Genomic DNA, 283,006 nt, shown 5'->3' on the forward strand with positions numbered 1-283,006 from the left:
AATATTGAATTCCCTCAAAAGCAACCATCATCAGCTTCTCACTTTCGCCTTCTACAAGAATGACATAGACACATGTGGAAAGCAATGCCAGACAAGTCTGACTCTGGCCAGTTTGTGCTCAAATCCAAACACTTTGGGAAAACATCAACTAGAAAGATATAAGGGGGGACACATCTATCCTGGACTCTAAGAAATTGGTTGGACCCTGCTGTGTACTTTGGGATGGGAGTTGGTTCAATGGAGAAGATGAATAGATGTCCTCTCTCCTCAGGGAACAATGCTCACTTAGTAAGGAAGGAAGTGTCTTGTCTGGATCTGTGGTCCCAATGTAGGATGGGAACAGAAACTGATGGAATGGGCTTTCCTGGAGTCAGCTGCTGCCATCAGCACAAGGAAACAGGAGCATGGGTACTCTGGGAAAGTACAGCATGTTGGACTGTTATTCATTGTGCGTGTATGTGGGTGGTTACTAAGGATTGAACCTAGGCCTTTATGCATGCTGAACAAGCACTTTACCACTGAGCTGGATCACTACCTCTTGGGCGTTTATTCTTGGTACTTTGTAGCATGCCAGGCACCTAGGACAGGAAATACATTATATCTTGAGTACATTGGGCAACTGCCACATACTGTCCTCCAGGAGCTTCTTCTAAATTAATTCCTTCTCCAAGAGAATATTTGCCCTTTGACCAACAGAGGCAGTGTCCTCTAATGAAGTTCTGGTTTCTTGTGCTGGGTTAGTGACTCAGTGTGTCTGACCATCTCCTTGGAGGCAGAGAACCTAGCAAGGGTTATGATATAGGACTGGTATGGAATGATGACAAGAGGTGGGAACACAACTAAGAAGCTGAGCCAAAAGAGTGATGATCAAGTCTTGTGAACCCAACCCTGTCACATATAATAAAGGGTATACAAATTAAACCAGATGAAATAAATAATTTAAACATTTATAACTAACAATGAGATTGACTCAATAAAACAAAGTCTCCCAATTTAAAAAAAAAAATCCAACACTAGAAGGATTGACCAAAAAATTCTACCAGAACTTCAAAGGACAACTAACACCAATACCCTTCAAATTACCCCATAAAATAGAAAAGAGAGGAAGGCCTCCAAATTCTTTTTATGAATCCAGTATTACTGTCATACCAAAACCAGATAAAGATACAACAAAAAGGAGATTACAGACTGTAGACGGAGGTGGAAGTTTGTTCCGCCAGCAGCCCCAATACCCAGCAGCCACTTCCCAATGTCTAAGACGTTTTTCTTACTTGATACTTGTTCTTAATGTATATAGTTTTTATTATGTTAGGATTAGAACCTTCCTTTCATTTTAGACCAAAAGGGGGAAATAGTGTGGGAATTCTGCCATTCAGTCCAATGACCAATTGAATGGAGTGATTTGGCCCAATGGATGTGGTCTTCTCTAAAGATATGTGACTCATTAAGAACCAGAGGGGAGGGGTCGGGCATTCTCTTGGGCTGATTGGAGCAGGCAGCAAGCAGCAGAGAAATGTGGCTTGCAGTTTAGTCTCCAGCTCTCCCTTGGGAACAAAGAGGCAGTGGCACAATGTCATTCTATATTTGTAAGTGTGCTATATTGATTATCATCCTTTAATAAACCTGACCTGGTCCCATACTTCTGTATCCCACATTAACAGACCGATTTCCTAATGAGCATACATACAAAAATTCTCAGCATAACACTTGTAAATCTAATTCAAGATCATATGAAAAAGATCATTTATCATGACCAAATTAGCTTCATTCCAGAGATGAACAAGATACATACGTAATCAATAAATGTAATTGATTACATGAATGGACTCAGAGATAGAAATAACACAGTTGTCTCAATAAATTCAGAAAAGGCCCTTGAACGAAATCCAGAAACCTTTCATGATAAAAGCCATGGAAAGACTGGGATAGAGGGAACCTCAACATGATATACAACAAACCCATAGCCATCATCATGCCAAACTGAGAACAAGATGAGGGTGTTCACTCTCCACTTCTTTTCAGTATTGCTTGAAGTCTTAGCTAGAGACAACAGAAGTGGGGGAGGATAAATAAGAATAGAAGTCAAAGCACATCTATTTTCAGATGACATGATTCTGTGTATATGAGACCCTAAGGGCTCCAGCAAAAACCTGTTAAAGCTGATACACATTTTCCAGCACAGTAGAAGTATATAAAATTAAAACATAAACATTAGGAATATTCCTATATACCGATGATAGACTGGGAAAGAAATCAGGAAAACAATTCAATTCACAACACACACACACACACACACACACACACACACACACGCACACTACTACTACTACACGGATATAAATTTAACCAAGGAATTTAAAGACCACTACAATGAAAACATTAAGACTGCAAAAAGAAACTGAAGGAGACACCAGAAGATAGAAAGAACTCCCATGCTCATGGATCAGAATAATCCTATGAAAATGGCCACCCTACAAAAAGCAACCTACAGATTTAAGGAAATCTTCATCAAAACTTGAATGTAATTCTTCACAGACATGAAAAAATAACAATGTCAAAATATATATAGAAAGACAAAAGATCAAGGGAAGCCAAAGCAATCCTAAAGAGAAAGAGTACTATGGGAGATATCACCTTACCTGACCTGATTCCAAACTGTACTACAGAGCCACAGTAATAAAAACAGCATGGCACTGGCTCAAATACAGACACACATAGATAAATGGAACAGAAAACCCAGATATAAGTCTGTGAAACTACAGCTAACTGATTTTTTAAAACAAAGACACCAAAATACACATTGAAGAAAAGACAACCTCGATAACAAATGTTGCTGAGAAATCAGGATTTCAACATGCAGAAAAGTGAGTCTATATCTTTATTTCCCACCCTGCACAAAACTCAACTCCAAATGGATCAAAGACCTCAACATGAGACCCGATACCCTGAAACTGCTAGAGGAAAAAGTAAGGAACGTGCTTCAACTTACAGGCACAGGCAGACTTTCTAAAGTACTCCAGTGGCATAGGAAATAAGACGAACAATTGACAGATGGGATCTCATGATGTTAAGTAAAGAGGCAGGTCACAGAATAGGAGACAATCTTTACCAGCTGTACATCTGTGGTAGTTTGAATGTAATTGGTCCCATAGGCTAATAGGAAGTGACATTATGAGGAGGAGTGGCTTTGTTGGAAAGGGTATGGCCTTGTTGGAGGAAGTGTGCCACTGTTGGGGGGTGGGCTTTGAGGTTTCCTATGTTCAAGCTATACCCAGTGACACAATTCACTTCCTGTTGCCTAGGGATCAAGATATAGAACTCTCAGCTCCAGCTCCAGCACCATGTCTACCTGCATTCCACCTGCCCCTCCCCCTTGGTAATAATGAACTAAACCTCTGAAACTGTAAGCCTCCCCAATTAAATGTTTTCCTTCGTAGGAGTTGCTCTCGTCATGGTGTCTCTTCACAGCATAAAAACCCTAAGACAACATCCAACAGAGGATTAGTGTCTAGAATATAATAAAGAGCTCAAAAAACTAAACACCAGGAAAACAAACCACCCAATTTAAAAATGAGCTCAGAAGCAAGGGAATCTCTGTGAGTCCAAGACCACTCTGGTTTACACATTGAGTTTTAGGACAGCCAAAGCTACAGAGAGAGACCCTATCTCAAAAAACAAAAACTAAATAATAAATAAATGAATAAAATGAGTAATGGAACTGAAGAGAAAGTTCTCAAAGGAAGAAATACAAATGGCTACTAAAACTTTTTAATAAAAGGTATTTAACATCCTGAGCTACCACAGAAATATAGATTAAAACTACATTTAGAGTCTGTCTCACCTCACACAGGATATTCACCAAGAATACAAGTGACAAAAAATGCTGATGTGGGTGTGAGAGATGAGGGAGTCTATACACTGTTGGTGGGAGTGTAAAAATGGTGTAACCACTGGGAAATCAGTCTGAAAAATCTTCAGAAAGCTAGAAATGGAGCCACAACCCACCTATCACATTCCTGCCCATACCCAAGGGTCTTTATGTCCTTCTACAGACACTTGCACACCCATGTTCATTGCTGCTGTATTTATAACAGGGGAATCAACCTTGATGCCCATCAACTGAGGGATGGGTAAGGAAAATATGATAATATATACACAGTGTAGTTTTCTTTAGCTGTAAAGAAATAAAAACAAATTTGTAGGAAAGTAGATGAAACTAGAAAAACAAATTATAGTGAGTGGGGTAACCCAGGCTCAGAAAGACAAATACCACTTGTTCTCTCTCAAATGTGGATGCTAGCTAGATTTGTTTTGTGCTTTTATCTTGGAGCACCTGTGAAAGACAGAAAACTAGAAAGGGTATATTGTGGGAGTAAAGGGAGGGAGACAGTAGGATATACATTTTTAAAAAGGCAAGAGGAAGAATACTGAGAGGGTGGAAAGGTTTAGCAGGGATGGGTGAAGGATGGATGAAACAAGGGTGTAAAGGGTAGGTGTCTTAGTAGCGGTTCTATTGCTGTGAAGAGACACCATAACCATGGGAACTCTTATAAGAGAAAGGATTGTGGCTTGCATATAGTTTCTGAGGTTTAATCTATTATCATCATGGTGAGAAGCATGGCAGCATGCAGACAGACATGATACTGGAGAAGTTGCTGAGAGCTATGCATTGGGATCTGCAGGCAGCAGGAAGAGAGAGCAACAATGGGCTTGGCTTCAGCTTTTGAAACCTCAAAGCTCTTACCACACCCCCTCCCCGACACACCCCACCCCTGTGACACACTTCCTCCAATAAGGCCACACCTCCTAATCCTTCTTAAGTTGTGCCACTCTCTGATGACTAAGCATTCAAATATATGAGCTTATGGGGACCACAGATAGATAGATAGGTAAAATTAGCCTTAAAAAATAAAATTGAGTTTAAATGAAGGTACTTTGCATGAGTGGACTATAGTGGTATTTTATTTGTACTGAAATGTAATTTTATTTGTATGTTAATAAATAAAGTTGCCTGGGGGTCAGAGCTAATAGCAAGCCATAGCAGAGCTGGGCGTTCGTGGCGCACACCTTTAATCCCAGCACTTGGGAGGCAGAGCTAGGTAGATCTCTGTGTGTTCAAGGATACAGCCAGCATTGGAGACACATGCCTTTAATCTCAATACCATAGAAGACCTGGAGGGCTGTACAACAGACAGTGATGAGGCAGTCATGTGGTTGGTTTTACAACCAATGAGAAGGCAGAACAGAAAGTCTATATAAAGACAAACAGACAGGAAGTAGCTCTCTTTTCGGAGAGGTCTCTTGGCTCAAGAGGCTAGCTGCAGCAGGCAGGTAAGGCTCTTAGCTCTGATCTCTTGGCTTTCTTCTTTGCATTGGTTCTGTGTTTCTTATTTAATAAGATGGTTGGTTACGTCTACAGTGGACAATGCTGCTTCTAGAAGACATGGCTTAGTGAATGAAAAATCTCAGTACCAATCCTAGGATACCTCTTTATGAGATGTTGGTCAAGGAGGTCTCAGAAGTCCCCAGAACAACACAGGTTATTGGCATTGGTGGCTTTTTTGTTTTGTTTGTTTTTTTGAGACAGGGTTTCTCTGTGTAGTTTTGGTGCCTGTCTTGGATCTCACTCTGTAGACCAGGCTGGACTTAAACTCACAGAGATCCGCCTGGCTCTGCCTCCTGAGTGCTGGGATTAAAGGCATGCGCCACCGCCACCCTTTGGCATTGTTTTTGGTTACCCACTATACCTACAACTAAAATCCTGGTGAAGACACCACACACTTTGGTGGCAGGACATAGCGAAATCAGTCTCAAACTGAGTGAGAAACTTCGTCCCTGCTGGCTAGCATTTGGAGTTCCCGAGCGCGCTATAGAGGCCACCAGGGGAGAAGACATCGATGGTTTGAACTCAGATGGACTGTGCATGTTGCAGTACCTACCTGCCAGGCACGATGTGCCCACTAGTGCAATAGGAAGGTGTCCAACCACCTCCAAACAGACCTGAGGCCTGTCCGCAGAAGAGAAGGCAGGCCTGAGACCATCGTAGGCCCTAGGATGGAACCCACTATCATTATTTTGCTAAATGATCATGTTATCAGATACCTTGTTGATGTTTATACATGTTATAAACCTGTGCTGCTTTCATTATTGGTCAGAGAAGCTTCTTCTTGAAGTTAATCCAGAGACTCATAAACAATCAGAGTTCTGAGAATAAGTGTCTGTTGAGGACTCAATCCTAAATGGAATATCTGTATATCAACTCCCACCCCTCAAGACTCAGGGAACACTGCAGAAGAGAAGTACAAAATGTGAGCTCAGGAGGAGGGGCGAGATGCCTCAGTGCTGTCTTCTGGACATGCATGGCTCTTGTACTCATGGACTCACAGCACTTGGCTTCCCAGGACAAGACTACCACAGGATCAAGCCAGTGAACAGTCTACCGTGGGTGGGTGAGGGGATCACGTAGTCCTACCCTAGCTGAGGCTATGAGCATTTATTGGGGAAGGGAGAATCTTTTGTGTGTGTGTGTGGGTATGGCCACAGGAAGCTTGCCCATGTTCCAATGGGTGGCTCCACCACATCCACGAATACATGAAAAGCACTGATTAGACTCAGTGAGATATTTAAAAATATGAATAAATTTAAAAGGAGATGAAGTTGAAAGAGCCTGTATGGGGGCATGTTCAGAGGGAATTGAAGGAAGGAAATTGAGGGAATGGGGGAGATATGATAAAAAATATTCTGTGTCTATGTAAGAATTCTCAAAAAATAAATAAAAATATTTTTAAAGGTAACACATACAAAAATGTATTACTCAGGCCATCTCAGCTTCACAGTGGCCCATAGGTACTGCTGAGAACTTCATGCATCACAGTTCAACCTCCTCCTCTGCCTAGCCCATCTTCCCTCAGTTCCACACAAGTGCTGGTCTTAAGAACACTGTTGGGTGTTGGGGAGTGGGGACTTCTTGCCTCCAGCCATCTTCTGAGGTCAGGGGATCCTAACCTTCAACACTCCTACCAGACAGAAAGCCTAAACAGGGCCAGCTGTGGTGTTCTCTGTTACCTGCCCTTGCTTTTTATCTTGCTCCGTCACCCTGGAACCCAGCACAGTGCTGTTGTGGAATAATCTTTTTGTACACTGGGAAGATGTATCATTCTGATTGCTTTAATAAAAAGCTGAATGGTGAATAGCTAGACAGGATTTCCAGGCACAAAGGATGCTCGGAAGAAGAAGGGTGGAGAGGCCAAGAGACGAAGAGCAAATAGGATGGGCACTACAGAGATGGGGTAATAAAGCCACATGGCAGAAATAAATTAATAAAATGGGTTAAGTTAAGTTATAAGAGCTAGTTAGAAACAAGCCTAAGCTATGGGCCAAGCTTTCATAATTAATAATGAGTTTCTGTGTTGTGATTTGGGAGCTGGCTGGCAGGATAGAGAAAGACTTGCTACACAGTGCTGGACAGAGGGCCCCACGACAAACTTCTAATGAGTGGAAAACATACAATGGCGTGGACAAAGCCGGACGACTTTGTACAGATCAGGCTGTGACTCACTCTGGCTTATTTCTTGTTGGTGAAACAATGCTTTCAGGCTGCACTTTCTCCTGGCAGACTCCATTTTATGAGCAGCATTTGATTCCATTTTGAGTGTAGATGTGCATGGAGACACCACTACCTGTCCTGTACCACTCATAAGCACTGACTGATAAATAACTGATGCGTAAAAGTAGAACAGAGCCAACTATAAATTTATCAAAATAGACTTGGGTCACATGAACACATGGGTATATTAAAACCAGATGAGAATACAGGCCCAAGAACTTATCAAACACACCAGAGCAATGAAGGGCACAATACCCTCCTCTGGGCCCCAAGAGAAGAAAGACATCTAATGCTATGATGATGATAGTTCTTTCGAACTGTCATCTGACCACCTGGTGCATGTGTGTATGCGTGTGCGTGCGTGCATGCGTGTGTGTGTGTGTGTGTATGTGTGTGTGTGTGTGTGTGTGTGTGTGTGTGTGTGTGTGAAGGGATGAACAAAGAATTCCGGGTTGTCCCCTAGGCTTCAAGTCTGTTTAGTCCCCATTGCTTGATGCAGTCCACTCAAATTACCATCCGTTTGTCCAAACTTGGTCCTATACCTTGCCACCACAGGTGCTGAGCCTTTGCAGCTCAGCTCAGCTCTGAGACCCTCCAGCAGCTGGCTTCTTACTCTCTTACCTCCACACTGCAGTGATTCAGCACCTGTATCAGCTTTTTGCTCTGCCAGGAAGGCCTCTTGAACCTGACCTCTACTGTAGCTTCTTTAAGCCTCTGGTAGCCATTCTATGACCTGCATATAAACATAGAGAGAGATAGGATTGTGGCATGATGTGTAACATGCACTCTGAGAGCTAGTAGTTAAGAGTGGGATGAAAGAACCTGTGTTTGCCAATGGCCAGCTATCATTTGGTAAATTGCAGCCAATGAGACAATGGAGGTGAAGTTTTTTCTTATTCTGAGAACAAATAGAAAGATACAAATGTGTCACAATTTCTCTTCCCAAGAATGTGCTTCCTTCACATCCAGTATAAACGTGGGGCATCTTCTCATCTTTACCATGCAAAACACCCACAGGATACACAAGGAACACAAAATGTGTGCAGTCTAGGGAAATAACTTGCACACTGTTTCCTGGAGAGATACACTTTTGTTTGTTTGCTTTTCAGAGGCAAGGTTTTTCTGTAGCTCTGGCTATCCTAGAACTTACTCTGTAGCCCAGGCTGGCCTCAGACTCACAGAGGTCTGCCTGCCTCTGCCTCCTGAGTGCTGGGATTAAAGGTGTGTGCCACTGTGCCTGGCTAGTATACTTTGTATTTTTAAAACCAGGTGGTGTGGCTCAGGCTGGGCTCATCTTTCTGCTTCTGGAGGACAGTGATCCATAATCCGGAGAGGTGTGGTCTAAGCACCCAGGCAGCAGATCTCATGCTCTGCAGGCATCTCAGAAGGTGTCTAGTGAAGACTTCCCTTGTGTGGCTCAGTGACAGCTTCAGCCAGCTGATTACTATGGCTGTGCCTGTAGCCTAATTGGGGCCATTTTTCTGCTCTAATAGTCTCTGTCAACATTCCCAGCCAGAACCCTGTTACTGTAGTTCCAGACTGTCCCAATGGGCTGGAGTTCTACCCTCTTCCTTGTCTTCAGTTTGGCTTGGCCAGCTTTGCCATGGCTGTGCGAGGTGTCTTCCCTAACCACTTCCTGCCCAGAGAGGCTGCCACACAGCACTTTCCAATCGCATTATGGATCACACAGATCCAGGATGTGTCGGTTTTAGTTGGATTGACTGTGAACATTTACTTTTGTATCTTCAGGATCTAGTGTTTGAAACGTCTCAATGAATGAGTGAATGAACAGGCAGGGTGACATCTGTTGCCCCTCACCCACCCAGGATTGTGAAACCACAGGCTTGTTGCTCCCGCCAGCAAGCAGAGCCTGTCCTCATTCTTTCCACATGGGAAGCATCAACTAGAGAGCCTTACTTCTTCCCTCAGAAGAGAGACATCCACAGCTTTGTCTCTCCTGTACTTTTTTCTCTTTAAAACATAAACACCATCATGCTTCAGGGGGCAGAGAAAGGCTCAGGCTGAATCCATCTATTGTACTTGAACCCCACATCCATATTACCTGCCTCATAGCACTTCCATTACCTAGTGAGCCTTTCCCCCACCTTTGGGGTTTCATTGCCATCAGCCTGTTCCCAGGAAGGTCTGATACCTGTGTCCCAAGCCCAGCCACTTTGCATTCTGAGGCTCTCAGTCCCCCATTTCCTATCAAGGTTTTGAATTGACAGTTGCCATGCCACATCACAGTCCTAGGTGTTCACGTATGCATCAGATGACAATCCCACTTTGCATGTCCAGGAGACCTTCATTTTCATCTGTAAAGAGGCTTTGCACATCTCTGCTCTGATTTATTGATATCACATCAAGTTGGTCCACTGTCCTGTTCCAAGGACCTACAGTAAGGCTTCCTTTGACATACTCATGGTTGGCTATTTCAGCTCTTGGGCTGGACCTGCATAATAAGGTCGGTACTACACAGTGAGCCACGTTTGATCCATGCCCTTCACTTGCTCCCTAGTTACTGGTTGCTGTGGTTTGTCCATCAAAGGTGTGTGTGTTTAAAGCTTGGCACCCGTGTAACAGTGTAAGAAGTCGTGAGACCTTCAAGAGGTGGAGCCTAGTCCTGAAGTCATTGGGGTTATGCTTCCTGAAGGGATTGCTGTTTCTCGTGGAGTCCATTTAGTTAGTAGATTTCTTGCCAGAGAGAGTTCTTATGAAAGTCCAAACTTGACCCTGGAACATTCTCTGGCTTCATGCCTTATCCTATGATCTGTTTTTTCCACCACCCACTCACTGTTGTGATGCATTCCTGCTGAGGACCTTACAGAGCTGAGCTGATGTGGGCACCATGCTCTTGAGCCTCTAGTACTCTTGAGATAAACAGGCATCTTTTTCTTTATAGAATTACCCAGCCTCAGGTATTTTGTTATAGTGAAGTAAAACAGGGGCTGGAGGTGTAGGTCACTTGTCTAGCATACGTGAGGCCCTGGGTTCAGTCTCCAATACCACAAAGAAAAAGAAGGGAGAGAGGGAGGAAAGAAGGGAGGGAGGGAGGCAGGGAGGGAGGGAGGAAGGGGAGATGAGAGAGAGAACAAGAGAGAAAGCCAGAGAGAAAACAAGCACTATGGAAATGCAGTGTGCTCAGTAGAGTGATGGAAATGCTCTTGTAAAAGAATGGAAGAGGAGGTCTAAACTAGGGCAAAGAGGCCTGGGAGGGTTCCTTTGGGAGAAGATGAATATCTCTCCAGGAAACAGTGTGCAAGTTAGTTCCCTAGACTGCACACATTTTGTGTTCCTTGTGTATCCTGTGGGTGTTTTGCATGGTAAAGATGAGAAGATGCCCCACGTTTATATTGGATGTGAAGGAAGCACATCCTTGGGAAGAGAAATTGTGACACATTTGTATCTTTCTATTTGTTCTCAGAATAAGAAAAAAACTTCACCTCCATTGTCTTATTGGCTGCAATTTACCAAATGATAGCTGGCCATTGGCAAACACAGGTTCTTTCATCCCACTCTTAACTACTAGCTCTCAGAGTGCATGTTACACATCATGCCACAATCCTATCTCTCTCTATGTTTATATGCAGGTCTAGGTTCCAGAGGTTCAGTGAGTGTGGCCTGAAGAAGTGAGAAGATGAAATGTGGACTCAGCATGGACCAGTCAGTGAGGACCCTCCTGGGCCGGCAAGTGCTGAGGAGACAGGGGTGAGCAAAACCCCAAGCCTTGACCTCACTGAGCTTCTTCCCTCCTAGTGCAAAGAGACAAATAACCAACAGCAGAAACCATTAGAGGACGATCAATGCTGTGGAGAGAAAGAACAAGCCGTGGAAAGGGATTCGGGCACACCTTCTGAAGAGAAGCCATTTTAAATGCAGGAACTTTGAGTAAGGCATCAAAGAGCACTCTGTGTTAGCACAGTATGCACCTAGCTTGAGCCAACCATACACATCTTGGTTATGATTGCCATCTCAAAATTACATTTCTAATTTATTTATGTGGTGATGAGTGTGTGTGCATGCACATGCATGGCATGGCACCCATGTGGAGTTGAGAGGTCAACTTTAGGGAGTTGCTTCTTTCTTTCTACCATGTGAGTCCTGGAGATTGAGCTCAGCTTGTCAGGTGTGGTGGCAAGTGTCTTCACCCACTAGCTCATCTTGCCAGCCATGACTGCCGTTTGGGGCATCAGGTGACCCTGGCACATATTCCAAACTCTGTGGGATAAACACAGTCATTGACAGAGCCAAGTATTTCATGCTACATACAGACCCAGGAAAGGCGGGGCACATTCCAATTGGTCACAGTCCACCTCTGTCCAGCTTAGCATGCAAATCCCTTCTTCCTTCTTTGAGCTATGGGGACCCTGCTGTTTTGCTGCTGCTCAAGATACACTTCCATCCCTAAGTCTCTGCTGCATGCATTCTGTGCAGCCTCGGGCTTATCTGCCCTTCTTTAGCGTCTTGGCGCCTTCCTCTTCAGGTGGGTCTTATACACTGAGTTCTTGGGAAACAAGCACCAGTCTCTTTCATCTTCATCACAGCCTTATTTCTGAAGTTTCTTGTTTCTCTTAGACCATTTCATTCTGAAGACAACTCTGTGACAAGGTAGGACACTGGGTCTGCTGAGCCCTGATGCTCCTCCGCTAGCTTTCTAGGGCTGCTAGGCTGTACTGTAAGCTGTGTCACTTATAACCAATAACATTTTCCTTCAGGGTTGAAGGTCAGGAGTCAGAGATCAGAATGCAGATAGAATCCTTCTGAGAGCTGTGAGGTAAAGATCTGCTCCAGGCCTCCTGCCTTGGCTGGCAGGTAGCCATCCTTCCCTGCTATCTTCGTGTGGTCGATCTTCCCTCTCTATGTAGCTGTCCTTAATCTCCCTGTATAGAAAGATACCCATCATTTAGATTAGGGCTTGTACGACTTCATTTTAAACTTCATTTTAATGTTGTGTAACTTGTTTGTCTCATCTAAGGTCATGTCTCCAAGTGAGGTCCTATTCTGAGGTAGTCAGGACTTCCACTGTGAATCTGGAGAGGTGGGGCACAATGAAGCCCTAAGAAACCTCCAGTTACCTTGAACTTTAGATTTCAAAGCTTGTGCTAGCTGACTCATCCAGGCTAGACAGGTAGATGACCTACCCCACGCACCAATGGCTTTTAATGCACAAACCCACTCACTATTGGAGAATCTGTCAAGAAACAAAGGACTTTCCATGGGAGGTCTGCCTAACTCACTTGGAAAGATAAATATTTTGATATTTCAGAACAGACTCCACAAGTCTAGGTTGGAGTAGAACAGGATGTGCCACATCTTGGACTCTGGTTAACCCTGAAAAGATCTATCTGAGGCTGAGCAAAAGCTAAGAGAACTGTTAAAACAGAAACCGAGAAACAGCAAAATGAGCAAGAGAGAAAGGAAAACGTTAGGAGGAATCCAAACCCAAGGCGGCAGAGGAGAGGGTTGGAGGAAGAAGGAAAATGAGGCCAGAGAGAAGTGAATTACCTCAGGTCACCTTGGAAATGACACCTGCTCTCTGGAGACGGGAACACATGCAGATGTGTGAGCTGAAGTGTTATACGATGGGAAGTGTTGTTTTCTAAGGTAGAAATGCCCAGGTACAATGCCCTTTGGAGGCCACGGTTGTAGGTGTCTGCCAAACTACTCCCTAATCTTTCTTCAGTTAATTTTTAAGGTACAACTAAAATATTTCCAGTCTTTTGTGAGTTGCCAATCTCAATGTTCATTGCTCTGAGACGCTTTTTTTTTTTTCCTGGTTGTTGTTGTTTGTTTTAAATTAGCAAGTATGAGAACCTTCCAAGACAAACTAACCTATGCAATAACCCATCTGGCTGGAATGCTTAGTCAGTGCCTGAGTGTTCCACTCTTAGAGTGGAAAGCCAGTGACAAACATCCCTGGTTCTCAGGTCTTGTGTCATCTAAAATTCCTAAGAATGATTTAGCTCTGTTCCAGCACCTTCTACCTCAGGTCCATGTGACCTAGAAACTGACTCAGAAAAAGCAAATCTCCCTTGTACTCTTTTGAGCTAAACTAATGGCAAACTGTATATGTATATGTATATATGCCCTATATGGTACTCAGTTCTTCAGCACTGTGACAAAAGACGGAAGGGCAGAGCTGCTTACGGGAGCAAGGATGGATTCTGCTCACATTTCCACAAGTCACGGTCTGTGCTTGTGTGGCTCCATTGGTGCTGCATCTGTGGTAAGTGCAGAGGACAGGATAGGACCCCAAAACCTGACTCCCTTAAACAAGGTCCCACCTCCTAAGAGCCCACCACACTCGAACCCATCAGTAGATGATTCCATGAATGAAGTCAGAGCTCTCAAGAACCAATCACTTCCCCTAAACCTCCCCAACTGAACATGGCTTCACTGGGGAGCGAACATTTGAGTCTTTGGAAGACAGTCTGAATCCAGACTGCAACATCTTCACCTTATGTACCTCTAAGACCTATTTAATGACAACTTGCTAAGTGAAATCCGTAAGCAAAAATCAAGGTGGACCAAATTTTGAAGATTCTGGTTTAGCATTCTTCCAGGAAGTCTGACACACATCACCGTAGCAGCCCAACTGGTTTCTGCATTAGAGGGCAAGTACTTCCTCATCACGTGTCCTAGTGGGCCAAGGCCTCCGACTGCTGCCATTCTTGCTATCAGCCATGAGTCACTGCTAATTTAGCTCCACTGTAGCAAGATAGTTGAAATCTGTGACTAGTGGTGTGTGTTGAACATGTACCTTCCTTGTTTTTATTTATTTCCTTTTTTTCGTTTTTCCTGACAGGGTTTCTCTGTGTAGCCATGGCTGTCGTGGAACCAGCTCTGTAGACCAGGCTGGTTGGCCTGCCTCTCCCCAGTGCAGGGAGGTGTGCACCATCATGCACGGCTTTGTAACTTTCTTGTAATTGTACCTATAGACAATTATGCACTGCAGTGGGATCATAGTCACGTATGATTTGATGGCTACGGCACATGCACACCCGATCTTGCCAAATACAATTTATACAGGTCCCTTGACAGTAATTCTCAGTAATTTGTCCACTTTTCATAAGAAAGGGAGGGGTAGGCCCACTCGGTTATTTTGCCCAACTTGAAAGCAGTGGAAAAATAAGAAAAAGAAATGGTTGAAAACCAAGATTAAACAGCAGAGTGAGTGTGTTGCACACCTTTGCAAATGGCTTGCAAGTGACATGTGTGAATTAATTTCTCTCAGCAGATGTTTGGGTGATAAAAATACCTATTTACTTTCTTCCAAGTCTCACTCAGCTGCGGGCTCGCTGCAGCCTTGCAGGAAGGAGTGGGATCCAATGAACAGGTAGAGCAGTGACTGGGGCTTGGGGAGCAAAGTTTCCAGGGCAACCGCAAGCAGGAGCAGACGACACTGGGCTCTGCAGGAGCGGGCTGGAGGATGCAGCTTTTTTTGCTGAAGATTGCTATACAATGGCCAGTGTCCCTAACAGCCTGAAGTGCCTTTGGAGGACTGGTCAGTGTGGAGTTTCCTTTGGCATTCAAGGAAACAGGAATCTCCCAAACTGGAGTGGGGTGAAGAAGGTACAGTTTGGGATGAAATAACTCTCGCCAGTGGGGCTTGCTGAACTTCTGTCTGTGGCAGCATTGTGCTGCTGTTAACTACGGAGCTCTAGGTTCCCTTGCAAGCTGTGCTTCTCTGGGGTAGGCCAGAGCTGCCCGTCCTTGAGAGGCAGCTTGGAAGAGGGACCTGCTGCAGAACTTGAGGATCAGGGTCTACTGTGAACCCTTGCTCCTCTACGCTGTCTGGGTCAGTCTGTGCCTCAACTGCCCCACAGCATTGTCGGGAGGATGGAAGGAGTCCATGAGGATTCTAAGTGTTGAGAATTCAACATAAATAACCTTTCTTTCTAACCATATGTAAACATTATGACAATCCAGAAGATAAATAAAGGTGTCAGGTCCAGGCAGACAGTCAGACAGACAGACAAGACAGACAGACAGACAGACACACACACACACACACACACATACACACTTTCTTATCTCTCATAGTAAATGGGCAACCTCTATACAAGGGGTGGCAGTTGTAAATAGTTTAACTTCTGGTTAGCAACCTGGAGGGAAAGAAGGCGTCTCTTTTCTGGTATCCATAGATACAAGGCCAAGGAGAAGGATCTGATTGGCCAGCTCTGGGTTGCATGCCCGCTACTGTGAGGGCAGAAGGGTTTCATGATTGGCTGTTGCCTTGGAGTCATTTAGATGGGGTAAGGAAATTCCTCAAAGGAAAGAGTATGTGAATGCTATCACAGAATAGGTATTTTTGAGATTGGAGGTAAGCTTGGGCACACAAAACAGTACTGTCTTTTCGGCCCATGGGATGTTGGGTACAAGGCTGGATGCTTGGGGCCTAAGTCAACAGCAAACTGGGTCACCTTTCCCTCCTTCTTTCCACAGCCTCCAGTCCCACTGTCCTCAGGTCATTTGACCTCCTCCCTTGAGTGTCTGTGTCCCAGGTACACCCAGAGTCACTTCTGAAACTCTAGTCCAAGGGGCAGAGAGGACCCCACTTGGTGACTCCTTTAGGGAAAGGAGAGAGTATGTGTTTTGGTTCTGATAAAAGAAGACTTACAGGGAAGTCAGAAAGCTTTGGTAGAAAAGAGAAAAAGGACATGGAGAAGCCATCATAAGACCTTCTCTACCAATGCTTGAAGAATCCGCAGCCATTAGAGTTACTAGCCACGCAGAGGGAATCCCACAGAAGAGAGGCTGGATCTTCGGATCTTCTCTCCCCCTCCCCCTCCCCCTCCCCCTCCCCCCCCTCCCCCTCCCCCTCCCCCTCCCCCTCCCCCTCCCCTCCCCTCCCCTCCCCTCCCCTCCCCTCCCCTCCCCTCCCCTCCCCTCCCCTTCCCTCCCCTCCCCTCCCCTCCCCTCCCCACCTGCACAGCTGTTTTCACAGTATCCAGGCTCCACAGGCAACCAGGCCAGATGTTCCGCCCCTGGAGGCCGCTGTCCAGATGTTTGGAGCAGGGACAGAACAGTGTGGCCTAGGTGCAGCTCGGGCCAAACTGAGGCCTAGCAGGGTTCGAGGCAACGATCCGCTCTCCAGAGCTCTGTGAGCCGGTGGCAGAGAAGGCCGCCGTCTGGGGCGGGTTCTCGGCGGAGTGGACTCCTCTGTACCTCCTCAGCAGGCTGCAGGGCCGCCGGACACACGCTGGGAAGGGGAGGAGAGACCTGGGCAAGGATCCGGGGAGTCCCTGTTTGGTCGAGCTCCCCTTTCATTGAAGGGAAGGACAGGTCCACAGTGCCGGCCGCTGCGGGGGCCGAGTGCAGGCGCAGCAGAGTCAGCAGAGGGCAGGAGGCCTTTTGTGAGGTGACGTTTACAGCAGAGGCCCGGATGTGGAATCTAGCCTCATTTTCCTGTTGTTGATCGTCATTAAACCTCCGAGCCCTGTCTGTGCCTCAGTTGTCTCGTCTGCCAAAAAAAAAACCCAATCATAACTGACAGGGTTGTTGTCGGAATAGAGCAGAGACTCACCAGTGCACCCTGTCACCATCAGTGCACCTTTTCACCATCGGTGCACCTTGTCATCATCGGTGCACCTTGTCACCAGTGCACCTTGTCACCATCGGTGCACCTTGTCACCAGTGCACCCTGTCACCATCAGTGCACCTTTTCACCATCAGTGCACCTTTTCACCAGTGCACCTTGTCACCACCATCAGTGCGCCTTTTCACCATCGGTGCACCTTTTCACCATCGGTGCAACTTTTCATCATCCGTGCACCTTTTCACCATCGGTGCACCTTTTCACCATCCGTGTACCTTTTCACCATCCATGCACTTTTTCACCAGTGCACTTTGTCTCCATCAGTGCACCTCGTCACCAGTGTACTCTGTCACCATCAGTGCACCTTGTCACCAGTGTACCCTGTCACCATCGGTGCACCTTGTCACCAGTGTACCCTGTCACCATCGGTGCACCTTTTCACCAGTGCACCCTGTCACCATCGGTGCACCTTTTCACCATCGGTGCACCTTGTCACCAGTGCCCCTTGCCACGACTCCCGACTGACTGCAGACACATGTTTCAGTCTCAGACTGAAGTTGGACAGCCGAGTTAATCACGGGTTTTAATTGGGAATGGATGTGTTTACACAGAGACACCGGGGAGCGACTTAGAGTGCAGGGAGGGTGGAGCGGTGCAGCCGTGTGGGCACGACTGGCTGAGCACGGGAGGGTTGAAGCGGGATGCTGGGCACAGGTGGGGCACGTGTGGTTCTTACACTAATTTGCCTGTTTCTATGGCAGCGCCCCTCAGTTTGCAGGGCTTTAGAATGCACGGAGTCTGTCCCCGTGGTGTAGTTAACAATAGCAGCGACCTGATGACACAGTCACCGTTTCAGCCTCTGTAGCACGTCAGCGTGAGCAACTGACTGCACCAGGTACAAGTGGCTCCTGTGTGTACAGGTCACTGGTGAATACCAGATACACACCACTGTCAGCGGCAGCCACATCTCCTCATACCCAGCAACCCTGCTGTGCTGACCCTTAGTCTCCTCATGGTGATCACGTGACATTTGACAGGAACAGATAACCTAAGAGGGGGAATCAGTGTGAAAATGACAGCGTGCTGAAGCCGGGAAGTGTGACGTTGGGCGTGAAATTGTAGCCAGGCATAAACGGCTGTGGGAATGCAGGGTTCGCGGCGGCTGAGACTCCTCTGTGAGCCTAGGGGAGGCAACACGCTGACCTAACAGGGAAAGCAGTTTTGTTCCCAGAGAAAGGACAGCAAAGTGAAACCTCACATCACAGGCCTCCCTGGTGATCATTCACAGTGCCCCAAGTGCAAGGATGAGATGTTTCCAAACTCAGGAGTGTGAGGATGGAAAAACACTGCCCGTGTCACTAAACAGGACCGCACTAGTCAAACTGCTTTGGAGGGTCTTGTTGTTTTGTTTGTCATGTTGTAAACTGTAATGAATTAAGTCAGTGCTAGCTTTGGAGATGTTGGTTCTGTCCCTGTGTGTTTAAACCAGCTCTAAAGAATGCGTGCTCTTGGTTTGTTTGTTTGTTTTTTGTTTTTATTTGTTTTTTCGAGACAGGGTTTCTCCGTGTAGCTTTGGTGCCTGTCCTGGATCTCGCTCTGTAGACCAGGCTGGCCTCGAACTCACAGAGATCCTCCTGCCTCTGCCTCCCGAGTGCTGGGATTAAAGGCGTGCGCCACCGCCGCACAGCAAGAATGCTTACTCTTTGGGCAAAAAGAAAAATGAAGGGTTAAAAAGCGGTGTGTCCTATGGATCACGGCTATGGATCATATTTTTGGTTTCAGCATGGCTGGCTCCAGCCATCTTTACAGTCTTGTTCTCCTGTGGAAAGTGAAGACTCCCATCATTGAAATTCTCAATACTAGTGTTTTTTTTTTTTTCCTATGTTCCATTCAACCCCTTCCCTACAAGAATCGTCTAATAAAGACAATCACTGAATCCTGCGCAGAGTGAAGAGTTAGCAGTTAGCGCCGTACACTCAGCAGGTGAATGACAGAGACAGACCTTGAATGAACACGAGCTACTCTGGAACCACAAGGAGGCAGAACAGACAGGAAGTCAGAGCGTGGTTTGTATGTGTCCTTCAGATGCTGCCCTGAGCACAGCCCAGCTCTGCTGTGCAGGTCACGTTTGCTTGGTGCCCCCACTACCTGAGAGAAATGCATGGATGTGTGTCGGAGTTTAGTTTTTCCCGTTAGCACTCCTGACCTCAGGGATCTTATTTAGATATTGCTCCCCAACCACTTTCCTATGAAAAATTTAGAATTTATTTGTTTTTATTTAATGTGCATTGGTGTTTTGCCATGAGTGTCAGGTCCCCTGAAACTGGAGTTACAGACAGTTATGAACTGCCATGTGGGTGCTGGGAATTGAACTTCAGTCCTTTAGAAGAGCAGTCAGTGCTCTTAACCACTAAGCCATCTCTCCAGCCCGCCTATGAAATTTTAACACTACAGATATACTGTGATTTTGTTCACAGACTCATATGTACTTGTGTTTTACACATTGTTTAGACACTGTTCTGTTGCTATGAAGAGACACCATGACCAAGGCAACTCTTATAAAAGAAAGCATTTCATTGGGGGCTTGCTTATGGTTTCAGAGAGTTGAAATTTTAGTTCATCATCATCATCATCATCATGGCAGGGAGCATGGCAGTAGGCCTGTAGCTGCATCCTAGTCAGCAGGCTGAAAGAGAGAGGGACACTGGGCCTGGCTTGGACTGTTGAAACCTCAAAGCCAACCCTAGTGACACACTTCCTCCAACAAGGCCACACCCACTCCGATAAGGGCCATATTTCCAAGTCATTTCTGCCTTGCGTATCTCTGATTCAAACTGGATGCTGTAGTTTGGAAGTGTTTTGTCCCCCAAGAATTTCTATTTAGGAGGTAGTGGTAAGAGTGGTAGAGCTTAGTGGTTAGAGCCTAATGCAAGATGGTTAAGGTTACTGGGGATATCATCTTAGGAAGGAATTGTCATAGTTCTTATAGGACTCTGATGGTTAGGAAAAAGAAAAGACAGTGATGTGGTGATAATACACTTATTTTCCTAGTACTTGGGAGGAAGAAGCAGGAGGATCAGAAGTTCAAGGCCAGTTTGGGCTACATGAGACCTTGTAGCCAAAAGGAGCCCAGATGATGTAAGAAGAAAGGCTCCATACAGCAAACAAATGTTGATCAAATCTATGGTCGGAGCAGTCACATAGATTGAGGACTGCTGCATTTTGGAGCTAATGACTGGGAATTGGCTTTCTCTATTCCTGAAGCAGCTTACCCATGCCCATCTCTCCAACATCTAGGCTCTAGAGTACCAGGTTTGAATCCCACTTATTGGCTGGATGGCTTGGTAAATAACCTTTTGTATATCTATTTGCATTTTAATAAAATTGTGATGGAAATATTGATACGACAGTAGGGCTCACCAGCACACACCTAGCATCCTAGCACCTGGGAAGTGGAGGCAAGATGATGAGGGGTTCAAAGCCACCCTCAGCTAAGTAGCAAGTTTGAGGCTATAGAGATTCTGTCTCCAAACAAAACAAAAGGAGTTTCTCTGGAAGATTCCAAAGACATAAAGGAACAGTGTAAGGAAAGTGCTTGACTCAGCCTGTGTATAGCATTTAACAGACGGCTGTCTGTCTTTTACGCTGTCAGCCCCCAGCAGCTCCTTCCCAGTCCTCTCTGTCTTTCCCCAGATATTTTCACATGGATGTTTTAGCATTACTAAATCTAATTCAGTTCTTTCCTCTCCTAAATTGCCGCTGTCCACACTGTCTTCAGAGTCCTCACTGTCCTCGCTGGGTGGTGCTGTGCCCTGGGTCACAGTGAAGGCTCATATTGTTCCCCTAGCCTAGGATGCACTTCAACATCCATGTCTCTCAAAACTCCATCTGTTGGCTAGATGTGATGGCGCATGTCTTTAATCCTAGCACTCAGGAAGCAGAGGCCTGGTCTACAGAGGGAGTTCCAGGACAGCTGGGGCTATACAAGAAACCCTGTCTTGAAAAACCAAAAGCCAACCAACCAATCAACCAACCAACCAACCAAACAACCAAACAAACAACCAGATAACCAAATCCATCTGTCATAGTCCAGCGACTTGGTCCCTTAGGTGTTGTAAATGGGCCCAGCCATGCCCAGCTTTTTACAAAGGTGCCAGGGGTCTGAACTCAGGTCCTTGTACTTGCACATCAAGCACTTTATCCACTGAACCATTGTCCTTTTGATTTTGTTTTGTTTTGAGACAAGGTCTCATGTAGCCCAAGCTGGCCTTGAACTTCTGATCCTCCTGCTTCTTCCTCCCAAGTACTAGGAAAATAAGTGTATTATCACCACATCACTGTCTTTTCTTTTTCCTAACCATCAGAGTCCTATAAGAACTATGATAATTCCTTCCTAAGATGATATCCCCAGTAACCTTAACCATCTTGCATTAGGCTCTAACCACTAAGCTCTACCACTCTTACCACTACCTCCTAAATAGAAATTCTTGGGGGACAAAACACTTCCAAACTACAGCATCCAGTTTGGATCAGAGATACGCAAGGCAGAAATGACTAGATATTTTTGAATAAATGTTAAGTGAATCCACGAGAGTCTGTTAAAAGTTATCAAGGATTTATTAAGATATAAAATTGGGAGAAGTATACTCACAGATACAGAGCAAAGTAAACAGCCATTGTCATCTTCCTCCCTTGGAACCAGCTGTCCAGTCGCCAATCACCCCCAAGAGAGAGCGAGTAGGCACCCCTCCTCAGTTTTTTTTTTTTTTTTTTTGGTTTTTTTTTTTTTTGGTTTTTCAAGACAGGGTTTCTCTGTGTAGCTTTGCGCCTCTCCTGGAACTCACTTGGTAGCCCAGGCTGGCCTCGAACTCACAGAGATCCGCCTGGCTCTGCCTCCCAAGTGCTGGGACTAAAGGCGTGCGCCACCACTGCCCCCTCCTCAGTTTTAAGCAGTCACATACCCAGAAAAAAAAAAACACACCTCTATTGGGCCAGATACCCCAAGGTCATTGGTGGATCGAATTCCCACAACAGATAAAGATATCTATTCTCTTTTGTAAATACTGGTGTCCAGAGGAGCTGTTAGGGCACAATGACAGAAATCAGCCTAAAGATGAGACCAACACACAGAAGGGAGACAGCCCAGGACCTGCTATGGGGTGTCTTTCTGTATGCTGTGAATATATGTGCTGCTCCCATTGGCTAATGAATAGAGCAGCTTTGGCCTATGGCAAGGCAGCTTAGAGGCAGGCAGGAAATCCAAGGAGAGATACAGAGAGAAGAAGGGCAGAGTCGGGGGGACGCCAGCCCGCTGTCCAAGGAGCAACATGTAATGGGACACAGGTAAAGCCACGGAACACATGGCGATACATAGATTAACAGAAATGGGTTGAGTTATAAGAGCTAGCTAGCAAGAAGCTTGAGGCATAGGCCATACAGTTGTAATTAATATTAAGCCTCTAAGTGATTATTTTATAAGTGGCTGCCGGTCTGTGGGTGGGAGAGATTCATCCGGACTGTGGGCTGGGCAAGACTAGAGAAACTTCAGGCTACAAGAGCCCACTAAAGTGATTCATTCCCAAGGCCTTTCCCACTGCTGCTCTACCATTTACATGGGCCAAAAGACCTGAGAGCCCATTTTCTCTCTAATATCTTCAATTCTGCCTCCACCAGTGACTGGAACACATGGGTTGATGAGCCCATGATTCTGGTACAGTTCTTTCCTGGTTCTCTGGCTCTCCCTTGCAGTCTGTCTCTGCTAACAGTTCTCAACACATGTCCCCATCTGCTGTTCACTCCAGTTCCAGGCCTCTAGTCAGGGTGGAAGTTCTTATGTCAAACTGGAAACAGCTTCCTGGAGTGACAGGAATGCTCACATCTGCCAGACCAGTTCTCAGGGACTCTTGGTGAACCTTGGTATATCTTAACATTCCTTTCTCCAGACTTTGGACTGCCACCTTTTAGGTAGCAATTAGAATGATCTCAACATGCATGGAGTTTGAAGTTTATTACTTCGTGGTGATAACTTTGTAATCACCTTAATCAATAAATTGATTTACATGTAGAGTGGATTATTGCTGTTAAGTATTTAGTCTCCAAATACTTGAGATAAAAAATGTCATCCCAGAATGGAATGACGTAGAAGGGATGATACCATTGCTGATTGGACTCCATCCTGGATGTAGATTAAGAGCTTTGCTATCAGTGAATACACATTTTCTCCCTCCCTCCTCCCACCTGCTTGATGCGTTCCTTCTTCCCTCCCTCCCCTCCTCCTGGTCTTTCTCCTGTCTCTGCTCCTCCTCCTGACGTTTTATGCAATATAGTTTCATGAATCATAGTCTCAAGAAGTACAGTAGGCTCCTTGAATGTGTTCCTCCTGCCTGGAATGTGTTGTGTGACCAGCATGACCCCAGTCCTACCTCAGCTCTGATAACTGCCATTTCCTCCATTTCTGTGAGTTTAACTTGTTTAAATTCCACATCTAGATGAGGCCATGGGCCATTTGTCTTTCTGCCTTCTACTGTCACTCACATGGCTTCCAGATTTATTTGTGCTGTCACAAATGGCAGGTTTTCCTTCTGCGTAAAGGCTCAATAGCATCCAATTTTGTGTACGTACCACACACTCTTTATCTAAGAGTGCTGCCCCTTGGCTTGGGTATCATCTTCTTTGTCTGGTTTCTCTTGCCTCCATTTGTTCTTTTATGACTATCTTAATCATAGTTAATAGGGCCACTCTGACATTTACCCTACTGCAGACGTCTGTAGGTGACCCTGACCTCGAAAACTCTCTGAAATGAGACTATTACCCAACTACATTGTCCCTGTCCTGTGTCTAAGAAACCAATGGGATGCACTTTCACAGGCCATGTGTGAACTGCTAACAGGAAGGACTTAAGACTGAGGGTTTTGATAAAACTATTTATAGGGCTAATCAGATTACGTGATTGCACCCTTCCCAGAGACCAGACAGTGAGAAGACAAGCCACAGAGAAGAAAGTGATACAAGCGATACAGTTCTCTCCAAAAGCTCTGAATGACACAAAAGAGAACATGTAAGTGGCCAGTAAGCAACATGAAAAGATATTTGGCTCAACTGGTAATCTGATGTAAATTCAATTCCAGCTGTGTACCAGTGGCCAGTCACAGACTGGAAAAACCAAAACATCCAGAGATAGTACAGACAAGACTGAAGCCAAGGTTCACACATACACCACAAGAAAAAGAGGAACTGGGACACAGAGTGAGGTTGGCATTTTGAATGAAGTATCTCATGATTCATCATTGCACTCAGCAGAACAGACCCAGGGAAATGTGCACACGTGTGCACTGAGAAGTCATCCAGCAGTAGTCAGAGCACTGGGGCCTTTCTTTCATGAATATGAATGACCAGCAATGACATGTAATGGCATGGCCAATGGAGGTGGTCATGGAACTGTGGATATGGGGAATATGGAAGAGGTGTGTCTGTTGTCCTTCATGGCTGATAGTTTGCCTTCTGGGAGGTTCTGTGCCACTGTCCCCTCTTGCATCGTGTAAAGCCAGCTTTGGGCCATGCCCCCGGGAGGTGTGAAGACTTCACACTGCTGTCTGGTGATAATAGGAAGGTCCCCCAGACGCTTTAAGCCTTAAACATGTGCAGACTTTTTCAAATTGATGAGACTTATAATTTCTTTGACAGTATAATTCTCTTGAAAGGCTTCAGTCAGCTCCAGGAGCCAGTCAACTCCCCAGGTCTCTCACAGACCCAGTTTTTAAGCTGCTTACTTCTCTCAAGCAATCTACCATAAGAGTGGGTTGCCTGGAGTCTGTCTGGAACTTCAGGCTTCAGTACAAATCCTTAGACCTTGAGTCTCACCTTTCTTAAGTGTGCCTCTTAGTTTGGCTGGGAAGCTTCAGTGGCCTTTGGAAAATGTTCTGGGCAACCCTGGTTGATTTCTTGGTTAGGGCATAGAAGCAATTGACTTGTCAACTCTGTAGAGACCTGCATCCTGACTGCATTATCTGTGAACACTGAAGTCTGGCCAGTTCTAACCTGTACTCTTTCTGTGATACTTCGGCCAAAAAAATGTTGGAAGGAGCAGCTAGCACACATTAACAATGTGGTTTTTATGTAAATGCTTCCTGTAGAGCTAAGAGCTTAATAGGCGTGTGGGATGTCCTTCAATTATTTGCAAGTGGCTTCCTTGCCAAATGTTTTTGCCACAGAAAAATGACACCAACTTTCCAGTAAACAACACCAATTTTCTTGTCTCCCAGCTGTTGAGACAATGTCACATACTGTAGGCTTTTCAACAGCAATAGCATTTCTGTGTCATTTTCCATAATCATAAGTCTGATTGCTTTGACAGAGTCCCAGCAACAGTTTCACATCTTAAGAAGTCTACTTCTTTCTTACGGGATTATCCAAGGTAAGCCTTCCAGGCCTTGAAGTGCCTTGTCATACCTACTTACAGAAGGACCATAGTTCTTCCATCTTGTGGTTCCTCCATGATCAGTTAAGGCTGAGTCACCTCCATGGCTGAGTCCCAGTGTGTGGGAAGGGGAAGAAGACTGTGGAGACACAGGCAGGAAGATGTGGCCAAGAGGTAACATTCACATCAATGCACATTCCCTGAGTGGAAGTTCACCTGTCCAGCCATATCTAACTGCAGGGAGGGGGGATGTGATGGGTCAGTCGGAAGTTTACCTGTCCAGCCATCAGGGAAGGGGATGTGATGGGTCAATCAGAGCTATATTACCCCCCAATGTCTTTTTATTGGTGAATCTGCAGCGCTGGGGGTTGGACACAGCTTTGTGCCTGCTGGGCGAGTGCTCTGCCCCTGAGCTACACCCCCAGCTGTTTACTCTTTGTTTTGAGACAGGGTCCTACTAGGTTGGCCAGGTTGGCCTTGTGCTCTTCCTGCCTCAGCCTCCCTGGTAGCCAGGATTACAGGCCTGGGCCCCCAACTTTCCAGTATCATGTTTCAATTTCCTCTGCAGTTCTGAGAACAGGGTGAGACTCTGTTTCTCATCAGAAGCTGCTCAGAGATGGATAGAAGACCAGAAATATAACAGAAGAATTCTGTCATGTGTTTTATCTATAAAGATGCAAGCAACTTCATATACTTTTAAATGATTAAACCAATGTGTTTATTTTCATTTTAAATTTTCTTTATTATCTATGTGTTTATTATCCACTGAGTCAATGTAAAGGGGGAGGGGTTTTATTGCTCTTTTATTTTACTATATTTATATGGCAGGGTCATATGCACCTCAGGTTGTCCTCAAACTCAGCGTGTAGGTGAGACTGGTCTCCAGTCCCCGGTCCCCCTGCCTTAGCCTCTCAAGAGCTGGAACCACTGTTATGTGCCACCACAAGTGGTGTTTTCAAGGCTTTATAGAGGTGTAACTGACAAGTAAGAATTAGATATATTTTAACTGTCTATTTGAAAGGAGGGGGTTTCGTTCTATGGGTTATGGTCTGTGACGAGGAAAGCAGGGAGCCGGCTGGTCTGGCAACAGGAGCATGGGGAGGGGGCAGGTCGCAGTGCAGCACAGTGACAGACACAGGGGGCTTTTGATCTGTGTCTACATCAGGACATGTTTATCACAGCCCGATACTGAACACAAGTATCTTCTCACATAGAGTTCATTTCCACTGCCCCCTCTCTTGCTAGCTCTCCCTCTCAATCTCTACGTGTGTGTGTGTGTGTGTGTGTGTGTGTGTGTGTGTGTGTGTGAACAATACTGAGCTACTGCCAGGCAGTGGTGGTGCATGCCTCTAATCCCTGCACTCGGGATACAGAGGCAAGTGGATCTCTGGGTTCAAGACCAGCCTGGTCTACAGAGTGAGCTCCAGGACAGCCAGGGCTACCCAGAGAAACCCTGCCTGGAAAAAACTGAACTACTTCCTTTGAGGATCCCAGGTATAACTGACATCTCCCATAAGCACACGCTATACATCGCATCTACAACTTACTCACCGTGTAGTAAGCCAGCATCCTTTGGGCATCACCTGCTCTCCCGACTCCAGCCCCCAGTATCCACCTTCTACTGTTTCTGTGAGTGTTACTTTTTCACTGTTTTAAATTCTACATGTAAGAGAAGCCATGTACAGAATTAGCCTTCCTACACCTGGGCATGTTTCACTTGGTAGGTGCTATTGCAAGTGACAGGGTTTCCTCTGTGTTGTTTATTTTTCATTTTCATTTTACTTTCTTTTTCTTTCTTTCTTTCTTTCTTTCTTTCTTTCTTTCTTTCTTTCTTTCTTTCTTTCTCTCTTTCTTCTTCTTCTTCTTCTTCTTCTTCTTCTTCTTCTTCTTCTTCTTCTTCTTCTTCTTCTCTCTCTCTCTCTCTCTCTCTCTCTCTCTCTCTCTCTCTCTCTCTCTCTCTCTCTCTCTCTCTGAGACAAGGTTTCTCTCTGTAGCCCTGGCTGTTCTAGAATTCACTATGTAGGACAGGCTGACCTTGAATTCACAGAGATCTACCTGCCTCCACCTCCTGAGTGCTAGGACTAAAGGTGTGCACCATCACACCCTGCCAACTTCTTCCTTTTTAAAGTCTGAATAATATTCCATCAATTTCACATCTTGCTGAATGGGTGGGGAATTGAGAGTCTAAACAATCCTCAGCAAACCAGACATGAGAAAAGGAGGTTGTTTGAGGAGGATTCTTACTAATTTAGAATATATGAAGTTTCTTAGTTACGCTTGTTGATGGGCAGGAAGAAGAGAAGAGGGGGCAGGAGGGAAGAAAGACAGACTCTTGTCATAACACAGGCACTTAGATGTTAACCCCCCTCCCTGTCAATTCCCTTTCTATGTATTTGTTCCTCTCCAGGAACCATCCTGACTCACCTGAAGAAAGTGGTGTGGTCCAGGATGGCAGGCAGAGCTGTTGCTACCCAGAGAGCCCAGGGGTCTGAAAATACCTTACTATGGGTGTGCCTCGCAACATGATGGACGGCATTTCTGGGAGATCCCTGAGTGCTGTGAGATGGTGGTCACCATACAACCCTGCAGAGGGATTCTCTCTGTGGCCTGTCCTGTCTGACTCTCCTCTCCTCTCCCTCTGTCCTCCACAGCCTTGTGGGAAGGAAAAACAGCCTGTAACCTTGGAGACACAGCAATGGCAGGGCAAATGTCCCCTAGGGAGGTCAGCACAGCACCAGGTGCACCTGTTGCTTCACTGGCCAGGACACTGGTGAGCTCCCAGCAGCCTCTTCAGTCCTTGTTTGCTCCTCTCAGCAAGTGCCAAGTGCAGGGATGTGTCCTGGAGGACTCCCTGCGTGCAGCCGGGACAGCTGAACAGCTGCCTCTCTCTGATATTTGAGTAAATTCCTTTCTGGACTGTCCATGCCAAAGGCCGTTTGAGTCAAATCGAAAGCCCAGTGTTGAACTGTGTCACTGACAGAGATGGTGACCACAGGCCACAGGAGACAAGGACAGGGCAGAAAAGTAATTCCTTTTGAGAAGTTCCCTGCCGGAGAAGGAAAGCAAGGGGGGGGGGGGGGTATCTAAAGCTTTGTAAGACCGAAACAAATCTCCCTGTCTTCTCATTCACACACACAAACACCAACGTACACACACTCACTCAGGTACAGTGTCACACATACATATACACTTACACACATATGCATACACGCACATTCTCACACACTCTCACACACACCTAAGAATGACTGCCCGATGTGTGCAGCCTGGTGCTAGTAGGTTTGAAAAGAAAGGCCTTTGTTTCATAGTCCTTCAGATCAGGAAGGCAAATGATAAGTGCCATTAAAAGAAGCACTGGGGAGATGGTAAACCGATCAAGGCACTTGCCACGATAGCTGAGGAGTCTGACCCCAGCCAGAGAGAGAGAGAGAGAGAGAGAGAGAGAGAGAGAGAGAGAGAGAGAGAGAGAGAGAGAGGAAAGCCATCCTCTGACCTCCACAGCATGCTGTGTGCTATGCACCTTGCCCCCACATCACACAAACACATGATAAATAAAATTTAAAAATTGAATGATGGAAAATCCCAGGGGCTGAGAGATGGCCCAGTGGCCAAAGTGTTTGCTGCACAGATCAGCACCTGGACTCAGCTCTCCAGCACCCTGTGAAAGCTGAGCTTGGCAACCATACATCTGTAATTCTGGGGCTTGGGACAGAGGCAGGTGGATCCTGCAGGCTCACTGACCCGAGAATCTACCCAAACTGTGAGCTCCAGGCTCAGTGAGAGGCTCTGCTTCAAAAACTAAGAAGCATGGGGTAAGACATCACCTCTGGTTTCCACATGCATGTCCACAGTTTGTGCACCTGCACCCACACATGCACATACATGCATACACTCTTTCCCCACAACTTACTAAAGAAAACCAGCATATTCACTGTGTCAGAGTGGAAAAACAGTAAAGAAAATAGAGTTGGGAAGGAAATGAATTGGTTTAATCATTCATGTGTTCGCTCAGTCAAGCCTTCCACGGATGTTTCTTAGGAACAACCATGCTATCCACTATAGTAGGGACCAGAGACACAAAACCAAGGAGGACACAGGACTCCAGACTCTCCGATAGATATGGGATTAGGCGTCTAGGCAAATGAACGTCGGACTGCAACACGAGGACTCGCCCAGACATTGGTACAAGGTTCGTGGTGACACTAGCCAGCTGGAGGATCTGTGGCCAGAGGTCAAGAGGAGCTGTAGAGGGGGTGGTGAGGTGACTCTGACTGCTGGGCCTGTGCTGGCAGAAATGGAGACTGAAGGTGTAGAAGGCAGTACTGGGGTCGCTGCCAGAGTCTGAGCCCAGCCATCCAGGGACTGCTTCTGTGGACTGCTTTAGAGAGGTGCCTACCCGCCTTCCTATGGAGGAGAGGTAATGGAGGGCTGCTGGACTCCACAAGCGAATCCCAGCACACCTTCAGCAGAGCGCAGGGTCTAAAGCTGCACTGAAGAGGCAGAGAGTGGCTTCCACCACACCTCCCTTGGGGACAAGTCCCCAAAGCTGCCACAGGGCAGACAGGGAGGAGCTGAGGGCCCTGAGCTGGTCTTTTCAGGCAAACACATTAGAAGCCTCTCCTTAGAGAACAGGGGCCAGACACTGTGGTGAGAATTTCATTACAATCCAGTCACACAGGCTCCCCTCAGTCAAAGAGCCATTGATGTAAAGATACAGGACTGCCTCTTAATGCCAGGGGGCAGGAAGGTGTCAGATTCCAGAAACAATGAAAACCAGGGAAGTGTCAGCTCACCAGTCCCAGCCTCTCTCAATCTCAGCTTATCTCCGGGCATCTGCTTTTCTTCCTTCCCTCTGCCCCCTCTGTCACACCACAGCAGGCTAGGCCACCCACTGTTTCCACATTACAGCTCCCATGCTGTGGAAAGCCTAGGACTCTCTTTGAACACAATTTCATGTGTGATCTCTGACTCAGCTGAGGGCAAGAGAACAGGGGTCATGCTGAACAGGTGGCTGATAGGAACTACCACTGTGGGCAAGGTACAGGGGTAAGGCACCACAGAAGACCTCAGCCACACTCTTCCTATCTTTGGACCCTGGTCTCGGGAGAGAAGTCACTGCTGTGCTGGTACGTAAGCTGACAAGTCAACATATAGATCAGGAAGTTCTTCGTGTGTGGAGCTATTACAATCATTACAGTCATCAATAAAGATACAATATATGACTTATTCTCAGGAAAGCTCAACTCGTAAGACTGGCATGTAGCTCTCATCCCCCAGACGAGCTGCGCACTGTCACAGGGTATGGAGTGACCCCTTCCTCCCATCCCTTCCATTTCTCATCTCTGAAAATCTGAAACTCACACTCCCACTTCCTTCCCAAGCTATTCTTTGCTGTCAAGAATCTGTCGTGTACTCTTTGGGGCCTTGCCACATCCACAGGCACCCATTCATGGTAATGACTAGCTCTAGGAAGGTTATGTCTCATTCTAATTTTCTTTCTGTTGTGATGAAACACTATGACTAAAAGCAACTTAGAAGAAGAGAAGGTTTACCTGCTTACATTTCCAGGTCACAGTCCACCACTGAGGGAAGTCAGGGCAGGAGCCATGGAGGAATGCTGCTTGCTGGCTCACTCTCTAGCTCGGTCCCAGGCTCATGCTCAGCTAGCGTTCTGACACAGCTTAAGACCACCTGCCTATGGATGGTGCTGCCCACAGTGGGCTGGGCCCTCCTGCATAATTAACAGTTAAGGTAATCTCCCCCACACATGCCCATAGGCCAGTCTGATTTTAGCAATTCCTCAACCATGGCTCTCTTGTCAGATGACTGGAGGCTGTGGCAAGTCAGCAAAGCTAACTAGGACACATCCATATGGTGAGGATATATCTGTGCGCCCCAACTGTAAGGCTGTGAACACCCCGGATATTACTGTGAAGCTAGAGCTCTCTAAGGAGTTTTGTAATTTATTAGGTCTTCACAGGAAGGGTGATATCCACACGTAGAATCATCAAAGGAACATGAGGAACTCATTTAGCTCAGGTCACTGCCTTAAACCGGGCAAAGGCAGAGGCTCTTGAAGCAAACGACCGTGTGTTTTGTTTCTACCCCCACATAAGCCAAGATGATCTATCCTGGGCTCTGGAAGGCACTTGGTATGCCCTCCTCAGGGTGGGGTCCTGCTCTCCCTGATCTCTGAGACATGGGTCTCCCGGGGACTTGCAAGCTGTGGCCTCTCAGGGAAGCATACTCCAGCTTTGATTTGTAATTTATATTATAATTTATAATTTCTTTGTATGAGGAATCTCAGACACTCTCCCCTGTCATGTTGCTGCCATTCAGTGGAACCCATGCCTGTCACCCACGGCAGCCCTTCTCATATGCATCGAAACAAGCCTTTGTCACAGTTGTCCTCGGAGCCTTCTCCATGGCCAACAGTTTACAGACCCCTTTGTGCCTGCTCCTGCCTTGCTATGTCCTGTCACCCTTTGTGACTCTCAGCAGGTGGTGTGGTCTGAAGTGAGCAGGCAGCTTTGGGACAGCCATTGTTTTCTCCCCTTACAGCTAATACTACAACTTTTCTTATTTATTATGTTTACATGTGTGTGTGCATGCATGTGTTTTGGGTGTACACACACCTGCATGAGTTTATGTGCACCACATGCTTGCAGGAGTCCCTGGAGCCCAGAAGAGGGCATCAGACCCCCTTGGAGCCAGAGTTACAGGTGGTTGTGACTCGATGCAGGTGCTGGAACCAGCCTGGGTCTTCTGCAGGAACAGGAAATGCTCTTGGCCACTGAGCTGTCTCTTCAGACCCACAACTTTTTTTGGGGGAGGGGGGCTTTTTCAAGACAGGGTTTCTCCGTGTAGCCCTGGCTATCCTGGAACTCACTCTGTAGACCAGGCTAGCCTCGAATTCACAGAGATCCACCTGCCTCTGCCTCCCAAGAGTTTGTAATTTTTGTGTAATTTTCAAAATAAGAAAATTAGTAGGCTGAGTGTGGACACTCAGGAAACAGAGACAGGAGGATAATTGCAAGTTCAAGACCAGTCAGTTCTATGTAGCAATTTCTAAGGTACCCAAGGCTACTTACAGGTACTTTAGCTAAAAAAATAAACAAGCAAACAAAATAAAAAGGAAAAGAAGGAAGGAAAAGTTACCTATTTTTCTTGTTATGGATGTATTACTTACTCAGTTATAGTGTATATTCTATCAAACATTTTCTTCATGTAGACACACTACTACACACACTTTTACAAGAGTAGTGTTAAGTTGTGGTAGATATGCTTTACACCCCTGTCAATGGAAGGTGGGGCACACTCCCCCCCCCCCCAGTTCTATCTGGGCGAGGTCTGAAGCCTGTTTGGCTCCACAGAAGACAGTGGATATAGCCATGGAACTCTTCATGAAACCCAGTCATCACATAATGAGGCCTGCAGCCACATAGGGGTACCACAAGGGGGACTCAAGCTAGATGGTCAGTCAGCTAAGCACACATAGGTGACCAGCCACAAGCATCAACCCTGCACATGAGGGCCCTTGGGACCTGCCAGCTGCCCCAGGGCACAGTTAATACCAAATGATGCGAACAAGAACCATGAGAGTCGTCACGTTTTAGACTGTTAAGTTTGAAGGGAGTTTTTACAACAACCACAAAACAACCCAGAGAATGTTTATACAGAGTTTAGTATGTGTTCGGCATGCTATAACTTTCAAAGTGTGTTTTAACTTGAATAACACTTGACCTTGATTGTATACTAGCCCCTTCAGTTTACAGATGAGGAACCTAAGATGTAGGGAAGTGAATAATTTCACCAGGGTCATGTGGTACGTGAGTGATGGGAAAGGATTTTAATGTAGGCGGTTCATTAGAATCTAGAATCTGTGTTCTAATCCACAACACCCCAGTGACTCTCTGCTGACTTTTTAGGAGACCATACACAGGCTGGAGAGATGGCTCAGCAGTTAAGAGTACTGGCTGTTCTTACAGAGGTCCCAGATTCAGTTCCCAGCACCCACATGGCAGCTCACAACCCTCTGTGATGCCAGTTCTGGGGGACTCAGTGCTCCCTTCTGGCCTCTGTGGGCACTGAATACACATGGTATTCAGACATACATGACAGCAAAATACCCATACACATAAAATGAATTTTAAAATATTTTTAAAGCCATAAACAACTTTCATTGTCAATAAATATCAATCTAGCCAGGCATAGGCATAATGGTACATTCCTATAATCCTAGCACTCTGTGGGATGATACAGGAGGATTTCAAGTTTGAGGCCAGCCTAGGCTACGTAGTACCAAGGATGCTGAAATTGTTGAATATCTCAAGCAGTATCACTCTTTTCACTTTGGGGATTACCTTCAGGGGATATGTTTTATTAATGTTATCAATAGATAAAAGTTTGAATAGTAGTAGCTTAGGAGTGGGCACCACTGGGGATCTACCTGAGATCTTCCATACATGATCACCCTGCCTCAGCTTTGCAAGCACTATGATTACATCTGAATGCTGCCACACCTGTTTGGCAGTCTGCACAGTGGTCTGTCATCCTGGTCACTAGATGCCACAGGCTGAAGAACAGTCACATATGGATAACCTAGATCCTTGCGTAAGAGCTAGTTTTCAGGGCTTGGCTTCAGACCCTCAAGTAGTAAATCCCTGAAACAGGCCCAGAACCTGTCTTCTGTCTTCTGTGTGGTTCTGATCATAGGCTGGGGACCCAGAATCTGACTTCCATTTCTTCTTATGCATATTGACAGCTCTGTCAAATCCTGGACCAACTTCCAAGGATGCTAAGGCTCTGGAGTCCTCTGGTAGACGTTTGGGAATCTCTGGCACTAATCATCTTCCAGGGATGTTGCTGCTGTGGTGTGCTGATATGCCCCCTTCATCAACACTGAAGCCTTCATTCATGCACCTGTTTGGAGGTACTGGCTGCTGACAGTCACAGGTGAAACACTTTTCTGTCATCTCTAGGAGGTAAAGTGTGTGCAGTCTCTGCCTGATGAGGACTTCTCAGGACTCAGCCCCCTGGTCTCAGGTGGGACACTTCCAAAGAACTGTCTTATGAGATTCACCTGAGACCTTTGTTGCCTCTCAGTGGAACTCAAGCCCTCCCCTGTCCCTCTAGTCCTTTGTAACAGTCCCAAGGGCATGCCTAGTACTTCCTGCACTCAATTTCCATGAGTGTTTTCTAGGGGACTGACCACAGTGGCCTTGTCTTGGATTGAGTTGATAGCATAGCCTCTTGGGATCTTTCCTACTGTGGTGGTTTGGAAGAAAATGGCCCCCAAAGAGAGTGGCACTACTAGGAGGTGTGGCCTTGTTGGAGGAAGTGTGTCACTGTGTGGGTGGGTGTTGAGGTCTCTTTTGCTCAAGCTTCCCTCAGTGTGTCTGTCAGTCGATTGCCTGTTGCCTGCAAGATATCAGCTATTCCTCCAGCACCACATCTACCTGCACGCCACCACACTCCCCATCATGATGACAAGGGATTAAACCTCTGAAACTATAAGCCAGCCACCCCAAATGAATGTTTTCTTTATAAGAGTTGCCATGATCATGGTGTCTCTTCACAGCAATAAAAACCCTGACTAATACGTCTACCATCTTAGGCTTGAAGACAGTTTCTTCATCCTCCTCCCTCCTCCTCCTCAAGTCTCTCCTCCACCTCACTGAACACTTTTTTGATACTCATTCCGTGCACCTGGCTGAGCTCAGCCTGGGTATTCGGAGGCTTGCTGTGCCTCCAATGTTGGAAAGAAGGAATGGCCTTTGGAGCAGAAAAGCTGAGTGGCCCTGCCTGGTCCTTGTTCACACAATGCTGTTCTGCAGCTGTGAGTCTAGTCCATCTTCTAGGTCTGAACATGATCCAGCCGGCTCCTTCTGCCCTGGATGTGTTGAAGGGCTGGGCTGCTTCTGTGGGGACTTTGGTTTTCTGACCTGTTCTTATGAGTTTGGGTCTCTTTGCACTCAGTTCTCAGCCTCTGTGGCCCGGCTGGAAAGGCCGAAGGTGGTGTTGCGTTCACTTAGGGCACCAGTGGCCTTGGAGTGGTGGGAAACTGGAGAGAAAATCTGTCCAGGAAAAAAAATGGGGCAGAAGCAGAGGATTGAGGAAATCAGATTTCCTACCCATCCAAGGCCCCTCAAAAGCTGCTAGTCCAAGGTCAAACCAATCCTCAGAGACATGTTACTCCCTGTTGCTGAGGTTTTGTTAGATTCCATGGCATGTCTTTTATCTTGTAACCTCTGAGAAATCTCCCTGGTTCCAGTCTGTTCTTTCTGCTCCAGGAAAACAGTCCACTTGTGCCCAGGAAGACACATGGATAATACTTCAAATCTCCGGAGTGGTCATGAGCCAGACTATTAATTTATTCCATGGGGATAGTCTTGGAGAGTCCTGGTCTTCCTTCTTAATAACTGAGTGGCCCAGAACAAATCTCTCCAGGTCTCAGAGACTCAGGCCTCTCATATCACCACCCGCAAGGAGTTCCCTTCTCTTTTGACAGCTCTGCCAACTAGCAATTGAGTGTTACCTGAAAAGTGCTGTGGCCATAACATTTTGGGGACAACACTTTCTTCCTTGGGAGAAATTCCTTTCTCTCCAAATTGTTCTGAGGAGGCTGCTGATCAAAGTTCCCTGGTCCCTTCCTTCCGGGGTGTGTAGGAAGGGCATCCATGATAACCATAAGAACATCCTACTCACCTGATCAGTGATGATTGGCCTGGGAATTCAGCCAAGGGTCAGTGCCAAAGGGTGGGGGGAGCCAAGGATTTTGTTCCCAGCAAAGGTTGTGGGAAAACATTCTTTACCTTGTTGTCAAGTAGCTGCATGAATTTGATCACAAAGAGCCACTCGTGAGACCCTGAGAGGGAAGGCACTGCCCAGGGAAAAGAGGAAATCAGCTACTGAGCTGGGTGCGGTGGCTCTTCTGTAAATCCCAGCACTCCGGAGGCTGAGGCAGGAGGATTGCTGTAAATTGGAGGTCAGCCTGGGCTACATAATGAAACATCATCTTAAGAGAAAAGGAAATAGAAAAGAAAAGGAAACAAAACAGCAAGAGACAAATGCGGACGCAAGGCAGGGTTTGTGTACCAGGCGCGCGTGTCTTGACCACCCTGTGACTTTCCACCAACCCTCTTCCTGTGAGCTACTCCAGAATTCCCAGAAGTTACCTGCCTGCTTCTTTCTCCCCACTGCCCTGATTTTAGTTTTCCTACCAACCTAGAGTCTTCTTTTAAATATATTTTTTAATGATTTATTTATTTTATGTGCATTGGTGTTTTGCTTCCATATACATCTGTATGAAGGTGTCAGATCTCCTGGATCAGTTACAGACAGCTGTGAACTGCCATGTGGGTGCTGGGAATTGAACCCAGGTCCTCTGGAAGAGCAGCCAGTTCTCCTAACCGCTGAGCCAGCTCTCCAGCCCCGACCAGAGGTCTAATGAACAGAAACTCCCCAACAGCCTCTCTCTATACGGCATACTTGACTAAAAAGGCGTCAGAAAAAAACCAAACAAACAAAAAACCAAACCGAACAAACAACCCTTCAGGCTCTTTATATCTAAACTTGTCTCTGTTTCTGTCTTCCCTTGATCAGCACGGTTTGTTCTCTGTCCCTTTAGTTGTGCTAGACTCCACTATCTGGAACGGCCCAGTGTGAGGCTGTGGGTTACAGTTGTCTGACGATGAAGGGGCATGTGGTGTGGGAAGCAGTAGGAAGCTAGGCGCGGTATGCCTGGCTTACTGGGTGAGACATGGTGAGAGATCTTCATCCTGACTACCATCCTACTCTTTAACAGTGGCTCTCGGGCACCCCCAGATGCCTTTTGGAGCTCCCAGTAGCAGCAGGGCACGCCCATCCCAAGGAGCCCATGAGGGCAGCCTGCCTGCCCCACCTTGCTGTTGGGAATTGTTCACCCAGGCCAGGCTGAGCATGATGACTCATGATATTTGTGACTCTTTGCCTCCCTTTTCAGACCTTTGCATCCCTGGGGACTCACTGTACCTTCTACTTCTTGTACTAAATCCCTTGCTTCCTAACACCTGACTGGCACACAGGTTCCGCTCCCACCACTCAGTGCTGACTGATTCGGATAGGAATGCGTGGGTCCTGCAGGGGAGCACTCATCTCTTTCCTGCTGGCACCAGGCCTTCTGTATTCGTTGTTGTCCCCCCTCACCAGCTGCCTCCCCTTCGTGTGTGCTGGTGGGAAGGTGCATGCTGCCTCGAGCTCCTGCACATGGTCCATGCTCCTCACCCCTCTGACCTCTGCCTGGTTCACTTTCACGCTGTTTCCTGCTCTGTGTCTGGCAGGTGGTCTGAAGATGTGAAGCAGGCTGGACCCAGCCTTGGCTGGTGTCAGGACTAGTTTCCTAGATATGACTTCCAATTAGAAAATACTATCAGGGCACTCAAGAGGCAGAGGCAGAGGCAGGAGGATCTCTGGGTTCAAGGCCAGCCTGCTCTACAGAGTGAGATCCAGGACAACCAGAGCTACACAGAAACCCTGTCTCAAAAAAAAAAAAAACAAAAAAAAACAAATGAAAGAAGGAAAGAAGGAAGAAAAGAAAGAAAGAAAGAAAGAAAGAAAGGAAGGAAGGAAGGAAGGAAGGAGGGAAGGAAGGAGGGAAGGAGGAAGAAAGGAAGGAAGGAAGGAAGGAAGGGAGGGAGGGAGGGAGGGAGGGAGGAAGGAAGGAAGGAAGGAAGGAAGAAAATGCCATCAGGGAAGGAAACTCATACCCTCAGTGTGAATTCAGTAAACCAGAGTATACAGTCATGGCATCTTAGGCTTGGAAGCCACCATACGGATTTTGCCAGCTGGGGAAGCTGGCCCTTGTTTGTCTCCATCTGACCTCTCTGGCTTCACTGCCCCATCACTGAGATGGGACATAGAGGCCATTTGTCAGCGTCTGATGTCTGCAAGTGATGTCTTCCTCGCTGCTGATTTGCCAGAGGCCTCCCTCGCGGCTGGCTCTCCCTGCACTGGGGTACCGCTTAAGTTGGAAAGACGAGGCTGGCACATGCTCAGAGTGCTGAGTAAACACAGCAGATGGTATTCCCACATCACTCATCCTTCTTTGAACCCACACACCGCTATGAGTTAGAAAACCGGCATTAGGTAAAGGCCTGTGCTTGTTAGTTAGTTAGTTAGTTAGTTAGCCAGTTAGTTAGCTAGCTAGTTTTGAGATAGGGTCTTCTGTAGCCCAGACTGGCCTTAAACTCATTAAGAATGACCCTGTACTCCTGACTTCCTGTCTGTACCTCCTCAGTACCTCCTTACTGGCCTGGGCCATCACTCCAGTCTATGCAGCACTGGGGGTCAAACCCAGACAGGTACTCTACCACTAAGCTCTACCCCAGATCTTGTGTTTCTTCTCTGTTTTTATGTATGAGTGTGTGAGTGTGAGTGTGATGTGTGTGTGTGTGTAAGCCAGAAGAAGGAGTTGGATCCCTTAGAGCTGGAGTTATGGTGGTTGTGAGTGCCTGATGTGGGTGCTGGGAACCACATTCAAGTCCTTCAGAAGAACACAGGCGCTCTGAACCACTGAACCAACTCTCCAGCTTCGTTCTGTTTATGTTTTTTGGTTTTGTTGTTGTTGTTGTTTCCCAGACAGGGTTTCTCCGTGTAGTTTTGGTGCCTGTCCTGGATCTCGCTCTGTAGACCAGGCTGGCCTCGAACTCACAGAGATCTGCCTGGCTCTGCCTCCCGAGTGCTGGGATTAAAGGCATGCACCATCGCCGCTCGGCAGTTTTTTGGTTTTATTAAATGAAGAAAGAACTAGGGTGCGCTCGATGGCAGTGCCAGAGCCCAGCTGTCTGAGGTCCTGGGTTCTGTCCCCAGCACCAGAACAAGGAAATGAAAGAGGGAGGAGGATGGAGAGGTGATAACACTCTTCTCCATCCTCGGGGCAGTGCCCAATCGAAGAGCCTCCCTGACAATGGACACTTTGAGGGATATCTTAGAATGACACCGTTTGGAGAGGTTGCTGAGGCGAGCCCACAGTTGTTTCTTTAGACACCTCATCATGGAGTAGATGTCCATCAGAGTCCCGGCAACTATCCTAAGCACTAGAAAGGACCACAGGAGCACGTGGAGAGTACCAAAGGTCAGGGAAGAGGAGACAGGAACCAGTGGGGCCATATGACCCAGCGCACAATGGTGAGCTTGTGTGATGGCCCACAGGCCTTCCGTAGAGCTCTTCAGGGACTGCTCAGCTCTAAGCAGCTTCTGTCCACGAGGCTTTTCTTGGGGGAATCCACTGGTCACTCTGTCCCTAAAAGCACTCATGAAGGTCTGGGTGATGGATTTGGAGAGAAGGGAAAGGTCTAGTAAAGACTCCCATGCTCAGAGCAGCCAGGCTGTGTCCTCTGCCGTCAGTATAGCTCAGTAGAGCCCTCCACCCCTCAGCATAGCTCTCCTGTCCATCCTCTCAGCTGCCTGATCCAGAAGACAGCTGGGAGGTGTTGACAGAGGTGTGGCTGAGGACTGTGGGCTTCCAGTGCCTTCCCCACTGACATCAATCATCCGAGAAAGAGGCTGGACCAAGGCGAAGTGGAAGCCCTAGACACATTGACCAGTTATCTGCAAACCTCTTTTGGCCTGTGTGCTCTGCTAAGAGCCCATCTACATGTAAAGGGCCCTGACATGCTGTGGGCTTCCATTTATGTTTCAGGGTGTTTGGGATAAGAAATACACACACATGCTTTTTCCATCCCTGTGGCATATCTCAGGAAGTAAACAGTTGAAGTGAATCCATTTCTTACTGCAGGCCTATTAAAAATTAAATCTTCTGAATGTTTCCTTTACTTAAGTAATATATGTACCATTAAGGGTTACATTATTATTTTTAAAAAATTATTATTTTTAAATTTTATTTATTTATTTGTTGAGACAGGGTCTCTACATATCCCTGGCTGTTATAGAACTCACTATGTAGATCAAACTGGCTTCAGACTCAGAGATCTGCATGACTTTGCCTCCTGAGTGCTGGGATTAAAGACATGAGCCACTGTGACCCACATTTAAAATTTTTAAGTGTATGTGCATTTTGCCTGCATGTATGTCCGTGTACCATATGTGTGTCTGGTGCCTGCTAAGGCCAGAAGAGGGCATCAGAGCCCCTGGAACTGGAGTTACAAACGGCTGTGAGCAGCTGTGTGGGCTTCTGGAGGAGCGTCAAGTGCACCTTGGCTACATCACTATTCACAGACCTTCCGCTCTCCTCCTTACAGCCCTATACTTGAAAAGAGAAAGCTTTGACGATATGAAGCCAGCTACAGGGGTACATGTCTGTAATTCCAGCCTTTAAGGCTGAGGCAGGACGACCTGAGTTTGAGCTAGACTCTCTACATAGTGAGCTCCAGTCTAGTCAGGGCTACATATCCAGACCTTGACTTAAAAAAACAAAAACAGAAACAAAACTGACCAACCAAACATACAAACAAAACTTTATGTTGTTCCTAGTTAGTTTTTTGTTGTTGTTACTGTTGATGTTTTGTTTTTTGAGTCATGATTTCTCTACGTAGCCCTGGCTGTCTGGAGCTCAGTATGTAGGCCAAGCTGGCCTTGAACTTACAGAGATCTGCCTGTCCCTGCCTCTCAAGTGCTGGATTAAAGGCATGTGTTACCATGCTCAGCTTTGTTTCTAATTTTTATATCAATATCTCAGTTTTCTTATCTAATTGTTGTTTTAGGAAAATATCTTAGAAATATAATTGTTATAAGATTGTTTACACAAAACTACTCTTCAATCTAGAAAATGCCTGCCGATTTACAGCCCTCTCCTCCAAGACTGGAGGTTTTTGTTTTTATTTTTGTTTTTTCAAGGCAGGGTTTCTCTGTGTAGCCCTGGCTTTCCTAGAACTCACCATGTAGACCAGGCTGGCCTCAAATCCACCAGCCTCTGCCTCCTGAGTGTTGGAACTAAAGATGTGTGCCACCATACCCAGCCAGGACTGGAATTTTAAAACAATTCAAAAATTGTTTTCATTAAGTATTAAATAAATATAATATTTTTACCTTATATAATAAAACACACACACACACACACACACAAGAGTAATAAAACACCTGTAAAGCAATTATCTAACTTAACATCACTAATGGCTCAGAAGCCCCTGTGGCTTGTCTGGCTCCATCTGCCCTTCTTTTATCCACCTTCCTGAACTGGATTTCCCCTTGCCCCTCTTTTCTTTGGATGCATTTAACAATGTGCAGCTTAGTGCTGTATTGCTTTCCTTTATAAAAACAGAACCATACTTACATGATTTTTGTATAACTTGCTTTTAAAAAGGTTTGCATTTATAATTATAACTGAGTTCACTCATAATTAAAAATTAAATTTGTTGTTTAAAATTGCACTTCTTTTAGTGTGTGTGTGTGTGTATGTGTGTGTGTGTGTGTGTGTGTGTGCAATGTGCTTTGTTCATTAAGCATTTTTGTATTCAGCCCATTTTTCTGTTGGGTTGCATGTCTATTTATTGATGAGTTTGTTGTTGTTTTGTCTTGGAGACAGGATCTCCCTAGGTAACTCACGCTAGTATGGACATCACTATGTTTTCAGGCTGGACTTGAACTGAAGAGTGTCTTGTCTTAGCCTCCAAGTGCTGGGATTACAGGTGTGTGCTACCACATCCAGCTTGATCTGTGATGGACACTGTAAATATATTCCCCACTATTTTCTATGTTGGTTGTGGTGATTTTTTTCCCCCCAAGACAGGGTTTCTCTGTGTAGCTTTGGTGCCTGTCCTAGATCTTGCTCTGTAGCCCAGGCTGGCCTCAAACTCACAGAGATCCACCTGCCTCTGCTTCCCGAGTGCTGGGATTAAAGGCGTGAGCCACCACTGCCCGGCTGGTTGTGGTGATTTTTGCCATTTAGAAGTTTTATTCCTTTTCCTACAAGTTCTGCCCTACCTGCTGTGAGAGCCATGCTTGAAGACATGCAGCTCTGTGTGTGCAGTCCCGAGTGTGCAGCCTCATGTGTGCGGTCCTGTGTTTTACTTACACAGACAGAGCACCCAGTGGCTCTCCAGGTGCCGAGCAGCATGGGAACATATGTCTACTTTGCAGATTTCAGAGACAAACATGGCGGCAGAGCTTACTCCACCCAGAGATGTTTTCACCCTGCAGAGAATGGAAAATGAATCAAGCTGTGGGATAGCTGCTTCCAGAAAAAATAAAAAGGGTGGACGTCACAGCGGTCCTCTCAGGAGCCCTGCAGCACCGTCACCACCGAGAACACCCGAGGGACAACCCAGCCTCCAGGAACAGAGCGAACTCTCAGGCAGGCCTGGTGTGGCTCCCCTCCCTTGAGGTTGCTGACTGCTCAGACTTTTACAATTCTCAAGCCTCATTCCAAGGAGCTTTTGTGGTTTAAATCAATGTGCTTCTGGGAATCAGCCCTTATTATTTCCTCGTTCACATTAATTGCCTCACTCTACCACTCTGACATAATGCCCTTTGTCCTACAGCACAATGCAAGTCCTTTCAGGGATTCTGAGAGCTTTCTAATTAAGACTCAACCTCAGGACAGAGGAGACACTGAAGCCTAGAGGCAGGGACAGAGCTGCCCCTCGGTCACAAAGGAGACAAGCCCCAGTCCAGCTGTTCCTCAAGGAGCACCCTGCCCCGCCTCTCAGACTGCCAGGCCCACAGCAGGGCTCGATGTGCCTTTGTGGTCCTGCTTAGGATCAACTGCTGTTGACTTGAGGACTGAGGAGAGCAAAACCAGAAAATGGTTGGCAATAATAGCTCTCACATTTATAGTCAGTTGTCAGGGCCCTGGCATGGCAGAAACTACATGAGGCCATTTGAGTCTGACTTCTAAGTAATTAAATATCATCAGCGGCTCTGGTTTATGCCAGACACCATATTAGACCCCCGAAATACAAAGATGTACTCCCACACCTCTGTGGGGCATAGTCTAGGAAAGGACACCGGGAAGTGTCAAGGAAGGAAGGGAGTTGGGCAGCACCAGCTCCGGGGGCACTGGGAATGGCTTCTGGAAGGGACTTTGGCTTTGGTAAAGAGAGGATTGCTACAGTGTGCTGGGAAGAGCTGGAGGGAGATGTCCCTGCACACTGAGGCCCAAGGGCCCTGGGATTCTGGGAATGAACTGAGAGTCCATATGTCACGAGTGGCCATGGTCAGCCTTCATCTACTCCTGGCATTTCTCAGTGTTGGGATGTTGAAGTGCTGGCTGCTGTTTTCCTTCTTCGCCTTGTTGCTTTACCCTCCACTTTCCCCCAGGCATCCCTCAGACTGGGAAGATCTGGTGTAGAGTGCTGCCCCTGCCACACCAGGCTATTCAGGAAGCCTTGGGCAGGAACTAGGCTGGACTGCCTTCTGTCACTCCCAGCAGAGAACAGAAGCTGGGGCACTGGCAAGACTCCCCACTACTGGGCTAGTTCCCCAGAGAGAGATTCTGAGAGCTAAAATCCTTTGCAGAGGCTTCAAGTGAAAGCAGATGGGTTAGGGGTTTGAGGGGGAGAGCAGTAACTTGGTAAGCAACAGCTTTGAGCCTTAGGAATCTTGATGTCTCTCATCAGTTCTCATGGGCCAGGCTTACAGTGATGCGGCAACGCCACTGTTTGACTTCCTCTCCTTTCTTGTCCTTGCTATGAAGTGGTTATCTAATTATTCTTTATCAATAAAAACTTAGGAGTCAGATATCAGGGTAAGAACCTGATTGATCAGAAAAATGATGGAGAAGTAACCCAAGTGACCTCTTCTCTCCTTCCTCTATCCAAAAGGGCTGACCCTTTCTCTCAGTCCCTCCCTACAACTTCCTGTGTCTCTCTATATGTCCTTGGTCCTCCAAAACCTCCATGGCTAATTTTGATCAACTAGTAGCTAGTTCTGCCCTCTGATTCAAAGTAAACTTTATTGTCAGTCTTGGGAGTGTCAGAGTGCAATTAAAATAGCCCACAACATTGTAATTTTCTTTTGTCTTCTCTACCTGCCACAGGATCTTCTGAGAGGCAGTGCATTTGCTTTCTTGGTTGATGGTGTCCTTCTCATGCCTCCCAGACCTCAGCACCATGGACGAACAGATTCTCCTGGTGTCAGGAGTGTCCTGAGGGACTCTGAATGTGCTACCTCTTTATATGAGGGCCTTGGTCAATTCATGAGAACATGACTGACTTCCAAAGACTACGCTGCTGGGGGGCCATTAGGGAGACGATCAACAAGCTTCAGTGCTTGCCGATTCTCTTGGGTGTGGTTGTATGTGTGCATGTGTTGTGCACACGTGTGTGGTTGTGCAGGCCAAAGGTCAATGTCAGTTTACTTCCTTAGTCACTCACACGGTATTTTTAAAGACAGGAGTTGGAGTTTTCTCCAGTCCCACTCTGGCCTGCAGCCACTCAGACCCAAGTAAACACACAGAGACTTATATTACTTATAAACTGTGTGGCCGTGGCAGCCTTCTTGCTATCTAGTTCTTATAACTTAAATTAACCCATTTCTATTCATCTATAAGTTGCCACGTGGCTTGTGGCTCACTGGTACTTTACATCTTATTTCTCATGGCAGCAGCGGCTGGCAGCATCTCTTGACTCAGCCTTCCACTTCCCAGAATTCTCTCTGCTTATCCTGCCTATACTATACTTCCTGCCTGGCTACTGGCCAATCAGCGTTTTATTTATCAATCAATCAGAGTAACACATATTCACAGCATACAGAAAGACATCCCCAGCACAGGGTCTCTCAGGGAAACTGGAATTCAACAACTGTCTAGACGGGCTGGCTAGCAAGCCCCAGGGCTCCTCCTGACTCCACCTCCCTGGTGCTGGGACTACTGGTATTTTTGGTAGACCCAGGTCTTTTGTGGACCCAGGCTGGGGATCTGAACTCAGGCCCTTAGTGCTTGTGTGTCAAGCACTTATGGATTGTGCTGTTTTCCCCCTTTCCACCTCTTCTGCTCCTTGCTTTTGACAAGGCCTCATTATGTAACCTGGGCTGGCTTCACAACCCTGCGTCTGCAGAGTGCTGGGTACAGGTGTGCACCGTCAAATCTAGGTTAAAGGAAGAGGGTCTTGTGAGCATTAGCTTTACTACTGCCGCACTTCTCATTCCAGACTCCGACCAGCGCCTTGGTACATCAGGACTGCACTGGCCTCTCTGGTATTTGTGGGCCATGCACTCATCTTCACCCTGTGTGGTGTCCAAAACACACAGTAAGTCTGTCTCTCTACCTGACTGTGAGGGGAGTAGCAGGCAGCTCACTCAGGACTGAACAGCCAGTGTGAGGGGTGGAGGTGGGAAGGGGTGTGGAGAGCCAGTCTGTTCCTAGTAACAGGAAATAGTAAATTAGCCACCACTTTGTCCAGTGAGGCCAACCTCAGGGCCCAGGTGGCCTGACTAGTTTGGGCAAGAGTGAATGAAGCAGGCTGTGGAAGAACATGGAGAAATCACATGGATAGACAACCTGGCTTTTCTGGGCCGGAGTAGGATTGAACAAAGACACAACAGCATGTTCATGCAATGTCCAGGATGCCATTTTCTTTCTTTTTTGGTTTTTTGAGACAGGGTTTCTCTGTGTAGATTTTGGTGCCTGTCCTGAATCTCGCTCTGTAGACTAGGCTGGCCTCGAACTCACAGAGATCCACCTGGCTCTGCCTCCCAAGTGCCGGGATTAAAAGTGTGTGTCACCACTGCCCACCTAGGATGCTATTTTCTGCAGTGTGGGTTATACACAGAGGGTGTCAAGAGCTTACTGACATGCTGGTGTCTAAGTGTGCAGGGTATTCAAAGACTTACCTTGGACTATGTCAGGAACCCAGTGGGAAGACTCCCCCAACCCCAAATTGGAACGAATTGGGGTGAAACAGAAAGCCATTGGCTGAAAGAGGCTGAAACAAGCAAAAGGCAGTGCTCCAGGAAAGCGTGAGGCTGGGAGCTTGGGGGCCAGGACTCGTGTGTGTGTGTGTGTGTGTGTGTGTGTGTGTGTGTGTGTGTGTGTGCGCGCGCGTGCGTGTGTGTGCGTGTGCGTGCGTGCATGTGTGCGTGTGCGTGCGCGTGCGCGTGCGCTGTGGACAGCCCCTTCTGTCCACAAGTAGGCCAGTCCCTGTCAGGGTACAATCTCACAGAAACTTGCAACAAGTGAGGAACAGCCTTCTTGCCCTTACTCTCTTCAGCAGTCAGGGGCCTTCCCTACCCTACTCCACCTTACCCCACCCCATCCCACCCTACCCTCAGGACTGCTCTGTGCATCTTCTCTAGGTCCCTCCTTCCCTTCTGTGCCACAACCCTAGCCACTTGCTCTAAGGACAGGCAGTCTCTTGGGTTATTTGTATCTCTATCTGTAGGCCAGAACCCTCTGGAGGGCAGGTGCTTGGTGGGGAGACCATAATCAATCTCCCAGGCAGTCCTGGGCCAGAAGCCAAAGCCTACATGTGAAGGTATGAGACCAAGGTCATATAGTTTATCCCTCTGCCTCCAGAGGGTCCTTGGAAACTCCCTTGGTGGCCAGGCAGACCTGTCCTACAGCTCTTCAGGAACACATGCTCTTTAGCACAGGTCATCTTCACATCTCCCTTCCCCCCACCAAGCTGTTCCTCACCCTCAACAATGTTTCTGCAGAAACTGTCTCCTCCTTTCATGCTGTTTGGAGGGGCTAGCTATCTCTCTAAGACGTTATGAGAATGGAGCTGTTATGATGTTAGCAATGCAGGATCTACTGAGCCATGACCATGATATGATGACGAACTAGCCTTGGTTATAAGTTTATGCATTTGTAGATGCCTCAGACTCAAAGAAGCCCAAGTTAGCTGGCTATGCTGAGGAAGCATCTACTGCCCCTGGCCCTGCCCAGGGCTGTGCCCACATTAAGCCTGAGGGATGGAAACAGCTTCCTCCCAAGAGGAGCGAATACATTCCTCTCTAACCCGGGCCCTCAAATGCCGCAGCACATTCTTCTCAAGAGGAAGAGCTGCCCCCCAAGACCATAGTTTAATGCAACTGATGTTTCTTTCCATGAAACCTCCTGGGCCACCAGGTCACATGGGGAAGGTGACTCCAGAAGACTAGCCAGACACCAGGATCCCGCGTGGTATCTAGCATGTGAGTCTTCAGTGTTGTATGGCAGGGTTATTACTAGCTCCACATGACAGATGACACCAAGAGTCAGGTGTGAGAAGGGAGACTCCAAGATGTGCCAGGGGCTGCTGTGGGGCACAGTACATCAGAGGATATCAGTGACATGTGCCACCATATATCCAAGACTCCATATTCAAGCCAACCCTCTTGAGCAGCTAATTATACACAATTCTGGGTAGGATACTGGTCACAGAGGAACACGAGAGCTTGTCTGGAAGATTTGGCTGAGGGTATTCCTGGGAGTCTAGAGAGGCCAGTGGGATTTTTACTGTGGGACAGCTGGAGACAGGGGAGAACCCAGGCTTTGTAGGAATTCCCCATCTCCCCAGACACTGCGATCTGAGGCATGTTAAGACTGCTATGAATGGCTTAGACTGGACAGAAAGGAAACCTGAGCAACAATGAAGGCAAGGCACAGGCTGAGTGTGGCTTCCCAGAGGGCTACACTTCACCACAGGGATCAGCAGCTACTTGGAGATAGATGCCCATTCAGACCCTTCTTTTGCCCTCTCAAGGAGAAATCAGTCAGGTTCTGAGGAGGTTGGTTTATCCAGCTGTCAAGGCCAGAGGAGGCTTCTCATTAACACCTGGCTCACACCTGGGTGAGAAACAGGAAATGGCATGGCCCTGAACATAAGGAACGTCTACCACTGTACTTCCAGCACCCATTACTTGGTACACGCTCAGTTAATGAATTCAAAACTGTGGTCTTGTTGGCCAAGCTTTGGGCATAATCTGGGAACTAGGTGAGTTAAAAAACTTTTGCTTGGACAAAGCTGCTTTCCATCAGACACTGAGGCATGAAGGTGGGACAGTGTTGAGGGCAGACTCTTCCACAGAACAGGAGCCCAGAGGCAAGGTTTCTTCCCTGACAGTGCAATCTTAGCCAGGGCTAATATACTCTTGAGCATCCCAGGGGACCCAGTAACACTGATCTATCTGATGAAGCCCACGTGATCCTGTGATTAGTCTTCTTGCAGTGTGGCATTGAAGAACTCAAATCACCCAGCAGCCTGGCAAGAGCAGCAGACATCTTGCGTCAGGAGAGGAGCACTCAGCTGTTTTTGAGACGCTTTCCAAGTGCTGCAAAAGGAGGGAATGTCAGCATGGCCAGTTTCCTAATGACACATGATCATTTCCATGTCACACAGGACACTGTTAAGACTTCAGAAACAGGTGCTGGAGAGATGGCTCAATGGTTAGAAGCTGACTGCTTTTCCAAAAGACCTGAGTTCAATTCCCAGTACCACACAGAGGCCCATTACCATCTGTATTTCCAGTTCCAGGGGATCCCAATGCCCTCTTTGGGCCTCTGTGCTACACATGAAATAATAAAAAGTTGCAGAAATGACTTTTGCACCCTTTCCACATTCTCTAGCAAAATAACCATTGTTATTCATTCTCTAACAATAGGCCTTGAACATTCTTCCAGTCCCAGCTTCTTCAATGATCCCCATCACCCAGTGTCCGCCCTTGCTGGTAGGAGAGGGCAGGAAGAGACAGGGAGGAGGGACCTAAGCTTTGGCATGCCACTCTCACCACTCAGGCCCCCATCCCCCACCCATGCCGCCCGGGAGACATCGACAGATACAATGCCTGTTCTCCAGAGTTCAGTGGGTGGCAGGCACCTCAGGTACAGCAGCCCACTTTACCTTCTAGGATGTTGGGAAACCAAAGACCTAGACACTGGAGTCCCTTGACAATTCTGTCTAATATAGACCCCCATACACCTTTTGTTCTTAATACTGTAAACACTGACTGACAAACAAGTTTCAGCAAAACTCACAAATGAGTCAACACAGTGGCTCACGCTCAGGGCCACGCCATTTAATCCAGTACTTGGCAGGCAGAGACAGATAGATCTGAGTTTGAGGTCAGCCTGGTCTACATAGAGTTCTGGGACAGCCAGGGTTACATGTCTCAAAAACAAAACAAAAAATAAAACCAATAACCACACCAATACAACAAACTCACAAGCAAAATCACTGAGAAAAGCCAAGAGGGCTGGAGTAGTTCTCTCCCACACACCATCCTTCTTCGTCTTCTCTAGAGGGTGGCGGGTGGCTAATGGCCCTGATTTTCCTAACTCGTGGTATTATAATTTTACTGGAAGAAGAGTAGCAACAACCCCACCACAAAAGACCTACCTGGAAATAGCAAGGGAAGTGTTTTTAGTCTAAGTCTGCCAGAAAAGTGTGCAAACTTCGACCTGCAGACAAGCTCTGTGAGGGAGACATTCCTCAAACTTATTCCACCAAGTGTCAGTCTTTACCCAGAATTCACTAATAAAGAGGACGATTATTTCTTGCACAACAAACTTGTCTGTATGAAAGAGAATTGTTCTGGGGAGATAGGCAGGGATGGATGAAGGGCAAATCTAGACTGAAACCTGTTTTGTAGCTGTAGGTTTGTTTTGTTTTTTAGTTTCAAAAAGATTTTCTGTGTATGTGTGAGTGCTTTGCCTGCACAGATACCTATGAACCACACACGTCCAGAAGAGGGCGTCAGATATCCTGGAGTTGGGGTTATGGACAGCCACAAGTCACCATGTCATGCTGGGAACTGAACCTGGGTCCTTTACAAGAGCAGCCGGTGTTCTTAAGCCCTTCAGCCCAGCTGTAATCAAGTTTTTGAAAAAGTAAATTTACAATCCTCAGGATTTTTTTACTAGTCTGTGGAAAACAGTGGTTACAGGCCTCGGTGTTGAGGAGAAAAACGTCAAAGCTCAGCTGTTTGCCGCACTTCAGAATGAGCTACCACGGGATGGGAATTGGGTCTAACAGAGACAATGAAACACACAGCTCTGATTAGGAAGGTCTGTGTTCATAGGCGAGAAACAGGGGGAGGGTGAACTGCTGGAGGGCTGCAGGCAGGAGGTCTAAGCCCTTCACCTCTGGACTTCTTGTCAAGATGTGAGACTGACAGGGGCCCAAGGGCAGCACTGTGGACAGGGGAGGGTTTCGTTAAGCAACATGGTGTTGAGTGACCAGAAGCAAGGCACACAACTGCTGGATGATGGGGAGACACAAGCCTCCAGTGTGCCAGGTTCCACAGACTCATCTAGATCTCAAGAGCGAGTCCCCTTTCAGTCTCACTCCTCACTGAGCAAGTCTGCAGCTTTAGCAGGCTTTCACACTGAACTGAAGTAGAGCAAAATGAACGCTTCTGTCCCCCTCATGTGAGCTGTTCTTAAGGACTGCGTAGCTAGTGTGGCCAGCGGCTAATGCAGCACATCCAGAACATTGCCGTCATCACCCTGGGCTAGTCGAGTTCTAGATACCAACGGGCAGGCACCGATTCTCCAGTCTGCTGGCAGACACGGCACAGAACAATCAAGTGCCTTCCTGGGGGCCCTGGCTAACCATGTCGGTTCTGTCTCTTTACTGAACCGCCCAGCCCCAACCCTTCGGAATTCTGTACAGAGGATGGAATCCAGGGCCTGTAAAGAGTGACATGACTTACAGTTGCAGATCACCGCCACCTAGGTCATTCTGAGCTCCACAGGTCACACAGGAAGAGCTCATTTACACTGGAATATAACAAGCCAATGTACCATCAACATCGCCACTGAAGGCAGCCGGCAGAAACCACTCCATATAATTTTCTTTGTATATTTGCTTTTAAATGTTTTAATGGTTTATAATATGCAGTGGTAAGAAATCCCACTTTGACCAGGTAAACATTTTATCTAATTATTCAGTGTAGCCTGAAGTGTGTTGGTAGGAAATTTAAGAACTGACCCAGCCTGGGAAAGCGCACGTCTGCAAAGTCAGCAGTTGATAGGTGAGGAGGGAGAATCCACAGCCAGCCTCAGCCACAGAGAAAGCTTAAGGCCAACCTGGGCTACTCGAGAGCCTTCTCAAAAATGAAAAAAAAAACAAAACATAACCCTGTGAAACAACAGGAGCACAGTAACAACACGAGCAATAATGCTGAGGGTAAGCAGGGCACCTGCCATGTGGTAGGCACGTCCTGTGCTTTCCCCTAACAGCACTACAGGGCCCTCAATGCTCCCATCTACTCATAAAGCAGAACAGTCTCTATGTCAGGAACCACAGTACGTATGGTGGCTAGTTTGAGGTCAACTTGACACAAGCTACAGTCATCAGAGGAGAGAACCTCAACTGAGAAAATAGCTTCACAAGCGTGGGCTGTAGGCAGGCCTGTGGGCATTTAATTAGTGACTGAGGGGGAGGGCCCAGCCCACTGTGGCTGAGGGCATCCCTGGCTGGTGGTTCTCTAAGAAAGCAGGCTGAGCAAGCCACGATAAACAAGCCAGTAAGCAGCACCCCTCCACGGCCTCTGCATTACTTCCTACCTTCAGGCTCCTGCTGTTTTACAACCTTGACTTCCCTAAATGCACTGTGATTCAGGTGAGCCCAATCAACCCTCTCCTCTCCAGTTGCTTTTAGTCATGCTGTTTCATCACAGCAATAGTAACCAAGTACTTAGCTTTCCTAAGGTCACAAACTTAGGTAAAACAAGTTTGGATGTGGGCAGTGTGGGCGCAAAGACTATGCCCTCACAGTCAGTCACGAGGCCACACAATACTTAAGGACTAAGACAAGGCAGGACTGCCCTTTGAGTCAGTGGACCTTCTTCAGTGCCTGTACTGCCAACTGGGAAACATGCTTACTTCCTAACTAGCATGCTCATCTCTTTTCTTTTTATTCATTAGTGTTAAAATTATAAACACATCCTCTCCCTGAATAAGTTCATAGAAAAACATAGTGCATCCTACTGAACATAAAGCTAGACGATCCCACTCCTGGGTCTGCCCGACACCTTGAGTCTAGTGCGCTTCAGTTACTTTTGCACTCTCTACTATCAGGACCTGCTTTTATTTTAACTGCTTTCCAACTTTGTATGGGGTCCCAGTACACAAAATCCAGGAGTTGATAACCACAACTATCAGACAGGGTTTCTCTGTGTAGCACTGGCTGTACTGGAATTCACTCTTGTAGACCAGGCTGGCCTCGAACTCAAAGAGATCTGCTTGCCTCTGCTCCCCTCCCCCCAATATTACAATTAAAGGTGTGCACCATCATGCCCAGCCTATCCTTTTTACTTTTAAGTAGCCTGTATTACTGAGTGAATTTCAGGTCTCAGGCACTGTTTCATGTAGAATTCTTCAGAAAGAAAACAAATCTAGTAGGCCACCAATTTCTTTTGTGATCTCCCCAAATTTTACGTTATTAAAAGAAGTTTTTAGGCCGGGCATGGTGGTGCATGCCTTTAATCCCAGCACTCAGAAGGCAGAGGTAGGTGGATCTCTGAGTCTGAGGCCAGCCTGGTCTACAGAGTAAGTTCCAGGACAGCCAAAACAAAACCAAAACAAAACAAAGTCTTTTTCTGAGGACCAAGTCAGACTTGTGGTAGAATAAGGGGATGGATCCTTGGCCCTTAGCTGAATCTCTCATTAAAGACATCATTTCCCTAATGTTTATCTCTGATAACTGAATTCGCCTGGAGAAATCTAGCCTAATTCAGTCATTTTGTAAAGACCCAAGTCTGACTCTACAGCAACTCACTGTAGAGCCAGAAGTGGAACACTGACTCAGCTCTTTCTACATCCAGCCAAGGACAGACAGCGGGCTCCACACAGCGTCTTCCCTGGCGCTCTAGAAGTTTTCCCCAGACGCTGACCAAGTGCAGACTGTGCACTGTGTGCAACTTGGTGGCTCTGGGAGACATCACTTAGAGTGGAAACTGTAGATCTGCACATGCTATGATAAGCAGAATTTGCTATTTGGGGGCAACATCTCATAAAGCAAGTGACCTCAGGGGAACCCAAGATGCCAATCACTTCTCAGCCCCAGAGGTAATGTGACAGGAAAAAACCTCAAACAGCATTTAAAAACAACTCAAGTCTTCTTATGAATCAGTATGACTTTGAAGAGAAGACAGTAAAACGCCAAGCACAGAAATGAAGAGATTTACTGACACAGGGACTCCAGGGCTCATGCTCTCAGTCCCTGCACTACAGCCCGCCCACTGACCGCACACTCGCTTTGGCAATGCTCTGGTCATGCTGTCCACTACCTGTGGTCCCCAAGCACCGAGCACTTACAGTTCAACATATCTGGTATAAAGGTAAATAAAGTATGTTGTCATATCGTTTTCAACCAGGACTGAATAGAAAAAGGGCTTTTCTGGCTAACCATAAATCTCTGCTTCCTGAGCATCCCAGCCATGGAGACTGCTGTCTAGACATCAAGTGCAGAGTTCATAACTTGTCTAGTAGAAACTAGAGGGAAGGATCTGTCCCTTTTAAATCAAAGGTGAAGACATTATATCAAGCCACTTTCACGTCTACAAACAATGTAAAAAGTCTACATTACAGTCACATGACCGAAAAAAACAACATACTATTCATTTCCAACTTTCCTATAAAGCTGCTAGCTGCTACATAGAAATTAAATTTTGGGTCAATTAAAGACCAAAACAATAAACTAGCATTGCTTTAGCACAGGAAACAGACAAAAGGTGGCACCAATGCAGCAGGATGCTATAACTGTGGACCACAGGCTCCCACAGTCTAGAAGGCAGGTGCCACAGAATTTCCAGTCCCTTTTGAAGGCCTCATTCTCCAGCCCTGGATGAACCTGACACACACTGGACAGGACTTCCCACTGCCTGTCTCATAACTACAGGTCTGGGCCAGTTAGCACAATAATTCTGGTAGAGACACAGTCAAATCTACCAATGATCTGTGACTATTCTTGAAAGAAAAGCTCACCAATCAGAAAGAACAATACAACTAAAATGCTAAGTGTGAGGCAGAAGACTGGGTGGTTTAAGAAATGAAAAGATGTAATCTTCTGGCTGAGAGCCAGGTGATTTCTTAAACAATCTCCGGAATGCCACACTACAGAAATTAGAGAGTGATGGACTTCACACTGTGACATTCACACTTAATGCACATGAAGACACAGACTCTTCTTGCACTTTGACGGCTGTGCAGTGTGTTTGGAGCACACTTAAAACCGGGTGTAGGCACTGCGAGGCTGCGGCTGCGGCTGTGGCTGCAAAGGCTGCTGGGCTTGCTGCTGCTGTAGGCGAATCTGCTGGGAATAGGGGTCCTCTAGGGATTTGACAAACATGGTAGTTCTGGGGCCGGTCTTCCACACAATGCCGTTGGCGTCTCTCACCGAGGACTCCACTGTAATGCTGTGTGTTCCAAGGACAGCGAAGTTCAACAGAAACTGGGTGCTGAAGTAGTCATTATGTGGCTCAACCCTCTGCTCCATCTCATTGGTCATGCTATCGATGGGAATCTGGAACACAGGAATTGTTAAATACCAGCAAGAGCTGCTTTCTCAGTGTTCTCTAGGAGCCAGGCCCTGTCTAAGGATAAGTACATGAATTCTCATTACGATTTCCAGCAATATCTGAGGTCACTCAACCATAGAGGTATCTGAGCACAGTCCACACAGCCCTTCACGTGGCATTCCCCAAGTTCTTATGGAGAGGTTAAGGGCACCATGCTGTGTCATCAGTCAGAAGAAAGACGGGAAGAGAATGACAGCTGAGCCTCAGGGAGTGGACAGAGTGCTGGGTGAGAGGACATCCTCCAAGAAAACCAAGTGAAAATGGTGGCCTCGCCAGTCCTTCCCTCAGCTTTAGTCTAAAATCATGATGATGAAATGCTCATACACATGTGTGTACACACATCATATACTTGCTGGTGTGGGTATGTATGTACATGTGGGCGTGTGTGTGTGTGTGTGTGTGTGTGTGTGTGTGTGTGTGCACGTGAGCACATTTAGTGGAGGCCAGAAGTCAATGCTGGGTGTTTTTCCTCAATCATGCTCCACCTTTATTCTTTGAGACAGGGTCAGTGAACTTGGTTTCCCTGATTTGGCCAGGGTGGCTGGTGAGTGAATCTTCGGCATCCACTCAGGGTTAGCTTTTTACATGGGTTGTGGGGATCCAAATTCAGGTCCTCATGATTGCAAGTGGGCACTTTACCCACTGAGCATCCTCCCTGGTCTAGAGATTGCCTTTTAAGCCTTCACCTTATTTCTTGTTACACTGACTTAGTTCAAATATACCAGAGTAACCTGGGCACATACTGTGGATTAAATCACCACAAAATTGGAAAGAAATGTCTCAGCAAAGAGACAATGGTATTGATGTGAACATATGCAATATCCTAGTTTTAGATAGCAACATCAATTTCTGATTGATGTTGGTGGGAAACCTGGTCAGAAGCCCGTGGTCACATAGTACATAGCCTGACTGATGCTGGCAAACACTTAACCTACCTCATGACATCTCAAGGTAGCTAACTCCCAAGGTTCCTTTGGACATTATGCGCCACAGCAGGCAGCACTCCTTTGTGAGAAGCTGGAGCCGAGATGGTGTCAGAGGAGGTGGGTCTTATGAACAAGGTTTCAGGAAGGGAAGCAGGCATGGGGAGATGAGCTCTCTGAGATGCATGGGACTAGGCGGGGTGGGAAACTTGATTAGAGGCGCATGGCCACATAACTCTTGCTGTGTGGACCTCAAATAGGTTCCAGACTGCACTAAGAGTCACAGAATTCATGTTTTGATCTTTGCTGGAATGCTTTGCCCACTAACTGGTTCAAGCAGAGAAAACAGACGAAGTTTCCCCAGGCCTCAGTTATGCTTCTGTTATGACCTCCTGATCTGTGTGGAGGGGAAGCTGCCAGAATAGAGGAGAGCTCCACCTGGGGCCAGTAAGCTACACACAGTTCTTCTGCATGTGAGTTACCTTGTAGTCTTGGCCAGGTTTGCTCTGCAGTGTGGAAGAGACACTCAGACACACAGACTGAATTCTTCGGAAGAGTCCTGGTTTAGACCCATGCTGAACGACACCTTCCACCTTCAACGCCAGCTGCTGGTTGTTCTGTACAGCAATGGGCTCCGCGGGGTTCCGGGGAGATGGCGACAGAGCAAGCTGGGGTGGAACAGTAATGTAAGTGTGACAACCCAAACCAAGCTTCCTTCAACAAACCCGGCTCCCCTGATCACAGGGACAGATGAACGTCCTCATGTGACTGTCCCTGGCAGTAAGCTATTCCCAGGACCTCCCTGTGCTGGCACCACCCTACAGACAGGCCTTCCAAGTCAAGCTTCCTTCATCTCCTTTAAATGTGCTCTGTGCTTTCATTTAGACCTGCTGTCTGAGGGAAGCACTCAAAGGCACTGTCTGCCAGGGTTCTTGTGGGCAGGCTTTCTGCTGCAGGATGGGGAGGATGCAATGAACCACCACTTCCTCAAGTGAAAAGCTATGTATAGATTTTCATATCCACTGGATATCTCTTTGCTTCTAGGAAAAACATTTTTTTGTGTGCAATTCTCTTAAGTAATTTAAAATAGACTAAATTCAAATACAAACAAACTTAAAATTCTAAGAAAATTCACATAATGAAGTTAATATGGCATTAAAAAAAGCCAGTTTCCACAATGAACCCCAAAACAATTAGGGGTGTTAGGGATTGATCCTGAGGCCCCACGGTTGCTAACTGAGTAACATTTTTTTGCTTTGTTTTGTTTTTGAGACAGTGTAGCTTTGGAGAGTTTCCTGGATCTCCCTCTGTAGCCCAGGCTGGCCTCAAACTCACGGAGATCCACCTGCTTCTGTCTCCTGAGTGCTGGGATTAAAGGTGTGAGCCACTACTACCTGGCCTGAGTAACATTTTGAACTTACCATTTTTCTTTAAATCTTAGATGTACCTTAACTGTAGAAAGCTCAAGTGTGGCTAAAGGTGAACGTTACTGACTCTGCACTTGTCACCGACTGTGCAGACAGCTTGCCTCAGGCCTGCTCCCTTCCATAATCGGCTTTCCTAACATTTAAGGTCTTTTTGAAATGGTACTTGTAGCCAAAAGCATTAAATGGATGCGAAAGTTCACTGACAGGCAGAATCCAAGCATCTCTCTCAGGGGACAATCTCCTTCTTTCCCAACAATTCAAAAATAGCTTTTGAATTCTGAGTGGCTTAAGCATTTCAACGTACTAACTCTCCCTGTTGGCTAGTTCTCCCAACTTGTCCTTCAAAGGCAAGAGAGCCTGAAGGTAGGACTAGTGATGTTGCACTGGGCCTGGTTCAATCAAAGCTGGGTCTGCTCTCAACAGACTCAGTTCAAGACCCTGGAAGGCAACTGAAATAGACTTACAAGAACTCATTTCTGGAGGTAAGAGATGACGGATGGACTCCCGCTACCCAAATGTCTGTCTTACAGCAACTTTCAAGCCCCACCGTCTTCCTCAAATCATCCAATAAAGGGGGGAAAGGCAGACAACTAAAGTCTTAGAACCAAATTTTTATCTACGCCAAAGTGAAGATACTAAACCTTAGCTATGTCCCATTCAATCTTCAGAAGCTAGCTAGCTAAGTTTTACTACATTTGTCTGTGTGTATGTTGGGGTGTGGGTGCCATGGCACACATGTGGAGGTCCGAGGACAACTTGTAGGAGACATTCTCTTCTATTGTGTAGACCTTGGGGACTGATATCAGGTGGTCAGGTGACATTCATTAATCAACAAACCATCTCTCCAGCCTCACTTAGCCGATTTTTAAGCCTTAAGTGTTTTCTGTCTTACCTTGATGCTGGTGGACTGCAGTTTCTGGAAAAAGTATCTCTGAAATGAAAGAGGAACTTTCAGCAAAGCGATGATGGCGTTGCAGAGGCATGCTGTGTGCTGTGGGAGAGAGAAAGCCAGCTGAAAAGAAACCTGCAGACCTACCAACAAATAGCACGTTCAGGGCAGAGCTGGAAACACACATGCTCACATAAATGCTTCCAAGAGTACACACCATTCAGCAAGAAGGTACAACATCCACAACCACACATGGTCGAACTCAAATCATTCATGTCCAGAGATGCAATCAGTGGGCTGGAGAGATGGCTCAGTGGTTAAAAGCATTGGCTGCTTCTCCAGAGGACCTGGGTTCAATTCCCTTCACACATGGCAGTTCACAACCATTTGTAACTCCAGACCCAGGAGATCTGACACTCTTCTCTCGATTCCTCAGGTTCCAGGCACATATGTAGTACACATTCAGTCAAATAAACACACACACACACATACACACACACAAATAAAAATTTAAAAAGGGGAATTGCAATCATAGATTTCTACCTTATTTTTTCATTTTAATTTTTTAAAAAATTAAGACTTACTAGTTTTATTTTCTGTGTGTTTTCAACCCCTACAGCATGACAGAATCACGTGGAAGCGTCTGAAAAGTGCTGTCCCTTGTCTTATGACAAGATTATGCGCTGAATAAACCTACCGAGGCAGGCTGGGCGTGGTGACACACGCCTTTAATCCCAGCACTTGGGAGGCAGAGGCAGGCAGATCTCTGTGAGTTCAAGGCCAGCCTGGGCTACAGAGCTAGTTCTAGGACAAAAAAAAAAAAAAAAAAAAAGGCTAGAGAGATGGCTCGGAGGTTAAAAGCACTGGCTGCTTTTCCAGGGGTCCTGAGCTCAATTCCCAGCAACCACATGGTGGCTCACAACCATTTATAATGGGATCTGATGCCTTCTTCTGGCATGTAGGTATACATGCAGACAGAGAACTCACATTTATGTATAAAAAAATACATAAATAAATAAAAGTAATTGGAAAAAGAAAGGGGGGGTGGGGGAACAAACAACCAGAGGCTAAAAGTATTGTAAGCCCAGTTGCACTCAACATGTTTAAATACACTGAACATGATACATAGTTTAGGTCAGTCTACCTCAAAAGTGCCCAGACACTTATTTTAACTACTATATGGGCAAAACCAGTCATCTACCACAAAGCCTGCTTTATAATGAAGCAGTGAGTATTTCATGTCCTTTACTCAATGCTGTACTGACTATGAGATGGGCTGAGCACTCTGAAACATTTGCTGTCTATACCTCTGTGAGGCTTAAAGTTCTAACTCTAGTACCACTGTCCACGGGCCAGACCTCCATCCTAACTCCTGGTACTACTATCCACGTGCCGGACCTCCACCTTAACTCCTGGTATCACTGTAGGGAACCAGGCCTCCATTCCAGATTTAGAGTCAGCTGTCCTTGGGGAGTGGTCAGGAAGGGATGACTGGATACCAACAGAGTTTTTAAAAAGCTCCCAAAGTGATTCTAGTTTGGAAAGAGAGAATAAAGACTTACTACAACTTCAATTTGATTGTTTAAAAAGAGCAAAACAAAAAAACTGGTCTGCACCTAGGCAAGTCAGATTAGATAGAAGTTGCCTGCACCTGGGCATGTGAGATTTGATATGTGGTCATACAGTCAAGAGAGAGGCTAAATGCGGCCACGGACGGGATCGTTTTAATCTTTATCACTGATATCTGTGGTGGATAAGTGCATAAAATACAATCAATAGTGACAGTGTAAAATCAAGTTCTGTGACTGCAGAACGGCTATTCTAACTGCATGGAAGTCCACTGACAGGCACTGAATGTAGGTCTGGCTAATCTCCTTGTGTGACATTTTTAATTTGCATGTTCTTTACAATTAAGTTTTATTAAAATAAAGTACCAGAAATGTATTTAAGAAAATATCCACTTCCTCAATGATAAAAACTTAGCAAACAAATACCACTTGCCATGTAGGAAACAGGGGCGTATTTTCGGTTGAGCGACTCCACCTCTTCCAGGACATGATTGTACACGGACATCATTCTTCTCTCATACTCACTGTCAGCATGGGCAGTCCCCGTGGATCCATACTCCTGGAAGCTGAAGCAGAGACCAGCACAGTTAACCCATCCAAGCAGTGACCCCTTCAGTACCTCCATGTACTGGCTAGACATGGTCCACATTCTCACTTCATCTTTTAAAAACTGAAGTTATCTCCAATTACAGATAAGGAAACAAACTTGGAAAGAATCATGGGCTACAGTCGCACAACTATTAACTGACAAGCTGGAATTTAAAGCTAAATCTGACTACAGATGATGTAATTCTTAACTATTCCCATGAAGGTCTTTAAATGTGTCACCATATGGGAAAAAGACACTTGAGAAGGGGCCAGCAAGTAATACACTTATATGACATCACATAAATAACAGACAGAAATACAGACATGAGAGCAGGCTAACAGATCACTAGGTCAGAATGCCATCATTCAACTCACCTTGCTGACTCTGGATCCAAAACCAGGGCTTCTATGGCATGAGACATCAGTAAGCAGCTCTGCTGCTGTCTAGAGCATGTTAAGTCACATGAGGACACAAAAGCCACTTCACACTTTCGCTGTCTGAAGATTAAACATGAGCACTGCACTTTTACAGTTACCCACTCCATGATGGAGGGTGCTTTTCCCTTCTAAGGGGTACGCACTGTCTACACCAGCAATTTAAACTCTGTTCCAGGCAGGGTGGTTTAGAGCCCAATGTGGGCACAGACCCCTTCCTCAGTCACAGCAACTGCACCCCTACCCCAAGGGACTGAGCCCAGGGCCTTGTACATGACACACGTGTGCTTCCACCACTGAGCTATCAATTACCCCTCCCCCACCCCCGCCTTTAACCTGCTTTCACAAACAGCCAGTCATGGTGGCACACACCTGTGATCCCAGTACTCAGGAAAAAGAAGCAGATGGACCTCGGTGAGTTTGAGGCCTGCCTGATCTACACAGTAAGTACTAGGAGAGCCAGGGATACATAGAGACCCTGTCTTAAAACATTTTTTTGCGGGGTGGGAGTGGGTGGGGGGTCCTCAAGGTCTCACTAAGTTCCCTAGGAGGGCCTTGAACTTACAACCCTCCTGCCTCAGCCTCCCAAGCAGCTAGGGCCACAGGCATGCCCTTTCATGCCCAACTGCAACTCTGCTGATTTTCCCCCTTAGATAAAGCAGTATTTCATGGGCGTTTCAAACAAACAATGAAACGACAATGAGGTTCCATTGACACAGGAAAGGAAGGAGGGAGAGGGGAAGGGGAAGAAGGAGGAAGGAAGGAGAGAAGGAAGTGAGGATAGCTGTGGTGATATTGTGTTCCCCAAAATATTGTGCACCCCAATAAACTTATCTGGGGGTCAGAGAACAGAACAGCCACAATATTAAACATAGAGGTTAGGCAGTGGTAGCACACACCTTTAATCCTAGCATTCCAGAGGCAGAGATCCATTTGGAGCTCTGTGAGTTCAAAGCCACACTGGAAACAGCCAGGCATGGTGACTCACGCCTTTAATCCCAGAAAGTGATGGCAGGAAGCAGAAAGGTATATAATGCGTGAGGACCAGGAACTAGACTTAGTTAAGCTTTTAGGCTTTTAGTAGGAATTCAGCTGAGATCCATTCAGATGAGGACTCCAAGGCTTTCAGTCTGAGGAAACAGGATCAGCTGAGGAATTGGCAAGGCGAGGTGGCTGTGGCTTGTTCTGCTTCTCTGGTATTTCAGCATTCACCCCAATACCCGGCTCTGGGTTTGTTTTTACTAATAAGATCTTTTAAGATTCGTGACACAGATAACCAACTGTAGCTTTTGTTTGGACAGTTCCTCAGCTGTGACTCAAGCGGTCTGCCACCCCACTGTATTAGACGTGAGTGTGTGTACAAACACTTGCCTGTATGCACTCACTTGCATGGCAGAGCATCCTGAGCATTCATTAAGCTTCAATCAATTAATCAATCAAAACTCTAAGAACTACAAACTCACAAGCCTCACAACTTCACAACAGTTTCCCCCTCTTTCCAATAAGACCAGGAGTTGCTACTAAGAAACTATGGATGGCCTCAGGAGGGTTGAAGGAACAGATGTGGTAGAGACCAACCATAACAAAGAGGATGGACTAGGGCTGTCAGCCACAAGCCATGCACTGTGCTGGGGCTGCTCACTGAGCACAAGGCTGGTGGGACCCTGGCTTGATTCGCTTTTTTTCAGAAAGGCCTTCCAGACTTGCCAGCTGGTTTCCAGCTCCCGGCTCAAGCAATCCTCATGCGTCAGTCTCCTTAGTATTGGGGACAACAGGCTTGTGTCACTGCCCTGGGCATGACTCGGCTGTGGTAGTTCTTCCTGAAGGTAGACAAGGCCACCAGGAAGCCAGCCCTTTTAAAAAGACCAGCTTAAGTTTACAGTACAGTTATTTTGTCCCTATTAAAGTTCAAAGGAAGAAATCACTAATTAACTGTAACAAATAAGGATTATCATATCTGTATTTCAGAGAACACTTCTAAGAACAAGGGCTCCCAAACAACACAGGATACAGTTCTACGTTCCTCAGAGTTGCTGAGTCAGCATCAAAGGACGCCTGATAGAGATCTCGGTACCGGGAAGCAAGGCTTCGGAATTCTTCCATGGATTGCTTCATCTACAAAGATGGGGGGAACATCAAAACTAAAGCATAGAAAACTCATCATCAATAACAGTTCAAATATAAACTGAGTTATCATTTTCATAACTTAATTACATAGAATCAACAAAGATGGCAATGAAGCTACCAATGTTCACAGTGTGTAATAATTTACTAACAATGTCTGGAAACAAGACACTGCATTCTGGTTTCTTCAAGTGTCACTAAGATAACTAACACTATTATAGATATTCCCAACTTTTTAGTGGCGTTCCATTCTCTCTGTGTAATGCACAGCACCAGGGCTGTTTAAACAACACATCATCCTATTCTGCCACACAGAGGAGTTAAGTATTTGGCACACAACACTGACTGTAATTGGTACAACCCTTCATCCTCTAAAATCTCTGAAGTCTAAATACTATCCACAATGGAGAGAAACTAAGACATGCCTGATTGGAGATGCGGCCGCACCTCTGAAGGTCATTTCCTAAGGTCATGGCAATTGTGGTGGCGATGGCAGGGGGAGGGCTTGTCTTCAGGCTGTTACAAGTACAGATAAGTTGCGAGAAGGCCTGGAGAAGATCAATCCTGAGTTTTACAAATTCACACTGAAAACTTAAAGGATTCAGTGGTGTGCTGGCAGCCTGGAATAAAGAAAGAAGTTTAATACAAAGTAACCTGCCTGCCACTCTAGATTCGACCAAACCTAATATAAAAAATGCCCAGGAGAAAGATGCGCTTGAACAGAACATGAACAGAGTTTCCTGTCTTTTCCCCCTAAAGCATCACAGGGCAGCACAGCAGCATAACAGTTATTTATTTATACAGCATCTACACTGTGCTGGGATTGTAGGGAACCTGCAGATGAGTTAGAGCATGAGGGGACATGCACAGAGCACATGGAAAAGCTGCACCTTTTCAATGGGGGACTTGAGCATCCAAGGATTTGGACATCTGTGGCTGTTTAAGTGTCTTAGAATCGTCTTCCCGGAAGCCATGGGAGGACTGCATTTGTCACAGTTTATGCACAAGTCCTAATAACACTGATGGGTAAATAACTATACTACAATGAGAATGATCTAACATCAGAGAAACTCACTGTTGGCAGCATCGCCTGAGAACTTCGTTGACATTCAGAGGGTCCTCACTGCCTTCACTTAACACGCAGCTTGCTAAATGATCACTAAGACACCACCTCCGAAAGTTCAAAGATATTATCATCTCCCTAAATCGTACCACTCTCCTACCTCTCCAATCTGCGGCTTCCATCACCAAAACCATTACCAGTGTGCTGAGAAGTTAGACAGTGAGGAAAAGAAGGCAGCAGACATGTTTCTAGATAGCCCCACTGCCTCAAAGCAGCCTTCTAGCCACAGTAACTAAAGAGGTTCTGAGCTGACACTGTAGAGAGAACACACATGTTCGGGGGATGGAAGCACAAGAGGGAAGTCTGCAAAAGCACAGAGCAGCAGCCAGAGTGGGGAGCGGCTAAGCCCCGGCAGCACAGGTGGAGGAGAGCTGCTACCACAGCCTCCCACTGTTCAGCAAGCGTCCTAGTGGAGAGTGCAGCGATGTGTTTTCAATACGAGGCACACACTAGAAACGGGCTAACTTAACAGTAAATGGGAGGTACATCCTCTTAAAGATGGCTTTTTCAAACAGACTGATGTGGCTTCTTAGTACATAGTGCATCCCACACTACTCTGTCAGCAGGAAAGCTGGGAATTTGAGCTGGGTTCTACAAGTCCACCACAGCATTTCCGTCTGGTTGAGCTGCACACTGTCCTTAGTGGAGCTCTCAACTTACAAATGACGGACGGAGCTACGGAGCTTGTATAGCTGCTCCTGCACCCTCTACGGAAGCACACATCTGCCTGCACTTCTCCAACAGAAAAGACCCTTGAGGCACTGTGTGCAATGGAGAAATAACTATCCTAAATACTTGACTGTGTTGACTTTTTCAACCTTTCAATATTTTGTTCCAATTATAACTTGTATTAAGATACTAAAGAGACTATTTCAATTGTTTTTGATGTCTTAGGTTTGATTTATTCTTGTAGGAAGATGGAAGGAGATCCTCTATTCCCTCTGCCTCTTTAACTGCTACTTGCAAATTTAAAAAAAACTTATTTATGGGCTCATCTGAGAGATGGCTCACAGCACTGGCTGCTCTTCCAGAGGACTCATTCACACAGCGGCTCATAACCACCTGTAACTTTAGTTCCAGGGGTTGCAGACATCCTCTTAGCTTCCTTAGGTATGCGTGTGATCCACAGGCATACATGCAGGCAAAACACATAAAATACATTTAAAAATTAGCATTTTTAATTAATGTGTGCATGTCATATATGTGTAAGTCCCCATGGAGGTTAGAAGAGGGCTTCAGATCCCTTGGAGCTAGAATTACAGGCCGTTGTGAGTCACCTGATGTGGGTGCTGGGAAAGAGACTTGGGTTCTCTAGCAAGGCAGCAAGTGCTCAACAGCCATCTCTCTTACCCCTACCTACTATTTTCAACTTACTGTTTGTTACCAATTTTAGAAGAGACAGGAGCATAAGTCAGCATATATGACATGGATACATAATTGGAAAACAAAAAGCGCTGGCATTAACGTATTAACATGCATTCTAAAACCAAAGGAGAGGCCAGATGCAGGGAGGAGAGAACTCTGGCCATGCTGGGAAGATCCGACTGACGACCTGAGATGGCAGCCTCAAAGGCTGCTGTGATGAGCTTGTATATTATACAGGACGAAAAGCTATGTTCACGTAGAACACACAGAAAAGAACACATCCAAGAGCAGTGTTCTTCATGGCTAAAGCATGTTACAGGTCACGGTGCCTAAAGGGTGGGAGATGTCTGTGTGAGTCTGACTAATGTCAAAGAGAGACAACAGGATATCATTTACTCTTCTCAACATTGGGGCTGAACCTGAAATGAGCTGGGTTTTAAAGGTCAGCAGATGCAGCAAACACTGGGAACAGTCAAAACTGCCCCCAAACGCTCCCCAGGAAAAGGAAAAACAAACTTCCTTTCACCCTGGGCCGAGGTTACCAGCTGGCAGAGCAGTTCCAACTCACTTCAGTGGCTACTTCCTCCCCATTATTTTTCTTTCATGCTGTTTTTGTTTGTTTCTGCTTTTTGTAAAGTTATATTTGTGTTACAGATCTATTAGGCTAAAAAAGAAACCTGATAAAGGTATGAATGTTGATGTATGAAAACAGTAACATAAGCTTGTTATCTTAGCTACTTTTAAGTGTGTTTGGTTGTATAAGTATAGTAACCTTTCTTACCTTGCAGAACTGGAACTCTGTATTCATACCCACACTCTCCCCTGCTTCACAGCCCTGGCAACCACGTCTTACTTTCTATCTCTGTGAATTAGAGCATGTGCACCCTCATCCCTTGTAATGAGGGGATGGAGCCGGGCAATACTCCCCAACTCAATCACAGACCCATCTCCTTAACATGTGACAATCTTTATTTCTACAAAGCAAGATCCCTCTATTATAAAGCGTTACAATGGGAATTAAATACTGCATTGCTAATGGTACCTAAATAAGGATGTAATAAGCACAGAGTTTTGAACCCTTTCCGCTTCTCTCTCTTCTTTTTGCTATTTTCTTCTGGTGTGGTGTACGTGTATCTTTTCTTTTCAAAAAGGGTCTCGTACTGTAGCTCATGCTGGCCTGCAACAACTCACTAGGCAGTCCAGGCTAGAGTCATACATAGGACAACCATCTTGCCTCAGCTTCCTAAGTGCTGGAATTACAGGAATGAGCCAGCACATGCAGCTTCCTAGCTCCTGTTTTTATCTTCAAAGAATACTGGTTGGCATTTGGCAAGTTTCTGTAATGTGCTGAATATAGTAATTCCATTCAACAGGAGAAGAACTGAGGTCCAGAGCCCTACCTCAGGCACAGTGGACTAATACGGAATCAAATCTCAGTCAAATCTCATCTGTCAGTCAAGTGCTTTCTTCCTAAATAAAAATCCAGTCTTCAATTTCTAGCAAGTAACTATAGACATTATACATAACAGAAGAGTGCTAAATAGTTAACAGACTTTTCAAAAAACTATTTCTATCTACCTCACTATTATGTGAATCTATCTGCCTAGCGGATTTCATTTTTTAATAATTTTATTTTTTTATTTTTTTTTATTTATTTTTTTTTTGGTTTTTCAAGACAGGGTTTCTCTGTGTAGCTTTGCGCCTTTCCTGGAACTTGCTTGGTAGCCCAGGCTGGCCTTGAACTCACAGAGATCCGCCTGGCTCTGCTTCCCGAGTGCTGGGATTAAAGGTGTGCGCCACCACCGCCTGGCTAATAATTTTATTTTTATGTGAAAGTTTTGCTCACATGCATGTCTGTGCACTGTGTGTGTGTGTGTGTGTGTGTGTGTGTGTGTGTGTGTGTGCGCCTGCAGAAGCCAGAAGAGGGCACTGGATCCACTGGAAGTAGAAAGACAGAGGGCTGGGAGCCACTATGTGGGCACTGGGAACCAAAGCTAGATTCTCGGAAAGAGCTGCCAGGGCTGAGCATCAAGCCCTGCCCAGCACTTTTTACCACAGAATGGTCAATAATCTCCCATTCTACATAAACTAGAAAAATCAAACGATTTTACTGATCCAAACCAGTAATTTTACCTTTAAATGTTCTATGACATATTAGCCTGATAAAAGCATAACAACTTTTCCCTTCTCCAGAGCATCAGGAGGAAGTGGCAGGCAGTGCTGCCCTTTAAAATGGAGAGGCTGCTCAGGGCTTAGCTGGGTTTGGGGTGTGAGAGGGAAGGAGGAGTGGGGATGGGGGAGGAAATGTTATGGATCTTTATGCTTCTGGCTTAATAATAGATAGAATGTTATCAACATGTGCAGTAGGCCCCAGCTCAATATATATAATTTTCTAAGTTGTGTCACAATGCTTTAAAAATGTTTAATGTTGAACACATAACCTCTTCACTTTTAGGGAGAACTGACCAACAGAAAGTACTATTTTTAGGGAATAAGTTCTTATTTAGGTATGTAGCTCATTTCAAGAAACTGGTAAAAATTTCAAGATGTAAGAAAAATTAAGGGTCTCCTTTCTGCATTCCTTTATTGGCAGACAGAGTAAGAGTTGTAGGTGACTCTTAATTTGGAAACCACAGAGGGTTAAAACAGTGGCACATTAGAATTTTCAACATTTTTTTCCCCTTATTATAAAACAGCAGTTCTCAGCCTGTGGGTCATGACCCCGTTTTTGGGACTGAACGACCCTTTTACAAGAGTCACCGAAGACCGTTGGAAAACACAGATATTTACATTACGACTCATAACAGTAGCAAAATTACAGTTACAAAGTAGCAATGAAAACACTTTATGGTTGGGGTCAGCACAACATGAGGAACTGTGTTAAAGGGTCACAGCATTAGGAAGGTTGAGAACCACTGTTATAAAGTAAAAGACTCCCGTGTCATCACAATGACCAAGCATTCATCTACCATGCACAAGGCTCCAGGGTCAAGTCTTCACATTACAAAACACCCCGCAAACCTCTACTTAGTGAGCAGCCAGACAGGAGAGGAGAATGGGCCTGTGCTTGGTAGTGGCACTGGGCCAGGCTGGCATCTTACCAATTGAGGATCTGGAGGAAGAAGACTATGCCTATTCCACTTACTCTTTCTGCCTGGATTCAGCAACTGTCTGTATGTGTGGTACCCAGTACTTTATAAAAAAACAAAACACAAGCTTTCATCAACCTAAGAATACGAGCAAGAATTTGATTTCTGTGCGCATGTATTATTCTGATATTACCACCAGGTCTCACAAGTTGTCAAAAGAGAATAACCCACAGCAGGACAGCACCCACAGCATTCACTACGATGGTGAGGACTTACTGTTAAGGAGGCAATCCCTTTGTGGTAGAATTTCAAAGACTCAGCAATGCAACCAAGCGCTGAACTGAAGCTCTCCTCCTGCAGCCCAGTCAGACACTGCTCGGCGTGTGAGAACTCCTTCAGACTGTTCAGCCAGAAGTAGAGGTGCTCGGACGCAACCTGAGTCAGCAAGCTCTGGTAGAGCTCGCGGGCCATGTCGTGGTTGCCCTGAGAGAGGAGGCGGCCAGAGGTAAGGCTCTACATTCGAAACTGTTACTACAGCAAGTAGAAGACAAACTCAGAACAAGCCCGAATACCACGTCTCAGATTAGGTAATCCCTTGAGACAGTCTAAATATTTACTTATGACATAACGCCTCAAATTCTTTACAAAATAAAACAGTTCCAATGAGAAAATAAATGAAGTGAACTGTAATTCAAGTCCAGAATGTTAGTCTAAAATACAGAAAATGTAAGTACTTGTGTGTCATTTTGCAGGAGCTAGTTAGGGAGGTGAAGGGAACTCCAGGGTGGAGGGGGAATGCCATCCAATGACTTGGAGGCAGAGATGCCTAAGACCCTGCTGTGTCAGCACCAACACGCCATGCCATTACACTGAGCAGTCTGGCCAATAGTGTTCCTCCCTACGGAAGATGGCAGGAAACAGAGTACCCGCTTCAACCACCACAGCCATGCTCCTCACTCTGTTCTCTGCACTTTCAGCCCTAGGTTTCTGGACCAACTACGATTTGTATTTCTTAAAACAACTCAATGATCAGGTTGGAGAAAGAATGGGAAGAAAAATGTGTGCTGATAAGTAAGGCCAGAAACAGCAGGGGGAGTGGCCCTGGGTACCACAACCTACAGCAAAGTACAGTGAGTCTAACAACCTCCAAACAGTGTGCACTGCCACGGACTTACTGAAAAGCTGACTACAACAGGCCACTGCTTATGAGGAAAGTTAGGTTAGGTCCTTTCTTTTGGCATCCTAAGAGCCCATGAGTAACAGGCACTTCCTGAGAATGGCCCCATGGGCTCATATGTTTGAACACTTGGTCCCTAGGGAGTGAAACTGTTTGAAGAGATTGCGAGAGTTAGGTGTTGGGCTAGATGTGTTACTGGGGGTGGGCTCTGAGGTTTCAAAAGTCATGCCAGGCTCAGGGTCTCTCTGCCTGAGGATCAGGATATAAAGCTCTCAGCTACTTCTTCAGCACCTTCCTGCCTGCAGCCACACCTCCTGCAATGATGATAATGAACCAATCCCCTGAAACTGTCAACAAGCCCCCAATCCAATGCTTTCTTTTGTAAGAGTTGCCTTGGCCATAGTGTCTCTTCACAGCAGTAGAACAGTGACTAAGACATCTTACTTTGGGTTCTGACTGATAACAACCACATCATTTAAGGTACATGCTCTGACATCCCACCAAGCACCATCATGCACCATCATTCAGAAGGGAAGCCCATACCATTCTGGAAGCCTGCCTGGCAATCCGGTATACTGTCCACCCACTGGAGACGCTTTCAAGCTGCTGCTTGATTACTGCCTTTACTTCCGCAGACAGTGCTTTCTGGCTGGCTACAAAAATCACAGTAGCCAAGCTTACCTAACAGGAAACAAGTAAGACAGACATGTAACTTTACTCAAAGATAAAGATAAAAATTAGAGATCATCAAAACAGAATACAATTTAGGGCCAATGGCATGGCTCAGGAGGTAAACATGCCTGCTGCCACGCCTGATGCCCTGAGTTCAATACCTCAGACCTACACGGTGGAAGGAAAGTGACTTGAAATGACTTTGGAGAGCTGCCCTCAGACCTCCCATGTGCAACATGCACACCTACACAAAGTAACTGAGCAAATCAAAGTACAGGCTCATTGTCTCTTTTTGAAATGCTTGTGACCAAATGAGCTTCAGACACTGGGAATTCAGCACTGACTTTGCTCACTGAATGTCCTTACTCAGAGATCCAATGCTGCTTACACATTTTAGGCTTCTGGGCAGCTCAGGTACTAGATTCCTAAACCGAGCAGGTTGGTTCAACCTGTAGGAAAAGCTCCTGGCAGTTGGATGCAGTAACTCAGAACTATAATCCCTGCCAGCATTTGTGAGCTTGAGGCCAGAGAACTGTCATGAGTTCAAGACCTGCCTGGGCTACAGTCAGACCCTGTCTCCAAAGAAAACAAACAAACAAACAAACAAGAGCTACTGGGACTGTTTTATTTGTAAATATTTTTTGTGGTCTGTGATGGAAGCCAGGGCCTTCCATAAGCTGGGCAAGCACGGCACCACTGTACTGTCTCCCTAGTCCTAGTGACTACTTTAACCTGCCATTTGCTTTTCAACTAAAGTCTAACAGTAGTGCTGGTATTCTCAGGTTCCCAGCAGACTGGCTCCTAGTCATTAAAAGCAGTTCCTTACCAGAAGTTCCTGTTGCTTGTCTGTAGCTGATCGTCCAATCAGCTTGTAGAGCTCCACGAGGTCACCAAGCATTCCATCACCGAGGACGGGCAGCTGCATGGCAATGGCTGCCAGGCAGTGGCACATGAGGATCCGGGCAGTGTCCTGAGAACTGTGCAGCTGAGTCAGCAGAGTGTCAACCACTGACCGGCTCAAATGGGGCCGGCCCTTGGCCAGCTTCACCATACAGTTGAGAGCAATCTGCACACCAAAGAAAAAACACACTGGCTATTAACTGAGCCTATTAGTAGAGTGACTGCCTAGCACCATCACAGATACTTCATGTGTGATTTCAACAGTGGTCTCATCTCACGTTTTATGAACTTTAAATATATTTTAATGGTTTCTGTACTTAAGAAATATGAAAATTTCTAGGCACGATGGCACACACCTTAAATCCCAGTAAGCATGAGGTAGAAGCAAGCAGATCTCAGTATGTTTAAGATTGACTTGAACTACATAATGAGTTCCAGGACAGCCGGGACTATACAGAAAGACCTTGTCTCAAAACAACAACAACAACAACAAACCAAACAACCTTTTTAAAAAGACAGAATCTTACTATGTAGTTTAGCTGGCTTAGAACTTACTCTGTAAGGCCAGCCTCAAACTCATAGTGTGGGGAAAGGGGAACCCTCATTCACTGTTGGTGAAAGCTAAAAATAAATCTATCATATGACTCAGTTATACCACCCCCTGGCACATGCCTGAAAGACTCAATACCCTACTCCTCGGATATTTTCTCAACCATATTCATTTCTTCTCTAGTCACAAGAGCTGAGAAATGGATAATAAAAATGTGGTACATATACACTACAAAGTACTATTCAGCTGTAAAGAATAATGAAATCTTGAACTTTGCAGGTAAATGGCTAGAACTAGAAAAGACCATATTCAGTGAAGTAACTGAGAGCCATGAAGACAAACATTGCATGTTCTCTCTCATCTGAGGCTCCTAGCTCCAAATCTTCAGATTGAGTACATACTCTAGGGAAACTATAGAGAAGAATAGCAGGGTACAAGTGATCTGATCAAGGATAGGAAATTTCAGGAAATCCTGAAATAGGAAAAACGGGGTGGGGGGCTATGGTCAGAGAGAAGGGAGATACAGAAGAGAGAAGAGGTAAAGTAACAGTCTCCCCAGGGAAAAGCACACCAACTGGTTACCCAGTAACAAATGGCCAGCCCTGAAAAGATACATACAAGTAACACTATATAGAGGGAGCAGATCACATTCATATATTTAAGAATATATATGTATACACATATATGCATGCAACAACAATGAAAATAGGCCATGTTAACTATCCACCTAAATAAAACAAAACAAAAAAAACCTATAATACATGTAAGTGTGTACAAATATACACAGCTTAAATGAAATTTAACTTGGCTCACAATACGCCTCCAAGAGCCAAAGACTATCTAACAAAACCCCAACACCAGGAACAAGAAATTCTCTTTTGAGCTGATGGTCAGGGCTGTCCAAGAAACTCCCAAATGACCTTGGCTGCATCCTGGAGGTGGAAGGTAAGTCCTATTGCTGAAGACACCATGCATCTCAGACACAGGGCCCAGAAGCCCCTGAGCTGGAGAGGACCTGAAAACCTCCTCTCCTGAGAACTAGCTTTCATGGTATCAGAAGGGACCAGGCAAACTTCCAAAGTAGGGAAGCAACCAACAGTCCTCCTCAGCTACGACACCTATGAACCACAGCGACAACCAACGTGTACGATACACCTAGGGCGCAACAGTGGTGCGCTCACCTTTTCAGTACCAGTGGTTCTCTAGTTAAACGTGAGATCCTCTCAACAAGAAGGAGATCATGCCTGCCACTGGAACCCAGCCAACTACCCAGAGCTAGTGAAGTCATGTGTCTTGGAGGAGAACCTATAACCACCACTTTACTAACTTCTCTTTATAACAGAAAAAAATAACAAAACAAAACAAAACACCCATCAAAATGCAGAGTTGTAGAGCCCAGCCTCAATGGATACATCTACAACTACCATACCTAAAGCTCAGAGAACACTGTGGAAGAGGGGCAGAATAAGAGTTAAGTGCCAGAGGATCAGGGAGTTGCTATGGGAATGTTGTCTCCTAAAAATGTCAGAAACTACACCCATGAAGTCTCACTAACATGCCTGCCTAAACATGACCTGAACAAGGACAACAAGAACAGACATGCTCACATGAACAGGGAAAGCCCAGGAGGCCTCAACCACACACAAAAAATTACAGGCACTTAAGGAAGGCTGAGGGTGGGAGAAACAGTCTTCCTCAGAGAAGAACACACCAATTGGTTACCCTACACCAAATGGTCAGTCTTGAAAAGATATATACAAGTAACATTATCATGCATGCAACAACAATTAATGAAAAATAGAGGCCAGAAATTTGAAAGAGAATAAAGAGGGGTATACAGAAGGGTTTGGAGGGAGGAAAGGGAAGGGAGAAATAATGTAATTGTATTATAATCTCAAAAAAAAAATAGTAACAACAATAAAGACAGAGCTGTACTATGTAGTCTGGGTGGCTTAGAACTTACTCAATAGCACAGGCCAGTCACAAACTCATAATAATCCTCCTGTCTCTGTCCTTCCCCAACCAGTGCTGGAATTGCCAGGCTGGAGGTGAAAATTCTTTTTTTTTTTTTTTTTTTTTTTAAAAATCATTTCTTTTCATGTGTATATGTATACAAGTGTGCCTGAGGCTGACTAGGGATCTTCCTCAATGGCTCTTCCTCCTACTCTTTGAGGCAGGGTCTCTCAATCAAACCCAGAGCTTTCTGATACAGCTACTTTGCCAGCTTGCTACAGGGATCCTCCATTTCCATCTTCTAGTCTGGAATTACAGGTGGGCCACCACATCCACCTGGCATTCAGATGAGTTCTGGGGATCCAAATTCTTGCTTGCACAACAAACACTTTAACTGCTAAGCCATCTCCCCAGGCCCTAAAGGTGAAAATTCTTAAAGGTACTAAAACTTCTATACTCTGGAAATTAATAAATACTTAGACATTAATGGGTAGTAATTTCATCCAGTTTTTATTTCATGGTGTTATCAGGGTTTATCTCAGATTAGAACTTGTAAGAGAGCTGGAGTTCTGCCTGTCTATATTGCCAATGACCACCATAGGAGTCCACAGCAACTTAATGAACACAAACATCTCACAACAAAACGCACCAAGTCTCAGGTTCCCATCTTGTCTTCCTTTTGGGATATCACCAGTCAAACAGCCAGTTTTCAAGCTAGGCATGGCACTACATGTTAGTAATTCCAAGACTCTGGAGGGCAGGGGTGGGAGAACTGTTTCAAATTCAAGGTAATCCTGGGCTACATACATAGTAAGTTACAGATCAGCCTGAGCCACATAGTGGCTTTGTTTTTTTTTTCCAAGATAGGGTTTCTCTGTGTAGCACTGGCTATCCTGGAACTCACTCTGTAGACCAGGCTGGCTTCAAACTTAGAGATCCACCTGCCTCTGCCTCTCAAGTACCACCACCAGGCCATAGTGACAATTTTGTGTGTTTTTGTTTTTTGAGACAGGGTTTCTCCGTGTAACAGCTCTGACTGTCTTGGAACTTGCTTTGTAGAGCAGGCTGGCCTCAAGATCCACTTGCCTCTGCCTCCTAAATGCTACCACCACCAGGCTAATAGTGACAATTTTTAAAGTGAATGTCAAAGGCAAATGTTTAAGGCAGGGGATGACAACTATTGCCTGGGTTAAGTCTAGGTCCCACGTGTACTAGAGCAGTGACACCCTCCCCTCCACCTCCGTTCCGTCACGCTGCCTCTGCTATGGAAACGGGCCACCTATGAAGTGAGGTCGTCTTCACCTTCACAGTGGACTGAGCACCTGGACTGTCATCCTGACTACAAAGCACCAGAAGAGATTCCAGGCCGAAGACAGCATCCTGCTCCAGTGACAAGAGATCTGGAAGAAAACATTAAGGTTCAGGGTGATCAGGAGAGGATTAACACACACAAACACAGAGAGAAAGATACATCAAGTCTAACACAGGAGACACAGATGTAAATGTAACGTTGCTGGAAAGGGGAATGAATGATCAAAACATGAATACCCTGTATGAAAAATTTAAAAAATAATTTTACAAAAGCACATGCAACAGTTCCCAAAATATAAAGGTTATCTTCAGGTACCTTCTTTAACTCCACCACATTACTGAAGATTACAAAATATTCACATTAAATCACCAGGTAAAGTCATGAAGTGATACATAAAGAGACACTGAAATATCACTACCAGCTCAGCTAAGGAAAACACTAGGACAGACAGACCGTGCAGGTGCACTAGCACCAGAGGCAAGCCCTGGTGCATCCTGCAGCTGCAGCACTGCACTGCCCAATGCCTGAAGGTCCCTGGGGCTGTAAACACGACAAGTGACTTAGGTCACTAAGAACATCCTGCAGTTTCCCACACCACATGCAAGAAATGCTTTTACAGACTCAAGTATTCAAACCAATCAAATGTGTGAGAATGTTTCCCAAGTTACTGTGGGACCTTGGCAAACAGTGTGAAGAAACACTGGAACTAGGAGCACAGTGCTGAGGCAGGAGGAGGAATGTTGAGCTTGTGGCCCCCATGAAGGTCAATATGAGCACTGAGGCACATTTACTGTTCAAAATGTACTTGCCATTCTTGAATGCAGGCATAAAAAATTTCTAGTCTTACAGTTAAAAAGATGTTAGGAAGACAATAAAATATATCCTCCTTGTTGTGAAAATCAGCTCAATGTTGCATTTACCTAGAGATGAGTTCTATGAAAATGAAATCATGTTCCTGAGAGCTCAACTAAGAGAAAGTACTTGCTACCTGGATAACCTGAGTTAACTTCCAGTTGCTGTGTAGGTGAATATATATCTTATGTAGGCTGTCCCTGTCCCCAGTACCACACACACCACAATGAACAGACGGAGGAAACAGGCAATGCTCCGGAAGACACTTCAACCCCACAGTGCAGTCACAAGCGCTCACACAGATCAGGCTGCTCTAAGACTCTTGCATTAAAACACCACACATCAGTGCACACATGCTAAAAACAATGGAGTGAACAACCCAACCACAGAGCTCTGTCCAAGCCTCAGTAGCCACACAAACTAGTCCTGAGTGCACTTACCTTTCTCTTGACAAGACACGGTTATATTAGTTAGCACTCTCACTCCATGAGCCGCGATGCCCCTGTTGCTATGGTAACAGCACTCTTGGGCTAATTTGACTAAATCGGAAGATCTGGGAGAAGAACCTACATTTCCTAAAGGAGCATAAAAAAGCAACATAGATTACATTTCATTCATATGGTTTAAGAACACAGTCCCTTGGAGGTTCAATTTTCTGCTTTTATGAAAAAATTTCTAGTTAACAGTATTCTCTACCTCAACTCCATTAATAATACAACACTACCATTTTCTTTTCCTTGGTGGGGGTAAAGTAGGGGTATGCCATCCATTTCTCAATGACTGTATTTTAAAATCAATATAGGCCTTTCCCCATAAAAGCATTAATGAAAATTGACTGAGAAACAGTACAAAGCCAAGACAACTCCAGGCTACATTTCAGGAGCTGATGGATTCTCATCCAAATGAATGACACCACTGTCATCTTCCTGTCAGATAAAGCAAGGTCAAAGAACGCTTTGCTTGCTTTTTCTTGCCCCAATTTGCTGGTTTTACCTCAGAAGGTTCATGTGAGAATCCATGACAGTGACCACACAGCTGTCAAGGACTCGGGATTCTGTGACTCAACTCTATTTTTATACAAGAGACCAGTTCAAAGACTTCCAGGAGCCATCATCACAGTCATGAGACCAGTTAACCACATGGCACTCTTCTACAGTATCTTAGAACTCAGATTTTCAAGTCTGATGTAAGTCCTACACTGCAAACATTTTCATTTATAAGGCTGAAGCTCTTGGTTTTAAGTGCATGAGCCTCAAGGAGAATTGGATCTGTCTTTTCTGCTCCTCTTATGACTCCTGTCCACTTCAGCTGTCTCTCAGCAAGAGGACCTTATTTCTTGACACTGCTGAATATTACAACAGGCATGAGCCAAGACGGTTCTAGACAGTGTAAGACATATAACCACGTACTGATTGGACGTGACAAGACTAGTTAGGTAAAACCCTTGTGTTTTAAGATGCACAAAATATTACAAGGCTGAAACTACACAGCCAATTTTCTTCAGAATTGTGGAAAATGAACTCCTAGGGTGTAGTCATTCTTTTTCTTGTTCACGTGATGTTTTGTAACTTGATATTTTTTCCTCTTAATATTAAAATTTACTGTAAGAAAATCTGTGAGAGAGGGAGGTAGAAAAGCCCAGAGGAAACAGAAATCTCTCCAAATCTCATAAGCCAGCATAAACTATTGCTGACTTTTTAGAATATTCCTTATATAACTTTATTTCCCTTTATGCTCATCAATGCAAACTGAAATTTTACACACCATACAGATATGTATATATTGGCCAATATCATGGTTTTTTTTTTTTTTTTTTTTTTTTTTTTTTTTTTTTCCGAGACAGGGTTTCTCTGTGTAGCTTTGCTCCTTTCCTGGATCTCACTCTGTAGACGACACTGGCCTTGAACTCACAAAGATCCTCCTGCCTCTGCCTCCCTAGTGCTGGGATTAAAGGCGGGCACCACCACCGCCCGGCAATATCATGTTTTTAAGGCATAAGGTTTTTTAACTTTTATTTAATTTATTATTATTGGTTTTTTTGAAACAGTCTTCTTATCCCTGGCTGTCCTGAACTCACAGAGATTCCCCTGCCTCTGCCTTCCAAGTGCTGGGGTTAAAGGCACGCACCATCATTCCTGGTGATTTTTTTTTTAATTTTAATTATAACTCATTTGAAATAATCTCCTAAGACAAAGTCACGGGGTTCTAGAGGCAAGGATGTTAACTGTCAGCTAAAAAAACTAAGAGTAACTGATTTAAAAAGAATTATTTGCTAGGCAAGGGTGGCCCATGCCTTTAATCACAGCACTTGGGAGGCAGAGGCAGGCGGATCTCTGTGAGTTCAAAGCCAGCCTGGTCTACAGAGCGAGATCTAGGAAAGGTACAAAGGTATACAGAGAAATCCTATCTCAAAAAACCAAACCAAGGCCGGGCGATGGTGGCGCACGCCTTTAATCCCAGCACTCGGGAGGCAGAGCCAGGCGGATCTCTGTGAGTTCGAGGCCAGCCTGGTCTCCAAAGCGAGTTCCAGGAAAGGCGCAAAGCTACACAGAGAAACCCTGTCTCGAAAAACCAAAAAAGAAAAAAAAAAAAAAAAAAAAAAAAAAAAAAAAACCAAACCAAACCAAACAAAATAATTTATTGGAAACACGCTGGGTAGCTGATGCATTGTTCATAGAGAAAGCTATGTCACATATTTCACCAGGGTCACATATCAGGCATCCTGCATATCGGACATTTACATTACGATTCATAACAGTAGCAAAATTACAGTTATGACGTAGCAACAAAAATAATTTTATGGTTGGGGGTCACCACAACATGAGTAACTCTATTAAAGGGTCGAAGCATTAGGAAGGTTGACAACCACTGGTCTAGACCATTAATGAGGTGGCCTTTGACTACCCAGTTCTGTCAAGTCTCCAGAGAACTGGAGCCATGAGTGACTCTGGACACACCAGAAATACTAGTGGAATCCAATTAAAACTGTTGAATGATGGAAGAAGAGCAAAGACAACAGTCATAGTTTTAAACCACGAAATCTCGCATACCGTGTTATACAGAACAGGTTAACAGCAAGTAGCTCACAGGATTGCTAGACAGACTGCAACACCAAGGTTAGACTATCGAGAGAGGCCAACAGCAGCCAAGATCAAAGCCCCAAACCCACACGTAATCTACCGACACACTGTGGCCTCCTTATTGGTTCTAGGTCACAGTTTATACAGACACCAGAGGGATGAGCTGTGACACACAGCCACCATGGCAGTTCCTTCAAGAAACCAAATGTCTCATGGTCACTGTCTATCACCACAATGGATTCTGCAACACTTACACTTATTACTAGTTCCCAATTCAGTCTGTTGCGGGAACCATTAGTCCAGACCACATATGGACCCTCACAGCAAAGGAGATGTAGAATTATCATGAGAGCAATAGAAACATCATGCTTTCTAGTTCCTGTCAAGACATATGGCAGGAATTCCCTTTACCCAATAAACTCACACTATGCAGTCATATAGTCATAAAAGGAACAATTAAGTGTACATTAGAGTTATTTAATTCAGTTCAAATTAACTGACTGGAAAAAGTAGCAACAGAGATGCAACAAAACTTTCATTAAAACAACAAAACACTTTAGCCTTGAGTCTACTGGATAGGCAGTCTCTCCCTAGGTACTAACAAGGCAGCTCTGGTCCAGGGCACACGCTTCTGTTACCATAGGTGCTAGTTGAGATGCCGCATCAAATTAATCATCAGCACACGACAGGTTCCCAAAGGGAAGCCTTGCCTGGCTCACAGCTTTCCAGAGGAACCTGAGACAGGAACACAGGTAAAGGAATCCTCACATTATCTTTGCCTTACCTGGAACTACACTGAAGTAATGTTTGATGGCGATGGTCCCTGATAGTGTGGAAAGAACGGACAGCATCCCTAGTTTCAAGCTATCATAAGGAGTCTGGAGGGCACATTCACAGAGTGCCTGAAATGCAAGGGAAAAATGAACATTAAAATTTAACACATCAACACATACGTATTTCTACACTCTCAAACTTATCTAAGTTGGTTAGCGTTCCCTTTGAAGACATGAAGACCAGCTGTAGTGTGGTGCTCTAGAACAGGAAAAAGGACACGGGGAAAACAGAGACCCAGAGAAAGCACAGTGTGGTGGCAGGATGGCTTGTTAGCATTAGTTCATTTATCTTTTCCTCCTCCTTTCTGGTTACATTTTCCCAGTGCTGAGGTTAAACTCGGGGTCCAGAATATTCTAAACAAGGGTTCTGCTACTGAGTTCTGACTCCCACTCCATGCTGGCCCATTCCTAATAAATGTACTGCACTAATAATGTGAATTGCTAATAAAGGGGAACTGGGTATGGGTGCTACCTTCTCAATAATTCAGTACATGTGAAACATGCCGGCTCCGGTTGGTTTGGTCGTTACTCTGCTGACAGCAGCAGCCTGAGGTACTGCAAAGACATGGTGTGGGTCTCTCCTTCACTGCACTGAACTAGCAGCATGTGCTCAGAGCACAAGGACTCTACTTCATCCTGGGGAATGTACGCCTGTATCAGGATGACTGTCTTGTTGAATTAAACTAATTCCTAAATTTCAGAAAATAAGCAAAACTTACAAGGAAAAATTAAAAATTTTGGAAATCATAAATGTAGTAAGGTCCCAATAAAACCATTAACAGGATTTGGGGAGGGATGTGATTTAGAACATCTAATTACAAATATTACATGGGAATTTTTTTTTTTTTTTTGAGACAGGGTGCTCAGGCTGGCCTTGAATTCACAGAGATCTGCCTGCCTCTGGGTGCTGGGTGGATTAAAGGCATACACTACCACTTCAGCATGGAAAACAATTTTTTTTTAAATTCAGAAAATTTCTGTCAAGAAGTAGATGCAAATACATACTAGAATTTAAAATATGTTAATGACATTTCAAATCAGATGAATCACTTAACTCGAATGAACAACTGGCCAATCATCTGGACAAAATAAAACTAAATTCTTTTCTTATGGTTAATAAAAAATACAACTATAAAAATTATTAAGAGTCGGGCTGGAGAGATGGCTCAGCTGTTAAAGGCTAGGCTCACAACCAAAAATTATTAAGAGTCAATGTGGCCGGGCAGTGGTGGCGCACGCCTTTAATCCCAGCACTCGGGAGGCAGAGGCAGGTGGATCTTTGTGAGTTCGAGGCCAGCCTGGGCTACAGAGCGAGATCCAGGAAAGGCGCAAAGCTACACAGAGAAACCCTGTCTCGAAAAACAAAAAAAAAACAAACAAACAAAAAAAAGAGTCAATGTGATGCCAGGTGTAGTGGCACATGCCTCTAATCCCAGCACTTAGGAGTCAGAGGTAGGTGGATCTTCTGTGAGTTCAAGACCAGCCTGGTCTGCAGAGCTAGTTCCAAGACAGCCTGGTCTAGACAGTGAGCTCCAGGCCAACCAGGGCTACATAGAGATCCCTCAAAAAATAAAATCAACAAAGAAAGTCAATATGGAGTAGCTGAAGATACAGCTCGGTTTGTAGGGTACATGCTTAGCATACATGAGGCCCAGGGTCCATCCCTAGCAGTATATTAACCGGGTGTGGTGGCATGCACCTGTAATCCCTGAATTTGGGAAGTGGAGGCAGGAGGATCAGAAGTACCGGTCATCCTTGATAAGATCTAGTCCTTTTAAGGACAGCCTGGGTTATGTGAGATCCTGTTATGACCCCTCCCACCAACAAATAAAACAAAACAAAACAAAAAAACAACACAAATGGTCAATATGGAAAAACCTAATTGACAAATTACATCACATGAGGTCAGTAATGGGCCAGGCAGTTCACACGAGGTTCCTGCTAATAATAAACAAAACCCAATGGAAATTGGTATAGACACACTTTATAAAAACCCACTTAAATATTGAAGGTATTTAAACTCACCCACAGTTTTCAAATTAAAGGTATTATTTTAATTCCTCTTTTGGAAACTTATGTTCACAAAGGTTTGCCAATGCCAAAAAGTCAGAGTACGAGAAATGATTCTAATTCCTACCAGTGAGGCTGGAACACAAAAGGAACACTGTACAGCTGGGAAGACCTCACCACTGTCTGCTAACAGCAATGTCCCTAAGGTGGACTGTTACTGTGACCAAAGCTTCAGAGTGCACATATAGCACATTCTCACTTGTGTGGGAAAGACAGGCACAGCTCCTTCCAAGCCAGCGGAGACATTTACTCGTGAACAGTCATCACCTCTGCAGAGGAAACCCATGGGAAGAGAAGAAAGACCTGTGTACCTCACTCACTGTCCAGCTTGAATTCTGGGAAATTACCATGTTCATGGATCTATTTTTTCTTTTCTTTCTTTCTTTTTTCTTTCTTTCTTTCTTTTTTTTTTTTTTTTTTTTTTGATTTTTTGAGACAGTGCTTCTCTGTGTAATAGTCCTAGTTGTCTTGGAACTCACTTTGTAGACCAGGTTAGCCTCCAACTCACAGAGATCCACCTGCCTCTGTCTCCCAAGTGCTGGGATTAAAGGTGTGCACCACTACTGCCTGGCTCATGGATCCATTTTCAACCAAAAGAAAAACCTACTTAAACAACTGCATCAAAAGCACAACTGCAAACATGAGCCCAGGACCAGGAAGATTCCGTAGACCGCTGTAAACGGGAGACGACAGTCAAGGTGTGCAAACAACGCTGACAATTACCCCAGGAGGGGCAGTGCTAGCTGTGCCTGAGATTCGGTGAATGAGGACGGGTCAGATAGTGGAGAGCCCTAAGAGTCAGGCAGAGAAACTCAAATAGAACGAGAAAGGACAGAAGGAAGCTGCCCAGAAGAGTAATGGCTGGCAGAGAGCTAGAGAAAACTACTCTGGCAATGGTAAAGAAGAGAGTTGAAACTTAGACACACAACCTGCAGGTTAGGCAGTGACCCAGGTGGGCAATGAGATGGCTAAACTGTAGATTACAGGATAGAGATGAGAGGTATTTGGGGCTTTGGGGAGGGAGATGCTTGGAATTGAATCCAGCCTTGTGCATGGACCACACATGACTCTACACTGACTACATTAGGAAATAGGTTGAACATGAACGATCCGATTAATATTGAATTGCAAACCTGGTGGCCAGATGTTGAGTCCATTTATGTAGACTAACACTCTATGGGGAAGAAGAGAAGCCAGTTTTAGAGGATGGACAGAAGGTAGGAAACACAAAATCCAAGAAGCAGCAGCCACTAGACATTTGGAGTCTGAGACATACTTAGACCACATCACAATTCTGGTTCTTCTGTTTGAATCTGTGATTTGAGTCACAGAAATCTTTGAATGTCAAAGTCTTTACCTGTATGTGAGAGTAAATATTTATAAAGAACTGTCGGTTTTTCATAAAGTATCTGTGGAAAAATGCAGGAAATCAGACACTGATGGCCACTGGGCAAAGGAGCTGTGTGGACAGCAGAAGCACATCACTGAACACCTCAACAGTTCAGGAATTTTCCATGAGTGCATTAGCATTAGAAAAAACTGAATCAGGGCTGGGATGTGGCTCGGTGGTAGAGTACTTGCCGATTGTGGATGAATACCACAAGAGAAATAAAATTAAAATTTAAAATAAAAGTAGGGCAACATCTAATGTCTGTAGGATTGAAGCCAGTGTTCTGCAACCTGACAAACTATGATGCCAGAAAACACACAGGCTGAGCTCAGTGGACAGGGCAGACAAGTGGAGGCTCCACACATTGGTATTGGGACACATCAGAACCACAGAACTTCATAGTGGATAAGGGGGTGATAAGTACAGAGGAAACACACGCCACAGAATGGGAAGAGTGTGTGGCCATAACTAGTAAGTGTCAGGAAAGAGAAGAGGCAGTTGGCTGTGTTGAATGCCTTAAAAACTAAAGTGATGTAGGCAGGAAAAGATGATTTAGTATTATCAACACTGATGGTCTTTTTAAATATCTCAACAAAAGTAAGAGGAAACAGATTTAAACGCAAATATATAAAAGAAGAGAAGTAATTTACAAATACAGCTTCTGAAGTCCAAACGAAACACTTTTAAAAGTGATTACTGCTTAAAACTATAGCTTTCATGTAATTTTTAAAAAGAATTCTACCATTTGAAAAACTAAGCAAAGTATGAGAAAATATTATACTTTGATAAAATTACTTACAATATTACCATCTTATCTGTTATGGAGCACATTATCAGACACTTAACCATGGTCTCAATATGCACAAAATGACTCAAAGCTTCATTGATCCAAATTGGATTTAAAAAAAAAAAAGCTTCACAGAGCAAATCACAAAGTACCTTAGAGACGTCACATTAATCACATGTCATTGATAAAATGTTTCAAATATCTAGTTCAAGGACATTCCCTATCATTCTCACCAGGATCACTTTTAATATCCACAGAGGGATCAAACAACTTCTTTAAATGGAATCTCTTTCTCACTCACCTATTGCTTTTCTCCTGATTATCTGGTCTAAATATTCACCCCCTCTACTCTGGTTCAACTCTGCTCCAGCAGAGGCCCTGTGTGGAATTTGCTGTTCTTTGCATTGGTCTCTAAATACAGGTTTCTTTTCTATCCTGACTGGGACTGGCCACCAGAGACGTGTTCCAGAAACATTATAAAAAGATCACAATCAGATTGGTGAGAAGACTTAAGAAGTAAGGGCACCTGCCACCAAGACTGACAAGCTGAGTTCACTCCCCAGAACCCACACAGTGGAAGGCAGTAACCCAATTCCTACAAGCTATTCTCTGACTTCCACATTTATGCCAAGGCATATGAGTGCCCACCCTGGCCCAACAAATAAATGCACATTCTTAAAAGGCTACATTTCTTGTAATCCCATTTATACAGCCTATATGACAAAATTGTTTTAACTTTATGACTATTATGTATGTATTACATGTATGTAACAAACAGGTAGGATGAGCATGTCACGGCACACATGTGAAGGTGAGAGCATGCCTTGGTAGTCTGTTCTCTCCTTCCACCTTCATGTGAGTTCTGGGGATTGAACTCAGGTTGTCAGGGTTACACGACAACTGCTTTTATGCGCTGGGGCAGAAATCAGACTGGGTGTTCTCAGGAGTTGGAGAAGAACGGCTCTATAGACAAATCTGAGGAAGCTTTGGGTGAGGACAAGGACCTGCTTCAGTTTGTGGCAGTGGTTAGAGAAATGAATAAGTGTATAAAAAAGTCATCAAATTGTGGACCCAGAAAGCTTTCTATAAATAAATTATACCACAGTAAGTTTTAAAAATGCATTTCAAATTAATGGCAATAATAACATTACACAACATAATTTATGGGATATGGTCAATATGTGAAACAGGAAATTAATAGCTTTAAGTGTTTCATTATTAAGCAAGAAAAATGAAAATAAAACACTGGAAAAGCACAAGAAAGCCAAGTTCCTGGCAAGTGCAGGCTGTGTGGAGCACAGCACAGGGCACTGGGTGTGCATGCCGAATCCTACCTCAGCACTGTTGAAACCAACCAACCAGAAAGAAAGGAGGCAGCAGGAGGGTATGCAGAGATGGACAATATTAAGAATAAAGTATGTGTGCTATAAACTGAAACATTATGAGCTGGAGAGACTCCCATGCAACCTACTCACAAAGAGGCAGAAAACGTCACAGCGATGACCAGAGTAAAGGGACATGTTCTCAGAATGTTTCCCGGATAGTCTCAGACTCAGGTGAATTTATGGCACAGTAGCTATGCCCTCTGTGACTGTTTCTAGCTACTACAGAACGTGGAAAGATAAAGCACCCAGTTCATTTTAATAAGACTGTGTAGACTCAACTCTAAAATTTCCTGAAGTCCGGGAAAAGGAAAGGTCCAAAATTATCTTACCCGTCATATAGCTTTTCAAAGAGCCTTAGAAACGTTTTTGTCTATAGCCAGGAGGTGGTGGGGCACGCCTTTAATCAGCACTCAAGGAGAGGCAGGCAGATCTCTGTGAGTTAAAGGCCAGTCTGGTCTACAGAGTGAGTTCCAGGACAGCCAGCGCTACACAGAGGAACCCTGTCTCAAAACACCTCCCCGCCACTGCCACCAAAAAAGAAAGGAAGAAATACATTTGTCAGACATCACAGCACACTGCTGCCCTCAATCTCTCAACTCCCTGGCAATACTCTGCTTCTAAGTGTAACTTTGTTTCTGTTTCTGCAAACCTCTTTCCTCTCATTCTCATCCACACACAATCACTATTTTTTCCTAATTAACTGAAATGAATAAATAGGGCTGGTGAGATGCTCAGTGGTTAAAGACACTTGTCCTTAAGCGTGATAACTGGAGTTCAATCCCTGGAACTCTCATGGTGGATGGAGAACATCAGCTCCCATAAGTTATTGTCCTCTGATCTCCATGTGCACATACATGCTCATCCTCCAGATAAATAAGTATGAAAATAAATGAGGAAAATCAGAAGGTGCTTTTTGTTTTGTTTTTATAAGTTGGTACCACCTGCCCACCCACCCACTTATATTAGCGCCATCACCCTGTTCTCTTCCTGACCCTGTGTGAAGTAGGTGGAACCACCCAGTACACTGGTTCCCTTCCAGGCCCATCTACTCAATGACACTGCCCTTGTATGCCTCCTCTCTGGCCACTTCCACCTGTATGAAGCACGGTGTCCTCTTCCCAGCTGACAACAGCAGCAAAACCATTTCGTGTTGGTAAAGACAGAGCCAGGCTCCAGTCCTCTGGGAGAATGCAGGTGCAGTATGGTATGACTTACACTCTGACTCTCAGCCAATAGGCCAGGAGCAACAGTATCTCATGACTACTAATTTATTAAACATTTATTATAATAAAGAACTTTCAAATAAAGTAGTCCATGTTGCATTAGTCAGATCCAAGGTCCATGCATCTCAATGACTTCTATTCAGTTAGAATAGTCATTTTGAAGCTGTGGAACTTCACATTGGATTTTACACTTTCACTATTTTTATGCATTTATTCACCAAACATTAAAAAATCCATGACAGAGTTAAGGCTAGGAAAACTGTTAGCTTTACAGTCTTTCTCTTAGAACTCAAGTATCCTTGAGCTGCTCCTATCAGGCTCTCCAGATGGTGTCTCTCTCACTGTTATCCACATCTTTTCTACCATGTTCTTTCGCTAGCAAGTTATCCAATCTGGAGGCTTTAAACACCATCTGTACCCTGGTGACTCTCATTTTGCAACATCAGCTATTCTGCCCTCTGAACTCCAGAAATAGATGTCCTTAACTTCTCCAATTGGATGCCTCTTTTTTTTTTTTCTTTCTCAGTGTCTTATGTATGCAGATTTTTTCTTTCTTTTACTGTTTGATGTCCTACATATACACAATACACTGTGAAAACAGTCACCTGTTACCCTCTCTTACGCCCCACCTACTCCTACAGACCTTCTTCCTGATGTGTCCCCTTCCTACTTTCGTGTCCTATCATTTGGGCAGCTCTTGTGCAGGGAACCAAGGCTGCTGTATGTTCATGATCACACTGGCCATGTCATATCCAGAACAACTCAAACTCTTACTCTTCCCTTCAGGAAATGAGACTCCAGTTTACTGATTCTAATGGCGACTCCATTTATGGAAGGCAAAAAAATCTTAGAGCAGTGATTCTTAACCTTCCTAACGCTGCAAACCTTTAATAGAGTTGTTTATGCTGTGGTGACCCTCAACCATAAAATTTTTGTTGTTACTTCATAACTGTAATTTTGCTGTTATAAATAGTAATGTCAATATCTGTGTTCTCTGATGTTCTTAGGTGACCTCCGTGAAAGGGTTGTTTAATCCAACAAAAAACAAACAAACAAACAAACAAAAAAAACCCAGGAGGGTCATGACCCAGTGGTTGAGAAGTACTGTCTACCTTTATTTTATTTGATTTATTTAAAAAAACATACATCACTGTGGGGGAGAGGAAGGGGCTGCAGAGATGTCTCAGCAGTTTAGAGTAACTTGCAGAGGACCTGTGTTTGGTTCCACACACTGGGTGGTTCACAACCTCCTGGATGTCCAGCTCCAAAAGGATCTGATGCCTTCTGGCCTCAGACATCATTTGCACTCCCGTGAACACACATTCAGATGTCAAATAAGCAAGACAATTATCTGATGACAGAGGGACTAAAATACACATGGCAAGACACAAGTGTACAAGGGTTTTGCTCTGGTCTGTTGAAATTTAAACCACACTGTGAATATTAGGGGCAGAAACTTCATCTGACCATGGTACACCCTGGCTCAGGTAACTTAGGGTTTCTTTTCCTTAAGTACTGTGTACCTGAATATTCTCCTTACTCCAGGTGTGTGGTGTCTTACTAGCAAGTAGCTTCAGATCCTGCACAGCAAGTCTCTTCACTGCTTTCCTGGGGTCATTCTTCAAATACTGCAACAGAAGTTGGATCTACAAAGACAGCAAAGTCACTCTGTGAACGGTGTCAGTGGGGACAGTGCTACCTAGACTTTCACATTACAGAGAGAACCCCTTCAGATCAGAGCTCTCACTATTAGCTAAGGACTAAGGTTTGAACTTCTTTCTCCTGATACACAAATGGTACCATAGGATCTAGCATTAAGATACGCCATCCTTTCTTTCCTAATAACAACATACCCTTCCACATATTTCCTAGTGTTTCTTTGTCCTACAGGGCTCACAAGAATAGCACTGTAAATATAAATGTAAAAACAGAGGAATTCAACTGACCTTTATCAAAGAGACCTTAACATTATTAAAACTTAGGGTTGCTTCTTACTTTTTATCACAAACTAAATGTGTACATTTACAGATAAGCAGTAAAAGAAAGTGGAAATTACCTGCTTGGGTGTGTCAACCAAAGAGGAGGCTGCAAGCAGAGTGAAAGTGTGCAAGGACACGATGACCATTTTGGTGGAGGGGTAGGCCGTGACCAGCTGCTGCAGGAGCTGGCGGGCACTGGAGGCCAGGATGGCGTCGTGGTGCATGTGCTGCAGGATGGGGATCAGCTTCAGCTTCAGGTCCACTGGTGTGGCTAAGCCTGAACACAACAAATGGTTTCAGGTGTCTGATCACAACTTCATGATAGTTCACATTTTTTTAAAACTAAAAATAAGAAAGGTCTGACTTAATTAGCAAAGTTTCATTTAAAAACAATTAGTACAAGCTGGGTGGTGGTGGCACACACCTTTAATCCTAGCACTTGTGAGGCAGAGGCAGGCGGATCTGATCTCTTTTGAGTTCGAGGCCAACTTGGTCTACAGAGTAAGGTCCAGGACAGCCAGGGCTACAGAGAGACCCTGTCTCAAAATAAACAAACAAACAATTACCACAATATATCATAATGGTTGTAACATTAAAGATAATTAACTAGAACTACTCAGTAAGTTCAGTAGTTTTTCAGAAAGTATGGTAATAGAAATTGCTTTATTTATTAGTCTTTGGAGACAGGGTCTCTATGTGGCCCTGGCTGACCTGGAACTTGCTATATAGACTGGCTGGTCTTGAACTCATAGAGCTCTGCCTCTGCCTCCGAAGTGCTGGGATTATTAAAGCTGTGTGCCACCATGCCTGGCACACTGCCTTTAAAAGGCACAGTAGGGGCCAGCAAGATGTTTCTCCTGCTTAGTTCCTGCCCCTGGGCCCTAGAAGGCTGTAAGAACTACTGGGAGTTGGGCCACATCAGCCACTAGCAGGAGCTAGCTAGCCCTTAAGTGGTTCCTCTAGAAAACTCCCCTTGAATTATCTGTTTTCAGAGATCATATGTAACACAGCAGGCCTTGCTTATATACCTACTCAGGGGCTGGAGAGATGGCTCAACTGTTAAGAGCACTGGTTGCTCTTCCAGATGACCTGGGTTTGATTCCCACCACCCAAATGGTGGCTCATAACCTTCTGTAATTCCAGTTCCACAGGATCTGATGCCCTCTTCTGGCCTTCATGGGCACCAGGCATGCAGGTGGCGCACAGACATACATGCAGGTATAACACCCTTACACATAAAATAAAAATTTGAAAAACAAAATATAAAACCCTGCTCAGTGAATGGGTGTTCATTCTGATGTCACAAAGCTAGCCTCACAGGAACACCATTTTGGTGAAAGAAAAAAGAGGAAGAAAAGGACAAGCTAAAGCTCTACCTTGTTCTCTGAGTGCTTTTTAAAATTATTTAAGTGAACAAATTCTCTACCTTTAAATTACAAATAAAATACAGCTTTCCCAGAGCATACTCTAGAGAGGCAAAACAGCACAAAGGTTAAAAGCAACAGACTCAAGACCAAACGGCTTGATACTCTTTAGTTGTGTGACCTTGAACAGATCTCCTGTGTGTGGAAAGATCTAACACATCACCAAGCTGCATGGCACAGCAATGCCACTTCTCAGAAGGGAAAGCGAACAGTGCTCCTGAGAACATACAATGCTGTAGTCAGAGCTCCTTTAACAAGTGCTGTAAAGGTAATATGGGATTAACACATGAGCTATCCTGTAGGTGAAACTAAGTCATGATACAGAATTGGGACCTGATTTTGGTTGCAAAACCCTGGAGGGATGTTATCAGACAGAAGCCCTGGCTCTGGGTTCTGCTGGCACTGACATCCCCTCTCTGCATTCCCTCAGGTTACTGCATTAGGGCTCTGGGATCAACCAGGTAAAGCAGAAGTCCTCCTACTGTCCATCATGTCACCTGTGCTTGGGATTCACCCCATCAGTTCTCTCTGCAGCGCTTTATACATCCTGTCTACTGTACCTGTCTACTGCTCACTCAGCTCCTGACTACAACTCAGGACACATGACAGAAAGGGCCTTGCTTCATTTCTGTACCTAAGTACCTTGGGCATTTTTGGCACATAGAAGATTCTTAGTATTATTTTAAATGACTAGCACACAGTAAATACCTAATAACCATGAACAGCCATTATTAACAGGATTCCTATTAAGTCTCTTCATATTACTAAATAAAATGTACATACCTTGAATCATTTCACTGATTTTGTTACATATTCCTACAGCAAAATCCCTTTGGAAAGAGAAAATTGAAACAATTGGCAACAACATTGAAAATCAAAAAATTAAATGTAATTAAGTTTTATAAGTGCAAAGAACACAATTATCACAGAAGCAAGACTCCAAAATGGCAGCTAAGACCGCAGGTTCTGACAGCGTCCTTCCAGTCCTGCACTGAGGGAGACGCAGACCTGTGGAGGCTGCTTCAGTCTACTTCTCAGCAACCCCATCGGAAGGAACCGAGGTCATCACTACCACATATGTGAGGATATACCTTAACACACAAACTCTGACTACATAAGTAATGAACAGCCAGTCCTTAGCATTGAAGGCGCTGAGATGCACTAGGAAATACAGACAGACTATTCAAAGACCAAACTACTTAAAAGAAGCTAGTTCTAAGACATAGATTCTTGACTCTAACAGAAATATCACCCAATATCAAAAACTTAATACCATGAGCATTTGGGATAAAATGTTATATAATATGGGAGAAAATATAATCAAAGTTGGCTTATGCAGCCCAACTAAGTGATGTGCAGGTTTTGCAAGTACAACCTGCAGTTAAATGCAAGTCTAAATAAAGTATTTCCTGCTGCTAAGGTATGTTCTGCTCAATTCAAATCAACAGTGGTTCTCCACACACTAGACAATGTGAAGACTTCATCTCTTGACAGCTAATGCAATGTGTGCTTTCTTCTGCTTTCTAGAATTTTCTTTGTTATTTTGTGGTGCTAGAAATCAAATCCAGGACTTAGCACACACTGAGCAAGGCATCTACCATTAAGCTGCATCCCTGGTCCTAGAAATGTCTTGGGTGATGAGTTTAATGTATGTTCATGATTGACCCAGTGTGCTGAATTCTTCAAGTATACTTGAAGAATATCTTAGACCACCCATTCTAACCTGCAGAGTGTTGCTATGCATCAATTGTTCAAGATTTTGGTATCATGAAGCTTTCCCAGTGTCAATGCAAAAACATACCAAGTTGTACAGCACTATCACTCAAGCCAAAGAGCTGCCATCTTCATGAATTCGGTTGTGCTTGCTGCCATTCCCTCATAGAAAGGAGAGACAGGGAGGGTCCTAGCATCCTTACCTGAGCATCCAGCCACTGCTCCCAAACATGCAATTCTGTCCTAACTGCATGTGGCCTCGGAGTCTCAGGAAAGAGCTAGAGCATATGCAAGGAGAAGATTAGGGGAAAGGGACTCCATCTACAGGTATGGGGACACCATCATCCACGCTGAAGACTTTTCAGTGTGGTCTCTTTGGGGACACCACACTCCTGTCAAGCTCTCACCCGGGTTCCTCAGGGGAAACTGGTGAAATGGAACTTAGGATAGTCTTTGGGACCTTATAGGAGGGGCAGATGCTGCCTAGTCCCACCAGGGAGAAACTTCTTGCAGTATACTTTGCCTTGCTTTGTGGTAAAACTTTGAAATCTTTTTCTCAAACTTTTTTTGTATAATTAAACAATACCTTTGTATAAAAGAAAATGTTTCGCAAAGTATTTCTGTTATACTTAAGGGAGACTCATTGGTTTGAAAGAGAAAGACTTCTCTTCTCAGCCTGTGGTTATACCAGAGATGGAGTTGCTGAAAAGATGAATGGGGTTCCTAACTCAGTCCATGCTGAACCTACCCAGCAGTTTGCAACCACCTGTAACTCCAGTAACTCCAGGGAATCCAACGACCTCTTCTGGCCTCTGTGGGCTCCAGGCACATGTGCAAATACCGCGGGGTAAAGCGGGAGGTGCCCCAGCCATGCAAGCAAACACCCAAGCCGAGAGAGGCTGACAGCCTAGGGTGCCAGCGCCCACTCTAGTCTGTGAAGAAGAAATCAAGCACTGCCCGTCTCCAGTGAGGGGCTAGGGTGTTTATCTGCAACCTTCAGAATCAGTACCGCCTGATCGAAGAATATTTTCTTTCACGTGAATTCTTGACAACAAATACTTTTTGTGTTGAATTTTTCAAAAATCAGTAACATTTGTTTTCATCTCCTGGTTATGCAGGAATGATGACACTGGCATCACCCATCCATCACGTGTGGTGAAATGACACTGAGGAGCAATCCTGATGAGGGAGCAGGACCCAGGCAATGGCAGCAGCTATGCCACCAGCTGCTGCGTCCTTCCTCACGGCAAACTCACATTCGACAGAGAACGCAGGCAGCTGCATATAATGTTCTTAGCAAAACGGAAAGTAACTCGTTGCATTAAATTTCAAAAACATATGGTGGTATACTTCAGACACAGTACTTCAAAACCAACTGTGTGGGTTAGGTTATAGATAGTGTGTTTTCCTGGGACACAAAGTTACTCAAACTTGCCTTTTTTGCCAAAGAATTTCCTTGGAAGATGAGTTAAAGTCAGATGGTAACTTTAGACAAATAACAGAATCTTTTATGTCAATTACAATACTTTAGCTTTCAGCAAAGTAACAACTACAGAAAATGTACTTGTCACCATGAGCATGAAAGTTTGGTCCTTAAAGTCTTTTCTGATGGAACTGGTGGCATTCTTCTCCAATGCAGTCCATACACAGCAGGACATTTGCAGGATCTGAGTAACACAAGTGAGCCAGTGTTTCCTAACAGACTAACTCACAGGTATTAAATCATCACAAACCTAGGAAGGCTTCATAAACCTCTCCTCTTCCCACTATTATCTGTGGGAGATTGGAATTTCTTCACATACTTTAATCAAAATAGCATATTTTGACAGATGTTGGTGCAGAAGTAGATGAATGAGAATTTAGCCAGGCCTTCAAGACTTTCGTAAAAATGTTAAGGACATTTTTCTCACAAAATTTTTTTTAAATAAATACTTTCATAAAAATATTTTACATTAACATATTTTGGATCTGATATTCTTCATATGGATAAACATTTTAAAAATTAGCTCCTTAAATTTCTAATAGAGTAAGTATCTATGAACACATTTTTAAGAGTGTAAAAGGCAGGCCAGATGTGGCCGAGCACGCTTGAAGCCCTAGTAATTGGGACCTGAGGCAGGACGATCCCAAGTTTGAGGTCAGCCTGAGCTCCACAGTGAGATGCTACCTCAGAGCCCCACACTCCCCACAAAAGAAAAAGCATAAAGGAACCTCTTCTTCAGCATTCAGCTTTGGCCATTCGCCATCTCTTCAGAGAGGTCTCAACCAACACACCTGCTCAAGCGGCCCGCGTGGCACTGCCACAGCACCAGTTAATTCTAATTGTGCCAACAGAGCTTTGACTTTTTTGTTACTTGTGTTTAGAATAATCTCTAAATCTAGCGGATTGTTGGAGCATGGTCCAGGAATGGAGTTGTGTGAGGAGAATTCTGAGTGCTTGTGAGAACACTCCAAGAAAACAGGACAAGGGTTTTGTGATCTGTCTCTTCAAAACATGGAATTGTTTCTGGAATGTGTTTTCATGCTCTTCCCAGGTGTGGCAGATAGGAGTTGAGATAACTTCAAATTACTCATTATTGCTTTCTATTGTTACTCAAACGTTTAAACTATCCTTTGTATGCCTCTATGGAAAAACATGCTTTTGCCAAGTGTGGTTTCCCCTTGTGGTTGCATACAGCTTGAACTCATGAGAACTTTACTCAGGTGAGACTTAGTCCACCTCATTTACCGGCTCCCTCTCCCAGGTCCCACCCCTTCTAGAGCAGAGACAGTGACTACATCAAAACATTTTATAACACTCCAAACTTTAAAAATCTGGTTTAAGCCAGGCGGTGGTGGCACACGCCTTTAATCCCAGCACTCGGGAGGCAGAGCCAGGCGGATCTCTGTGAGTTTGAGGCCAGCCTGGGCTACCAAGCGAGTTCCAGGAAAGGCGCAAAGCTACACAGAGAAACCCTGCCTCAAAAAACAAAAACAAAAAACAAAAAAAAATATGGTTTAAGCCCTCCGAGCCCAAAAGATGCAGAGTAGGAGCCTGCTGACTTTTCTGTTTTGGTCTAATAATAAATTCTCGGTGTCAGTATTGAAACTGCTGAGACTACAGGAAGTCACCTGATGTTCTGGCCTAGCTGTACACCCCACCCGTGACCCTGTCAAATCAGGTCTGACAGCCAGGTGTCTTGCATCATAGCAGTGGCTGGTGCCACTGGACAGCTGTCCCTTTCTGATGAGGCCAGGCTCTTTAGCTAATGACTGGAAAAGGACACCACTCTGACTACACTCCCCTCAATCCTAAAAGCACCTGGAGTTGGCCAGTTCCTTCGTTCAGGGCCAGGACAAGCTCTTCTACTACACAATCTTAACCCTTTTAGAGCGAGTGAGATGCAGCTACAGCAGCACAGATTAAGTAAGTTCTCCTCCTCCTCCTTTATTCAAGACAGGGTCTCACTCTGTAGTTCTGGTTGGCCTGGAACTCACAGATATCCACTTACCTCTGCCTCCTGAGGTCTTGGATTAAAGGTATACATCTCTATGTGCAGCTAATTAAAATATTAAGGTTTCATTTGGCCAGTTACTCTGATTTCAATAAGACCTAGAACTGACAGAAATAGTACACAGCCACCCATGTTGGTGGAGATACATGATCTCAAGTCTATTTCTTCAAGAAGAGATAAAAACTGATCTAAAAGTACCAGGCTCTGTTGACTCCCCATGAGAGACCTTGCCTTGGAGGAGGTGGGAATGGGGGATGGGGGAGGGGAAGGCTGGGGGGTGGGAGGAGGGAGGAGAGGGGGATCTGTGGTTGGTATGTAAAATGAATAAAGATTTCTTAATAAAAAAATTATGTATTTTCTTAGTTTACACTCTGATACATAAGTGCTTCAGGCTTTCCTCTTAGACTAATCTGGTATTATATAATGCAAACACGAGTATATAGTATATCTCACTGGGGATAGTGTTATATAGTAATTTCCTCCGAACTGAAACATTCTGTACTTAAAACCACCTAAGACTCAGAAAGCAAAACAAACTTAAAGAGCTCAGGAGGTACACAACTGACAAGTATCAGGAAGCTCCTGAAACTCAGAAAAACCATAAGTACGCATCAAGGTTTGTGGTGGTATTGTGTTCCCCAAAATATTGTGCACCCTAATAAACTTATCTGGGATCAAAGACAGAAAAGCCACAATATTAAACATAGAGGATAGGCAGTGGTAGCACACGCCTTTAATCCTAGCATTCCAGAGGCAGAAATCCATCTGTTCACGAGCGAGTGATCCACCGATAAGAGTCCTTGAACTCTCTCTTCAAAGTTCTTTTCAACTTTCCCTTACGGTACTTGTTGACTATCGGTCTCGTGCTGGTATTTAGCCTTAGATGGAGTTTACCACCCGCTTTGGGCTGCATTCCCAAGCAACCTGACTCCAACCCGACTCCAGGAAGACCCAGGGCTCACACCGTCCACGGGTTGGGCCTCGATCAGAAGGACTTGGGCCCCCCACGAGCGGCGCCGGGGAGTGGGTCTTCCAGACGCCACATTTTACGCGTGTGCGGCGGGGATTCAGCGCTGGGCTCTTCCCTGTTCACTTGCCGTTACTGAGGGAATCCTGGTTAGTTTCTTTCCTCTGCTGACTAATATGCTTAAATTCAGCAGGTCGCCATGTCCGATCTGAGGTATATAAGCAGAACTTGCTGGATCTCCTGCTGGCTCAGGTACAGGATGCTCCAGGGCACAGCTTTCCTGAATCATCACCCATGCTGGGGTGGGCTTTTGGGGGGATGCTAGCTGAGTCACCTATGCTCTCCTAAGTAATCCCTCACTCATACTCCTATAGGTAACCCCAATAAACTCCTCTCAGTGAAACACCACTTTGTCTGTCACCAGTGTCCTATCTAGAGCGAAAAAATGTTCACCTAAAAATGATCCTGATACATAAATTTAATCACTAAATTATCGATTTATCCAAATTGCGAGACTGAACTTAGAAAACTGCTTCTGGAGTGACTGGATAGTTACCCTGGAGGCATTATCAGATGATAACTGCTCACAGCACAGTCCCTATGCAATGCAAGTTCTCACTGCACCAGTACTCACTCACTCTCAGTAACAAAAAAAGATGGCTGGGGGTTGGTCAGCAGCTGAGAGTGTTTGCTGCTCTTCCAAAGGAACTGTGTACATGTATGAAGCTGTCCAAGAACAAACTTTAAAAAGTACAGATAGGGACAAACCTTTGGTATATGTCCTGAGTTGTCTATCCATAAAAATAAACGTTGATCATATAAACAACAGCACCCTTGAAGGTTATCAGTGCACCTTGTTCATATTAGCTAAGTTCTTAGAAATAAATTTCATTGGTCAAGGGATGCACATGTTTATGGCCTTTCACACACATCACCAGAAATGGTCCTCAGAAAACAAAGTTAGTTTTGGTTATTAATCAGGGGATATTTTTTTATAACAAATAAGTCCAAAATGGTAATAATACCATGGTCAACATTCTACTTGTAAATATATGGGGCTAGGCTGTGCATAGTGACTGACACCTTTAATCCCAGCACTCAGAGGCAGAGGCAGGAGGATCTCTGTGAGCTTAAGGCCAGCCTGGTCTACACAGCGAGTTGCTACTACAGTTGGAGCTACACAGTGAGACTCTGTCTCAGAAAACAACAACAAAATTACGAAGCCGGAGAGCTGACTCAGTGGTTAGGAGCACTTACTGCTCTTACAGAAAACTCCAGTTCAGTTCTTGGTACCCACATCGTGAGGCTCACAACCACCTGTGACTTTAGCTCCAGGGGATCCGATGCCTTCTTCCTGCCTCCACAGGAATAAAATAATAAATACTACTGAACTGGGGAGATAGCTCAGCTGGTAACTGTCTAGCTTGAGGATCTGAATTCAATCCCCAAAAGATGTGTTGAAAAACAGCCAGTTATGGTATGCCTACAATCTCAGTACAGAGTGTTGGAACACAGTCCGAGAATGGAGCTGTATGAGGGGAATTCTGAGTGCTTATAAGAAAACTCCAAGAAAACAAGATAAGAGCCTTGTGACCTGTTTCTTCAAAACACAGAATTGTTCTTAAAATATGTTTTCATGCTCCTTCCAGATGTAGCAGGTATGAGTGAGTATACTTCAGCTGTTGTTATTTATATGCTTCTATAGAAAATTATGTTTTTGCAACATGTGGCTTGTCCTTCTGATTGTATACTTTATTCAGGTGACTCTTGTTAAGTCTCAGTGTATAAATTGTCTGATGCTCTGAATAAAGTTGGCTATTGCATGAGTCTTTAAGTCTGCCTCATTTTAAGGCCCTGCTTGCCCAGGTTCACTCCACCAACTAAAACAGTAAATGTCGGGCGTGACACACAGGTGGATCCTTGGAACTTGTTGGCCGGCATGCATGGTAAGTTGCAGGCCAGTGACCCTGTCTCAAAACAAAAAGGTAAACACCACCTAAGAACTATGACAAACTTGAGGTTGTCCTCTGGTCTCCACATACATGTACAGGCATGCATGCACCACACACACACACACACACACACACACACACTCTGTTCTAAGATAGCAGTGTAGCACAGTGTTGCACATCCTGAATATGTCAGTCAGTTTTATTCCAAGTTACTTTCCTTGCCAAACTGTGCAGGGTCTAAGGCAAAACAGCTGAGCAATAGAAGACAATCGGAAAGTAGCAATTTTGGATTATGCAGGTGTTTGCGCTCTTCAATAGATATCTAAAGCTATCAATAGCAGCTTCCCCAAACCAGCTATGAGGACCTTGTCTTTCTAGGACCAACATTTGTATTTTCTTCCCCTAATATGTTTTAAGACTTCTTGGAAAATACACCTCCTTATTTACATCTTTCTATAATACAGATATTGATTAGTTAGTTTTTCAAAAACTCCCCTGGGAGCCAAATTACTAAAAGGCCTAAGCTTACTTTGACTGTGCAGAGAAGTTCGCGGCTGCAAAAACAGCAGCTTCAACTTCTACGTTATCGTGGGAATCCAAACTCTGTCGAATACTGTGATGGGCATTCTTCCTCTCAGGGATGATTGATGCCAGACTTCCCAACATCCTACAGAAACAGAGAAACCTAAGATCACAAATATAGTTAAGGAAAAGGAAGCCAAGCTAGATTATTAACTCAGAAAGTTTAGGTCATTCTATAAACTTCAGGTTAAAAATTACTAATTTTAGGAATCTAGCAATGACTCAAATCTAAGCACATCCGTATGCTGAAGTACATCAGAAATATTAAAAGAGCTAACCTAGCATTAACTAAATTTCCTTCCCCTCTCCCACCTCCTCTCCTTCCTTTCTTCCTGGCCCTGGGATTGAACTCAGGGCTTTATATATGCAAGGCAAGTGCTCCACCCCTGAAACACATGCCCTCTTTACCCTGCCTCTGACACATACAAGCTACATTTCCAAAGAATCATTCTGAAGTACATCTCAGGTATCAGAGCCCAGAAAAGAACTTTTGAATTATTAAAGCATCCCAAACATCAATATTCTAGTGTTGCATAAAGAAGTCCACTTTAACAAAGTATTAGGAATACAACATATCTGCTATTAAGCAGAAACACAAAGTACAACAGACATCCCAGATTTTTTATTCCACATCACTAAATACCAGCATGATGCTTTTTTAATCTACCACATCAGTAGAAGATCTTCCCGAGGTGGAGGATGCCCCCTGCAGCTTAAGCCAGTATCTGCAACAGTGAGGAAAGGAAAGTCTAGAAAACACAGGGGCCAGAGACAGCTCAGTGGGGACCTGTCACCACACCTGCCCACCCGAATTCAGTCTCTAGGACCCACATGGTAGAAGAAGAGAACTGAATCCTGAAATCTGTCTTTTGTTAGCACACTAAGTAAAAAAATGTAAGCAGGCAGTGGTAGTGCACACCTTTAATCCCAGCACTTCGAAGGCTGCAGCAGGCAGATCTCTGAGTTTGAGGCCTTGTCTACAGAGCAAGTTCCAGAACAGTCAGGGCTACTCAGAGTAACCTTGTCTCAAAAAGTAAAAAAACCAAATAACCACACAATACAGAACCTTTATAATAACATAGACTGCAAACAATGTAGGTGTTCTTCAAAAGAACAGACTACCAAGCCGGGCAGTGGTGGTGCACGCCTTTAATCCCAGCACTCGGGAGGCAGAGCCAGGCCAATCTTTGTGAGTTCAAGGCCAGCCTGGTGTACAGAGCGAGATCCAGGAAAGGAGCAAAGCTACACAGAGAAACCCTGTCTCGAAAAACCAAAAAAAAAAGAACAGACTCAAATTAGCTTGTAGTTATACAACGTTATATTACTCAGCACCAAAAAGGCATGAGTCTGTAACAGTGCACACCTGCAGTTCCATGGGAGGCTGAGACACATCAGGAGTGGGTCAGTCTGGGCTACATAGGGAGAACCAGTCTCAGCCTGCCAGCACCTCGCGAGGAAAATTACTGATACATATGGGTTAATGCTGAGTGGGAGAAATCTTATACCAATGGCTATCCATGCTGTAAGAGCATTAGACAAGGCTCCCTAAGAGTAAATCACAACAGTGGTTGCCTCTGGGAAACTAGATTTGACATAAGGTAATCTGTGGGGAAAAAAATCCAAGACTATTAAATATTCTCTAGAGAGAGACTTTGATGCTCTCATATCATGTTGCCATTGGCCACACATATAGTTGGGGCTACTTTCTTTATCTTTGGGGGACGAAGTGTTTGGTTTTTCACTTTACAAACCTTTCAGGCCCCTTGATGCTGACAGCTGCAGCTTTTCTGTCTGACTGAGTGGACATCTCAGGAAGAAGCACGGGACCTTCGGGAACCTTCCCTTTGCTACTCTTCAAATGGTGGAGGGCTACTACAAAACTGCAGCTCCAATTTCTTTTCCTTAAATGTGTTTCAACTGTTACTCATGAAGATTACAAGGCAATATTTTGTCTTTAAAATATATTTCTTTTGAAGTTTACTAGAAACTGCCAATTTTATTGGCAGCAATAGTTCTTACGGGCCCAACTGCTGGAACTCTGTGGAGGACAGGCTACACATGGAGTGGGATGCTCAAGTATGAAATGAACCTTGTCAAATATTCAAACTACCTCCAAAAAATTCACTTTTAAATTCTATTATTCTCCTTCATTGCTTCTGATAAAAACTAAAATAATGCATACTTGTGGGAACAATTCAACATCACATCTCTCCAGTCCCTGACTCACTGACCCCTCCCCAAATAATCACTGTTGACAGTGTTCCTTGAGATCTTTTCTGAACCTGTAGACAATGTACTCACTGACAGGAAGTAGCAAAAGTAGATCCCATCCCTTGCTGCTCTTGAAAAGATCCCGGGTTCAGTTCCCACGGAGCAGCTCACAATGCCTGTAACACCAGTTACAGGGGATTGGACACTCCCCACTGACCTCAAGGGTACCAGGCATGCATGTGGTGCATAGACAATCACACAGGCACTCACACATACATACACACACACACACACACACACACACACACAAATCTCAAAATCCTTTTAACACTATATCTATATATATCTGTATCTATCTTAGTATAAACATACTGTTCTTTTACCCCATATTCTATCAATTGAGATACAATCCTCCTCAACCTTTTATTCTACAAAAATAATGTGACAATCATTCATATACAGTCACACAGCAACTTTTTTCTTTTTGGATAGATGGCCTGGAGCTTGCTATGTAGCCATGGCTGGCCTCAAACTAAGAGATCCTCCTGCCTCTGCCTCCCCAGTGCTGAGACTAAGTGTCTTAATTTTAAGTTTCCCATTGGCTATAGTCTCCAGCCCCCCAGCCCTTTTCTGTTTGTGGTGTTGGGAATTTAACCTAGTGCCTCAAGTATGCTAGGCTGGATAGTTTTTTGTTGTTGTTGTTTGTTTGTTTTTTAGTTTTTTCAAGACAGGGTTTCTTTGTGTAGTTTTGGTGCCTGTCCTGGATCTCGCTCTGTAGCCCAAGCTGGCCTCGAACTCAGAGATCTGCCTGGCTCTGCCTCCCAAGTGCCGGGATTAAAGGCGTGTGCCACCACTGCTTAGCTGTTTTTGTTTTTTTAAGACACAGTTTCTCTTTGTAGCTGGCTGTCCTAGAAGTAGCTGGCCTTGAACTCACACAAATCCCCCCAACTCTACCTCCCAAGTGCTAGGCCTAAAGGTATGTACCACCACCCAGCAAGCTGGATAGTTTCTTAAAGGTAATACTCAATAACATTTTTTGGTCTCATATAGCTCAGGTTGGTCTTAAACTTACTGTGTAGCCAAAATGACCCTGAACCTCCTGCCTCAACTTCCCAAGTGCTGGGATTACAGCTGTGCACCACCATGCCCAGTGTCATGGAGTTTCCTGGAGCTGGGAATTGAACCCAGGGTTCAGCAGTGCCAGGTAAGTAAGCACTTTTACCAAGTGCTAGCTTTAAAACACATGATGTTAATCAAAAGGCAGAAGAATGACAAAGCAACTAATTCTGAATAAGAAAGTACCAATGCTTGACCCAGAAAAAAGTAGTGACCTCCTGGTTAAAAAGAGTATGGGCAGGGAAAGCTGGAAAGGAAACTGATAATTTAATTAACCGAGTTTCAAAAAACTTCCCCCAAATTATACATGTGATTATAAAAGCAGAATTGAAAGAGAATGAAGACAAGCATGGTGTGGCATAGAGATGGAATCCAAGCTACTTGGAAGGCTAACATAGGAGGGTCCCAAGTTCAATGCCTGCCTGGGGAACTTCAAAAGTTCAAAAGAGCAAGGCGATGCTGTACTGGAATCCACCTAGTTCTTAGATCGGAATGCCTACACAGTGGGATGTTTGACACACAAGCAAGGCAATTTACCACTAGAAAGCACTACAGATGCTAACCTGGATTTACACCCAAGGATGGCTACCATGTTTTGTGTAGTCTTAGTGAAAAACAAGCCCTTTTAGGTACATAACGACAGCTTAACTAGTCTGTATCGAATCACAGAGACACAGTACCGGAGAGTGATAGCTCTTGCCACAGGGTCATTACTGTGAATCACTGAGAAAACCCTCTTCACAAATTCATCCACGTTCAGAATCTTCTCCAGGTGCTTTTCACTTTGCTGGGTCACTTTGAGAACACAGAGCCTCAGAAAGTTGTTTCTAGAAAAAGTGGGGAAAGAAATGAGCTCACTCTAGGAGAGGCATATGTAATGGTTAGAGCAGTACCAACGGCAACTGCTTTTCGTGCCATCACGATCTGTCCCACCACGAAGAGCCAACCCAAAGCAGCTGCAATACCTGTGGCACTGCTCGAAGATGCCTGATGGCCCAGTCACACCAGAGCCACGCCTAGGGTGACCTCCCTCCGCTCCCAGTACCCATCACTGCTTTCCTCCCTCAGGTCTGACCTGACGTATATATGGAAGGGCACATGAATGCATGGAGACTAGGAGAGGTAAGAGTGGGGACAGAAATGAGGAAATGGGCATTTATTCAGTGCTTACATGTTTCAAAAACTGCACACACATGCATCTCATGGTGCAAATCACTAAATGAAATCAGGAATTTCAAAAATCAATCTGTACAGAAAACTACAGATTCTTATAAAATATACACACAGTAATAGAATAAGCTTTTTCTGATTTAATTTATCTTGTTCCCTAAAGAAATAATTACTCTCTGAACCTTACTTTTCATTTTTACCAAACGTCATTAAATCTCAGACCAAAGTGTGGTGCAATGCAATGTGCATCCACCTGAGTGGCAAGCAGTCCTAACGGGCCAGAAGAAAAGACAGTACCAAGTATGCAGTTAGCACGTTGAGGCATTACAAAGACTTACCCAACTCTGAAAACATCAGCTAACTTTAGGAATGCTGAATTGATGAGAATAGGGAAGGGGTACTTCTGGAAAAGCCGAGGGAAGCGGACAACCGCCTCACACTGCTCCCCGAGTTTGCCAGACCTCAGACCTGGTGAAGAAGCACAGGAGGAACTCATTACAAACCTGGAGCTCCGGGCAGAAACATCAAACGCTGACTTGGACAGTTCCAGGAGAACAGCTATTCAATAATGAAGAGAAGCACCTCTATGACTCCTGTTCAAAACTGAAAATGGATGGCTGCGCAAGATGGCACACACCTATAACAACCCCAACGCTCAGAAGGCTGAGGCAGGAAGTTTACAGTTCAAACAAAATCAAATAGTTAACAATAAAAGTAAAGAAAAATGGCTTATAAAAGTGATTTGGAGGCTGGGCATGGTGGCACATAGCTGTATCATGAGAGGTAGAGGAAAAAGACTCAGTTCAAGGCCATCCTTAGCTACATAGCAAGTTTGAGGCCAGCCTGGGCCACATAAGACATTTAAAAAAAGCAAAATACAAATAAATGCTATAATATAAAATACCCCAAAAGCAAAACAAAATGCCCCCAAGCTAAAAAATACTTTAGTAATTTCACAAACTTTCTCTTTTTTCAATTTCACGAGTACACGTAAGTCAAGTACATGTGAGTGGCTGCAGAGGCCAGAAGATGTTGGATCCCTGGGGCTGGAATTACAGGTGATTTCGAGCCTCCCAACCTGGGTCCTCTGGAAGGGTAGCAAGTGCTTAACTGCTGAGCCATCTCTTGAACTGATTCTCTTAGACACACAACAATGAAAAAGAAACGATTTTTAAACTGTTTTAAGTTGATCAAGACTATACAGGAATATAAAATACCAGTGAATTTAAAAGGACTGCAGTCAGATAGGCTTGGTGGTATAAGCCTATAGTCCTAGACACCCAGGCTGAGGCCAGAGGATGACAGTTAAAGGCTGGGGAAAAGATCATATGCAAGGCCATCTGAAGCAACTTAGTAAAACTCTGCCTCAAAAAGGGGGGTGGAGGATTGAGCCCATAGTTCAAAGGTAGAGCACTTGCCGGGCACTCTCAAATCCCTGGGTTCAATCCCTGGTACTAACAAAAAATAAAATACAACAAGCAAGCAAAACACACACACAATTTATGCTCTCTATCACAATGGAATTGAATTAACAATCAGAAAGAGAACAGTATCTAGAAATCTTCTGAGTATTTGGTAATCAAACAATGTACTGCTAAGTAACCCAAAGAGGAAGAACAACTCAGAAGCAGAAAAGAAAAATTTATTTTCAACTGAATGAAAATCAATAGTTTGTGAGTCATGGCTAATGTGGTATTTCAAGGAACAACTACAATATTACATACTCATGTTAGGAAAGAAGAGATTTCAATTAATAATCTATAAAGTAACAAATATACCAACATAGCTGTGGTGGTCTGAATAAGAATGACCCTCATAAAGTCATATGTTTGAATGCTTGGTCCCCAGTTAGTGGAGCTGTTTTGGAAGGTTTAGGAGGTATGGCCTTGTTGGAGGAAGTGGACTCTGAGGTTTGAAAAGCCCACACCAAGCCCAGTCTTTCCCTCTGCCTGCTGCCTGTCGATCAGGATATAAAGCTCTCAGCTACTGTTCCAGGGCCATCCATACCTGTCTGCTCCCTGCCATGATGATAATGGCCTAACCCTCTAAAACTATAATCAAGCCTCCAATTAAATGCATTTTTTTATGAGTTGCCTTGGTCATGGTGTCTCTTCACAGCAATAGAACAGTGACTAAACACAATGTGAAAAGAACAATCATTTTAAAATTCTGGAAAGACTAAAAATTCCTAAGGGGAGGAAAATGAATCTTGAGTTTAGCCTCCACTATACAAAAACAAAACAAAACAAAAACCCAAAAAACCTGATGCTAAACAAACCTAAAACATAAGACCTAAATGTAAGAGCTGTAATTATTAACTTTTTTTTAGTCTGTTTATCCGCATTTTGTGTATATGGGTGGTTTGCCAGTATGCATGTTTATTTACCATGTGTTTACAGTGCCTGAAGAGGCCACAAGAAGGCATCACTTGATACTCAAGGTTGTGAGCTACCATGTAGGTGCTGGGAACTGAATCAGGGTCTTCTGAAAGAGCAGCCAGTTCTAACCCTAACCCTTAACTCCTGAGCCATCTTTCCAGCCCCATAAATGTTTTCAAAACAACCTAAATGTCAGATAGCACATGCTGGAATTTCTTAGCTGAATCAGCAAAAGCTACTTGGCTGATTATGCAGTTAATCTCTTAAACATTTTTAAGACTAAACTTCTTAGGTTTTTGATTGTTGAGGCACAGTCTTGCTTTTCAACCCTGGCTGTTCTCGAACTCATAACTATGCAGACCTAGCTGGCCTGGAACTCACTAGGGATGATGTTAAACTGTGAGTGACTATCTTACTCTACCTTCCCAGCCCTGGGGTTAGAGTATGTAACCACACCTGGCATTTAAGACTACCAAACTACTACTTCCTTTTTCCTTCCTTCTTTCTTTTTTTTTTTTTTTAAAGTTTTTTCGAGACAGGGTTTCTCTGTGTAGTTTTGGTGCATGTCCTGGATCTCGCTCTGTAGACGAGGCTGGCCTTGAACTCACAGAGATCCACCTGGCTCTGCCTCCGAGTGCCAGGATTAAAGGCGTGCACCACCACTGCCGGCTTGACTACCAAATTCTAAGAATACCTAACACCACACTGCCAAACTGACTGGATGAGGGCACCTGCTGTTGCTAAGCAACAAGAGATGCTACAGTGAGTTACGTCATTTAGGACCAATGCAGCTGGCACTGCCACCGCCACAGGAACTGTGAGCACTCCTGAGCTTTCTCTTTGTATCTCCAGCTGCTAGAGTCATGTGTCTGGTCAGCAGGCCTGAGAAGTCGGATGCCACTCTTGAAACACAAGCTAGAGTTTTTGTTTCCACCTTTATAAAAAGGGGCTCATATGGGTCACTCTTAAAGCATATGAAAAAAACGTTCATGAGATACTGAGTAACCACTAATACAACTAGCATTCACTAAAAATACCACTGATGGAGCATTACCATGAAAGAACATTTTAGAAAATCATTGTGTACATTTTCTTTAGCTGAGATGAACATTACTCAAAACTGAATCACTAACATGTTCACATATGAAATGAAAAAAAAAAATATATATATATATATATATATATATATATATTTTGTTTGTTGTTTGTTTTTGTTTTTCAAGACAGGGTTTTCCTGTGTAACATCCCTCATTGTCCTGGAACTCGCTTTATAGACCAGGCTGGCCTCAAACTCACAGAAATCTGTCTGCCTCTGTCTCCTGAGTGCTGGGATTAAAGGCGTGTGCCACCACTGCCCTGAATATATTCATTTTTTTAAGGTGCTTATGTTGTTGTAACAGGGAATAAAATACAAATCACCACACAGGGCTAGGATACACTGCAATGGCAGAGCAGCAGCAGCACATCAGGAATAAGACCCTCAGCACTACAAAGAAGTAAACCAAGTACAACTACACAACAGAAGACAACCCACAATCCACAGCCTAATAAATGGACAACAACAAAGGCACTTCAGAGTTAGAAACCAGAAACAGAAATGGCAGTCAACTTATGATGTAATTACTGAATACCCTTTCCCAAAACTTCAGAAACCATTGCAAAATGAACACGCTGGCCTATAATAATGCAGTCTGTATGTTTAGAACAAATAAGAACTTTTGAGACTAAACAGATCACAGTCATATAAGCCTGTGAACCTGTGGTTTCAGTAAGTGTTGAAAAGGGGCCTTGGATTTCTTATTAGTTTATGTGATTTAGTCCATCAGAGGGTCACCAACCAGACTGCAGAATCAGTGCTTCCTAATTCAGCTTCATTGTGGTGAACTAGTTGCTGAACCTAGCCTTTGCCCCAGGTCTACATAACTTTATAAAGATTCACTTGTCAATGCTGGTAGACTAAATTTAGTCTGGTAGTAAACATTCTCAAGAAAAATAATCTGAATCTGTCCCCCGTCTATCCCCCAGCCCCGACAGAGTTTCTCTGTGTAACAACTCCAGCTGTCCTGGATCTCACTTTGTAGATCAGGCTGGCCTTGAACTCAAGGAGATCTTCCTGCCTCTGCCTGTGTTGGGATTAAAGGCGTGCTCTACCACACCCGGCTGTTCACCTGACTACTGTAAACCCACTGATTATGACATGGAGTCAGTCACCTGGCACATAGTCAGTGGCTGAAGCCATTCTCTCAGGAGTATGGAGTTACATTCTCGATTACCCTAACACGGACTATATTCGTGCCAACATGGGCAGTACAACAGAACTCTTTTCCACAGGGAGAATGTGTGGAATTGGGTGGAGAGTAACATCCTAGGGGAATCCTAGTGAGTGGATTCTGTCCTGACTCTTATCCAGTTCTCAGTTCAATTAGCACTCCATCAGGATTTTCACACAGCATGAAATTCACCAGACTCTCCAGAAAGAAATCCATCCTCTGCAATCCCTCTCTTCCACTGCATGTGCATCAAGAAAGGAGATGAGTCACCACTCCCTTCCCCACGGTCACCTTTATCCTTTCCAAAGCCAACAGGCTGGGTGACATCATTTAACCTTTCTCTCTGTGAGAAAGAGATCTTGCTTGTTTTCATCTGGACAACTTCCAATCAGCTGAGGGAAAAAAATCCTTGGATTGATAAGAATCTACATTAGGAAAAGCTACACTTTTTTGAGTAACATGTAAGACTTTGCCTTTAGCAATGGCCCCTCCCTCTGCCCAAAAGTACCCTTCTGTGTCACATTGCTCTGTTCCTGACACATACAATGTATCTCTCTGAGCTTGAGAATTATCTGTAAAACATGCACCATTTACTTCTTACATGGTATGTATTTTATTTCAACTCTTCTACAGCCCCAGCAATCTTTCTAAAAATGTAAATCTTATCTTATTATCATTGTGTACATGTGTGCACATGTGCACGTGTGTGAACGCAGGCATAGGAGTACCACAGGGAAGACAACTTGCAGGAGTCAGTTCTCCTCTTCCACGTGGGTTCCAAGGATCAGCAGGCAGTCAGGCTTGCAGAGCAAGCTGTCTCACTGGCCCACAACTGCATACTTCTCAGAGGTAACTCTAGATCTCTTTTTTCCATGCCTCATATCCTGACCCTGACCTCTGTTCTACATTATCTACTCTTAGCATGGTACACTGGAGGGATAGAAAATAGCTTTGAGAAGGAAATTATTGTACAATATTTAAAGTATAAAGTTCTTATTATAACTTCACATTTTAGAGGCAAAAAGACCTATAGCTTTGTAAGAGTAAAAACCAAAAAACCAGCTCAACATCAGTTTTTGTTTGAAGAGTATGTACACCCAATTCGGATGTTGTGACTTTTTTTGTATATCAAAAGAAAGTAAAGGCTTTCTTTACGAATCTAAGAATGATGCTGGGTGTGGTGGCTGGCGCATGCCTTTAGTCCCAGCACTTGGGAGGCAGAGGCAGAGGCAAGAGGATTTCTGTGAGTTCGAGGTCAGCCTGGTCTACAAAGTGAGTTCCAGGACAGCCAGGGCTGTTACACAGAGAAACTGTCTGAGAATGGGCCAGGGATGTGGCTCAACTGGTAAAGTGCTTGGCACTGACTAAACCAGGTATGCTGGTGAACACCTGTAATCTAGGACTTGGGAAGCTGAGGAATGAGGATCAAAAGTTGAAGGTTATCCTTGGCTATACAGAGTTCCAGGCCAACCTGGACTTCATGAGAGCCTGTTGTAAAATGTGAGAAACTCTTACCTATAGCAGCCCCACACAAGCATAACTATTTTTTTCAAAGTCCCTAAAGGTTCAACAGGCATGTTCAAGTCACAGAGCTGTAAAGGGGCTAAGGTGGACTTGAGGGCAGATCTTTAAAGAGTTATCTAGTCCGGTCCTCCACAGGTTATACATTGGCTACAGGTAGGCCCCTTAGTACATATCAGCTGTAAAAATCTTTCAAGTACATCAAAACAAAGGTTTCACATTAACACTTGAGTTCTTTATGGATAACTATCTGCCCCTGCCTCCTTTATCCATGTCTAGAAACAAAGGCGTACCTCTTTAGCATTTAATAAATGCATCTTTTGCATACCACTGTCATTTAATATTTGCAACACTCCTGGCAACTCAGACGTACTGTGTCCACTGTGCAGACAAATCGAGGCTAGTCGCTTTCCACAATCACATTAGCAGAATTGGAATTTAACTCCTAGCCTCCAAGTTTCTTCTCCTAGCTACCTGCACTAGAAAAGGTAACTCGTGGAACTTGTCTGTAGAGAATGAGCACCCAGTTATGATTTTCAGACGTTCTCAGCCATATGGAACCTGTTTTAGAACTCGCAGTTAGCAGTCACACAAAACACATCGCTGTAAAATGCTCACGAAATCTTTTGGCTCTCTTGATGAAGACCTCATCTCCACTGAAGGTTTTAAAAGATAATCTCAAAATTCATTACTTTTAGAAAGGATCTCATTTACTGTTTGGGAAATAGGGAGACTGTGCCCCCAGGTGGTCAAAAGCGTCCTTGCTAGCACCGGCCTCGGGTACAGCTGTGCAAGGCCAATCCAGCAGTCTCGCAAGCGCCGAAGCGCTTCCCGCCCCGCACAGCGGCGCATGCGCCTTTTGGCCTCTCCGGCTGCCGCCACAGGGTGGCGCCACTTCCCCCCCAGACGCTTCGCCCGCTCCTTCCAATACCTTTGTCCAGTTCCATAAGAGCAGAGTTAGCGTCCAGCTCCTGTTCGCCATAGCCGGCGTCGGCCAGAAAAGACTTGGTTGAGTTTGACGCCATGGCCGGAACAGTTACCCGACTCGCCTAGTCACAAAGATTGCAAACTCTTCTCCAGCACCGCCATCTTCTCCCGCGCGGTCTCGCGGATTTTTCCCTCCGCGCGCTGTCAGGCAGTGTACGCATGCGCCCCGGCCGCCCCGCCGTTCGCCCGCGCCTCTGTGGGCCCCCCGCGCAGGCGCTCAGGGAGCTCCTGAACCCTGAGTTCCCGCGGCCGAGCACGAAGGGGGCGGGGCCTCGGAGGGGGAAGGGCCTCCGAGGCGCCAGGACGCTGCGACGAGAGCCAATCAGAGGGCGTGACGTCAGTTTGGCGCGGAGTTTGGCGGCCGGGGCTAACAGTGGCGGGAGTTGGAGGCAAACGCGGGTCGCGTTGTGGAGGTTGCAAGCGGCGGCTCGTGTGGCACTTGGGGGCCATCTTCTCGGCGTTTCCCTCCGCGGAGCCTTGTCCCCAGGCCCAGATGCTCTTCAACTCGGTGCTCCGCCAGCCCCAGCTCGGCGTCCTGCGGAACGGTGAGTAACGGTCCTAACGGCCGCTCGCCGTGGCGGGAACCACCTCCCCCAGGCGCTCCGCCTTGGATCGCTGCCGACTCCGGGCCTCGAGGTCTCCCGCGGCCAGAGTGAATCCGGGTGAGCGAGGCCCGCCGAAGACAAGCGTACTCTGCTTCCCTCCGGACGCTTTTCACCGGAGCCGAGCTTTAAGTCGGGACGGAGGCCGAAGTTAGGACGTTGGGCTAACTGGCCTCCCAGGCCCCTGGCTGCTTACGTCAATATCGCGCGTTAACTAGAGAAAGCATGCCTGTGTGGGTTGGGGGTGGGGGCGCTCCGGGACCAGCGACGTGCGATCCTTGCAGAACCTTGGTGATCCCTGCAAGTTTGTTGTTCCGCACCAGTGCGCATGGCCCGCAGTTGAGGAACTCAGTCAGGCGGAGAAGACGCGGCGTCTGCTTTTCCAGCGCCGAAGCCCCCCTCCCCCATCTCTACGGGGTTGGAAAAGTTCGAAATTACAGACTAAAAGATGCCCATAGCCACACCCCCGAGGTGACCACGGGTCACTATTGATTGAAGGGTATTGTTCCAGATGTTTTTTGATGCCCGAAGTATATCCAGGAATGGGATTGAATTTTTTTTTTTTCACTTCACGGTGGAATTCGGCCATATTCTCGTGTTACCATATAGAAAGTCAGCTCATTTCCTACAGTTCTTAAGGCAGTCTTACAGAACATTAGCTAGCAGTCAGAGGCGCGATTAGGTGTATGTGTCGTTGAAAACACTGTTGAGAAGATGAAAAGGTCCTTAATGTCCTGCTCCCATCTAAAACTTTGTATTCATACTTATTCCTTGGACACTGCCTCTCTTCCTAGAACTCTACGCAAGTAAGTTCTTGCCATGTTGGGAATGGCCGCCCCACACAATGGTTGTGAGCTATCTTTAGAGTTATAGCGCCTGAGTTTCCATTCCACCTCCTTTTTATGTGGCCAAGGAAGGCTATTCAAACTTTGTCCGCTTTTCAGCCTCTCTGGTGTTTACAGACACTCGTTCAGTGATAAGACGCTGGGATTCATGTACTGTTACTCATGAAATCAGTGCATCTCCTTTCCCTCCAGTGTTGCTGTGCCACCCCCACCCCCGTCACTTTAGCCTACTCCCCTAGTGATTATAGTCGTAAGCAGAGATTTTACAGCTGCCTGCACTCTTCCATTCCCTATATTTTAGATAGATTTCTGTGAAAGCTGTGTGGATTGATCTTCACTCAGACAGTCAGGCATACAAGCATCTTAAATTCTAATGCCCCAAGCTGAGTTGGCTTTCCCCCAAAACCTGTTACCTACAGGTTGGGGAGTGATATTTTAAACTGGTATCCCCGGCAAAGCCTCAAAGACTCCATTTTCCTCATTATTATATGTTCAAAACGGAAGTTCCCTTAAGCTTGCTTGAAACTCTCGTTCATCCCCACTGATTCAGCCTCTTTACCACGTACTGAATCTCTTCCATTTTCACCGTTCTGTTCCCCTAGACTGGACCCTGATACTTTACTCTCTGGATTATAACAAGCCTCCAAAATGTGCTTTCAGTTCCTTTCTCCATTGATGTCTGTAAAATGGAAATATGATTACTCTTTTGTGTATTTTAAATCGGTATCTAAAGGTTTTTTAGTATAATCTTAAACACGAAAAAATGTCATTTCTAGCCTTATTGTGAATGTTAGCATCTTGAGATTTAAAGTGCTCTTAACCTTTAACTGCATCTGACACTATAAACACTATAGCAACTTGGTCATGGTATTATCTATTAAATGTGAGCAGACTCTAACTACTTGGTTGCATTTTCTTTCTTTTCTTTTCTTTTTTTTTTTCTTGCATTTTCTTCTGAATTTATTTCTATTTTTCTCCCAAATTTATTCTATTGTAATTTAATGTATCCTTGAAAACTTCTTATCACCCTATCATGCTCCCATCAAAAGATATATAAAGTGCTGTTTTTTGTGGTTTTAATACTCATGAGTCCTGAAAGTTTCCCTTGGGATGAATTATCACCATAGATTTTAATAGTATGATTAAAGCAAAAAACAAAATTTTATTGAAAAATGCATCTTTTAAAGAAATGATATAGGTATCTGGTGCCTTATGATCTCAGTTGTCTCATAATTAAGATCTCAATAATTTTTAATTTTTATTTTAAAATATGTAATAAACACCTAGAAGTTTATCTTGCGACAATGCAAGGTGTAAGATTCGGATGTGAGAATATCTTCCTTTTATAAAAGTTGAAGGAAGTGACAGGTAATAGGAAAGGAAGTCCCTCAACCCTCTCAGACAGCAGCTTTGGAAATAATGCTGTGTGGAAGTTGTTGAATGTCAAGGTGTTGATCCTCAGAAAACAAAAAGCCTTATTTTTGTGAGGAAAGAATGGACTTTTCCAGATGAGTGTTGGGGCCTGGGGAACACAACAGGTTCATAGTCTAGCACAGTCAATATCAAAAGTGTGTTGTGGGGAGGAGCTGCAGAAGTAATAAAGAAAGCTCAGTAAGTCACTTTAAACACTGCTTATCAGTTTGCATATTAGTGCAGGTAAAGAGGTAGAATTGAGGAATTAGCTTAATTGTGAAATTTTCCAAAACATATTGTATCTTCTATTTGACTTATTGGATTTCTCCTTTGAATTTGTGTGTTGTAGCCATTAGACTTAAAAATCCTGTACCACACGTGTACATTTAATTTCTTTAGATTTACAGATTATTTACAATGATATTTGATGTTAAAATTATGGAGCAATTATTAAATCTAGTTTGAGTTCCTTTTCTCCTTTCTGCTCATTCCTTCTCAAACTAGATTTGACTGAGAGGTTCTGTTGGGCTGAAATGTCTTCTCTGTCAGAGGGGTTCCCTTTCTCATCACTTTGCAAAAGGAAGGCATTCTCATGTCCCTATCTTACACCTTGCATGTCTCAAGATTTACAAATTTTTAGGTGTCCATCACAGATTTTAAAATAAACAAAAATGTGAGAATTGGCAGTATTCTAAGATGTTAGTTTGTTTAATATTTGCGGTACACTCAACTTGTCGATTCATTAGTTCATCAGATCCTTAGTCCTCAATTACTTGTTGGATGAATGTTTCTCTTACCGAGGCAGAGCATGTTAATCTAAAAAATCTGAAGTGTAGTGGGCGGTGGTCATGCATGCCTTTAATCTCAGCAGCACTCAGAGGCACAGGAAGGTGGATCTCTGAGTTTGAGGACTACATAGAGAAAACAACAAAATCTGAAAGTTTTGTTAATATGTTCAAAAGCGTCAAGATGCCCAACCAGTAAAATTCTTGCAAATCTGTAACATTTCTTGGCCTCAAGTATTTTGGATAAGAATAGTCAACAGAGCCAACCCTGAGGGCATGAAAGTAGAACAGGCCCTGCCCCTGGCTCATTGCTGCAAGGGTGAGTTAGCCAGGGCAGTGCTGGAGAGCTCACCCTGGTGATGAGGATGGGAGAACTGACGGGCTGACCAACCCTGCAGTTAGTTACCCAGGCCCAGAACCAAGTTTATGAATTGACCCGCCCTAACCTCCACCCCATCTATGGAAGCACATGAAGGGACCTGACCCTCAGAACACAAAGCTGCAGGATCTCCACAACACAGGGCAACAACAGGATATCCAGAAGAGCCCTAGTGAGGGCCCAGCATCGTTGGTGTAGTAGAAACCAGAGGCCTCGAACCAGACCAATGACTCTCTGCAATGAACACTTTGAAGTAAAGATAGATGGACAAAGGGGTTTACTGTGTGACTCACTGTGTTATACTGCATCTTCTGTGATTTTTAATTTTTTTCTTTTTTCTCTTAAATTTTGTTTTATTTTGGGGGGCTTTGAAGGGGCAAAGGGATGGGGAAATGAATGGGATCAAGATGCGTGATGTGAAAGACATACTGAATAAAAAAAAGTAAAAAAGGTTATGTGAATAAACTAGTCACAGAACAACAAAAAAGAATATTCAACATTTGTGTATTTAAAATGAACCAACCTACGTGTTAATATAAAGCAAATTAGAAACTTTCTTTCTGAGTAAAATGAAAATTTACTTTTAAGTTGTTCAGCTCTGAAGTCTGCCTGACCTTACTCCTTGGTATGACCAGGTACATACCACTTTAAAGTCATTCAAATGTATGTTAAGATGCTGTGAGTGGGTTCCTGTTAGAATTGTAGGCTCCTAGAATTTCAGCACTCTTAGGGAAAAGGAAGTTAAATTATTAGTGAATATGGTACTAACTACAATAGACAGGTTGATACAGTAACCCTTTGAATGCTGATTGTATGTAATGATTGCTGTTTACTTAAGAGTTTCTCATTAGAGACTCCCCAAATGAACTTGTCATGGGAGTATCAGTTTAATTGGTAATACTTTAGTGGCTGTTTCTTTGCTAAGAGTCAGATCTCCTTTTAATGTACATGGGCACTGGTGCTAATCATAATACACTAATTGTCTACATTTAAGATAGTAAAACCCAAGCTGTATATAGAGGCACATGTCTTTAATCCCAGCACTTGGGAGTCAGAGGCAGATGGATCTCTGTGAGTTCAAGGACAGCCAGAGCTCTACATAGTGAGACTCTTGTCTCAAAAAACATACATACTTACATATATATAGATATATATTAAACTAGATGGCCTCAACAGATGTTGGGAGTGTGCTTTGATTTCTTCTTAAGAACAGATTAAGAAAATACCAGAAATGGTATTCTGGAGAGCCATAGATAGTGAGTAGATCTAAGCTAATTATGTGAAGTTCTGTATGAACAAATATTTAGCCAGGTATGATAGTTCATACCGATTATCCCCATCACTTGGGAGGCAGAAACAGGATCATTGCAACTTCCATGCCTCAAGACAAGCAACAAAATTAAAGATACTTATCTCCAGATTTGTGAGAAATGCTAAAACATGTTTACATTTTAATTCTTAAAGGAATTGTCTTGTTTTAGGATGGTCTTCATATTACCCTCTACAATCCCTTCTAAGTGGTTATCAGTGCAGCTGTAATGATGAGCACACATCTTATGGAGAAACAGGAGTCCCTGTTCCTCCATTTGGATGCACTTTCTGTACAGGTAAGAGAAAAACTACACTTCCTTAAATTAGTAATTTAGGTAGATGTTAAAATCATTCTAATTGTTCTCCTGTGACTTATAAGGTAGATGTTTTTAAAATGAAGGGGTTTTTTTTTTTTTTTGCAGTCATTTTAAAAATGTGAACAGAAATAGGTATTATCTCCAGTCTTATAGTTAATAAAAGAAAGGTTATAAAAGGGAAGCTTAAAACCAACAAGCTTGATCTGCTAGTGGTCTGTCTTGCTCTTCTGATTTAGCCCTTCTCAAGTCAGAATATCTGAAGACAATTTTGATGGTTTTGAGTCTATATATATAATGGGTGTTTTGCTTGTGTGTGTGTGTGTGTCTGTGTCTGTGTCTGTGTATCTGTACAGCACAAAGGCCAGAAGAAGGCCTTGGATCCCTGGGAATTGGAGTTAGAGACAGTTGTTAACCTGTCATGTGGGTGTAGGAGTCAAATCCCAGTTCTCTGACCTGAGCCATCTCTCCAACCCTGTTTTGAGTCATTTAATACCTTTGTACTCCTTTGGAAACTTGTGTGTTCTTTGTTTCTATTCAGCTCCCAGTATGGAGCATATTTTAGCAGTTGCCAATGAAGAAGGCTTCGTCAGGTTATATAACACAGAATCACAAACTAGCAAAAAGACATGCTTCAAGGGTAAGTCTATAATTTTTAACATTTTTTATTCATAAAGCCTTTGGTAAATTACTATTTAATACAGATATACTGAACATAGGACACAGTATTAAGATGGTGGTCCAGCTCGGGTGGAATAAGATACGTAATCATATATATAATAAGAACAGTGAGCGATAAGCTCCTCTGCAGAAATAGGGATCAAAGCATGCAGGACCTTGAATGTCAGACTAAAGTTATTTCCTTGTTAGGACTTGAAGGTTTTAGACCTAGACAATGTTTTGAGAAGATTCTATTTTAGAGAATACTTCTAATACTCAGAAGATAATTTTATTTATTTATTTCAGGAAGGGGGACTTTGGGGAAATGCATATACATGTATACATGCGTGTGGAGGCCAGAGGTTGGTGTTATGTGTTTTCCTTATCGTGCTCTGCCTTACTTTGTGAGACAAGGTCTCATTGAACTTGGAGCTCATTAATTAGACTTGCACCTGGTATTTATTTGGGTGTTGGAATCTGAACTCAGATCCTCTTGCTTGTGCATCAAGTACTTTACCCACTGAGCCATCTCCCCAGCCCTCAATTGGCTTTAGATGTTAGCTCTCACATGTCGTGGAAATGTGTGATGTCTATGACTCCATGATGCTCTTAGGGCTGTTGACAGCAGAGTACTAGCCACCATCTTATTTAAACTTCTGCTGGTATGACTGTCACAGAACATAGTCTGGATATGTCACACTTCACATTTTCTTTGTTTAGAGTGGATGGCTCACTGGAATGCTGTCTTTGACCTGGCCTGGGTACCTGGTGAACTTAAACTTGTAAGTGACTTTTATTAGGCCTGAGTAGATGCAGAAAAAGGGTTTCTTTCTTCAATTTAACTATGTTATTTTTGGAAGGTTACAGCAGCAGGTGATCAAACAGCCAAATTTTGGGATGTGAAAGCTGGTGAGTTGATGGGAACATGCAAAGGTCATCAGTGCAGCCTCAAGTCTGTAGCTTTTTCCAAGTTTCAAAAAGGTACGTTGGTGTTCATCATTTTAGTCCCTTAATGGTGGGGAGATACAATGCCATAATTGTTTGTCTTTATTCTGTCAAAGTTGTTTATTTAATCTAACTAGGTGGTGGAGATTTCAGTATGACTGAAAATCTTAATGAAGTTAAGTTGGTTAAGGCCCATTAATTTTTTTTTTCCTTAATGTGTATGGGTGTTTTGCCTGCATGTATGTCTGTGCACTGCATGTGTACTGTGCCTGTGGAGGCTAGAATAGGGTATTGGATCCCCCTGGGACTAGAGTTAAGAAGGTTGTGAGACACTCTGAGGGTACTGGAAATCAAACTCAGCTCCTATGGAAAAGCAATACTTTAATTTCTGAGCTGTCTCTCCAGCCCCTTGTGTCCATTTTCAGGTCATTATCTCCATCTTGTCCTGGGAAGTTTAATAGTCTTAAGGCAATTTTGGTTTTTCAATGACCAACTTTGAAGATGGGTAAGATAGTACTATTGTTAACTTTTTGAGTTTTTGAGACAGTCTCACTATGTAGCCCTGTAGACCTTACTGTGTAAAGCAGGCTGTCCAGGAACTACCTGAGATTCATCTGCTTCTGCCTCCCACATGCTGTGATTAAAGGCATATGCCATTGTGCTTGGCAGAATACTCTGTTTTTAAAAAGAATATTACCATTTATTCACACAGATACTCAGGAATATTAAACTGAGCTATTGAATTGGTTTAGGCTTTTGGCAAAGTTAAACTTTGGTATTTTTCTGGGACAGAGTCTCAGACTCCTCAGAAATTTGTGAGCCTCACACCTCAGCCTGCTACATTGGTGTTACAGGCATGTGTCACCATTCCCAGGTCACAGAGTTACTTTTAGTCTGCTCTAGTTGCTGTGAAGCTAAAATTCTGAAGAGGTAATGTTTGTCATGAGTTTCAATTGCCACATAACTTGTCATTAGCGTGTGTGTTATATGAAATTAAGAATGTTTGTGTTCTGATTTGTCGTACTCTTAGATTTAAGTTTTACAAGTGTACATGTGGATAAGTTTATGCTAATATGTAAAGGAAAAGTCATTGGATGGACAGGGAGCTGGTGGGCTTTTATCCTGGCTGCTAGTAGTACATTAGTTAACCTAGTTGGAAACTGCCCACAAGGTCCCATAGTTTGGTCGAGAAACAGATTAGGTTTCAGCCTGCCTTCCCCTTAGCCATGCATAGAATGGCTTTAGACAACTTTACATTTTATTTTAGGCTTTGCATTGTCATTTTGATCTCCTTGGGACTTCATTTTTTAATTCAGTTGGATTGGTGCCCAATACCATTTTATTCATGAAAATAATTGTGAGCGTAAAAGGAGGTGAGATATGAACCCACTTTTTAAACCCTGGAGGCTATAAATGCTTAGTGAAGTTTTTGTATGGATTTTTTTAGTTTTATAGTAGCATGGTAGAAAAGTTCTTTGGTACAGTCATTCAACCCTATATGAACAGGATACAAGTGATCCTAGTTGGACATGATGATACTAATGAAATTTGTCTCCCCTGAATGGCTACCTTCTGAAGATTTGTAAATTAGACATGTACACTTTGTTTTGCCAGAAAGGAGATAGCATTAGAATTTCTGGTAGATAATTAAAATTAACTAAATTTATTTCTGTGTCTCCTAAAAGCTTACATCTCATATTTGAACCTTTCTCATTCTTCATTTCAGTTTAAAGCCAATCTTTCATCCTAAGTTACTGGTTCTCAACCCCAGTGAACATTGGCTCTCTAAAGATTTTTTTAAACATGCTAATTAATTAAATGGTATTCTCTGGGAGGTGAGCCAGGTGTTTTTTGTTTTTGTTTTTTAAAACCTCATCAAGGGATTCCAGTGTACAGCTAAGCTTGAAGAATATTTTTATAGCTTTTTAAATTTAAACTTATTTTAAGAATTTCATTCGTGAGTACTGCAGTTACATCATTTCTGCCCCTTTTCCTCCAACTCTTCCCATATAACTCCACATTTTGAAATTTATGACCTTTTAAATTAATTTTGCATACACACGTATGTATTTATGTGTCAGGTTTCTGTAGCTGTGGGGATACTGCTGTTCTTTTAGTCGCTTTCTGCTTGATCATGGGCAAACCTCCCGCACTTTTGTTTCTTTGATTTCTTCATTATTAATCAAGAGTATGATAAAGCTTACAGATGTTTGGAGACAAGACCCAAAAGTAAAAATTGTGTGAGTTTTGAGCTTTGGTTGGCTCAGGGAAGGTGGGCCACACTAGCATGTATATATGTACAAACTGACAATAGGACCACTCCATGGCATGATTAAGGGGAAGGTGTTTATTGTAGATATGAGAGAGAACAGCCAGTGGGACGAGTCAAGAGCAGAGAAAGTAGTAGACTGAACATGGCCAGCAGTCTGGACCAACCGGGCCAAGAGAGAAGCAGGAGCAGAGCAGAGATAGTAGAGAGGGTGAATGAGTAGCTGGGGTAAGGGAAGCCTGTGAGCTGGGGAAGTTTAGAGTAAGGAGGAGGTGAGAAGAGGTACTTGTGATACTGAGGGAGCTTGCAAGCCAGCATGGGCTTCAGTATGCTAATAGGTGACAGATAGCCGTTTCTCCCATCTGCCTGTTGAAATTTGGGGAAATGGAGTTTCCTTTGGACCTGACAATATGTACTTACAATCTACTGAGTCTATTTAGTGTTGCTTGTATGTACATGAATTTAAGGCTGACCTCTGAGGATTAGAAACTTATCAGTTTCCCAGCTGGTCCATAGAGGAAATTAACTTTTCTCTCTCTCTACAACCATTGATTTTCCTGTAGTCTTCTTCATCTAAGGGTGAAGCCTTGGGAGATTTCCTCTGCATATGCTGGCATGTTGGCTGGTATTGTCTCTGTAAATAGTTTCCGTCTGCTACAAAAATGACCTGGCTGGTGCACGGCGGGTAAACTTGAAACCATGTGACATGTGCAGTAATTAATACAGGAGGGCAATGGCTCTATCATTTAGTTTGTTAGCCCAATCATGTCATCCCGAGATGAGGCTGGGTTGGGAGACAGAAGTAAAGGTTTACTCTCTAGCACTTCTACTCTGTGCTCTTCTTGTGATAGAACCCCTCTCCACTTATCTTACCTTGGGTTCTCCACCTCCAAAGAAAGGTGGCATGTTTTTCTATTTCCATTCAGTTACCTTTTGACTCATTTGCTGCAGTCTAGTCACTTGATTTAGTTAGCCATGTGTTTTTGTTCAGTATCCACAAAGCTCTCAAGTAGTTGTTTGGGTACTTTGTTCAATTTATAGCTATTATAGTTGAGTCAGTTTGTTAAATGCTCATTCTTCCGTATAAGAAGCAGAATTTCTTTTTAAAATTTTTTTATTTATGTATACATTTTGCAGTAAACGTAGGGCCTTGTATGTACTGGGTGAATGCTATGCTACTGAAGCCATGTACCTAGCTTTCATTTTTACTTAAGAAACAAAACATTACAACTAAATGGAAGTTCTGTGTTCTTTTCAATCATGGTGCCCTCTTCCATACCCAGAGGCAGTCCTTTTACAAATTGTATGAAATTGCATATTCTCGTGCTCAGACAATATAACTTGCCAAATTGGAGTATCTCTATAGTAGTTCTGCTGAGAATATTTTTAGGAGTTTCTTATCTTTTCTCTGCTCGTTTCTCATCTGTAAAACAGAAGAGTAATACATACCTACTAGATTGACAGGAAAAAGTGAGATAATGTGTGAAAAGTATGTAGAATGGTATATATTACTTAAGGTAGCAAGCTCTCCTCTGTGTTAACAATTGCTTGGTTATCATTTTTCTAGAATCTCTAATGCCAAATTCAGTACTTTTGGAGAACGTGTTCTCTAGGAAATTTAAATAGAAAATACATCTTTGACTCGTTTTGCCAACATTTCGATGAACTCTTTTTTCACAGCTGTATTCTGTACGGGTGGGAGAGATGGCAACATTATGATCTGGGACACCAGGTGCAACAAAAAAGGTAAGCTGGTTTTCTCTAAATTTTGATAAATGTAATATCATCCTATGCTTAGTAACATAATTAAGATACTGAAAATAGAATGAAAATGTTAGTGATTTCATCTGATACCAGCAGGGGGCACTGTGTTCACATTTCTGCTCATTGCTCCATTCTCAAGGTAATAATTATTACAGAAGCTATTAACTTATGTTTTTATTATGTTTTTAATCTCATATTGTATCTGAATTATAATTCCATTTACCTAAATTAATGGTAGAATTGAAACTACTAATGCATAGGTTCACCGGATAAAGGTTTGTTTTGGGTATTTTATTTGTTTTTAATTTTCCTTTTTTGGGCCGACAAGACACCTCATCAAATAAAGGTACGTGTCATCACAGCCTGACTACCTGAGTTCAGGTCCCTCATGGTAGAAGGAAAGCACAAACTCCCTCAAGTTGTCCTCTAACCTCAATACTCTGACACCATGGAATATATTCCCCTCCCTCGTCCCTCACTAAAAAAGTAATTTCTCCCTTTTAGTTTTAAAGAATCGGATTAAATTAAATATAAGCTTGTATTGCACTGTGATGGTGTTAAAGCAGGCGGTCACTGATGTGTTTACTGCTAATATTTACATTTGATTTTAAAATATTAATAAACTGTATTTTATGGGCAGTTTTATTTCATAGCAGCAGTGAAGTATAGAGAGTTCCATATATGCTCAACACCTACACATACATAGCCTTCCCAGTGTCAGCACCCTACATTCAGTTGGGCGTAGATTTTTCAGCTGGTAAATGTTCATTGACACATGATAGTTCCAAATCCAAAATTTGCATTAGGGTTTACTCTTCCTGTTACATATGATGTGGATATTAACAAGTAGATGATATGTGTCTGCCATTGTAATACATAGAGTAGTTCATTGCCCTAAACTGAATCAGTCTGTGCTCTGGTGCCCATGTCTACTTCCTCACTAAGCCTTGCCACCACTGGTTTGGTGGTTTTTTTTTGTTGTTGTTGTTGTTTTTTTTGTTTGTTTTTAACTGTCTCCATGGTTTAATTAACTGCTTTATATTTTATCGGTAAAAAAAAAAATCACATAATTTTGAGGTCCTATGCAAAAATGTTCAAATGTTATGTTCAACTTGAAATCAGAAAACACTAAAACCAATTTCCTTTGAACTTTTCAGATGGATTTTATAGACAGGTGAATCAGATCAGCGGAGCTCACAATACTGCAGACAAGCAAACCCCTTCCAAGCCAAAGAAGAAACAAAATTCCAAAGGACTTGCTCCTTCTGTGGTAAGGTTTTAGAGAAGTACACATATAAATAGCGTTTGTTGTTGTGTTTGCTTGTTTTGAACAAGCTCTCCATGTATGCTTAGGCTGGCCTGGAATACTAGGTATGTGGCATAGTATTCATCCAGTACAGTTCTGAAGTAGCAACGAAAAAAATGTTGTGGTTGGGGTCACCATAACATGAAGAGCTGTGTTAAAGGGTCACAGCATTAGGAAGGTTAGGAACCACTGCTCTGAAACAATGGTTAAAAAAGAAAAACTGAGTCATTACTAACTACTTAAACATCTTAGGTAATTACAAGATCTTTTCCTAATCTTGAAGAATGTAGGTTCAGCGCTTAATGGACCAGAGGAAAGTGAATAAACTGTCATACTTTGAAAACGTTTTATCGCAACAGGAGAGAGACCTTTGATCTTCAGAACTAACAAATAGGCTGACTAGCATTGTATTGTTTCAGCCACACACCCCAGAACCAGTCCTCTAGTCTGCTCATACATATGACACCTTTTTTTAGTCTCCCATGGCACTCCTGCTCCCTGCAGAGTGTGTAGGTCTGATCTCTCCCCAGTTTTTTGAGGATGGCCAGCAGCTCTGTTATTTACTCTGAGATACCTGGGTCTTCCTAATTTCCTGGGTGTAGCCTAGTGAGGGTGACTCATAGTTACTCAGTAGCTGATGGTATTGGGATGGGGGAACTGCCATGCTTGTGGAAAGTGAGTGGATGCTTCTTACAGCATTCAGGGCAGCTACAGGCATGTGGGAAGTCAATTTTCAGCTCTTAGCATTCCTTGATTGCCTGTAGTTCTTTGTGTGTGGGGGGCCTGTGAGATTTCCCCTTTCCATGTTAGCATGTCTATTTGTGTTGTACTTTGGGTCTTGTTTAGGCAGCCGTATTGTTAAGGTATCATCTGTGAAGCTTCCTGACATTTCTAGAAGACACAATCTCACAGCAGGTTCAGAAAAGCTAGTTTTAAGTACCTTGTTTTCTTACTGGTAAAGGCTGTGATGACCAAAACAGAATTTCCTTCTTTTTCTCTGTTGTGCTCTTAGGATTCGCAACAGAGTGTTACTGTGGTCCTCTTTCAGGATGAGAACACGTTAGTCTCAGCAGGAGCTGTGGATGGGTAAAGACTGTATTTCTTCTACTTTTCCCCCAGTGCCCTTGTAGAGCTACTGTAGCACCTAATCTTGTCCCACATAGTGGGTGCTGTAGCTGGGAAGAGGTTTACAGGTCACAGTGGGAAATAAACAGCCAGAACTCCTCAAATAAGTGAGATCATACATGTACTTGGCACATGTCTCTAGCACATAGGAACAATATTTGCTGCTGCAGGGTGGGAACTTGCTTGCCTTTTAATAGTACAGTTAAGGCCTAAATGCTTCTGTATACTTGTTATCTATGATTGATCTAAATTTTGATGGCCAAGTAAGTCTGTGGTGCTTATTCATATATTCTTTTTCTACCAAGTATTGTAGAAAATAGATTATTTACGTGCAGGTACTCTTTAAAATGTACCTTTTTGCCTATTATATTTCCAGATGCATTGTATTCGAGTTTTGTTGTTTTGGTTTTGGTTTTGGTTTTAGTTTTTCTAGACAGGTTGTCTCTATGTAGTCCTGGCACTTGCTTTGTAGACCAGGATGGCCTTGAACTCAGAGAGATCTGCCTGCCTCTGTCTCCCGAGTGCTGGGATTAAAGGTGTATGCCGCCACCTGGTTCATTCAAGTTTTTTATTTAAAAAATGACTTACTAATTAGGATTTCTATTGTTTTTTGTGGGAGTAAAATTCTTACATGAACCAAGTTCTCAATCAAGAATGGGGAGTTAACGAAAAGTTAATACTGTTTGTGAATGACCATGAAAGTTTGCTTCATTTATTTCTAAAGATGCTGCCATTTATGACAAGTGTGTAGTTTCAGATTACCCACAAAGTAGAAGTAAGGATTAAGACAATTATCTCAATAGGTGAAATGAAGAAAATATTTTTCCCCTTCCGCAGGAAAAAGTGTTTAGTTAAGGAGTTATGATAGAAATAAAGCATGGGGGTATGTGCCCTACATTTCAGGGGATCTGTGCAGAGAGTTAGACTTAGGAAGTTTTTTTTTCTAAAAGAACAATGGAACATCCACTATCGGCATCTAACCTCCATCTTCCTTTTCCCGATACCCTGGAGTAAGTGCCAGTGACTCATCACTGAGTCAGATCACATCTGTTTCCGTTTTTGTACGAACTGTAAGCTTGACATTGGAAACAATAGTATGAAATAGCTAAATTGAATTCCCAATGAGATAGCCTCAGTGTAACTGGGCATTGTGCCAGAGGAGACAGATTAAAAGTCATTTCACACTCATATAAGTAAAACTGTTGGCATAAGTCTAGAGCAGAGGTTCTCAACCTGTGGGCTGCAAGCCCTTTGGCCCTTTCATGGTGCTCATCTAAGACTGTTTGCATGTCAGATAGTTAGGTTATGGTTCATACCATTAGCAAAATCACAGGAAGTAGCACCGAAAATCATTTTATGATGGGGGGGGGGTCGCCACAACGGGAAGAACTGTCACAGCATTGGGAAGGTTGAGAACCACTGGTCTAGACAATTTATAAAATACTTATCTTGGTTTTTAGGATAATCAAGGTATGGGATTTACGCAAGAATTATACTACTTATCGACAAGAACCCATAGCATCCAAGTCTTTCCTGTACCCAGGTACCAGCACTCGAAAACTAGGTAAGCCTTTGATTTGTCTGTAGGATTTTGGGAGTAAAGTGTGAATTTCAATTAAGAAAAAATTGCTTTAATACCAGGCTAATTTTCAGCAGAGACTTGAGAGACAAAGTATATGGTTGTAAAGATAAAATCTCAATATAGTTTTGATTTCTATATATTTTAGAAGCAGTTATCTTTTTTTTAATGTGGTTTTTTTTATTTTATAATTTAATTTAATTTTACATATCAGCCATGGATTCCCTTGTCCTCCCGCCCCCTCCCCTTCCCTCCAGCACCCCCCCCCCCCATCTCCTCCAGGGCAAAGACTCCCCTAGGGATTGAGTTCAACCTGGTAGATTCAGTTCAGGCAGGTCCAGGCCCCTCCTCCCAGGCTGAGCTAAGTGTCCCTGCATAAGCCTTAGGTTCCAAACAGCCAGCTCATGCACTGAGGACAGGTTCCGGTCCTACTGCCTGGATGCCTCCCAAACAGTTCAAGCTAATCAACTGTCTCACTTATCCAGAGGGCCTGATCCAGTTGGGGGCAGAAGCAGTTATCTTATGGCATGAACTGTTTTGTTCCCACAGTTTAACCTCATTGACATTCTATTAACTTTTTCCAGGTTATTCAAGTTTGGTTTTAGATTCTACTGCGTCTACTTTATTTGCCAACTGCACAGATGACAACATCTATATGTTCAATATGACTGGCTTAAAGACTTCTCCAGGTAAGATAGTAGTCATTCAAATTCTCTTACAGGAAACTAATGCTTGCTCTTTTGCTAATGAAAATTCAGTAGTGGTTTTCATTTTTTGTTTTGTTTTCCTAAAATATACATACATTAGCCACATGAGGGAGGACTCTGCTATCTTTAATTAGTTCCTGTGGTGTTTCATGAGTGTATGTTCCTGTGACTATTCCATAAGTAAACAGACTCATACTCTGTGTGCTGAATACTGAGTCTCCTGAAGCCATGCTCTTTGGACTATGTTTAGGGTTATCATTAAGGTTTACTTACTTTATATGTATGAGTTTTTGCTTGCCATGTATATATATACACCAATACATGCCTAGTGTCTGTGGACGTTGGAAGAGGGTATCAGATCCCCTAGAACTAAAGTTATAGTTGGTTATAGCCACCAAATGGGTGCTGGGAATCAAACCTGGGTCCTTTGCAAGACCCAGTGTTATGAACCACTGAGCGATCTCTCCAGCCCCTAAGATTATCTTGATTTTCTGTTTAATAAGCTTGCAGAATAAAGAAAACTGTTCTCAACTTTTTGTCCTGTTAAAATTAGAGGATTGAGTTTTACAGACTTCCCTGATAGTTTTCACCCTTTCAATGTTGGATGAAGACCATTTATCTCCTGAGGTGTTTTCTTCCCTAACATACCTTTTTCTTTTCTCTAAAGAATATAAAATTAGGGGGCCAGGATTAGTGAAGAGATGACTTGGTAGTTAAGAGCAGTTGTTGCTTTTGCAGAGTTCCCAAGTTCAATTCCCTGTACACCCGTGGTAGCTCACATCTGTCTTAACTCCAGTTCAAATCATCAGAGATGCCCCCTTCTGGCTTGTGTGTAGGATACTAGGCATGTTCAAGGTACACAACCATGCCGGCAAAACATTCATACACATAAAAAGAAAATAAGTAAATAATTTTTAAAAGACTATAACAGTAGAGTCTGAGACTAGTCTCGGAATTGGTGAGCTCCAGGTTCAGTGAGAGACTTGTCTAGGGGTGGGAGTGGAGTCATGGTGAAGAGAAGACATCTGATATCATTGACTTGGCCTCCACCCGGTCAGTGTAAATACAGCACACAGGGTACACACACACGAGATAAAACCTAATCCTGGTTCATTATCAGGTGTGTGCTACTCTTCTATGTGTATTTTCCTATAGTGTAGCACAAAAAGGGTCTTGACTGCAGTTTGCCATTCTGCCATTAAACACTTGCTAATAATTTAGTAACCTTTTTCTGCCCTTTTGAAATTGTTCTCGTGGATAGATTAGTTTTTTAGAATGCTAGCCAGTGTGGTGGCACGTGCTTTTAGTCCCAGCACTCAAGTGGTAGAGGTAGGTAGATCTAAGTGTGTGTGTGTATGTGTGAGAATGTATTAAATGTGTGAATAAAAAGCATCTGGTAATTACTTGCCTTTTCAAGACTTTGGGAAGGATGGGAACTTCATGTTTGAGTGATTTTTTTTTTATTCATAATATTGTATTGTACTAAGTAATAGTTATATCCTATGCCCAGTTCAGCATCGAAAAAACTAAATTGAAGCCAGGAATAGTAGCAAATGCTTATAGTCCCAGTGTTTTGGGACACTAAGGCAGGAAGACCAGGAGTTCAAGGCCACATAATGAGATTCTGTCTCCACGTCAAAACAACAACAACAACAACAACAAAAAATCAAAGTGAACTGATTATAATTAAAGCTATTGGAGGATTTTAGGAGAATTTTTACCATATTTGAAACATTTGCAATGTGCTTCATACCAGCTTTTCCTAAACCAGCAGAGGGCAATAAAAACAGAGTTAGTGGGAAATTCAATTTATAATTTTCCATTCATAGTTCAGCACAGAAAATGAATAATTTCAGTTTCAGAGCAGTGTTCAGAGTGAAGGAACCTCTTTAATTATGTAGGTCTTTGTCATAGTGAGAATTTTGTTGGTTTCGGTATTACTATTGTTTTTTGTTTTTTGAGACAGAGTTTCACAGTGTAGCCCTGGCTGTCCTAGAACTCAGTCTGTATGTAGACCAGGCTGGCCTCAACTCAGATCTGCCTGCTGCCTCCTGAGTGCAAAAGGCATGTGCCACCAACACCCAGGTATCATAGTGAGTTTATAATATATCTATCTAACTTGATTTGTGCTGAACTTCGTTTTTATAGTAAAAAAATCTGCAGAAAATATTTCATAGATAGGGTTTTTATTTTTAAGTGTGTATGAGTGTTGTGTCTGTGTGTACACTACAGAATTCTAGACAATTATGAGCCTTGTTGGTGGTGCTGGGAATTGGCTGGGTCCTCTGGAAGAGCAGTCAGTGCTCTTAACTCTTGAGCCATCTCTGCAAAACCATTTTGTTTTTGTTTTTCTTTAAAAGGTATAAATACAAAGTTTTTTTTCCAGTCTATTTTAAAAATAGAATGGATTTCTGTGAGCACTTTAACCAAAAGTCACTAACGTTCCTACTGCTACCTTGTTTCTGTTAAGCATTCAATTTCTTTTCTCCCTGCTTTATCTTAAAATTCTCTGGTAACTGAGCTTTCTCCTTTAAATTTTCTGTAGTATTCTGATGCCAGCAGTCTCAAGAGCACATTGTACAAGATACGGTTACTAGCTCTTTCTGAATGAATAGGGAGAAACCTAACCCAAACTGAATGGCTTACAGATGAACATACATTGTACCCCTCTAGGTCCATTTATCATTCAACCTGTTAAAAGAGTTAAATTTCAAAAAACAAAGGAAACCTCTGTATCACAACCAGAATTCAAATTCTTTTCACTCATTTTTACCTTTTTGTGCAGCAAATATTTGGAGTTTAACAAATATTTATTCTGTTTAAAGTACTAAGGTCTAGAAAGAAGTGAGATGTACCCTCAATTCACAGTCAGTGAAGAAATAAGATCAATGTGTTACCAATGGAGAAAATCCGCATATAGGATGAGGGTAGGGGCATGGTCTGCATTTACTATAGGATTAGACATCCTGCATTTGATATTGTTATGTGACATTTGTTCACTTCCATACCAAATAGATTGTGTTGAATTCACTAGTTTGGGTCTAACACAAGCCTCATTTTTAGGTTGTGTTTTGTTTTATTCTGTTTTTAGCACTTAGCTCCCTATTATTTGGTAGCAAGTTAGAGCAGTGATAACACTTGTACGATTTGTGTGTGAGTGTCGTTTGCATTCATTGGAACACTGGAAATGATAAGAGCCAAGTAACTTGGTTTTCTCCTCTGGCAGTGGCTGTCTTCAGTGGACACCAGAACTCGACCTTTTATGTAAAATCAAGTCTTAGTCCAGATGACCAGTTTTTAATCAGTGGTTCAAGCGATGAGGCTGCCTACATTTGGAAGGTAAGCTGTCAGCTCCCCACAAATAGAAGGGTTTGTCCAGTATGAGGTGTGCTTCCTACAAGCACACACTGCTGGCTTTTTGCTCCAAGTGTTTGCAAGGTCACACCTTGCTTTGCACTTCCTTTTATGAATATCATGTATAAAAAAAAGTGTCATTCTGTGTCCTGCTTCACAGATTGTTGGGAGATGGTGAGTTCTGGAGAGTGATTAGAACCTTCAACACTGTCTTGCTTCTTAAATTATGGCACTGCCCATTCTGCTCCATAGTATCAGACTCTTCTTAGGTGCCAGTCCTTCCACAGAGCTGCATGCAAAACTTCCAGTATAATAACTGTATTCCTTCTTTAGCAAATATTTTAAGACAGTTAATAGTATTATTTAATACTTTGTTATTTTATAGATTGTCCATTTCTGTTTATTAAGTGAATGTATAAGTCTTAAAATCCACATTTTATATATCCATATTCTAAAGCCATAGGCCAAGAAACTTAAATGATTTTTTTTTTTTTTTTGGTTTTACGAGACAGGGTTTCTGTGTGTAGCTTTGCACCTTTCCTGGAACTTACTTTGTAGACCAGGCTGGCCTCAAACTCACAGAGATCCACCTGCCTCTACCTCCCAAGTGCTGGGATTAAAGGTGTGCGCCACCACCGCCTAGCCTTAAATGATATTAATAGAAAGAAGTACTAGAGAAAATGCAAAAGAATGAAATACCTGGAGTTGCAAACATAACATGCTCCCCACTGACAGCTTTTAGTGACAGTCTCCTCAGTGGTCACAAGATGGAGATGCCGTTCTAGCCAAGGCACTTAAGTTGGGCCCCTCTCTGATGTGCATGTTTCTTCATTGGAGTTTTAAATGAAAATCTTCTTATGGGTATATACTTGAGACTCCCATCTTACAAAAATAGCTTTTACCTGCTTTCTTTACTCTTTCTGGAGTTTTTAGACTGTCACTTCTCTCTTGTATTTAAAATTCTGAGTTTCAAAGTTTTATTCTTTGGGTTTTCTGTTTCTTCTCCCCTCGCTGTCTTCCTACTGTTATTTCTCTACTTTAACTCTCAACTTAGTTACAGAATTTTACTCATTCCACAAGTCTGTGGCATTTGAGGTTTCTTTCTTGAAAGAAAACACCAACTGAAATTTTAGACATATCAGATAACATAATAGAATGGCTAATTCCATAAAGTATACATGATTATGTATATAACCAAATATATACATATACATTAAAGTTTCTCTAGCACAGGATCGTTTTAAAATTTTATGTTTGGTGGTGTTTCTAGCCCATTCTTAGAGATCTCATCTATGGCCACCAAGTATATGGGTGACCCTAACTGAATTTCCATGCTTAGTTCCGTGTCACCCTGAATGACGTGGTTTAGACAGGATGTTCTCCTGCCTGTCCGCACATAGCTCAGTGTGCAGGCCCTGATATTTGAGATCTTGGCAAGTTTACTGCTCCTAAAATTGAATTTGCCCAGTGAGATGGCTCAGTTTCTCTTTTCCATTTATTAAAGGAGGAGGAGTTTAAATGGGATTCCATGCAAGCTGGGTGTCTTTTTAATTCTGCGTCACCTCTAATGAGTTAGATTAGGCTTTTATATTGAATCTGTTCTGTGCTAAAGCCCTCACATAAGGAAAGAACAAAAGAAAAGAGTTCTGTATCTTCTGGCAAAAGAGAATGGCCTTTTGTAGAGTCCTCACTCCTTCTCATTAAAAGAGAAATGTATTAATTTCCTACCCCTTGTCCCACCTATATTTCACCACCCTTCCCTGTCTGTTTCTGATACAGCCCCTGAATAGTATTGAAGTAGTTATAAATAAACTGATTTGGCACGGCCATTCTACCGCTGACTGGCGGAACACTGAGCCTGACACTTTAGGAAGTGTAAATGATCTCATGGCAAAAATAAAGATTAGATTTGGTTTCCAATTGGGCAGAGTAAGGAGATTTTGTGAGGAAAAGTGCTGATGGATTTTTTTGTATGCTTAAGTACTCAAAATGCTTTATGAGATCTAAAGGCTAGAGCCATTTACTTCAAGAGGTGCCTTTTAATTTTAACTTTGGGGTCCCTGTGTCTTAAACATTCTATAAAAAGTAGAATATATAAAAGAGGAGGACAGTTTTCTGTATTGACCACCCCAAAATGTTTAGGTTTTTTTTTTTTTTTTTAACTTTAAGAGTATCCTTCTGCGTGGTGGTGGTGGTGGTGGTGGTGGTGGTGGTGGTGGTGGTGGTGGTGGTGACGACGACGACGGCAATGGTGGCACACGCCTTTAATGCCAGCACTCAGGAGGCAGAGGCAGGCAGATCTCTGTGAGTTCAAGGCCAGCCTGGTCTGCAGATTGAGTTCCAAAGCTACACAATCCCTGTCTTGAAAAAAACCAAAAATAAAAGAGTGTCCTTTCTACTCAAAGTGGAAGCTTTTTAAAATTAAATCAAATAGTTATAGTAATGATTTTTATAATAAATCATTATAGACACAGGAGGATCTCAAGTTTGAGGTGAGCCTGGCAGGACAAGACTGTATTTACAAGAAAATACAGAGATCTACTTAAGAGTTGAGAGTACAGTACAGTGTTAGCATGCTTGCCTAGCATGAGGGAGATCCTGCATTTGATTCCCTAGCATCACCAAATAGTATTTCAAACATACAATCAGCATGATCACTGTAGTATAACCTTCTCCACTATCTAATTCCTAAATGTCACACCAGGAGGAAACCACATTATCCTGCAAATATGTCTTCATAGCCACTCCCCTAACAATTTCCATATTGTCCTCTCTGGATTTTTGTCTGTTTGAGACATTTCATATAAACAGTATCACATAATATATGGCACTTTGTTTCTGACCTTCATTTAGTATATTATCCAGGCTCGAGCATGTTGCACAGTACTTTATTCCTTCCAAATGCTGAAGAATATTCTATTTTATAGACAAGCCATAAGACTTTAATATTTTTGTATCTACAGTTAGGTTCTTCTAGATACTATGATACAGAACTAAAGAATGGGCAGGGTCACAGGATGGCAGGAAGAAGTGATGTTTACCAGAGATGTTCACAGGGATGTGAGGATTTCTTCTCCCTTTAATCTTTTTGAGTCTTGAGTAAAGAGAAACTTAATGGACCAGGGTCATCACAAACAGAAAGGAAGGAAAATTCCTGACTGCTAGGAGAGTAAGAAACTATCTTTTTTTTTTTTTTTTTTTTTTTTGGTTTTTCGAGACAGGGTTTCTCTGTGTAGCTTTGCGCCTTTCCTGGGACTCACTTGGTAGTTCAGGCTGGCCTCGAACTCACAGACCTGGCTCTGCCTCCCGAGTGATGGGATTAAAGGCGTGCGCCACCACCGCCCGGCAAGAAACTATCTTTTAAAAGTACTTTCTAAAGTATATTTTTTGAATGAATGACTCACGATCTATGGCATTGTAGGACTAGACAATGACATCTATGTAGATTAGGGGAAAGCTACCTTATCTGTTAATACATTAAACTTTAACTTAACAAGGCAATTAAGCTCTGTCCTTTGTTTTTGCCATTTTTATCATTGCACATTTGCCAGGTAGAGATAAGGGTGGTAATGACTGAGTTAGATAACCTCGTGAATCAGTATCAAGTCTCTTAGCTCTAATTTGAGGACTCTGTTCAGCTGACTTAGTCACTGTCACAAATATTCTTTCTCAAGTTGCCTCCACTTCATGCAAATGATCCATGATTCAGAGCCCTAGGAAAATAGAGAATGTGTTCTCCAAGCTCCTTGCTCTTCAAATACGTGTACTAATAATAGCAATGTGAGCTTATACTCCTTGTGCTGGGGTTTCTGTGTGCTGTAAAAGGTATTGATAGCTCTGGAACAAATTGACTGTACAATGCTATCAAGTGCCTATCACTGGAAGCATCCAATGATGGAAAAATAGGATTCTTAGTGATATGCACAGTACTTCAATTTGACCTCTTATATGTCTCCAAATTGAAGATTATTCCATTCAGAATGAAAGGACGATACTTTGGATTTTGGTCATAGTTAGTATGTCTTGCTTTGAGGGGGAAAAACTGACCTCTTATTCTAAAAGAGCTGGTTGCCCATTTCAGGTACCTTCAGGATTCAATTGATTTAATATTCCTGGAAGTAGCTGACTATAGATCTGGACGTGTCCATGCAATATAAAAACAGGACTGGATTGAAGAGCAGTACCTGGAACAGAACCTCAGCTCAGAAAGCTCAGTGGCTGAGGGACAGTGCCAGCATTGCATTTTAGTTGAAATAAGAGCTGTCCTGTGTTTAGACCCATAGTCTTGATTGACTTTGACTGTTGAACTAGATAGCTCTACCTTTGTTGACAACCCTAAAGCCCTGAGATGTAGTTAAGGAAGTTCCAGACCTCTGTGGGGACTAACACTGTTCTGCTGACTTGTTTTCTCTGGTTTGGCCAGGTTTCCATGCCCTGGCATCCTCCTACTGTGCTCCTGGGTCATTCTCAAGAAGTCACGTCTGTGTGCTGGTGTCCATCGGACTTCACCAAGGTTTGTGGATGGATCTCCATAACTGGTTTTAAAAAGTGGATCCTAGATTTGTACATTTACCCCGGGGTAATGCAGACTTTTATGTTTAGACATTTAAAAGAATCCAGGCCGGGCGATGGTGTCACACACCTTTAGTCCCAGCTCTCGGGAGGCAGACCAGGTGGATTTCTGTGAGTTCGAGGCCAGCCTGGTCTACAGAGTGAGATCCAGGATGGGCACCAAAACTACACAGAGAAACCCTGTCTCAAAACAAAACAAAAAAAACAAAAAAAAAAAAAAAAGAATCCAGGATGTATGTGATACATATATACGCACAGTTTTTCCCCTGCTTTTTTCACCAATATGAAAAATTATATACTGAAGAGTAAAGTTGGAGTTATAGTTCACTAAGTCATTCTTTTCTTAAATATAGAAAGAAATTTTGAACTGAAGATTCATCTTAAAATCTGAAGTGAAGGTCTAGAGAGGTGGCTCAGCTTAAAGAGGACCCGGGTTTGGTTCCTAGCATCCACATCAGCATCAGGTGGCTTATAGCCACCCGTAACTCCAGCTCCAAAGGGAAGCGGTGCATCTGTCCTCCATGTGTACCTGCTCTCACAAGCTCACGCACACACACACATACCAAAAACCACACAGCTTAAAATGCAAAAATGTTTTTAAAAATGTAAAAAGGCTAGAAGTAGAAGCTATGTTTGTATGTAGGAAGTTTTGTTGCTTGTCTTGTTCTTGACTTTAGCTGTTTTCTGATCTTCCAAAAACTTTATCTAGTGCATTGGCGTACTAATGGCATTTCAGAACTGCTCTAGATTTCTCATAGGGTTTGTTTGTATGTATCCCTATTACATTTCTTTGGTTAGCTTCATGAAAGCTCTTTTTTTATAAGTGTGCATAAGAACAGGTTTCATTATGACACTTTCATGTACTAAAAAAAAAATGCATTGTTCTTGCTCATACAGACCTTTCTTAAACTCATTACTGTAGTTGTCTGTAATTACATCCTAGTGACATTCTTTCTGAAATTCCATGTAATTTCTATTGGAATGCCTGCTTTTTACACAGGTTATCAGATACACCATTGCATTCTGTTTGTTCAGGTTTTGGGGGATGTTTTTTGTTTTTACTTTTGTGGATTTTTGTTTGTTTTTGAGAGAGAACATGCAGCTCTGAGCTTTGAACTCACTGTCTTCCTGCCCTGCCCTAGTCTCCCAGGTGCTGGGGTTGCAGGTGCTTATCACTGTGCCCAGCTTTCAAGGGTTTTTAAATAAGATAAAGAACATAAAGGAAGCCAGGTGGTGGTGACACACACCTTTAATCCCAGCACTCTGGAGGCAGAGGCAGGCGGACCCCTGAGTTCAAGGCCAGCCTGGTCTACAGAATGAGTTTCAGGACAGCAAGGACTGTTACACAGAGAAATCCTGATATGAAAAAAACAAAAAACAAAACAGCCGGGCGGTGGTGGCGCACGCCTTTAATCCCAGCACTCGGGAGGCAGAGGCAGGCGGATCTCTGTGAGTTCGAGGCCAGCCTAGACTACAGAGTGAGTTCCAGGAAAGGCACAAAGCTACACAGAGAGACCCTGTCTCGAAAAACAAAAAAAAAAAAAAACAAAAAAATAATAAAAAAATGAAGGACCATATGTATAATAGATGCCTATAAGTGTAATTGTCACTATAGCACTTGTGGGGTTCCAATAGTTTTCGTTGAGAAGTGAAGTGTGTGTGTCTTCTTTTGGCCTCCCAGTAAGGGAAGGAAAATGTTGCCAGTCTCTTGGGGGCCACGACTTAAAAGAACATGTGTTCTTTTTCCTTTCTGTTTAGTGACTGAAATAGAGAAATTATATAAACAAATGCTGGGGAACAGCTCTGGCATCAGTGGTCATTTGCCTCTAGCTCTTCTAGCTGGGCTTTCTCTGCCATAAAAGGCTTGGGACCAAGATCAGGAATGGTCGGATATTTTTAAAGGGGCAAAGGTTATTTTTAACTTCTTTCAGCCTAGTGAACTTTTGTTTTCATGGATTACTCCTTTACCTATCTGAAAAAGCATCTCTAAGAAATGGGTTTGTTGTACTTGTCATGGCCTGCTGGAGTCACAGGCTAAGTCTGATCTGGGAATGTTCTCATTGCTTTAGCAATAAGAAAAAACTTGCAGAATTTAGAAGAAAATTATAAAAATTGAGTAGTAATGATATGTACTAATTGATCATTTCACAGAAAGAGAATAAAAGGGAATCTTAATTACATATAGTTATATAAAAAGTGTAAACACATGCCTGGCTTCTTCAGAGACCAAAAGGAAATGGCCCTGTAATTATAAAGCTATAGGTTATTGATAGTGTGCTGGAGAGAGCCCTTTGCTGTTATTTCAGAGGACCCAAATTCAGTGCCCTGCACACACAACCACCTTCATTCTCATAGGATATGATGCTCTTTTCTGTTCTCTGCTGGCACACACATGTGTGCAGGCAAAACACACATAAAGATAATTTTTTTTTAAAAAATGAATTACTGGTAATAAGTTTTTCAGTAGAAAATGTATTTTAAAAAAGAAAATGAAGTTTGCATCATGGTAAAGCTAGAATGATTGATTCTCTAAAACAAGGAATGAAAGTAGATGATCTTTCAGATATCATCTGTGTTGTGTTATAGCAGACAAAATAAGTCACCATTCATGAGCCCTTAGGGCACAATTCCTTTTGATTTTGTTGTGACTCTTTGAAACTTCATTCTTTTCCTGGTTCTTAGATTGCTACCTGCTCTGATGATAATACACTAAAAATCTGGCGCTTGAATAGAGGTCTAGAGGAGAAACCAGGAGGCGATAAACATTCCATAGTGGGTTGGACCTCTCAGAAGAAAAAAGAGGCGAAAGCTGGCCTAGGTAAGGATAACATGCATTTTCCAAGGTTTTCTTGGTTTTGTTAGTTGAGTCCTACTGTGTATATGGGAGGCTAGATTTGCCCTTGTTTTGTAATATTTTTAAAGAAAAGCACCATCTTGGCATTTCTTAAAGAGAACTGCCCTCTAACTGACCACTACTTTGTTTGCCATGTATGAAAGGACTCCGGTACAATAATGAATTTAGTCAGCAAATATCATGGACTGTCATGTGCTGTGTGCTCTTCTTAGTTTTGTTTAGCAATGCAGAAGACTCGTCTCAGATATAAACATCTTACTCATGAGTGTCAATAAGTAAGCTAAAGAAGTAAAATACATCAAGTAATAGGAAGGGCTTATGGTAGCAGAAGAGAAGACTGGAAATGTGCTGTCATGTTTCTGTGATAGAGAGGTCTCACTGACTTAGGGAAGGGAAGCAATTGGTGAGCCATGTGGGTATTTGGAAGACTGCTCCAGGCAGACAGCATGGCAAGGCTAAGGCACTACAGCAGGAGTGCAGCTGGCATATTTTCTCTGCCTCCAGAAGGCCAGCGCTAGCACTGAGGCCCGTGAGGGACAGCAGGAAAGTAGGAGTAGAAAATGAAGTTCATACATGACAGAAGTCATCAAAGCCTGTATAGTGGCACATGTCTGTGATCCCAACAGTCAGAAAAAGTAGGAGTTTGAGGCTAGCCTGACCTTGTCTCAAGAAAACAAAAAGTAAAGCAAAGAAGAATATATTTAACAAAGCTTAAAAATTGTTTAAATTCTGGGTATATTTATAAGAAAGTCCACAGAATATGCCAAAAGATCACATGTATGCTATAAGGGGGAATTTTTAAGGGTGATTTCTGGGTTTTTACTTGAGGCTACAGGATGGAGTTGTCTTAACTGAGATAGGAATTGCTACAGTTTGATTTTGATGGAACATGACATCTTACATCCAAAGGGAGGTGTCACAGAGGCAGTTAAGTGTTTAATTCTGAGATTTAGGGTGGGGGTGATGAATTTGGGGTGACTTATGATATAGGTAAAAATAGCTGTAGATAGAAAGGCAAATAGAGCAAAGGCCTGAGTTACTGGACACCACCATTGTTTCTTTCGAGGAGGAGGTGGTACCACAGACTTTGAACAGACACTGCCTGAGCAGGAGACCCAACAATGTTAGGCCTAGAAGCAGGGTCAACCAAGAAAATGACAGGTGTGACTTTGACCAGAGGATTCCAACATTTAAAAAAAAAAGAAAAAGACCTATGAGCTAACCTTTGGCTTTGGCAGTTTGGAGCTTATGGAACAAACAACTTGCTGGAGTTTGCCTCACTGGTCCATCAGGACAGTGGGGAAAGAACTTGAGACACTGGTTGCCACCACTTAGTTGAAGGGTTTTATTATAAAGGAAAGGAGAGCGGCTCGGGAGAAGACAGTGTTCAATTGTGTGGAATTTGCTGTTTATCCTTTTTTCAAGTGAGAGTTGAAGGTTCCATAGTGTGAAGTTGTAGTTAGAGCCGGCACTTAAGTGCCTTCAGTCCGGCCATAGAGCAGTGTAGCACAGCTGGTGGAGTTCCCATGGAGGCCAGCCTTAGAGATGGGGTGATTTCTCCAAAGACCACTGCCAAGTAACAGCCTGACCTAGGTGCCAATGGCTGATGCGCTTGCCATTTGACCCTGGAAGCCAGCTTCTGGAACAGACTGGCTGCTGTTAACCACACTGCCATTTGAGAATTGTGTTCATCTATCTGTTTTCCCAAGTTCTAATTGATGTTTCGACCATTTATTTCTGTCCTGGGTTCAGATAGTCTGTCTCTGGCTTTTTTAATGCTAACTGCAAGGCATACTCTTCTTCCCTCTGACCTGCTTTGCCCAACCAGCACCTGCTCTATTGCTTACTGTTCTGTAACTGCTTCAGTTGGAGATCTCACAGCACTGTTGAGGTTCTCAGTCTTGGCTAGGCATCAGAACCACTTGTGGAGCATTTAAAAAAATGTATCCATTGCTAGTCATGGATTTTGTAGGTCTTGAGTGGAGGTCAAATGTTCGTGTTTTCATAAAACTCTAGGTAAGTCTGTTATGCAGCCAAGATTGAGATGCTCTGGTCTAGGCATTGAGTGACAGGATGATTATTCTAATTACAAAGATAAGGAACTCTTACTTGTTCAAGCTCAAGTATTTGTTGTCAGCTGGTTAGACAGTAGGATAATTATTATCAATTTCTTAATGCTCCTATCATCATCATATTGTTAAGTAGCTGTGAAATTTCACATTGGTTAATAATTTCTTACTAAACACTAAATTCTCATCCCCCTCCTCTGGGCTCACTAGCTAGCTTAGGAAGCAATTGCAAAAACTATATAGTAACTACTGTAAACATTTCTCCTGGCTATACTAGTGAAAGGCTCTGGGAACCCATGTCTTCTGTGACAGGGTAGCTGTGTTAGGAAAAGAGTATGAATATGCGGGTTGGAGTTGGATTCTGAGTGTTCTTTGACTTGTGGAAATTAGTAGCCATTTGTAAATTAAACTAGAAAGCCATTGAGGCCTGATAACCTCAATAGGATCACTTCTTGTAGGGATAAAATTTTTCACTTCACAGATATGAAAGGATGAGTTGGAAATGGTTATGCCCAAGTCACATACTGAGTGGTTGTGCCAAGTTTTAGGTCTGTGTGTTTTTGTTTGAGAACCCTGTGAGGGCTTCTTTACCTTCAGATTAGTCAAGAGTGTTTACAGGAAAGGCATTGTCCCTTAGGACTGAAATACCATTAGTAACCTGCATTCCTGTTACAGTGCACTGTGGCACATGTTAAATGTTATATTGCATCTGTTCTTTAGTGTACTGCCAGAAATGTCCGTGGGATCTGTTAATGTGCTGGTGATACAGTAAGAGGCGGGTTGTATTTCTTCTTTTTCTTCTTTTTTCCTTTTGAGACAGGATCTCACGTTAATATGTTTAGAAGGTTAGAAATCTTTGTTGTTTTGGGTTTTTGTTTTTTTGGGGTTTTTTTGTTTTGTTTTTGTTTTTTTGTTTTTTGTTTTTTTTGAGACAGGGTTTCTCTGTGTAGCCCTGGCTGTCCTGGAACACCCTCTGTAGACCAGGCTGGCCTCAAATTCACAGAGATCCGCCTGCCTCTCCAGAGTGCTGAGGATTAAAGGCAGGCGCCACCACCACCCAGCTAGAAGATTAGAAAATTTTTAATGAGCAAAAAGCTGTTGGTAAACATTTGTCGAAAGACCTTTCAAAAGGTGTGTAGAAAAATATTAAATTCCACCAATAAACAGAAGGAGATATATTCAAACCACAATGACAGTCACTTCCCTTCTTAGAATGATGAGTATCAAAAAGGCATGGTGTTAGACACCTGTCATCCCAGAAGGCTGAGAAAGTCTCTAGTTTGAGGTCAGTCTGAAATTATTTCCACTGTTTTAGGAAAGTGGTACAGCAGTTTTTCAGAAAATTAAAAATAGAACTCCTATATGATCCAGCAATCCTGCCTTTGGGTGTATAATCAAAGGAGATGGTCAGTGTATGGAAGAGGGAGGCATCTGCACTTACATAGTCACTGAGGATCATGTATAATATCCAAGTACAGAATTGGCATAAGACTAACCACTAATATGGAGAAACTTGTGTATAAGCAGGAGAATACTGCTTGGTGAGGAATTCTAGATTGGAGGGAGGGCTCTGTAGCAGGAATTTTAACAGTTCTTATTAATAAAATCAAACCTGAGGCCAGTTATTGGGGTGAATACTGGAAGATCAGAGAGACAGAACAAGCCACAGCTAGCCTTACCTGGCCAACTTCTCATCTGGTCTTGTTTCCTCAGACTAGAAGCCTCTGAGTCCTCATCCAGAATGAATCTCAGCTGAACTGCTGCTCTAAAGCTTGAAAGCTTAACCAGCCAAATGCTTCTAGTTTCTGGTCCTCATGCCTTATATGTCTTTCTGCCTTCTACCATCACTCCCTGGGATTAAAGGCATGAGTCACCACGCTTGGCTGTATCCTTGAACACATGGATTTCTGCCTCTGGAATGCTAGGATTAAAGGCATGTGCTACCACTGCATATCCTCTATGTTTAATATTGTGGCTATTATGTCTCTGACCCCAAATAAGTTTATTGGGGTACACAATATTTTGGGGAACACAATACCACCTCAGAGATCAGATATTTTTGATTCAGGGTTTTACTATGTAGCCTTGATGATCTTTAACTCATGATCCTCCTGCCTCGGCCTACAAGTGCTGGGAGTCCAGGTATATTCCATCATACCTGGACTCTTGAGCCTTTATAAAAAATAAGTTATGCCATTAAGAGAGCCAAGCACAGCCAGGAGGTGGTGTCCCACACCTTTAATCCCAGCACTGGAAGGCAGAGGCAGGTGGATCTCTGAGTTTGAGGCCAGCCCGAGCTGACATACAGAGAAACCCTGTCTTGGAAAAAGAGAGAGAGAAATCAAGCATAAACATACAAGAGAAAGGAAGTATGCTGAATGATATTTCTTCTATGTAGAAGCCAAAAACGCTGAATTTAAAGAAACTGGAATTAGGCAGAGGCAGGAGAATCAAGAGTTCAGACCCATCCTGAGAGACGTGAGACCCTGTCTTTTTTTTTCCCCCCTTAATACTTCTGTCATAAAGATGAGAAGCTTGTGTTTGTTTTGTTTTTAAGATTTATGTTTATCTATGTGTCTGCATGAGTATATGCCACATGTGTGCGATTGTACAGGCCAGAAGAAAGTGTCAGATTCCCTGGAATAGGAGTTACAGGTTGTAGTGAGCTGCCAGGCATGGGTTCAACCTAGATACTTGGAAACAAACTTGGGTCCTCTGCAAGAACAACAAATACTCTTAACCACTGAGCCGTTTGTCCAACTCAGAGACCCTAAAACAACAATAACAGGGCTGGAGAGATTGCCCAGTGGTTAAGAGCACTGGCTGCTCTACCAGAGGACCTGGGTTTGAATTCCAGTACCCACATGGTAGCTAACAACCATCTATAACTTCAGTTCCAGGGGATCTGACACCCTTTTCTAGCCTCCACAGCTACCAAGCATGCTTGGGGTTCACAAACATACATGCAAGAAAAACACCCTTACACATAAATTTTAGAGAACTGAGTATGGTGGCATGTACCTTTAATCCCGCCACTTGGGAGGCAGAGGCAAGTGGATATCTCAGTTTGAGGCCAGCCTGATCTACATGTAAGATACTGTCTGAGGAAACATGCACACAATAGGATGGTGATTACCAGGGGCTTGTGAGAAGGGCTAGTCAGATGTTATTTGAAGAATGCAAAATTTTGTGTATACACATGCATGAGCATGGAAAAGGCTCTGGATAAACATACAGTATGGTCACCACAATTAGTATAGATTTTTAAATGCTCATCATATTATGAGGTGATGGATTATATCATAGATCTATCTAATCATTCTATAGTGTATACATGTGCCAGAACATCACATTTATCCTTAAATTCATATAGTAAAAAGTACAGAAACACTATGTGCCTTCTGATCTCATTTTATATAGCAAGGTAGAGGTGTGCTATGTGTTACTTGCACACACAGAAGCTGTTTGAAGTGGTCTGCTGGTGCTTTAAAGGTTTTCTTTCCTAGGTTTGCAAGTATCTGTTTTATTTGGGTGTTTAGGGATCAGGCAGTTAAAGAGGGGGTAGGAAAAATACTAGGAGAGTATGGTAGAAATGGAATGATTTTAGGTTCTTACTTATAGGCAAATCAACCCTTAGGTGATATTAGATATGATTTTCCTTGGGGAGCATTCAAGGACTTACATCATTTTCTTTCTGATTTCCATGTTCCTCTTCATTTTCAGTAATGGCATCAAGTAGCCAGAGTACTCCTGCCAAAGCCCCCAGAGCCAAGAGCGGTCCGTCCATTTCCTCTCCGTTGTCAGCAGCTTCTACTCCAAACTGTGCTGGAGACCTCCCTCTTCCTTCAAATACCCCCACGTTCTTAGTCAAAACCACTCCTGCCAAAACCCGGTCTCCAGTCGGCAGAAGAGGCTCCATCTCTTCTGTGTCCCCCAAGCCACTCTCATCTTTCAAGATGTCTCTTAGAAACTGGGTGACCCGAACACCTTCCTCATCACCACCCGTCACTCCACCTGCTTCTGAGACAAAGATCTCATCTCCAAGAAAAGCTCTCATTCCTGTGAGCCAGAAGTCATCACAAGCAGATGCTTGCTCTGAATCTAGAAATAGAGTGAAGAGGCGTCTAGACTCAAGCTGTCTGGAGAGTGTGAAACAAAAGTGTGTGAAGAGTTGCAACTGTGTCACTGAGCTTGACGGCCAAGTGGAGAGTCTTCATTTGGATCTGTGCTGCCTTTCCAGCAACCAGGAAGCCCTTAGCAAGGACTCTGCAGGTCCTCCCAAATCAAGCCAGATTGAAGGTGCTGGTACAGGCATCTCAGAGCCTCCTTCTCCCGTCAGTCCTTATGCTTCAGAAGGCTGTGGAACACTGCCTCTTCCTTTGAGACCTTGTGGAGAAGGGTCTGAAATGGTGGGCAAAGAGAATAGCTCCCCAGAGAGTAAGAACTGGTTGTTGGCCATGGCAGCCAAACGGAAGGCTGAGAATTCATCTCCACGAAGTCCATCATCCCAGACACCCAGCTCCAGGAGACAGAGTGGAAAGACGTCACCAGGCCCGGTAAGCCTTCAGTGTGGGAGGATGCATGTCCTATTTGAAGGGGACCAAATGCAGTTCTCAAGTTTGTCTGGGACTCAGATTAAGTTTGTTGATTATTTGACAGCCCTGTTACTCCATTAAACCCTTCATCTGCTCATACTCCTCAGTCTCACTGCTTGATTCAGTAAAGTCTTCCTCTCCCCATCTAGGGTGTCAATTCAAAAATATCTCTCCTGGGAGACAGTATGGCATCTTTTTTTTTTTTTTTTTTTTTTAAGTAAAGTTGTTATTCTTGGGAAACTTGCCAATATCCATAAGTAGATTTTCAGCTTGTAATTGCATTTATGATCAAAATGAAACTTGGGTATTTTAAAGTAATTAAATTACAGATTCCTTGGTTTGTTTTTTTTATGGCTTTCCCCAAGTTTGTGATCATCTTACATACATCAGTATTCTGAATACTTGTGTTTGCTCTTTTAACCTAAATTCAGCGATTCAGTGTAATGTTACTTATCTTTTTAAGATTCATTTAAATGAGATGTTGTGGGAGAAATAAGTGAACCTTGCAAAGTGTGTGACTTAGAGTGGTGGAGGTAACTGAGCATTGAGTGAGCCATGGACACCAACAGAGGGGTAGAGTGCCGCTGTTATTCAGTGTGCAGTTATGGGGAGGGGCTTTCAGCTCCATCATGACTCACAATAAATAAATAAAACTCACTCTGAATTGAGGAAGATGACAGGAACATAATCTATAATTAGGAGCAGAAGTTAGGTATCCTTAGGCCAGTACTAGTGAGGTGAGTGTCCTGCTCCATTTAATGTCCTTAGCCTAGGCTATGCTTCTAGGAAAGGAATCGAGGAATATATAAAAGCTACTTACTATACGAGCTAAAACAACTGTTTTCTTCCCTGAAAAGTAGGAGAACTCTGCTCCTAGCCAAAAAATTGTCATCAGTGTCCCTCTCTCCCCTGGTTCTTCCCCAACCCCCATGACCAGGGGTGAGGTGAGAAGCATTTTCACCAGTAATGTAAATCTCAAAGCTTTAAGAATGGTGTGTTAGGGGTTGGGGATTTAGCTCAGTGGTAGAGCGCTTGCCTAGCAAGCGCAAGGCCCTGGGTTCGGTCCTCAGCTCTGGGGGAAAAAAAAAAAAAAGAATGGTGTGTTAATCTTTTTTTTTTTTTAAGTTTTGAGTTGTTTTATTTGTTTTTATATTTTATTGACTTGCAGGTTCTCACTGTGTATTCCAGACTGGCTTTGAATTCAGGACCTTCCTGCCTTAGTCTCCCAGGTGCTGAGATTATGGGAGTGTGCCACCATATACAACTAATGTTTCTTTATCAGAAAAATGTTCCTTTATTGGAAAACAATGTAGAAGTGATAGCTGGTTTATCAGTTGAGGGGTCTGATTTGCTCAGGAGAATGGCAGCTATAATCTAGACACTTGCTGAGATAATTTACAACTTTAACTTGGGAAGTCTCTAACTCTCCATTTTCTTCTAGGTCACCATTACTCCCAGTTCCATGAGGAAGATCTGTACATACTTTCGTAGAAAATCTCAAGATGACTTCTGTAGTCCTGAACACTCGACTGAATTATAGATTCTAATCTGAAAGTTCACTGAACTTGGGTCTACAAAGATGGGGGTGAAAAGTGACTTTATAATTCTGGTCTTTAAGAAAATGGTCATCTTTTCGTTTTGGAAAATTTAGCAGACCTAGTCAGGTCACACTGTCTAGTGTAGACACAGCTTCCTGGGGTGAATGCCGTTTCCATTTCATGTGATGGTTTGTCATCTGTAGCCTTTTCTAGCAGTCTGTGATGATGACATCCAGCTCATGGAGGCAGAAAGCAAGGCATGCCTCTTGTTATCCTGAAACTTCTGTGTAGTGGAGTGTGTCCAGCACAGGGCCCATCTGTGAAGGCAAGTCTGAAGACATCCTCTGAAGAAGATGACTTAAGCGAGCATGGTCTTATTTGAAATATATCATCTGTTCACTATACTTCTGTGTGTGTATTTTTCAAACTGTAAAATGTGATATTCACATAAGTACATTCCTGTTGTTTCCGTGTTAAAATACAGCATCTTGAGCTGAAGTCATGCCCATTTTAAATGCAGTGATTAATGTCAACTAAGGGAGAAAGTAGGAGAAAACAACAGAAAGCTGTGGAGGTCCCATGGATTTTGTTTATTTGTTTTGTTTACCAGATTTCTATCACAAACAAGCATCGCTCTTAGGGTGCGGTAGGGGGCTGTTGAGCACTTTGTTGAGAGAGATGCCTTATAAAGTCAGTAATTATACACTGAAACTAGGGCTTACATTTAGGTGTAGTTCTCAGTTCTCTGGGGTTTGTGACTTCTTTTTTTAATGTCATCAGATTTTTAAGATAAAGTAATTTCTTACTGGTATTTTTATAAAAGATGTTAGCTGTGAACTGAAAATCCAGAACCTGGAAAAATACAGCTTGGTTTATTTTTACAAAAGGCTCTAGCTTTCTAGTATATTGGTAAGCAAAAACACAGCACTTTATCTAAATGGTTAGTGCAGAGGGTGTGTCAGCTGACTCTAAATAGTATGTGAAGTGCTTTAGCCCTTCTTTCCCTTAAATGCTACGTGTCAGTCCTCATGAAATGAGCATCATTATATCCTCCTTTGGAGGCTCTCGGAAAGAAACTTTATGGTCAGGGTAGGTACCCCCTTACAGTTAGGAAAGGGTTTTTTCAAATCCCCGAGGGCTGGTTAAACTTTATTTCTATCGTGATTGCCAGGTGGTGGTGTCGCACACCTTTAATCCCAGCACTCGAGGCAGAGTCAGGTGGATGGATCTCTTGAGTTCAAGGACAACCAGGGCTATTACACAGAAACCATGTCGGGGGACGGGGAGGACAAAACTTTAATTGCTTTGAGGTCATAAGTTAAGTTTATAAAACAAGCAGGACTGAATAAGCATTGATTTTTTTTTTCCCCCCTCTGGTTTTATTCAAGAAAAAAAATTAAAGGAAGTCAGATTAGTCAAAAACACATACATCGCAGCTTTAGCTGAGTGTTGAGGAATCTGCAGTGATGTTTGCTTGGTGAGTCTTAGGCAGTAGGGAGGTATTTTTAATGATGCATGCCTGCTAATAATGTTGATATCTCTTGCTTTGTAAGCCAGTGGTGGTAGTGAAGCAGGCGATTCATGTCCACATCTGGCAGCACTGTGAGTGAAGCTGGGGTAAGTGCTGTCAGAAACTGCAGGCTCTATCTGCTTGGGAATCTAGACCACAGATGGGTATCAGAGGTGCTGTGTAACAAGGCAGGGGTTATCCCTGCCTCTTTTTAGTATCAGACTTTGAGTCACTAAATAATAAGCCTTTTATCTTATCTGATGTTCTTTCCCATGCTTTTTACACTGACCTAGACGCAATCCACACAAAAAGGAATAATAATCTAGAGTCCTTTTTGCTTGCTTGTGGAGTAAAATGTGTTTGTTTACAAAGATATAATCTAATTCAAACTGAAAGGTTCTAATAAACGGTTTCCTCAGACCTTGGATATTTAGATGGCTTCAGTTACTTAGTGTGCTGTTTTGAATTAAGAATGGCCCCCATAGTCTGATGTTTGAATGCTTGGTCACCAGGGAGTGGCACTGTTTGAAAGGGTTAGGAGGTGTGGCCTTTCTGGAGGAAGTGTATTACTAGGGATGGGCTTTGAGGTTTCAAAAGCCTGTGCCAGGCCCAGTCTCCCTCTCCCCTCCTCCATTCCCCCAACCCTGGCCTGTAGATCAGTAGCTCTCAGCTCCTGCTCCAGCTCCATGCTCTTGTGCGCCCTGCCATGATGATAAAGGACCAAGCCTCTGAAACTGTGAACAAGCCCCTAGTTAAATGCTTTCTTTTACAAGAGTTGCCTTGGCCACAGTGTCTCTTCACAGCAGTGGAACAGTGTCTACAGCACTTGGAAAAGTAGCATGGGTAAAGTAGTTCTTTGTCAAAATAAGTACTTTCATCCCAAACTTTTCCATTTGGATATATTCCAAGCAGTGTGGCTATGTTGATACTAGTTTCTTTGGCTTTTTTGTTTTGTTTTTCAAGGCAGGGTTTCTCTGTGTAGCCTTGGCTGTCTGGCCTGGAACTCAGAGCCACTTGCATCTGCCTCCCAGTTGTGTGGGAGGTGTACGCCACCACCTCCCTGTTCTTTTGGCTATTTCAAGGCTTTTGGGTGTTTAATAATTAGTCTCTTGAAATATCTATTGTGGGCAGCACATATTATTGATGACAAACTGTAGCTGCCTTTGTGTTGAGAAAGGGGTCAGCCCACAACCTGTACCCTATCCCTTATCAGAACTGTGCTAAGACTTCTGAATACATTGTCGATAGTAGGCCTATTTACTCTGTGGGGTGTGTGTGTGTGGGGGGGGGCTTTAATCTTTAATACTCCTCATACATACGCTCAAAATTGGTCTATGGGGTCAGTGAGATGGCTCACTGAGCCTGATGACCTGAGTCCCTATCTGTTAGCATTCAGATCTACCCCTTGGGGACCAGGCCAATAAGCAGACAAAGTCTCCTTTAAGAGAAAACCCCTCCCCCTTCTCTCTCTTTCCCTCTCCCTTCTCTTCTTTCCTCTCCTCCCACAAGGTCTTTCTACACATCCTCTCTTCTTCTTTTCCCCCTTCTCTTTCTCTTCTCTCCTCAGCCCTTGCTCACTTTCTCCCTTTCCCTTCCCCTAATAAATCTTTCCATGTGAGTGCTGCCTGCATGGTGTGCCTTTCCTTGCAGCTCCCACCCGCCATGACCACCTCCCACCATGTCTGCATGGCATGTCTCTTTCTCACCCACTGTGGGGCCCCTCAGCTCCAACCCACCTGGTGAAAAGAGAACCACTTCCCACAAACTGTCCTCTAGCCATCATATGTTCCTTGGTGTGCATATTCCCTACACACACACAACTCATTTTTTTCTTAAGAAAAAAAATAGCGTATGACCATATTCTTAAAGAGATCACATGTCTGGTCAGCGTGTTTGTTGAGAGCCTATCTTAATACACTGATGCTCTTGGGGCTGTTTTTGTGCTTTTCCTGATCCCAAGAGAGTCAGACTTCCTTTCATACTGTTCACAAAGCACAGGCCAAGTAGTCTCACAGAATCAGCTCACAGCTAGGCAGTGGAAATAACTTCTCACAGCATCGATGGGAGTCGCTGGTAGTGTACTAGGAAGCTAAAGTCCTGGCAGTTCTCAAGGGCTCGGTGCAGGCCCTGCCATTGCTTGTTCGGTCACCCATTGCTGCTCACAGGATTTTTGAGGGGACCTTTGCCACATACTAACCATTAAATCTTGAAATACTAGAAAACTAGATGTGCCGGCCCTTTAGATATTGGTTAAAAGTTAAAGTTCACATTTTATTGAAGTTGGAGTGAACTGAATGCTTTACTAGTGCTGATGCCAAGACTAGGGTAGCCATTCTGTTGTCTAAAATATAGAAGACCCTTTTTTTAGCCGGGCGGTGGTGGCACACGCGTTTAGTCCCAGCACTCAAGAGGCAGAACCAGGTGGATCTCTTGAGTTCGAGGCGAGCCTGGTCTACAGAGCGAGATCCAGGACAGGCACCAAAACTACATGGAGAAACCCTGTCCGGGGGGGGGGGGGGGGCAAACAAACAAAAAAACCTTTTTTATGTGGGGCAATATTTGAATGCATACTAGTGTAGAGGTTACTCAACTTTTAAAAACTTAACCAGGCTGGGAGGAAGACCCAGTAGGTTAAGTGAATTAGGTGCTTCAAGCATCAGGAGCAGAGTTCAGATCCCTAGAACCTACACAATTGCTGGGTTGTTGGTAAATGCCAGCTGGGTGTGGCAGCCTGCTAGTAATCGAGCTCTAGGAAGGCAGAGATAGGATCCCAGAGCAACCTGGCTACTTAGACTAGTCTAATGAGAGAATTCTAGGTTCAATGGAAGAGACCCTGCCTCAAAGAATAAGTTAGAGAATGATTGAGGAAGACTCCTGATGTCAGCCTTGTGCTTCTGTACACACATGCATACACACATGAGGAAACGTATACATGTGTGCCCGAGTGTACGTACGGCAAGCATCTACACAACCAAGGGCACTGTATTATTAGTAAAGAGGCTTGCTTGATTTCAAAGCTCACTGCCTTCTCTGTCTGCTAAGCCAGGAAAGCATTTCAAGGATACAGAAATGTTCCATTTATACCCATTTCTCTGATTTCTCTAACTTGCCACGTGTCCTTTTCTGTTTTGATATTCTAAATTTGTAATCAAGCCATTTTGTGGACTATGAGCAGCAATGGCACATTGCAAGATGCCCTTGATTGGAAGTCTTTCCATTTCACCTGCCCTTAGTGGTCGTCACCTGGGTACAAGTCCTGTGTGCGGCACCTGGTTTTCAGTTATCTGTAGGTTGAGTTTTCTTGCCTGGCCCACAGTCAGGACAAATCTCTCTCACCTGCCAGCCCCACAGTCCCTCAAACCCGACCAAGTAAACACAGAGACTTATATTGCTTACAAACTGTATGGCCGTGGCAGGCTTCTTGCTAACTGTTCTTACAGCTTAAATTAATCCATTTCTATTAATCTATACCTTGCCACATGGCTCATGGCTTACCGGCATCTTAATATGCTGTTTGTCATCTTGGCGGCTGGCAGTGTCTCTCTGACTCAGCCTTCCACTTCCCAGCTTTATTCTCCTCCTTGTCCCGCCTACACTTCCTGCCTAGCCAATGGCCAATCAGTGTTTTATTTATTGACTAATCAGCAACACATTTGCCATACAGAACATCCCACAGCAGTTATCACAGGAAGTTAATTTATTTATGGCACTTCATGAGCTCAAGCAGCACTTAAGAGAAAATACCACGATCACTTCCTAGCTTGGAATCCAAACCCTGTTGGTTCTGGATGACTTCCTGTCTGTAAAGTGTGTTATGTGGTTCTTAAACATAAAGCTTTTAAGATGGTGCCTAGTGTACAATAGCAAGCATTGGACAGTTACTATCAGCCATTATTCTTAAAAGGCAAGGAGGGCAAGAATTATTATTGCCTACATTTGGTAGACATAATGCTTAAGCAGCAATCCTATTTTGCTTCCATGAGGTTGCCATCTATAAAGGTATGGGTACAAGGCAGAATTAGCTGGGAAGCTTTTCTTGGGGCTCAGGCCTTCCACAATCCCGACTAGTACCTATCAAAAAACGTGTGCTCCCATCCACCAGGTGCTTGAGGTCTTGGCTTTGTCCCCCATGTTCACATAAAGATTCCAGAGATGATTTCATATGCTGCCCACAGCCACAGTTGAAAGAGGCTGTAAACTACAGATGTGTATGGGAACAGCTGCAAAGCCACAAGCTGCTCACACAGCTCACTGTCTCTTTCCTGACTTGGCCTTCGGCAGATGTACCCACTTTTGTGAGGAAGCAGCAGAGTGGCCCTGCAGAGCTGGTTCCCACCACTAGTTCTGTTGTGAGCTTGGCAGTGAGCAGAGTAAAGGAAGGGAAATGCAAAGCACACCCCTTGCTGTGTGAGCAGCTACTTCACTCCATACAGAAAATTGACATGCCTGCAAAACAGAATGCTTTGCTCCCACAATGACATCCTTCCCCAGGCTGCTTCTGGTGCCAGTCAATTTATTACCATTGTCACATGGGTGCCAAAATATCCGTGACAAATGTAACGCCATGGTTCAACCTAGCTTCTGCGTATCAAACCCATGCCGCCAATGTACTCAAGGTGCGGGTTTCCAATTTACAGGTACATACAGAATGTGGCATCCTCTTGTCTTGTCGCCTGAACCCCTTCCAGGATTTGTGCCAAAAACATGGATTCAAACTAAAATGTTATGGGTGAGTTTTTTCCCCTTCTGTCAACAGTGTTGCTTGCTTTTATAGCCTAAAGGTAATTCTACAGAGCAGCCTTTCCTCTAGCAGCGCATACCAGGTAATGCTTGTTGATGAAATAGACTCTCAAGCCCCTGGCCTTGCCATTGACTTGGAGTTAGCAAATGTACTGTGTCGATGGTCATTCAGCACCATGCTTAATTTTACTTCTCCCTTCCCACCTCCTCCAAGATGCATAAACACAATTTTCCAGGGATTATTTGAAGTTCTCATTCTCCCTTGTTCTCTGTATTGCTTGGGATTGGATTCAGGGCCTTGTACATGCCACTGAGCTACACCTCCAGCACTTCCAAGAAGGACTGGACAGCAGCATAATAGGATTTCTATTAGCTTACCAGCAGTTGGTGTACTTGTGATGTGTCCAGTAGGAAACAGTGCTTCCCAGAAAGCCATGGCTTCACAGACTCCATCCCTACTCCCTGAGGCAGCAGGAGCCCCAGCTGCAGGTTCTGCTTCCCTCCTTCACCCGCCCTTCCCTTTCCTGCACCAACACGGGACCAGCAGCCAACTTAGGAATGACACACGTGTATGACTGTAATTTGGTTGCCCTGTTGTCTTCGGATAAAAAGCTAGGAGCTTGCCACGTGATGGTGGTACGCGACTTTAATCCCAGCACTTGAGAGGCAGAGGCAGGTGGATCTCTCTGAGTTCTAGGCCAGCCTAGTCTACAAAGTGAGTTCCAGGACAGCTAGGGCTGTTACACAGAGAAACCCTATCCTATCTTGGAGGGAAAAAAAAAAAAAAACCAAGATGGGGGAGCTGGAGAGATGGTTCAGCGGTTAGGAGCACTGGCTGCTCTTCCAAAGGACTCGGGTTCAATTCCCAGCACCCACAAGGCAGTTCACAACTCTTAACTTCCTGTTCCTGGAGACATACATGCAGGCAGTACCCCAGTACACATGAAAAATATTTAAAACAAAAAAGCTGGGAGCTGGGCTGGAGAGACAGCTCAGTGGTTAAGAGCACTGGCTGCTGTGGTGGTATTGTGTTCCCCAAAATATTGTGCACCCTAATAAACTTATCTGGGGTCAGAGACAGACAGCCACTAGATACAAAGGCTAGAAAATGGTGGCACTCACACCTTTAATCCTAGCATTTCAGAGGTAGAAATCCCCCTGGATCTCTGAGTTCAAGGCCACATTGGAAACAGCTAAGCATGGTGACTCACCTTTAATCCCAAAAAGCGAGCCTTTAATCCCAGGGAGTGGTAGAAAGCAGAAAGATATATAAGGCGTGAGGACCAGGAACTAGAAGCATTTGGCTGGTTAAGCTTTCAGGCTTCTAGCAGCACAGTTCAGCTGAGAGCCATTGGGATGAGGACACAGAGGCTTCCAGTCTGAGGAAACAAGATCAGCTGAGAAGTTGGCCAGGTGAGGTTAGCTGTGGCCTGTTCTGTCTCTCTGATCTTCCAGTGTTAACCCCAATACCTGGCCCGGATTTGTTTTTATTAATAAGACTCTCTAAGATTCATGCTACAGGCTGCTCTTCCAGAGGACCTGGGTTCAGTTCCCAGCATCCACATGGCAGCACACACCTGTCTGTAATTCCAGGTCCAGGGGATCCGACACCTCGCAGACATACATGCTACAATGAATATAAAATACAAATAAAAAAGTTATATATAAAAAAAGCTGCGAGCTGAGGGAAATGGATATCTATTATCATTCTCAAGTTTCACAGAAGCCAAGGGCCAAAACCAAGAGCAACTTGCTTCAGGACAGTGTTGGCTCTGGAGTATCAAATGAGATGAAGTCATCCAAGGAGGCCTTGTCCTCTCGTGACCTTGCTCCTGGTTAGGTGTTCAGTCCCTGTCCCTCCTAGATATCCCTAAGCAGTAGGCATGCCCACCTGGACATTCAGAAGGCCTCTCAAATTTAACATGCTTGAAACTAAACCCTTAAAAAGCTGATCTCACCTTGGTTACAGCAATGCCACCCTCCAAATTTCAGGCCAAACACTTGGTCATTGTATGTCTCTACAGCCCAAATCCCGTTCATAATCAAATTCTTCTGGTCTCCCTTCAGAATTCCAGCTCTGCTTCTATGGACAAAGAAATAATGGATACAGGGCTCTTCTCAAACAGCCGGGAAAGTGAATCAAGGAAACAGATCAAGGATCTCCAAATACTGGACAAGAGGCGATACAGATCTGTGCTCCAAGGGAAGGGAGCCAGATGAAGTGGGCACACAGCTGTGGAGGAAGCTGTCATAGAACAGCACCAGAATGGAGTACCCAGACAGATCAAAGGTTTTGCTGAGTTTGAGAAACAAGGGACTGAAGTTCGGAGAAATCAGGTCATCTGGAATTTACTAGATAAAATGCCAAAGAGGAGTTAATGACCTGGAGAAGGAGCTCCATGTAAAGCATTGTATATGGCTGAGTGCCAGTCTGTGTGTACACGGGTGAAACTCCACACAGCCCAAAAGCAACCTCGAAAGACAGAGTGCTGAGGAGCGACCTGAAGAGTCCCTGAGAACTGGGCTCTGGCTGGAAGCATTGATGCTCTGGCTAACCAGAGTAGAGAGACCTTGTGACAGACAGTATTTCCAAAGATGGCTCAGCACCTCCAGTTTCAGGGATTCTTCCACATTCTGCTCTCCCACATTGAAGACAAAGTTGAATTCCATTCTCTCCCTTCACCATGGTTTATCGTGGCTTCCACCCACTGAGTGCATAGTGATGCTTTGAGGTTAGAGTGGAAAAGGTTGTGAAACTTCTAGACACCCACAGCTACACCACCTCTCCCTCAGCTGACACCTGTGGCAACATGGATGATCTCTGAGGATCTTAAAAGAGCTCCTTGGGAGAGCTGGAGGAGGAAACATCCTCACATGGGATTGACTCTCAAGTAGACTGATGCCGATTCAGCCCATTTCAAGGTGATCCTGGAAGACAGGGTGAGGAGACATCTGAGCCTCATGTGCCTATCCTTCATTGATCAAGAAAGAGAAATCACAGGAAGTTAAAGAAATGGGGTCCAGAGAGATGGCTCAAAGGTTAAGAGCACTGACTACCCTTGCAGAGGATCCAGGTTCAGTTCCCAGCACCCATACAATGATTCACAATTGCCTGTAACTCGAGTTCCTGGGAATCCAATGCCCTCTTCTGGTTTCTGTAGCTTCTGCATTCATGTGGTGCACATAAACTCATGCAGACAAACACACATACAAATAAATAATTTTTTTAAGGAAACAGATTCACAGATAGTGGTGAAGGACTTGGCTCACTGATCAAGAACTTGGCAGAGGGAAGATTAGAGAAAGTCCAGCACAAAGATGTCTACAGAAGGAGAGGTCTAAATGCATAGTTACAAAGTGAGGACATCTCTGTGATACCCACTAAAAGCAACTGCTGTGGAACCAAGCAGACAGGACTCAGCAGTTGGTGTCTGGTCTCCTGGCCCACTGGCCATAGAAACACTCACCTAGCAATTGCAGCTGTGCTGTCCAACCTGCTGGAAGCTGACACTCTTGCCCAGCGGTTCCCAAGAACCGCTTACACTAGGCTTACTTTCTTTAAATTTTTTTTGTTTTCGAAGCAGAGTTTCCCTGTATATCTCAGGCTGTCCTGGAACTAGCTCTATGCTCTGAGTACCAGGCTGACCTTGAACTCAGAGGTCCACCTGCGTCTGCCTCCCAAGTGCTGGAATTAAAGGTGTGAGCCATCTGGTCCTACTGACACTAGAATTCTTTACCCTGGAAAAATAAGTTTATCTGGTCTGAAATGAAAACATATTCCATGCAATTTTTTTAGATCATGGACTTACAGATAAAATGTAAAGTTATGAAAAATTTAGAAAAAAATAAAAGAAGCTGGGTATTGTGGTGCACACCTTCAATCCCAGCAGATGGATCTCTGTGAGTTCAAGGCCAGCCAGCCTAATCTACAAAGTGAGTTCCAAGACAACCAGGGCTGTTACACAAAAACCCTGTCTCAAAAAACCAAATATAAACAAAAAAATTGAAGAGAAAACCTCTGGGCTCTAGGGATAGGCAGAGTCTATGAAGCACAAATGGAAAATGTGAAGAATGTAACCTGTAAATGACACCTGGTTTGTGTGTGAAAAGACAGTCTGCAGGGCTGAGGAGATGGGGGGAGGGGAGGGCGGTTAAAGTGTGTGCTGTGCAAGCTTACGGACATGACTTCAGATCTCAACACCCTCATAAAAAGCCAGGTGTGGCAGCATCCACCTGCAATTCCAGCACCGGGGGAGGTGGAGACAGGAGGATCTCAAGGTTTACTGGCCAGTCTAGTCAATCAATGAGAGACCCTGTCTCCAAATGAGGAACAGGGAAAGACACCTGGCATCAATTTCTGGCTTCCACATTCATGTGTGTGAATACCAAACTCCCCCCCCCCCCCCTCTCTCTCTCTCTCTCACACACACACACACACACACACACACACACACACACACACAAAGCCACAACCTGGCAAAGCACATATCCAACAAAGAACTAGAACCTAGAGTATACAAAGAACTCTTAAAACCTGACACTAAAAACTGCCCAGCTAAGACAGACATCGTGCTGAGGACAGAAAGCGGTGAGCGCCAGCAGGAGGGAGATGTAAATAGAAGTCATAATGAGATAAAACAGCATCAGCACGTGCAGGTGAAGACTTGAGAGTGAGTCAGACATCAAGGGTGGGCAATGAAGTGGTGTGGCCATTCTGAAGAACAGTTTGGCACTTTTTAATAAATCTAATATCCAATTACCAAGTACCAGCAAATGTACTCTTGGGCATTTGTCCCAGAGACATGTTCACACAAAAACCTGCATACAAATGTTCAGAGGAGCTTTGTTCAGAATAGTCCCAAACCTGGAAACAGCCCAGGTGTCATTCAGTGGGTGAGTTGAGACACACTGGCATGTTTTTACCAACCAATGCTGTTGATGAACACAACTGGATGAATTTTGAGAAAACTTAGCCAACCTGAAAAGGCAATTCCAAAGAGGACATGCACGTATGATTCTATTTAAAAACAGTTCTCTGCTTGCTCTTCTTTTCCCTGTGATGAGAGAGATGGACCCAGGGCTCTTGCAAGCTCTGCGAGCACTGAGCTGTGCCACCAGCCCCCACCAGATGTTTGGGAAATGACATTTTAGGACACACCTGTAAGGGAGGGCAAGGAAGTGTGGTTATGAAGCCAACAGAGGGACCATGTGGAGATAGAGATATTGTGTACATTGACCGTGAGTGGACTCATGATAGAACTGGAGCCACCTGAGTAGGCTGGGATACTGTCCCAAGTACACCTTATCCTCATTGCAATTTACTCTAGTTTTGAAAGGCATTACTATAGGAGGAAAGTGGGTAAAATACACATGGCGCCTGCCCACTGTGAGCTGGGTGTGAACAGTGCCTGAGACGGTTGTGGGTTGTAGTGGGACACTGTGAGCTGGGTGTGAATGGTGCCTGGGACAGTTGTGGATTATAGTGGGACACTGTGAGCTGGGTGTGAACAGTGCCTGAGACGGTTGTGGGTTGTAGTGGGACACTGTGAGCTGGGTGTGAACGGTGCCTGGGATGGTTGTGGATTATAGTGGGACACTGTGAGCTGGGTGTGAACGATGCCTGGGACAGTTGTGGATTATAGTGGGACACTGTGAGCTAGGTGTGAACAGTGCCTGGGATGGTTGTGGATTGTAGTGAAAATCATCCAGACCCACACCTAGGGACTAAAACAATTATGAGTGCTAGCTGCAGGAGGTCCACAGCTGGGTTGCTCCCTCTACTGTGCGGTCAGCTGCAGGGAGTTTCCTTGGTATTGAGGAGGTCCCCAACCTCAGACTGTCCCACGGGAAGATAAGGATCCTAGCTGTAGCCCCCATCTGCGGTGCCCCCCAGGAGTACCTGTTATGATTTGACTATGAAGATTTCCTCACAGGGTCATTGTTGAAGGACTGGTCCGTAGATGATGGTGCTGTTTCTGGAGGTTCTGGAAACGGTGAGAGGTGGAGCCTAGCTGGAGGAAGTAGGTCCCAAGGGACAAGTCTGAGGAGAGGAGCAACTTCTCCGGTCTCCAGACCTCTCTCTCTCTGCTTCCTGGTTACCATGTTGTGGCCTGTCCTGTTCCATCAGGCCTTCCTCACCATGACAAAATAAATCTTTCTTCTCATTTGTTTTTAAGTCAGGTATTTTATCTGAATGACAGAACAAAACAAAAACAGAAAAACGTAGTATTTCCAATTAACTGAGCACACCAGAAGAGATGCAACCAGAGGACTGTGTTAGAGGAGGGATGAGGTCCGACTCGGCTCTCACAGGACCACCATGCTTGCTCGGAACAGATGGGAAGGGCGAGTCCAGAAGCAGACGGGACAGTGAGGAGGCTCCAGTGGTCCAGGTGGGAGTTCATGGTTATGTGGCTCAAACTGTCCCGGCGGTGGTTCTCGGGAGTGCTCGGAAGTTGATTCAGTAGGTGTCTGCCTCCTTCCTCCAGAAGGCAAGCTGTCTGACGACAGAGACTTCAGCTTTCGGGTACTGCACTGTCATCTACAGTTCCTGTAACAGCTCTTGGCATGTAGTAGATACTAAAAAAAGTTAGTAAAAAATAAAGTTTGGGGACTTTATCATTTAAGTGTTCACATTGCCCCTCCCCCACTGAAGAGAGCTACATCCTGCAGTACAGGTACATCAAAACGACCACAGAAGTACTGTACGTACTGTGACAGTTAATCTTGACTGTCAACTCAGCAGGATCTAGAGCCATCCAGAAGACACACCAGATGGACTGTCTCCTTAGTCTGTGAGCCAGAGTAAACGCTTAGTTGCTTTGGTGTTGTTCAGCACTATCCTCCAAGCGAATTACCCACTCCAAGTGAATTACCCATCATCGTCATGGGACTAGCTATGTCTACCAGCAGAAGATCATCCCAGTGGGGATGCTTGAATGTTGACACCCCCTCATAGAAAAAAGGCAGGGAGGGTCCTTGGACCTTCACTGGTGTATCCAGCAACATTTCCCGGGCAATTGTACCCAATCCTGCCCTAGTTGTACAAGGTCCTAGGGTCTCAGGGAGGGGCTGAAGTATATAAGCTGGAGAAGCCTAGGAAAAGAAGGTCTGTCTACATATCCATGGGGTGGGGAGCTATCATCCATGCTGGGTGCAGACCATCCAGTGAGGCTGCTCTCCAGTCATCCATGCTCTAAACAAGCCTAATAAACTCATTGGTACCACAGGGTGAAATTTGGTGGATTTTGTGAGTAGGGAGGGTTCTCCCTCAGAGAAAGAGTTTTAGCAACCTTTTGTCAAATGTTTTTGTTATAGAAATAAGAAAAATACCTAATGCAGGCAGGAAAAGACTCAGCATGACCAGCCATAGTCACCCACTCCAGACGGCCTCTCCAGGTGGACACATTGGAGGACAAAGGCCTCCTGATGTATGAATTCATCATCTCAGTCCATCTGGTTTACAACAAGACTCAACTGTTAGTATTCTGTCCTGCTCCTTGGAAACTCGCCCCTTAGGGCTGCCCTGCGTCCTGACATAAAAGCCTCATTTTAAGGAAAAAACCCTCCCCTTCCTCTCTCCATTTTCCACAAGGTCTGCACACGTCCGCTTTCCCTTCCTTCTCTCTCTTCCTGTCTCCCTCTCTCCCATCTTTCTCGTCATCTCCCTATTATAATAAACTCTCCACGTGGATGCAGCACCTGGGTGTGAGTGACTGTTCCACAGCCCCCCCCCCCCCCCCCCCCCCCCCGCCGCTGCATCTGCCCGCCATGTTTCCCCCCACGCGTGGGATACCCTGGCCCGGCCAGCTGGCGTCCCCACACAATATATCCTAACACCAACAATGGAAGAGAGGAACTGAGCCCAGGGTGCTATGGCATGAGACCAGAGTCCAGGCTGCCATTAGGTGCAGAGGTGTAAAGCACAGAGTTGATGACGTTTTAGGGCCTTCAGAAATATTTTAATTTTTTTTAGAATCAGAAGGAAATGAGCACAGTAATAATGACCACACGACAAACCCAGGGTGGGCTCTGCTCATCTGTTTAGCCACACAGCCATGAACTATCACTTTAGGGATGTTTCGTGGAGAAAACCATGCCTGAAAAAAACCACAACTTGGTCCCACCTAACACAGCTCCAGGGTGCCGGCTACTGTCCAGAGCCAGAGAAACTGGAAATGGGGTGATGCCTGCTTGTCCTCATTTGTCCTCACCACCGCCCCCTCCCCGTTTTCTGATTTCATGTTATAAAGGGGCAAACAGAGGCTCTGAGATCTTTGGAGATTTTGCCAAGGCCACAGGAGTAAATGGCCGCACTGAGTTCTGTGCTGAGCACATCTGAGACCTTCCGTGGATGATGGCTGCCTAGTGATGCCTGAGTCACAGGCTGAGTTATGCAGGGATACCTTCCCCAGATCTGCCCCTGCCTACCACAGAAAGTCCCACCCAGAGCCACCGGCTCGCTCCACTCTGTCCTTTGTAAGCCTCATCTCTCTCATTCCCAGTGCCAAGCCCATGCCCCACCCTGGCTCCTCCCTGAATCATAAGACTGGGGAAACAGGGTTGAGTGAAGATTCTCCACCCTAGCAGCAGAGCAGGCCGCCCTCCTCTGCCTCTCCTGTACTTCAGGACAACAGTAAGCCAAGATCAGCCTGGGAAGGGCTTTTTCCTTATCATTCTGCACACAGGCCAATGAAAAGGTCTGCGAAAACTCCGAGGGCCTCCTCTGTCCTTATCCTAGCTTTACCCTGGCCTTCAGTCCAAACTCAGGGTCAAGTTCTTGCCTGGTTCTCTAAGATGGCCTGAGTCTTCTTCCATGTGCTGCCTGTTTGGTGGGCAGGACTTGGGGAGAGAAGGGCTTATCTGGATTCCCGCTTTGTAGGTAAAGAACTCAGCCTCTGGCTGGTGATGTGACTCAGCTGATGAAGAGCTGGCCGAGCACGTGAAGCCGGTTTAGGGGCAGCACCGGCACTCCTGACTGATGCCTCGCGTGGGTCTCTCGTTTGCTTTGTCTGTGGTACCTGTATTCTGGCTTGCTCGCAGGTTCAGCACTCACTGCACACTTGTTGAACATGATATACTGGCCACAAGTAAGCGTTAGAGACCAAAGCCGCCTGTGAGGGCATGCTTATTGGCAACTACAGAGAAGTGAGCAGTCTTCTCTAACACACCACACAGTCTGGCCAGCTCAGTCAGTAGTGGTTGCCATAGGGAAACCAGTCGCCTGGTAGAGAAGCAGTTATCGGTGATACACACATGTATATGCCACACAAAATAATTTTTAGTTGAGCTTGGATAAGTGAAACAAGACCCCAAGACCTTGCATTGAGCTATTTGACACAGCTGAGGGTTACACTATTTATCTGCTGGCATTCTTCCTAAGAAAGAAGACCCCGGAGGGACCTCGTGGATTTAGCATTGGAGATTTCTAAAATGACAACAGATTCTTGGTTTTGTATGAATGTGTGTGTGTCTATGTGTATATGTGTATGTGGGGGTGTGTGGTCTGTGTGTGTGTGTGTGTGTGTGTGGTGTGTGTGATGTGTGTGTATCTGTGTGGTGTATGTATGTATGTGTGTGCTGTGGGTGTATGTATGTGTGTATGTGTGTATATATGTGTAGTGTGTGTGTGTGTGTGTGTGTGTGTGTGTGTGTGTGTGTGTGTGTATGTGTGTTGAGACAGAATCTCACTCTAGTCTGGGCTGACCTGGAACTCATTGTGATCCTTGTGCCTCAACTGCTTAAGTGATAGGATTCCAAGTGTGAGCCTCCACACCTAGAGAAGAGAGACAATTTTGTCAGGCAGGCTTGTGAATAAGCAGAGAAAGGTGCCATCCATATGTGTTTTTTGAGAGAAAAGAGGGACATCTTGCCCTTATACAGGAATGCCTCCACACACCACCATGTGTAATGCCCTCACTCAGTCCTTAGGGCTCTTTTAGCTCTGAGTCTCCATTTAAAGGCGGGTAGTGAGCCAGTGAGATGGTTCGGTGGGTAAAGACACCTGCTGCCAATCCTGACATCCTCAGTCCCATCCCTGGGCCCACATGGTAGAAGGAGAGAACACCCAACCTCTGCTCTACCCCATCCCATAAATAAACACAATGCAGTAATTTATTTTAAAGGAACCAGAAGCAAAAGGAGGACATTAGTACTAGGAGGCCTAGTGACCTCGAACATAAGGCACAGTATGCCACACACACCCAGACAGGATATGATATGGAAGTGAAAGGTGGGTTAGTTCAGTGGTTCTCAACCTGTGGGTCACAACCCCTTTGGGGGTCACATATCAGACATCCAGAATACCAGATATTTACATTCCGATTCATAACAGTAGCAAAATTACAGTTATGAATTAGCAACAAAAATACTTTTACGGTTGGGGGGTCACCACAACATGAGGAACTGTATTAAAGGGTCCCAGCATTAGGAAGGTTGAGAACCACTGGGTTAGTTGAATCCGGGTTTGGCAAGCTGTTACCACAGGCCAAATCTGTGATCGGTCTCTCTACCTGCTTTGTTACTGTTTTGAGATCTTAGTACATAACCCAGGCTGGCCTGGGGCTCCTCCTCTTTCTGCCTCAGCCTCCCACGGGTGCATTACAGGTGTGCACTTCCTGCTTTGTAGAGTAAGTGGTAGTGGATCACGGTCACGCCCATTTGCTCAGACATTGTCAATGGCTGCTTTTCCACCATAACAGTGTGGGGAAATAATAGCTGCCAGGATGTGTTAGTCAGCTCTTCATGGCTGTAATTCAATACCTGAGGCAGGCTACTTAGTAAAGAAAGAGGTTTGTTTGTGCTCATAGTCCTGAAGACGTGTCTCAACAGATGCTGAAGCCTTCACCACACCACAGCAGGAATGCATACAGATCTTTCTAGTCAGATTTTTCCTTATAAAGCCAACACTGTTCATATGGGGCCCTGCCCCAGCAGCATAATCAGCCCTGACCTCTGCAGACAGAAATCAGTAGAAGTCTTCACCCTCTAATACCATGAGCAAAGAGCCCTGGATTAGACCTAGGCTCAAATTTGGAGGAGGACAACTTTATTCAAACTATAGCTAAGGATCATAGAGATGCAAAGTCTAAAAGATCGATAGCAAACAAAACAAAACATAAAAACGGGCGGTGGTGGTGCATGCCTTTAATCCCAGCACTCAGGAGGCAGAGGCAGGCAGATCTCTGAGTTCGAGGTCAGCCTGGGCTACAGAGTAAGTTCCAGTACAGGCAGGGATACACAGAGAAACCCTGTCTCAAAAAAAAAAAAAAAAAAAAAAAAGATGCATGACTGTCCTCCAGTATCCATCAGAACCTTCCTCGGGTGCTCACTGTGTGTACGACACGGCAGTGCCGGCAAATAACATACAGTGAGACACAGTGTCTGCACACATCCTCCTACGTGTTCTAAGTCACCTCTAGACTGGTTACAGACAGCACGGGGTAGATGCTGTGTCAATAGCTGTTGGGTTCTACTCAAGACGAAGAGAACACGTCTGCACATGCTCAGCACAGACCCTTTTCTTGTCTAATATTTTCTATCAAAGGTTGGTTGAGTCTATTAATCTGGAATCATGGATACTATGACCAGGTCTTCGGCAAGAGGATAGTCTAAAATGACTGAGGATACTCCCTAGACCCAGTGCAACTGCTAAAACTTTCTTAATGGGGCTGGAGATGGCTCTGGAGTTAAAAGCATGTACTGTAGAAGACTCAGGTTCAGTTCCCAGCACCCGTGTCGGGCAGCTCACAACCTCGTGGAACTCGGGTACCAGAGAATCTGACACCATCTACCTGCCCTCACATGCACATGCCGCATGTACACGTTCTCTCTCTCTCTCTCTCTTAAAAGCAGTTTCCTACCTTAGGAGAAGGCATATGAGGACATTATTAGATGGAGGATGAAATGTTCGTTCCTTGAACTGCCAATGGTTATGGTCCCATAGAACAAAAATTGCCTCCAGACCCTCAGCATGGAAGGGTTAGTATTGGTGTGTACTCGGCCCAGAGTCCCTGTTTAGATGATGGCCCAAGTATTCTTCCCAACTTTCCCCATTGGTTACTCTGCTGCATCTGCCTTTGTTTTTGTTGTTTTGTTTTGTTTTAGTTTTTTGGTCCTATCTAGCTATCCTGGTATTGAAGTTGGAGGACAGGAGCTCCAGCAAGCATGTGTACTTTCATTTGGACAGACACTGGGCTTACAGGAGGAATAGGAGCGTCTAACTATGGAGAGTAGACTTGTCATCTTAATCCTTACTGCTGAGTCTCTGAGTCTCAAATGTGATCTCAGTCACTCCCTTGAGTGTAGACTAGATTGACCCTAAAGTCATCTCTTCGAGATCTAAATCCACTCACACCCCAATGCCTCATAGCCACATGCTTAAAAACAGTGTGGCCCCTCTCCAAAGTTGACTTTCCCACACACAGTATGGTCCATGACAGTGTAGAAGCAGAAAAAAAATGTTAATTTTAACTTCAAGCCAAGAAAGAAAAGAATGTATTAATTGAATACATAATAGTGGAGTCATCATGAATCATACTAACCTTTATGCCAATTATATACATCTTATCATTGCTTATGTGTGTGTGGTGTTGTGGAGCAAACCCTTGTCTTCACACTAACCAGGTACTCTACTGACACCCCACCCTTAATTTTATTTTTATTTTTATTTAGTTTAGTTTGTTTGTTTGTTTGTTTGTTTTTAAACAGAGCCCCTCCCTATTTTACCTAGGCTGGCCTCACTCTCCTGGGCTCAAATTTCCCGAGCTGCTAGGACTATGGGCACATTACAAGGCCCAGCCTGTAATGTGTATGTGTATGTACGTGTGCGCGCATGCTCACACAGATGCCAGAGGAGGATGTTGGGAGTCTTCTCTACCACTCCACACCTTTTTTAAAGCAGAATCTCTCCCTGAACCTGAACCTGGAGTTCAAGTTTTCCAGCTGGGCCAGCAGCCAGTTACAGTCAGCCTCCTGTTTCTGTCCCTGACAGCACTTGGTTATAGGAGTGTGTGAGAGTACGCCTGACTTATTATGTGGGATCTGAACTCAGGTCTTCAGAGTCAGGCAACAAGTGCTCTTGACCACTGCCACTGAATCATCTTCCTAGTCTCCTATTTGTTTGTTGGTTGGTTGATTTTTTGAGACACAGTCCCTCTATGCAGCCCTGGCCATCCTGGAACTCATTATATAGGCCAGGTTGGTCTCAAACTCAGAGAGATCCTCCTGCCTCTGCCTCCTGAGTGCTGAGATTAAAGGCCTGTGTGGCCATGCCTGGCTTATTTATTTTTTTTGTTTGTATTTTATGGACATTGATGTTTTGCCCTCATGTATATCTGTGTGAGGGTGTCAGATCCCCTGGAACAGGAGTTACAGACAGTTGTGAGCTGCCATGTTGGTGCTGGGAATTGAACCCCCGGGTCTTCTGGAAGAGCAATCAGTGCTCTTAACCGCTGAGCCATCTCTCCAGCCCCTGGCTTAATTTTTTTTTTTTTATTTTTTTTTAAGCAAAGAAAGACCCACAAAAGCAGCAGTGCCAAGGGGTGACAGAAGCCATGATTTAACCCTGCCTTCCTCAGAGAATAGGCTTCTGGGGACATAGCCCTTCGGCAGTTTTCCCAAGCTCTGAGAAGAATGCCTGATGTATGTCCTGTCCCAGTCCTCTGGAGAACTGACTGCAGCTGCATTTAACTTTTGAGTCAGGATGCAGACTGGAAGATTCCACTGTAAGGAAAGGGGAGGCCTGTGTGGGAAGACATCACCCTAGTGTCCTTTCAATGTGGGCCCGTCCAGCATGTGCAGGCAGGGGGCAGAGTGAGGCCCAGCCCGAGTCAGGTCAGTGTTGCTTCAGGCCCACACAGGTCCGTTTAGGAGCCTATGGCTCCTTGGGAAGCAGCACACTCCAGAGCAAGCTCTCCAGCAGCAAATGTTGCCTGCAGCTGCCTCTCACATTAGTCTGGCACTAGAGTTCAAAGGGCCCCATCTCGAGAGCCAAGGAGTTCATGTATTTATTAACCAGCTGCGTTCTGTCCTTCGGCACACTGCCCCCGCAGTCCATCCCTTCTGCCTCAGCATTTCTTCTTGGAAGGCAAGAAAACATTGCTCTTCCTAAAGTCACAACAGGTGAGTGTCTTCCCAGACAGTATGAGTTCTGAGTGTGCCCCCAAAAGCTATAGTGCACCCCTAAAACCCAGCTCCTCAGAACATGACTTTATTTGGAAACATGGCCAGAGCATATGACACGGAATTAAGGCCATGTGGGGATAGAGTGACGCCCACCCCCTGCTTCCCTCCCAACCAAACCGAGAGGCTGTTGTCTTGATGAAAGGAACAGGCACACACAGGGGAGGGGACAGAACCATAGGCTAAGCAATACCTAGTATTAGCAGCAGTTGCAGGAAGCAGGAAGGAGCCTTCGCTAGAGACTTCTGGGGGAGTGTGGCCCAACAGTTACAGTTTCAGTCTTCTGTCCTCACACAGTGACAGCGCTTCTGATGTCCTGTGTCACCTGATGTGTGGGACTGTGAACTCAGGGAGCCCCAGGAAGTGATTCCTGTCTTCAAAATAACACTCTGCACACACTGGGACCATTCCCAGTCAACTGCCTTCTAGACCCACACCGACTCACGGAGCGTCGCCACACAGGGTAGAATTTATTATCCTTCATTTCACAGATATGAAAATACGAAGCCAAGATCAGAAATCAGGTACCTTTCGTGTCTCCTTGGCTTAGAAGAAAAAAACCTAGGAACGGATATTTTAATAAATCTTTAGCGTGAGGGTAAAGAGGTGCTCAGAATGAAAGATAAGACACACCCAAGGGTACGGGGTGGGGTACTCAGAGAAGAGTAGAGAAAGCAAAGGTACCCAAGTGGGGCGCACCCTTGAGGGAGATCCACCTCAGCCAGCCCCCCTCCTCCTCCCTCCTCCCTCCTTCTCTTCTCCTCCTTCTTCTATACTGATAAGTATCAGAGCTGGTAGTCATCATCTGTTCTAAAATTTCTCTGGGCCTTGGCTTATCTCACTACCTCTTGACTTTTTTTTTTTAAGATAAATTATTAGTGTGTATGTGTGTGTGTTGTTAGGTGTGTGTGTTGTTATGTGTGTGTTGTGTGTGTGTTGTTTTTTTTGTGTGTGTTGTTGTTGTGTGTGTTGTGTGTGTGTTGTTTTTTGTGTGTGTTGTGTGTGTTGTGTGTGTATTGTTGTGTGTGTTATTTGTTGTATGTGTTATGTGTACATTGTGTGTGTGTTGTAGTGTGTGTGTTGTTGTGTGTGTTATGTGTGTTTTGTTGTTGTATGTGTTATGTGTGTGTTGTGTGTGTATTGTTATGTGTGTTGTGTGTGTTGCTGTTGTGTGTGTTGTTATGTGTGTGTTGTATGTGTGTTGTTTTGTGTGTGTATTGTTATGTGTGTGTATATTGTTATGTGTATGTGTTATGTGTGTGCACACATTTGTATTGCAGGTGTGTGCACATGGAGGCCAGAAGAAGGCATTTCGTATCCCCTATGACTCTGCCATTCCTCTGAGGGGGGCTCTCTACCTGAACTGAGGACTCACTCATATTTTCTCTGCTAGGCTAGGAACCAGCAGACCCCAGCAATCCTCCTGTTCCCAGCCCTCAAGGAACTAGGCTTACAGATCAATATGCCTGGCGTGTTACATGGGGGCCCACTGCACTTTCATGGGAACACAGTTAGTGTGGGTCTCAGGAGCCCACTAGATGACAGTCTGGGTTCTGCCTGGAGACCACAGACCGCATAACCTGCTGTGCTCCGAAAAAGCTGTGAAAGTTGTTTTGGTTACAGCAGGTCCCCACAGGAAGTGACTCTTACGTGTTTGTAGCAAAATAGTTTGGGATTTGATGTGCAAACCAAAGCCTGTTTTTGCCCCACATCTACTACCCTGGGGCTGGTTCAGACTGGCTCGACTTTGGCCCAGCAGGTGGCAGGTGTTCCAGCCTCAGTTGTAGGTCACAATTTGTGAGAGCAGCTCAGAGAACCCAATGCCTCCACCTGGGCTGTCTCTGTGCTTGAATGTGAGCAACCGTTATATCAATGACAACAGCGATAATCTCATGTACATTATTGTTTTTAAAGTCATTTTAAGATCCACCCTCTTTTTTAGAATCATATCAAAGCTCAGGGATGTTTTCATGAAAGAGATGGGACTGGAAGCTAGCTTCCCATGAGAAGGCTGGCAGGATGAGGGTGGGGTGTGGAGTGGGGGAGTCGTGTGAAGGATGAAAGGAGCAGGGTGTTCAGGTTTTACTTGAGGGATGGGATGGGCCAGTTCATGGGGTCCCACAAGCTCTGAAGACAGACAGCGTGGCCGAACCGTAACCAGAAGGCCAATACTCATTATAGCGGTCAGCACAGAAACCAGTGAGCAGAGGGTTGGGCTGCCATACTCAGAGTCCACCTGAGAAGAAGCTGTGGGTCAAGTCCTTAAAGAACTGCCTCAGAGCTGGGCACAGCGCACATCTTTGATTCCAGCACTGGGAGGCAGAGGCATGCGGATCTCTGGTCTATATAGAGAGTTCCAGAACAGCCAGGACTATGTAGAGAGACCCTGTCACACACACACACACACACACACACACACACACACACACACACACACACGAACTGCCTCTGTATCTGAGTCATCTCTAGCCATTCTGTTCACTTAGGTGGTCACCACCAGTCTGAAACTTGTGAAGTCTATGCCTTTCCTGTCACCACCCCATGTACTCTTCCTTCAGTCTCTGGGTGTCTGAGTGAGGCTTTCTTTCTTTCTTTCTTTCTTTCTTTCTTTCTTTCTTTCTTTCTTTCTTTCTTTTGTTTTTTGGTTTTGGTTTTGGTTTTTTTTGAGACAGGGTTTCTCTGTGTAGCGCTGGAGCCTTTTCTGGAACTCACTTTGTAGACTAGGCTGGACTCGAACTCACAGAGATTCGCCTGGCTCTGCCTCCCCAGTGCTGGGATTAAAGGCGTGCTCCACCACCACCCGGCCGAGGCTTTCTTGAAATGTAGTCTCATTAGTTTAGGGTGGTGTCAGCCTTGTACTCTTCCAGCGGCATCTGGAAGTTAACTTAGAACAAACAGACCACTAGAGAGAGAGAATGTACAGTAACAACAAAATGTGTTGATTCTTTTTTATATTATAGAGTACAAGTGTGTCTTTATAGTATGGGACGTGAAAGGGCCCCTATGTGTCCCCTGTGTCCAGTATCAAAATCCTAGCCAAAGCCAGGCATGATGGCACATGCCTATAATTCCAGCATTTATGAAGCAGAGGCAGGGGCCTCCCCCTGAGTTCCAGGCCAGCCTGGTCTACATAACAAGTTCCAGGGCTACACAGTAAAACTTTAATCTCAAAGCAAAATCCAAAACCAAAACAAACGAACAAGCCCAGCCCAGCCCAGCCCAGCCCAGCGTTTGCCTTTGTTGAATCTCCTTCTCTTGCCCCTTGCTGTGAGAGAAGCGATCCTGAAGCAGGGAAAGCCTGGACAGAACTGAGTCTGAAGGCATTCTTCCTGCTAGTCACTCACGAAGTAGCTCAGCTGCCTTCACCCTCTCTGTCCCACAACCCTGGATCTCTACTCCCTCCTTTTCCTTGGGAGAGAGTTTCAGGATTACAAACAAAATCCATGGAAATCAACAGGTCTCCAGACGGATCTGACCCCTCCGAGGCAGTTTGACAGGAGCACCCAGGCCCACAGGAGGTCCATCCTTGGTCTCAGGCAGGTCCACCATGAGGATGAAGGAAGTGGCCTTTTCTCAGGAAGTGGGTGGACAAGTGACCTGAAATTCAACTTTTCCCTTCTTAGAAGAAACTTATCAAAAAGAAGAAAGCTTTATTTATTTATTTTTTCAATGCAGAAGAGAAAAAACGGGAGTGGATTTACCATCCAAGTAATGTTTATTTGTGTGTGGGGGGAATATTCTCTAAAATTTGACATTGGTTTTGTCCAATCTGAGTGGAAAGTTTTGGCTTAAAAAATATCTATTTTATATTTATTATGTGTACATGTTTGTGTGTCTATGTGTCTGTGTGAGCCTATGGGAGCCAGAAAAGAGCATCAGATCCCCTAGAGCCCCGTGACATGGTGCTGGAAACTGAACTTGGGTCCTGTCTTCGTTACTCTTTTCCTGATGTAACTAAATACCTCGACCAAGGCAACTCACAAAAGAAAGCTGGGGTTTTGGCTTGCAGTTACAGAGGGTTAGAGTTCACGATGGCGGAGCAGAGGAACAGCTCACATCTTGGTCTGCAAGCAGGAGACAGATAATACACTGGGGAAGGCTCCAGCCTTTGGAGACCCCAAAGCCGGACGCCAATGACACACCTCCTCCAACAAGGCCACATCATCTAATTCTTCCCAGACAGTTTTACCAACTGGGGACTGAGCATTCGAACATATGAACCTATGAAGGCCGTTCTCATTCAAGCTCTACAGGTCCTCTGGAAGAACAGAAAACACTCTTAACTGCTGAGCCGTCTCCCTAGTCCCATAACTAATTCAGCAGTTAAAAGCACATACAAGAACCAGGCGGATCTCTGTGAGTTCGAGGCCAGTCTGGTCTACAGAGCGAGATCCAGGAAAGGCGCAAAGCTACACAGAGAAACCCTGCCTTGAAAAACAAAAAGAACAAAACAAAACAACAACAAAATTTCATTTTTCTCTGTTTTGTTTTGTCTTTTCCTTCTTGTGCTGGGGGTTAAACTCAGGACCCTGAACAAGCCAGACATGCCAGACCCCCACACTGAGCTACCCCTCAAGCTTCAAATTCTCACCTTTATTATGAGAGTGATGCAGGTACCCAATCAGGGCTGTATTTTGTGATGCTTCATTTTACATGTAGACCTGCTGACATCTGGCCCACTGTGTGACTATATCAGATGTAGGAGCTTTAGGAAGTCTTCAAGGTTAAACAAAGTTCTGAGGGTGTTGTTGAAATCTCACTGAATAAGGGACCCATAAAAAGAGGGGGAGGGGGAGAGGGAGACAAAGAGAGAGAGAATAAAGAGTTTTGTTTTTCTCTTTCTCTGAAGGAAACATAGTCATAAGACAGGACCAACAATCTTGATACCCCGATCTGGGATATTCAGCCAGAACTGGGAGAAAATAGATTTCTGTTGTTTGAGCCACAGTCTATAGTGTGTTGCTGTGGCGGCTGTATGGCAGTGAATACATATCTTTATTATAAAAGTAACTTAGTGACTATGGGTGTTGCTCAGTGGTTAGAGCACTTGCCTAGTACACACAAGACCTTGGATTCAATCCCAGAACCATGGGAGGAGTCTAAAATGAATATAATATGGCATTCTCTTCCCAGATACCTTTACACTGTTTCAGACAGCAGCTTTTATTTTTATTTAAAAGCATTTGTGCATAGGTAACTATGAGAAAAAGAGTCTGCTGAAGAAATCACTTTCTACATAGGTAGACATTACATTCTTTCACCTAAGAACTATGACAGGATGGCTCAGTGGGTATGCTGGTTTGAATGAGAATGCCCCCCATAGGCTCATGGGTTTGAATGCTTGGTCCCCAATTACTGGAGATGTTTGGAAAGGATTCAGGGTTTGGCTTTGAGGTTTCAAAAGCCCATGACAAGCTCAGTCTTTCCCTCTGTCTGCAGATCAGGATGTAAAGCTCTCAGCTACTTCTCCAGCACCATGCCTGTCTGCTTCCCATCATACTGATCATGGACTAACTCTCTGAAATTGTAAGCTGGCTCCCAGTTAAATGATTTCTCTTATAAAAGTTGCCTTGGCCATGGTGTCTTTTCACAGTAGTATAACAGTGACTAAGACAGTGTTTGAAGGCCTGTGTGAACCTGATGACGTGAGTTTGATCCCTGGAACCCACATAAAGGTAGATTAAGAGAACTGACTCCATAAGTCACTCTCTGACCTCACACACAGTGTCATGTGCCTCACAATTAAAAAAAAGGGGAGGGGCAGAAAACCTCTTTTTTATGGAGAGCATTCTTTTTAAAGTTACATTTATTTACTTATTTCAGTGTGTATACTCACATATATGTGCTTATGCGTAGTGCACATGTAGAGTCCAGAAGACAACTTGTGGGGACTGGTTCTCTCCTCCCACAATGTGGTACCCAGGGATTGAACTCAAGTCATCAGATTTGGTGGCAGGTTTTATGACATCTTCTAATTTCTAACTGCTAGAAACACTTCCTCAGGGTACCTCCTTGTACATTCATCTTTGGACTCCTGGGAAAGCATGTGTGGATCATAAATTCCCAGTGGTGAAAATTACTGTTTCGAAGGCTCTGTGAAAGGATATTTGATTTGCCTTTTAATTGAGTTATATAATATTCCATGGATGACTATTCTGTAACTTATCTATCTATGGTTGAGATTTTAAAACTCTTGGTCAAATCCCTTCCCAAGCAGAGAACTTGGGGCAAGGATAGATAAACTGAGGCTCTCCTCAGTACACATGCACTAGGCTGTCCTCAGACTCAGAGGTCAGTCCACTTCTGCCTCCGTAGTGCTGGGACCATTTTTTTTTTTATAAGACAAGACAGTGACAATGTCTCACAGAAGGGGCCGTGCCATGCACCTGCACATTCCCTGTGCACTCTCAGAACCCAGTGTGTGCATACTGAGTGAGTCAGGGTGGACCAGAACACAGTCCTGTTGGGGCAGAGGCTAACAGGTGCCGAGTCAGGTGAGAGAGAGGGACATTAGAGCCCTTCTAAGACAGACAATGCTGCGCCCATCAAACCCCAAAACAGATGGGGCTTTGGACTTGGTCGGTAAAGTCAGACAGGAAGCCAGCACACACAGACACACCAGTGCTGACCTGGACAGCGAGAGCGGAGGGAGGGGCCAGGCGAGCTCAAGAACCCGGGCGTGGGTGGGAGCGGAAAGTGAAGAACTCCTCAGGAGCCTGTAGGAGCGGAAGAACGAGCTTGACCTGCAGCAGCACCCTGCCCCACTTCAGACAGTGAGGACTAAGGCAGCCTAGTGGAGGCCCCTGGACAGGAATGTGCATGGGGACAGGGACAACAGCGCCGAGGGCACCTAGTTCACAGATTCTGAAACCCAGTGTGAACTGGGGACAGTCACAGCAAGCAACTGTTGTAGTAGACAAAAACTGAGTACAACAGTCACTATTTTGGGAAATTCACAGTCCAGCACAGCAGCCAGACTCTGTAACTCACACTGACACTTGATGGTACATAGAGCAAAGCTGCTAAGTTGAAGCTCTTCCAAAAGATAGAGCTGGGATTGGAGAGACGGCTCAGCAGGTAAAGTAAAGGCACTTGTCTCGCAAGGTTAGTGACCTCAGTTTGGTCCCTGCAGCCCTTGCAAAGATGGAGAGAGTTGACTCCGCAAAGTAGTCATCTCACCACCACGTGCACACCGTGCTTCACCACCACGTGCACACCGTGCTGTGTGCTTCCCCACAAAAAATAGTAAATATAACATTAAGAAAAGATAGAACAGTTGTTCCAATGATGCTGTGTGTTACACGTTATTGTCTCCATTTTAATCTTGTAAGTTAGTATTGTATGTGTGCATGATGTGTGTGTGTGTGTGTGCATAAGTGTGTGTGTGGAGGTCAGAGAACAACCCCATGGCATTTTTCCCCCATATCCACCCACTGAGCCGTCTTGCTGGCCCTCCATTTCCAGATGAGGAATGTGAGGCCCAGAGAGGGTCAGCAGCTTGCTCAGGCACAGGACCAGGAGGCAATCTGATTTCTCATTCTTTGAAGTTCACTCTCCTGAGGGCTGTTCCATAAAAACAAACTGCATTTCTCTGTTCCGAGCTCAGCCACAGGCATTTAGGAAGCAGTTAGCAAATGTTCAGTGAACGATGACTCATTGGAAGTAAATTTAATTCTTAGGCTCTTGTATGTGCACACGTCTGTGATATCTTGACCTCACCGCTTAAGTCCATGGTAGTCTATTTCCTTCATTCCAAACAGAACTTGAAATATGACAATTTTGTGTTTCTGATCTTGCTTAACTCCTGAGACAGGGACTTTCCCCTCTGTCTTAGTTAGAGTTTCTATTGCTGTGAAAAGACACCATGACCATGGCAACTCTTATAAAGAAAACATTTCATTTGGTGGCTGGGTTCCATTTCAGAGGTTTGGCCCATTATCATCACAGTGGGGAGCATGGAAGCTGGGAGCGTGGCTGCATGCAGGCTGGTGCTGCATGTGGTGCTGGAGAGGGAGCTGAGAGTTCCTACATCCTAACTCACAAGCAACAGGAAGTGGTCTGAGACACCGGGCATGGCCTGATCCCACCTCCACAATGACATATTTCCTCCAACAAGGCCATACCTATCCTAACAAAGCCACACCTCCTAATAGTGCCACTCCCTGTGGGGACCATTTTCTTTCAAACCACCACACCTACCAACCCCTTAGCCTAATAAACATTAAGCATTCAAAAACTGAGAGATAAATAAGTGAGGGTCAACCTGCTGTGACCAAAGTCCTGATAATAGGCAACTTAAAGAAAGAAGGGCTTAGCCAGGCAGTGGTGGCGCACGCCTTTAATCCCAGCACTCAGGAGGCAGAGGCAGGTGGATCTCTGTGAGTTCAAGGCCAGTCTGGTCTACAGAGCGAGATCCAGGAAAGGCGCAAAGCTACACAGAGAAACCCTGTCTCAAAAAAACCAAAATAAAAAAAGAAAGAAAGAAAGAAAGAAGGGCTTATATTGGCTCACAGTTCCAAGACGTACAGCCCGTCCTGGTGGGAAAGGCATGGCCCCGAGAGATCAAGGCAACTAACTGGTCCGCTGTGTCCACAGGCGGAGGGCAGAGAAGATGAGTGCTGTGCTCCGCTTACCTTCTCTTTTTCACTCAGGACCCAGCTGGAGGAATGGCGCTGGCCACACTCAGGTTGTGTCCTCTCTCTCCAGTCAGCGTTTCCCAGGAACACCCCACGGGAACATGCATAGGTGTGCTTCTTCCGTGGTGATTCTAAATCCCACCAGGTTGCCAATGAAGATTAACCGCTTGGCTGGCTGGGTTGCACCAGATGGTGTGAAGCAGATAGTGTGAAGAGGTGGCTGGGCTGGGCATGGCTGCTTAATTCTCTCCTGCGTTGGTGCATCTGATGCTCTCACAGGGGCTGGGGATATAGCTCAGTTGGTATAGTGCTCGTCTAGCATGCGCGAAGTTCTAGTCTCAGTCCCTAGCACCACATAAACCAGGCATGGTGGCACACACCTATAGTCCCAGGACTTGTTATATAGAGGCAGGATCAGCAGTTCAAGGCCAGCCTGAGATATCTAAAACCTTGTCTCAAAAAAAAAAATTTTTTTTCTGAATAGCGAAATGAATGAGTAGATTTTGCCTTTATCCTCCTTATAGTTTGTTTTTTATGTATATATTTCTTTTATGTGGGTGGGGCTTTGTGTGCATTCATGTGGTCAGAGAACAGATTGCAGGATTAGTTCTTTGTTTCTACCATATGGATTCTGGGACTTGAACTCAGAACATCAGGATTGCAGCAAGCCCCTTTACCTGGTAAGCCATGTCGATGGCCCTTGTTCTAGTTTTTAATAACAAAATCCTAACCATTCTGGGTAGTTCCAGTGCTTAGAGAGAATTACTACTTTCTGGGGATCTCCAAATCCAAGGAATGTCATTATGTCTACCCAGTGCTCATGTCTCCAGAGAATACACATTGCAGTTCCAAGAAGTTACACCATATAAACACAGGCGTAAACACAGCCACAAAGGAACGGAAGCAAATGAAACCACTCTAGGGGAGGCCTGAGTCCTCTCAGTGGTCAAGAGCATTTCTAAACAAACACAAAGGGGAATCACACCTGCTCCAGAGCCTGCCAAAAGAATAGAAAGCAGATCCAAGAAAGTCAGACTGGCGCCCAAAGAACCTCGTAGGGCCAAGCAGGAAGCTTGCTGGGGGAGGAGAGGCAAGATTAGCAGGTAGGAGGATTACCCAATTGCATGTCCCATGTTACATACAGCTCAGGTACATATATAATCACCACCAGAGGGCTTTTATTGAGTGATTACTAAGCACACCGCACATCAGCTCATCCACTCCCTCAGTAGCCCTGGGAATCTACTAAGATTGGACGGGCCTAGTGTTATGTTATCCTTGTAGACTTGTCAATATAGTCCCTAAACGGAGTGCAGGGTGTCCAGATGTCAGCAGCCAAGTGTCTGCCCAGAATCCCATCTCTTAAAGCCGAAGTGCTCAGCAGTCAATTAGAAAAATGTTCAAGTTTTCTGAGTCATCTCAGGCTTACTGAGAAATCCGTATTCTACGTGGATTTTTGAAATCTGCATTAAAAATATTAGTTTTTTTTAATGCACTCTGAATTCACGCTTGCGATGGATCACCAATGAAAACACAAATGCTAGAATAATACAGAACCTGGGGTGGCTTAGTCCCCAAATTGCTTTCATTTAATCCCTGCTGTCCTTGGTCCCACATGCAAAGTTCTGGAACCCAGAACTCTTTGGGTCTGTGGAGTCAGTGTTCCTCTGAGCTGTCTTCAAGCTTTAAATCCAGGACAGTCCCCAGATGCTTTGAGTTGACTTGACCCTTTGGTTTTTGTGCCATAGCACGTAGCATGTCTTCCTGCCCAAGGAATGCAGTGGAGAGGAGCCTGCCCTCTGCATTTAGGGCTCAGAATACCAGCAGTCAGAGCATCACACAGTGCAACAAAGGTACTGTAAGGCCCTCACAAGGCTTGATGTCTACTTCCTATTAGCAGAAGAAGGAATGCTCCACAGTCCTTCATCCAGGTAGAAGAGGATTCAGGGATGCGAAGGAGAAGGGGTCTGAACTTGAAGGTGGATCTAAGACCATCCTGATAGCTCGCAGATTCTGAATCCTAGTCTTAAATCTTCCTTCTCCAGCATCAAGACCCAGCACCACCAATCCTGACCTCTGAACTCTGCTGTTGACTACAGGAGAACGCCTCTGCTTGTTCTTGGCAACCTTCCACTACCAAAGCACAAAAATAGAGCAGTGCACCTCTCCCAAGCACTTGGCTTTCACTGATGAGAAACAAACGCCCGCTTGGTTTACTTTCTCTTCCAACATTCAGGAAACCTCTTGACAGAGAGATTGGGAAGGTGACAAGTCCCATGAAGTACTGAGAGCCGAGAGCCTTGTGGTCAAGTCAAAACTTGTACTTTGTATCTCACTCACTAAATGTAGTTCAGCCTTTATTCAGGTACCTTAGATGCGAGCAAAAGGACTACAGCAAGGCAGGTGTGGTAGTTGGAATGTAATTGTCCCTATAAGCTCATAGAGAGCAGCATACTAAGAAGTGTGGCCTTGTTGGAGGAAGTGTGTCACTGTGGAGGCGGGCTTTGAGGTCTCCTATATGCTCAAGCCATGCCCAGTGTCTCAATTTACTTCCCATTGTCTTTGGATTAAGATGTAGAATTCTCAGCTCCTTCAACTCTGTGTCTGCCTGCATGCTGACATGTCCCATTATGATGATAATGTACTAAACCTCTGAAACTGTAAGCCACTCAAATTAAATGATTTCCATTATAAAAGTTGCCATGGTCATGGTGTCTCTTCATAGCAATAGAAACCCTAAGACAGAAGTTGGTACCAGGGACTGGGGTATTGCTGTGATAGGCCTGACCATGCTTTTGTTTGAAGGAATATGGACCTTGGAGACGTGGATTAGAAAAGCAGTTGAATGCTTTAAGTGCTACTTAATGGGCCATATTAGTAGGAGCATGGAAGACAATGGTGCTGAATGTGATTTGATGAACCATGGGGGCCGGGCTCAAGATGTTTCAGAGGAGAAAAATATTAATATGTGGCTTAGAAATTGTTCTTGTGGCCAGGCGGTGGTGGCGCACACCTTTAATCCCAGCACTTGGGAGGCAGAGCCAGGTGGATCTCTGTGAGTTCGAGGCCAGCCTGGGCTACCAAGTGAGTTCCAGGAAAGGCGCAAAGCTACACAGAGAAACCCTGTCTCCAAAAAACCAAAAACCAAAAACAAAACAAAACAAAAAAAAAAAAAAAAAAAAGAGTCTGCCTGAGGCTAAAGTGAAGGGTTTTGTATTAATTCCATTGGCAAAGGAAATCTCAAAACAGCCTAGTATAGACTTTCTCCTGTGGTTATTAGTGGTAACTCTAATGAAGATTTATAATGAAAAGGAGCAGACTAAGAAAGGAAAAATACAAAATGTAAAATTTGAGGAGAAAAGGGGCACCAGAAAGTGGAATGGAGCTAAGTCCTGTGTTTAAGGAAATAAACAGATTAAGAAATGGAATAAAGGGAATGGTGACCTCAGGGCAAGATCCTACCCAGCTAAGTTTCCAACTTGTGAAAAGGAATTAAAGAAAATTTTAGAGCCTGGTGTGGTGGTGCATGCCTTTAATCCCAGCACTCCAGAGGCAGAGGCTGGCAGATCTCTGAGTTTGAGGCCAGCCTGGTCTATAAATCCAGTTTCAGGACAGCCAATCTTAGGCAGTCAAGGAAACCATCGAAACCAGAAAGCTGGTGAAGATGTAATTGAACAAGGGGCCCAGGTTCTAGCCCCAGCAAGCAGCAGAACTTGGCAGCTTCTGGCTTTAAGAATAGAAGAAAGCCGGGCGGTGGTGGCGCACGCCTTTAATCCCAGCACTCGGGAGGCAGAGCCAGGCGGATCTCTGTGAGTTCGAGGCCAGCCTGGGCTACCAAGTGAGTTCCAGGAAAGGCACAAAGCTACACAGAGAAACCCTGTCTCTAAAAAAACCAAAAAAAAAAAAAAAAAAAAAAAAAAAAAAAGAATAGAAGAAATAGGTTATGGAATATTCCTCCATGACTAGGAAAGCCACCAGACATGTATCAGGGATGTCCCTGAATGGAGGAACCCCAGAGAGGCCATTGCATGAAGCTTTGAAGTTGGAGCCTGGATTGCCTTGGAGACCCCAAGATGTTGGGGATGCCAGAGCCATGGGATACCTGCTGAGGAGAGCTGCTAACAGGGAGTGGAAACAGCCCAAGAGAGAGAAGTGTGCTGCAGTCAACAAGGCTGAAAGGAGTTGGGAATCTGAAGAGAGTTTTGATATCAGACATAAAGATGTAGAATTTGAAATTTGTCTAGCTGGTCTTGCTTTGGTACAGTATTTCCTCACTATGTTCTCTTCCCTAAGTTTTGGAATGGTAATGTATATCCTGTGCCATTATATGCTGGAAGTATGTGATCTGTTTTTTATTTTTATTTTATAGGGTATTACAGTTAAGAGATTGCATGAATCTCAGAAGAGACTTTGAATTTTGGACTTTTAAACATTGTTGATACTGTGATAGACAATGGGGACTTTTGACGTTGGACTAAATGCATTTCTTCATTTTGATATTGATACAAGCTTATGGGGGTCATGTAGCTGGAGAATTTCTCTCCAGGTCCCACCAAGCCCCGCAGTCCCACAACCCACGTATAAAATAATCACTCAGATGCTTATATTACTTATAAACTGTATGGCCATGGCAGGCTTCTTGTTATCTACTTCTTCTATCTTAAATTAACCCATTTCTATGAATCTATAAGTTGCCATGTGGCTCGTGGCTTACCGGTACTTTACATCTTGCTTGTCCTAGCAGTGGCTGGCAGGTCTCTCTCTCTTAGCCTTCCACTTCCCAGAATTCTCCTCTCTCTTTGTCTCGCCTATACTTCCTGCCTGGCCACTGGCCAATCAGTGTTTTATTTTTACAAAACAATATCCACAACACTTCCCTTTTTCTTTTTTTTTTAAAAAGGAAGGTTTTAACCTTAACATAGTAAAATTACATATAATTTGGGAATTTGGGCATAGCTTCTCTTACTACTTCCTGCTAGAAGGGGGCGCTGTATCTTAGAAAATTTTAATAAAAGAAAATTTTAGGATTATGGAGTAGTCCATGAGGCTGTATTGTTTCAGCCAGTTGCCTTCAAACCATTCTGGATGTTGGATCATCTGGGCCATGGTGTCATTGGAGACCTTTTAGGGGGTCTTGGCTGGTCAAACCTGATGTATCTTAATCTGGAACAAATCCATAGCCTCTGGCTTTCTGTGGGAACAAAAGCAGAGTCTCCTTTCCAAAGCAACATATCCTTACATCCAAATTTTGAAGTCAAGATATCTTTAAAATATGCATATTGGTTTAACTCAGCTTCCTTTACAATCAAATATCTCTCTGCAGTTAAGAATCCCAAAGACAACACAATCCAGATTCTCTGTGTAATATTCATCTTTACGTGGCTTATTTTTTATATTAATTTTACTGTCTCTTTAAAGACTTTATTTTTTTAAACTATGTATTTGTTTATATAACTGTATATATTACCTTTTTTGTCTCTTTCAAGCCTACATATATTTTACACACATTGTAAACTATTACATCTGAATCTGTCTTATTATGAATCTATTGCTTTAAACTGCAGCAGCTGTGGCTGCTGACTCCACCCACCTCAGCTTCCCAACATGGTGGTGGTAGTTTACCGCCAGCTCTGGGAGCTATCGTGGGTCTATGCTTTTATCCAAACAGCGTGTAGCCCAGAAACCTCTTTTTGTTTTGTATTAGCAAAGGCTAAATCCACCACACAGCTTAATGTGCCACTTGTAGAGGCCTCATTCCTGCCATACAGCGGCAGGTCGAGCACACACTAGGAACCCACCAATAGCTCAAACCGGCAGCTGCCACTCATTTGAGAGAGACAATTAAGAACTGTTTTTAGCTCCGTTTTAGAATCTTTTCTCAGGTTTTAGGTGGAAACTCTTGCCAACACATTGGGCCCCATTTGTAGCTAGAGTTTTTTTGTCTGGCCCACAGTCAGGACAAATCTCTCTCACATGCCAGTCCCACAGCCGCTCAGACCCAACCAAGTAAACACAGAGACTTATATTGGTTATAAACTGTATGGCCGTGGCAGGCTTCTTGCTAACTGTTCTTACAGCTTAAATTAATCCATTTTTATAAATCTATACCTTGCCACGTGGCTCGTGGCTTACTGGCATCTTCACATGTTGTTTGTCATCATGGCGGCTGGCAGTCTCTCTGACTCAGCCTTCCTGTTCTTTCTTTTCTCCTCTCTGTTAGTCCCACCTATACTTCTTGCCTAGCCACTGGCCAATTAGTGATTTATTTATTGACCAATCAGCAACATACTTGACATACAGACCATCCCACAGCAGGGTCAGAGATGTGGAACATGGTAGTTTGAATATAATTGCCCCCATAAACTCATAGAGAGTGGCATTATTAGGAGGTGTGGCTTTGTTGGAGTAGGTATGGCCTTGGAGGAAGTGTGTCACTGTGGAGGCAGGCTTTGAGGTCTCATATATGCTCAAGTCATGCCCAGTGTCTCAGTTCACTTCCTTTGGATCAATATGCAGACTTCTTGGCTCCTTTTCCAGCACCATGTCCTGATATGATGATAATGGACTGAACTGTAAGCCACTCAATGAAATGTTTTCTTTTTTATAAGAGTTGCCAGAGTCACAGTGTCTCTTCACAGCAATAGAAACCCTAACTAAGACAGTGGGTCTGTGCTCCATGCAAGACAGAACTTTCTTTCTTTTCTTTCTTTCTTTCTTTCTTTCTTTCTTTCTTTCTTTCTTTCTTTCTTTCTTTCTTTCTTTCTGTTTGTTTATCAAGACAAGGTTTCTTTGTGTAGTCCTGGCTGTCCTGGAACTAGTTCTGTAGATCAGGCTGGCCTCAAACTCACATAGATCTGCCTGCCTCTGCCTCCTGAATGCTGGGATTAAAGGTGTGCTCTATCACTGCCCAGCAAAGACAAAACTTTCTATTCAAGCCATCTATCCAGGAAAGAGTGCCCTAAGAGGTGGGAGAGACTTCTCTTTGGATGTGACTGAAGAATTGTCAGCCATACTGTTGGTGTGAGCTTGTAATGGGATGACCTCTGATGTCTTCAAGGCCTGACTCTGTGTCTCTGTAGTTGTTATCTCCATGATCATTGAAGTCTGCGATGGCCTGTTATGGTAAAGTGTGCAGACTCAGTAAAAGCAATTTCAAGGTCACAGCTGGTCATGCTGTGAGGGATATTCTGTGGTCCTGTGGTCATGGTAGCCATTCAGTGTAAATCCTAGAAATATTTCTGGATGTCTCCATCATGGAGAATCCATGAAGTCTCACTATGCCTTTTCATTGGAAACAATGAAGCTTATTTTGGGTCTAGTGCATACTCCTAGATCCCCTCACTTAGAAATCTTTTGGTGGACTGTTCCAATAATCTGGACATTTCAGAATTGTTTATCTCCCATTTGACACTTAAATATCTCTTAGAATCTTAACCTGGAGGCATCTGAGATGATATTCTGCCAACAAGCCCTCTCCCTCCACACCCCTGTCAGAGACAACCCTAGCCCTTGAGCCAAACCTTGGAGTCACATGTGACTTTTTCCTTCATAGTTTATAGCCAAACTGCCAGAAAAACATGTTGGCCCTACCCTACTTTCAATATACATTCAAAATGTTTCCACCCCTCACATTTCCAATCCCATCTAGCAGCATTTTTTTCTCACCAAGACTCTTGTCTTCCAACTGATCTCTCAGCTTCCATCCTCCAGTTTTTCTTTCTTTTTAAAAAAGATTTATTTATTTATTATGTATACAATGTTCTGTCTGCATATTTGCCTGCACACCAGAAGAGGGCATCAGATTTAATTATAGATGGTTATGAGCCACCATGTGGGTACCAGGAATTGAACTCAGGACCTCTGGAACAGCAGCCAGTGCTCTTAACCTCTGAGCCATCTCTCCAGCCCCATCTTCCAGTTTTCCACAACTTGGATCAGAACAGGCCGTGGAAATATTCTAAAAGATGATAGTGTTCCGAAGCATCTACACATTTGCCAAAAACAAAGAGTACACTTCAATTGGCAAAAATCATATTTCAATTGTATTGTCACAAAGCTAATTAAAATTAATATTTGCTTAAGAATATGAAAATGGTTTCCCATTTCATTCAGAGCAAAACCCAAAGATCTTTCAGTGGCCTTTAAGGTCCTATGTAACCAGTCACACACACACACACACACACACACACACACACACACACACACACACACTCTCTCTCTCTCTCTCTTGCTCTCTCTCTCACTGATTCACACAACACACATACACTCACACACACACTCTCACATACACACTGTCATATACACATTCATACTCACTCTCACTCTACTCATACATAATCACATCACTCTCACACATTCACACACACATTCTCACACTTATACACACACTTATTCACACACACAACACACTCATACTACTCACACACACTCAGACACACTCATTCACACACACTCATACTCACACACTCACTCTCACACAACTCATTCACACACACTCACACTCTCACACACTCATACAACACACACACACACACACACACACACACACACACACACACCTGTCCAATCCCAGCCCAACACCACAGAGTTGTCTTAGCCTCCTCTCTTCACTGTTTCTAACCCCAACAGCAAGAGAATTGTTTTTGTTACTTTCCGCATACGTATATATTTGCTCAACCCTCTCCAGTCAGGAGCCAGTGCCTCCTCCACCCTGGGGCCGGCCATTCCTGGTCTTCCTGTCCCTCTGATCACCACAGTAACACCAGGACTGAGTCTTTGCCTCACTGATCCCCACAGGCCCTGCTGTAGCCAGTAATGAAGACCTACAGGGTTTCCATGTGCTTGGAAGGGGGACCCAGGGCTAGTAATCTGCTAACCAGGTGGGACAGGAAGAAGGGGGAGTATGGTTATGCAGGATGCCCAAGGATGTGCCCTGGCTATCAGGCAGGATGTGGAATTAAAGCATGATAGGGTGCCTGATGGCAGCAAGTGGAGATCTTGATAAAAAATCAAGAATTGTTACCCCAGTGATTAAGCTATCCAGAGGGACCAGCCATTTCCAAATAGCTGGCCAAATCTCTGATTATATCTGCACATGAAACAGGCTTCAGTGAGACCCGATCCCACTGCGCCTGTCATTGTCAAGTGTGTCGTATCCGGGAGAATTGCCATTAAGCAGACATTTTTCCAAATGGGGATTACAGGTGCTTCCCCTCCAGTAAATTAAAGTGCTCAGAGCTGCAGCAGAGGAAGCGTGTGTGCACTGTGCAGACCAAGGATAATGCTGGCCCCCAGTCAAAAGTCGTCAGGAAGTCAGGCTCCAAGGCAAGCCCTGTGTCCCAAAATGACTCTGTCGGGATCAGAGAGCACAGGTATCAGAGAACCCAGTCGAGACGGAGCCTTCTCAGTTCCTGAGCAGGTACCGTGGAGTTCTAAGAAACCCAGTGGAAATCTGACAAATTAACACCTAAATAACTGAACAAAGAAGCTAAAGCCGGGCTTGCCAACCCCTGTGAAAGTTCGGTACTTGTGAGAAGAAGAAGTAGAATTCACCTGGGAAGCAAATCAATGCAGCCACCAGCATGCAGGACAGAACCATGCATGCATCTGCGGCATCGGAGGTGACATCCGCTGGACCGTGGTGCTGGAGGCCACCTGGCAGTGCAGCTGTGTGTGGGCTTTCTCCTTTGTGCCCCGTGATGGCTTGTGTATCACTGTGTGCACACAGTCTCTGTGAGAAACATCAATGGCCAGCCATGCTCTTCCTCCGCCGTGTCTGCACCCCAGCTTCTTTCCTGCCCAGTCAATAAAGCTGTCCTGTCCAAGCTGAATCCCCAAGCAGCCTCTGTGTCTAGATGGTTTATCAAATGTAAAAGTCATCACCTAAAAACCTGATTGGTAGAAAAGACCCTGAAACTAACTCTGATTTTCTACAAAGGTCTTGACTCCCTTTAATGAGGCCAAGAGTCTCAGAGCTTGTAAAGCCGGGTGCCAGTGTCAGCGAGATCACTCTGTGTTGAGACGTTCCTGCTCCTCTCTACCATCCACTGCATTAAGCCAGCAACAAACTTCTCCATGCACTGTGCTTTATCTACTGTAACTGTGCCACGTAACTCTGTCTTCCTCAGCTCCCTGTCCCTTAGCTGCATGGCCCTGCTAATTAACTGCTTCAGCCACTGCCTCCTTCAGAAAGCCTTCCCAGTCCCAAGGGCCCTCCCAGTGTTCTCATACCCTCCCCGTCTTCTTCCAGGCTGAGCCAACCTTCTCAGCGTTGAGTACAGTGCCTGGCACATAGCAATGCTTGTTAAGGTAGTGAATGACTGAATGGAGATAAATGTCCACATGTACTCCACGTTGGTCTCAGCTAGGCATGGTGACACGGGTGTGTGATCCCAGCAATCAGGAGGCTGAGGCAGGATGATAACTGGGGTTCAAGGCCAGCCTAGGATACATAGTGATTTTAAGGATGGCCTAGGACACGTAGCCGGTCTCAAAAAGAAAGGACAAAAGAAAAAAGAGAGCTGGGGAGATGGCTTAGTCAAGTGCTGAGTTCAAATCCCAGAATCATGTTTCATAACCTGGCATGGTAGGCATGCTCGGAATTTCAGCACTGGAGAAATAGAAATAGGAGGAGCCTTGGCCGGGCGGTGGTGGCGCACGCCTTTAATCCCAGCACTCGGGAGGCAGAGCCAGGCGGATCTCTGTGAGTTCGAGGCCAGCCTGGGCTACAGAGCGAGTTCAGGAAAGGTGCAAAACTACACAGAGAAACCCTGTCTCGAAAAACAAAACAAAACAAAAATAAATAAATAAATAAATAAATAAAATATTTATTTAAAAAAGAAAGAAAAGAAAGAAAGAAAGAAAGAAAGAAAGAAAGAAAGAAAGAAAGAACGAAGGAAATAGGAGGATCCATCCCTGGGGCCTGCTTTCCAGTCAGGCTAGCTTACTCAGCAAGCTTCAGGTCAATGCCAGGCCTCCCCCTCTAAAAATACTGCATGGAGGGATTCAATAGCATCTGAGAAATGACACCATGCTTGACCTCTGGCCTACAGACACATACATGCGCGCACACACACACCCACACACACACCACCATTCACACCCACCACACACACTCATACACACTCACACCACATACACACACACACATACGGCCATGGACACACACATACACAAACAGGCCACACATGCACACACACACACACACACACACACACTTGTATATAAAGCTTAACATATATGTGCATGTGCACATATCAGTGGAGTTGTGGGTAGTTCTTTTTTCTGCTTTATCATTTTTCTTGCTTTCAGATTTTTCTGTGATAAATAGGTATTGTTTTCAGGTAGGAATTTAAAAGGGTTACACAGATGACTTCCACCCAGGTGTGCTCACATGCTACAGGTGTCTAGGGAACTCCTAGGGGCCAGGTGATTAAGAGAACCGCTCCCTGGTTCCCGAGCCCACCTGTCAATCTTGTTTGGGTCTTTTTCTCCCACGTGAGACAATCAGCTCAGGATTGTTGTGGATTCCCTGTGGCTAGGTTGTGGTCCATGGCCTCCTTGGCACTCACTGAATATGTATGAACAGAGTTGGTGGAAGCAGACAGAGCCAGAGGGTTATATTTCCTTTAAGAAGGTGAAGATGCCGGGCGGCGGCGGCAGCGGCGGCGGCAGCGGCGGCAGCGGCGGCAGCGGCGGCAGCGGCGGCGCAGGCCTTTAATCCCAGCACTCGGGAGGCAGAGGCAGGTGGATCTCTGTGAGTTTGAGGCCAGCCTGGTCTACAAAGTGAGTTCCAGGAAAGGCGCAAAACTACACAGAGAAACCCTGTCTCAAAAAAAAAAAAAAAAAACTCGAAAAACCAAAAAAAAAAAAAAAAAAAAAAAAAAAAAGGTGAAGATGATCTCTGCACGTGTGGTTCTCGAAGACGCTGGAGTAACAATGCAGGGCACCATGTTTGGCCCATTGTCTCCCAGCATTCTGCTATCCAGCATGCAAGGAGACAGGGTGGAAGTAATGCTGGAGAAGGAATCCAGAGCCACACCACAGAAGAAGGTAAGGGGAGGGGACCCTCCGTCCAGATAGAGGGAAGTGGGCTTCTCATATCTCGGCCCACCAACTTGGGGACCCAGAGGAAAAGCTCAGTGCTATGAAGCTGAGAGAGATTTAACACATGAATACAGACTCACAGGACCCATCCCACTGTCATGGAGGAATGGTGGCTTCCCAAAGACTTACCCATGTCCTGGTCCTTGGAAGCATGAGTATTGGGTTGTATGGGTGTCCTGTCTTCTCAGTTCTGGTCTCTTCTCTCAAAACTACATGAGATCATGCTGGGTACTTTGAATGACCTGTGCCAGAGACAGGGAATCATGTGATACTGGCCATTGGGATGGAGAGGGTGTTGGGTTTTCAGTCTTTTTTTAAAAATGTGTATGTGTCTACATAGAGGTATGTGCACATGAGTGCAGGTGCCTGTGGAGGCCAGAAGGTGGTGCCAGATTCCCTGGAGCTGGAATTACAAGTGGTTGTCAGAACCAGGTGTGGTGGTGCACTTGGGAGGCAAAGGCAGGCAGATCTTTGTGAGTTCCAGGACGGCCAGGGCTATGTAGAGACCCTATCTCAAAAGACAAACAAACAAGTAGTTGTCATCACCTGATGTGGGTACTGGAGACTGAGTTAGAAGAGCAGCAAGCGCTCTTCACTGAGCATCTCTCCAGCCACTGGGTTATAATTCCTTAATGAAAAAAATTGACATGACAAGATGTGTTTTGCTCAAAGCAAGATGAACAAGTGTCAATCAACTGTCCTTCACTCAGACCAGTTGGGAATGAGACCTACTCTGTTTTCATACTGCGTGCCTATGGCTGCAGGCTTTGACGTGAGTGTGTGCATTGCTCTCACGTGGGAGAGCAAAGAGAGAATTTGGGGGTGAGAGTACCATTTCTTTTTTGTTGTACCAAAGTGTTTGATGTAAAGTTTGTGGCTGGGTGACTTGGAGACCACAGCATCCCACATCTTATTCCCATGCCCCCTGATCTTCCTTGTCTTTCTTTTGCCACATTGGGAAAGGCAAGAAGAGCAGACACACGCTTTTCTGGAGCAATGTTGGTCCTGGAAGGCTCTGTTGCAAGCAGAGGCAGGTTCCTCACACTAAATTGTTCATAAGAGCTCTTGCTGGCCATTCAGGAACTTTGTGCCCCAGGCACAGTGAACTCAAAGTATCTCACATCCTTTGACCTTGTGAACCAGTGAAACTGCTGTAGGGATTGTATGGTCTCAGGTAAAGCAGCATGCCCAGAGGCCTAATGTTGATTAGATGGCCCAGGAAGACAGCCCAGTTGATATCTGCTTCAACAGACCATCAGTGAACAGCTGACATGCAAAAAACAGCTTTGTATACTTCCCCCTGCCCCAGTGCATTGTGGGCTTTTACATTCCTGAGTCCTCGTGATCCTAACCACAGGCCTTTGAGAGGGGCATGAGTCTTCCCACTGTACAGATGAGCTCACCAAGGTTCAAAGATTAAAGGTTCTGGCCAGGATCTCGGGAAGAGCTGGAGCAGGAACCCTGTCTTCCTGTCTGGTTTTCCTTCTCATTAGGCACATTCACACTCCAATAGACATTTTCTCCTCCAAGAACATTCTCAAATAATCCTGAAAAGTAAGAATGAAAATGAAAATCTGTCTTGTGCTAGAAACTTCAGTCAGGAGATCTTAGCTAGTATTTCTCCTTCTAGGATTATTTTACACATATAATCCCATATCAGGAATGTTAAGAAAACTCCATCAAGTGTGAGGGTCAAGGCCTAGATAACCCTGGGCCTTAACCTTCTCAGTCTAGCCCTGAGAAACCAGGGTTCTCCCTACTTGAGAATCAAAGACCTTGTGGGATCCGAGGGACCATCGACTTACCTCAGAAATCGTGGTCAATAGTGGCACAGGCAAGACCCCAGGTCCCTGTGGCAAAAGAACTAGTCGTGGGCTCTCGGTAAAGCCCCCAGCTTGCTCTGGAGCACCCAGAAGGCCTGACCAAAGTGTTTCCCTGTGCGCTGCACCACACCCATGAAACAAATTGCCTCTGTGATCCAAACAGACACAGCGTGCTTTTCTCTAGAAAATCTCCCTGCCCTTGTCTGAATTTGTTTAGTTCTAAAATTTTAAAATTTCATTTTATTCATTTATAATTTATTTATTTATGGCGTGTATGTATGTATGCTTGTGTGTGAGTATGCAGGTGTGCCATGGTGCATGTGTGGAAGTCAGAGGACAACTTGAAGGAGCTGTTTCTCCTACTATGTGGGTTCTGGAGTTGCAAGCTTGGTGGCCTCCCAGTCACCTCACCAGCCCTTGATTAGTTTTAGAACATTACCTCTCTTTCTCAGTTTGTCTTACAAATGATTTCCCTTCGGACATTCACTGAGGGTCACAGACATGTTCTCAGTCCACCCACATGGCTCTTGTCTGGGTCTTTGCAGGGCACGAACCCTTCTGGGGCTTTTGGGCCACAGTACAGGTCATAGGGTATGCTATTCACCACAGATAATGTGGGAATCAGCCCTGGACCCTCTGTGCTCACCACCCACCCATACCAGTCCTTTCAAGATTCCTCTTTTCAGTCTCCAGGAAGTTCATCTGGACAGAATCAATGGCAGTTCACTTTCCCAGAAGAAATTTTCAACCTCCAGTTTTTTGTTCTTTTTTTTTTAAGTGACCTTTTTCTTTCGGTATGGGATACTGAACCTGGGGCCCTGAGCATGTGAGATAAACACTCTACTGCTGACTACATCCACCTCAGGCCATTCCACTTTAAGATAAGGTTTTACTAAGCAGTTTGGGCTGGCCTTGAACCCACTCTTTAGCCCAGGCTGGCTTTGAACTTTAGATTTTCCTGCCTCTTGCTTTCCAAGTAGCTGTAGGGCGTTTGGCGGCAGGTGTGTCTGTGTGCCACTTTCACGCCTGGTACCTGAGGAAGCCAGAGGATGTCAGATCCCCTGAGTCTGGAGTTATGGATGGCTGTGAGCCACTGTGTGGGTACTGGGAATTCAACCAAGGTCCTCAGCGGGAGTAACAAGCGCTATTAACTGCTGAGCCATCTCTCCGGCCCTAAGATACCATTTTAAAAAAAGTCTCTCCTTCATAACCAGCTCTGTGAGAGAAACTGATCTGTTTCTCACTGGTCATCCTCTGTTTTCAGTCTTCACTGTCTTCAGCCTTGGCCTCAAACTCACAGAAATGCCCCTGCCTCTGCCTCCTGAGTGATGGGAGTACAGGTGTGTGCCACCACTGCCTGGGGTGTCTAAAAGGGAAAGTATTGGCTCAGGGACCCCCAAGACCAAGTTCTCAGCACAAAGGAGATTTATTTGCCCCAGAGGGACAGAGGGCAGGGAATAGAGACAAAGACAGGAGACAGAGGACTAGGGAGAAGAGAAAGGGAACCAGGGAAAGGGGAAGGGGTATTTGTGTGTGGGGGGGAGAACAAAGGACTGCCTCTGGATAGAGATTAGACAGACATGTCACGTAGGAAAATGGCGGTTTATAAAGGTAAAGGGGGAAACTCCGTGTTAGGATGAGGTTTAATTTTAGTGGGCGTGTTAATCTGGTGAGCCAAAGGGGGTTTCTGATTGCTGGACCTTGGTAGTCAGCCTCAAGGGGAGGGAGTGGTCAAATAAGAAAGTAGACCTTGGGGGCTAGCTTTAGGAATGTAATCTAACGGTTTTTAGCAGGGCAGGGGGAATGGGGGAGAAAGGCAAGGCCTGCCAGAGCCATGACTGCCACACTAGAGCTGGCCAGAGTCCCTTCAGTGTCCCTTCATTTCTTAAGGTTTAGCATCTCTATGTGTTTTCTACATGTTTCCCCTGCCTCCCCCCCGCCCCATCTCTCCCTCTCTGTCTCTCTGTCTCTCTGTCTCTCTGTCTCTCTCTCTCTCTCTCTCTCACACACACACACACACACACACACACACACACACGCACGCACGCGCACACACACGCGCACACGCGCACACACTTGCACACACATGCACGTGCACGCGCGCACACACATGCACACACACACACACACACACACACACACACACACACACACGCACACCAAACCCAGAAGAGCTGGCGAGGCAATCACTTTACCACTGATCTGTATCTCAACCTTTGGTTTCTTCAGACTGGGTCTCACTGGTAGCCCAGGTTGGCCTTAAATTGGTCGTCCTCCTGTCTGTACCTTCTGAAGGCTAGGATTAGAGGTGTGCATATGATTTGAGGTGTATGTATCCAGTCCCCTCCACTAACCTTGAATGGTGGAATATTAGGAACTCAAGCCACTTTTGAGCACCTCCTCAGTGTCTGGAATGCCTTCCCAGGTCTTTGTCTTCAACTAGAATGTCCCCCGAGTTACAGCAGCCACTAGGAGGTGGCACTTCCTATGCCTTGTGTGGTTGTCTCCAGAGACAAGTTGAGTGCGGTGATGAGGGCTGTTAGTCAGCACTTGGAAGGCTAAGGCAGGCAAGTCTCAAGTTCAAGGCAAAACCCTGCCTCAAAAACCAACAGGACCTTGCCGGGTAGTAGTGGCGCACACCTTTGATCCCAGCACTCGGAAGGCAGAGGCAGGTGGATCTCTGTGAGTTTGAGGCCAGCCTGGTCTACAGAGAGAGATCCAGGACAGGTACCAAAACTACACAGAGAAACCCTGTCTTGAAAACAAACAAACAAGCAAACAAAACCCAAAAAAACCCAATAGGACCAAGACAGCTCTCCAGAGTCAGTGTTCTGTGTCAACGACCAGAAAAAACAGAATCTTCTTGTTCCTGTCACTCTCAAGGGGCACGTTGGTTTTGCCACCAGGCCTGCAGGTGTGGGCATGATCCTTTACCTGTGTCTGTGGTGCCAAGGAATATTAAACATGACTCTGCTCAGGCCAAGGCAAGCTGCTCACCCTGACTCTGGTCCCTGTGCTCTCTGCCATCACCCTAGTCCAATGTCCTTCCCTCCTTGGGCTGGGTGGAGAGGACCTAGAACCCGGAGGCTCCTCTGTATTTCCATCTCTGCACAGGACTTGCCCCGCATCCCCAGCCTGGGAACCTCTGCAGGCAGGTGTGCTGCCTGTAGCTTGGGCTGATGACACCCTGATGAGGATTAACGAACTTCCCAGGCCTGTTGGGTGACTCTGCCTTGGGAAACCGGCCAGTGCAGAGCTGGGTCTAGCCCCATATCACAGCATGCTTTGTGATGAGTCAGAATTGGCAAACAGAAGTTCCCACCACTGAGGCGAAGGACGTATCTTCCCCAAAGCCATCACTGATGATCTTGCAGCGTGGTGCCTTCTGACTGCTCTGCAGGTTGACTAAACTTCTGGCCAGGCCCTTTTTGGGTCAGGTCTCATTTGCTCCTGTGAAGGGACACAGTGGTAGTGTGGATGGCCCAAAGGGAAAGATTATAAAAAAATCATTTTAACTTGCGTCTGGAGTGAGTTAGATGGTTTGATTTAGGCAGATCGTTTACCTAACGATACTTAATCTAGGGTCATGCCAGAGAAGTTGGCCAAGTGGTGTTGAAGATGGGAGAGGAAGAGGGAGTAACCAGCAGGCAGATTAGAGAGCCATGTGCTCCATGTCCACGGTGATCAGACACCCCTGCCCAGGCCCCATGTACCTGGTGATTGAGTGCATGGCCTGGAGATGGGCCAACACACGCAGACACCTTTCTGGGCCACATGGAGGCCAGCTGTCCTGGGATCATTGGAGGAGCAAGGCTGGCTGAAGGAGTCCAGGAAGTAAGAAGCTGTGCCCTAAATGTGATTAAAGGTGGGGTTTAATCTTCTCTCCCCACAGGCAGGGGGAGGGCCCCTCGAGTGGGGAACAGGCTCGGGAAGCCCACTGATGGCCAGTGCCTTGTTGCCCTCCAAGCATGGTATGAGTGATTTTTTAAAAGCGTCCAAGGGACCTTGCTTGTTCCTTCTTCCTTGTGAAGACTCAGCTAAAGGGCACTATGAGCCGCACATGGCTCGTGTCTACTGTCTTGATCTAAATTCTCCCAGTCTCCAGAAGTGTACAAGTCCTGCTGTTTCCAAGCAATCCAGCCTCTGAATGGATTTTAACAGTGGAAGGTAAGAAACAGTACGGTATTCTGAAACCTGTAACATCCTACCCAGATATCAGTTATCACTATACCCAGGATAACTCAGGCTGACACAGCAGTGTGCAGGGGACACGTTGTCTCTGCAGTAAGTCCCCTTAGGGCACCCAAGAGGTGCTATATTCAGGTGTGTACCTACTTATTGCTATTCTGGTTCAGACTAAGATGGAGACAGGACAAGAATCCAGGATGAGATGGGTTGTCTTCTTGTAAATGATCCTGGTTTCCCCAGTGTTTGGTGGAATGTGTTAACATTTCTAGATTTCAACCTCTTCATGTGCGCGTGCATGTGCATGTCCGCTGCTAAGCTTCAACTTTCCCATTTTGCCATCTTTCCCAGAGAAGATGTGGTGGGTCATGATTAAACTCTGAACTGCCCTAAATTCCTTCTCTGTTCTGTGCCTGTCCTCTCATCTCTGTTTTTCCTCTACTTTCTTTTGGTCATTGCTGGGGATGTCTTTCTGTATGCTGTGAATGTGTTGCTCTGATTGATTGATAAATAAAACGCTGATTGGCCAGTAGCCAGGCAGGAAGTATAGTATAGGCGGGACTAACAGAGAGGAGAATTCTGGGAACAGGAAGGTTGAGTCAGGAGTCACCAGTCAGACACAGAGGAAGCGAGATGTAAAAGTACCCGTAAGCCACAAGCCACGTGGCAACTTATAGATGAATAGAAATGGGTTAATTTAAGATATAAGTAAAAGAATGAACGGTGCTGGTTGGTCGGCGGAAAAGTCACAGGCCACGGCAGAACCCAATGTTAGTTTTTAGAGCTTTATTGGAGGGAAAGGGGGGGGAAAGAGAGCCATGCCTGGGTGGGGAAGGGAGCAGAGCAGGGACATAGAGAGGAAATACAGGAAAGAGAGTGTGGGGGTCCATGTCCAGCTTTTTAAGGTGGGGGCTGCATGACCACGTGGCGGTACGTAGTAGTCGCCCGCGCCCCAGATGATGTAAGACGTTAGACCCAAGCTGCACATGTATAGAATCCTAATAATAAGAACTAGATAGCAAGAAGCCTGCCATGGCCATATAGTTTATAAGTAACTTAAGTCTCTGTGTGTTTACTTGGGTCTGAGTGGCTGCAGGAGCCAGGTGGACACAGGAAAACTTCAACTACAGGTTATCGCTCCTAGCCCTAGCTTTAGTATTTCTGATCTTTAATTTAAATCTTAAACTACTGGGCCTCTGGGATCAATGGCCATTTTTGGAGGGAAACCAGAGAGCTAACCTTCAGGCTTTCCTTGTTGCTGAGGAAAGAGAACAAGTTCATCTGGGTAATCTCAAACAGCCTGCTCAGCATCAACACCAGTCTCACAGTTCCTAAGTAATCACAGACATGTGCTCTTGACCAATCCAGACCAAGTGAAGGCACAGTACTCATCCTGTGTAGACAGGGGTCCATCTGAGTCACCATCAGACCCAGTGAAGGTGCAGTACTCATCCTGTGTAGACAGTGGTCCATCTGAGTCACCATAACAAAACACTACACAATGCAGAGCTTACAGGCAACACAATTTTCTCACAGCTTTGGAGACTGAGAAATCCAAGGTTAAGACTCCAGCAGACTCAGCCTCTGGAGAGAGCCCATTTCCTGGTCCACATGGCAGGAAGAAAATAGAAGCCCCCCAAAGGCCTCCACCATCATCCTGAAAGTGGAATGCATCACCTTATTACCTAACCATCCTCCAGGAGGCCCCCACTTCCTAATCCCAGCACACTGTGGGTTAATGTTCAACCTACAAGTGAGGTCAAGGTTTGTACAAACATTCGGTTTATAGCAAGCCACAATTAGTCCTTTAACCTACAAATCTAGTCTTCCTTCAACCAACCCCTGACTCTACTACACCTTCCAGGGGCCATATGCTTTGTGATAACTGGGTAAATTTCTTCAGTGGACATCTTGTCCTTCTTTCCTCCCTCCCCCCACCTCCCTCTCTCCTTCCTTCCTTCTTTCCTTCCTTTCTTTTTGTTGTTGTTTTGTTTTGTTTTTGAGACAAGGTCTCACTATGTAGCTCTGGCTGTTCTAGAAATCACTATGTAGACCAGGCTTCCTCTGCCTCCCAAGTGCTAGGACCAAAGGCGCGTGCCACCATTTTTAGACGATATCTGCTCCTTAAAAATTGAGAGATTGGGGTCAAAAGATGACTCAGAGGATAAAGGTGCTTGTCACACAGGCCTGACAACTGAGTCAGTCTCCAGGAGTCATGAAGGTGGAAGGAGAGAAGTGACTCCACAGAGTTGTCCTCTGACCTACACACACCCACAATGGCACCCTCCAATAATAATAATAATCAATAGCCCACAATGTTCCACAGCACCCCCAAATAATAATAATAATAATAATAATAATAATAATAATAATAATAATCAATAGTTCACACACACTCCACGGCACCCCCCAGTAATAATAATAATTAATATTCCACACATGCTCTATGGCACCCTGCTCCAATAATAATAATAATAATAACCAATAGTCTTTAATACAGAGATTAGCAGATTGGGAATCTCCAAAAGGTTCATATCCTGTCTTAGGTGAGGTTACCTAGAGGCAGGAGCTGAAGGCTCTAAGGAGGCAAGATTCTTGGGAAGGACTTGGGGGTGCTCTGGAGGAACCCTGAAACAGAGGGAGGAAAAGGCAGCAGAACAGGACTGCAGCTTCAGAAGGCAGCCCAACCTGCCCTCAGAGTTTCAGCGTCCCACAGGCACCCTGGAGTGTGTCTGCATGTCAAGGGGCTGGTGCGTTCAGAGCCCGCACAGCCACTGACTCCAGGTGTGGAGGAGCACTGTTCTCAGCCCATGGAGAAGTGGTTCCGGGTGGCCCTCATATGAGTTAGCAGCACCCACAAGGACCAGGAAAGGGAAGGGGTACTCCTGGATGAAAAGGGACCATGGGTACCATCAGCCCCTGACTTTATAATTTCTTGCTTTAAGTCTCTCTTAAAATTTTAATTTTTTGTGTGAGTGTTTTGCCTGCATGTATGTATGTATATCACATGCATGCCTGGCCTCACTGAAGAGCTTGTTCTGTTTCTCTGATCTTTCAGCATTCACCCTAATATCTGGCTCCTGAGTTTTTTTATTAATAAAACCATTTAAGATTCGTGTTACTCCTGGCACCCAGCTTGTCAGGTAAAAATTCGTGAAAAGCCACTTGCCTGTGGCCTTGCAGTCCCCAGCTCAGGTCAGAGTTGCACTCGGCTGGTTTTGGTGGTGCTCGCTGGTAGGATTTGCTGAAGGAAGCAGAGGCAGGAGGATCCCTAGTTTGAGGCCAGCCTGGGAGGCTTGCTGAGAAGCTTTGGCCGGACCAGGCCACAAATGGTGGTAGTGGGACCATGAAGGCAGCTGCTTCTCATCGTGTTGGTGGTGATGATGACGCTGCTACCAGAGTCCAAGGGTTTATCGCTGCTTGTTCAGAGAACAATTGCCAGGACCATTGTGTTACAAGAAACCATCTGCAAAGGTCAGTTTGGAGAAGTTTGGCGAGGCAAATGATGGGGAGAAATTGCTGTGAAGATATTCTCTTCTAAGGAAGAACATTCGTGGTTCCAAGAGACTGTGATTACTCCAAACCACAGAGGAGGTACAAAAAAAAAACCAAAAACCAAAAAACAAACAAAAACAAAAAACAAAAAAATTTCTGCAGGGAACCATGACCACACCTAACAATGACTTTGAAGTCTCCAAACAGATGATGGGATCCCACAACGATGATTCCACACCGACTATGATAAAGCCACTAAGCTAATTAACACCACCCAAAGATCAGCTTTGGACTACAAACTGCTCAGGACAATTTGAGATGACTAGCTGAGATGATCCGGCCTGACAGACTACTCGAACAAGGACTGAGACAAGCCCTGCACTTTCTTGTTATGCGGCAACTGGACAAATGATACAGGACTTGTCAATTAACCCAATAATTTTCTTTTCAGGCTCCCCTAAAGATGTCTTCACCCCCATAAAGCAGGAAGTAATTTTAAGAAAACGACGCCCACATTCCCAAGAGGTGAGATGGGTGGTTTTTGGTCGTTTGAGTTATGGATATTATCATTGTTTATGATGGTTGGTTACAAGTTGTTAATTGTTAATGGTCAGGGAAAAAAAGCTAAACAAAGGAGATTAGATTCAGGGTTCTTGTTTTAAAAAAAAAAAGAACACAGAGGATATAGATGAGATAGATTATTGAATCTACTCTAAAAAAAAGATAGAAATAATAGAATAAAAGGGTAGATTATTGAATCTACTCTGAAAAGAAAATAGGGAAGATATAGAAATAATAAGATAAAAGGTAGACTTTTGAATCTACTCAGAAAAGAAAAAAGAGAGAATATGGATATGATAAGATAAAAGATTATTGAATCTACTTTTAAAAAGGAACTACTTGTTTTAAATAGGATAAGGAATGAAATTTTTTGTCTGAATTTGTCAAATGTTAATGGACTGGACATTGTTAATGTATATAATGGAGTTTTTTGTCTAACTGTCAAATATTAATGGACTATACATTGTTAATATAATTCTTGACTGTATATATTGTATATACTTGTTGTATATACCTTTTCTTATATTAGTTATAACTTCTTTTAATTTTAAACAAAAAAGGGGAAATGTGGTTGATATATTGTGCACCCCAATAAACTTATCTGGGGTCAGAGAACAGCATAGCCACTAGATAGACATAGAAGCCAGGCATGGTGGTACACACCTTTAATCCCAGGACTTGAGATCTCATGTCTTGTTTGGGAAAGACACATGCCTTTAATCCCAGGAAGTGATGGCAGGAAGCAGAAAGGTATATTAGGCATGAGGACTAGGAACTAGAGGTCTTTTTAAGCTTTTAGGCTTTTAGCAGCAGTTCAGCTGAGATCCATTTGGGTGAGGACTCAGAGGCTTCCAGTTTGAGGAAACAGGATCAGCTGAGTTGGCAAGGTGAGGTTGGATGTGGCTTGTTCTGTTTCTCTGATCTTTCAGCATTCACCCCAATATCTGGCTCCTGAGTTTTTTTTTTTTTTTATTAATAAGACTCTTTAAGATTCGTGTTACAATTGGATCACCTAGAACTAAAGTTTCAGAAGGTTGTGAGCTGCCATGTGGGTGCTGGGAACCAAACATTGGTCCTCTGCATAGCAACAAGTGTTCCTAACTACTGAGCCACCTTTCCGGCCCCAAGCTTTTAACCCTCTTTAAAGGATGTGGACGACTGGAGTAGCGGTTGTGAACATCTCAGTCAACAGAAAACGCGGGACTGAGAAGCTGACAGCAGGTAGCTCAGAGGAGAGGTGGGTCGTCAGAGCCAGCACTGGCTACACTTCCAGAAGACCCACGCCCTGCCTCATAACCATCTCTAACTCAGCTCCAGGGGAGCCAGTGCCCGCTTTTGTCCTCCTTGGCTCCAGGCAAGTGGTGCACAGACAAGCAAAACACTCACATGCAGAAAATAAAATCAGTAATATAAATGTTCAATCCAAAAGAAGACAGAGAAGGAAAGAAACAAGATGAGACACACAGGAAACGAGCTGCACATACCTTCTGGCACAGGTGGATAGCCTATCTCCCAACCTCATCTGGGGAAAGGCCACCTGGTTCTCCAGGGCCACAAAGGGAATTACGTGGTGAGTCACAGCGACATCAGACGCTCTCCCAGGGCAACCTTCCCGAACGTTATCCTAGAGGATACAGTTCCTAGAAGATATAGCCCCTGGGCTGTCTTTGAAAATCCGCCAGGTCAGTGTGTCAAGAGCAACCATGAGGAACACTCTACACTCAGAGAGGATCCATCTTGTCAGGATAGAGGGAGAGGCCCCGTGACACCATGTGGAAGAATCGCCCATGTCTCAGCATCTTCCCATGGAAACGGAAAGGGACGAGGTCTGCTTCACCCCATGAAAATGTGTGTTGGGTGGAGGGAGGGCCAGCTCTACAGCATGTCAGCACAACGTGGGGTGGTTTTCCCCGGAGAGTCTGATCCTAATCACCTCAGAAGAGAGGGTGAGAGCAGGCCGCGGGAATGGTGCCAGCCAAGTGCATCTTGGCGAACCAGTGAGTTACTTACAGGAGCACGTGTTGTGTTAAGAAGCCAACCTCATCACTAGAGCTACCTCCATGGAGCCCCCACCCTGTCAATCTTCCACCTATACATACCCCAGCATTTGCAAGACCAAGGCAGTGTGTGTGTGTGTGTATGTGTATGTGTGTGGTGTGTGTGTGTGTATGTGTATATGTGTATGTGTGTGTGTATGTGTATGTGTGTGTGGTGTGTGTGTGTATATATGTGTGTGTGTATGTGTATGTGTGTGTACATATGTGTATGTGTGTGTGATGTGTGTGTGTATATATGTGTGTGTATATGTGTGTATATGTATGTGTGTGCATATATATGTGTGTGGGTGTGTATGTCAGGGGTGGGTGTGGGGGGCAGAAGGCTGGAGTCTCAGGGGAGGGTCTGATGATTCTCTCACATTCTCTTAGGAGGAGCTAGCTGTTAATAGGGCCTGCTCTTGGGAAGGCTCTGTTGGGTACTGGCAGCTGTTCAGACTTCAGGACAGGAAAGCTGTTTCACACCCCAGGACAGTGTTCCCTGACACACAGGCGGGCTGGTTAGAACAGCCAGCTGGGAACACGGCCTGGAAGGAAGGAGAATTGAGCAGCAAGATTCCTGCATGGTCTAGGTGAAGAGCTCACAGGCAGAATGAATGGGTCCTGCGGAGATCCCTGGTAGCGGCCATGGCCGGGCTTGTCAATGGCAAACTCTCAAATTTAGACTGGCTGATAGAATTTGACATATTAGAAAAAAATATAATAGTCAACATGACACAAAACTAGTAGTGGTGTTGTCCTTCACCACTGCTTGAACACAGCAGGCTCTGAGTGTCCCAGACAGACAGAAGGAACACTAACTGCGTGCCCTTTTACTCCACAGCCTGTAGAGAGCATGCTTGTGACCCCTGAGCCTTTTCCATGTGCCGAGACAGGTCTTGGGAGTTCGTCAGAACCGAAGGTTTTGTTTGTTGCAGGTGGTGCATGCTGGCTCTATGTTATATAGTTCTTTCTTCTTAGAAGAATGTTCGAGTCCCTCTCTATCCCCGTGGCATGTCTGGCTTGATGCAACATCCTGCCCCAATCCTCAGTTGAACAAAGAAAAACAAAAAGACATTTACTCGTTAGCCTGGCTTTGCTGGTTAAACCTTTGGAAGGTTTCTCAGGGACAGAGAGTAAACAGGAAATGGGGTTCCAGCCCCAGGAAACTCCACACGGAATCGAAGCCGACTGAATTCCCGCTCTGCTGCTGCACCAGGCCCTGAGCCTACCCGGGTCCTAGCAAAAACCTCTCAATGAGCCAGGCAGGGCCAGTTGAAAAGAGGAAACCGGGAGGGAGCCCTGTGTGTCCTCTCTCCCTACCGGGAGGTGTTTGTGGGGGTTTCTTTGCCAGGAAGCAGGTCATTTCCTGCCCGATGATGAGGGATCCAAACTGGAGGACACTAGGGTTGTTCCTGAATCTCGGCTATTGTGAATAATTCTCAGTGACCATGAGCGTGCAGAGGTCTCTGACACACCCATTCCACTTCCTGTGCACATAATATACCGTGAATGGGACTGTGTGTCATTCTTCACTCCGTTGTTTACTTCTTGAGACATGTCCAGGCGGCCCTCCATGATGGTTGTATATGGATGTTTGCAGCCGTGTGCACATTTTCCATACTCTTTTTTTTCCATAAATCTTTTTTTTTCTGAGACAAGGTTTCTCTGTGTTGTTTTGGTGCCTGTCCTGGATCTCGCTCTATAGAACAGGTTGGCCTTGAACTCACAGAGATCCGCCTGGCTCTGCCTCCCCAGTGCTGGGATTAAAGGCGTGTGCCACCACCGCCCGGGCCCCTATTCTCCACACTCTTGACAGCATTTGCTATCTCTTGGCTTTTTGGTGTCTGTGGTGATATATTGTGTACCCCAATAAACTTGCCTGAGGATCAGAGGACAGAGCCAGCCATTAGATTAGACATAGAGGCCAGGCAGTGGTGGCACATACCTTTAATCCTATCACTCGGGAGGCAGAGATCCATCTGGATCTCTGTGAGTTCAAGGCCATACTGGGCTACATGAGATTGATCCAGTTTAGGAGAGAAACAGAGCCAGGCAGTGGTGGCACACACCTTTAATCCCAGCACTTGAGATCTCATGCTTTTGCTTGGGAAGCATATAGGCCTTTAATCCCAGGAAGTAATATGGCAGGGCAGAGAAAGGTATACAAGGCGTGAGGAAACAGGAACTCACTCTTAGGCTGAGGATTTCGTAGAGGTAAGAACTAGTGGCTGGCTGTTCTGCTTCTCTGATCTTTCACCCTGATATCTGGCTCTGGGTTGTTTATTGAAAGACCATCTAGATTAGAACAACAGATGTCTGCTGATAGGTGTGAGGTGGCATCTCACTGTGCTTTGGCTTACATTTTTCTGCTGTGTGGAGTGCCTATTTTTCCTTCATTGGTTTTTGAAAATATCTATTCAGGCTTTTGCCCATTTAATGTGTTTATTTGATGTTTTGTCTTGCTTTTGCTGATTCTACTTGTTCAATTCTGTTGTGAATCTGTAACACTCTAGAAAATAGAATCTGCTGAAGACCTAGCCCCCAAAGGTTGCAAATAAGCAAATGAAGGTGGTCAGGCAATGCTCCCATGCAGAGGAATCACAAGTAACTTGTGTAGGCATTGAACTCTTAAGGAGTATAAACCCCGCTCAAGTGTTGGCTGGGGAAATAACTTGGAGGTTAAAAAGCATTGGCTGCTCTTGAAGAGGACCCAGATTTGAAACCCAGGACCCACATGGCAGCTCACAATAGTCTGTAACTCTGGTTCTAGGGGATTAGAGGCCCTCTTCTGGCTTCTGTGGACACCAGAAACTCACATGGTGCCCAGACATACATCCAGGCAAATACTCGTCTACATAAAATAAAATAAATCTTTTTTTTTTAAGTATAGGATAGAAAATGTTGAGGGAGAGACTTTGAGATGAAGAACAGGGCAGACACTGCTCAGTCTTTGACCAAAGGCAGTATTAGCAATGACAAATCATCGGACACTGCCGGCCCTCGAGGGGACAGGTTGACAATGGGATCTTACCTCTCTGGCTTCTTCTCGAAAACTATAGTCCCCAAGTAATCAGGAGAAAACTTCAGAACATTCTCACAGAGCATTCGTCATCAGTGTAGATGGTCTACAAATACTTGGTCTGTACTCAAAACTGCCAGGTTGGTGAAAATCAAGGAAAGTGTGCAGTCGAGGTGTAGAGGGGCACAAGGAGGCGTGGCAACCCAAAAGGGCGTCGGGTAAGAGTGGGGAAACGGAATGAGTATGAGGCGTCATGGGTCCATCAGTTCTTACATACTACACTAAGGTGATGACATGCTATGACCAGGCATGGGTATTCGAGAACTTGCTCTGCTACCAATGCAGTTTCCTATAAATCTAAAACCTTCCTAAAAATGATTTTTGTTTTAAAAACAATAGGCCAGGGATGTAGCTCAGTTTGCAGGGTGCTTTCACAGGACGCCTAAAGCTGAGGGTTTAACCCCATGCTGTATAACTGAGTATGGCTGAACATGGCTGTAATCCCAGCACTCAGGGCGGTGAGTTCAAGGCCAACCTGGGATAAGACCATGTCTCAAAAAAAGTTATTTTTGAGCATGCCTATATGGCTTTACCATAGCATCTACTGGCCTTTCGAGGCTGTTGTACACAGGAGCATGGGTGTGAAGCGTCACAGACCTATACGGAGTGGGCCTTTGAGGGAAGAGCAGTACTGACCAGTTGGTGACTCTCTCTCCCTAGACATGTGTTATGTGTTTTTAGTATTGTTATGCTGGTCAGAGTTCAGTGAGTATAGGGTGTGTATGTTGTAGTGATTGCCATAGTTCATGTGGGCACAGAAAAATCCCATAAACCGGGATGCCTAAGTAGTAAAAACTTATTTCTTCAGGGTCCTGGGGGCTGGTCGTACAAGTTGCCGTGGGAGACTGCAGCCTAGCAGCTGTCCACATTTACTCATCAGTGAGGCCAAGGTAGCTTAGCCCATTTTCTACCTAAGCGTGTGTGCTCCTCTTTTCCTTATCCTCATGTTTGGCTTCAAACATAGACTGTATATTCTTTTAAAAATTTGTAGTTGTGGGAAAATACACATCATAAAGCTTTCCAACCATTTTTAAGTGTGTGGTTCAATCAAGACTGTTATTTTTAAAGCTTGTTTTGTGGGTTACTGACCTGAATTTAACTGGTGGCCTATATAAGCAGGGTGTGAGAATATCTATTGAAAAAAGAAAAGAAAAGTCCCTAAGCCTGGGAACCACCAAACCCAGAGAGAGGCTGAGCAAAGTTTTCTTTACTTTTTTAAAAAACTGTTCTGCTGTATCAATGGCCAGAAGTTTCTTTTTCAAAGAAACCCCAGTGATGTGGACAATGGTGGGTGCTGGCAGAGACCGCGTTAGGTAGCTCACAAAGCAGTCTGCCTCTGATTCTTATCCTTGTACAAAAGACAGACATTCCCTGGGTTCTCTCAGACCTCTAGAGAGGAAAGAAAAAAAACACGGGCTAATGCTGCTCCTGTCTGGCCAAGGAGGGAGTGGGTGAGCAGTCAATGTGCACAGAGTCCTAGAGCATTCTGGGAAGGGGAAGTAGGTTGCTCTCTAGAGCAGACTTTCTCAAAGGCTGTGTGCTTAACCTGATCAGATGTGCCTCTCATACCATTGATCCCAGCACTCAGGCAGGCAGATCTCTGTGAGTTCGAAGCCAGCCTGGTCTATAAAAGCGAGTTCCAGGACAGCTAGGGCTGTTACACAGAGAAACCCCGTCTCGAAAAACAAACAAACAAACAAACAAACAAACAAAAAAGCAATTCAAGAAAGCCGAATGAGATGTGCTTGGTGCACCAAGAATGCACTAAGCCAGGCACAGCAACATGAGTGTTTAATCCAGTACCTGGGTGGGATGTGGAGATGGTAGGACCCTGGAGCTCAGTGACCAGCCAACTGGACTCAGGAAGAGATCATGTCTCAAAACAAACAAACAAACAAACAAAAACAAAAAAAGACTGAGAGCGATTAAGGAAGGTGCCGGGTGACAAGCTCTGGCTTCCCCATGCTGGAGCAGCACACCTGCACACACAAATGAATGGAAAACACTTCTAAGTAGTTCAAGGCCTCACTTAAGTGTATTAGCAAATGAATAATCCCAATAGTAAAAGCGGAATGCCTGTGACCTGCAGAATTAAAAAAAAAAAAAGCCTTATTGAGAAGCAGGACTTTTTCTGTTTTTGTTTTGAGATAGTGTCTTACTACACAGACCAGGCTGACTTCACACAGAGATCTGTTGGCCTCCACCTCCAGAGCACTGGGATTAAAGGCGGGTACCATCATGTCTGGCAGAAGTAGGATTCTTTTTCTCCTTCTTCTTCTTCTTCTTCTTCTTCTTCTTCTTCTTCTTCTTCTTCTTCTTCTTCTTCTTCTTCTTCTTCTTCTCCTTCTCCTCCTCCTCCTCCTCCTCCTCCTTCTCTGTCTCCTCCTTTTTCTTCTTCAGATTATTTTTATTAGTTCTCTGGGAATTTCATTCAATATGTTTTGATCCTATTCAACACCCTCACTCTCTCTAGACCCACCCTTGCTTCTCTACTCACCTGACTTAGTGTCAGGGATTTTAACCCATAAAAATCAGTTTGTGCTTCTCAAATATTCATGCATGTGTGGTCTTCCAGCTGGAGCAGGTTGACTCACCAGGGCTACACTTTTTGTAGAAACTTTCTTTCCTTCTCCCAGCAGCTGACAATCACCAAAAGCTCCTCATGTGTTGCGCAGGATTTCATGCTGGCATTTAGTCTGGTTTGAGCGTGCCTAGGCCTTGTGCATGCCGACACAGCTGCGTGAGTTCATGTGCACGGCTGCCCTGCTGTGCCCAGAAGACCATCTCCTGGTGGTCATCCACAGCTCTGGCTCTTACACACTTTCTGTCTTCCTGTCTACAGTGATCCCTGAGCCCTGAGAAGAGGGAGTGGGGTGATGTGTTCCATTTAGGGCCCAGCATTCTGCAGCCTCTTCTCTCCACCATGGCCAGTTGTGGGTCTCTATTAATCACAATCTACTGTGAACAGAGGCCTCTCCGATGAGAGCTGAGAGATATACTAATATGTGGGTATGAAGATGAGTCACGAGGCTGGAGAGATGGCTCAGTGGTTAAGGGCATTTATTACTTTTCCAGAGGGCCTGAGTTCAGTTCCCAGCACCCACATCAGGCAATTCACAACCAACCACCTGTAACTCCAGCTCCAGGGAAATCCAACACCCTCTTCTTGCCTTTATGGGCACACACACACATGTGCACATGGACATGTGCACACACACACACACACACACACACACACACACACACACACACTAAAATAATTTTTCAAGGCCAGGCATGGCGGGGCATTTCTTAATTCCAGCACAGGGAAGGTAGAGGCAGGCAGGTCTCTGTGAGTACAGAGTGAGTTCCAGGACAGCCAGGGCTACATAAAGAAATCTTGTCTCAAAAAAAAAATTTTTTTTTTTTTTTAAAGATCAATTGAAATTGTTGTGACCAAATTATGCAACAGCAGCATTGAGCAGTCTAGCCTACTGGCCGCCTGGGGCTCATTTTGGTTTCTCCTAAGCTCCTCTGGTCTCCATCATTCAACTCTTTTTTTTTTTTTTTTTTTTTTTTTGGTTTTTCGAGACAGGGTTTCTCTGTGTAGCTTTGCGCCTTTCCTGGAACTCACTTGGTCATCATTCAACTCTTATCCATCTGGTCCTGGCCTTGCCATTTAGCCTGCAAAGAAGGCTTCTGCAGGGAATGGCTCTGGGCAGGCTGTCCCCCAGGAAACAGCACACCCTTTTATTTATGGTCTTTCTTTCTTTCCCATCAGATCAGATTTTGCTTTCTCCACTGAGGTGGAAGAGACAAAGCATTGTGTTTAGTATGCAGAAGCAGTTGCTCACACCCAGATCCCCATTGTCCCTGCAGAACTCCCTGGTGCTCCAAAGCCCTCTGCTGCTGCTCTCATTCGAGGCTACTGTTTCTGTTGCTGAGTCCTGTAGAATAATGCAGAAGGAAGTGTGTATGTGCTCACACGGAAAGGGAAGACTTGCTGCTACTACGGGTTTTGTTTTCTTTGGAGACTGGCTTCAGACTCACCACATAGCTAACGACGATCCTGAATCTCTAATTCTCCCGCCTCCACCTCCCTGTTGCGAGCATCCTGGGTGTTCACCACCACACCCAGATCACTGAGGTTTTATTTTAATTTTTTTTTCTTGGATGTACAAAAGAAAAAAAAAACAATGATGTAAAGGAATTGCAAGTAAATATTGGATACAAATAAAGGATAATTATATATTGGGCCAGCAAGATGGCTCAGCAGGTAAAGGAGCTTGCTGCCAAGGCTGAGGGTCTGAATTTGATCCTCGAGACCTACAAGGAAAGAACCAACTCAAGCAAATTGTTCTCTCATCTCCACGTGTATACTGTGGAACACATGTAGCACCCTCCTCCAAATAGAATAAATGAGAAAAAAAAAAAACTTAAAAAGTATCAGAACTGTTAGTATATTATGTCACTATTAAATTGTGGGCACTCTAGAGCAACCACATCTGCCGGGTGAACACCTTTAATCCCAGCCCTCGGGAGGAAGAGGTAGGTGGATCTTTGTGAGTTTGAAGCCAGCCTGGTCTATATAGTGAGTTCCAGGACAGTCATAGCTACACAGTAAGACCCTGTCTCAAAATAAAACAAAACAAACAAACAAAACCCCTGAACATCTGAGAGGCACATGGGTAATTTTAAATGGCCCAGCAGCCCCATTTTTGAAAGCAGTTAAGTTGGGCAGTGGTAGCACACACCTTTAATCCCAGTACTAGGGAAGCAGAGGCAGGCAGATCTCTGTGAGTTTGAGTCCAGCCTGGTTTATAAAGTAAGTTCTAGGACAGCCAGGGCTGTTACACAGAGAAATCCTGTCTTGGGAAAAAAAATTGGTTGAAACCAATAAAACAATCACATTGTCATTTAAATATGTAATAAATATTGTTATGAGATATTTAACTTTCATGTAAACGTTTGGGGTCTGTGTGGTTTAATACTTTCTGCACATCTTAATGAGCAGCTACATTTTAAATGCTCAAAGCTGCCACATGTGGCTGCTAGCTTCCATGTGGGATGGGATAGTTCTAGAAGGTTTCTTGTTCTTTCATTCTCACCCAACCAGGAAGGAAGGAAGTCCCCAGAGGCTTGTCTCTTTCAAGCCTCCTATTGCTGGCTAATTAAATCCCTAAGCAACGGCTGAGTCACTCTCAACTGCAGAAAACAATTTAAGAAATCTGTCTCAGAGCCAAGAACACAGCTCCCCACGTATGAGGAGGGAGGCGAGTCCTCTAGATGAGAAGCCTTGGAGGAGGGAGAGTGCGGAATCAGGTGCTCCTGTGTGGGAGGGAAGAGGTAAGCCATCACTAAGGGCTGGGGGAGAGCAGAGGAGAGAAAGGGTCCCAGCTGAGTCATGTTCTTTCAGCCTGTCCCTGAGGCAGGGACTGGGGCATGCTCATTTCGGAGAGACAGAACCCAGGATCATCAAAACTCAAGTCTGGCTCATCATCTAATTCATAACCCCTGAGCTCTGGTTGAGCATGCTCACAGTATGCATAGCGTTTGGTACACAGCATGTCCAAGTGCTCAGTGTTTACATAGACTGTGTTATCTGCAGGATGCATAATCTATTTGCAGACGGATCTCAGGATCTAAAACTGTCTCCACACTTCCCAGTAAAGGGGCTGTTTCTTTCTCCTCCTCTGCCTTTCCTTTTCATCCACTCTCTACTTGTGGTAGACTCCTGTGAGAAAAGCAGTATGAGGATTGGAGGGAGTAGGAGACTGAGATAACAGAGATGGAGGAGACGGATACAGAGCGTCAGCAGGAATGAAGATCCACGTGGGAGCCATCGGGTCTCTGTCATCTGACTGGGGGCAGGAGAGGAGGGATTGCCAGAGTTTATCTGTTTCAGAATATCTTATTGACCCCAGCCCTTGTATGGTGAGTGTTAGCCCCACTAGGTAATCCAGAGAGAAGGCATTTTCTCCCAAAGACCCTGTTAACACAAAGCTGGAGGCAGTCCAGAAGGAAAAGCAGCTGACCCTGCCCTCTCTGGCACCACATTGCTCTGTTGACACCCTGGCTGGCCATTTTCTAGCTGTGCCGCCCTGGACAGTTGGCTGAAGTGTCTCTGCTTTGGACTCTTTTAAAAAAAAAAGATTGTGTTTATTTGAAGCATGTGTGCTTTGCTTGCACATACATATGTGTACTGCGTACGTTCAGTGCCTGAGGAGGCCAGAAGAGGGCATCAGATCCCCTGGAACTGGAGTTACGGATGGACTGTGAGCTGCTGCATGGGTGCTGGGAACTGGATTTTGGTCTTCTGCAAGAGCAGAGGATGTTCTTAGGCACTGAGTGTCTCTCTGGCTCCTCTGCTTTGGACTCTTCATTTTAAAGCTGAATAATGAGATAATTTGACCAGATAGGGTTTTCTAGGGGGTGAGCTAAGACAAGATTTCACAGAGCTTGGAGAGTTGGCACTTGAGAACCTGTTTATGTGGGTGGCGTGCAGATGCTCCCTCGTTCTTTGCTGGAACCTCACCTCAGAGCCAGTGGGAAGTTTGTTAAGTGAGAGCGTCCAGACTTGACACTGAGCGGGAAACACTTCTGGAAGAGAGTCACAGACAAGTCTCATTTGTCCTCTGTTCCACAGCATTGGTGTACCAGAATATTAAGCATTCATCTGAATGGTGCCAAAAATAACCAGAGGCCAAGCGATGTGGTGGGAAAGACGGAGGCTGTGGAGCTGGACAGGTCTCCAGGGGAACTCTGTCCCTGTCCTTCGCAGGCTGTGTCTGAGCCTGTTTCCCCATCACTGCAGAGGAGAGTTTGACAGCTTTCTTTACGCTTGGGATAAGGATTAGTTTGTGTCTTATGGTCCTTAAATAGTCAGGATGGAGCATTCATTTTATTAACACCAAGCTCTGGGGAGTGTCCCTGGCAGCAGTGGAGCTGTCCAGCCCTGTGCCCAGCATGACAAAGAGCTGGATTTTCTGCAGGAAGAACTAGTGACTGGACATTGGTGGGCAGACTAACTGAGGACCAGTGGTGCAAGCGGTGGGGAAGCTGGGTGAGCAGAGCAGGCAGTGGAGAAGGTCCTCTATCGGAGTCTCCCTCCTCCCCCTCCTCCCCCTCCTCTCCTTCCCTTTCCTCCTCCCCTTCCTCCTCCAAATCCTCTCCATGCTTCACTGATTTACACCCTGGCTCCTTTTTCACTTTACATTTGGAGACAGGGTCACACTAAATTGCCCAGGCTGAACTTGAACTCATTTCCTGCCTTAGACTCCTGAGCCTCTGGGGTTACAGGCCTGGCTCACTGGCTTATGGTTTTTTGTTTGTTTGTTTGTTTTTTGGGTTTTTTTGGTTTTGTTTTTTGTTTGTTTGTTTTTGTTTTTCGAGACAGGGTTTCTCTGTGTAGTTTTGGTGCCTGTCCTGGATCTCGCTCTGTAGAGCGCTGGGATTAAAGGCACATGCCACCACCACCCTGTGGTGTCGGTGGTGTTCTCTACCGCCTGGCTGAGGGAGGAGCCTCTTTGATATCGTCCATTCACTCCTAATTTGCAGCATGTGATACATAGTCCAGCCTTCAACATCAAGTCTACAAATCACACACAGGGTTCACAGCCATGTTGGAAGGAATTCTGAAGCCTCACCAACAGTGTGGCAAGTGTCTTCCCATGTCCCACATTCTGCCCTCAGACACCCAGCAGTAATCCCCCTTGTCTCTGGTCCAGGTCTCTGTCTCTCACCTGTATATGTGTGTGTTTCTTTGTCTTTGTCTTTCTCTCTCCAACAAGGTCTCAGCTATCCCAGGATGGCCTTGAACTTGCTTTGTAGCTGTGGTTGATTTTTGACCTTCTCTTACTTCTGCCTCCACCCCCAAGTACTGAGATTACAGATGTGTGCTACTATGTCCATGTTAGAAGGTGCTGGGGATCAAACCCTGTGCCTCATGCATGTTATGCAGATGAGCTGAGTCCCAGGCTCCTCAGTCCATAGTCTCCATAGTCCCAGTTCTAAGTCTCCTTGGTTTTACAGATGAGGACCTGTAGGCACAGAAGTTTTGGGCAACCAGCCCTCTTTCTACCCCTCTGGGCCCCACCACTCAGATCTGGGAGGCAGAGTCCTGATTTGAACCCAGGCAGTCTTGCACCACAGAAGGTTGGGCCTGATGCCAACTTGGGAGCAGGCCTTAGGCAGTCCACGGACTCTGCCCAGGGGAGAGGGAGGCTCCCTCCGATGGACAGCAGGAACTTGGTAATGTCTTGTTTCCCATCTTGCACTCCCAGATCATCAAGGCAAAAAGAAAAAGAAAGAGTCTTTTTTGGAGCTGAGAATCGAACCCAGGGCCTCGCGCTTGCTAGGCAAGCACTCTACCACTGAGCTAAATCCCCAACCCAAGAAAGAGTCTTTTCAACCTACTTCACTTTATGTCTTGTTAGGATAATCTTGTGGGTGAGAGGAAAATCATGACTCTCCTACAGATAGAAAATGAAAATGTGCTAAGGAGTCCAAGTTGCGTTGTCAACAGAACAGCTACATGTGTGTTATTAAAAGAAAAACTTTTAAGAACAGGATTGCTTCTCCTGGTTCTACACTGTGGTAAATAGTGGCTTCTTTTCTGTTCTGACAGGGTGTCACATAGTCAAGGCTGGCGCTACGTTCTTTGCATCCTGTGTCTTTACGACGTGTACCTATCATTATGCTATTTATGCAACAAATACATGCTTTTTAGAGACTACAAGTTCAGTGTCTTCCTTTCTTCACCTTTTTCTTCTGCTAAGACTAAGTGTGTTCACTTTGTATCCTGGTTGGCCGCTCTGCTCTCCGAAGCGTTTGTGATCCAACACTTCTGTTTCTGGTTCTGTTGATGCTCACTCATGGTGCTTTGGTTTCTTATGATGCCGTTTATTTATTTTTTTAACTGTGTGTTTATGTCTTAGAAAGCTGCATGGAATCCCAGAAAGACTGCTTTAAGATAGAGAAATATGCGATTCAACAGATGCAGTCTTCCCTTGTCTTACTGAGAACATTGGGACCTGGAGAGCACGCTCTTCAAGTCACATCTGCTTGAAAGGGAGACTCAAATCTATGCCAGATCCCTTTCTAGCCCCGAAGGGGATGAGAAAGTCGTCAGTATCTGAAAGGAATTGCTAGCATCAATCACTAATAAAATGGAACCTGGAGGCCACGAAAAGAGGCAAGGAAGCATTGGATGAATCCTCGAGAATGCAGCAGAGTGGTCCTGTCTAGGTGACTTGCACAAGGACATTTGACTAACAGCAGCTGTCTCCAGGAGCCATTTAGCTCTGGCCACAGGCCCCTATAACACTGGTCTTTGCTTCAAAACAGGGTACACAGACTCCTTTCTTGCCTTCAAAGACTTACCTTCTGGCCCAGCCTCCTGGTTAGGCCTATGATCCAGCACAGTGTGTATTTTGTAATCCTCTACTGTTCTCATATCAACCTGGTTTTGCAGAGCTGGCCTCTGCAAAACCAGGTTTCCTTGGTGAAGGGTGAGGACCACCCTTACCTGTGGGTAAAAGGATGATGTTTAGAGTGTAGTTAGGGATTATGGCGGTTTAATAAAGTGATGGTTGTAGGCTCTCTTTCAAGATCCATGACTTCACTAGCTCTGGTTGGCTATCTTCCCAGCAGCAGGCATGATTGCTGAGTGAGCTGTTGGGTACCGCCAAGATGTATGCGCCATCATTGCGCCCTTAAGGTTGCTGTGCCGTGCTGGCTATTGCTGTGATTCCTAGGTGTCATCACTGGGTAGGACAGTTGGTGGCTTTCCTCCTCTGGAAGCTTGCCTGGTCCCTTCTGCTACCATGGAAGCTGGTCCTCAGGAGGAGGCTTTCAGGTCATCTCCAGCCTCTGAGCCCCGTGTCTGAAGTGTACGGTGTCCTCAGCAATAGAGACTTACCTTCCACCTCTGGGTGGGGGGTGGCAACCAAGGTCAACAGCGAGAACCTGTAATGTTTTGGGAGACCCTTGGACAGCACTGATAACAGCTCAAAAGAGGGCTTTTGTTAGATAGTCTTTGGCTCTCAGAGGGGGTGTTATCAGTCCAGATGAGAAAAGTTCACTTAAACCACATATGTATATTTATGCACACACCTATGTGTATTGTAGGGTTTTTCCAAGGTGGGTAGTTAATATTATGATTCCTTATGACTTTTCAGACATCTCACTGTTATTTTATCCTCTTCCATCCTGCTGTGTTTATCTCCCTTCGCCCTCCCTTTCCCAGTGATGGGAAATGGGAGATGATAGAAACTTTTTTGAAAGCCTTCGAACTGACAATGTCCAGAAGAGATGACAAAGCACATTCGGCGACTGGTTAGTTGTGCCTCTTCATGAAGGCCCCACGTTTCCGCTCTCTGCTGTGGGCGGGGATTCTGAGAGCTTCACAGCCTTTGTCTCACAGCTCCGCTGGGACAGAGCCTGCCTTGGGGGGGTCGGGGGGGGGGATGACTCCCACCCCCTTCCTTTCCAGTGAAATGTAATAAATATGAAAGTAAAACAAAAGACAGACAGACACAAAGCAGACTCAGGAATTAGGAAAGCACGCCTTGACAAAAGCATTAGAGAACAGACGGGCAAAAGGGCAGATGTGCTCTGTCACGGGCACTCTGAGGAGCCATCACTGCTTTTAAATATAAAGATTTATTCACACCCCCAGCTGTTCTCCAAGGTCCCTTCAGACCTAAAATACTAAGGCCCTACTCTCTTTCGAGATGAAAATCGAGGCCTCTCTTCTAGACCCACTCAGTAGTTCAATACACACATTGTATAGATAGGAAGTCAGAGGGAAAAAACCTCTCTCCCTAAGCCCATTTCTCCTGTTTGTAATGTTTTGGGAAAATCTTAACAGAGGACAGTATAGTGGACAATAGAACCAACACCTACCACCACTGCTCCTTATCAGAGAATTGTAGTTTTACACACTTGTCTCAGGGATGTTCCTAAAGTTAAGAAATAAAACCTGAGCGGGCAGTGGTGGCGAGTGCCTTTAATCCCAGCACTTGGGAGGCAGAGCCAGGCAGATCCTGAGAGTTTGAGGCAGACAAAGTTCTCTTCGTTTATCCCCTGCTCTACTTTCCTCCTTTTTTCCATATTAAATCTGCCATGAGCAAACAGTGCTCCCAAACCCGTCAGAACGTCTTGGCCCCTTTCTGTTAGTCTCCGTGCTCCATGGCCACCATCAGGTGAGCCGTTCTGCTCTACCAACACTGTCTTATATGACAAGGGTATTCTGCAGATGGGATTAAGCCAAGAAATTTTGAGATGGGGAGGCCATCTGGGTGGGCCTGGTGTCTTCGTTGGAGGGTCCTAGTTAGGGTCTGAGTCCAAGGAGACATGGTGATGTAGGAGGTTGGTAACAATGAAGCAGAGGCTGGTATGACGCGGCTGTCTCCATCCGTTTTCTGTAGCTATAACTGGGTAATCTATAAAGAGCAGGAATCTATTTTTACAGTTCTGGGGGTTGGGAAGTCCAAAGCCTGGGGGCGAGCATCTGGCAAGGGGTTTCTTGCTGTATCATCGCCACAGTGGAGAATGTCACATGAGAGAAAGAGCATGTTTAGAACATAGCTGAGGGAAAGGAAGCTCTCACAAGAATTAACCTACTCTCAAGGCAACTGCATCAGCCTATTCACAAGGGCAGAGTGCTCATAGCTCAAGTACCTCTCAGAGGTCCACCTCTCACCGCTGTGGCTCAGGAATTATGTGTCTAGTACAAAGCTTTCAGAAGACATTCAAACCATGTCTTGGTCAAGAGCCAAGAAGTACAGGCTGCCTCTTGAATGTGGGAAAGGCAAGGGTTCTCCTAGAAAGTCGCCCTGCTGACCCATCTGCAGATTATGCCCTCAAGAATTCAAGATCATAACGTGTTGTTTCAAGCTACCGTGTAAGTGTTATTTTGTTATGGCCGAGACAGGAAACCAACAGCGTTGGGTGAGCTTCTACTGGCCCATTGCATTGTGGTAGTGGTGGTTGTTTTTATTTTTGTTTTGTTTTTGAGATAGGGTCTCCCTATGTAACTTGGGCTAGCCTTGAACTCCAAAGCCTCTTTCTTCAAACTCCTGCAAAGCAGGGATTGTGGTCCATGTTTTTATATTTGAGTTAGCGAGTTATAGAGACAATGGCTATCCCCCCCCCCAGCTGAAGACCCAACCCAGGGCCTTGATTCATTGGTTAATTTGAGACAAGATCTTACTATGTAGCTCTGGCTAACCTGGAACTCTTCATAAATCAGGCTAGCCTCAGACTCACAGATATTTTCCTGCCTCTGCCTCCTGGGTGCTAGGATTAAACATATGCACCACCATGCTTGGCCCTAGAGACAATGATTTTGTTTTATGTGTTTTTTGTACTCACCTGATACTTTTGAAATCTTGGTAATGAATTTACCTAGCTTAACATGTGATGGGATTCTGTCGTGAGACCATCCCACAGTTCATGTCAGGCTCTAAAACAAGTGTCAGATGTTTCTAATTTTCCACAGCAATGACCATCTTTGTTCTGTTAGTCAGGCAAACGCCTAAGAGAAAGCTTACAGGTGGATGGCTTCATTGGGCTTCTGCTTTGAGGCGCTTCAGCTCATGGCTCAGTGGCTCCTTTGTTCCTGGCCTGTGATGAAGAAGAGCTTAGGCAGGACGTGTGCTAGAGCAGGGGTGCTCACCTGCTGCTGGCCAGAAGCAGGGAGAGTGACAGGGAGGGGCCAAGGACAAGATGCCCTCCAAAGGCACACCCCCGTGTGACCTACTTTTTCCAGGTTCTCTGCCTCCTAAAGTTTCCACTAACTCTCAAAATAGCATGGTCAGCTGAGAGCCAAGCCTTCAACACACATGCCTACCAGGCACATTTCATATTCCAACTCTAACAATCATATGTGTTTCTGTATACATATATCTACACATAGCACACAAACACATGAAGTCCACTAGAGTGTCTAGAATTTCCAGATGAGAGATTTGCTCCATCCTCTAGATTATGGAATAAATTTCAAAATCCTCAGCATGTGTGCACACACAGATGGCCTAACCAGGAGAAGGACAGGATATAGGACACAAGAAGAAGAAAGCCTTCTTGCTGACTTTAGTTCCTCTGTTTGCATTTTCTACAGGCACTCACAACCATACTTGAAAATTCTACCCTGGCATTTTTGCCCACTAAAGTAAAGATTGAAAGCAGTCTTCAAGCTAAATACAAACATGATTTTATTTGGCTTATACAGTGTTTTAAATATGGAAATATTCAAGTAATATTAGATAATTAGGATCTATAATCCAAAATTCCAGCTTCTCTTGGAAAATGGAAAAGTTGAAAATATTTCACCTGCATTTTCATGTGCTAACCACTGAGCAAAGTTAGTATGGTTTTTTGTTTGTTTGTTTTAAACTTTAGATGTGAGAATGTTTTGCCTGAATGTATATCTGTGCATCACGTGCATGCCCTGGGCTCATAGAGGCAGCAGAAGGTGTTGGATCTCCTAGGACTAGAGTTGAAGATGGTTGTGAGCCACTATGTGGGTATGGGGAACTGAAGCCTGGTCCTCTGGAAGCAGCCAGCATTCTTAGCTGCTGAGCATGTTTCCAGCCCAGGGCCAATTATCTTTAAGCAGAACAAGTTTTGCATGTTCTGTCACAGTCTTATTGGTTCCTTTTCTTAAAGCTGTGACCAGATCCCTGGAAGAAAGCAACTTAAGAGGTGGGCATGATGACACATGCCTGTCATTCAGGAGGGTGCAGCATGGGGGTCAGTTCAAGGTCATTCTCAACCGTGCAGCAACTTTGAGGCCAGTGTGGTCTACCTGAAGCCCTGTCTTAAAACAAACAAACAAAAAGGGACCCAAAGAGGAAGAATTCACCTGGGCTCATGGTGTGTGGGACAAGAGTCTTTAGTGGTGAGCAAGGCGTGGGCCCTTGCCGCTGGGACAGAAGGAGCGTGAGGCAGTCATGACATTGGGTCGATGGTCAGTTAGCAAAGAGCAGAGGGCGTCAGGGTCAGTATATAACCCTCAAGGGCTGCCCTCCTGGGACCCACTTCCTCCAGTGAGGCCCCATCTTCTAAAGGTTCTACTGCCTGAAAAATAGCGCCCCCATCTGGAGACCAAGTGTTCAAACACATGAGCCTGTGGGGGACATTCCACACACAAACCTAATGGTCCCAGCTTCTCTCTTGGTTTTCACGTAGTCTGTCTCCCAGTCCCCTGTAGCGTTTGAGTTTTTCACCCCAGCAAGAGCTACCAAATAAATAATAATACTTACACCTAAATTTTAATTTCAGAAAGCAAAACTTCCAAGTATAAGTATGTTCCAAATGTTGCTGATTAGTCTATATTTTCATCAAATGTTAAGTCTGGCAGTTCTAGATTTATCTTCTTTTATAAGTGTTTTGCCTGCATGTATGCATTTGTACCACACATGTGCCTGTTGAGGTCAGAAGAGGTGTTGGGCTCCCCAGAGCTGGAGCTGCAGGTGGTTGTGAGCCATTGTGGAGGGGCTGGGAATCAAACCCAGGTGTTCTCAAGGACAGCAAGTGCTGTTAACCACTGAGCCATCTCTCCAGTCTCTAAATCTGGCAATTCTAACTCCAGGTCTCCATCTTTTACGGCATGATCTCCCCCACCCAAGCTTCATCCCCCTTTGCTCTCTTCCTCAGGCCCTCTGCTCTGGTCCAGTCAGAGTGCAGACTGTTTACGTCCTTCCTGTAGGAAGTCCTGCCTCTGTTCCTCTTCAGCAACTCAGCATTACCTTATTTTCCCTCGAAGACAAATTGAAGCTCCAGGCCCCAAGGAAATGTTCTCGGCCTTGACCTTCCACACTCCCTGCTCCCCCTGCTCTGTTGGAACGCTCACTTCACCTTTAGTACTTCGTTTCCTTTTGAAAAAACGTTAAAGATTTATTTAATTTTCAGACTTGTTTTAAATTATTTTACGTATAGATGTTTTTGCCTGCATATGTATCTGTGCACCACTTGTACAGACCACCTCTTGGAGGCCAGAAGAAGACATTGGATCCCTGGAACTAGAGTTACAGACAGTTGTGAGCTACAGCGTGGGTGCTGGCAATCAAACCCGGGTCCTCTGGAAGAGCAGCCAGTGCAGTTCACCACTGAGTCATCTCTCCAGCCCGTATTTTATTTTAAATTGTATGTGTGTCTGTGTGCCTGTGTATGTTTACAAATGTTCGAGCACATGAATGCAGATGCATACAGAGCCACAGGCAGGTGTGAGCCACTTGATGTGGGTGTTGGGAATCAAACTTAGGTCCTCCACAAGCTCAGCAAGTGTTTTTAACCACGGAGCCATCTCTCAACCCCAAATTTATCATTTTGAAGTCAGCCACGTCATTTTTCTATAGGGCTCCTCCAGCTGGCCTATAATCATGAACTGACACTCATTGCCACGTGCCTTACCTGTCTGCATGCGGGAAGCAGTCCATAAGAGTCCAGGGTGGTGTCTCAATTCACTTTTCACCCCCAAACTTGTTGATTCAAATAGCTAACCAAGGTTAGGGAGGCAGATCCCTCATCAAGGGCACTTGCTGCTCTTCCAGACATTTCTGTTCCCAGCACCTGTGCCAGGAGGTTCATGGTAACCCCAGCTCCAGCACATCCAACACTCTCTTCTGGTCTCACACATGCATAGACACACAGACAGACATCTGGGCATACATACACATAAATCAGAAACAAAATATATCATACAGACAAGCACACATACACAAAAATCAGAATCAAAATAAATCACACACAGACAATACACAAATACACACAAGTCAGAAACAAAACAAATCACACACAGACAAACATACATACACATAAATCAGAAACAAAATCTTTGAAAATTAAAAGTGAAATAGCTAATTGACCAAGCTCAGGTTACTGTACCAAATGCCATTATCTGGGTGTTCCTATAGTCTGAGTGATCCAGGGCTGACATGCTGTCTACTTCAGTGTCTGGTGTGGGCTCTCTGTTTCGTAGATGTGTCCTTGCCTGCTGGAAGGGAAGAACAAACTTGCTTAGGCCTGTATTATAAGGATACCCTCCCAGGAGCGTCTACTCCATAACTTCATCCAATCCAATTAAGTCCCAAAGATCTCACCTCTTAGTTCCACCATGGGAGGAGGGATTCCAACACCATAGATCGGAGAAGGGAGGGTGGACACAGTCATTCAGTCCCTGACAGCAAAGTTTACTGAAGTTCATGATTCTATGGGTTGGGTGGATGGTTCTGGTCTGGACTGGTTTGGTTGGGTGGGACCAGGTGGTGTAGGATGGCTTCGTTCACATCTGGGGTCTCGTATAGCGGGAGGTCTTGTTCTGAAGGAGGCAGGCTTGTTCCCACAGTGGCAGCTCTGCCTCTATGACATGGGTCATCTTCCCTCCGGTCAGAGGTCAGATAGCTATGTCCAGGTTCAATGGATAGTGAAGCAGATTCTACTGCTTGTTGAGTAGAGGGAGATCTCTCTGCAAAGGAACGTATATTCAGGGAGGCTGTTACTGAAACTGTGTAGTACAGACAAGAATGAGCATCCTGCTTCCCATGGACTTAAGATGCTCAAAATCCATCTCTATTCAAGAGGCATGCCTATGTTCAACCCTCATCTCCACATGCCATTGTGTCTAGAACTTCCACTAGTACGCGAGCTTCCTCCCCGCACCTTTCCCTTGGAGCTGGCTTATGCCTGGAAAGCTCCTCATCTCCTTTGAAGGCAGATTATTGCATCTCCTTTAAGTCTCCTTCTAAAATCGCTTCCTGAGGGAGCCTTTGCTGATTTTCCCAGTCAGGTGTCCTGAGCTCCACACCATTATCTCCTGTGGCTGGCTGTCTTCTCAGCCCTTCCCACTGATGTCAAGAACAGCTTGTGTAACCATTTGTCCCATGTCACCTCTCCCTCTGTCATGAAGAGCCATGCAGCAGACTCAGTCTATCTTGTTCCCAGCATCCAGCACACAACAGGTGCTTGTTGCTGAGGCAGGGGAGAGGAGAAGGCATCTGGGATGGGAGTCAGACACATGAATGAGCTTGGGAATTACTCATCGTGGAAAAGGCCTGTGTAGAACCTCTCGGAGTGTAAGGCTTGCAATGCTGAAACCTGCTGGAGAGCGACACTGATTGTACAAAACGATTCCAGAACAACTTTGGATCCAACATGAAATATCAGATCTGACCATGATGCCAGGGTAGGTCAAGCAGGGGTCAGGCCAGGCCAGGGGGATTACAGACTTCACACAGGGTCCAGGAGAAGAGGAGGATTTAGAGGCAATGAGGTTGGAGGAGCCATGGCCAAGACCATGATGGGATCCTCTGTGGCTCCCGTTATGATGGTGCCCTCAAAGCCACTAAGCCCAGGAGAGAAGGGCAGGGGAGTCAGTGGAGGTCCAACAGAGCCATTGCTGCTGTCACTGAAACACTAGAGAAGATGGCATTAGAGAGGAGTGCAGATCAGTAGGGCAGCTGGTTTAGAGGCCTAACGTCTACTCTGTGTGTGTCTAGAAGCAAGTTCATTCTCTCTGTGCCCCCCATTCTCTCTCTCTCTCTCTCTCTCTCTCTCTCTCTCTCTCTCTCTCCCTCTCTCTCTCTCCCTCTCTCTCTCTCCCTCTCTCTCTCTCCCCTCTCTCTCTTTCCCTCTCTCTCTCTTCCTCTCTCTCCCCCCTCTCTCTTTCCCTCTCTCTCTCTTCCTCTCTCCCCCCCTCTCTTTCCCTCTCTCTCTCCCTCCCTCCCCTCCCTCTCCTTTGTAATTATTACTATGAAAACTCTCAAGCATACATAAAGTAGAGAGCACAAAACTCCCATCGTTAACGTCAATCGGCTCTATATTTCTCTTTTTTAAAGCTTTAGACACTGTCCTAACTCCCTAACTACTCCAGTACGCATCTCTGCAACAGACAGGGGCCTTTTCTTACATAACACAGTGTCTTTTCCACACCCAAGAAAAGTAAAACATGATTCCTTCAAAGTCCTTTATAACCTATCGTATATTCAAATTTTCCTATTATCTAAAAATAGCCTTTAATAATTCATTTATTTGAACAAAGAGCTGAACAAGTTCCACACATGCTTTAGTGATCTCTCTCTCTTTGACACAGGGTCTCATTAACCCAGATTGGCCTTGAACTTATAGTAACCCTGCTGCTCCAGCCTCAGAAGAGCTGAGGTTACAGATGTGAGCCTCTATGCTGATGGTGGGACTCTCAAGTCTTGTTTACTGTAAATTGTGGATGTTCTTTAAAAAAATTTCTTTTTAGATTGTTTCGTGGGTGTTTTGCCTGCATGTGTGTATATGTACTAGATGTGCCTGGTGCCTGGGGAGGTTACAAGACGTGTTGGGTCCTTGGAACTAAAAGTTGTAGATGTTCATGAGCCACCATGTGGATGCTGGGAACTGAACCTGGGTCCTCTGCAAGAACAGTGAGTGCTCTTCACCTCTGAACCATCTCTCCAGCTCCTGGTTGCTCTTTTTAAATCATGCCCTCTCTACTGACAACCTGCCTCTGCCCTCACAGCCTTTATCTCATCCTTAAAATTCCAGGGAGCTGCAGATTAAGAGTGAAATCAGCATGGGGAGGGGGTGGTGTGAGTATCTGAGCCCTCGGAACTTATGAAGAGAGATTCTTAATCAGCTCCAGGAGAAATAGATTAGAACAAGAGACTTAAGAACTGGAGTTGACCCCCACACTCTCTTAACTCCTAAGAATGTCAAGAATTTACCAAGATTATAGAAGGTGGATTCCTGTGGCCAAGAGAGGGAGAGCTAGAAAGAGGAACTGAGACAGATCTTATGGACAGCACAGCTCAGGCAAGATTAAAAGTGCAAAATCAAAAGCCCAAAGCCCTTGCTCAGAAATGATTAGAAATTTCAAGAAGATAACCACAAAGCACAAGGTACTGCTGAGCACAAAGGCCAATGCAACACACACACACACACACACACACACACACACACACACACACACACACATACACACACACACACACAAAGCTGGCACTGTACATAGGTTGTTAAACCAGGAGGCCCCAGGCAAATGTCCTACAAGGCAATACTTCACCAATACCTGTCTCATTTGCCTTTTAGAGATATAGAAAGGAGGTGGGACTCCTTCCCACACCTACCTCATGCTTGCCAGGATATTCAGCAGTGGTGAATGGCTTTCAAGAAGCACAAGGGTAACCGGGCACATGCCAAAGAGAGACGCCATCACACCACCATGAGTGTTCACCAGGTCTTCTGAGAAAGGTCTTAATACCTTTGTGAGGGCTCCACCTGCATGACCCAAACACCAACCAAGGGGTCCTATCTCCCAAAAGGGCAACGCTGAGGGGTTAGGGACCAACACAGACTTCTTGGGGAACATACTCCCAAGAGCTGACAGGTAGTTCCTCTATGACCAAGACTGCTCTTCCAGGGAAGAGCCTCTCCCTCCAACAGCTGATACTGAGCTCCTTCAGTGTGTAGTGAGCATCTCCCCTGAGCAGGCACACTGTGTGGAGAGAGCTAATGATCCTGCACCCTACAGATGTGCCTCCCTGTACTCCCTGTGCTCACACAGCGTCTGCAATGACAGGCCTGCCCAAGTCTACGCCAGGCCCTGGATCCACGTCTGTAGTGAGGTAAATTTTCAGTTCCTTGCTGTAGGATGTCATTCTGTCCACTGTGAATATGTGTTGCTCTGATTGGTTGACAAACAAAGCTGTTTGGCTAATGGCAAGGCAGAATAAGGTTAGGCGGGACATTCAAACTGAAGAGACTGGAGAAGAAAGGAGAGAGGAGACACTCACTAGTCCACCACTTAAGGAGCAACAAGATGCCAGCAGACCAGTAATGCCACGGCCACATGACAACATATAGATTAATAGAAATGGTTGAGTTAAGTTATAACAGCTAACTAACAAGAAGTCTGACCCATTGGCCATATAGTTTGTAAATAATATAAGCCTCTGTGTGTTTACTTGGGGCCAAGCGGCTTCGGGACGCAGGTGGGAGAGATTAGTCCCAACTGTTGGCTGGGCAGGACCAGAGAAACTTCCCTCTACAGTTCCTCAGTATAGTTTGACTTTAGGTCCCAATTCCAGGTTCCCAATGTGCTTTGTGATACTCTGCTTGGACCAAGCCCAGGTCTAGAATAACTCTGTATTCCTACCCCAAGGTGAGTTTGGGTGACCTTAGCAGTAGCTTTATCACATTGGCCTTTCCAGGGTGCCTACTCATCCATCTCTCCAGGAACCAGTCCCTGCCCATTCCATATGCCCCCAGTACTGATCATTCCATATGCCCCCAGTACTGATCATTCCATATGCCCCCAGCACTGATCATTCCATATGCCCCCAGCACTGACCATTCCACTGTCCTCAGTACTGCCCATTCCTCTGTCCCCAGCACTGCCCATTCCTCTGTCCTCAGCACTGACCATTCCATATGCCCCCAGCACTGCCCATTCCATATGTCCCCAGCACTGCCTATTCCATATGCCCCCAGCACTGCCCATTCCTCTGTCCTCAGCACTGCCCATTCCATATGTCCTCAGCACTGACTATTCCATATGTCCCCAGCACTGACCATTCCATATTCATGTCAGAATGATGGTGAATCCAGCCTCTTTCCTACTGAGAACAAAACTTTTGTGCTCCTTCCAAGGTCTTTAAGGGACAGTTTGTGAAAAGATGGTCTTAGGACTAGAAGACATGAAGCAAGAGTTGCTAGTTGAAGGCACCAGCTGCTTTGTTGGTGGGCCTGACCCCAGAACCATTCCGAATGTTCCATTTTCCCTGAGGGCTGCAGACCCTGCCTGGCAAACAGCCTTCCTAACTAATGGTCTCCAGGCAGATAAACGCTTCAGGTAGCCGAGGAGAAGGTGGCCCAAGGCCAAGGAAAAGTTTATGTGAATTTATCCTTTCCTGGGTCTGCATTTTAGAATTCCTGAACCCCTGACTGGTGTGTGTGTGTGTGTGTGTGTGTGTGTGTGTGTGTGTGTGTGTGTGTTGCTTCTCCAATGTCATGTTGAAAGATCCAATGTAGATACTATTTCCCTTTAAGGCCACCAAGTCACAGCAGGTTAGAGCCACAGGCCTCAGCGATGAGTGTCACTGTGTCTTGGTCTCTCCCTACTGTTGTGACAAGATACCCTGAGAAAAGCCACTCTCTAAATTTCCTAAGCAAATAGCTTATTCTGGCTTACAGTTTAGGGGTACCATGTGGTGGTATTGTGTTCCCCGAAATATTGTGCACCCTAATAAACTTATCTAGGGTCAGAGACAGAACAGCCACAATATTAAACATAGAGGATAGGCAGTGGTAGCACACACCTTTAATCCCAGCACTTGGGAGGCAGAGCTAGGCAGAAATCCATGTGTTCAAGGATACAGCCAGGCATGGTGACACATGCCTTTAATCCCAGAAAGTGAGCCTTTAATCCCAGGGAGTGATGGTAGAAGGCAGAAAGATATATAAGGCGTGAGGACCAGAAACTAGAAGCATTTGGCTGGTTAAGCATTCAGGCTTCTAGCAGCAGTTCAGCTGAGAGCCATTTAGGTATGAGGACACAGAGGCTTCCAGTCTGAGGAAACAAGATCAGCTGAGAAGTTGGCCAGGTGAGGTTAGCTGCGGCCTGTTCTGTCTCTCTGACCATCCAGCATTTCACCCCAATATCTGGCCCCGGGTTTGTTTTTATTAATAAGAACTTTTAAGATTCCTGCTGCAGTACCGTCCTTCACAACACGGGCATCAAAGCAACAGGAGCCTGAAACAGCCACTCACTCACAGCACATCCACAGTCAAGAACAGTGATGTACCGCTGGGCTCAGCTGGCTTTCTCCATTTTACACATCCCAGGATCCCTGCCCAGGGAATAGTCTTCCCATACCAATAAACTAAAGACAACCCTCCCCAGGCACGTCCAGAGGCCCATCTCCCTGGTGATTGTCTCACTTTGACAGTTAGCACTGATCATCACACACTCAATAGCAAAGAGTCAGACTCCACAGGGTTCCCCAGAGGTCCTGGGAGGATTACAGTGTGAAAGCCGGGGATTGCCTCTGAATCCTCCAACCTTCCGGGGGGATCGGAGCCTGGCCTGTGAGGAGGCCAAGCAGCAGAATGGACAGTGAGGGAAGTGGCCAGGGCACCTTTCATTCACAGGCCATTACGTTCCTGTATCTCCCGAGTGGGTCAGGTTCATCTTATAAAAGACCCCAGGCCTCTGAGTGGGGTACAAATGGAATAACTCTTTAGGTTTACATTTTTTTCCCTGTAAACTAAGAAATTTAAAAGCGAATAATGTTGATATCTTAATTATTTTGACATCAATAACTAATTCATGACAAATTAATTAGTCACCATCTCCTAGGCCACCGAAGGCTAAGGGAGGAAGAGGGCAGCTTAAAAGGTATTGACTTCAGCAAAACAAAAATTTTAAGCCCTAGAAAAAAAAATATATTTTTTAATCTAGTGAGACAGAAGTTTCATGGGCAACTTGATTCCAGAGTAGTAGATGTTTGGAAAGGCAGAATGTGAGTCTGGCCTTTCTGGCTGTTGGATTTGGACTATAAAGCACCTACTGGGCTTTATATGAGGCACTGTGTGAGGAACAGAGAACAACATGATGAGCACTTCAGGTCAAGGTAGCTAGACAGCAGACATACAGAGACAGATCAGCCCCCCAAAACTGCGATCACTCTGTGTATGGCCGGGCGGGCAGCCATGATGAGGGTGTGTGGGGAGGTGGCCAACTCTGGACGCACCGCACTGAAGAGAAGCTGTCTGTATCTATCTCTTTTTTCACTACTCTAACAAAAGTGTCTTAAAGAAGGTTTGCCTTGGCTTACTATGGGAGGCAAGGCCCATATTGGAGGGCAAGTCAGCCCTGGAAGGGAAAGGCCATTTCCGTCCCCAGTCCGGAAGCTGAGAGAAGAATGCTCTCCTCCTTTTCAGGCCAGGACCCCCCCCCCCCCCCCCCCACGGATAGCGCCTCCCATACTCAGAGTAGGTCTTCCTTTCTCAGTTAAGCCTCTCTGAAAATGAAAAACACCCTTCACAGACACACCCAGAGGTACGTTCCCATGGAGATTCTAAATGCAGTCAAGTTGACAAAGAAGATTAGCAACCACAGATTCCAACATGAAGGAACAGCTAGCAAAGGCCAAGGACGAATGCCACGGGGCTGAGTGAGAGATCAGGGAAGTCTGGTGACAGGGACAAAGGATGCACACGGGCGTGACAGCGATAAGCCTGGGCCAAGTGGGGAGGACACGGACCAGCTGGGCCCTGTGGGCTGGATTCAGTGTGCATTTCATCTCGCCCTGCTGAGAGGAGGCCAGAATTAGTGTAGGCAAGAGAGGCGTGGAAGGAGTGGACTTCCAGAGTGATTGATCATTGGGAGAAGGGGTCTCACTGCTCAGAGAAACCAGAGGAAGGGAGGCCAGGGGGGAGTGTGGCGGTTAGTTGGGGGAGTGTGGGGGGTTAGTTGGGGGAGGGTAGTGGGTTAGTTAGGGGAGTGTGGTGGGTTAGTTGGAGAAAGGTAATGGGTTAGTTAGGGGAGGATGGTAGGTTACTTGAGTTAGCTGAAGAAGGATGGGTTAGCTGGGGACAAGGGACACAGACTTTTAAACACAGACATGTTAGCAGCAGCTCACGTCAAAGCTGTGTAGTGATAAGCAAGATTGAAGGAGGAAGTATCATTTGGAGCTAGGGAGACCTTTATGAAAAATGCCCCTTGAAGGCATTTATCTTACCAAACACTTTCCCATCACTCTACTCCCGCACCCCCAGGGGCACTTTCCTTTTTAGGGCTGATAAAAATGCTGGCGTTTGTAGATGGATGTTTCTCAGTCCGGTTACAGGCATTTCTGTGACTTTGAGGTTGAGGGAAGTTTCCTTTCATCTCTGTCAGGATGGAGTCCACATAGTCAGCATCATCAGCTGACTGATTTTTGGTTTTGTTTTGGTTTTCAGACAGGGTCGATCTATGTAGCCCTTAGATGGCCTCACTTGATCCTCTAGCTTCTGCCTCTGCCTCTCTGGTACTGAGACCACAAACGCCAGGCCCCACAAACAGCCCAACTTTTTGTCTTCCGAGATCAGCTTCCAGGAGCCCCTCAGGCTGCAGCACAGAGACAGGTCTGGAATTGTAGCAATCCAGTGAGTTTTCTGGAAATACTGGAGATCTGGTGGTGTGAGTGTTCGCTCAAAGGAACAAGCCTCCAGTTCCGCATGAGGGGTTCCTCAGCTGGCTGCACAAATGCCCGGGAACCTCACCAAGAGATGAGCCCACTTCCCAAAGGGTCTGTGAGAGAACACTGCTCTTGGAGGAGAAGCTGGGCTATCAGAAAAGGCCACTGAGGGGTGGGTGGCTTCTGCTTTAATGTCCAGGCCCTGGGAGACATGCCGGGAGTGTTCACATTTTTCTGACTTCTTACACAAGTTCTTCAGTTCTTACACACAAAGCGAAGCACAGCTTGACCCTGGGGGACTACAAGCTTGAGCTTTGCCCTATGTGGAGGCTGGTTAGTCAGGAGGTCAGAGCAGAGGCCAGCTAAGGTCATGGTCTTGGATGAAATTCCTATAAAGGCCAGCTGGCTAGGCACACCCTGCCCTCTGTTCTCTTGACTCAGGTAGTAAAGGGGACAGCTAGCTCATCATAGCCCATCCTACTTTCTTAAATTGCATTTGTGTGTCCTGAATGGTGAGTCAGTAAAGGGACCTCAGACATGAAGGGGCCTTGATTAAGTAACATTTTGAATGAGGCAACACAGCAAAAAGGAAAATTCTGGGGACATGGAAGAGCAGGAAGAAGGGTAATGGGGGTGAAGATAACCAAACATACCATGTACATGTATGGGAATGTCACAATGAAGTCATTAGTATGTATAATTTATCTTTGCTAATAAAACACTTAAACAGGGACCTGGAGAGATAGCTCAGTGGTTAAGAGCACTTGCTGCCTTGTAGAGGACCTGGGTTTGGTTCCCAGCACCCACATGGTGGTTCATAACTATCTGTAACTTGGTTCCAGGGGACCCAATGGCTGCTTCTAGGCTTCTCAGACACCAGGCATGAGTGTGGTATACATAACATACATGCAGGCAAACACTCATACATATAAAATAAAAATAAATAAATATTTTAAATGTTAATAAGACACTAAAAAAAAAAAAAATCCCAGCACTCGGGAGGCAGAGGCAGGATTTCTGTGAAGTTCGAGGCCAGGCCGGTCCACATAGTAAACTACAGGTCAGGCAGAGACAAATAGTGAGACCCTATCTTAAGAAGAAAGAAAGAAAGAAAGAAAGAAAGAAAGAAAGAAAGAAAGAAAGAAAGAAAGAAAGAAAGAAAAAGAAAAAGAAAAGAAAGTAAAAAAGTAAAATCATGGGGACATGGGAAGGGAAAGGATTCCCTCAGCCAGAATCTGATTGACTCCTCACCAGCCTAGAAGCCAGAATTTCCACATAGTTACCAAGATTTACTATGAAGGTTGCTAATGTAGCGACAGAGTCCTTCCATATATAGATAGTTTTTGTGACAATAACAACAGCTATCAGGCTTAAGGCCCTGGGGAAGGCCCCACTGCTTTCCCAGATGCGTTCTGGAAATTTCAAACAGGATTAATGACTTCATTTTCAGTGGAGAGTGCCTACCTTCCGGTGACCCTCGCCTTATCTACTGCAGTCCTGCCTGGTGCCCTCAGGATCCACCCTGCGGTGTCCTTTAGGCTTCTTCACACCCCCCACACCACCACCCCCGCCAACTTTCTTTTTATTTATTGCTTGTGCCCTGCATCTCGGTCGCATTCATTTTCCGTCCCTGTGTATCTGCCCTCCTAGCAACCCTTTGAAGGTAACAGCTTTAAACGCCACCAAGAACAGAATACATAGCTATGGTGGAGACAGTGGTGTGTGACTCTCTCAAAGCTCTCAGGAGCACCTAGTCTCTCCTCAAATGCTGGCTTCCTCTTAAGCCCGTGCTTACTGCCTTTTAACAAACTCACAACTCTTCGTCACACTGGCCCATCCTGAAGTTCTTTCCTGCACTGAAACCAAGGATTCCATTTTACCTGAGACTAGTTCCCTAACGATTAAGAGAACCGCTCAGGCCACTGCTGGTGACAGCATAGAGCCGTCTCTCTGCGCCTGCTACCGCTGGTGGGAAGAAATACCCCGGCACCTTTCAGCTGTGACACTGTGGTGTGGAACAGCTCCGGCAGACACAACCCTCCTGTTAACAGAAAAGCCATTCTGTCTCCTACTGCACTCAGAAATGTCTGCCGCATGGCTTCAGTTTGCCTGGGAGCAGCTGTGGGTCCACAGGGCAAAGCCCCTTCCCGCCTCATGGCCTCTTCCCTCACTCGCCCAAGGCCCTTCCTTTCCTGGCAGCCTCTAGGGATTTCTTGCCCCTGTCTCAGCAAAACAGCTCTTGCAATGGTTGTTTATATTCACAGGTGGACAGATTGCCCTTTGCCACATTGGATTCTGTCACAAGGATTTAAGTGGACATTAACTTTCAAGGTTTTTCTGAGCCGTGGAGGGCAGCAGTTAACAGCAGGTAATACAGAGTCAGATCAAAGCCCGACTGGGTCTGGCCTGCTAGCTCCCAGTGTGTGATAAACTTGGGATAAACTTCTGCACCTTACCAGGCTTGTTTCTGTTCTGTAAAGAAAAGCCCATACGTGTGGCAGTGTTGCCATGGGGACTGAAGGAGAAAATGTACATTTGTATCAGCATCACCAGGCCTGTGACAAGCGTTATCTGCAATCATTTATCTGCCTATCGACACATAGAAAGCTTCATTCATTAAAGGCCTTTGTATAAAAGCTTTCAAGAACAGAGAATGGTTCATTTTGGTTTTGTCTAGTTTTTTTTTTTTATTGTTGTTTTGTCTATTGGAGCAGAGAGTCTTGCTATGTAGCTCAGGCTGTTCCAGAACTAGAGGTCCTCCATTCCTCAACCTCTCAAATTCTGGGATTACAGATGTGGGCTACCAGGCCCAGAAAATTTTCTCATTATGAAAAATTTCAGATGTGCAATAGAAAGAACTGTATAAATAACATCTTACACCTTGCTTGGATGCTATGATTGCTTACATTGTATCTTAAACATCTATTTTTCTGAACTATTTCAGTGTAAGATATAGAAATCAATTAAAACCCATTAATATAGCTGGGTGGTGGTGGCACACTTAATCCTGGACTTGGGAGGCAGAGGCAGGTGGATCTCTGAGTTTGAGGCCAGCCTGGTCTACAGAGTGAGTTCCAGGACAGTTAGGACTACACAGAGAAACCCAATCTCAAAAAACAAAACAAAACAAAACCTGAAAACCCAAAAACACAAGAATACACATCCCTTGAAAATGAAGACATTCTCCTATGTATTTTCTTTACTATGCTTTAAAGAATTGACAACAACTACCTAAGTTCTCCAGTTATCAGGCTGTATGATGTATTTCTGTAACCTTCATCAATGTCCTTGAAAAGGTTTTTTTGTTTTTCCAAATAAGATCCAATCAAAGCCAGACATGGTATCTGCAATATGAGTACCTGGAGACTGAAATAGGAGGATCTCAAGTTTGAAGCCAGCCTCAGCTACCAAGTGAGTTCAAGGCTAGTATTGGCTAATAGCCAGAGCCTATTTCAAACACACACAAAGAAAATCCAATCGATATCCTTACAGTGGGTAGCCATTATATATCTGTTCTATTATTAGAGCATAGTGGCGGAGGTGCCTGAGGCCCGTGTGATTCCTGATTTAGCTGCATGAGCTGTTGGCAGCAACTCCTCACTGAGGGCCTGTGACACAGGTACACATTGAACTTGTTGCCTAATGCTTTACTACCATCCGCTTCATGTCTTCTAGTCCTTTCTGTCTTCCCTGTACACAGCATCCACCTCGAAGGTAGTCAGGAAAAGAAGATAGAATGGGCAGTTAAGTCAGCACCCAACTAAATCTCAGGACTTGGGAGATAGAGACAGGAGGATCAGAAATCCAAGGTCACCTTCTGCTATGTAGAAAGGTTGGGGTTGGCCTGGGTTACATGAGACCCTGCCTCAAAAAATAAAACAAAACAAAAAAACATAAATAAAAAAAACTCATTTAAATGTGGGTGGAAAGAGGTAGGAATAAAGAGGAGAGGTCTGACCTCAGGGAGGCACCCACCCTCTGAGGAAGGTGGTTCCCTGCTGGGGCTGTGCGCTTCACTCAAGGATACCGACCGAGCTGGGCGCACGCCTTTAATCTCAGCACTCGGGAGGCAGAGTCCAGCCTGGTCTACAAAGTGAGTTCCAGGAAAGGTGCAAAACTACACAGAGAAACTCTGTCTTGAGAAAAACAAAAAAAGGATACCGACCGTATCAGTCACTTTTCCCCCTGCGGTGAGAAGATGCTGTGGCAAGGGGTGACAAGAGCAGTCTAGGAAAGAAGTGTCTATTTTGGCTCATCACTTGGGAGGGCAGCTGTCACACCTGCACCGGCAGTCAGGAAGCAGAGGTGGGTGTTTATTCAGTCCAGCAGTCAGGTGCACCCTCCCACCTCAGGTAAGCTGACCTAGAAACTTCTCACAGGCACACTCAGATGGTCTGGCTCCAGGTGATTGTGGTGGTTTGATAAGAAATGTCCCCGTAGGCTCCAGAATTCGAATGCTTGGTCCCCAGCTGGTAGAGCTGCTTGGGGAGGTTTAGGAGGTGTGGTCTTGCTGGGGGAAGTATGTCATTAGAGGCAGGCTTTGAGGGTTTACATCCTCAACTATGTCCAGTCTGCTTTCTCTGATTCCTGTTTTTGAATGAAGATGTAAGTTCTCAGCTGCCTGCTCCCGATGCCTACCTCTTGTTCCATGATGGACTCAGCCCTCTGGAACTAAAAGCCAAAGGAAACCCTCTCCTTCCATAGGTCACCTTTGGTGATGATATCTTAATTACAGCAGCAGAAAGTGACTAGGGCTTGCTGGGCCTGGTGCTGCACACCTTTTTTTTTTTTTTTTTTAAGACAGGGTTTCTCTGTATATCCCTTACTGTCTTGGAACTCACTCTGTAGACCAGGCTGGCCTCAAACTTAGAGATCTGCCTGCCTCTGCCTCCTGAGTGCTGGAATTAAAGGCATGTGCCACCACCACTGAGTGAGGTACACACCTTTAATCCTAGCACTCTAGAGCAGAGGCAGGTGGATGTCTGTTAGTTTGAGGTCAGCCTGGTCTACATAGTAAGTTCCAGGACAGCCAGGGCTGCATAGAGAGACCCTGTCTCAAACAAACAAACAAACAAACAAACAAACAAACAAACAGTAACTATGACAGTGACTCTAGGTCTTGTCAAGCTGACAGTTAATGTAAACTGTAGAAACTGTCTTCCCACACAGTCGCCTACCTGGGCTCCCTCAGACTCTGCTAACCATAATACTCTACCTCTGTCCCTGAGACAAGATGGACATCTGACTGTCTAAACAGGAAGTGGCCTGGCATTGTCTTTCCTCCAGGCACACCTGTCACCCTAACAGGTGACTCCCATGTAATTCTACACACAGAGTGAAATTCCTGAGCACAAAATGAATCAAGAGAAATAAACACACTGTTGAGAGGGTGAGCCATCTAACATGGGTGTGCTCCACTGAGGAGGGAGGACTCTCTCCAGCACATCTCAGGGCTTTGGACACTTCCCTCCAAACACAGCTTCAACCTCCAGGGCAGAATCAAATGATGAGCTAAACATTTTGAGAAGCTACCTGAACATGGCAGTACACACACCTGTTATCCCAGCACTCAGTAAGCTGAGGCAGGAGGATCATGGGTTTGAGGTCAGTCTGGACTACAAAGAAATAACCTTTCTCAAAAGAAAAAAAAAAAAAGGAACACTAGAGGGAATGCATGCCGGAAGCCCCAGATTATCTGCATGGTGGCCTGGCTGATTCTCATTCCTGACTAACCTTGTCACTGTTTCCCTGTCACCTCTCCTTGCCCAGGTGTTGGCTTCTAGTCAAAATACACACAGCCATTTAATTATTAATCTGAGCAAAACATTGCTGGGGAGTTCCACTGCGGAGTTTCTGTGCATGTGCACAGCACAGACGCTTGTTTGATGATCTGGCTTTCCTGTTCCTCTGTGGGTTTTTCTGGGCTCCTGTCCCTCTCCATTTGTGGAGATGACCATAAAGTGATTATTACCAGGGAATTAATTGCTAAGAACTTTTTGGTTCTCTTCCTGGAAGGTGTGTGGAAATGTTCGGCTGCTGTGGAGAGCTTGTGTTCACAAGAAGCAAGTGACCTTGGCCGTGGCGTGGAGTGTGTCTCTGTGACAAGGAAAAGCCCAGTGTTTGTGTTTGGTGATGGTTTTATGCCTGGCTGTCGGTAGAGACGTTTACAGGCATGCTGACAGCCCAGGCTCCAAGAGCCATCACAGTGACTTGGCCAGAGATTTTCACGAGTCCATAGAAACACATTCTATTTTTATATTAATACCAGGGAGGGGAAGCTGAAGGACCAAACACGGGGAGAACGGATTCGAGAGACACTGCTCAGAGCCATTGGGAGGGCTACAGAACTAGATTCAACATGTGGTTCTATCCTGTTCCCCAGGGTTCTCATTCCTCACCGTGTGTGTGTGTGTGTGTGTGTGTGTGTGTGTGTGTGTGTGTGTGTGTGTGTGTGTAGTTTGATTGTTTTGTTATATAGCCCAGAATAACTTTGAACTCCTAATCTTTTTGCCTCAGTCTCCTGGTATTATCAGCATGTACTATCATGCTTGGATATTTTCTTTTCTTCTTCCTTCCCTCTTCCCCTTCCTTTCTTCCTTTCTCTTTTAATATACTTGTTATGTCTTGGGCACAGTGCTAAGTGCTAAGGATACAAAAATTAATAACACATATCCTCAGTCCTCTTGGAACTCAGCAAAATCTGAGAGGAAGGAAGAGAGAGAAGGAGAAAGAGAGAGAGAGAGAGAGAGAGAGAGAGAGAGAGAGAGAGAGAAAGAGAGCTCATATTTAATACAAGGAAGGGTTTCCTAATCTTGCTTGGCTTGGTAGAGAGCTGGGAAGCTTCCTTGAAGATATAATTGAGTGACTGACTAGAAGTGAGCTGGGCCCAAGGCCTTTCTTTCTCAACAGAGCAAGACGCTCATGAGGTTTAAGAACACTGGATGAAGGGAATGAGGTGGAGGGCTTTAGGGATGTGGGCCTTCCTTAAATGGGAGATGCATTATTCAGGGTTCTCTAGAGTAACAGAACTTATAGGATGAATCTCTCTCTGTGTGTATAGAAAGGGGATTTATTAGAATGACTTGCAGGCTATGGTCCAGCTAATCCAACAATGGCTGCCTATGAACAAAAGGTCCAAGAATCCAGAAGTTGTTCAGTCCACAAGGCTAGATGTCCCAACTGGTCTTCAGTATATGCCAGGATCCTGAAGAAGTAACCTGTAATGCCAGGGAAGGAATGGACTTGTTACTGAGGGTGAGAGCAAGAAGGCAATGAGCAAGAGCTTCCTTCTTCCACATCCTTTATATAGGCTTCCAGGAGAAGGTGTGGCCCAGATTTAAGATTTATCTCCCCACCTCAAAGATCCAGATTAGAAGTGGATTTCCCCACTTCAAATATTTATAAAGAAAAATCCTTCAACATTGGCACACGCCTTTAGTCCTAGCACTCAGGAAGCAGAGGCAGGTAAATCTCTGAGTTCTAGGCCAGCCTGGTCTATAGAGCAAGTTCTAGGACAGCCAGGGCTACACAGAGAAACCCTATCTTGAAAAAAAAAAAAACCTTCCTAATAGTAGTCAAGTTGGCAACTAATAATGACAGAAGACAACAGATTTTGATGTCACTAGGAGTTAGGACCACAGAGGCAGGGTAGGAATAATGCTAAGATGGTTTGAATCTGAAATATCTATTCCTTCTTCCTTCATGTTTTGAGTACTTGGTCCCTGTCTGGCAGTTCTTGTGGGTAAGGCCTTGCTGGAAGAAGCTGTTCCTGGGAGAGGGCCTTTGAGAATCACAGCTTGGTCCCTGACACTGGCCTTGTTCTCCCTGCTGGCCCATGGCAGTGTGGGCAGCTTGGACCACACATTCCCACTGCCATAGGCCAAGCTGCCCATCTTGCCTTCCCACCATGAAGGATAGAGGCCTCTGAGACCACAGACCAAAGCAAATCTTTCCTCCCCTTAAGTCGTTCCTGTCAGGGGATTTTCACAGGCACGCCTTTCCATTCTGGGAAAGTACAGGTGACTCACTCCTGGAAGTCTGGGCTTGTTTCAAGTTGCAGGTGGTTGACAGCAGAAATGAAAGCCGAAGTGAGGGCCTGGGCTCAGATGGCCGAGTGCTTGCCTATCCTGTACAAAGGCCTGTGCTCCATCCCCAGCGCTGCACATACCAGGTGTGGGAGCACATGCCCACAATCCCAGCATTTAGGAGATGGAAGCAGGAGGATCAAGCTTCAAACACCCTTAATCCCAGCATTCCAGAGGCAGAAGCAGGTGTAGATCGGTGAGTTCAAAGCCAACCTGGTCTACAAAGCGACTTTCAGGATGCCCAGAGTTACACAAAATAAATTCAAGGTCATTTAACAAGTCAAAGGCTGGACTGGGATACATAAGACCCTGTCTCAAAAAATGGTGTAGGAAATTAGCAGAAATGAAGGCATGATCACCTTTGGAGAACAATGCATGATATGTATGGTGGTCAACTTCACTGGACTGCAGTGGAAAATTGGTAAAGCATACTTCTGGGTGTGTCTGTGAGAGGCTTTCTAGAGAAGACTGGTGTGCGTGTCAGAGAACTGAGTGTGGAACAACCAATGAGTGGAACTATCCAATAGGCTGAAACCCAGGTGGAATACTAAAGCACAAGATAGAGAAAGCACACATGCTCACACACGTGCACACTCTCAAGACATCTTGAGCAAGTATAGTTCTTGCTGCTATTGCTACTTGTAGACAACACTCCAGATCCTTCAGCCTGAGTAACACAGTGTATGTACTCTCAGAGTTGAAGAATAGGGTCCAGGATAAGTAGACAGTGGATAACGGATAACCCCCAAGATTTGAATAGAGATAAGTGCTTGCTAGGGTGGGTTGCCGGAAGCTAGAGGGCAGAGGAAGACTCCCGGCATCCTAAAATTCAAAAACCTTTCAGTGCAGGTTTTATCAGGAGTTCAGGACTTTCAGGGGATTTCTTTGGGCCAGTGATTAGGCAAATGACTCAGTAGTTCTTATGCCTGGTGTTGGCTGCATTCTGTGACACTTCAAGGATGAGACTTTTGTTTTGAGACAGGGTCTCACTATGCAGCTTTGGCTAGCTTGAAACTCACTATGTAGATCATTTTGGCTTCAAGCTCGTGGGGATCCATCTGCTTCTGCATCTGGAGTGCTGGGATTAGTGACATGTACCCCTATGCCTGACTAAGTTGAGATCCTTTCATCTCAAGGTGAGAAGTTGTTGTTGAGAGACGCTGTGCTGGCTAGTTTTATGTCAGCTTGATACAAAGGAGAGTCATCTGAAAGGAGGGAACCTCAGTTGAGAAAATGCCTCTGTGATATCTGGCTGTAGGGCATTTTCTTAATTAGTGATTGATGGGAGAAGGCCCAGCCCATTGTAGGTGGTGCCATCCTTGGGCAGGTAATCCTGGGTGCTATAAGAAAGCAGACTGAGCAAGCCATGAACAAGCCAGTAAGCAGCACCCCTCCATGGCCTCTGCATCAGCTCCTGCCTCCAGGTTCCTGCCCTGTTTGAGTTCCTGTCCTGACTTCCTTCGGTGATGGACTATGATGTGGAGGTGTAAGCCTAATAAACCCTTTCCTCCCCAACTTGCTTTTGGCCCTGGTGTTTCACCATGGAAACAGTAACCCTGCCTTAGAAGCTTAACTGCTGTGTTTAGGTTTCTGATCGTAGAACCGACACATGTACGCTAGGACAGAAGAATAATGGCCACAGATGCCAGCTGTAGCAACAGTAATAGCTGCTGTCTGTTCAGTGTCTCCTGGGTGACAGGGACTTTCATGTATTGTTTCTTCTATGTGTTTGTTCATGTGTGAATGGATTTGTGTGAAAATGTGTGTGCATGGACTTGGGACGGCCAGAGGACAACCTTAGGTATTATTCCTTTGAAAACGGCTCCTTTTGGTTTGGGTTTGATTTTTGAGGAAGGTTCTCTCAGTGGCCTGCAACTCACCAAGTAGGCTAGACTGGCTGAGTGAGTCCTCCCCAGTGCTGAGATCACAAGTGTGCACCACCACACCCAGTGGCTGCTGCTGCTCCTTCTCCTCCTTCTTAACATGGGTTCTGAGGCTTGAACTCAGGTCCTCATGTTTCGGAGGCAACTGTTTTACTGGTTGAGCTATCTCTTCGTTCTACAGATGAGGAAACCAAGTTTGGAAATGTTACGGGCAGGAAAGCCCTTAAAAGCATGTTTAAACCCAGGTCATCCTAACTCTGGAGCCCCTGATCAAAACCGCCTCCTTACTCAGAATTCTCAGTGGGCTACTCTTTGACCTGAGTGGACCCAGCCCATCAGAAATGGTCACATAGAGAGACCCTAGAGACAATGCACTGCACCACTACAGTATTATTGATTATAAAGAAGCACAATTAAAATGCTTTCCTTTGCATAAACTCACTGTGTAGCTGTTCCCTTGGGGCTGGGCATGACCGTTGCCACCTTGAATCAGAGCAGCTGAGCTGAGCCCAGGAGACCCTGGTGAGATTGGACCCATTAGCATCCCCTCCTAGAGGGAGAAGGGAGGGCCCTCAGTAGTGTAGCTGCCCTTCAGTCGCCCATGCTTCTCTAAGTAACCCGAGTAAGCTCAGTGGTTCACCAAGCTGGACCTCAGCAGATTGTCTTCTAGGTCTCTAGGTGCCTTTGTGTAGTGTGAATAGAAACAGATGTTTCTTTATATCTTTATATGGTAAAAGTCATATGACAAATGCGTATTCTAGTGTCCTCAAACTGTATTAGCCAAGAACATAAGGTCTGAAGAAAGGAACACAGGCTAGAAAATCAACTCTCTGAAGTCTGTTACTTTAATAGTCACTATGGAGCAAATGTTTGTGTGCCCTAAAACACCAAGTTCAGAGCCAAGCATGGTGGTGCAAACCTGTAATCCCAGTGCTGGGGGTGGGAGGTGGGGGCAGGAGGATCAGGAGTTCAAAGTCTTCCTCAGTTATATAGTGGGGTTGAGACTATTCTGGGTTCTGGGAGGCCCTGTTTCAAACACACACACACACACACACACACACACACACACACACCCAACAAATTAAAGTTCTAATCCTAAGTATTTAAGAATAGGCTCACATGAAGGTCTAGGCAGTACTCCAATGATCAGACTGGTGCCTGTGTGAGTAGCTAGACCAGAGTTTGCTTTGCCACACCCCATAGGTGAACACTGAGGACAGCCCCGTGAAGGCATTGTGGGGAGCTAACCACCTATAATCCAATTAGAAAACCCTCCAAAAGAACTAGATCTGCTGGCACCTTGTCTCAGCTTGCTTTATGTCGCTGTGCTAAAACATTCTGACCAAAAGAAGCTTGGAGAGGAAAGGGTTGATTTGGCTTCCCCTTCCACATCACAGCCCATCATTGAGGTATGTCAGAGCAGGAACCTGGAGTCAGGAACCTGGAGGCAGGAACTGAAGCAGCAGCTATGAAGGGCATTGCTTTCTTATATCAGCCAGGACCACCTGCCCAGGGATGGCACTGCACACAGTGGGCCCTTCCACATCAATCACTAATTAAGAAAATGCCCTACAGACGTGCATATAGGCCACCTGATGGAGGAATTTTTCAATTGAGGTTCCTCTTCCCAGATGACTCTAGCTAGTGCCAAGTTGACAAAACTAGCCAGACACCCCTTTCAGAACAAAAACAAGTATCTGTTGTTCATGCCACTGCTTGAGAGCTGTACCAGTGTGCCTCAGTTCCTTGGCAGCAGGGCCCTCTGCCGAAAGTGGGGTGGCTTCTTACAAGGGGAGGTTCATCAAACATTGACAAGATTCTGCAAGGTTGTAAAGGCTGGTGCCACCTGTCTGTTGGGCTTGGGTGTTGAATCTGAGAACTTTGTCACCAAGGAGAGTCTTAGGCCGTAGATGAGGACAGGGCCTCAGTGTGTGGCCTGTCCCAGACCTCCAGAGCAACTGATGAAGCTAATGTGGTGCCTCACTTCAAACAGGGAGTGCTCGCTTTCCCTCTGTGCAGCAAGCTGGCTGTGTCTCAAAACCATTCTAATTAATGAGGGGACTACTTGGGAAACAGGACAAAACACTGGGGGAAGGATATGGTCGCTGTGCAAGATAGGATTGGAAAAGTCATTCTAAGACCCATCATTTTGTGTGAACATACACTGATTTTTTTAAGTTGAAAAAGCAAAAACAACCAAAAAGAATCTCCCAACTGCAGAAAGGGGGATGTTTTACTTAACTGCTTTCTCCACTTTTTGAAGTGCTCAGTGTGTCCAAATCCCTTTTGTTTTGAGACCATTGTGTCAAGTTCTGCTCTCAGTTGGGTTAGAAGCTCAAAACAGACCCTCCCTATCACAATCCTTGTTTATTTGAAGTCTACTCAATCAGTACTATTTTTTTTTTAAAGTTACTACATTTTTGGTGTGTGCGGACAACTTGCAGAAGCTGGTTCTCTCCTGTCATGTATATCAAACCTAGAGATCAGACTCTGGTTGCCAGGTTTGGTGCCTTTACCCACTCAGCCATCTGGTCAACCTTCAAAGGTTATGTATTTATTTTTCTTTCCTAAGCATGTTCCTCTAGTTTTACACCTGTTTTATCCAGTTGGGTCCAGAGCAATGCAACTGAGGGGGACTTGGGGCTTGGGAATTACAAATGTTTAGAATGTCCTTGACTGTTCACCAATAGATCCCCTCACTCTCCCAAACACTCAGCTTCCTGTTCTTTCTGTGAAGGAGGCAAAGCAGTGGTGACCCCCTCCATATGAGGACTGAGTCTCTACTGAACTCAGCATCATCACCATGCTTGTCAGAACGCATCATGGTTGGTACCAGGCACAGTGACCTGGTTGGGGTTTTCTCTTGTCTCCCTGGCTTTGTGTAGCTCCCAGTTGAGAGTGGCAGAAGCAAGATGTAAGCTACCTCATGTGGACAGCTAAAAGAACTCAGTAGCCCACGGTGTGAATAGGAGTCAGTGGGCTGTGTGTTAAATACCCAGGAGTCTATGATGGAGGCCAGGCCACTCCACTGCTCTTTCATTCCCCTTCAACTCTGATTTCTCTTTGCCCCAGCTCTTTGTGTCTTTGTGTGGTTTTAACTCAGTGTGTTTTCTCTCTGTGGGGGACGTGGATGTCTAAGTTCTCTCTGAGGGCAAGCTGAGGTACATCCTTTGTTAGAAGCTAACTAGTCTCCTGGTGGCAGCTTTTTGTACAGTTGTCCAGAGAGACCAAGTGAGGGCAGCTGTGGGTTCTGCCCACCACTTCCAGGCTCCCAGTGACATCCTGTGACAACCTCTCCAGAGGCCACACTAAGAACCTGTGTGGTCTGCAGGTTCATAGAGCACAGGGGATCCACAGGCCTGCTGTGACCCTGACCTTCTTCCTCAGAAGAACTCTACCCCTTCAGAAGGTAAAACAAGCCCATTGGAGCAGAGAGAGTGACTTCTGGTTCATCTTGACAGCCAGTGTGCTGTGAGCTCCACAGGGGGCGTATGACTCATCAGCCTTGGTCATAATTCTGCCCAAGATTCACAAGTCTTCCAGAATTAGCAACCGTGCATACACCCACGGAGTAGCTAGACAGTTCCCATTCAGAACATTCGGCAGGATTCATAAACAGAGAGAGAGGGAAGGCTCACATTGCTGTGGATGACCCTGGCTCCTCTAACTGACCTGCGGACTGACTCCTCCCTGCTTCCCCAAATGTAGTTCTCCTTCGAGAGAGTGGACTCTTTCCTGCTTCGCCTTTAAGCACTCATCCACTCATCCAGCCCTGGCCTCTCACATGCCAGAAAAGTGCTCCATCACCGAGCTACATCCCAGCTAAGAACTGCTGAATATCTTCCCTGTGTTTTACACTGTTCTGGGTCCCTGGGAGGTATCAGTAATCAGACAGTCTTGTAGAGTTCATCATTTGGTGGGGAACCTTGGGTCAGTGACCTAATCTTTTAGGTGTGATCTCCTAGTCTATGCAATGGGGATAATAACACGCCTGACTCAGAAGGTAATGTACTCAGAGAGTTCATCAGCATACCTGACACTTAGTGGACATTTAATTATGGTGTGCTGTTAACTTCTATTAAGAAATGACTGGTGTGGGATTGCTGGTGTCCTGAAGTGACTGCTGGTGTTGCAGCAAAACCTTCATCCAAGGAACTCTGGGCCTCCACAGTGCCACACCTGAGCACTCAGCCACAGCGGGATGGGATGGAAGTTGCTGAACTCAGTATATGTCTCTGCCCGATGGATCAAACCTCACTTGCCCAATGTGAAAGAAAGCAGGGCCTGCAAAGGGAGAGAATGATCATTCCAGAGTGTCATCATTTTACAGCCATCATTTGTTTCCTCTTTCATGTGGGGAGCCACCCAGACAGCTACATGATGGAGAGAAAGGCTGGAGATGCCAAGCTGTGTGACTGGTTACAATCCCACGGCCAGCCAAGGAGTGGTCAGGTTGCCACTGCAAGGCTGGCCTTCAGTGTAGCCTCCCAGGCTTGCAGCTTCTCTGGGCCTCAGGTCCCTCCCTAGCCTCCTCCTTGGTGAGGTTTCTGAGACCCCTAAGGCACTGACCGTTTCTGCTTTTTATGAGCAAAGACTCCTTACAGGTATCTGTCAGTACAATCTCATGATTAGGAACCTGCCAGCAAGTGTTCCTAATCAGATCCTGCTGTGTCCCCAGGCTTTCTGGAAAAGATGGGGCAGAGTCTCTGATGCTCCCAATGAGATGGGCAAGCCATCTTTGAGGGGGCAGCCTCCATGCTGCCGATATTGTGTGATTCCAGGGAAATGCCAAGGTGCTGATGCTCCCAGCTGCTCATTCAGCCCCGTTAGCAGTGGCAAACCTCAGTTTCCTGCTCTGTAAAATACAGAGGCCCCTGCTACATACAGCAGTGGGCTTTGGTTACATGAGTTAACACATGCTAAGATGCAGGTCGGTAGATCAGCAGGTAGTTTGTGCGGAATCCCAGCCGTTAATGGGATTAGAAAACACTAAAGAAACCAAACCAGAATCTCTGCCCCGCAGAATCTCTGCCCTGTCACCTGGGGTTCTGAGTACAAGCAGATCCCGGGGGCTCCCTGCTCTCGGTTGTCCTGGGCAGCTGTCTCTATCCACACACACACACACACACACACACACACACACACACACACACACACACGGCGTCTTGGCAACTGCGAAGCCATCCGGCCCATGTGTCATGACATAGGTATGTCAGCAGGTACATTGGAAAAGAAAGCCAGTGTGTGTGACTTGGGATCATCCTAGGAAGTAAACAAGCATCCTGGAAGGGGTTGTCACTCAGAGTGAACCTCTACATTTTATCCACACTGTTAATGTCCACAACAGCTCTCTGGGTTATCTATCAGGAGACCGTCTTCTAACCTGCACATAGAAGCAGGAGATGGCAAGGTTCCCCTTGCAGCTGCTAGGCTCTTCAGAGAGAAGTGCCGTGGGGGAGGGGAGCTCAGCAGCTGGCCCAGCTGCTCACTGCACTGGTCCAAACTGGTTGCACTGGATCTGCAAGGAGAGGACACTCTCACAAGTCAGCAGAATTGGTCACAGTTGGAGTACCACCCGGTGCTAGTCACAGAGGGCACAATGACATTAAGATATCATTCAGAACCTCAAGGAGTTCACCAGCTTGCCAGATGAGTAGTGTTTGCCCAGACAGGTGTCAATGACCTGTGAGGCTCTCTCAGCTCCAGGGTGGGGGGTTGGGGTTTAGGGGGTGGGTTGGGGTGGGGGTGTTTTGGTAGACCCAGCCTTACTAGTGTTAGTGTTCTCTCTCCTATACTCCCAGGGGCATCCAGGCTTTTGCTTTTCTGGGCCACACTGTCATCTACAAAGTTCATATTTGAGAAACAGGCAATGAAGTTACAAAAACACCACTTAATGTTTTAAGTGATTTTATTATTTTGTGTTGGACCACATTCATATCTACCCAGGGCTACATGCATCCAGGATTGCACAGCACAGTATGTCTAGGCATTCTTTCAAAGGCTTTCCCCCTATTATTCACAGCAACATTTTGGAACAGGCATCCATATTCTCACTTTTAGGTGGGAAAACTTGGCGTTGGATAGAGACAGGAGCAGGTTAGGGAAACAGGACAGAGTCAGGCCTCCTACCAGCTCTCGGCCCTGGAAGTCACACACCTTTCAGGCTAAATATCTTCGAGCCAGGGAGGGTGGTTCTGGGAATGAAGTTGGAAGACATCTCTCTCAGTTTCGGGACACCCCCTGGTGACTTCATTTGAGGGGCTTTAAGCCACAGTGTGTCCTTGTGCCTGCTCCTGTCTAAGGTCTGGGAGGTGCTGATAGGCCTCTAGTGTGGTGCTCAGCCTGCCCTGTCACCACCTAGGCCAGGAGTCCCCTCAGGGGCTCTCAGTACATTTCCAGATGGCTGTCTTTGAGAAGATACCAATCCATCCAGTTCTGACTGGAGTGGTGAGGGAGGTGCATGGTAGAGAGGAGTCAAATGGTTCCCAGTGACCCAGAAGAACTTGCTTGACACGTGAATGGACAATGAAAGGCATGCCGGCTCTGCCTCCATGACTGCCCTGAGCTGGCTCTGCTCACGAGCCTTGAAAAACGCACACGTTTGCACAAAATGTAAACATAAGCCTGCTGTACTGAAAGATAAATCTGTCCAGCTATCTAGCCACTGGGAATTGGTTCAATAAATTCAGAGGCTCTAAAACACCAGGTTACTATATGCCACTAAAATCAGGGCCAGCAAGATGGTTCAGTGGGTAAAGTGCTTGCCGCCAAGTCTGATGACCCAAATTTGAATTCCAGAACCCACAAGGTAGAAGGAGAGAACAAACTCTTGGCGGTTGTCACCTGACCACCCTTGCGTGCAGAGACATTGATGCGTTTATAAGGATAAAAATGTTGATTTGGTCTGTTTTCTTTTGCTATAACAGAATCCCACAGGCCCCATAATTGATAGAGATTTACTCAGTTCATCGTTCTGGACATCCAGCAATGTGGTGCCAGCGTCTACTTGGCCTTCCTGCTAGGTTATAGCATGACAAAGGGTGTCTGTCACACGATGAGACTGAGGTATAATGCTGGATTCAGTCTCTTCCCCTTCTTATAAAGCCACTAACTGCATGTGGGGGCTCCACCCTCATGACCTCATCTAATCCTAATTCTCTCTCTAAGGCCCCATTTCCAAATATAATTAAAATGACTTGGGATTAGGTTTCCAACACGTAAAATTTAGATGGAACATTTTTAAACCATAGCATGCTTATAGAAAAAATTAATTTATATTCATTATTAATTGACACTATCTCTGATAGGAAGAATAAAAGTCATTTTAGCTATTTTTGTTCTGATTTTTTAAACTACATTTTAATGCAATTAACCTGGTGGGTTTTTAAAGATTTATTTTATTATTTTAAATTCTGTGTATAAGTGTGTGTGTGTGTGTGTGTGTGTGTGTGTGTGTGTTTTGTGAGTACAAGTGCCTATGGAAGCCAGAAGTATTGGGTCCCCCTGAAGCTGGAGTCACAGATGTTGTGAGCAGCCCCATGTGGATGCTGGGAATTAAACTGAGATGCTCTGCAAGAACAGTCCCTCCTGCACCCAGCTGTACCTTTAAAGATCTGTCAGAAAGAAACCTTAAACCAGAAGAGTCACGTGATCTGAGATGTTACAAAACGAAATACCTTTCTTATCTTCTTTCCCCACTTCCCTGATACTTTCGATGGAGAGCAAACACACTGTAGTGGGTGATTCCAGGCCGCTAGTCTATAGAGGAGTTGCAACAGGCGAGAGCTGGAGGCACTTTAGAAACAATCCTGGCAGATGAGGAAACTGGATAGGGGCTGTATGGGGCAGGCAGAGCCGGGGCTGGATTCAGATGCCTGTGTTTCCAGTCCCAGGCACTTGACACCACTGTGCCACGTCATTCCATTTGCTTCTGCTACACACAGAAAGGGTCAGGACCATTCCACACGGAGATGCCAACTCTAGGCAGAGAGCAAGGCCATGTGCTGAGGATGGTCCTTTGCTATCCTGAGGCTCTGCTGAGTGGCAAACGGGGCTGAACAGCTTCAGATCCAACCATGAAAGTAAAAACAAGGTGATGAGTGACAGAACATGGTTACCATCAGCTCTTCCAGATCTGCTCCCCAGAGCCGGGTGGTGGTGGCGCATGTCTTTAATCCCAGCACTCGGGAGGCAGAGACAGACAGATCTCTGTGAGTTCAAGGCCAGCCTGGTCTACAGAGAGAGTTCCAGGACACGTTCCAAAGCTGTACAGAGAAACCCTGTCTTGAAAAACAAAACAAAACAAAACAAAAAGCAAAAACATATCTGTTCCCCAGGAAGTTTGTCCCACAGGAAGGCAGAGGCCAGGTCCCTGGCTTCTCTCCAGTAGTCTCTCCAGCTGTCTGGCCTTACATGCATCTCGAGACCTTTTCATCCTTCTTCCCATTCTGAAAAGCACAGTAGTGAGGCACAAACACACACACACCCCGCCGTGTGCAGCCAGTGTGAGTCTCTGTACTGATATTTGTCAACATTTTAGCAATAGCATTCGCTCTTACGTTAGTCAAAACTTTCCATGGCATACACCAGAAGCCCTGTGTTAGTGAGTGTAGGCCACAGAGGGAAATAACTAGCCCATGAGATTCGTGAGAAGGGTTACAAGTTCAAGCCTGGGCTGCAGAGTGAGTTCTAGGTCAACCTGTGAAATTTAGGGACGATCCTGTCTCAAAACACAAAACTTTAAAAGGGCTGGGGATAACTTAGTGACTGAATGCTGGCCTCGTGTGCAAGGTCCTAGGTTCCACCCCTGGCTGGGTAGTACTGGGTGAAAACAAGATTATCCACACCCCCCATGACAATTTGATGAAAAAAGCCTGAATAATCAGATAGTGAGTGAGAAACCTTAAACAGTCACAATAAAAAAGCCTGGCCAGGTAGACCTTTAAGATGGTAAATAAAGGCTCTTGCAGTCCAGCCTGACGACCTGGGTTTGATCTCCTGAACCCACAGCATGGAGGGAGAAAACCAACTCCCACAGATTGTGTACACATATACACATAGTATGCACAATTTTAAGAAATAACACCTAGCCAGGGACATCCTTCTTCGTTTTTAAGCAGTATTTTCACAAGTTGGGAGTGGGGGTAGGGGGAGATGCTTGGCTTGGCCCCTAAAGAATCCCACTTGGGTATTTTAGGACCCAAGTCAAGTTGAAGAACCCTCTCCTCCCTTCCCAGCCCTCTCTTCAGAGAGCTAAGCCGTGGGGGAACAATCCTGTAATTTTAACTGTATTTATAAACCCGTTATCCTTTATGCAATGCCTTTTTCTGCTCCGTTCTTAGTCCCAATGTTGCTATTTTCTCAGAGGAAATCAGAGGAAAGAGATGGTAATTATAGGTCAAACACCAGCTCCGGAAGCAGGACAGGCAGCAGAGGAGCCGAATACTCCCTGCCCTCTTCCGGGTACACCCTGGACACCCCCGCTTTCCCTGGGCCTAGGTCAGCGTTCCACCTCCACATCCTTGTATCTCTGCTGTCTGTCATTTGCAGCCCAGTCCAGCATGTGACAAGACAAAAAGGGAATGTTAAGACAGTGAGTTAAAACTACAGGATGCTGGGGCAGGCCTGCTGCCTCTTGGAGACAATTCAAATGGAAAAGAAAAGAAGAAAGAAGAAGAAAACCAAACCACAACATTTCAGGTCATTGGTCTTTTTAAATAGACCGCCGGCAATATTTACTGCTCCTGAAATAGCAGTCACGTGGAATAAAACCGTGTTGGGAAAGCCTGCAAAACAAAAGAACAATTTACAGGCTGCCATGCTCACTGAGGGACCTCTGTTTGCCGGCTGCTCAGGCTCTGCTTCCTGGCTGTCCCTGCCACCTTCTGCCCAAGGCCTTCAGGAGATGGATACAAGTCAAGGTCAGACTGCACAGGAACCCTTCTCATCTTAAGTTGAAAGGCAACTGAATGATGAGAAGCAGGAGGAGGAAGAGAATGTGGACAACGCATCGACCACAGAACGGGTGCCCAGGGAAGGGACACTGTGGCTGTTACAAGAGCACCTGCTGGTGGCATCCTCTCTCTCCAGCGGGCCATCTTATCTCCTCTTTCTCCTTTGCCTCTGTGTCTCTACTTATCCTCCTCCTTCACACACAGACATACACACACACACAGACACACACACACACACAGACACACACACACACACACACACACACAAAACCTTCTTACATTCTCCTTTTGGCTTTTCTCCTGATCTCTCCATTTGGCTGGGGTCTTCCTGGACCTCTATCAATTAGAGGTTGCCTGAAGGTCAAATATAGTCACTAGTGGTGGGTTAATGAATGAATAAGCTGGGTCTAGGTCTCCATGGACTCATACTAGGATAGACTTTGTTAAGGACCCACGGGAACTTTTTGGCCCTTATTCTTTACACCCTCTTGCTCAGTTGCCCAACATATAGCTAAGAAACCCACCATTGACAATTAGTTGTTATATTTATAAACACTCCATGCTTCTTAAAACCCTTCCATGTCCATTTGTTTCCTGCTTTTACGGCACCTTGGGAATTGTGCAAGGCAGCTGAAAAAGCAGAGGAATAAAGAGGTGTGGAGGTAACATGGCCACATCAGAGAACCATGACAAAGGACCGAGCGAGACTCATTCCAGACCTAGGAAAGGGTCCTCCGGTGTGTTCTACAACCCTAATCCCTGGCTTCTCAAACGTGGGGCACTTTGCTGACAGTCAAGCTCGCCACCAGGAGTGACAGGAAGCAAATTTCCCTGGGTGTTTGTTTCCTTCCTTTACACCAACCACATTGAGGGGACTCATTTTGTTTTCTTTCCCACATGTGAAAATGCACAGCAAATGGGAAGAGTTAGAGATGGGTCAGCATGGCAAACATCTGGAGTCTCAGCGTTTGGAGACCCAGGCACAAGCTTGAGCTCTACAAAATAAGTTCAAGGCCAACCTACCATGGAGTGAGACTGTTTCAAAACAAATACACACACAAGGAAACAGATGGTCAGAAAGGAACATGGTGTATTCCTTCCCCATACGACTGACTGTTATGACCATAACAAAAATTATTTTAGGTCTCCTATGAAGTCTGTCTGTCTGCCTGTGTGCTCAGCTGGAGAGTCAGCCCATGTCTGTGGGGAAATGACTTAGCAGGAACTGTTCTTCTGCTAACAGCCACGTTTGCTGCTCTCAGGAAGAGGGGCCACTTTTGCCGGGGGCCACAGAGAGCTAAAAGGACTGGATATCATCTACCCAGAGAGCAGCCTTATCCAGCGATTGACAAGTGTGAAAATAACTGTCACACTGAGGTCTGGTTTGCACCATGGTGCCCCCTCTGTGGGACTTGACTCTACCCCTCACCCTTTGTTGGGTCCCACAGATTCCCTCACTGGCTGCAAGCTCTCCTTCTTTGGTACCCTAGCTTGCATCTGTTGCTGTGATCAAATCCTGACAAAGGCAACTTGGTGGAGAAAGCGTTTATTCGGCTTACGCATTACAGTCCATCATCAAGGGAAGCCAAGGCAGGGACTGAACCAGGGACCACTGCCGCTTCCTGGCCTCCTTTCCATGGCTTGCTTCTCTATCGTTCTGATATAGCCCAGGACCATCTGCCCAGAGGTGGAACTACCCACAGTGTGCTCTGTGTAGCCCTGTGCACCACCACTGCCCAGCTTTGTCAGGGTATTTTATCAAAGTATCAGGAAAAGAAACTATGATAGTATGTATTTCATGAGTTTCTTCAACCCTTGGGAGAGAAGGAGCTAGAACATTGTAGATTTTTTTTTCTTAATTGTCTTAGGAGTGTCCATTTGCTTTCCCCAGTTACAAGGTAACCTTTCTTAAGAACACTGTCTCTTTAGTCAAAGGGAGTCCCTCTTTCTTTGCTGATCTAGTCTGGGTACCAGTGACTAGGCACCAGCATCTCCCCTGTGAGGTCCTCACAATGAACAGGGCTCTGCTCTGTTTGCAGAAAACCTCCCCGATCCTCCTCCAAACTTGGGACTGGTTCACAGGTCTAGAGGTCCACCTCATCTCCACCTTGATGCTTCTCAGTGCTACCTGATCCCTTCAACAAGAAGGCATCTTTGATTTCTGGAGGTCCTTGTGCCTGGTTTTTCTTGGTCACAATGCACTCTAACATGGAATAGGCTGGTCACCACAACACCATTGATATTAGATACTTGAAGACCAAAGCCAGTTCCAAAGTCTGCAGTTTCCTCCTCATGGAAGAATGAGTTCACGTACAGGCTTCAGCTTCCTCCATCCCGCCACCCCACCCCACAGTTCCTACACTTTGCTGATTCAGAATAGATCGTTTTCTGACTGGATTTGCTCCTTCTCTTTTAGTAACCACCAGGAACCCACGTAATGTCCCAGCATTCCGAGTGTTGAGCTGTTTCCTTTCCTCACCTCCACCCAGTGAAGGAGAACAGCGTCCTCTCTCCCTCTCTCCCTCTCCCCCTCTCCCCCTCTCCCCCTCTCCCCCTCTCCCCCTCTCTCCCTCTCTCCCTCTCCCCCTCTCCCCCTCTCCCCCTCTCCCCCTCTCCCCCTCTCCCCCTCCCTCCCTCCCTCCTTCCACAGGTCTGCATTTCATAGGGAGTCTGTTTCCAGATATCCACACTGGGTGTTCCCTGGGCACTGGGATGAATAAAAATGTTACTTCCTGGTTCCAGAGTTGGCACTGTACCTGCTGCCACCTGACTGTTGGCCTTGAGCCAGAGATAGCCCGAGGGCTAAGAGTTCTCTCTAAACTAGCATGTTTCCAATGTCCCTGAGTTACACCTGGAGTTTCTGCCTCCTGAGGGAATCTGTGTATCTGTGTGTTTTCCTGAGGTTTGTATAGTCAGATTAGGGGCTGGAGTGTTTGTATATATGTTTGTGTGTGTGTTGGCAGCTGGAATGACTGTCTATTAAAAAAAATCAATATTTATAGAGAAATATCAAAGCAAACAAGAAAAAGATAAATAATGTAAGTTTAAAAAAAAACAACTTACCCTATCACCCAAGAGAACATTTTCCCATGTCTTCCCACCCCCACCTACACACATACATATACCTCGAGTATTCCATAAGATGTCTGCTTTCTAAGCTGTTTGTAATACTAGGATGATACTTGGGTGCTTGCTATGCACAGACACTGTGCTGGTCCTTCCTCTACCACGAGTTCATCTTGTCCAACCTTCATGGCCACTCTGTGAGATGTTACCACGGTTCTGGAGATGGACAGACAGCAGCAGAGAGACAGTAAATACTGAAGTCAGTGCTTTGACCTCAGCTGACGGAGGCAGGGACAGTGGGCAGCACAGCTGGGACAAGGTCTCAGTTCCTTCCTTCCTTCCTTCACTCATTCACTCATTCATTCATTCTCTGAGTATCTATCTCAGACTAGGTCATGGAGTTAAAGTATGAAGGAGACACAGATCTTAAAATCCAAAGTCTTTTGGGGGAGATAAATATATAAATAAATTGCTGCAAGTCATTGAGCAAATGACCAAGAGAACAAAGAGGAGGCATTACTAAGGGGACATGTGGAGGTGACATTTTAAATGTATCTGAAAACCAAGCACACACTCACACACCCAAAAGGAGAAAATGTTTGCCAGAGTTAGGGTTGGGTGGAGTGGAAGGGAGGAGGGGGGTCATGAGGCCATGCAAGGCTGAGCAAATAGCCAGTGTGAATGTTCTGGAACTCCCAGGTGCATGGTGTGGCTCCAGGTTGGGAGTACAGGAAGGGAGATTTAGATATAAGGGTGCAGAGGGTTGGAAGGTCAGTCTGTACAGGCAAAGGGAGAGGAATGAACGGGGTGTCTGGAAGGACGTGGGCGTGGTCATGGTGGTGTCCGTCACACTGGCTCTGTAGCTGTACCCCTCCCAAGAGCTGGGATCACAGGCATGTGCCTCCACACCAGGATCCCTGTGGGGTCTTAAAAGAACTGGACCACGTTGTGGAGGAAGTGCAAGAGCTTGGCAGGCTGGAGCAGGAAAAGTGGCCATGACCAGGACAAACCTCAGGGGTCCATGACCTTGACTGCCCAGGAGAATCATCTGAGGTATTTTGATGTGTTTGATCTAGATAGTCTGGGAGAATGTGGTCTAAAAAGTTCTCAACCAAGTGTGGAACCCATCAGTATCTGAGTGGTTAGGAGTACAGGCTTGGCTGGAGAGATGGCTCAGCAGTTGAGAGCACTGGCTGCTCTTCCAGAGGACGTCAGTGAGTTTGCTTCTCAGTAACCTCATGGCAGCACACCACCATCTGTAACTCCAGTCCCAGGGTATCTGACACCCTCTTCTGTCCTCTGAATCATGTGGGGTACAGACATACATACAAGTAAAACACTCATGCATGTAAAATAAAATGAAAGAAAAAATAAGAATACAGGTTCTTAAATATCACTGTCAGCAAGCAAGGGCTTTTGGTTGACTTGCTTAGTATTCTTAATGCCCTCATCTGTATGGTGTGAGGACAGCGACCGCTAGCTTTTAATTGAATCTGATAAGAATATGGGACTTGAACCCTGTGCTGGCAAAGCAGGCAGTTCATGGTGGCTCCCTCCTTACGGTGAAATACATGATCCAGGGAAGAGGTAGTGAGGACCAGAGCTGAGTCCAAAAAGGCAGGTGGAGGAGAGCAAAGAGAGACTGGATGATTAAAAATCAATAGAACCTACAATGCGTGAGAAGATGGGGCTTGGTGAACAAGTATAGATGGATGAGAAGAATCAAGAGGGTTTCCTGTCTTCACACAGTGGGTTGGGGGGGGGGAGCAGAAGGCAAGGATGGGGTGGGGCAGAAGATGACATCAGCTAGTGAGTGTCAAACCTGTGGACCACCAGGTGAGACCTCCTGCAGGGAGGCGGCTGATGGTGGTGATCAAGGGGGAGATCTGGGCTGGAGTATTTGTGCGCAGCTGTGAACGTATGGGCAAACACTGAAGCTACAGAAATAGACAACATCGCTAAGGAAAGTATGTTTGTGAGGGGAAGACCGAAGTCAAGTTTGGAGTGTAGGAAGTGCTCGAATATGAGAGTGGGGAGAAGAGAAAGGAATATGACCCCTGGAGTGAAGTAAGGGGCAGACAGCATAAACCAACAGGGACCACCATGAAGAAAACGCCAAGGAATAGTTAGCAGTTATCTACTGAAGAAAGTCTGGGACAGGAAAAGGACAGAGAGCACTAAGAAAAATAATCCGATTTTAAAAGACAAATCTCTCTGGGTGCTGTGGCACACACTGTTAGTCCACTCTGGAGGCAGAGGCAGGTGCATCTTGAGAGTTTGAGGCCAGTCTGGTCTAACAGTGTGACCAGTGTAGTGACGGGCCAGTGAAGGCTACAAGGAGAGACTCTGTAATGAAACAAAACAAACAAGAAGTCACTTGCTTCCAGGAAGCACAGAAAAGACTTCCACATTCTCTTGTGTTGTCTACACCCTGCCAACGGTATCTTTTCTTTCCATCTGGGGGGCAACCCCAGAGCAGAGGCAGGGACAGCCTCAGGGATGTCTTGCCCTGTGACAGTCCTATGGTGGTGGGAACAGCATTAGTCACCCAGCAAAGCGGCAGGCATACACTTTACACCCTTGCTCGAGGCTCCTCGGGGCCATCTAGGAGAAGACCCTGCTGCCCATTACTCCTAGCAAACTTGCTGTGATTTGAAGACTCTAGAGGGCTGGCCACTTCGTCCAACCTCTACCCCACTGTCCACTCCCTAACAGCCAGGAGGACATGCCCTCAAAATCACCAAAAGGGATGGGTAGCCAGGCCTTCCCCGGTGCTCAGAAAGCTCTCAGGAGAGGCACCCGTGGGCTGTGGGATACTGTAAAGTGCATGTCTGGTATTAGTTCTCCAATCACGAGCCTGGAGTCGGCAGCGGCAGCTGGGAACCTAGAAATGCACATTCACAGGACCTGTCCTAGACCCAACTCTAGGGGCTGGACTCTGTGGCAGTCTTCTTTATTAATTAATTTAAATAATCCTGGGGGTCCTAGAATTGAACCTCGGGTTCCAAGCTTGTTAAGCAAACATTCTACTACTGTGTCCTCTACCCCTCCAATCTGTTCCTTTTATTTTGGGACTCAGTGCTGGCTGTCCTGGAACTCAGTACATCGATCAGGCTAGTCTCAAACTTTCAATGAAGCTCCTGCCTGTCTCCAGAGTGCTGGAATTCTAGAGTCATAGGCCACCACAGCCAGCTTTTGATATGTTCGTTTTCTTATTTAATTTTATGTGTTAACATTTTGTGTGTGTGTGCATGTGTGCATGCATGTGCACATGGCACGACACGCATGTACATATCAAAGGATAACTGCATAGAGTCAGTTCTCTCCTTCTGCCTTTACGTAGGTTTCCTGGGTATCAGACTCGGCTTATCCAGCTTGTGTGGCAAGCAATCTTACCCACCGAGTCATCTCAGCATCCCTAATCATTTTTTAATATTTATTTTTAATGTGTATATATGTATACCTGAGTGCATGTCTACTTACCACATGCATGCAGAATTCCATGGAAGTCAGAAGAGGGTGTCAGATACCCTGGAACTGGAATTATAGATGGTTGTAAGCTGCCATTTGGATACTAGTAACTGAACCTGGGTCCTCTGCAAGAGCAGCAAGTGCTCCTAACCACTGAGTCACCTGTGCCCCAATCTGTTTTTAACAAGCCCTCCAGGTGGTCCTGATGTGTGTGCAGGCCTGAGAAGCCCCGCCCTGTACAATGGTGAGATACCATCTCCTCTCTTCATTTCTCCCCCTAGAACACAGCACAGCAAGTGTTATTCAGCAGGTGTGAGCTGAGGACTTGGTATATGGAAGGCTCTTCTTGTGCTCACCACACACATCCAGGCATGTGACAGGCTTTGTCTGAGAGCTTGTTCTTTCACTGGGAAGCAGCAATTCATAGGTGGACAAAAGTTAGATCAAAATGCAGAGACTGCCAGGAGGGACCTTGGGAAAGGTGTCTGCAGACTTGAGTGACTCAGTCAAGGCTCAGCAGACTGCTGTGGACACACATGGGAGGGAGGGGAGGAAGGAGGGGGGTGAGATATGCAGCTGAAATGAGTAGGTGAAAAATGGTACCGCAAGGACTCAATCAGGCAATCCAGAAGCAGGGACGTTAGATGGGGCGTTCACTCTAGTTTACGGTGCATTTATTTACTCAGAGGCATGGAAGAAAACATAAAGGGACAACTCTAGTGAAAATAAGTTAAAGGAAAGCTGAGCTTTAACTCAGTGCTGGAGCAGATGCTTAGCATGAGCAGTCCTCTCTCTCTCTCTCTCTCTCTCTCTCTCTCTCTCTCTCTCTCTCTCTCTCTCTCTCTCTCTAGGCTCTTTACTGTACAGCCCTGGCTGGCCTGGAACTCACTCACTCCTAAATCAGCACTCAGGAGAGAGACACAGGCAGGTCTATATGGGTTCAGGGTCAGCCTGGTCTACATAGAAAGTTCCAGAACCAGTCAGGGCTAAACAGTGAGGTCCTGTCTTAAGGAAAAGGAAAAACAAAACAAAAACAAACAAACAAATAAAAAACAAAAAACGAAACAACAGAACAGAACTAAAAATAAATGGAACGCCTAGACGATGCAAGACTCTACTTTCAATCTCCAAAACTATGATCAAACAAACAAAAGAAAGCAGAGGGACAGCCCCAGTGGGACAGGCCTGTACCACTGCACACACCAGCTACTTGGGAAGCTGAGGCAGGAGGATCAACAATTCAAGAACAGTTCAATAGCTTAAGCAATTTAGTAAGGGCTTGTCTGAAACTTAAAACTAGAATAAAAGAAAAAAAAATCCAAACAAACAAAAAAGGAAGACGGGGAGGAGGAGGAAGAAGAGGAGGAGGTTAAGGTGTAGAAACAAGAAATAAGTATGGTGAAACTTGCTGGCTGCTGAAACCAGCAGATGGTTGGTGGTGTAAGGCTGGAAGTTTCTGTAACCCAAGGGCTTGGTTCTGCTTGCCTGTATTTCAGTGTGTGGAAGGGCTTAGGGGAGGTACTGTGAGAACTAGAGTCCAGAGAGAAAGATTCCTGGAGACCATGGTGTCTTCTCTCCCTCCCTCCCTCCCTCTCTCCCTCCTTCCTTCCCTCTCCTCTCCTCTCCCCTCCTCTTTCTCCTCTCCTCTCCCCTCCTCTCTCTCCCTCTTCTCTCCTCTCCCCTCCTCTCCTCTCCCCTCCTCTCTCCCCTCCTCTCCTGTCTTTTTACATCCTCTCTTCTTCCTCACTCCCTCTCCTCTCTTTCTTCCACCTCATTTCCTCTCCCTCCCCCTTCCCTCCCTCTGTTCCTCCTTTCCTCCCTTCTTCCCATCTCCTGGCTTAGCATCCCTATAATCCCAGAAGGTGCAGACTTGAAAGGCACTCATCAGGCAGGGTGGGGCAGAGTGGTAGGTGTGAGCAGCCCTCGGGGAGAGGGGAGGTTGCTTGAGGACTTCTGCATCCAGCTTACAGAGGAACTTGGATAACGGGGAATGCCAGGCCAGGACCTTGTGCCCTAGGTGATGCTGAAGCTTCTGCACAAAGGAGTAATGCAATCAGGAAGCTCGTGTGGTCAGGATGGCCTCAGGTAGGGGCTGCTGTTTCCTACAGGCTGAGAAGTGATAGGGGCTGGCTTTGCAGGGAGTAAGAGTCAAGGGGCCACCTCAGCAGGCTGTGCTGGTGGCTCTTCACGAAGCTGGGAGAAAAGGAGTAATGAACTTGAAGGCCTGGAAACCCAACATTCGGGAGGCTGAGGCACAAGGATTGCTTAAAGTTTGAGTCCAATCTGGGCTTCGTTGTGAATCCCAGGTCCCAGCCTGGGCTAAAGATCAAAACCCTGTCTGAGAAAATAGAATGTCATGAGTGGTGAGGGAGAGGTATGGACAGAGGACACTGTAAGGAGGGTCATGTCTCCACGGGTCCTGAGGGACCCTGAGCTTCTGAAATAATGCTTTCCTGTGGCTTTTGCTTCCTGATGTGCTTAAAACCTGGTGTCCCATAGGAGTGAGTCCTTTGTCTGACCCAGCAGCTGTCAGCTGGACACCTATGGATGAAGGACGAGGACCAGCCTTGATCTGGAGGTGGGGCCAGCTCTGTCACACACCACCACCCCCACCACCCCGCCAGCTGCCTGAGACACCCTGAATCCCTTCTCTAAATGTCCTCACTGGGCGCGGTTGGCCTCCCAGACCGTGCACCACAGAACTGGGGATGGTGGTGTTTTTCTCTCATGACTATTTAATTATGGGGCTGACAAACAAGGAAAAAAATAGTCACATGAGGATTTCAAGCCCGAGATTGCTTCAGTTGACTGTGGAAGTGACACTGGTTATGCAACATGATCTTTAGGGTGAAAAAGTCATGTTTGATCTTGGTCTGATGGTCTGACCATCTACAAAACACTACCTCTTCTGGGAGTGACAGGTGGGACAATGACGCACCCTCCCATCCCACAAGCAAATAGAAAAGGAGAAAGGCCTGGTCTCCGATGGCATCTTAGGAGCCACTTGTTGGCTGTTTCTGATTCATTTCACAAAATGACACAAGAGGCCAAAGAGATGGAGGTAGATTTTTTTTTCTCAACTGTCTTCCTTCCTGTTAAAAAACCTCCCAAGCTCAGCCCCTCCCCTCCCTTTATCCCTCCCTCACCCCACCACAAACCCACTTCCTCCCCCATCCTGGCCCACCCACTGACACTCTATTTCTCCCCTGTCCCTTCTGCTCCTTCCCCCACAGCTGCCAGCTCGGGGTCATGCCCAGGCAGCCAGACACTGGCCAAGAGTCTTACCTCACTCGGCAGCTCTGGGCAGAGCTGGCAGCACAGCTGGGTCACCTTGGGAGAAGGCAGCAGTGACATGGGATGGTGGCCCGAGAGTAAAGCCAGCGCCAGCCTGGTCTTGCAATCACTTCAAATATGGCATATTCGAGCCTTTCCTAATCCTGCGTGAAGAGCTACCACTCAGGGCGGCACACGAAAGGGGTCACCTCTCCCTTTAGAGAAGTTAAACCATCTGCTCAGACTGAGACAGCGACCAGGTAGCAGTTTGCAGGATGCAGGCTCAGTACACCTGACTCCAGATCCCCTCAGACCACCATGGCATCTATTCACCTTGACTCGTTCCCACCTGCTGAATGGGAAAGATTCTCAAACAAGAAGCCCTTTAGAGGGGAAGCTGGTTGCCAGGAGCCAGGGCCAGGTTGAGACTGCTCCAGAAGCCCCAGGGACCTATAATTGGTCATCTGCAGGGTAGCCTGCTCTTTCTCAAAGCAGCTGTTGCCGAGCCTCCTGTGAGCCAGGCCTCTGGGCCCGCTTCCTAGTTGGTTTAGTGGTAATAGGGCCAAGGTCACAGGCACACTCCTAACTTTAGCTAGCATTTCTCAAGTGCAGTCCACTGGGTGTGGGTGAAAATTATTTAGCCCAACCGTCTAATTTTTCAAATAAACAACCCTTAAAATCATCTGCCGTAGAGATGGATGTCAAGGGTTATAGACATATTTAAAATAGTTTCTATTTGCAACAGGAGAGACCTAATGTTCCAGCGAATCTCAACCCACAAAAGGCCAAATTCCAAATCTACTCCCTTCTCCCTGAAATGGTATCCTGGGAGATGGTAGCTGTGAATTACCCCAAACAAGTCAGGGCCACACAGCCCTGGGGTAGGCCTGGCAGACAACCCTGGGTGCTTGTAAAACTTTAGCCTTAGTGCAGGAAACAGGGCACACACTCCTGCACGCAAAAATAGGCATAGAACCAGAGGCCGTGGTGCACACCTTTAATCCCAGCACTCGGGAGGCAGAGCAGGCGGATCTCCGAGTTCAAGGCCAGCCTGGTCTAAATAGAGAGTTCCAAGAGAGCCAGGGCTAGGCAGAGAAACCCTGTTTCAAAAAAACACACAAACCAACCAACAAAAACAGGCATAGAAACGCATGCCTAAAACACAGCTCAGATGCTGACAAGGTTGCAGAGATGTGAGGAGAGAGAGGGACTGTGGGAGTTTAAACAAGAAACAAGGTTCTGAAAGAGGGAAGCCCAAAGCTCAGAGCTGAAGAGCTGAGTCTAGGTGAAGATGAGTAAGTTTGCATGTAAACCCAGCCCCCCGCGCTACAGTGTATTTGGAGTGCCCTGGGATGAACCCGGGGAAGGCCTGGAGTAGAGGCCAGTTGCATCCTGTGGCCAAAGCTATTTGACCGGAGTCATTCTGCCCTCTTCCTCTCGATTACACCTGTTTCATTAACTCAACAACACTGATTGAGCTTCTTCTACAAGAGGCTGGCAATGGTAAAGGCACCTGCTGAAATACAACATGGGCTTGTAGTCTTACCTTCAAAGGACTTCTGCTGGCCCCGGCCTGCTAAGGAGACAGAAAAACAAAGAGATGCCTACAGTGTCCTGTAATAAAGATTCTGATAGAAAGCTCAGCGGTCACAGGAAGTGGCCAAGTTCAAAAGGGTGACAGGGATGGTGTCACCTGAGTTACTGCAAAAGCAAATAGAAAATGGAAGGTGAAAGAAATGGGAAAGGATGTTTGAGAAGAGGAGACTGCACAGAGGCACTAGGAGGAGAAAGCATTTGGTGGGCTGTGAGGGTCTGGTGTTTCGGTGGGTGAAGATACAAGTAGGTTCACATTTGAATTTGAACATAAAACTTAGGATGCAGTGAGAGGCATCTTGGGGATGAACAGAGTTCTGTTTTGTTTTAGTTTTGGGGGGACAGGGTCTAACTAAGAGGCCCAGGCTGGCCTGGAACTCTCAGCAGTCCTCCTGCCTCAGCCTCTCAAGTGCTAGGATTTCAAGGCATGGACCAACATGTCTGGCTAGGTTGAAAGTTCTTGGACAGAGAGATGATGAAATCAGCCCTGATTCCACAGCAGTGGTCTGAATCTACTGTAGGGTGAGGAGAAAGAGCAGCTTTTGTGTAGAACGTGATACCCTCCCCAATCCTACCCTCCCACCTCTCACCCTGCCCACTCCCAACAGTTCTCTTTCCTCTTGGGTTAGTCAGTATACACGCCAAGAATATTGTGAAGGTTGCACAATTCTGCTTTCACTGAAGAATACCATGAGCCTGGTGCAGCTCCTACATACAACTCTCTGCAGTTTTATCCAAAGTGTCCTTCAAAGATACCAGAGGACTGAAATGACTTGCTAGAAGATGCTACCAAAGCCTTTCTTTTTCTTCTTTGCTTTTTCTTTTTCCTTTTCTTCCTGGTGCTGGGGGATGAACCCAGGGTCTTATATATTCTAGGAAAGTAGGCAAGCTCTCCACCATTGAGCTGTTGAGTTCTAGGCCCATCTAAACCCTTACACTCCTATCTGCCATTCCAAAACCCCAGGGGAATGTTGGGCATGCAGCATTGTACTCATGATCATCTTGCTATTAGCCTAAAATAGTCGGAAGGTAGGTGAGGTGAATGAACAGACAACGGAAAAATCCACTGTAGTGGATTTAATTTCATAGCCATACCCTGATGCCGCAGTCTCCTTGCCAACTGCTATAGATCTCTGCTGTGAGAACTTTTACCTAGTTCAAGTTGTTTTCATTTAATAGGGTTTAAATGTCATCTGGTTCCTAATGCACAGTAGATATAGGGTGCAGAGCAACTTTTAAATGGATCCATCCCTTTCCAAATAGAAAATGGAACTGTCCCAGTTCATTACAAATCAGCACTTGAGACTATTTATTGAGTGCCTGATTATGTAATCAGATTTTGGCATAGGGTCGGAGAATAAAGTTAGAAAGAAAGAAAGAAAGAAAGAAAGAAAGAAAGAAAGAAAGAAAGAAAGAAAGAAAGAAAGAAAGGTGTCCAGACCTGGTCAGATGAAAAGAACGTGAGACCGTGGTCAAGCTGGCTGGGTCTCTGCATGCTGGTGTTGCCTGACTCTTCTGGGAGAAATGAGCAAATGTCATTCACCCAAGATAGGGTACCAGCAGACCAAGGCAACAATGCCACTCCAGTCTAGTGAACCAATGAGTTTAACTGGAGTTGCTTACGGTTTAACTGGGTTTCTTAGAGGAACTTGGACAACTTATAGACAGCTACACCACCAAGGAAAAGCCTGTCTTCACCCCAGCCATTATTAACTACTTACATGTCCTTGGGGAGGGAAGGGATCTCGTGTGTGCTACCTCATGAATGCTCCTCTCACTTCCTTATGCCAACAGGACAATCTGAGGGTCCTGTGGGTGAGGGCCCCATGCTGGTAGTCATAACTACCCCAATTCATGAGCACAACAGTCATGCCAATGCCCAGAGGACAGAGTTCCCCAACTACTAGTCTCTGTGAGTCCCCTGCCTTTGAGCCTGGAGGCTAACTTGACATATTAGACATTCCCCACTTCCCCAAGTCCAGTGATTTGTGGTCCTTTCACCATGGTGAGCGTAAATCTCCACCTGAGTGTGACCGCCATCAGTGTTCCACGCCCAGCGACAACAGTCTAACTTTAGGTGTTAAAGTCTAACTTTAACAGTCACTTCAGCGTTTTGCACACCTAGCCCAAACTCACACTACAGTCGGTGACAAGAACTGAATCCCATCTCTGGGTTCTCTCACACTGGCTCCCTCTTGTCTTGCTAATTCACCATAAATTTTGAGCCACCAAAGTTCAAAACAAAGCTGAATCCTGTATTGGGCCTTGAGCCCTGAGTCACAGTTGAACAGTGGCTTCTTTCTTTCCATGTTAGCTGGATTTTTCCTCCCTTGTGGCCCAAACAAGAATCAACTTTGTGACAATAATTCATTCAGCGCTGCCTTGGAACAGGCACTGTGTTGGGAGGTGACAAGTTCTGCAGTGACCCAGGTGTGTCTTCCGCTGACAGAATGCTGGGGTGGGGGAGGCCAGTGAGCCCAGCAAGCAGAGGACCCGATTCATTCACTTGCAGAGGTCAGCAAAGGAATCCCATAGAAGAACGGCTTTCCAAATGTTTAGAACACCTAGGTGTGGGAGAAGACTCTCTGGAGGCAAGAGGGAGTGAGTGAGACCTGGAAATGAGCTCCCTAAGAGCCACACCGACTGGACTGGGACCTGTGTCACTATCTAAAATTGAGTGTGGCCAGAAATAGTTGTTGGGGGTAGTTTGGGAAAGGAGCTCCTCCTTGAGTGTGGGGCTGTGCTGCATGCAGGGTGGCCATCCCTGCTTACTGACCTCCACCCTTAGTGTCTCTGTCAGCTCTGCTCAGTCCTTTATGCTTATCTCAAACTTGTACCTAAAACTTCCTCTCTTCAGCGGTACTTTTTGTGCCTTGTAGGGGATTCTGGGGTCTCCAGGTCAAATTCTTTTTTCCTCTCTCTTTTAGTTTTTCCAAATGTTCCGATTTGCTGTTGGCTAAATATATTTTTAAAGCACTTATTATTCTCTGTTGGGGATTTTGCAAATTTTAAAACATTAGCTCTGACATAGCCAGGGAGAAAATACACACAATTCCCTTACTCAACAATACAAGGCAACACAGAGCTAAATGCCAAATGGCCACACCAGGCAGGAAATGGTTAAGGAATGTAGGGGGAGGGATATTGCCCTGGCCTGGAGGTAAGACCTTAAGAGAAGTTAGAGAGGCAAGTGATTGAGGCGGTTACTCCAAAAGGAGTTTCCAGCTAGAGACAACAAAATAAAAGGTTAGCTGTCAGGAGTGTGCGGCTTGCAGCCTCCATCACAAACCCGCCATGGAATGCAAGAGTCAGAACCTACCACACCTGGGAGAGTCACGAGGATGCCATGGGGTGCCTACCTCCCGCCAAGCTACTGGGCCTGTCTTAGTCAGTTGAAGCAATCAATGGCTAAGGAACCTCTCAGGATGATGATCCAGTTACAGAGGGTAATCACTCTGTATTGTATTGACAGGAGTCAATCATTCTTAAAACAACCCTTGAGGTAAAAGCATCATTATCTTCAGTTCTAGGTGAGATAAATAAATAAATAAAACATAGAGATGCTAAAAAAAAAACCAAAACCAAAACAAAACAAAACAAAAAACAAACGTGCCCATTGTGTGTAAATCAGAAGTGTCTCATGGGTTGTGCTCATCTGCCTCAGAGGCCTTCCTTCCAAGCAAAGCTGCCAACAAGGAAGAATTCGAATCACATGCAGAATTGAACATGCTCTTGTAGTTGTGGTAAAAAGAGAAACAGATGAAAAATATTTTTTTGATGTTTTTAGAGAAAATCCATTTTAATAACATATTTGCTTTCTCCAAATATCTCAAAAATATCACTTAAACATATAATCAGTATAAAAACTTTTCATTTCACTTTGTTTTTTTTATGTGAACTCTTCCAAATTCATCTGTATATTTTTAAACCTACAGCATATTTCGATTCAAATGCTAAATCTGCAACAAAAATACTTAATCTGTATTTATATTTCACATAATTTATGGCTGCAAAAGTATTCACATACCTGATTTATTCCAAACACACTTCAAAGTTTTCCAATTTCTAGGGTGAGTACCAAAAATAGTTTTCTCTCTTAACATCTACATCCATAGTGTTCAGTCCAGCTGCTTTATTTTAGAACTGACTTTAAAGTAAAAACCCCATGGATTTCAAAACTGTCTAAGTGATTTGTTAACTTCGTGGGTCTCTGTACTATTGTTCATGTATTTTTTTTTTAGTTTAGCACACAGATGGTGGGTTATCTTAGCTCACCGTTCCAGGCTACAGTCTATCATACACATGTTATCATGTTTAGTTTTCCGCTTTTTCTCCCACACTGCCCTTTCCTGGACTCCCTTCTTGCTCTGGTTCCTTTTCTTAGCCCAGGTAGGTGCCCCCTCTGCCTCCCATCAACCTCTGTTCCCCACTTCCCTTACTTCGGACTCTCTCCTCATCCCCTGTCTAGTTTTATGACCCCCACACACATACAAACACACTCCAATGTACATTTCTCATTTTAAATATAGATTCCACACATCCTGGTTTTGTCTCTGTCGCTGTGATGAAACCCCTGACAAAAAGTGACTTATACGGGCTTATCTTAGCTCACAGTTCCAGGCTACAGTCTATCACCGAGGGGTTGCCATGACAACAGGGACCCAAGCAGCTGGCTTGTCACATCCACAATCAGGAGCAGAGAGAAATGAACACTTGCACGCTCAGTGCCTGGCTTGATTCTGCCACTCACATATAATCCTGAACCCAACCCCCAGGGCATGGGGCTGCCAGTCTTAGGCTGGGTCTTTCCACACCAGTTAACACATTTGAGACCACACAGACATGCCCAGAGACCAGCCTGATCTAGACAATCCCTCACTGAGACTCTTCTTAAGTGATTCTCAACTGTGTCCAGCTGACAATGAAAACAAACCAGCCCGGAACATACTCGGGAAAACATGAGATATTCAGCTTCCTGTCAATTCAGTATCAACATAAAATTCAAAAAGGTCTTTCATAAAACAAAATTACTAATGTCTACTTTATATTCTTTAGTAACTAAAGAATTAATTAGCATAACACTCTTGATTACAATGAAAATCTGCCCACTAAGTGACTGATTCATACTGTTTAAAAAATTAAATTTCCACATAATTTTTATGCCTACCAAGCTAGATCACAGATAAGCTTTGCTTTGCTCAGAGCCTCAAGTTAGCTTACAGGGTCACGACAAGAAATTTAAATCCCCCTTCAGTTATTGAATATCTAGCAAATACTCCTTTTGCTTCAAGAGTATTTTAAGTAAGAACTAACCGTGAAACGTTTCAAAAATTCTCCACCATTCTGCCAATGCTTTTCTTCCCCCAGGTAGGTGCCCACTCAGCCTTCTTGTCACCTGCCTCCCATCACCCTCTCCATCCCCACCTCCCTTAAAACCTCTTCTTCCCCCGTCAACATCACCTCCTTAGATTTATGACCAACACACACACACACATTGAGTGTTGGCAGAGAGCACAGATAACTGTCTTCTGTTTCCACATTTCACACGAGGATGAATCATAGAATGTGCACACCTTTAGGATAACTTTAAGAACTACACCCACGAGCTCGCTCTGAAGCATCTTCAAAATGTACCATTTAAGTGGAACAAGGAGCGGGGTGTTAGTGGAGCACACCTTTAATCTTCGCACCCAGGAGATAGAGGCAGGTGGATTTTTGTGAGTTTGAGTCAGCCTGGTGTTCATAGTGAGTTCCAGGCCAGCCTGGGCTGCACAGTGAGTTCTGAGATAGCCCATGCTGCACGGTAAGACCCTATCTCAAAACCAAACAAACAAATAAAAAAGAGGAGCAAAGCATCAGGCAAAAGACAAACTTCTTGTTTTGAAACTGCACTGAGTCCAGGGAGGCGTGGTGGGACACCCCAGTCCATTGGACATCCTAGTTTCAGCTCTCCATAAGACACCCCAGTCCGTAGGACACCCCAGTTCACGGGACACCCCAATCCCATCTCTCCGAGGCAGAGGCAGGAGAGTTGGAGGCCTGTGGGGTTTCATAAACTTAGCTTCTTGAGAAGCTAGAAAGAGACCCTCCCTCAAAAGCCAAGGGCCAGGCCAGGCAGCAGTGGCACACGCCTTTAATCCCAGCATTCGGGAGGCAGAGCCAGGCAGATCTTTGTGAGTTCGAGGCCAGCCTGGTCTACAGAGGGAGATACAGGACAGGCACCAAAACTACTCAGAGAAACTCTCTTGGGGTGGGGGAGCCGAGGGCCAGGGGTGTAGAGCACTTGTCTGGGGTGTGAGAGCTCCTGGCCTGAGCCCTAAAGTCAAGCAAGCAAACACAACAGGCAACCCAGTCCTTATCTGTCATGAGCGCCCTTCACTGTGACTGTAGATGTACCCAACCTTCTTATTAAATAAGAAACACAGAACCAATGCAAAGAAGAAAGCCAAGAGGTCAGAGCTAAGAGCTAAAACCTTACCCTTCCTCCTGCAGTGGTCCTACCTCTCCGAACCAGAACTACCCCTGTGTTAAAGTCTTTATATAGAGTTCCTGTCCTGCCTTCTCATTGGTTGTAAACCCAACCACATGACCGCCTCGTCACAGCCTGTCTGTATAGGCCTCCAGGTTTTCCATGATTAGTATTGAGATTAAAGGCATGTGTATCCAATACTGGCTGTATCCCTGAACACACAGAGACTTACCTAGCTCTGCCTACCAAGCGTAGGCAGATTACAAGCGTACGCCACCACTGCCCTGCTTTCCTATGGCTTGCTAATAGCTCTGACCCCCGGGCAACTTTATTTATTAACATACAAATAACATTTTAATACAAATAAAATATCACCATATTTCCCCTTTTCTATTTTAATAAAAAGGAAAAAAGAAAAAGCTTATAACTAACATAAGAAAAACAATAACTATATACAATATATACAAGTAATAAATACTTAAACAAGGTCTAGTTCATTTGTATTTGACAAATTCAGAGAAAATAATTCCATTATCTATTCTATTGTATTAATTTACTTTCTATCCTAATTAATCTTCAACTATAACTAACTAATCTTCAACTCCCTCAGAGACCCAAGAAGGAGATAATATTAGCTAACAAAAAAAATAAAAACAGGAAGTATATGCAAGCAACTTCCAAAAATTTGTGAGTTGACAGAAACAGCCAGCTGCCTGGACAATCATCTGAGGTTTCTCCACAGTGTTGGGGCATCATCTTCAGCCTATAGGCTTAGCGTATCTGACAGATTCATTTGTGAAGTAGAATGTACACAAGGTCAACAGTTCAACCTCACATTGGGTGAGAGCAGTCTATATACCAGAAACACCTGAATTCCACTAGTGTCATGTCATGATTCAGGATTTTAAATTCTGGAAATTGTTGATGTTTTTTGAATTCAGCTGTCCATTCTTCTTGTCTATGTGTGTATGTGGCTTCATTTCAGCATCCCGCTCTTCTCCACATTCCTCTATTAAATGCCATTCTTCTGTTGAGAGGTGTGAGCTTAATTACTCTTCAAGAATAACTGTTTCAACTATCTTCCCATTGCACATCAGAAGCCATTGGCCCACTGCCTGTTCAGCTGCCTTCGAAGAAAAGGGCACTGTACCTTTCCCGGATTGCGAAGGCCACTTCAGGGATGGTGCCATATTGTCCTGGCCTCAGAAGATGCCTTTTGATAAAGCCATAACCACACTTGTTTTGACAAGAATCAGTAGTCCTTTGTTTCGTTTCCCGTCTGTCCTGTTTGTCAGCAGTTGATTTGAGGATACTTTGTTGTGCAGTGGCTAACTTTTGCCACAATGAAAGTTAACTCTAATAGCAGTTTTTTCAATGCCCATATTTTCTCTGAAGTAGATTGGTACTTCCAGGAGCCGACATGTCTCATAGTCATAACAAAAAAGAAAAATTTTCTATGTTATTAAAACATTTTAAATGCCATATTCTGTAGATCTCTGAAGGGTTTGAAGATAACCTGTCTATCTAAAATATATCTACTCAATCTTGAAAACATACCTAATATAACTACAAGTTCTATTATAATGTCTAACTACTAATTTTCATTTCTTTATATCCTAATAGTTGGTAATAACAACATTCAAGGATCAGAAAATTGCATTACATTGTTAAATGAATGGTACAATTAGAAATATACATATAGCATTTTCTAACAATATCAATTTCAATATATATAATTTGTATACAATATAAAACAATCCAATCCAATGTAAAGTATTTACATTTTTCTTTTATTTCTTTCTTCTTTTTTTTTTTAAATAAGAACCTTAAATCTAATCTCCTTTGCTTAGCCCTTTTCCTAACCCTTGACAACAACTTGTAATCAACCCCCCTAATCAATGAAAATTATCCCAGACCCAAAACCCATTAAAAGACCAAAAAAACCACCCGCCCCACACCACCTCTTTGGAAATGTGGGTGTCGTATTCTTGAAATTGCTTCCTGCTGAAAAGAAAAATTTTAGGTTAATTGTCAAATTCTAGGAAAGGTAACTATATCTTTTATTATCCAGTCTGTGTATAATGCCAAAGTTCAGGGTTTATCTCAAATCCTTATTCAAGTAGTCTTTGAGACTGGATCATCTCAGCTAGCTCTCTCAAAATTGCTCTGAGCACTTTGGAGTTCAAAGCTGATCTGTAGATGATGTTTGTCAGCTTAGTGATGTTATTATTGTCCACGTGGAATTGTTGTTGTTTTGGGGCCCCATCTTCTTCCTGAAGACTTCAGTTGATGTTAGGCCTGACCGTGATTTCCTGCAAAAAACTGATAAGAGACTCGAACACAAAGACTATATATGTGGCTTTTTAGAATTAGTTAGTACTCTATATGACCATTTATATCTTAACAAAGTTTTTAAAATGTATATATGTCTATATATATTAATCTTGTAAATTTTGATATAAAATTCATACTTTAAGAAAAGTTTAAAGAATCAGAACAGAATCAAAGCAGCTTTAGGTGATAATTTTCTTGGACTATTTAAGTCCTTGTCACCTTCTAAGGTTTTAAACAAATTATTCAGTTCATCGTTTTTTACCCCAACAATAGTTCTTAGATGAGAAATGTCTCCAAATAATCTTTGAAAGTCATTAAGAGTCTGTAGTCTATCTCTCCTAATTTGCACCTTTTGAGGTCTGATTTTTTGAAGTTCTATTTTATATCCTAAATAATTAATAGAATCTCCTCTTTGTATCTTTTCAGGAGCAATTTGTAATCCCCAGCAAGGCAAAATTTTCTTTACTTCTTCAAACATTCTTTCTAAAGTATCTGCATTTGAGTCAGCTAATAAAATATCATCCATATAATGATAAATTATAGATTTAGGAAATTTTTTACGTACTACTTTTAATGGCTGTTGTACAAAATATTGGCACAAAGTTGGGCTATTCAACATTCCCTGTGGGAGAACCCTCCATTGAAATCTTTTAATGGGTTGAGAATTATTATAAGTAGGCACTGTGAAAGCAAATCTTTCTCTATCTTTTTCTTGTAAGGATATTGAAAAGAAACAGTCCTTTAAATCAATAACTATGAGAGGCCATCCTTTTGGTAACAGAGTAGGCAAAGGAATTCCAGATTGTAAAGAGCCCATTGGCTGAATTACTTTGTTAATTGCTCTAAGGTCTGTTACCATTCTCCATTTACCAGATTTCTTTTTAATAACAAATATAGGAGAATTCCAAGGGCTGGTTGATTCTTCAATATGATGAGCATTTAACTGTTCTTCCACCAGCTCTTCTAAAGCTTGGAGTTTCTCTGTTGTTAAAGGCCATTGCTGAACCCATACAGGCTTGTTTGTTGACCATTTTAAAGGTAGAGCTGTTGGTGTTTTTGGAAAATTATCAGTTGTTGTTCTCTGTTCTTGTATGACATGGATGTCTGGTGAGTACTCATTAGAATAATATCTTTTAATATTTCTCTCAGAAACATGTACTAATTTATGATTTGTTTCTGAGATTGGAGGGATATTAATCTGAGTATTCCATTGTTGTAACAAGTCTCAACCCCACAGGTTCATAGCTATGTTAGCCATATATGGTTTTAATTTTCCTTTCTGTCCTTCTGGACCTATACATTCAAGCCATCTTGCACTTTGTTTCACTCAAGATAATGTCCCAATTCCTAACAGTTGTACGTTTACCTCTTGAAGAGGCCAAATTGGATGCCAAAATTCTGGTGCAATTATGGTAATGTCCGCACCTGTGTCTACCAGACCAGACAACAAAACACCATTTATCTTTATTGTTAGTTTTGGTCTTTGTTCACTAATAGAAGTTTGCCAAAAAAATTTCTTTATGTTTTTTCCTGAATTTCCTATTTTCTCTGTTTCATTGTCTCGACCAACATGATTTATTCCAATAGACATTTGGTTATTTGGTTGCTTTGAGTAGGGGTTTCCTCTACAACTGCAGGAAAGGTTTGAACTGGATTTACTGTGGGGGCCTGCCTGAGTTACGCTTGTCTTCTCTGGCAGAGGACTTTGACAGATGTAAAATTCACAGGTGTCTATATAAATGAATTCAATATTCTACATAATGACAGTACTTTAAAGAAAATAGGTTTGAAAGTCCTGTGAGATGAATCTACTCCAAATATCAGTTGGTTGTGCTCCTCACATCATGTGACTTCCTCTGTAACTGAAGAAAGTCCTTAACAAACAGGATTTTGAATCGATCATATTTTGATGCTCTTAGGAAGATTTTGCATTCAAGGGCAATTGTTTGGTTGATTAATTGAAGAACTTCTGGGTTTTTTCCCTCCAGAAAAAGCTGTACATATTTAAGATTTGAGAAATGCTGTGACATGATTACCAAATAAAACCAAGTATTTCACATCCACCACCTCAGGTACCCTTTAAAGAGTGGTGGGAATACTTAAGATCTAATACACTATACATTAACAGTAATTAATAAATTCTTATTTTATCATTTTGGGGCCTGGGGACTGAATCCCAGGCATTGCTCTTTCAAGGCAAGCATTCTACCACTGAGGAAAACCCCCAACCCCAGAATCATTTTTTTCACAGTGGCTCTCCAGATCTCCACACTGTGAACTAGATCTTCATCTTACAAAGAAAAGGCAGTGGCCTTCTGTCAGATCTCCCCATTTCCAGGGCTCCCCATCTCTAGGGACTTCCATGCTATTTTAACTCCTGAGCTGCCACATGTAAGTGAGATGGTACAGCATTTGTTCTAGACCTTCTAGCTTATCTCACTTAGCATGGTTTCTTCCAGGTTTATCCATGTTGTAAGAAATGGATTTCCTTCTTTATCAGGCTGAATCATATAGATATAAACTTATATCTTTATATATCTGTCTATCTCACGTTTTCTTTATCCATTCACCCACCAGCAGGCCTTAAGCTGTTTCCGTATCTCAGCTATTGTAAACTGTGCTGGAGAGAGTAGAGTCTAAATATCTCTTCAAGGTACTGATTTCATCTCCTTTGGATTGATACCCAGAAGTAGGATTGTTGGACCATATGGTAGTTCTGCTTTTAATTTTTTTTTTTGAGGAACTTCCAAAACTGTTTCCCTAACGACTGTGCTGAGCTTATACTAGTTGTTAAACGTCCTTCAGATCTTCTGCTTGTACCTTCCCAATAGAATTTCCATGATGAAGATGGTAATGTCTTTGGCTACCTCTCCATCTAAAAGTGGTTCTCTTTTGGTTGTGAGAATTCAACTCATCTTAACAGGCCAACATTATGAGCTAGGTCCTGGTAAGAACTGTTTAAAAATATTTATTGAACATTTAATTCCAATTTCAGGTAATTAATACTGATTCTCGTTTAACTGTTAAGAGAAAAGTTATTTTTTAAATTTTTGTCTTTTCGCTGGAAGTGTCTAAGACAGTCTCATGTAGTCCAGGCTGCCCTCGACTCCTGATCCTCCTCAGTCTCATGTAGTCCAGGCTGGCCTCGACTCCTGATCCTCCTCAGTCTCATGTAGTCCAGGCTGGCCTCGACTCCTGATCCTCCTCAGTATCATGTAGTCCAGGCTGGTGTTGACTCCTGATCCTCCTCAGTCTCATGTATTCCAGGCTGGCCTCGACTCCTGATCCTCCTCAGTCTCATGTAGTCCAGGCTGGCCTCGACTCCTGATCCTCCTGCTCCCACTACTCAGGAGCTAGGACTGCAGTTGCACACACCACAGGTAGCCCACTCTAAGTTGGTTTTGGCTGCTGCTATAACAGAATACAACAGACTAAGTAATTTATAAAGATTTTTTTCCACATAGTTTTGGAAGCTGAGGAATCTAAGAGCATATCTTTCTCACTGTGTTATAACAGGTGAAGGCTTTGTGAAGAGAGGAAGCTAGCTGGTAAGACAGACAGTAGGTGTAGATGTACCCAACCTTCTTATTAAATAAGAAACACAGAACCAATGCAAAGAAGAAAGCCAAGAGGTCAGAGCTAAGAGCTAAAACCTTACCCTTCCTCCTGCAGTGGTCCTACCTCTCCGAACTAGCTACCCCGTGTTAAAGTCTTTATATAGTGTTCCTGTTCTGCCTTCTCATTTGTTGTAAACCCAACCACATGACCGCCTCGTCACAGCCTGTCTGTATAGGCCTCCAGGTTTTCCTTGCTTGGTATTGAGATTAAAGGCATGTGTATCCAATACTGGCTGTATCCCTGAACACACAGAGACTTACCCAGCTCTGCCTACCAAGTGCTGGGATTACAAGTGTATACCACCACTGCCCTGCTTTCCTATGGCTTGCTAATAGCTCTGACCCCCGGGCAACTTTATTTATTAACATACAAATAACATTTTAATACAAATAAAATATCACCATATTTCCCCTTTTCTATTTTAATAAAAAGGAAAAAAGAAAAAGCTTATAACTAACATAAGAAAAACTATATACAAAAACACAATAACTATATACAATATATACAAGTAATAAATACCTAAACAATGTCTAGTTCATTTGTATTTGACAAATTCAGAGAAAATAATTCCATTATCTATTCTATTGTATCTAATTCACTTTCTATCCTAATTAATCGTCAACTAACTAATCTTCAACTCCCTCAGAGACCCAAGAAGGAGATAATATTAGCTAACAAAAAAAATAAAAACAGGAAGTATATGCAAGCAACTTCCAAAAATTTGTGAGTTGACAGAAACAGCCAGCTGCCTGGACAATCATCTGAGGTTTCTCCACAGTGTTGGGGCATCATCTTCAGCCTACAGGCTTAGCGTATCTGACAGATTCATTTGTGAAGTAGAATGTACACAAGGTCAACAGTTCAACCTCACATTGGGTGAGAGCAGTCTATATACCAGAAACACCTGAATTCCACTAGTGTCATGTCATGATTCAGGATTTTAAATTCTGGAAATTGTTGATGTTTTTTGAATTCAGCTGTCCATTCTTCTTGTCTATGTGGCTTCATTTCAGCATCCTGCTCTTCTCCACATCCCTCTATTAAATGCTATTCTTCTGTTGAGAGGTGTGAGCTTAATTACTCTTCAAGAATAACTGTTTCAGCTACCTCCCCATTGCACATCAGAAGCCATTGGCCCACTGCCTGTTCAGTTGCCTTCAAAGAAAAGGGCACTGTACCTTTCCCGGATTACGAAGGCCACTTCAGGGATGGTGCAGGAGGAAGGGTAAGGTTTTAGCTCTTAGCTCTGATCTCTTGGCTTTCTTCTTTGCATTGGTTCTGTGTTTCTTATTTAATAAGAAGGTTGGGTACATCTACAAATGGCATCCAACGTGGTAGCAAGGGTTTCCACCTAAAATCTGAGAAAAAAGATTCTAAAACGGAGCTAAAAACAGTTCCTAATTGTCTCTCTCAAATGAGCGGCAGCTGCTGGTTTGAGGTACTTGTGGGTTGCTAGCGTGTGTGCTCGACCTGCAGTATGGCAGGAATGAGGCCTCTTCAAGTGGCACATTAAGCTGCATGGTGGATTTAGCCTTTGCTGGTGCAGAGCAAAAGGGGAGGTTTCTGGGCTGCACGCTGCTTGGATAAAGGCATGGTCCCATGTTGGCTCCCAGAGCTGGTGGTAAGCATACCGCCGCCATGTTGGGAAGCTGAGGTGGGCAGAGCCGGCAGCCACAGCTGCTGCAGTTTAAAGTAATAGATTCACAATAAAACAGATTCAGATGTAATAGTTTACAATGTGTGTAAAAATGTACGTAGGCTTGAAAGAGAAAGAAAAAGGAATATATACAGTTATATAAAGAAATAAATAGTTTTTAAAAATAAAGTCTTTAAAAAGACAGTAAAGGTAGTATATAAAATAAGCCACGTAAAGATGGATATTACACAGAGAATCTGGATTGTGTTGTCTTTGGGATTCTTAACTGCAGAGAGATATTTGATTGTAAAGGAAGCTGAGTTAAACCAATATGTATATTTTAAAGATACCTTGACTTCAAAATTTGGATATAAGGATATGTTACTTTGGAAAAGAGTCTCTGCTTTTGTTCCCACAGAAAGCCAAAGGCTATGGATTTGTTCCAGATTAAGATACATCAGGTTTGACCAGCCACGACCCCCTGAAAGGTCTCCGATGACACCATGGCCCAGATGATCCAACATCCAGAATGGTTTGAAGGCAACTGGCTCAGAGGATACACCCTCATGGACTATTCCATAATTCTAAAATTTTCTTTGTATCCCCATAAGATACAGCACCCCTCTCCAGCAGGAAGTAGTAAGAGAAGCTACGCCCAAATTCCCAAATTATATGTAATTTTACTTTGTTAAGGTTAAAACCTTCCTTTAAAAAAAAAAGGGGGGAAGTGCTGTAGGATGTTCTGTATGCCAAATGTGTTGCTAATTAGTCAATAAATAAAACACTGATTGGCCATTGGCTAGACAGGAAGTGTAGGCGGGACAAGGAGGAGAATAAAGCTGGGAAGTGGAAGGCTGAGTCAGAGAGACACTGCCAGCCACCACGATGAGAAACAGCATATGAAGATGCTGGTAAGCCACAAGCCATGTGGCAAGGTATAGATTTATAGAAATGAATTAATTTAAGCTGTAAGAACAGTTAGCAAGAAGCCTGCCACGGCCATACAGTTTGTAACCAATATAAGTCTCTGTGTTTACTTGGTCAGGTCTGAGTGGCTGTGGGACTGGCAGGTGAGAGAGATTTGTCCTGACTGTGGGCAAGACAGGAAAACTCAAGCAACAAGCAGGTGTGAACAAGAGAGTGTTGACAATATCAGGAGACCCTCCTCTCCTGTCAGTCAGCAGGACCCTCCTCCCCTGTCAGTCAGCAGGACCCTCCTCCCCTGTCAGTCAGCAGGACCCTCCTCCCCTGTCAGTCAGCAGGACCCTCCTCCCCTGTCAGTCAGCAGGACCCTCCTCCCCTGTCAGTCAGCAGGACCCTCCTCCCCTGTCAGTCAGCAGAACCCTCCTCCCCTGTCAGTCAGCAGAACTCTCCTCCCCTGTCAGTAAGCAGGACCCTCCTCCCCTGTCAGTCAGCAGGACCCTCCTCATCTGTTGCTCCTCTGGGAGAGCAGACAACAGGATGACAGAAGCTTGCATGGTAAGGGGATAATATCTCTATTTAATCATGGCTTTCACCATACAGATTTCAACTGTCTGACTCTTCAGAGAAAGAGGAAGAGGGAGAGAATAGGAGGAGGGATGGAAGGAGGAAGAGGAGTCATCTTGCCTTTATAACAGATCAACACACAAGATAACTATCTTACTATTGTGACAGTCTCAGAGGTCTTCCCAATACCATCTCAGTAGCATTAAATATCATCATGAATTTTTTTAGGGGGGTGGTGCCCTCACTTGTACCACTGTGCTCTGTATAGAGGACAGAAGACACATTACAGGAGTTCCATGTAGGTCCCAGGGATCAAATACAATTGTCATGATTTAGAAAAAAAGACTTCTTTTGAATTATGTCTATGTGTGTATAGATATATGCATGTGACTGTAGATGTCCTTGGAGGCCAGAAGAGGGTGTCAGAAGCCCTGGAGCTAGAGTTACACTTGGTTGTGAGTTGTCCATTGTGGTTGCTGGGAACTGAACTAGAGTCCTCTGGAAGAACACTAAGTCCTCTTAACTACTGAACCATCTCCTGCAATATGAGATTTGACCGCACGTCAAACCACACACTACTAGCTTTTGCATCCATATTGATTTCTGTGTAGGTAGCAGTCCTTCATTTTAAACATTACAATTCTTCATGATTATTTTTAACTAGTACCATAACTTATTATACTATATTTTAAATTAAAATACTTCAGTTTTTTAAACCAATTGAGTTGTGCAGATACACCTATAACTTGCATTACTGCATCAAATATTCAGATAAACACACTAAAGTGTTATGCTGACGTGTAAAAAAATCACTCAAGCCATTAATGACAGTTAGAAAGTGTGTTTATATGTAACATCAAGTCTATCCAGGTACCTAGCACATGCTGCCATTTCTAACACTTTCCACAATCTGATGAATAAGAAAGTGATTTGAGTTTAAGGGTTGGCAAGGTGGCTCATGCATGTAAAGGGGCTTGGCACCAATCCCACCACCGAGAGTTCAGTCCCCAAAATCCACATCTTCAAGAGAGAGAACTAACTTCTAAAAGCTGCCTTCTGACCTTCACATGTGTGTGTGGCATGTGCATGCCCCACTCAACCCCAAATTAATAAATAATAAAAATTATAACTAAAATTTAATAAAATTTACAGGTCAGCATGGTGATACATACTTGTACTTGAAGGTTGAAGCAAGAGTTTAAAGCTGCCAGGCAGTGGTGGCGCAGGCCTTTAATCCCAGCACTCGGGAGGCAGAACCAGGTGGATCTCTGTGAGTTCGAGGCCAGCCTGGTCTACAGAGCGAGATCCAGGACAGCCAGGGCTACACAGAGAAACCCTGTCTCAAAAAAAAAAAAAAAAAAAGAAAAAGAAAAACAAACAAACAAAAAAGAGTTTAAAGCTAGCCTGGGTGATGTAATGAGTTCCAAGCCAATCTAAGATACAGAAAAATCTCTGTATCACCGGGTGGTGGTGGAGGCGGCGGTGGCACATGTCTTTAATCCCAGCACTCAGGAGGCAGAGGCAGGCGGATCTCTGTGAGTTCCAGGTCAGCCATGTCTGCAGAGGGAGTTCCAGGGCAGCCAGGGCTACACAGAGAAACCCTATCTCAAAACACAAAGAAAAGAGAGAAAAAAAATCTCTGTATCAAAATTAACTGATTAATTAAATTGAAGATTCACTTAGGCTAATTACATTTCACATGCTCAGTGGCCACGTTTGGTTGGAGGCTACTGACTTAGGCAACAGACAATGCAGGCCCACACTGTCTCTCAGCAGTAGACTCAGAGCCATGATTCAAATCCAGTTCCCAAGTCCAGAATGTCCTCCTCAGCTCCTGCTGGGTCTCAGGAAAGGAGCCTTGGCTTCTAGGAGACATTCTCACGGCCCTCTGGGTTTAAGGCCTCTAGACTGGGGTTCAGAGAACTATAGGGCGAGGACAGAAAGTGTACCCACACCCTTTACTTCATAGTTACTTTAGTGACTCTGCAGAAGAATGTGGTAAGCAGGCTACTCCAGAGCCTCTCTTAAAGCCACAGGGTTCTGTTCTCTCAAAGACCAGCAAAGTCTGCCCATTCTGTCTTGTTGGAACTAAAACGTTTCCCAGCCTTCCAAGCTCAGGAAACTGTTCCGCTTCCAGCTTCCAGGGGTATCTTTGCCCAATCGCCTAGATTGCACGTTGTGAAGCTTTGTTTAGTTCCAAGGAAGCTCTTCTTAGTACACTCCCCCTTCTCTAGTACATACTCTGCCTCACAAATGCCTCTGGAGCAGGCCTGACGGGAATGAGGAGATTCTAAAGAGACACTGTTTCTCAGTCGGACTACAAGATTGTTAAAACAATCGACCCCAAAGAATGGGAACTTCCCCAGGAATCTCATGCTGGGAAAAGGAGCAGGTACCAGCCTGAGTGGGAACCTGTCTCCCAGAGAGAGACTCCACACAGTTCTAGCTTGTCAGCCCACCTTACAGGATAAGATGAAGCCCAGACAATGATGGGTCAGTGGTGGGCGGAGCCACACCTTGGTCTCACTTCAGGACCAGAAGATGCACTGGGGGGGGGGGGGGGTGCAGAGGAGGGGAGAGGAGGGTTACTGGATCTTTTTGTCCCTCTTGTCAATGTAGCCACATTGAATAAATACCCCTTTTCTGCTTCTCACTTTGAATCTGGCTCTCTTAACTGTCTTATTGGGAACAATTGACTGACCTGATTTGGGTCACAGGACTGTGCCTTCCAAATGCTGATGTTTTCCTCTTAATTTCAGCAAGCCTATTATGTCCACCTGGATTTCCCCTGTGGTCTGAAAAGTACGCTCAGGCAGAGCGCCAGGGTACTGGACGGGTCCCTCATTTCTGTCCCTGTGCTGTGTATTGCCCAGTGAAAATGACTGGTCCCTGTGTTTTCCCCAGGTCGTTGTTTACTGGTGAGCGTTTGCGTCTGGAAGTCTCCATAGCGGTCACTGTCTGCACTGCTCAAAAGGAGTCAATACAGATGCTCTGCTGACATCTTACTCTCTTCCCTGCCCCCACAAATGTCTCTCTCTTCCTAGTCTGTGCTTTTTTTCTCCCAGAAGTCTACAGAACCGAACTTCCCTTGTCTTTGTTTTAGCGACCCATCTGTCCCTCCAGCCTTTCCTCTGCGGCTGTCACTTCCTCGGCACATTTTCTGTGGTGCGTTTCCTCCAGGGAGGCACTGGAGACTGTCTTCCGGTATCCTACTCTTTTCTTGTGGGGATTCCTCCTCTGAGGGTTGGCAGTCTGTCTTCTGCCTGGATCAGATGTAGGCGGCAAAGGATCCTCCCCCTCTGGTTTCCCTCTTTGACAGAACCCAGATGCCAGTTCAAGCTCACCATTTCAAAAATAGAAGACCTGATTTTTTTTTCTCAAAAATTTAAAATTGCATATATATATATACATATACATATATATATATGTAATCAGTATATTATTCCCTACACACAAACTATGTAAAGAGTAGAATAATAGCCATCCATTCAGCACCCGGATAAAAAACATGTGAAGCATTACTGCGTTTATTTTCCCTCCCTACTTTTCTCACAGGTAGTGACCAGTTTATTGACTTCAGTGTGTTTTAAGTGTTACTTATTGCTGTCATTAGTGTGCATGTGTCAGAGGACAAGCCTGTGGAGTCAGTTCTCTCCTCCACCTTTACTCAGGTCCCAGGGATCAAGCTCAAGCCTTGCGTAATAAGCACCTTACTTACCCATGAACCATTTCACTAGATATGAATTCTCATAAAGAGTGTGTGTGTGTGTGTGTGTGTGTGTGTGTGTACTTTGTGTTTACAGTACACTTTGGGGACATGGAATATAAAGCTTTCTGTGTATGAATTTATATATACATATATACATATATACTTAGAGTTTCCATGTATTCATAAACAATACATATTGTTTTTACATATTTTACATATTGTCTTTGCGTATTTTAACTCATTCATTAATGAATCCAGGATTATCACTTTTATGAAGCCCTGTGCCTGGAGAAAGAAGACAAAAAAAAAAGACATTCATCAGAATTCCACTTCCCAGAGGCTAAGTGTCCACCTGGAGTGTGGCTGTGTGAGGAAAACGGAGCCAGTTCACTTTGTTTCAACGCTTAGCCTTGGTCTTTGCAGGGAAGAGGCAACTGTGGCGCCCCGCAGCTGCTCGTGTTTGCCACGTGTTCTTGTTTCCTGGCCATGAGGAGGCATTCTGGAGCGAATAGAAGGGCTACATGGAAGAAGGAACAGTGTAACCACCTCTAATGTATCCATAGCATGGGGCTCTATGGAAGAAGGAACAGTGTAACCGCCTCTGATGTAACCTCAGCATCGGGCTCTATGGAAGAAGGAACAGTGTAACCACCTCTAATGTATCCACAGCATGGGGCTCTATGGAAGAAGGAACAGTGTAACCACCTCTAATGTATCCACAGCATCGGGCTCTATGGAAGAAGGAACAGTGTAACCACCTCTGATGTAACCTCAGCATCGGGCTCTATGGAAGAAGGAACAGTGTAACCACCTCTAATGTATCCACAGCATGGGGCTCTATGGAAGAAGGAACAGTGTAACCGCCTCTGATGTAACCTCAGCATCGGGCTCTATGGAAGAAGGAACAGTGTAACCACCTCTAATGTATCCACAGCATGGGGCTCTATGGAAGAAGGAACAGTGTAACCACCTCTAATGTATCCACAGCATCGGGCTCTATGGAAGAAGGAACAGTGTAACCACCTCTAATGTAACCTCAGCATGGGGCTCTATGGAAGAAGGAACAGTGTAACCGCCTCTAATGTAACCACAGCATCCTTACTGAACCTGCATCGTGCCCATCTTGAGTCAGACGCTGTGCCTAGTGTTTTCTAAAGCATTGTGTATGGTTCCCAAAACAACCTGAGGTAAGTGTGCTTGTCCCTGCCTTTGAGATGGAGAAGCTGGGGTTGCATAGACTATAACTATATCTTCCTCCTGAAGGGCAGGTCCTCTTTCCAAGTCTTAGTGAGTGCCGACACGTTAAGCCCAGCATGTAGAAAATTTCTCTCTACCTCTGTTCTCCTCACTCTGAATTCTTCCCAGTGAACAGCTGCAGACTTAAACCTTGTTTCAGTTTACTTCCAATCACCATAAGAAAGACCATGACCTAAAGCGACCTGGGAAGAAAAGGGTTTATTTGGCTTACGCATCCGGATCACTGTCCATCATTGAGGGAATCAAATCAGGAACTTAAGCAGGGCAGGAACCTGGAGGCAGGAACTGAAGCAGAGACCTTGGCTTGCTCCCCATGGCTTGCTCAGCCTGCTTCTTATACAACCCAGGACCACCAGCCCAGGGATATCACTGCCCATGGTGGGTTGTCTCCCTACCCCCAATCATTAACCAAGAAAATACCACACAGACATACCCATAGGCCTAGTCAATGGAGACATTTTCTCCACCCAAGTCCCCTCTTCCCAGATGACACAAGAAGGTTGTGTCAAGGTGACAAGAATTCACAGTGTCGCCGGGCGGTGGTGGCGCATGCCTTTAATCCCAGCACTCGGGAGGCAGAGCCAGGCGGATCTCTGTGAGTTCGAGGCCAGCCTGGTCTACAAAGTGAGTTCCAGGAAAGGCACAAAACTACAGAGAAACCCTGTCTCAAAAAACCAAAAAAAAAAAAAAAAAAAAAAAAAGAAGAATTCACAGTGCAAGCCTCTTAGATCCAGGGGATAATCTGGGACTAACCTGCTCCAAATTCTTCACTAGTTCCTCTGTGCCCAAACAGCTATGTACAAAAGTCCTCACCTTGGCATCCCAAGTTCCTTTCCACTCCTTTAATAAACCTGGCTTTATTGTCTATTCTCTCAAACCCCAGCCAGCTGCTCACACCCCATCTCAGCTGCCTGCTCCTGCTCTTCCTCTTGCTGTTCACATCTGCTCACCAGTTGACATCTGCTCACCCGTTGACATCCCACAGACCTCAGGGTAGACTGGCCAGGCTTTCCCTGTCACTCACTTTTCGTCCCTCAGTCAGAATATTCCTCTTGGTCTTCCAGCCCTGACTGATTTTGTGTGCGTCCTTGTGACCCACTGTGCTTGCCTTTCCCAACCCCATGAAACGGTATACTCCCTGAGAATGAGCTGTTTCCTCCTCCCCTTTGCTCCTCCGAAGGAAGAAGCAGGAGGAAACAGCTATCTGGGATCTTTGAATTGATGTAGCACTTCCCCTCCTCAGAGCACCAGACTCAAACAATTCATGTTGAAATACGGAGTGCAGCCTGGGCACAGAATAGAATTGCACCTTGCATGAGCTTAAGGCCACGCTCCTCTTTCATCCTGCATCCTTGACCCGGAGAAGCAGAGAAAGACAATTACTGTAATTCAGTGTGTGAGAGTAAGACAAGGTCCTGGGACAAGGGCGTAGCTAGTCAGGACTCTGGGAAGCTGTTTCATTTTACACAGGCTTTGCCTGAAACTGGGAGACAGTGTTCGATGGGCAGGTAAGACATTGTACTCGCTCTGTAGAGGTATTGTGAAGCCTTTCATAGTTCCAAGTGGAAGGTGGTTAGGGATAAACACAAGGCAGATGACAGAGTGTGCATTGTGTAGTGTACACACACTTGTGTACATATGGTATGTCCACAGTGGCTCTCGGCCTGTGAAGGGTATATGCTGTCTTATTCCTGACCTTCAGCCCACTGGCACAGGAGGTATCGGGGGTTGTCATGGGCTTTAGGGTCTCCTCTACACAGTTCTACTGAGTACTGAGTCACCCAAGAACCCTGAGGCACATGAGAGGCCATACACTTTGCTTCCGTCATGATTTTTTTTTCCTGAAAGAGAAAGAAGCTTGTGTTTGTGTAATTTTCTCCTTTGCTCTGGCCTACTTCAGGCTGTCAGCCTGGTCCAGTCATCTTCTTTCCCCAAATTAATACACATGTCATCACCTCTCTTTAAAAGTAAAGTCCAGGCCGGGCGGTGGTGGCGCACGCCTTTAATCCCAGCACTCGGGAGGCAGAGCCAGGCGGATCTCTGTGAGTTCGAGGCCAGCCTGGACTACCAAGTGAGTCCCAGGAAAGGCGCAAAGCTACACAGAGAAACCCTGTCTCGAAAAACAAAACAAAAAAACAAAAAAACAAAACAAAACAAAAAACAAAACAAAACAAAACAAAAAGTAAAGTCCAGTCCACCAGCTCCGATGCCCTTAAAAACTGTTAACTCAACACAGCTAACCTTGGACTCACCTTTGCTTCCTTTTTCTCCCTCCCTCTGACATCCCTCCTTCCGACATCCCTCCTTCCCCCCGAAACAGAACTGATTCAGCTTCTGCCCTTTTGGTAAAGGGTTCAATTCACTTGATCACTGTTCAAAACCTTGGCATCATTTGTAATTCTTCTGATTTGATAGTTGCCAGCCCTACAGACCTAGTGTGTGTTTGTGTGTGAGTGCGTGTATACGCACACTAAGCCCATTATCTTATGCATACATACACACATGCCGGCCTAGCACTCTACAGCTCAGCTACATCCCTGGCCCTTTGTTACTTGAGTTCTTACCAAGCTGACCTTTGAACTTACTGTTTGTCTTGATTTGGTTTTTTTGGTTGGTCATGGTGCTATTGAATCCAGGCCTTGCACATGCTTGGCAAGTGGTCTATAGCCCTGGCCCTCAAATCCCTTCTTCAATCAAAACTTTCTAGCATTTCTTTGGTTGCAGCTTCCAACATCTATTTCCAAAGCCAAGTTTAGCTTACACTCATCACTTAGGAATTGGGGAAAGGGTTGAGTTGGGAGAGTTATTGTCTTTCCAAAACACAGCTTGCCTCTTCTACCTTATGATTTTAGCTGCTTCTGGGGAGCTAGGGACAATAGCATGAAAAACCCTATGGGTGCACTTGTACACACTGCTTAGCACCACTCAGTCCAGCCCTTGCTTCATGGACACTCGTAATCACCTCCAACCAATTCCTTTGGCTTCTACTTCCCCTACCTGCTGTTCTGAAAACACTGCTTCTGACCTGGCACCTTCCACCAAATATTCTTCAGCTCCTCCTCGCTGATCTCAGGTCAAGTCCAAGATCGTAATCAGATATCTCCTAGTGTCTGCTGCAAACCTGGCCACCCCGGCAGCTTCCTCACTCTCATCCCTTCTCATTCCACATACTCCAACTCTCTGCCCAGGACAGTAAGTGGTGCCTTCTGTGCTCCATTTAGTCTGTGTCCTCTCCCAAGCCTCTGCCTCCAGCCTAGATCTCTTTCCACCCAGGCTTCACTGTCCAACTACTTACTACATGTCTTACAGATTTAATGCATCCAGCTGTATGTCACCACCCCAAACCCAACAGCATCCACTCAATCTAGACACCTGGGGGTCATCCTTTCCTATCTGCCCCCAACCCCTATGCACATCCGGTAAACCATCAAGTCATCTCATGTATTTTGTTATATATATAATCTTACTTCCGTATCTGAGCTCTGTCTCCCATCTTGGGAGCAGACCCAGTTTCCCACTCCTTTTCTTCTGGTCTCCTGGGTTCCACTTTGCCCTGTGTAATCAGTTCGTCCTCTACATTGCCAACAATGTAGTTGTTTCTAGAATACAACTCTAGATCCCCTCACAGGCTCCCCTCCTGCCATCTGCAGAGTTCAGAATAGTGTCCCCCGGGTTCCTGAACCATCTCTTTTTAGGGTTCTCACCTCCTGAACATTGCTCCCCATGCTTAGAACAGTTTCATTTCTTTGTTTTCGATAACTTCTGGCTCCTTGGTGATTGAATGCCTTCATCCAGAACCTTCCCTCTCCTACTCACCTGGGAGCTATGGATTCTAAACACCTCTTCTGTGTCTACCATTGTCTCGACAATATTTACCACTACCGTGAGGTTTGGGGTTTCGCTTTTTCCTTTGATTCTCCCTGCTTGTGACTTTTCCTGGGGACTTGATTTCTATTCATCCCAAATAGAGAGGGTAATATAAGAATGAAGAAATGATTTCATGAAAGTTTAAAGTGGTAGACTAGTCAGTTTAATTGGGGTTACTTCCAGGGTCATGGGCACCTGGCAAGTGGCTATACCACTCTATGGCTTGGCACTCAAATGGTGTCTTGAAGGAGATGGATCTCTTCTAGATCTAGCCTCCTCTAGAACAAATGCTCCCTTAGGGCAGAGACCAAATGCTTTCCTAAAAGACAAGCACACTGGAGGCCTTTAGTAAGATTGCTTTGTTCATACATAGGTCAACCATCCTGGGCCAAGGGAGTCCTGGGAGGTAGGACTTCAGTGCCAGACCTGAACAGCAAAGTCTGCCCTATCTATTGGCTCGTCTGTTGGTTCAGATGTTGTGCAAACCTAGTTTCCATAGCTGGGCTTTAACTGACGTGAGTTTTCACCTCTGTTGATGAATTTTGTCTCATCCACTGATGTACTCCAAACAGCCGACAGGGCAGAGAATGTTGTATGTAGTTAATGGATAAATTTGAATGAATGAAAACATTGACCACCATTTCTAAGCAGGAGCAAAGGTCTAGGGTAGCAAACATCCAGGCCATTTTGTTATCATCTTTCATCAAAGCTTCTGCTCAGCATCAACACTCAGTCACAACATTGAGTCTTAGATGAGAAAGACAGACAACACCATGATACTACAATTAAAAATACACTGAGGTAGGTGACTCATGCCTGTGATTCTAGAACTCAGGAGGCTGAAGCAGTAGGATTGCTGAGAGTTTAAGAGCTATAGGGTCAATTTCAGAAGAGCTGGGCCTGTGGAGTGAGACCCTGCCAGAAAAAAGAAATGTTCCTGATGTGACAGAAATAACCAAGGGGCACAGAGGAGTCACATTAGTAAGAGAGGCCATAAGACAAGCTCCACCTCATTTATTCTCTTTCTGTTCTTCACATTAGGGGCCTGACACACAGGAAGTAGGATATGTATGACGAAGATTATATTTATACATACTTACAGACCCGTAGTGACTACTTCATTCCCCCCTCTTTCTTTCTTTCTTTCTTTCTTTCTTTCTTTCTTTCTTTCTTTCTTTCTTTCTTCCTTCCTTCCTTCCTTCCTTCCTTCCTTCCTTTCTTCCTTCCTTCCTTCCTTTCTTCCTTTCTTTTCTTTCTTTCCTTCTTGCTTGCTTGCTTGCTCTTTTGTTTCAATAAGGTCTTGCTCCATAGTCCAGGCTAGCCTCAACTCTCCAACCTCCCTGC

At 44.9% G+C, this 283,006-nt stretch overlaps 2 protein-coding genes, 1 long non-coding RNA gene and 1 other non-coding gene across 7 annotated transcripts; 3 read left to right on the forward strand and 1 right to left on the reverse strand.

Moving 5' to 3' along the window:
* The first annotated feature begins 15,739 nt into the window (after nucleotides 1–15,739).
* Nucleotides 15,740–26,336, forward strand: LOC131925635 (uncharacterized). Its single transcript, XR_009383313.1, has 3 exons — nucleotides 15,740–15,929; nucleotides 25,498–25,557; nucleotides 26,129–26,336. It is a non-coding gene; the product is annotated as an uncharacterized LOC131925635 (long non-coding RNA).
* A 23,971-nt stretch (nucleotides 26,337–50,307) lies between these two features.
* On the reverse strand, nucleotides 50,308–110,621 carry Ints7 (integrator complex subunit 7). Its single transcript, XM_059280631.1, has 20 exons — nucleotides 110,420–110,621; nucleotides 103,658–103,787; nucleotides 102,830–102,976; nucleotides 98,770–98,907; nucleotides 90,898–90,944; nucleotides 88,768–88,967; nucleotides 88,235–88,357; nucleotides 79,808–79,925; nucleotides 76,384–76,518; nucleotides 75,082–75,179; nucleotides 71,203–71,442; nucleotides 70,248–70,385; nucleotides 68,804–69,010; nucleotides 63,376–63,570; nucleotides 62,838–62,941; nucleotides 60,767–60,835; nucleotides 60,237–60,369; nucleotides 58,239–58,337; nucleotides 56,402–56,587; nucleotides 50,308–54,941 (listed from the first exon to the last, which is right to left on the reverse strand). Exons 1-20 carry the CDS (start codon nucleotides 110,511–110,513, stop codon nucleotides 54,645–54,647), a joined length of 2,898 nt encoding a protein of 965 aa, XP_059136614.1. The 5' UTR covers nucleotides 110,514–110,621; the 3' UTR covers nucleotides 50,308–54,644.
* A 137-nt stretch (nucleotides 110,622–110,758) lies between these two features.
* Dtl (denticleless E3 ubiquitin protein ligase homolog) lies at nucleotides 110,759–145,959 on the forward strand. 4 transcript variants are annotated; one of them, XM_059280632.1, is made up of 15 exons: nucleotides 110,759–111,020; nucleotides 115,981–116,106; nucleotides 116,666–116,764; nucleotides 117,505–117,566; nucleotides 117,645–117,765; nucleotides 121,679–121,744; nucleotides 122,920–123,032; nucleotides 124,081–124,154; nucleotides 125,654–125,757; nucleotides 126,357–126,461; nucleotides 129,706–129,818; nucleotides 134,257–134,346; nucleotides 137,088–137,223; nucleotides 143,052–143,884; nucleotides 145,365–145,959. In XM_059280632.1, exons 1-15 carry the CDS (start codon nucleotides 110,969–110,971, stop codon nucleotides 145,461–145,463), a joined length of 2,193 nt encoding a protein of 730 aa, XP_059136615.1. In that variant the 5' UTR covers nucleotides 110,759–110,968; the 3' UTR covers nucleotides 145,464–145,959. The 4 variants fall into 4 exon arrangements, with proteins under 4 accessions (XP_059136615.1, XP_059136617.1, XP_059136619.1 ...); XM_059280636.1 differs by lacking the exon at nucleotides 110,759–111,020 and adding an exon at nucleotides 111,040–111,137; XM_059280634.1 differs by lacking the exons at nucleotides 110,759–111,020; nucleotides 117,505–117,566 and adding an exon at nucleotides 111,034–111,137.
* A 126,790-nt stretch (nucleotides 145,960–272,749) lies between these two features.
* Nucleotides 272,750–272,881, forward strand: LOC131925933 (U8 small nucleolar RNA). The gene has a single exon (XR_009383422.1). It is a non-coding gene; the product is annotated as a U8 small nucleolar RNA (small nucleolar RNA).
* Nucleotides 272,882–283,006: the final 10,125 nt, after the last annotated feature.

This window comes from Peromyscus eremicus, chromosome 15 (assembly GCF_949786415.1).
Source record: "Peromyscus eremicus chromosome 15, PerEre_H2_v1, whole genome shotgun sequence".
Taxonomy (NCBI): domain Eukaryota; kingdom Metazoa; phylum Chordata; class Mammalia; order Rodentia; family Cricetidae; genus Peromyscus; species Peromyscus eremicus.

What these genes read in the sequence shown, in the direction of transcription:
- Ints7 (XM_059280631.1), bottom strand. Translation starts at nt 110,513, where the DNA reads ATGGCGTCAAACTCAACCAAGTCTTTTCTGGCCGACGCCGGCTATGGC. An exon ending in TGGTTGACACACCCAAGCAG is followed by an intron (nt 88,358 to 88,767) that starts GTAATTTCCACT and finishes CTGTCTTTGTAG; the next exon opens with ATCCAACTTCTGTTGCAGTA. An exon ending in TTACTTCAGTGTAGTTCCAG is followed by an intron (nt 76,519 to 79,807) that starts GTAAGGCAAAGA and finishes ATGCTCCTTTAG; the next exon opens with GAAATGTAGGTTCTTCTCCC.
- Dtl (XM_059280632.1), top strand. Translation starts at nt 110,969, where the DNA reads ATGCTCTTCAACTCGGTGCTCCGCCAGCCCCAGCTCGGCGTCCTGCGG. An exon ending in TGGATGCACTTTCTGTACAG is followed by an intron (nt 116,107 to 116,665) that starts GTAAGAGAAAAA and finishes GTTTCTATTCAG; the next exon opens with CTCCCAGTATGGAGCATATT. An exon ending in TCAGCAGGAGCTGTGGATGG is followed by an intron (nt 124,155 to 125,653) that starts GTAAAGACTGTA and finishes CTTGGTTTTTAG; the next exon opens with GATAATCAAGGTATGGGATT.